At 43.0% G+C, this 288358-nt stretch overlaps 2 protein-coding genes across 5 annotated transcripts; one reads left to right on the top strand and one right to left on the bottom strand.

The window, feature by feature from the left end:
* Positions 1 to 44840: 44840 nt before the first annotated feature.
* msh6 (mutS homolog 6 (E. coli)) lies at positions 44841 to 68495 on the top strand. Its single transcript, XM_068045227.1, has 10 exons — positions 44841 to 45269; positions 45888 to 46090; positions 58218 to 58399; positions 59252 to 61793; positions 63790 to 64070; positions 64899 to 65016; positions 66324 to 66413; positions 67119 to 67273; positions 67567 to 67766; positions 68338 to 68495. The coding sequence occupies exons 1-10, from the start codon at positions 44986 to 44988 to the stop codon at positions 68417 to 68419; spliced, it is 4137 nt and encodes a 1378-aa protein (XP_067901328.1). The 5' UTR covers positions 44841 to 44985; the 3' UTR covers positions 68420 to 68495.
* A 6-nt stretch (positions 68496 to 68501) lies between these two features.
* Positions 68502 to 236215, bottom strand: LOC137376523 (F-box only protein 11). 4 transcript variants are annotated; one of them, XM_068045232.1, is made up of 24 exons: positions 235676 to 235760; positions 235014 to 235089; positions 175883 to 176010; positions 148863 to 148944; positions 127675 to 127819; positions 119356 to 119485; positions 112693 to 112776; positions 112475 to 112607; positions 108698 to 108804; positions 108488 to 108599; positions 107479 to 107585; positions 107257 to 107394; positions 101800 to 102017; positions 101634 to 101719; positions 101444 to 101538; positions 99355 to 99477; positions 99181 to 99266; positions 94622 to 94698; positions 94370 to 94513; positions 78352 to 78462; positions 76378 to 76485; positions 71264 to 71372; positions 71069 to 71167; positions 68502 to 69763 (listed from the first exon to the last, which is right to left on the bottom strand). In XM_068045232.1, exons 3-24 carry the CDS (start codon positions 175988 to 175990, stop codon positions 69634 to 69636), a joined length of 2532 nt encoding a protein of 843 aa, XP_067901333.1. In that variant the 5' UTR covers positions 175991 to 176010; positions 235014 to 235089; positions 235676 to 235760; the 3' UTR covers positions 68502 to 69633. The 4 variants fall into 4 exon arrangements, with proteins under 4 accessions (XP_067901333.1, XP_067901334.1, XP_067901332.1 ...); XM_068045233.1 differs by lacking the exons at positions 235014 to 235089; positions 235676 to 235760 and adding an exon at positions 236046 to 236215; XM_068045231.1 differs by lacking the exon at positions 235014 to 235089 and having other exon boundaries at positions 235723 to 236215.
* Between the last annotated feature and the right edge of the window lie 52143 nt (positions 236216 to 288358).

Consider the following 288358-nt stretch of genomic DNA (forward strand, 5'->3'; position numbering starts at 1 on the left):
GAAACTGACCTTCCCAGCTGATCACTCGCTCGCACTCTCTGCTCCCGAATAAGCTGCAGCAATGAAAGGAAAGTTATTTTAAACTGCCCAAGTATATAGGTTTTTACTTACCCAGAAGCCCCCTGGTCCGCTGAAAACAAAAGGAAATTAAGTTTCAGTTGAAACTGACCTTCCCAGCTGATCACTCGCTCGCATGCTCTGCTCCCGAATAAGCTGCTGCAATGAAAGGAAAGTTATTTTAAAGGGCCCAACTATATAGGTTTTTACTTATCCAGAAGCCCCCTGGTCTGCCGAATACAAAAGGAAATTAAGTTTCAGTTGAAACTGACCTTCCCAGCTGATCACTCGCTCGCACTCTCTGCTCCCGAATAAGCTGCTGTAATGAAAGGAAAGTTATTTTTAACTGCCCAAATATATAGGTTTTTACTTACCCAGAAGCCCCCTGGTCCGCCGAAAACAAAAGGAAATTAAGTTTCAGTTGAAACTGACCTTCCCAGCTGATCACTCGCTCGCACTCTCTACTCCCGAGTAAGCTGCTGCAATGAAAGGAAAGTTATTTTAAATGGCCCAAATATATAGGTTTTTACTTACCCAGAAGCCCCCTGGTCTGCCGAAAACAAAAGGAAATTAAGTTTCAGTTGAAACTGACCTTCCCAGCTGATCACTCGCTCGCACTCTCTGCTCCCGAATAAGCTGCTGCAATGAAAGGAAAGTTATTTTAAACGGCCCAAATATATAGGTTTTTACTTACCCAGAAGCCCCCTGGTCCGCCGAAAACAAAAGGAAATTGAGTTTCAGTTGAAACTGACCTTCCCAGCTGATCACTCGCTTGCACTCTCTGCTTGCAAATAAGCTGCTGCAATGAAAGGAAAGTTATTTTAAATGGCCCAAATATATAGGTTTTTACTTACCCAGAGGCCCCCTGGTCCACCGAAAACAAAAGGAAATTAAGTTTCAGTTGAAACTTACCTTCCCAGCTGATCACTCGCTCGCACCCTCTGCTCCCGAATAAGCTGCTGCAATGAAAGGAAAGTTATTTTAAACAGCCCAACTATATAGGTTTTTACTTACCCAGAAGCCCCCTGGTCCGCCAAAAACAAAAGGAAATGAAGTTTCAGTTGAAACTGACCTTCCCAGCTGATCACTCGCTCGCACTCTCTGCTTGCAAATAAGCTGCTGCAATGAAAGGAAAGTTATTTTAAATGGCCCAAATATATAGGTTTTTACTTACCCAGAAGCCCCCTGGTCCGCCGAAAACAAAAGGAAATTAAGTTTCAGTTGAAACTGACCTTCCCAGCTGATCACTCGCTCGCACTCTCTGCTTGCAAATAAGCTGCTGCAATGAAAGGAAAGTTATTTAAAATGGCCCAAATATATAGGTTTTTACTTACCCAGAAGCCCCCTGGTCCGCTGAAAACAAAAGGAAATTAAGTTTCAGTTGAAACTGACCTTCCCAGCTGATCACTCGCTCGCACTCTCTGCTCCCGAATAAGCTGCTGCAATGAAAGGAAAGTTATTTTAAATGGCCCAAATATATAGGTTTTTACTTACCCAGAAGCCCCCTGGTCTGCTGAAAACAAAAGGAAATTAAGATTCAGTTGAAACTGACCTTCCCAGCTGATCACTCGCTTGCACTCTCTGCTTGCAAATAAGCTGCTGCAATGAAAGGAAAGTTATTTTAAACGACCCAAATATATAGGTTTTTACTTACCCAGAAGCCCTCTGGTCCGCCGAAAACAAAAGGAAATTAAGTTTCAGTTGAAACTGACCTTCCCAGCTGATCATTCGCTCGCATTCTCTGCTCCCGAATAAGCTGCTGCAATGAAAGGAAAGTTATTTTAAATGGCCCAAATATATAGGTTTTTACTTACACAGAAGCCCCCTGGTCTGCCGAAAACAAAAGGAAATTAAGTTTCAGTTGAAACTGACCTTCCCAGCTGATCACTCGCTCGCACTCTCTGCTCCCGAATAAGCTGCTGCAATGAAAGGAAAGTTATTTTAAACGGCCCAAATATATAGGTTTTTACTTACCCAGAAGCCCCCTGGTCCGCCGAAAACAAAAGGAAATTACGTTTCAGTTGAAACTGACCTTCCCAGCTGATCACTCGCTTGCACTCTCTGCTTGCAAATAAGCTGCTGCAATGAAAGGAAAGTTATTTTAAATGGCCCAAATATATAGGTTTTTACTTACCCAGAAGCCCCCTGGTCCACTGAAAACAAAAGGAAATTAAGTTTCAGTTGAAACTTACCTTCCCAGCTGATCACTCGCTCGCACCCTCTGCTCCCGAATAAGCTGCTGCAATGAAAGGAAAGTTATTTTAAACAGCCCAACTATATAGGTTTTTACTTACCCAGAAGCCCCCTGGTCCGCCGAAAACAAAAGGAAATTAAGTTTCAGTTGAAACTGACCTTCCCAGCTGATCACTCGCTCACACTCTCTACTCCCGAGTAAGCTGCTGCAATGAAAGGAAAGTTATTTTAAATGGCCCAAATATATAGGTTTTTACTTACCCAGAAGCCCCCTGGTCTGCCAAAAACAAAAGGAAATTAAGTTTCAGTTGAAACTGACCTTCCCAGCTGATCACTCGCTCGCACTCTCTGCTCCCGAATAAGCTGCTGCAATGAAAGGAAAGTTATTTTAAACGGCCCAAATATATAGGTTTTTACTTACTCAGAAGCCCCCTGGTCCGCCGAAAACAAAAGGAAATTGAGTTTCAGTTGAAACTGACCTTCCCAGCTGATCACTCGCTTGCACTCTCTGCTTGCAAATAAGCTGCTGCAATGAAAGGAAAGTTATTTTAAATGGCCCAAATATATAGGTTTGTACTTACCCAGAAGCCCCCTGGTCCACCGAAAACAAAAGGAAATTAAGTTTCAGTTGAAACTTACCTTCCCAGCTGATCACTCGCTCGCACCCTCTGCTCCCGAATAAGCTGCTGCAATGAAAGGAAAGTTATTTTAAACAGCCCAACTATATAGGTTTTTACTTACCCAGAAGCCCCCTGGTCCGCCAAAAACAAAAGGAAATGAAGTTTCAGTTGAAACTGACCTTCCCAGCTGATCACTCGCTCGCACTCTCTGCTTGCAAATAAGCTGCTGCAATGAAAGGAAAGTTATTTTAAACAGCCCAAATATATAGGTTTTTACTTACCCAGAAGCCCCCTGGTCCGCCGAAAACAAAAGGAAATTAAGTTTCAGTTGAAACTGACCTTCCCAGCTGATCACTCGCTCGCACTCTCTGCTTGCAAATAAGCTGCTGCAATGAAAGGAAAGTTATTTAAAATGGCCCAAATATATAGGTTTTTACTTACCCAGAAGCCCCCTGGTCCGCTGAAAACAAAATGAAATTAAGTTTCAGTTGAAACTGACCTTCCCAGCTGATCACTCGCTCGCACTCTCTGCTCCCGAATAAGCTGCTGCAATGAAAGGAAAGTTATTTTAAATGGCCCAAATATATAGGTTTTTACTTACCCAGAAGCCCCCTGGTCTGCTGAAAACAAAAGGAAATTAAGATTCAGTTGAAACTGACCTTCCCAGCTGATCACTCGCTCGCACTCTCTGCTCCCGAATAAGCTGCTGCAATGAAAGGAAAGTTATTTTAAACGACCCAAATATATAGGTTTTTACTTACCCAGAAGCCCTCTGGTCCGCCGAAAACAAAAGGAAATTAAGTTTCAGTTGAAACTGACCTTCCCAGCTGATCATTCGCTCGCATTCTCTGCTCCCGAATAAGCTGCTGCAATGAAAGGAAAGTTATTTTAAATGGCCCAAATATATAGGTTTTTACTTACCCAGAAGCCACCTGGTCTGCCGAAAACAAAAGGAAATTAAGTTTCAGTTGAAACTGACCTTCCCAGCTGATCACTCGCTCGCACTCTCTGCTCCCAAATAGGCTGCTGCAATGAAAGGAAAGTTATTTTAAACGGCCCAAATATATAGGTTTTAACTTACCCAGAAGCCCCCTGGTCCGCCGAAAACAAAAGGAAATTAAGTTTCAGTTGAAACTGACCTTCCCAGCTGATCACTCGCTCGCACTCTCTGCTCCCGAATAAGCTGCTGCAATGAAAGGAAAGTTATTTGAAACGGCCCAAATATATAGGTTTTTACTTACCCTGAAGCCCCCTGGACTGCTGAAAAGAAAAGGAAATTAAGATTCAGTTGAAACTGACCTTCCCAGCTGATCACTCGCTTGCACTCTCTGCTTGCAAATAAGCTGCTGCAATGAAAGGAAAGTTATTTTAAATGGCACAAATATATAGGTTTTTACTTACCCAGAAGCCCTCTGGTCCGCCGAAAACAAAAGGAAGTTAAGTTTCAGTTGAAACTGACCTTCCCAGCTGATCACTCGCTCGCACTCTCTGCTCCCGATTAAGCTGCAGCAATGAAAGGAAAGTTATTTTAAACTGCCCAAGTATATAGGTTTTTACTTACCCAGAAGCCCCCTGGTCCGCCGAAAACAAAAGGAAATTAAGTTTCAGTTGAAACTGACCTTCCCAGCTGATCACTCGCTCGCACTCTCTGCTCCCGAATAAGCTGCTGCAATGAAAGGAAAGTTATTTTAAATGGCCCAACTATATAGGTTTTTACTTAACCAGAAGCCCCCTGGTCTGCCGAAAACAAAAGGAAATTACGTTTCAGTTGAAACTGACCTTCCCAGCTGATCACTCGCTCGCACTCTCTGCTCCCGAATAAGCTGCTGCAATGAAAGGAAAGTTATTTTAAACGGCCCAAATATATAGGTTTTTACTTACCCAGAAGCCCCCTGGTCCGCTGAAAACAAAAGGAAATTGAGTTTCAGTTGAAACTGACCTTCCCAGCTGATCACTCGCTTGCACTCTCTGCTTGCAAATAAGCTGCTGCAATGAAAGGAAAGTTATTTTAAATGGCCCAAATATATAGGTTTTTACTTACCCAGAAGCCCCCTGGTCCACCGAAAACAAAAGGAAATTAAGTTTCAGTTGAAACTTACCTTCCCAGCTGATCACTCGCTCGCACCCTCTGCTCCCGAATAAGCTGCTGCAATGAAAGGAAAGTTATTTTAAACAGCCCAACTATATAGGTTTTTACTTACCCAGAAGCCCCCTGGTCCGCCGAAAACAAAAGGAAATTAAGTTTCAGTTGAAACTGACCTTCCCAGCTGATCACTCGCTCGCACTCTCTGCTCCCGAATAAGCTGCTGCAATGAAAGGAAAGTTATTTTAAACGACCCAAATATATAGGTTTTTACTTACCCAGAAGCCCCCTGGTCTGCCGAAAACAAAAGGAAATTAAGTTTCAGTTGAAACTGACCTTCCCAGCTGATCACACGCTCGCACTCTCTGCTCGCGAATAAGCTGCTGCAATGAAATGAAAGTTATTTTAAATGGCCCAAATATATAGGTTTTTATTTACCCAGAAGCCCCCTGGTCTGCTGAAAACAAAAGGAAATTAATATTCAGTTGAAACTGACCTTCCCAGCTGATCACTCGCTTGCACTCTCTGCTTGCAAATAAGCTGCTGCAATGAAAGGAAAGTTATTTTAAACAGCCCAAATATATAGGTTTTTACTTACCCAGAAGCCCCCTGGTCCACCGAAAACAAAAGGAAATTAAGTTTCAGTTGAAACATACCTTCCCAGCTGATCACTCGCTCGCACCCTCTGCTCCTGAATAAGCTGCTGCAATGAAAGGAAAGTTATTTTAAACGGCCCAAATATATAGGCTTTTACTTACCCAGAAGCCCCCTGTTCCGCCGAAAACAAAAGGAAATTGAGTTTCAGTTGAAACTGACGTTCCCAGCTGATCACTCGCTTGCACTCTCTGCTTGCAAATAAGCTGCTGCAATGAAAGGAAAGTTATTTTAAATGGCCCAAATATATAGGTTTTTACTTACCCAGAAGCCCCCTGGTCCGCCGAAAACAAAAGGAAATTTAGTTTCAGTTGAAACTGACCTTCCCAGCTGATCACTCGCTTGCACTCTCTGCTTGCAAATAAGCTGCTGCAGTGAAAGGAAAGTTATTTTAAATGGCCCAAATATATAGGTTTTTACTTACCCAGAAGCCCCCTGGTCCGCCGAAAACAAAAGGAAATTAAGTTTCAGTTGAAACTTACCTTCCCAGCTGATCACTCGCTCGCACTCTCTGCTCCCGGATAAGCTGCTGCAATGAAAGGAAATTTATTTTAAACAGCCCAAATATATAGGTTTTTACTTACCCAGAAGCCCCCTGGTCCGCCGAAAACAAAAGGAAATTAAGTTTCAGTTGAAACTGACCTTCCCAGCTGATCACTCGCTCGCACTCTCTGCTCCCGAATAAGCTGCTGCAATGAAAGGAAAGTTATTTTAAACAGCCCAAATATATAGGTTTTTACTTACCCAGAAGCCCCCTGGTCTGTCGAAAACAAAAGGAAATTAAGTTTCAGTTGAATCTGACCTTCCCAGCTGATCACTCGCTCGCACTCTCTGCTTGCAAATAAGCTGCTGCAATGAAAGGAAAGTTATTTTAAATGGCCCAAATATATAGGTTTTTACTTACCCAGAAGCCCCCTGGTCCGCCGAAAACAAAAGGAAATTAAGTTTCAGTTGAAACTGACCTTCCCAGCTGATCACTCGCTCGCACTCTCTACTCCCGAATAAGCTGCTGCAATGAAAGGAAAGTTATTTTAAACGGCCCAAATATATAGGTTTTTACTTACCCAGAAGCCCCCTGGTCTGCCGAAAACAAAAGGAAATTAAGTTTCAGTTGAAACTGACCTTCCCAGCTGATCACTCGCTCGCACTCTCTGCTCCCGAATAAGCTGCTGCAATGAAAGGAAAGTTATTTTAAACAGCCCAAATATATAGGTTTTTACTTACCCAGAAGTCCCCTGCTCCGCCGAAAACAAAAGGAAATTGAGTTTCAGTTGAAATTGACCTTCCCAGCTGATCACTCGCTTGCACTCTCTGCTTGCAAATAAGCTGCTGCAATGAAAGGAAAGTTATTTTAAATGGCCCAAATATATAGGTTTTTACTTACCCAGAAGCCCCCTGGTCCACCGAAAACAAAAGGAAATTAAGTTTCAGTTGAAACTGATCTTCCCAGCTGATCACTCGCTTGCACTCTCTGCTTGCAAATAAGCTGCTGCAATGAAAGGAAAGTTATTTTAAATGGCCCAAATATATAGGTTTTTACTTACCCAGAAGCCCCCTGGTCCGCCGAAAACAAAAGGAAATTAAGTTTCAGTTGAAACTTACCTTCCCAGCTGATCACTCGCTCGCACTCTCTGCTCCCGGATAAGCTGCTGCAATGAAAGGAAAGTTATTTTAAACAGCCCAAATATATAGGTTTTTACTTACCCAGAAGCCCCCGGTCCGCCGAAAACAAAAGGAAATTAAGTTTCAGTTGAAACTGACCTTCCCAGCTGATCACTCGCTCGCACTCTCTGCTCCCGAATAAGCTGCTGCAATGAAAGGAAAGTTATTTTAAACAGGCCAAATATATAGGTTTTTACTTACCCAGAAGCCCCCTGGTCTGTCGAAAACAAAAGGAAATTAAGTTTCAGTTGAAACTGACCTTCCCAGCTGATCACTCGCTCGCACTCTCTGCTTGCAAATAAGCTGCTGCAATGAAAGGAAAGTTAATTTAAAATGCCCAAATATATAGGTTTTTACTTACCCAGAAGCCCCCTGGTCCGCCGAAAACAAAAGGAAATTAAGTTTCAGTTGAAACTTACCTTCCCAGCTGATCACTCGCTCGCACTCTCTACTCCCGAATAAGCTGCTGCAATGAAAGGAAAGTTATTTTAAATGGCCCAAATATATAGGTTTTTACTTACCCAGAAGCCCCCTGGTCCGCCGAAAACAAAAGGAAATTAAGTTTCAGTTGAAACTTACCTTCCCAGCTGATCACTCGCTCGCACTCTCTGCTCCCGAATAAGCTGCTGCAATGAAAGGGAAGTTATTTTAAACAGCCCAAATATATAGGTTTTTACTTACCCAGAAGCCCCCTGGTCCGCCGAAAACAAAAGGAAATTGAGTTTCAGTTGAAATTGACCTTCCCAGCTGATCACTCGCTTGCACTCTCTGCTTGCAAATAAGCTGCTGCAATGAAAGGAAAGTTATTTTAAATGGCCCAAATATATAGGTTTTTACTTACCCAGAAGCCCCCTGGTCCACCGAAAACAAAAGGAAATTAAGTTTCAGTTAAAACTGACCTTTCCAGCTGATCACTCGCTTGCACTCTCTGCTTGCAAATAAGCTGCTGCAATGAAAGGAAAGTTATTTTAAACAGCCCAAATATATAGGTTTTTACTTACCCAGAAGCCCCCTGGTCCGCCGAAAACAAAAGGAAATTAAGTTTCAGTTGAAACCTACCTTCCCAGCTGATCACTCGCTCGCACCCTCTGCTCCTGAATAAGCTGCTGCAATGAAAGGAAAGTTATTTTAAACGGCCCAAATATATAGGTTTTTACTTACCCAGAAGCCCCCTGGTCCGCCGAAAACAAAAGGAAATTGAGTTTCAGTTGAAACTGACCTTCCCAGCTGATCACTCGCTTGCACTCTCTGCTTGGAAATAAGCTGCTGCAATGAAAGGAAAGTTATTTTAAATGGCCCAAATATATAGGTTTTTACTTACCCAGAAGCCCCCTGGTCCGCCGAAAACAAAAGGAAATTAAGTTTCAGTTGAAACTTACCTTCCCAGCTGATCACTCGCTCGCACTCTCTGCTCCCGAATAAGCTGCTGCAATGAATGGGAAGTTATTTTAAACAGCCCAAATATATAGGTTTTTACTTACCCAGAAGCCCCCTGGTCCGCCGAAAACAAAAGGAAATTAAGTTTCAGTTGAAACTGACCTTCCCAGCTGATCACTCGCTCGCACTCTCTGCTCCCGAATAAGCTGCTGCAATGAAAGGAAAGTTATTTTAAACAGCCCAAATATATAGGTTTTACTTACCCAGAAGCCCCCTGGTCTGTCGAAAACAAAAGGAAATTACGTTTCAGTTGAAACTGACCTTCCCAGCTGATCACTCGCTCGCACTCTCTGCTTGCAAATAAGCTGCTGCAATGAAAGGAAGGTTATTTTAAAATGCCCAAATATATAGGTTTTTACTTACCCAGAAGTCCCCTGGTCCGCCGAAAACAAAAGGAAATTGAGTTTCAGTTGAAACTGACCTTCCCAGCTGATCACTCGCTTGCACTCTCTGCTTGCAAATAAGCTGCTGCAATGAAAGGAAAGTTATTTTAAATGGCCCAAATATATAGGTTTTTCCTTACCCAGAAGCCCCCTGGTCCACCGAAAACAAAAGGAAATTAAGTTTCAGTTGAAACTGACCTTCCCAGCTGATCACTCGCTTGCACTCTCTGCTCCTGAATAAGCTGCTGCAATGAAAGGAACGTTATTTTAAACGGCCCAAATATATAGGTTTTTACTTCCCCAGAAGCCCCCTGGTCAGCCGAAAACAAAAGGAAATTGAGTTTCAGTTGAAACTGACCTTCCCAGCTGATCACTCGCTTGCACTCTCTGCTTGCAAATAAGCTGCTGCAATGAAAGGAAAGTTATTTTAAATGGCCCAAATATATAGGTTTTTACTTACCCAGAAGCCCCCTGGTCCACCGAAAACAAAAGGAAATTAAGTTTCAGTTGAAACTGACCTTCCCAGCTGATCACTCGCTTGCAGAAACTGACCTTCCCAGCTGATCATTCGCTCGCACTCTCTGCTCCCGAATAAGCTGCTGCAATGAAAGGAAAGTTATTTTAAACAGCCCAAATATATAGGTTTTTACTTACCCAGAAGCCCCCTGGTCCGCCGAAAACAAAAGGAAATTAAGTTTCAGTTGAAACTGACCTTCCCAGCTGATCACTCGCTCGCACTCTCTGCTCCCGAATAGGCTGCTGCAATGAAAGGAAAGTTATTTTAAACAGCCCAAATATATAGGTTTTTACTTACCCAGAAGCCCCCTGGTCCGCCGAAAACAAAAGGAAATTAGGTTTCAGTTGAAACTGACCTTCCCAGCTGATCACTCGCTCGCAATCTCTGCTTGCAAATAAGCTGCTGCAATGAAAGGAAAGTTATTTTAAATGGCCCAAATATATAGGTTTTTACTTACCCAGAAGCCCCCTGGTCCGCCGAAAACAAAAGGAAATTAAGTTTCAGTTGAAACTGACCTTCCCAGCTGATCACTCGCTCGCACTCTCTGCTCCCAAATAAGCTGCTGCAATGAAAGGAAAGTTATTTTAAACTGCCCAAATATATAGGTTTTTACTTACCCAGAAGCCCCCTGGTCCGCCGAAAACAAAAGGAAATTAAGTTTCAGTTGAAACTGACCTTCCCAGCTGATCACTCGCTCGCATGCTCTGCTCCCGAATAAGCTGCTGCAATGAAAGGAAAGTTATTTTAAATGGCCCAAATATATAGGTTTTTACTTAACCAGAAGCCCCCTGGTCTGCCGAAAACAAAAGGAAATTAAGTTTCAGTTGAAACTGACCTTCCCAGCTGATCACTCGCTCGCACTCTCTGCTCCCGAATAAGCTGCTGCAATGAAAGGAAAGTTATTTTAAACGGCCCAAATATATAGGTTTTTACTTACCCAGAAGCCCCCTGGTCCGCCGAAAACAAAAGGAAATTGAGTTTCTGTTGAAACTGACCTTCCCAGCTGATCACTCGCTTGCACTCTCTGCTTGCAAGTAAGCTGCTGCAATGAAAGGAAAGTTATTTGAAATGGCCCAAATATATAGGTTTTTACTTACCCAGAAGCCCCCTGGTCCACCGAAAACAAAAGGAAATTAAGTTTCAGTTGAAACTGACCTTCCCAGCTGATCACTCGCTTGCACTCTCTGCTTGCAAATAAGCTGCTGCAATGAAAGGAAAGTTATTTTAAACAGCCCAACTATATAGGTTTTTACTTACCCAGAAGCCCCCTGGTCCGCCAAAAACAAAAGGAAATTAAGTTTCAGTTGAAACTTACCTTCCCAGCTGATCACTCGCTCGCACACTCTGCTCCCGAATAAGCTGCTGCAATGAAAGGAAAGTTATTTTAAACAGCCCAAATATATAGGTTTTTACTTACCCAGAAGCCTCCTGGTCCACCGAAAACAAAAGGAAATTAAGTTTCAGTTGAAACTGACCTTCCCAGCTGATCACTCGCTCGAACGCTCTGCTCCTGAATAAGCTGCTGCAATGAAAGGAAAGTTATTTTAAACAGCCCAAATATATAGGTTTTTACCTACCCAGAAGCACCCTGGTCCGCCGAAAACAAAAGGAAATTAAGTTTCAGTTGAAACTGACCTTCCCAGCTGATCACTCGCTCGCACTCTCTGCTTGCAAATAAGCTGCTGCAATGAAAGGAAAGTTATTTAAAATGGCCCAAATATATAGGTTTTTACTTACCCAGAAGCCCCCTGGTCCGCTGAAAACAAAAGGAAATTAAGTTTCAGTTGAAACTGACCTTCCCAGCTGATCACTCGCTCGCACTCTCTGCTCCCGAATAAGCTGCTGCAATGAAAGGAAAGTTATTTTAAAATGCCCAAATATATAGGTTTTTACTTACCCAGAAGCCCCCTGGTCCGCCGAAAACAAAAGGAAATTAAGTTTCAGTTGAAACTGACCTTCCCAGCTGATCACTCGCTCGCACTCTCTGCTCCCGAATAAGCTGCTGCAATGAAAGGAAAGTTATTTTAAACGGCCCAAATATATAGGTTTTTACTTACCCAGAAGCCCCCTATTCAGCCGAAAACAAAAGGAAATTAAGTTTCAGTTGAAACTGACCTTCCCAGCTGATCACTTGCTTGCACTCTCTGCTCCCGAATAAGCTGACACTCTCTGCTCCCGAATAAGCTGCAGAGCTGAAGGGAAAACATTTGCTGGGCTTTGGGGAAAAGACAGGGGAATGGGACTAGGTGCGTTGCTCTTGCAGACAGCCAGCATGGACATGATGGGCTGAATGCCCTCCTTCTGTGCTGTAACCTTTCTATGATTCTAGATTGGTGGACAGGTTCATGAGCCTATGTGTAGGTAAATTGCCATTTACGGTGTAATGAATTTACATTGAAATACTGTTTTAAAGACTGGTGATATTGCAGGACAGATTCCATGGTACTGGAACAATAGAAAAATAACCAAGTATTTACAATATTGTTTTAAATGTATGGCTAAAATCTTTATCTCTAGCCTCTGGGTTAGCAAGCATAAAACCATTTCACTGGCTATAAAGACAGATTGAACTGTTCACCCTCACTACAAATGGCAGGTTTTGTCTCTGGTGACCGTGTTTATGTTGACACTTGTCACCAACATCTCCAGGGTGTCACCAAAACCCAGGTTTTTGGGCAAGCCTTGGACCCTTTGGAGCTTGCAGTGCCACCTTGTTTATCTAACGATGTTTGAACAAACTTAAGGCTGCATCAGCATTCATGTTGCAAGTAAATGTAGCATTTTATTAATGCTGAACCTTTTCTTTGCTCCATAAGGACAGAGAGGAAAAAAGTTGCTTGATATTCAAAGCAGCAATCTTGCACTGCCACTTCCAATCCTGTTTGCAATGGTGCATTTTGTTTGCAGTGAGGCAAGGGGCTGAATTTTATCAGTCCTCTAGAGACCTGCAGGGTGGCGGGGTGGGGGGGCCCATAAAATTGCGAGGGAAGGCAGGGGATGGAGTGCCTATTGCCTTCCTGACACCATTCAATTTAGTCAGGGGTGCCCAGAGGCAAATTAATGGCCACTAAAAGTCCCCATCCTGCCGCCGCTGGCATTTTACCAGCGGCATGCGGGCCCTCCACCAAATATGGTGGACGCCCAGTGCTCCGTGTGGGCTGGTGGGGCTGGGCTCTCCTGTTTGGGCAATCTGTGGCCCACAGAGAGCCCCCAGCAGCAAAGGCCATCCCTGTGTCAAACCAATCCCCTGTCCTCAACAACCCACCCACCCTCAGCCCGCGGCGGGGACTGCCTGACTAGTCCCGGCGAGCCAGCCCCACTTACCTCCTATCCGAGTCTCCATGGCTGCTCCAGGCCCGGTGACGGCTGCAGTTCCAGCAGTGGCCACCACTCCCTGTGACAGTGCTGCGACTGCTGAGCTACCAGCCCTCTGACTGGCCGGCAGCTTTTGGAGGCGGGAGCCCTGTCTTGAAAGGGATGAGAATCCGAGGCTGGGCAGTTAATTACCTGTGTGCCGTAAAATGCAGCTGGTGGGGTCCCCCAAACAGCAAAGGTGGGATTTCCCTCGCCTTTCTAGCCTGGCGTTGGGACCCCTGCTACTGCATAAAATTCAGCCCAATATATTTTCTTGTAGCATTTAATGCGTTTTTAAATTGTTTTCCTATCGCATTATGCAATGTCTTTGAATGAAACATTGGAGCAATGGGCCATGAAATTCAAAAAGGCCCAAAAACAGGGGATCATAAGCAGGCGCTGGAAGTAGCTGGGGAAGGATGTTTGACCTGCAAGAAGACCTGCCGACCAAGGCACAACAGGGAGAGAGCAGGCTCCAAGGTTCTTTGACACAGCACTGGAGGCCTTGGTGCCGAGGTGGAGAGGAGGGTAGAGGCCCTCGAACCACAGGTGACCGGGAGGTCCTCCAGGCAAACACTGCGAAGGCAGTAGGAGTAGATAGCCAGTGCGGTCAAGGCCAAGATTTTAGCCACGAGGACCTGGATGCAGTATTGCAAGAAGTTCAGTGACCTCACACGAGTGATCGAGGTCAGTGAATGCATCTTCAAATGCCAAATCCTACCTACTGCACCACTAGCCTCACACACTGCTCAATGCACTACACCCCCATCACTCACCTACCAACAATCTACCAACTACAACTCATACTTCGCATTCATATTTTCACCTCACCCTCACACACTTAGCACTGCTGCAAGCCTCACATCCACAACTCACAGCTATTCAACCATGACAGGCATATCTCTCGAATACATTGCACTACACACTGGCACACTTCTTTCGCTCTTGCAACTGTAGGCAGCAGCACTTAACCAGTGGGGAACAGGCACGTCCTCACCCCGATGGATAAACAGTGCTTGGAGCAGTCATGATTGAGGCCGTGGCCAACGGTGGGCCTGAAAGCATCAGAGATGATGGTATGTTCATGCCTAATCTTCCTTCTAAGCATGCACTTTTTCCCTTCACCACTACCCTTGTGCCTTTCTCCTTTCAGATACCCAAGAACTGCCACTTGACCAGGCAGTGGTGCAAGAGCAAGAAATGGAAAGCAGGAAGACAGTGATGATGATGAAACACTGTGTTACAGCCAGGTAGTAGAAGGTGTGGGTGGTTCTCACTGTTCAACTCTCAACTGACCAGGGTTTCAATCCGTTGTGTTTTATTTGTCAAATAAACAAACAGCGACAGATTTTCTTATAGGTTTAAAACAGAAGATTAACTATTTATTGAGCAATATTCATTCCCGAATTTGTCGCAACTGCACCTACACACGCATTCACTCGTGTACACACACACACACACACACACACACACACACACACACACACACACACACACACACACACACGAAAAGATAGAGATGAAAAGGGTAAATGGTTTGAAGTGAGGTAGATGTTCGGGATTCTCAGTAAACCTGTTGAATCTTCTTGGAGGTCAATTTCTCTTTTAAAGTTGCAGGCCTGGGTTGTTTGTAGATTTTTCTGGTGGTTGAGATGGTGATCACTTTCAGCTCTCTGCTGCACAAGTTGAACTCAGCAGGCTCCTTCTTTGGCTTTTTCTGGATATCTCAGCTCTCAGCTGGATAGGCTTTTGGTGATGTTGTTCTGATCCTCTTCCTCTCCCTCCAGAGAGCTACTGTTTGAGGTAAAAGTCTCTCACATATTGCTTCTGTTGGGTGATGCAGAGCCCCCCACCCTACTCTTCCCTGTGGTGACCAACAATGGACCAGGATGTGGCTGCTTCACACTTTCTTTGTTTCAGAAGATCCCATTCAATTCAAAAATGTCTCTTGATGGGTTCAGGATGGGTGTAATTGACACCTCTTAGTTTGGAATGTGTCCTTTTGTCCTTGCCAGTGAGGCAGTTTGAATATACAGGGCCAGCTCGTTTGACCTTCAGAGGCCATTTTGCAGTACATTGTCCACTTTTTAAAGGAAAAGTCAATTTTTATAACTCTTCACTTTGGGTTCTTTATTTTCAATCACTGCACTTCACGTGAGTGTGACATCTGTCACTCACTCTCACACCTGCTGCCACCAGCTCAGATACTGACACTGCTTGTACTTTAGAGGTTAGCTTAGTGGCAGGATCTGCATATGGTGAAACACCGGGAATGAATGGCCTGCAGCCAAGGGAGGGGAAAGGGTAACACAGGTGCCAACTCGCCAGAGGGCGAGGTTGCACAAGAGTTCTGCTGCAGAGGACTCAGATGAGGACTTCAATGAGGCAGCATATAGAAAAAAGATGATGGGTGTACACACAGAAATGCCTGGTGCATTGGCAGGCCTGCCAGAAAGCCTGATCTCATTGTCAAGGAGCACGGAGGAGTCTGGCTCCAACCTTGTCACAGGACTTTGTACAATGCTTGGAGCCCATCCTTTCCAGTGTGGAAGTGGTGGCCAAATCCATTATCACACTTGTGGACCCAACCATGATGCAGCATCCCAAAGTTTGAGTGCTGCAGTGGAAGCTAAGTCATGCAAGTTCAGCTTCGTGCCAAGAATGCTCAGATTGCTGGCATCATGGCTGAGGATACCAGTGTTCAAAAAGGCTTTCAGAGTCTCACAACAGTCCAGCAATCTGCCCTCCAACAGATTACTAGGAATTCTGAGGCGCCTCCCTGGGATAGTGACAGTGGGGAGGTGGACCACAAACCTGCCATCCTCTCTCAAGATGACAGTGTTCATCTCATCCCACTGTCACCCTGCCAGTGCCCTTCCTGTTGCCTGTCAGCAACCCAGACTGGTGCAGTCCCAAGCCAGGCCTTCTTGGCCCAGAGCTGCTCGAGGTCATCCTGCAAGGCCACCTTCCACTAGCCATGCTACAGCCACTAGGGCCACACTGCCTGGGAGCACTAGACAGGCAAAGGCACACAAAGACAGGCACTAAGGGAATGCACAGGGTGGTTAGTTGACTTTTGTATGGAATATTGAATGGTTTGATTGATAAAGGTGGTTTGGAATGTTTGTTTTGTGATGGCTTTTATTTCAGCATTGTGGCCAAGAGAACGCTGTGATGGTCAGTAACAGAGAGATGCTAAAGTGTGAGATTGTTGGTGAATGGGGAATTGAGGTTGCATTTACTGGAACTGCAGTCGATGAGACAATCACAGACAACCCAGCCAAGAGCGGCTGGGTTCGTTGCCTTGCCCTTCCTCCTGCTCTTCCTTTTCCTCATTCTCTTGATCTTTCCCCTCCTCTGCCTCAGATGCTCACTGTATACTTGGTGGCAAAAGCTGTGCCTTCATGTGGGGGAGGTTGTGCAGGATGCAGCAGACCACAACAAATTATGACACATACTCAGAATAGTACTGCAGGGTTCCTCCAGAGCAGCCCAGGCAGCAGAAACTTTGCTTAGGCACCCCAATGCTCAATGATATTTTGTGTGGCAGAATAGTTCTTGTTATATGCATGCTGCCACATAGAAACATAGAAAGATTTACAGCATAGGAAGCCATTCAGCGCATTATGTGCATGCCAGCCAAAAAGGAGCTAGTCAGCCTAGTCCCATCTTCCGGCTCTTGGTCCATAGCTCTGTAGATTACAGCACCTCAAGTGCATATTCTCAGGCCCACAACCTTACTATTTCCTCCCTCACTATGTTTATCCCATCCAATATTTCATACTCCTCCTCCTTAACTAAAATGTCTGTATCGTCCCTCTCAATTTACCTTCAACTAGCTGTTTCCAGTCCACTTTTGCCAAATCATATTTCCACTTAGTTAAAATTGGCCTTTCCTCAATTTAAAAATGTTTACTCTTGGTCTATCTTTAAGCTTCAACAATTACTCTAAATCTAACTGAATTATGATCACTGCTACTAAAATGCTCACCCACTGATACCCCTTCAACCTGCCCAGTTCCATTCTCTGAAACTAAATGCAAAACTGCCCCTTCTCTACTACATACTGGCTAAAAAGGTTCTCCTGAGTGCTTCTTAAGAATTCTGCACCCTCTGTACCTTTTACACTGAAATTATTCCAGTTAATAAAGTCATTATGACACAGCAGGAGGCCATTCAGTCCATCGAGTCCATGCCAGCTCTCTGTAGAGTAATTCAGTCAGTCCCATTCCCCTGTTTTATCCCCATAGCCCTGCAAGCCTATTTCCCTCAAGTGCCCATCCAATTTCCATTTGAAATTATTGATCATCTCTGCTTCCACCACCCTCGTAGGGAGCGAGTTCCAGGTTATTACCATTTGATGCATAACAAAGTTCTTTCCCACATACCCCGTCTGCCCAAAACCTTGAATCTGTGTCCCCTAGTACTTGTACCATCAACAACAACAACTTATATTTATATAGCGCCTTTAACATAATAAAACATCCCAGTGCTTCACAGGAGCATCATAAAACAAAATATGACACTGAGCCGCATAAGGAGATATTAGGTCATATGACCAAAATCTTGGTCAAAAAGGTAGGTTTTAAGGGGTATCTTAAAGGAAGAAAGCAAGGTAGAGAGGTGGAGAAGTGTAGGGGGTGTACTCCAGAGCTTGGGGCCTTGGCAACTGAAGGCGCAGCCACCAATGGTGCAGTGATTAAAATCGGGGATGCTCAAGAGGCCAGAATTAGAGGAGTGCAGATATCTCAGAGGGTTGTGGAGCTGGAGGAGATTACGGACATAGTGAGGGGCAAGGCCATGGAGGGATTTGAAAACAAGGATGAGAGTTTTGAAATCAAGATGTTGCTTGACCAGGAGCCAATGCAGGTCAGTGAGCAGAGGGGTGATAGGGGAACGGAACTTGGTGCGAGTTAAGACATAGGCGAACTTAATGATGGCACAAATAGAGGTCAGAAACTCATCTGAGGGTCAAATGTCAAACTAAGGTTGTGAACAGTTTAGCTTAATCTCAGACTGTTGCCAGGGAGAGAGATGGAGTTGGTAGCTAGGGAACGGAGTTTGGAGTGAGGACCGAAAGCAATGGTTTCAGACTTTCTAATATTTAATTGGAAGAAATTTCTGCTCATCCAGTACTAATGGGAACCGCTTTTCTTTGTCTACCTTATCTAAACCTGTCATAATCTTGTACACCTCTAACAAATCTCCTCTCAATCTCCCTTGCTCCAAGGAGAACAACCCCAGAATCTCCAATCTAACCTTGCAGCTGAATTCCCTCATCCCTGGAACCATTCTGGTAAATCTCCTCTGCACCCTCTCAAGGACCTTCACATCCTTCTGGTGACCAAATCTGGATGTAATACTCTAGTTGTAGCCTAACCAGTGCTTTATAAAAGTTCAGCATAACTTCCCTGCTTTTATACTCAGTACTTCTATTTATGAAGCCCAAGGTCCCATATGCTTCCCTAACTACTTTCTCAATATGTTCTGCGACCTTCACATGAACCCTGAGGTCCCTCTGCCCCTCTGTCCCTGCACACTCTTTAGAACTGCGCCATTCAGTCTATATTGCCTTTCCCTATCCCTTCTGCCAAAATGCATCATCTCACACTTCTCTATAAAATTTCATCTGCCACTTGTCTGCCCATTCTGTTAGCCTATTTATGTCCTATTGCAGTCGATAGGCATCATCCTCACTGTTTGGTATCATCTGCAAATTTTGAAATTTGACTCTGTATTCCAATATCTAAGTCATTTATATATATCAAAAAAGCAGTGGTCCCAGCACTGAACCTTGGGTAACACCGCTGTCCACCATCCTACAGTCTGAAAAACAACCATTTTTTATTGAGCCTTGAGCCTCAATTTTGTTAACCAGCCTTTTATGTGATACTTTGTCAAACGCTTTCTTAAAATCCATATAGACAACATCCACCGCATTCCCTTCATCAAACATCTCTATTACTTCATCAAAAACTCAATTAGATTGGTCAAACATGATCTGCCTTTTACAAATCTGTGCTGGCTCTCCTTAATTAACTCAAACTTCTCCATGTGCCTATTGATTTTTTCCATGAGTATTTTTCAAAAACCTTACCCAGCACTGATGTTAAACTAACTGGCCTGTAGTTACTAGGACTGTCCTTACACCTTTCTTGAACAAGGGTGTCACATTTGCCAGTCTCCAATCCTCTGGCACCTCCCCCCTATCTAGAGACGATTAGAAGGTTATGGCAAACCCTTCCACTATTTCCACTCCCACTTCCCTTGGTAACCCATGATGCAAGCCTTCCAGACCATGCGGCTAATCCACTCTAAGCATAGCCAGCCTTTCGAGTACATCCTGCCTATCAATTTTCACCCGTCTATTACCTCTACCATCTCCAATTCTACTAAGATTTTGTCAGCATCCTCTTCCTTAGTAAACACTGATACAATGTACTCATTAAGTATTTTAGCCTTGCCCTGTGCTTCTAAGCACCCTCTTTGTCCCTAATAGGCTCCATATTTTGGACTCAAAATGCCATCTTTTGTCTTGAAAATATGGGCACTATGCAACTGAATTTTGCAGCCCTATGCTCTTACAAGTATCTGTTTGAATCATACATAATGCAGTCTCCACCAGGATGGTAAGGAAAAGAATTAAAAATAATACTAAATGGAATGCAGATAAAATATAAAGAACAGGCTCCCTATGGCTTAGTTGGGATTGATCTGTATGGACCAGGAAAGTCTCAGATCAGACTGTCTGTACTGAATTACCTGATTTAATTCAATGTGGTTATAGGGACGTATCAATTGGCCTCAGCACCTCTGCACTAAAGGGAGAGGTGGGGTGGGGTGTGTGGGGGTGTAATGAGCCAGAGCCCCTGTACTGCTCATTATCTAGTGCCTCCTGAGCATGTGTGGTCAGGTTCCAAAGTGAGGACAGGACCAGGCTCAGCTCTGATGTTTCCCACCATCTAGAAGCCATCTGGCTCTCACTGCCTGAACTCACACATGAAGGCTGGGATGTTACTGAGTTCCCGACGTTGGGCTCCATGGCAGGGGGGGCCGGAAGATCATTCCCGCAGTGGTCGCCATGGAGACCGATGCCAGGAGTTCTGGGTCAGATCTTCCCGGCGGCAGCAAGGCTCTGTGGCACTGGGCGACGGGACCCAGATTAACATATTTAAATTAATGAAATGAATACATTTAAATAAAATCTACAGCGATCTTACCTTCGGCCGCGACCTTCCGAGCGGCAGCCAGCACTCATGTGCCTTCACTTTCCTGTACAGAGAAAGCAGCCGCCACTGTGGTGGGGAAGGGAGAAATCTTATGATTTTTAGTGCAGTGTGGGAGGGGAATGGGCTCTAATGCAAATTACTAGTGTAGGGGAGGGTGGGAAGGGGAGACCTCTGCACTTTGATCGGTTTGAGGGGGGGGGAAGGTCAAATGTTGCAGGTAAGTGTTTTGGTGAGGGGAGAGGGCAAATGTTGAATTTAATTGTCATTGGGGGGAGGGGCGATAGATTTATTGGTGGTACATCAGGGGGGGGAGCCCTTTAAAATATTAAGTGACCCGGCAGGGCTGGCTGCCCTTTAAAAATGTCGCCAGCGCCTGTGCACAGGCAGCTGACACCATTGCCAGCATCGGAGAGCCCGCCCCCTCCACGCGCTTGTGGTGGACGGCCTGACCAGCTCATTATCCTGGGCTGCTGCAAGGAAGATCGCGACGGCTTGATGGCGCATGGACTGCGCGTGCGGGCCGCCATTATTTTCGCCCGCCACTGCTCCCGGTGGCGGGAGAAGAAAATCCAGCCGAAAGAATGGCCACAACTGAAGTACTGGAGGTTTTCCAGCTTCCGTGGAACAGTGTGTAGCAAAAGTCAATGGTTTTGCAAGAGGACAATGGAGAATTGAGAGCAGGGGAAATAATTTTTAAAAAATCAAGAATAAGGAACGGTGAGTTTAAGGCAAATAATTCAATCTTAGGGGTACCTGCTGGCATTCAGCGAATCACCAAATTGTATTTCTGCCTCACCGATCTTTTCCATTACCCTCCATCTATCTTAGAAGGGAGAAAAATTCCACTTGTCATTTTTAGATGTAGTCCAAACCAATCAAAATCTATCAAAATCTCATGAATAGATCCTTAATAGGGAGTCAACGTGCTGGGTGTATGTGATCTCTGGTTGTACAAATGCTGTGTTGTGGCTAATGACTTTGTAACAAATTGTCTTAAATTACCATTGAACAATATCCTCACTTTGAATTCAGGTGAGGGATTGGGCTGACAAAATATCAGACGGTTATTATCAGTTCTTTAAAGGAACCAAACAAGTGCAGACATCTGAAAATCAGATAAGGTTATCAATGCAGAGCATTTCCATTAGAATTATATTCTTTACATCTGTAACCCAGTCACTGAGATCATTTTCACTAAAGCAGAATTGAATGAAAGGAGGCAGTTTCTACTACTACCTTCCCCCGCCCCAGAATTTCCCCCTTAATCTTCTGAAACCGATACACTTGCTGGGATATGAATCCATGGGAGCCCACGTTATACTCTTGTACCCCACCAAATGGCCTTTCTTTATTAATAAACCCAATTAGGAGTTTCAGCTTGTATTATTCTTGTTGCACTTCCATCAAAATTACTGCAGTGAAACAGGAGAAGCTCTGAGGGAGTTCACCCCCCTGTTTTTGTCTTTGAAGTCAAGCTTCCAAAATCAGAAAACCATTGTCTCCTGGGAGAACATCTTTCCTCTATTTTATAAATACAACGAGTACCAACTAAATCACTGATGCACATGATTAACCTTGTCAGATAGAGTGGACTAAAATCATCTACTTTATTCGACCGTATTTTATACCATAGTCAAACCATGCCATTTTCTTTAAGGGGAAATATATTATATTGATTTTGTGATCCTAAATGTTATAGAGAAAAATATCTGTACAAAATTGGAGCAGAGATTCTGGTCTAGATTTTCCTATCAGTGTTACTTTAATGCAAGCCATAACCCAAGTGGGGTAACACTAGCGTTACAATACTACAATTGTAAAATGTAACCCGTTGTGTGCCTTGTCTCTGAAGTTAAAGATAACCACGAAGGGTACTGCGAAAATTATTGGCTGGGGAAAAAAGCAAAATGAATTAACATGTGCAGCTAAATGTAGCAAAGATAATACAAACATTCAGTGCACAAAAAAATGTAGGAAGTCTGCAGCTTGGATCATTGATTCAAGTCCTGATAATTAGTACAATAGAGAGTTCAGTCATTCTGCATTACTGCTGGCCGAAATTCAATATGCAAAAATATGGGCAAGTGGTAACTATGCTAAATGTATGATTACATCCAAAAGACTGAGATAAGCAGCTGTATGTGCAGGGAATACTTGCTAATGCTGAGGCGTTCACCATGATCCCAGCATCTTTGGCTATTGCTGGTTCGCTGCTAAACTAAAGCTTCACTTGCTGCTCACCACTTCTTAATCCTCCTTGGGGAATATGTGTATAAAGAATGCATTTTTCAAATACTTTGCAGATGAGATCTTTCCCCAAGAGTGTATTGGATTTCAGAGAAGCATCAATAATGTAGATGTCCTTCGGAGTGACAAGCTGCAGTTTTAGCATAACTTTAAAACATTTTCTTTGACGCATTTCCTCGCCTATCTTTTCAAATGAAGAACAACAACAACTTGCATTTATATAGCACCTTTAATGTAGTAAAACATCCCAAGGTGCATCACAGGACCGGCAACAAACGAAAATTGACACCAAGTCAATCAAGGGTATATTAGGATAGATGATCAAAATCATTGTCAAACAGGTAGCTTTTAAGGAGCATCTTAAAGGAGGAAAGAGAAGCAGAGAGGTTTAGGGAAGGAATTCCAAATCTTATGGCCTTGGCAGCTGAAAGCACAGCCACTAATGCTGGACCAATAAAAACCGGGGATGCTCAAGAGGCCAGAATTGGAGGAGCACAGATATCTTGGAGGGTTGTGGGGTGGAGGAGGTTGCAGAGGTAGGGAGCAGCGAGGTCATGGAGGGATTTGAAAACAAGGGCAATGTTATGGAGGTGGAAATAGGTGGTCTTAGTGATGGCACAAACATGTGGTTGGAAGGTCATAGCAGGGTCATGCACCAAGGTTGCAAATTCAGCTTTAGACTGTGGCCAGGGAGAGGGATGGAGTCAGTGGCTAAGGAACGGAGTTTGTGGCAGGAACTGAAAACAATGGCTTCAGTCTTCTCAATATTTAGTTAGAGAAAATTTCTGCTCATCCAGTACTGGATGCCAGACAAGCAGTCTGACAATTTAGAAACAGCGGAGGGGTAGAGAGAGGTGGCGGTGAGGTAGAGCTGGGTGACGGTAGCGCGCATGTCAAACTTGACATGTTTTCAGATGCAGTCACCAGGGGTAGCATGTAGATGAGAATAGAATAACAGACTCTTCTTGTAACTGAATGAAGGGCATGGAACTTTTGCACATTCATTCCTCACAATCATCATTTAAAGAATTAATCTTGCTTTTGTGCAGCCTTTCAATCAAGCAAGTAAAAATAAATCAGGGTTACTCTTAGCATCCTGTTTCTGCTGGGCACTAAAGGGGAGAAATTCATTCATGTAGTGTCACTTCAAGCATGGAGATAAACCACACAACCGAATTTCTCCCCCTAAGACTTTTTAGTGTGGATACCTTTTTGACTTCTTCTATATGAGAAGTCAGGGTCTCAAGCAAAAATGCCATGAGGAAAAACTTTTTCACGCAGCGAGCGGTTAAGGTCTGGAATGCACTGCCTGAGAACGTGATGGAGGCAGATTCAACTGAAGCATTCAAAAAGGAATTAGACAGTTATATGAAAAGAAAGAATGTGCAGCGTTACAGGGAGAAGGCAGGGGAATGGAACTGAGGGAGTTGCTCTTTCAGAGAGCCAGTGCGGACATGAGGGGCCAAATGGCCTCATTCTGCGCTGTAACAATTCTGTGATTCTGTGAAAATGTATCAGGTAAGTTTTCAAAATGTCCATTAAATTCTGGGCACTATTGCTTACATACATACGAACATACGAATTAGGAGCAGGAGAAGGCCACTTGGCCCTTCAAGCCTGCTCCGCCATTCAATAAGTTCATGGCTGAACAAATTACTCCACATTTCCACTTACTCCTGATAACCTTCCATAAATTGTAAAAAAATTGAGGCCCCAGCACAGACCCCTGTGGTACACCACTCGTTACATCTTGCCAACCAGAAAATGACCCATTTATGCCTACTCTTTATTTCCTGTTAGCTAGCCAATTTTCTCTCCATGCCAATATGTTACCCCCTACACCATGATCTTTTATTTTCCGCAATAACCTTTGATGTGGCACCTTATCAACTGCATTCTGTAAATCGAAGTACAGTACATCCACTGGTTAAACATAATTTCCCGATCACAAAACCATGTTGACTCTGCCTGATTACCTTGATTTTTTCTAAATGCCTTTCTATAACATCTTTAATAATAGCTTCTAACATTTTCTCTAAGACAGATGTTAAGTTAACTGGCCTGTAGTTTCCTGCTTTCTGTCTCCCTCACTTTTTGAATAAAAGAGTTACATTCGTTATTTTCCAATCTAACAGAACCTTCCCCGAATCTAGGAAATTTTGGAAAATTAAAACTAACTATCTCACTAGCCACTTCTTTTAACACCCTAGGATGAAGTCCATCAGGATCCGAGGACTTGTCAGCCCGTAGCAACAATTTGTTCAGTACTACTTCCCTGGTGATTGTAATTTTCTTGAGTTCCTCCCTCCCTTCCATTTCCTGACTTACAGCTAATACTGGGATGTTACTTGTATCCTCAATAGTGAAGACCGATGCAAAATATCTGTTCATTCATCTGCCATCTCCTTATTATCTATTATTAATTCCCCAGACTTACTTTCTATAGGACCAATGTTCACTTTGTTAACTCTTTTTAAAATATCTATAGAAACTCTTACTATCTGTCTTTATATTACTAGCTAGCTTTCTTTTGTACTCTAGTTTTACCTTCCTTATCAATCTTTTAGTCATTCTTTGCTGTTTTTTATATTCTGTCCAATCTTTGCGCAATTATAGACTTTTTTTTTAGTTCTGTTTCTTTGGTTTAGTCATGTTTCAAAGTACTGTGTAGGAATTATTAGTGCAAATGCTCAGATGAACAGATGAAACCTAAGCATATGTAAAACTTACAGATCCTCCTAGAATTTATTCCTTTATTAATCATTTATTTAGAACTTATAGAATTTGTATTTTTATAGCTTCTTTCACAATCTTAGAATGTCCCAAAATGCATTACAGCCAATGAAGTACTTTTGTAGCATAGTCACTGTTGTAATCTAGCCAATAGGCACACAGCAAGATCCCACAATGGGAAGACAGTGGGGTGGGGTGGGGAGGGGGGCATGGGGGAGGATTTTCGAATGGGAATTCCTGAAGTATGGGTTTCCCTCATATCCTGTGGAAATTAACTGCTGGGTGTATTTACATATTTTTACAACAGGTTTCCTGCCCGACAACCAGCTAGATTGATATGCTAGCTACCTGTGGAGTGGGAAAACAGCAAGGGAGCGGTTGTCAAGTGAGTCTGACATTGTGAGGCGGGTGTGGTGGGGGGGGGGGTGTGAGAACTGGACATCGGGAGGGAATCGGGCATCATGTGGTGGGTCAGACATCGGGGGAGTGTGAACGTTGAACGGGGAGGCAGTTTGGACATTGGGCAGAGAATGGCTGTTGGCCGATCACGGGCCTTTGATTACGTGAATATAAACTTGTTGGACCTGGAGGAAACACGCCTGCTCCTCCCGGCCCACAAGCAGTGCAATAAAGGCACTTGCCTCATGGATATGGTCCTCCTCACCACCTTTTACCTGCTGGGATTCCCAAGGCCTGGGAAACCCATCCTCCATGGGTTAAAAATAAAAATGATGTTAAAATGGAGGCACGCAGCCTCCTTAAAGGATTTTACTGACTGACCTGCCTCCTGAGAGCGGGTTGATCGCCCCCCCCCCCCCCCCCCCGACCCACCACCATTAAAATGGGAAGTGGACTTGGTTGGAGGCGGGTGGGGGGTTGGGTTTGAGAATTTTAAAACTTTTACCTCCAACCTGCCTCCAATCCACCTGTCCTTGGAGATTAAAACTCTCCCCTACACGTGCAAGGCTTGTCATGACAATCCAACATTGGGGGTAAAATTCAACATCAGCTGAGGAAGAAAACGGGCGGCTTCCTCGCCTGTTATACACCCCACTCGAATTTTTCTTTCCATTTACTTGTTGATTCTATCTGGCCTCTTTCAAGTAAAAGCAGATTGAATGTAACGAATACACAGACTCCCATTTGCCAAATACGAAATAAACATTGTCTGTTACCGGTTTATTCGTCAGTTAATGTATATTTCAAAAAGAATCAATTTGAAGAGACAGCCAAATAGATGTTTGGAATAAAATGACATTTTCTTTTCACAATACCCACCTGCTAGAACATTTAAACAGGCGCTTTGTGTAAGGATTTGCTCATTGTACGGGTTGTGGGTAGTCAGTTTGTGGTGCAAGAGTAATGTGAAAATGAATGATCTTTTATTCTAACTGCTGTTATATTATTTCACAATATTTTTATCATCATTCAACCTGTGGCAGACAATAATCTTTCTGTGGTTGTAATGAACTTGTGATGAATTTTTGAATTTGGAACATTTTGACAATTATGAATATGGTCACCAACACATGAGGAGGTGGGAGACAATTAAATTAAACGCACTTGTATTGTGACCATTTTTCATTCGGTTTTCCATGTAATTAATGTGGGTCTTTCGGTTCAGCAACACAGGTCAACACACGGATTCATAGTTAAGCATTAGCTTTCATTTAAGATTATAAATTGTAGCTTGTTCTTAAGACAAGTGAGCAAAGTGTTTATCTTCAGCCTAGCTGTCTAAGAAATTATTTCTTTTCCTCTTCTTGTTTCATTACAGAGCTCACGTGCAAGGTTTTATACCTTCAGTTTGCCAGCAGATAGCAAGCTTCAACTTGTTTTAACAGATTCACACAAGTAGGCGGGATGTGGCAGGTCACAATACCTCAAATGCTACTTTAACAATGGAATGCTGGCATGGATCTTGTAAAAGGGCTGCTGTCAAATGGTGCTTTTTGATCTCTTCTGTATTTTGTTTTTCTTATTTAGACAATAAGGACTAACTGTGTTGATACTTTGAAATCCTTCCCCTCCTTCCTACAACTAACTCACAGGTTGGAATGCGAATTTACAACTCAATTTCAGTTCTGGTCCAGTAAAAACAGAAAGTGCTGGAAATACTCAACAGGTCAGGCAGCATCAGTGGAGAGAGAACCAGAGTTAACGTTTCACGTCTGTGACCTTTCGTTAGAATGGTCACCTGCTGAGTATTTCCAGCACTTTCTGTTTTTATTTCAGATTTCCAGCATCCACAATATTTTGCTTTTATTTCAGTTCCGGCCTTTTCCCTGCACAACAGTTTATCACAGTTTTGTCTCAACTGTCTCGAACAAGCAATTTTCTTTGACTAACGTTTTTTGACACATTTAAGCATAGGAGCAAAACGCAGAGTAACAGGTTATAAAAAAAGAGTAATCCACCACTTTCTATCAGTCATCTGCTCACAGCTACCTTTGTGTGAAGTGTATCTCACAGAGGAAAATACAACTTTTAATGACTAATAGTTCTACATTCTGCAACACAAACGAGAAAAAACATGAACTTTTATTTGAAAACTAGGCAGTAGAATCCCTGGGAGGGGATTCACGATCTCTTCCCGTAACATCAACAGAAGATCAGCAAAAGCCCTGGAGAAATAGCCTTTAACGCCTTATCTCTGGCTGTTTCTGCCAAACTTCTGTCAAAGTTACAGCAGCTCAGAAGAAATCCTGAAGAAATTACTGCTACTGATCTTTGATAATCAATTTACATTTCAGAAATCTCCAAACGGATCATTAAAAAATTTGGCTAAAAATAGTCAAGTGGTGTGCCAACAAACCTAAATCCAGTCACGGTGGTGCACTGGCAACCATCTGTACCCCACCCTCTGCCACAGCTAAAAGGAAGTGACAAGTCCAACAATAGCGGAAAATGTGATCATTAAATATTGTATCCTAAATGCTTCAAGAAAATATTCTGTCTTTATCACAAGTTTCAGCTGATTTACATTCTCAGACATGAGGATAGTCAGAACTAATAGATCCCTAAACAAACACAGTGCAAGCAATGTTGTTAAATGTCACACTGACATGGTTCTGGCTCCAGCTCAAACTGCCTTCAAGTTGTGTCACCGATAGAAGGTTAAGCATCTTGTGTAAAATGTCATTTACCAAACTCTTTCAAAGCTGGCATTTTAACAGTAATTGACAAGGCGATGAAATACTAACACTAACAGTTAAGGCTAGCTGGCCAGTTCCATGCTGCTGTCTTCAGGATCTCCACATGAAGTGGTAATGTTGGATGTTATTTTATACAGTGTCACAAGATGTAATACATTTGCAATAGACTAACCACCTTCAGCCCAATAATATTATAAAGAGAGTCAGAATATGGTTAGTTAAGAGACAGACAGATATAACTCTTTTATAGCGTTCCTTCAGACAAACAATAATTCACATTAAGTGGTTGTGCATATCTCTAAATTAACCTGATCCTGAGTTTCAGTATAGATTTACATGGCTATTTCCTTTGGCTGCCATTAAATAGGACATCTGGAAGGGCAGTCAGTTTTTGTTAAAGAAAAAGCTGCAAGGGCTTTCCCTGAGATAATGAGCCATGAAATGTGAAACAATATTTAGAAGCCCTGATGTTTAAGTGAAGTAATATGACCCACCAATGTTGGGAAAGGTGGTGTTTTTCTAGCATTACATGAATGTAAATTTTTGAACCAAACAAATCCAGTCCACACTGTTGCACTGTAAATTTCACCTTACTGTAGAGTAAATCCACCTAATAATTTGAACCAAGCCTTGTCTCAGCTCACCTAATATTAAAAAATGTACCATTGGGAAGACTGAAGAAATACTCTTGGAAGACTTGCATTTCCAATGCACTTCATAAGTTGTTATATCGGTGTGAATCAATTCCCATGAAAGTAAGATGCTCAGATTGTCTAAGAGTATAACTGAAGCCAGTGAACCCAAGAAAATATCTATGGCAAACCTGAATTTCTAACTGTTGTCAGGGTAATTAGAAGCCATGTGGAAGTGAACAGTACTCCCTTTCCTCGTGTTCCCTGGAACTGTGCTTCTGCTTATTAATTAATGCACATTGAAAGCATTTTTATGGCAACTCCACCCAGACCCCATTCCCACAGTAACTCACCATTTTGAAAAGCCGTATGAAAATATTTGAATCATTTATTATCACAAGTCCTTAAAACAAATAGGTAATTTATATCTGTAGCAAATTAAGAACCTTTAATTCCACACAGACTTATTTTATCAACCTATTTACCACGAGATGAGTTTAAAGAGAGAGACGGACAAGTTGATTAAACCTTTCTGTTCATAGCATTCCTGATTATAGACAACAAACTCTTCCCATGGTAATATTGTGCATGATTTGCAGCAACTATAAGACTTCAAGAGTTGCAAAGGTTCAATTAATTTGTTATTTAAATGACAGCCCATTTATCATCAAATGATCTGTCTTGGCTCAGTGGTAGCCCTCTTGCCTCTGACTTAGAAGGTCATGAATTTAAACCCCACTCCAGAGACTTGAGTGTATAATCCAGGCTGAAGTTCAGTACAGTATTGAAGGAGTGCTGCAATGTCAGAAGTGCTGTTTTTGGATGAGAAATTAAACTGAGGCCGTACCTGCACTCTTGGGTGTATGTAAAACATAACAAGGCATTATTACTAAAAAAGCAGTGATGGTGTCCTGGCCTACACTTATCATTTAACCAAAATCAATACATTATCTGCCCAATTATCTCATTGTTGTTTTGAGGACCTTGATGTGTGCAAAGGTCAGCTGCCTTTTCCTATATTACAATAGTAATTAGATTTCAAAAGTATATCATTTGCTGTGAAGTAATTTGAGACATCCTCAAGATGTTCTTTTTCCTTCTTTAAAAGTAAAAATACTAATTTAGTTGTTGAACTTGTGTTTCTTCTATTTGTGTCTCACTTAAAAAGGATAGTCCAAGGGCATGGGGGCCATTTTAACTGAAAAAAATGGCAGGGTTTGGGTCAGGTGGGGGTTAAGTTCGGAATTACCTGTTTCCCGACCCAAACTTGTCTCCATCCTGCCCATTTCAGGCTTTAACTGAGGCTGGAAGGTGGACGAGCAGCCAACCCGATCCAAGGAGGTGGGTTGCAGTTTGAAATATGATAATGAGGCTCATTGCCTCATTGTCATTCGGCTTTTGAATTCTAGCAGCTGTCAGCTGGGTTTCCCGAGCATCGGGTAACCCGGCAGCTTCCTCAAGTCAAGGACTTGATGGATTCAGGAGGTAAGTGCCTTCACACTTATCTACTGAATCCAGGTACCTGCCTGAAGAAGCTTCGAGATTGAGGCTTCCCCCACCCACTGATAACCTTCACCATCGTCCCCCCGAACGATGACTGTACTGAGCTCTTTATGTTGTCTGATGCAACCTAAATGAGATGTGTGGAGTCCAGTTGGTTGAATATCTGAACCATGTTTATTACAGCCAAACTATTATATACAATATGGAGCAAATTATTTACAGAACCTTCCTCTAGGTGTTACAGTTGCAGAGTGACTCTGACTTTGAGTCACATGACTATATCTTGGTGCTTAGCTTATTAGCATACTAAGATCTTAAAGGGATATCACTCTTAAAGGCAATCATACAACATCCCCTTTCTTTCCAGAGATAAGTCCTGTACGCTACCAACAAAAACATATAAAATTAGATAACATCAAAACTAGTCATATGGGATATAGATTATAAAATTTACAAGTATAGAAGCTTAAGAGTCCATATATCATTTTGATGGTTTGACAAATCTTCCTGATCTGGTTATGGTATAACCTTCTCTGATGACTCTCCACAGTGCCTTCATTTGTGGATTATTTGCTGTTTCTGATTGTAGTTGGTCACATTTGTGCTGACCAAAATGCAATAAATCGATTTTCACCACATCTTCCACCTCGATGTCCATGCTGTCCACTTGTAGATTCAGTGGAACTTCTTCATTCTTGCTCTGGTTTGGCTATCCAACTTATCCGAAGTGACCATTTTGGTACCCGGTTTGTGGCAGACGTCGAAGTTGTACCCCTGTACTTTCACTAAGAGCCAGTGTAGTCAAGGTGGTGCACTTGTCAATGATTTGCGTCATATCATCTCCAGTGGTTGTGGTCAGTCTCCACCATGAACTACTACCGAACAGGTAGGTGTGGAACCTGTGATCCCAAACACCAGAGCAAGTGTTTCACACTCTATGTTTGAGTAATTGGATTGTGCTGGGGATAAATATTTGAACCCAAATGCAACTGATTTGCTATCCTGCAGGATGCATGCTCCTAGCCCTTTCCGTGAGGCATCAACATCCAGAATTGTCTTCTTCCTTGGATTGCAGTACTACAGGGTCCAGGTTTCTGCTGACAATGCTTGTTTGAGAGACTCAAACATATGCTGATGGTCCTCCTGCTATACAAATGGTACATCTTTCTTTAAGAGCTCTTGCAGTAATGAAGTTTCATCAGAAAAATTTGGAATGTATAGTGCCAAGAAGTTGAAAAATCCAAGACATCTCTGAAGGTCTTCCTTGTCTTGTGGAGTAGGCATTTGCCTTACATCTTCGATTTTGCCTGGGTCAGGATGGATTCCGCAACTGGAATAAAAGGAATCAAAGAAATTGATCCAACTTACATTCACTTGGCACTGCTTGCTGTTAAAAACGAGCCCTTCATGACAAACCACTGTTATCAGTGAATGGAGATTTCGATCATGCTTTTCTTTGCTTTTGCCCATTACCGCAATGTCATCAGCAATGCATGTGTAGCCAGGCACGTTTTTTATAATTCTGTCCCTATGCTGCTAAAACAGATCTTGACTGACAGATAAACCGAAGGGTAGTCTCTGGTAGCAGTATCGTCCAAATAGCGTCCTGAAGGTGGTGACTTCTTGAGACTCCTTAGCTGGGTGTACCGTCCAATATCCATGTTTAGCATCCAACTTGGAGAAGATTTTGGCTCCTGTGAACTTGGGATTCAATTCCTCTAATATTGGAATCTTGTGGGGCATCTCTTTAGGGAGAGGTTTATACGTCTCAGATCTAGACATGCCCTGATTGCTCCATTCTTCTTCAGTATGCAGGTAATTGAGCTGCACCAGCCTGTGTGATGAGGCACACAACAGATGATGCCATTGCATTCCATATCATCCAACTCACACTAAAGCTCTTCTTTTATGTGCACGCTACACTTTCTGAGAGGGTCAATTGACGGAATTGCATCCTCTTTGAGGTGCAGTACGGCATTACCTTTAAAATTTCCTATGGCGTCGAACCTGTCCAGGTGCATTTGTTGCAGGTTATGGACTGACTCAATGCAGGTACCCTTGATCTCTTCTGCTGTAATGGGTGCCTTGGTGATCTCGTGGATAGTCACGATGCTGAGGTCCTGTCACTGCTGGTCCGCCCGTGTCTACCAGGTAAAATATTTGTGGTTTCCGTGCCAACCTGCCATAGCTGCATTTCAAGGGATGGGTGACCCATTGTATGCAGATAACTTTGCAGTTGTCAGTTGTATCATTGATTTCCAACGACTCTGGTACATATCCTTCAGGATTTGGACTGGTAGGATATTTGCACTAGCTCCCATGTCACTCTTAACCCTGAGTGTATGTTTGCCAGCTTTCTTTGGGCACGTGATGTTAATAGTGGCAAAAGCTTCCAGTTGTTTGACTTCATCAACATGATGTGTCAAGTTCACAATATGGAACGTCTGTTTGTCGTCTGGCTGAGAATTTCTCTTCTCTGAGTCTTGTCTCAGGTCTGTTTCACTGCGGACATTATATAGTGGCTTGTGTTTATGCAGGTCTCTGGGGCGCTCTCCTTCCTGCTGTTGCCCTGTTGCTGCGCCAGTCGCCTTTTGGCTTGTGTCCTACTGTGACTTCTGGCTGCGTCTTTGGAGCCAGGTTTCTGGCGTAGGCGGACCTAGCCTCCTTTTGCATCATGCGCCTGACACAACGCCGGACAACTTCGCGGTGAGTGGGACCAACCACACTTACCACACAGCTTTCTTGTGCTTTTTGACCGAGTTATTGTGCTGATACTGTTGGCTGCACCAAGTGTTTGCAGCTGCTGTTGTCCAGCGACAATGCTTTGTATTACCTGCCATCTTCTAGCAGTGCATCAATGCTGTGATCTTTCTTTTCTCCAAGAGGTCTTTCTGAAATGCTTCAATGGGTGCCGAGACAATTACCAGCTCCATTAGTCACTCTGACATCTCAATTTCTGAGAAATAAAAACAGAAAAGTGCTGGAAAAACTCAGCAGGTCTGACAGCATCTGTGGAGAGAGAAGCAAAGTTAACGTTTCAGGTCAGTGACCCTTCTTCAGAACTCTGACCTGAAACTCTCCACAGATGCTGCCAGACCCGCTGAGTTTTTCCAGCACTTTTCTGTTTTATTCCAGATTTCCAGCATCTGCAGTATTTTGCTTCAATTTCTGAGAAATCGCATTCATTGCCCTTACTACGGCATTTACTGATGAACTGGTCTATTGGCTGTTGCCCGTAGGATATCAATTCCAAGCAATTTTAAAATTCACTCTTAATCGGAGCTGTTCTTCTCGCACTTCCCATATCTTTGTGGAATCTTTCTGTTCCTCTTCAGATAAGACCAAGGTATTGAATCTGTGTAATCCCTCATTTCCAACTGCTATCAGTATTTTTAGAACTTGCTTCTCTGGTTCTACAATCACTTGGTCTGTGAAGCATAACTGCATTCTTTGTTCGAAAGGTTGGAACTCAGATAGGATATCCATGGCCTTCCAGTTCATGCTGGGAAATTTGGTATCCATCTTCCTGCTGTTCCTTGGCTTAAAGCTTGCTTTAAGATTTATTCTATGACTCTGCACAGTTTCCCCTTTAAGAAACTCTCTGTTTAGACTAGCTGCTTGGATTGAGAGGAGCAGGTATTGGACAGTGCTCTGTGTTTATCTTGCTTGCCGCACCTAAGCTTTTCCGTTTACACAGATGTTCAAAAGCAGTTCAGTTGCTTTTTTAGAGTTTGTTTATGCACTCCAAGCTTGAGTGGTTTAATTGTTTTTTTAAGCTGTGGCTGCTGAATGGAAACTCTTCACGCTTGAGTGGTTTAATAATTTTCTTTTAACTTTGTGAATGGAAGCTCAGCAGTGATCATGGTTTTCCCATGCTTTTGCAGTCGGGTGCCTCCTGTAATGGCGCCGACCTCAATCAGCCTGGAAGAGGAGCTGGGTCATCCCCTTTTTTTTCACGGAGTCTTTAGAAAAAAAGTAAATCTTTTAAGCACCTCAAAGTTTGTTTTTATTAAACCAGTATCCCTCAACCATCATCACAATGACTCACACAATTTGCTTGCAGCCTGTCATTCTGTGCTCTGTCTTCTACAGCTGGAGGTAGGTCCTTTCTTCTTTCTACTGTTTGGGCCGGTATTTCTCTCTTTTGGCTGTTGGAAGGGTTGTTTGCAAAACGGTTTTACCTGTGGTCTTCAAACTTAGACTTTGTCTTCTCATCACAGCTGCCACCATGTAATGAGTTCTTTATGTTGTCTGATACAACATAAATGAGATGCGTGGAGTCCAGTTGGTTGAAGATATCAAACAGGTTTATTACAGCTAAACTATTATGTACAGTACAGAGCAAACTATTTACAGAACCTTCCTCTAGGTGTTTCAGTTGTAGAGTGACTCTGGCTTTGAATCACATGACTGCGTCCTGGTACTTAGCTCATTAACATACTAAGATTTTAAAGGAATATCACTCTTAAAGGCAATCATACAACAACGACCTTGACCCAAGGCCTCCGACCTATCCCTGCCAACCAAATTCCAATCTCCATCACCCCCACCAGGCACCACTCTCCCCACTTACCAAGGCTTCCAATCCCCTGCTACCACAAGGCCTACCCTACACTCCCGATCTGACCTTGCTCCACCCACCCTCCGGCAATTGATAGCTTCCTCCATTCGCCCTCCCCAGCCCCGATCAAACCCCTGCCCATTTAAGGCTGGAGGAGGTTGCAAATTAAGAGAAGGATTTTGAACCTGATGTGTTGGTGAACAGGGTACCCATTTGGGTCAGTGAGGAAGGTGTTGATGCAGACAAAATAGGGCAGCTGAGTCTTGAACAAGTTGTTTATTGAGGGTGGAAGATGGGACAGCAGCAAGGCAGCTTTGTAAAAATTGAATCTAGAGTACGGATCAGACTATTGGCTGCAGAGGAGCTAAGGAAGGATGGAGGCAACATTGTGAAGGTGGAAAACAGCAGTCTTGGTGATGGATAACTTATGGAGCTGAATTTTACTGGCCCCTAGACAACAGGGGTCATGGCGCGGGGGCCATAAAATTCTGTGGGGAGAGGCCTGCCTCGACCTGTGACACCGAGAGGACCCGCCGCATATTACGGGCCCTACATCAGCATATGCAAATTGACATTAATCATATATAAATAAACTTACCTGTAGGCGGTGGCTGTCCCATGCCGATATTACCGTCACCATTCATGCTTTGCATGGCGTTCCGAGGCGAGAACCTAGTGGGGAGGGGGGAGAGATAAAAATTTCAGGGCAGGAGGGGTGGAGGAGCGGGAAAATCAATTTTTATTGGATGTGGGATGGTGGGAAGGGGTTAAAGGCCAAATGTTAGAAGGTTAGGGTGGGTGGGGGGAAGTTTGGGAAGGGAATAAAGTATTTTTTGACAATAAGTGCCACTTAATTGACCATTGTAGGGGTTGGGAAGGACCTCAACATCTTTATTAATTGTTAATAAAACATCTCAATTACTGTGCCTGTAAAACTTAAAATTAATTCTAAGGGCTTAAAGCTCTTTAAAAATGGCACCACGCCTGTGTGATGGCGCTGGACGCCATTGCTGGAGACGTGGTGACCGCCCCCTCTATTTAAATGAGCCCCCAGGTGTAATATCGCAGGGGCTCCTCAGGGGCCACTGAATGTGGGCATGCCACAGAGTTCAAAGGGCGCCACCGCAGAGCATGGCGCCGGAATAAAAGTCAGACCGTGGAGTTTAAAGCTCAGCTCTGAGTACAACAGGAAACCAAGGTTTCATATGGTTTATTTAAGAATTGAGTGAGTGGCTGGGGAGGATGGAATCTGTGGCAAGGGAGCAAAGTTTATGATGAGTATAAATCAATTGCCTCAGTGTTCGTGATGTTTCCACAGAAGGAATGGTGATATGCAGAATATACAGTACAGAAACAGGCCACTCGGCCCAACTGGTCCATGCAGGTGTTCATGCTCCATGAATTCCTCCCACCCTGTTCGCATATCCTCTAGCCCTTTCTCCCTCATGAGTTTATCCAGCATCCCCTTAAATGTTTCTCTGCTATTCACCTCAACCACTCAAAGAGTTCCACATTCTCACCACTCTCTGGGTGAAAAAGTTTCTCCTGGATTTATTAGTGACTGTCTCACAAATATGGTCCCTAGTTTTGGTTTCCCCTACAAGTGGAAACTATGTCTCTACGTCTACCTTATCAAACCCCTTCATAATTTTAAAGATCCCTATTTATCTGCTTTTGGTGATGTTGGTTGAGGGAGGAATGGGACAGTTTAGTCGAAGGACATTTGGACTTATTCATAATTTAATATCAGAAAGACAACTTGACAGAACAGAGGCAGTTGTAGGGTAAAGGGAGGTGATGGAGAGGTCGAGTCACCATGGTCTTTCAGGATTGGATCATCTCCCACATCAGTCCAGAGTAGCAATCCATGTCAAATGAATGGAACACATTTTCTGGTGCATTTCCAATTAGTATGGTCACAGTAAGAGGCTGGAAGAAATAAGACACAGGTTACTCTTGAGAGGAAGGAAATTGAATCTTGTTATAAAAATGGTCAGGAACAATTTATATATTTTTAGATAGAAGCTAAAAGTAAGTTTTGCTTCATCAAGCAATAAAAAGGCAAGTGAATATACAGTAATTTACAGAAAATTCCAAGCAGCGTAGCTTTATTACAAAAAACTGTTCTCTATTTACAAGACTTCTTAAAATAATTTCATCCACATAGCGAAGAAGTTTCAAAGTGAATATGTATTCCAGTTCTTGAAGAAAGCCGTCACTGCTTTACAAAGAAAGCATTAGCATTCTGTTAAATGTGGATTGGATGAAATAGAAGGGAAGCTAGAAATGTGAGACATATTTGTGAGGAGCCTTTATTTGATTAACAAAAGGCTATTTTTAATGATTAAAAATAATTGGAAATTTATGAGATATTGAAATCTTTGGAGAAAATTAGATGCTGGAAAAGGCAATGAGCACCCTAGAGGGGATCTCAATCACCCAGCAGTGAAAAATCCCTTTTCTAAAGTTCAGCTGACATTCTGACTGATCTGTCACGATCCAATGAGCTGTGCCCGCATTGTTACTGTATGTTGCACAGGTATGGCCCATACCCCACTCCTGTGCCTTGGCGGTTACCTGAGCCATTTTCCACTTTATCGGGAGATCCAAAATGGACCGTGTCTGCAGGGACAGATAAAGGGGGAAAACGTACCCAACGTCGCTCTCATCTTGCTGGCAACTTTTGTGTGCGGCTGCATCAAGCTGTGCGTAGAACCCCAGTATGCAAACACCAAGTGTCACTACGTGCTGAGGTTTTAGCTGTCCCCGGTGTTGCGAAGGATGGGTCTGGCCTCATTGCCACAGAATGCTCCATCCAGTTGGACCGTGCCGTACCACCTATCCTTCGTGGAAAAGTTTGTACAGAAAAACATCTTTGACCACCAATCCATCAGGCAGTGGTCTGCACAGAATGTCCTCAAGGCCCTGCGGGAAAAGGAGATGGTGGATCCTGTCGCATGGTTTCTTAAACAGACTGTCAAAGTCATTTGGCGAAATGCCTCATCACCAAACTTTCAAACAAGCACCAAGACGTAGCTTGGATGGTGGTGAGAAGGGCCCTCCCCGTCAGATCTTTCCTGCACGGCCGGCGTCTTACCGCCTCCGCACGCTGCCCTCGAGGTGGCTGTGGTGGGGAAGAGACTGTTGCCCACCTCCTTCTGGAAGGTGCCTTTGCAAAGCAGGTGTGGAAAGAGATGCAGTGGTTTTTGTCGAGGTTCATCCCAAGCAGCTCTGTAACACAGGAGTCTGTGCTCTACGGGCTGTTTCCAGGGACGCACACCGAGATAAAAATCAACTGTTGCTGGAGGGCCGTCAACTCGGCGAAGGTCTTCCCGAAACATGCTGGTCTTCCAGAGCAGAGTTGTCCACAACCGAGTGTTGCAGACTAGCACATTCCAAGGTCCAGGACTGCGTGCTGAGGGACGCATAAAACTTGGGGCAGCTGCCGCAAAGGCTCAATGGGGAAAGACCACTGTGTAAGGTCCTCCTGCCATAGTATATCAGGGGCTGGAACCTGTGTAAAACTCCTTGCGCTGTATGCACCAAAATGTTTTTTTACTGTGTAATGCCAATGTACATTGCATTTTAAATGGAACGGCAAGAATTGTGAGGCACTTCATGTTTTCTGTATCGAAGAAATCTGATCTCTATTGTACTTCTTGGAATGAGAAATTTGAACTGTTTAGAACTGTTTTGTAATGTATTTTTTCCAAATTTTTATGAATAAAGTATATTTTTGGGGCAAAAAGTGCCCATATTGTAGTCAGTATTTTTTTCTCCATTTTATCTGACCTTGCTGAAATGCTGGTAATTTGCACAAATGAGGAAAGAAACAAGTTGGATTTATATAGCGCCTTTCCCAATCTTAGGGCGTCTCAAACATTTTACAACCAATGAAGTACTTTTGAAGTATAGTCACTGTCACAGTGTAGGAAACTCTACAATGTATCTTGGTGCTCTGGGTTATAGAACAAATCCTAGATCAGGCGTATACACAGCCTACAAAATGATGTTGACTGGACGGCTGTCCATTTTCAGTTATTTTATGTGAAAACATTATGCAGCAAGGAGTTAGGAACAGACAGGCATAAACTGCAAGTGACAGGAATGTCCTTTTTTAATGAAACTTAGACTCAGGCAAGAAAAGTTTGTTACTCTAAATGCCTAAATCTAAAGAAATGCACATAGCCGATATGGGGGGCAGCCTATGTGCTTTATCGGAAAACACAAGAGAAAATTTAGGGGCGGCACAGTGGTTAGCAGCACAGCCTCACAGCTCCAGCGACCCGGGTTCAGTTCTGTGTACTGCCTGTGTGGAGTTTGTAAGTTCTCCCTGTGACCGCGTGGGTTTCTGCTGAGTGCTCCGGTTTCCTCCCACACCCAAAGACTTGCAGGTTGATAGGTAAATTGGCCATTGTAAATTGCCCCTAGTGTAGGTAGGTGGTAGGAGAAAGGTGTGGATGTGGTAGGGAATATGGGGTTAATGTAGGATTAGTATAAATGGGTGGTTGTTGGTTGGCACAGACTCAGTGGGCCGAAGGGCCTGTTTCAGTGCTGTATCTCTAAATAAATAAATAAAATAAGACCAGAGACAGGTGCCTCTAAAACAAAGTTTTTGAGAGTATCATTCTGATCAATAGCAGTAACTTTGATATATGCTACTTTTCTAGAGTTTCCACTGAAGTTATAGCTGTCAATCAGGAGGATCCCTGCAGAAATCCAACCCCATTATGCCCATTTCTCAACGCCTTACTTTAGGAAAGATATCAAGATCATTGAGAGGGTGCAGGAAATATTGACTGGGATGAGAGGCTTTAGTTCTGGGCGGAGACTAAAGAAAATGGGCCTCTTTTCATCATAAGTTTAAGGGAAGATCTATTGGAGATATTCAAAATTATGAGAGGTTATGATAAAATAAATCGGGTAAAACTATTTCCACTGCGCAGTCAGTCAGTAACTAGAAGGCACAAATTAAAAATATTCACCAAATGAATTAAGGGAGAGGTTAGGCGAATTTGTTTTCATGTAGAGGATTGCGAGGCCTTAACAGAAACAGTGATGGAGGCAGAATCCACAATAGGTTTTTAACTGTGAGTGGATAAACATTTGAAAAGTAAAATTTAGCATAATACAAGGAAAGGGCAGGGAAACAGGTCTGAATGGATAGCTCTGTCAGTGAGTTGGCACAGGTCAATGGACTAAATGGTCTCCTTCTGTGCTGGAAATTCTATGATTCTATCATCTCCGAAATGGAGACTGTAGGTTGTGCCTGCAATTTCAATATAAATGAGCAATTACAGTATTTAATACAGGATTTACAGAAAATGTTGTTTTGAAGATTAGATTTTTGCAAAGTTTTGCCAAAAAGAATTGCTTTGATTTCTGTACCTCAGAATAATTTTCTCACTTGGATCAGAAGCACTGTGTGCAACTAGAAAACTGATTACTATTTGATGGATTCTGAGCAGCATCTTGTGAAGTCTACAATAACCAGTTTCAGGCAGATGTCACAAACTGCGCAGCGTGATTCCAACCTGAAAAATTGCAAAGTAAGATAGGCAGCAGGTTGCTGTGATACATCAACTGAGCCAATGTTTTAATAAGAGAAACAAAACAAACTGCATTAAGATCGAACCTTGTCAGAATATCTCCAAAGTATTATAAATGCTTCCAGTGCAATTAATTGACGAGTTCCATTGTCAAAAGCAGCAGCTATTTTGCACATAGCAGATAAACCTGCACAGACACCAGTAACACACAACAGCATAGGGTATACTTTCCAATCACTTACCCCTGATTAATGGATGTAAAGTGGAGGTAATGGAACGGAAACATTTCCAAAGATCCATTAAGTCGGATTTCTACCTGCTTAGCGCCCCATCCACTTTTCTGATCAGGATTTGTATTAGCTCCAGAAACGCTCACCAGTTTTGCAATTAATTTTGTGGTGTGTGAAGCCCTGATATCCACCTGGGCACCATCTATAATATCCCAGACTCTTGGGAGAGCCTGTCATCCAGTAAGGTTTCTGTGCCGTCTTCAGTTGGTTATTCCTTTTTATCTGGGAAAGTGACAAAGATGTTTCTCCTGGCAAACTAGGGGCTGGATTTTAAAGCCCCTCCACCATCAGGAACGGTGGCAGGGAGGCAATGAAGATCAGTGTGGCGGAGGCCTGCCAGCGACCCCAACGGCAGCAGGCCGCGTGCCGATCTCGGCAGCGGCGAGGCCTCTTGGCGGCCGTCCTGCCGCTCAATGGTGGGACCCCCATTTCAATATGTAGCTCTCTTAGATTACAAAGTAGTGTAATGATTTGAAGGTGGCAGTGTAGGGCTGATTTTACAAGGATGCGCTGGAAAACAGTCTCACTAATGGTGGCTGCAGCTCTGGAAATCAGGTCCTGTCCTGTTTTACAGAATGCTCAATTTACGGAGGGGCAGTTTTGGGGGGGTGAGGTTGGTGGGGAGGGGCGGGGGGGGGGGGTGGGTGGAATTGAATGTGACTTTGGTATAGGCATGCCCAAGCCTCATTTAAATGCTATATTTAGACAAATGCTGAATTTCAGGACATTGGGAAAGCTCCCAATGGTGAACATTTTGCCAATATAAAATGGGCACATGACTGCTCAACAGGGCTGGCATGCTTTAGAGTGTCTCCTAAAGCAAGCTTGTTGTTGTTTCAGGTGAACGGAGTTCTTTGGCTCTGAATATTTCTCTACTTGAATGCTGTCCAGGGAGGAAAAGAGGCTTAAATATTCTAATTTCTGTTTTCCTTCATAATCATTATGAGTATGTCAGCTCCCTCAAAGAGGCAGCCATAGCGCTGCAGCCACCTCCAATGTCCCTTCGTGATGGCCTGTTGGGAGATGGCTATCAGGCTTATTCCTTTACACCAGAGAAGGAAAACTTTATACAGTGTGTGATACATGTTCAGATAACAAGAAAAGCTTAGATTCCAAATTTTGGAAATCTGAAACAAAAACAGAAAATGTTGAAAAGCACTGCAGCTGGATAATCTTGAGGAAGGACAAGATAATTTAACAGTTCATCACGAATGGCGAAGTAGGGCTGGAGATGTTTTCAATTGGATTGACAAGGACCCGTGTCTGACGTCATCACTGGTGAAGACATAGAAGCCAGTCACACCCTGGTCCATCTTCAAAGGAAGTTGTATCTGTGAAATGTAGCAACTCTTCATGATGACAAAAGGACCTTCGGAAGAAAAAGGATTAACAAAATCATGCTTGTTTTACATTACTACCAACATATCCACTAATATTTTGGAGCTAAGCAATTTATAGCCCTGATTTGCTGTTGTGTGTCTTCTGGTAACCAATTACAGAAACTCAATTATGGAAGTCTGCCCTCTCTCAGAGAAAATGGTGGATGCTGAAGAATGATCTAAGAAATTAATTGTAAAAATTACAGCAATGGGGAGGAGATACTGTGTTATGAATCAAAGACGTGAACTAAGATTTCTATTAGATCCTGTACTGGTAAATAGCAAAGGGCAATTTCCTGAGTCACAGCACCCTCTACAGAGAACTAATAGCAAAGTTGACTTAACTGATGATAATGGAGGATGGTCTTATTTTCAAGACAAGAATTAACTCTCTTATTATTGTAGGTTTTAACAGTCAATTAAATGCTGACTGCACTTGATCTTCTGGAGATCAATTTCATGAAGTACGATTTTAATAACTGAAGCAAGAGATAACAAGCCAAGCACAATACATTTATCCTAACATTCCTTTCATTCTTTCAATCCAATCAGCTAACAAGGCAGTTAACCAGTATAATTAATGATAACTTTGTTCATCCTGTCTCAACCTTATTCTTGTTTATAAAGGCAAAATTGCCACATAATGGGAGAGCAATAGTGAATTATCTCAGTATAAAATATTCACTAGCTATCAAAACAAATTTGTTGACTTTGTAAGGAAGGAGACTCTCAAACTCATTTGCACTTATGAGGTTGGATAGACGTACAGCACAAGTGTTATGTATCATATTCATTATATATTCTACAATTTACAATTAATGTGTCCATAAATTCTGATTGTACACAAGTACTTATAGATCATGTAATAATAATATAGCACCCATAGGGAAAGGTTTGTTCATGTATTGATAATAAGGAAACTTTTACAATTCTGCCGCCTTATTTTTCCAGTATGACCCCCATTGTTATGCTCTCAAGTCTAAATCTGACACACAACTGGCTTAGCCATCCATTGCCAGATCTGGCTGGACCACATCAAACTCTACCAGGCCTCACTCTCCTCTGTCAAAGCCACCTGCTACTCCAGGACCATCCTGCAGAGCAAAGATTTACTCAAAGTTTTGATGTAGCAATAAGGTACCAAAAAATCTTTTGAGTGGTTACAAAACTGTGGTTCTTTATTTGTAAAATAACACATTTATAAGAGAGCTCTATCTTACATGTGTGACTAGGTGTCTTGCTCAACTCCAACCAACTAATCGTGTTGAATGACATCACTTCCTGTGGTGCTGTGAGGAGTACTTACATTGTTAAAGTGACATCACAACATCCCCCTTTCCTAAAATGGAAATACACAAAAGATAAACTATGTACATAATGGAATGAAACAACTCTGAAAAATATTTACACATGCATTGACTGTAAACCGAGTCCCACTTTCCTGCTCTGTCGCCATTATCCTCCAAATGTTTATCCATTTTCTTCCAGAAGATGCAATGATCTCTGTCTCAACCACTTTCTGGTTCAACAACTCCCTGTGTTAAGAAATTTCTTTTAACCCCTTCCCTCACTTTTTTTTTACATTTTAAATTGACGACCCTCATCACCGATTCCTCAACCAGAGGAAATAGCACTTCCCTATTCACCATATCAAATTATATCACAAAGTTTGAAAATCTTGTTAGCTTTCTCTGCTCCAGTGCAAATAGTCCCAGTATCTCCTATAACTGAAGTTTCCCCATCCATGATGTAACTCTGGGGAATCTACGTTGTATGTCCTTGATAGTTTTAATTTAATTTCTATCATGTGGTGTTCAAAATTGCACAGTATTGGTAACTGTGACGTAACCATTGCTTTACACAAATTTATGATTAACTCTTTCACTTTATGCTCTTATTTATATAATTCCAAGGCCTCTCCACCATCGACCAGCTCAATTGGACTGCATTCGCCTGGCTCCATTCTCATCTATCTAATCGTAGCCAGAAAATCACTTCCAGTAGCTTCTCTTCCCGCTCCTGCACTGTTACATCTGCTGTGCAGTTTTGAATGCCACGTTATAGAAAGGAAATTATGCCACCTGTCAGCCCTTGTCTTTTACTGTCTGCCTAATATATTTGACAGCCTCCTACTGTCGTACAGTCAGCTCTCCATGCCCAAGTTCAAATCACCTACGCCCTCTGCAACTGGTGTGCACTGCAAGGAACAGAGAACCGAACAGACACTTGTAATAATGTTGTTTTGCTGTATAAGGTTCCTTTGGGTTTTCTGAAATGGAAAACAGCTTTATTTTAAGCATCTTTCACTTGAATTGGACGGGACGTGAGACTATATTAGCATAGTGAGGCGGGGGAAACTCAGTGCCACCTACACTAGTACAATTAAAATTGGCCAAATCATTGTGGGGCATGGCTGGATCCAAACTTCACCCAGAGCCAGGGATTTAGAATAGATTGTAGCATGGAGAAATTAGATATAGAAATATATAGACACAATTGTCTTCCAGTCTTCAAGCTTCTCCACAAGGCCACAAGTGCAGCCAATCAGGTTGCACTTTAACATTCCGCAAAGCTGCCTGCAGCTGGGGGCGGGGCTTGGCGCTGGCGGGAAAGAGGAGGTGAGCGGCCATTGGCTGCGGCAACATTCGGAATTCCTTCCTTTGACCCCGCGTTCCATTTTCCCGCCAGCGCCAAAGCCCGAGTTCGGTTCCGGTTGTTCCTGCTTGGTGGCGGCCGCGGTCTGCAGCATGTCCCGGCAGAGCACCCTGTTCAGCTTCTTCCCCAAATCGCCGCCGCTCAGCGCCGCTTCCAAGCCCGAGCCTGAAGCCGATGTGCCGACTGCTAAAAAGGCCAATACTTCTCCTCGGGAAGTGGCCAAAGAGAACGGGAGCGGGGCCGCCAAGCGCCGTCCGAGCCCGGGATCGGGCCCGGCCAAGAGGCCCCGAGTTGCCGCTACCCGCAGCCCGGGCTTCTCCGGGGGGGCGAGGCAGGCCGGCAAACAGGTGGCGGCCCCCGGGCTCCCCGCATTGAGGTAAGAGAGAGGGGAAGGGGGACTGCACAACCAGTTAGTGCCGAGAGTCTGAGCGGGGGGTTTGCGCTGTGCTTAAACTGCCCTCAGTGTCCAGGTGTGGGGCAGGGCATTGATTCCAGCCCGGGGAGGCCGGCAACTTTACTGTCAGTACTCAATGGACTCAGACTGCACGGGTTAGGGTCCCCACTAAGTTGTTTTGGTGTGAGTTTATACTAAATATTCTTTTAATAAACCTACTGTTCCTGAAGTGTTGCAATGTAAGGCAATGTTTCGGAAAGGAAGGGGAGCAGAAAACTTAAAAAGTGAGGAAAAAAAGAAACTTTGCAAAGCACTTCCTCTGCAGCTGACCACTGAAGTGTAGTGTGATTTGGGGACCCGATAGCTGTTAATGTTAGTGGTGTTTCCTTTCCTTTTGAGCACGCGTCTCATGTTCCGTGGAATGTTCTTGGGGAATCCTTGCAGATGTAGCAGCTTTGAAGTGAGCTTGGGAAATAGTGAACTGCTTGATAGAGCAAGTGTAAGTCTGCAGGACAATACTAAAGGAAAAGACTGTTGCACAAATAAAAGGATCTGAAATGCTGAAGTAATTGTCTCATGTTCTACAATTCTGTTCTGCAGTCAGGCTTGTGACTTTACTCCAGGAGATCTGGTGTGGGCCAAACTGGAAGGGTACCCTTGGTGGCCAAGCTTGGTGTATAATCATCCAACTGCCGACGAGTACCTCAGGGGAAAAGGGAAGGCTCTTCGTATCCATGTCCAGTTCTTTGATGATCCTCCAACAAGAGGCTGGGTTAGTGTGAAGTATGTCAAGTTGTACACAGGTAAGAGGCCAGAGTATAAAATGTGAATTCCTGTACAGATTTAGCTTTTGTCATATCTAAATGTGATTAAACAAGTATCTCAATAGAGAAATAACTAGAAACGATTCTGAGTGCAGTGGTTAAACACTACTTCTGTTGCCCCTGTTCTTTTTGTTTTTAATCCTTTGCTGCTGGGACCTGAGTTCAGATGCAGCCCAAACCTATCTGCTATCAGAAACCCAGTTTAAGTTTGCAGTACTTGGCTGAGCTAACAATTTATATCAAAGCTCCAATATCATTTTCTATGATACAATATAAGGTTCATATTTCCACTGTTGACCTTTTTGAGTACTTTTAGCTATCAGGTTTTATTTAACTAGTTCTGCAAATAAGTGTTCATGCTGACAATAATTTGAAGAGATACTTGTGCAAGCCTATATCTAATGGTATCCACCCTGTGGATTGTGCTGACTAGGTCGTACAGACTGGTTGAGTCTGGTCTCTTTGTTCTGACTTGTTGAGTCTTTATATGCAGGTCAATGATGTGTTTCCACAATTTTTATCCTGTATGGAACTTCCCCAACACTGGGGAGGTCCCTGGCCTGAAAGTTGGTGTGACTGATAACTTTTGTCATATTTAAATGTGATTAAACAAGTATCTCAATAGAGAAATAACTAGAAACGATTGAGTGCAGTGGTTAAACACTACTTGAGTGGCGCAGTGGTTAGCACCGCAGCCTCACAGCTCCAGCGACCCGGGTCCAATTCTGGGTACTGCCTGTGTGGAGTTTGCAAGTTCTCCCTGTGTCTGCGTGGGTTTCCTCCGGGTGCTCCGGTTTCCTCCCACAGCCAAAAGGCTTGCAGGTTGATAGGTAAATTGGCCATTATAAAATTGCCCCTAGTATAGGTAGGGGAATATAGGAACAGGTGAGGATGTGGTAGGAATATGGGATAGTGTAGGATTAGTATAAATGGGTGGTTAATGGTCGGCACAGACTCGGTGGGCCGAAGGGCCTGTTTCAGTGCTGTATCTCTAAATCTAAATCAAAAAATCTAAAATCTATACAGATTTGCTTGAAAGCTTGATGCTAGTGCAGTTTTCCTGTTTTATCTGTCCCTGCCCATAAACTCGGGTGATTTTGTAACAATGGCCAAATCAGCTGCATAATTGTTTCCATTGCAAGCACTTCCACAGTATTGGTAGGTATTTGTTAATAACTGAGCACAGGGACTTGGCTGTTCATGATGCTCAAAGCATGGTTTTACTTGGGCTTGTTTCTCTGGACTTAAGCGATAAGGATGCTGTTTTTTAGGAAAGGATTCCCCTACATCCACATCATGTGGCTAAGGTTGTACATCCTGGCTTATCCCTACAGACTTTTTAAATGCTGAGTAGCCTTGTTAGGTTGTCTTCTGCATCTAAATATGAAAGCATAGTGTCCAATCTCCTTAGCAATTCAGTATTGGCTAACTGGATAGGAGGTTCAATTTGAGAATTGTCTAAGCCTCCTTCTGCCTCATCCTCACTATCCCTTTCATCCTTCACTGTCCCTACCACCTGACGTACCCGTGCTTGCTTATCCTCTTCCCGGCAATAATAATGTTTTAACGCAGCTGATTCTTTTTCTGGCGATCTGGGGTGTCAACCTAATTTACCTTACCAATTCTCTTGACCACTTTATATGAACCACTGAACTGCTTTCAACGGTTCACCCTGTAAAGGCAGTAATACTAACACCTCATCCCTGGTTGAAATGTTTGGGTCTTGGCATGCTTGTTTGCCCATTTCTTTGTTTGGGAAGCTTTCAGGTGTTCCTGAGCCACTTTGCAAGCTCTGGAGCCGTTCCCGGAACACTGATGCATAATCTAGCACAGAAGATTTGTCCCTCTGTTCTAAAGACCTTTCTTTAATTTGTTTTAGAGGATCTCTTATCTCATGTCTGTAAACTAATTCAAAAGGATTAAAACCTTTAGGATTAGGTGAATCCCTAGTGGCAAACAAAAGAAATTCTAGCCCTTTATCCCAATCATAGGAATATTCATGACAGTATGCCCTAATCATTGTTTTGAGGAACTGATGGTACCTTTCTAAAGCTCCCTGTGTCTGTGGGTGGTATGCTGAAGACTTTAACTGTTATACCTAAATTATTCATAACTCCTTGAGAAATTTGAGATAAAATTGGAACCTTGATCTGACTGAATCTCAATCAGTAATCCATATCTAGTGAAGAACTGGGTTAACTTCTCTACAACTACCTTAGCAGAAATTGTTCTCCAGGCAATGGCCTCTGGGCCATATCCATGATGGTGAGTATATATTGGCGTCCTGCTTTTTTTGGTAAGGGTCCTACACAGTCTAACAACACCCTACTAAATGGCTCCCCAATAATTGGTATGGGAATTAGAGGTGTCAGTTTTATGGCAGGTTGTAGTTTTCCTGCAATCTGGCACGTTTACCATGTTCTTGGAAAGACCTGCCGGTAAAAATGTTGACTTATACGTGATTTAGTCTTCCGGATCCCCACATGTCCCACCATAGGAATTTCATGCACTATCTTTGATAGTTCCCAGCGATACCACTATCTGAACTACTGTGTGTTCTTTGTCCGCAAGTCATTGAGGAGGTCTCTACTTCCTCATCAGAATCCCATTTTTAATATAATAGCATTCTGGAACTCCTTTTGCCTCAGCTTCTGTTGGAGCTGATTGTGCCACTTTATTTAATTTTGGATCAGCTTGCTGAGCCGTGATCAGAAGACATATTAAACATTTCCTTTGGATTATCCAAATCACCAAAGAAAGTTTGATATTGGGCAATGTCTGTGGTGCCAGTTTTACCTCCGACAATAGAACTTGTTTAGCCATTGCTCGGGTTACTACACATGGAGGAAAAATTCCTGGAACCTTATCTTGTAACTCTTCTATCTCTTTTAACTTCACTTGGTTTTTCTGTGACTACTGGAGAAGCTACTACTTTCATTCTGGCCAAATCACTTTTCAGGAGTAGGTCAACTTCGTCTACTGGCAAATTATGGACAACTCCTACAGTTACCTTTCTAGACATTAAGTCACACTCAAGGTGCACCCGATACAAATACTCCGCGCCAATACTATTCACTAAAACTTTAACATTCAGTGCGCTCTCTGGAAATATTATTTCTTTCCCAGCAGAAGAGTTTGGGTGGCTCCTGTATCCCTGAGTATAACTATAGGTTTTGAGTTCCGAAGAAGGGTCACTGACCCGAAACGTTAACTCTGCTTCTCTTTCCACAGATGCTGCCAGACCTGCTGAGTGATTCCAGCATTTCTTGTTTTTATTTCAGATTTCCAGCATCCGCAGTATTTTGCTTTTATAACTATAGGTTTGCCTGCCTCACTTGAGGGATAAGGAGTTACTTTTCCTTTCGATAAGATTTCCCTATAACTCTCAGGTATCTTACTCACAACCCCTGCACTCACATTGCTTTTTGTATTTGGCCTTACAGCTGCAGTCAGAGCTACAGTCTGATCTGTATTCTTGGCCAGGGCCGCTTTCTCGGGATGGGTTTACCCTGCAACTTTCCGCATTCTGCATGGAGATGTCCCACCTTGTGACAATAGTAGCATTTAGGCTTGTGGACTTCACTACCACCCTCAGCATCTTCCTTTCTGGCCTGAGGAGATCCTGGGGCGTTCCCAGCTGTCCCTTTTTGGCTACTTGCCTTCCTTTCACCCTCCCTTCTATACCTTTTGGGATTTTGGGGATGATGGACAAAGGGTTTGGGCTTAAACACAAGATCAGTCAGCAATTTCCGCTGGCTGTTGATATCTTCTGGTTCTTACTAATGGAGGGAGTGAATTTTTAAATTCTTCCAGGAGAATTAGTTCCCTAAGGTTCTCGTACATGGTTTCCATCTTTTATGCCTGTATCTAACAATCAAAATTAATTTGCTTTCCCCTCTCAAATTTTATGTAAGTCTGCCCAGTCATCTCTGGAGGTTGTGAAATTTCTGGCAGTAAGCTTCAGGAACTAACTCGTATGCAATGAGAATAGCCTTTTTTTGCCATCTCAATCTGCAGAAGCCTCCTCAGAAAGCATGATATAAACATCATGAGCTCTTCCCATCAACCTGCTTTGCATAAGCAGTATCCAGCTTTCCCTTGGCCACTTCATCGGTTTATGCTAACTTCTCAAAAGAAATGAAAAATGCCTCTACGTCCCTTTCCTCAAACTTAGGGAGGGCTTGTATAAACTGGGTCCTGAGCTGGAGTACAATCTTTCCTCAGAACTTTCCTTGAAGTTAAGGCCACTCTTTTGACTTAATTCCAGCTTTTTAACTTCAAATTCCCTTTTTCTCTTTGAAATGCTCTCTCTTGCCCTTTCCAATCCATCAAATTCAAGTTTTTTTTTCATTGTCAATTCTCTTTCCGCTCAAGCACGTTTTTATTTTGTTTTTATTTTTCTTTGTCGAGTTCAAACTCCTTCATCTGTAACTGAATTTTAGCTAATTCAACTGCACTACCCTCTGGTTTACTTTCTTACATTAGAACATACAAATTAGGAGCAGGAGTAGGCCACTCGGCCCATTGAGTCTGCTGTGCCATTCAATAAGTTCATGGTTGATTGTAACCTCAACTCCACATTCCTGCCTATACCCAATAATGTTTTACCCCCTTGCTTATCAAGAATCTGTCTACCTGTGCCTTAAAAAAAAAATTCAAAGACTCTGCTTCCACATCCTTTTGAGGATGAGAGTTCCAAAGACTCACGACCTTCTGAAAGAGAATTTCTTATCTGTCTTAAATGGATGACCCCTTATTTTTAAACAGTGATTCCCTAGTTCTAGATTCTCCCACAAGAGGAAACCTTTCCACATCCACCCTTTCAAGACCCCTCTGAATCTTATGTTTCAGTCAAGTCACCTCTTACTCTTCTGAACTCCAGCGGATACAAGCCTAGCCTGTCTAACCTTTCCTCAGAAGACAACCCGTCTATTTTAGGTATTAGTCTAATAAACCTTCTCTGAACTGCTTCCAACGCATTTACTTCCTTTCTTAAATAAGCAGACCAATACTGTATATACTACACCAGATGTGGTCTCACCACTGCCCTGTATAACTGAAGCATAACCTCTCTACTTTTGTATTCAATTCCCCTTGCAATAAATGTTAACAATCTATTAGTTTTCCTAATTACGTGCTGTACCTGCATACTAACCTTTTGCGATTCATGCACTAGGACACCCAGATCCCTCTGCATCTCCGAGCTCTGCAATCTCTCACCCATTTACATAATGCTGCTTTTTTTATTCTTCCTGCCAAAATGGACTATTTCACATTTTTGCACATTATACTCCATTTGCCAGATTTTTGCCCACTCGCTTAACCTATCTATATCCCTTTGTAGTCTCCTTATGCCTTCACAAGTTATTTTCCTACCTATCTTTGTGTCATCAGCAAATTTAGCAACCATACCTTCGGTCCCTCCGTCGAAGTCTTTGAAAGAAATTGTAAAAAGTTTGAGGCCCCCAGCGCTGATCTCTGTGGCGCACCACTCGTTACATCTTGCCAACCAGAATGTGACTCATTAATGCCTACTCTGTTTCCTGTTAGCTAGCCAATCTTCGATCCATGCAGTTCTGATGAAAGGTCACAAACCTGAAATGTTCACTTTGCTTCTCTCTGCAGATGCTGCCAGACCTGCTGAGTATTTCTTGCACTTTTTGTTTTTATTTCAGATTTCCAGCATCCGCAGTATTTTGCTTTTACTTCTATCCATGGCAATATGTTATCCCCTACACCATGAGCTTTTATTTTCTGCAATAACCTTTGATGTGACACCTTATCAAATGCCTTCTGGAGATCTAAGTACATCCACCGGTTCCCCTTTATCCACAGCACATGTTTCTTCAAAGAGCTCCAATAAATTGATTAGACATGATTTCCCTTTCACAAAAACATGTTGACTCTACCATGAATTTTTCTAAGTGCCCTGCTATAACATCTTTAATAGTAGCTTGTAACATTTTCCCTAAGACAGATGCTAAGCTAACTGGCCTGTAGTTTCCTACTTTCTGTCTCCCTCCCTTTTTGAATAAAGGAGTTGCATTGGCCATTTTCCAATCTAATGGAACCTTCCCTGAATCCAGGGAATTTTGGAAAATTTAAAACCACGCATCAACTATCGTACTAGCCACTTTTTTTTTTTTAAGACCCTAGGATGAAGCCCATCAGAACCCAGGACTTGTCAGTCCGCAGCATTTTGCTCAGTACTACTTCACTGGTTATTGTAATTTTTCTGAGTTCCTCCCTCCTTTCCATTTCCTGATTTATAGCTATTTCTGAGATGTTACTTGTATCTTCTATGTTGAAGCAAAATACCTGTTCAGTTCATCTCCCACCTCTTTATTTTGTTTTCCAATTCCAAATGTTGTGCTATTACTTCAATTATGTCTGCTTTCTTAGCTCCTGGTTGTAACTCTAACCCCAGTTTTGCTGCCAATGTTATTCGCTTAACCTTGGTCAAGTTCCTCAAATCACTGTTACGTCCTCTCTCGCCAGAAAAGTCGCAGCAACTGTTGGACATTCCGGTGGTGTAGACTTTATTACCCAAGAAACCTGGTTCTTTTTATGTTTTCTTTTTCAATAATTATTACCCCACTTACAATTGAACGGTGTTGGGTTTATCCCACACAGAGCCCCAGTTAGATGTTGCAACAGGCAGGAGGAGTGCACTGTTTGTTCTTGTCCAACTTCTCCACAGGTCACAACATATATTTAAATTTTCCCACTTACTGATAGTCATATATTGTTTTTCCCAGAATAAAACACACCAACCAGGTTTCTTTAATAATTTTGTTGTTTATCAGTTTGTTATAAAATAAGTCTTAACCAATAATAAAGTAAAATGTGTACACAGATTGAAATTAAAACTCCTTTTTTTAAACCTCGGTGCTCACGCATACATTGGTTAACAGGAAAAATGAGATCTTTGTTTAGCGCTGATACAAAGAAAACTGGAAAAGAAACACTTGGGTATGGAAAAATGTCCGTTGCTTTGGTTTGGAGTCCCAAATGCATATGGGCTGCTGTCACTGGAATCTTCCTATAACAGTTCTTTCTAGGTGATGTTGATCAAAAAATGAGGCTACAGAGACTTCAGATAGGTCTTGGAGTAAAATGCAGCAACAAGGGTTTCAGTTCCCACACATTTGATAGTTTCCTCTACACAGAAGGAAATGGGAATCTGACTCACTGTATGTAGGATTTCTTTTCAAGAGAGACATGAGCTGGGTCGTCTTTGACAGGCAAAAACAGCTATCTTTTTTAACAATTCAGATTGAAACTAAAAACATTCCAGAAGTCAAGCCTCCTGACCTCTAAATCTTGACCTGTCACTTCTTAGTAAACATCTCCCAAAGTCAAGAACAACCCCTGCTGGGTGATTATCCACAGACAGGTGCCTTCCAGTGTGACTTTTTAAAAAAAACAAAGTTCGGCATCTCCAAGATTCCAGATGAATCAGTGTCCATAATTCAACTATAAGACCTTTAATGCATATTTTACCAAAAAAAAAGCTCTTTTGTAACACTACTTTCTTTTCTGCTTTAACTTGCCCTGTATGCTTCTAGATAACCAAGGTCTCTAGATTTGGCAGTACCACCCTCTTTCCTTGTGGGTACATGTCTACACTGTGCCTGTAGAATCTTGCTTTTGAATGCCTTGCCTTCCCCCAATTTAGAACTTTTACTGCTGTTCTATCTTTGTCCGTTTCCATGATAATGCTAAATCTCACTGTATTATGGTCACTACCTCCAAAATGCTCACCCACTGCTACTTCATTCACTTGTTCATCATTACCTAAGACTAAATCTAGAATTGTGGCCCCTCTCGTTAGGCTTGTTACATGTTGGCTAAAAAAGTTCTCTTGAATGCAGTTCAAGAATTTTGTGCTCTGTTCTTCACACTGTTGGTATCCCAGTTGATATTGGGGTAGTTGAAATCCCCAACTATTATTGCCCTATTGTTTTTGCAGTCAGAAATTTGCCTACTATTTGTTCTATCTCCCTTTTGCTATTTGGGGGTCTATAGCACACTCCTAGTAGTGTGGCTGCCCCTTTCTTTTATTTCTGAGCTCAACCCATATGGCCGCATTTGATGATTCATTTAGTATATCGTCCCTCCTCACAGCTGTAATTGCTTCTTTAACCAGTAATGCTGCCCCCTCTCCTGTTTATCTCCCACTCTATCCTGCCTGAAAACTCTATATCCAGGGATGTTGAGCTGCCATTTTTTCCCCGTTTTAAGCCAAGTTTCGGTTATAGCTATAATATGCTGCCATGTGTCTCAGTGCCCTCAGCTCATCGGCTTTATTTGCTATACTCCTTGCATTTAAATAAATAACTTTTAGCGCTGCACACGTTTAATCTTTGCTTCATCTGTCTTTCAGAGTCACTCTAATTTTCTGTCTCCTGTTCCCTGCTCTGAATTTGTCCTATCTGAAACTGTCATCAGGTTCCCATCCCCCTTGCCAATCTAGTTTAAACCATTCTCAACAGCACTAGCAAACCTTCCTGCAAGGATATTCGTCCCAGTCCTGTTCAAGTGTAGACCTTCTGGCTTGTACAGGTCTCTCCTTCCCCAGAAATCTGAAGCCCTCCCTCCTGCACCATCTCTCTAGCCATGCATTCATCAGGTGTATTCTCCTATTTTTATACTCACTGGCACGTGACCTTGGGAATAATCTGGAAATTGCTGCCTTTGAGGCCCTGCTTGCTAATCTTTTTCCTAACTCCCAAAACTCAGCCTGCAAGACCTCATCCCTTTTTCTACTTCTGTCGTTGGTACAAATGTGGATCATGACTTCCAACTGTTCACCCTCGCCCTCCAGAATGCTCTGTAGCTGCTCGGTGATATCCATGACCCTTGCACCAGGGAGGCAACATACCATCCTGGACCACAGAAACACCTGTCTGTTCCCTTAACTATAGAATCCCCTACCGCTATTGCTCTCCTGTCTTTTCTCCTCCCTTCCTGCATAGCTGAGCCACCCGTGGTGATCTGGCCATGACTCTCGCTGCACGCCAGAAGAACCCTCTCTCCCATCGGTACTTAACTGAATATAGGTTAGAATGTGGGATGTTCTCCAGAGACTCCTGTACTACCTGCCTTGTTCTCCATGTCTGTCTGGCAGCCACCCAGCTGCTCTCTGCCTGTGCTCTCTTTACCTGCGGGGTGACCACCTCCTGAAACATGCTATCCTCATATCGCTCATCCTTGTGAATGCACCTCGGTGACAGCAGCTGCTCCTCGAGTTCCAAGATTCAGTTTTTGCATTTGATGGCACTTTCTGCACATGTAGTTGTCCAGGACATGGGTAGGGTCCTGGAGTCCCCACATGGCACAAGATGTGCATTCGACGGGTGTGAACAGCCTCAAATTATTTACTGCACTAAAATTGGAAGTTAAATAAACACAAAATGGTTATAAATAGAACGAACAAACGAGTAACCACTTACTGATAGTTATTTTAGCTTCTACTTCGAAGATAGTCTTAAATGTTAGAGAAAAAATAAAAATAGCAGAGAAAAGAAAATACCTGCCAGATACTCACTGACCAGCTCCCTCTGCCTCGCTGCTCTCTGTTCTCTCTTGCGCTGTTTGTAGCTCCGAAGTCTCACCCAGCCAGTCACCTACCTGCTTCCCTGTGATGTTATACCTCTTTCTTTCTGAATGCCGGCAGACTGGTGGCGGTGGCAGCTAGCCCTGCTCCCCCCCCTCTCTGTTTCCCGGTGAACGCACCTGCTTGCGTGCTTTCGCTCGCTCACTCTCTTGCTTTCGATTTTAAATTAAATTGATTTTTCTTAATTCATAGTTACCCTCCTTACCAAACTCCCTTCTTCACACTCTGTGCACTCAAGCAGCACTGATAATCCCTGAATTTATACTCTGAAAATAATGATAAATTAGCTTTGCTGGAACTCCGAAACCAGTTTAAGCTAGCTTCCTAACTTGCTACAGCTACCCAGAGCTTGTATATCCCTGTTTTAAAACATTGGAAGCATTGTGAACTGTGAGGAGGATAGTGTAGAACTTCAAAAGAACATAGACAAGTTGGTGGAATGGGCAGACAGGTGGCAGATGAAGTTCAATGTAGAGAAATGTGAAGTGATTCATTTTGGTAGGAAGAACATGGAGAGACAATATAGAATAAAGGGTACAATTCTAAAGGGAGTGCAGGAGCAGAGGGACCTAGGTGTATATGTACATAAGTCATTGAATGTAGCCGGACAGGTTAAGAGAGCGGTTTATAAAGCATATCGTATCCTGGGCTTTATCAATAGGGGCATAGAGTATAAGAGCAAGGAAGTTATGTTGAACTTGTATAAAACACTAGTTCAGCCTCAGCTGGAGTATTGCGTCCAATTCTGGGCGCCGCACTTGAGGAATGACCTGAGGGCATTGGAGAGAGTTCAGAAAAGATTAATGAGAATGGTTGCAGCGATGAGGAATTTCAGTTATGAGGTTAGATTGGAGAAGTTAGGACTGATTCCTTGGAGAAGAGGAGGCTGAGAAGTGAGTTGATGAAGGTATTCAAAATCATGAGGGGGTCTGGACAGAGTAGATAGAAACTTCCCACTTGTGAAAGGATCGAGAACGAGAGGGCACAGATTTAAAGTGCTTGGTAAGGAGCAAAAGTAACATGAGGAAAAACTTTTTCATGCAGCGAGTTAAGGTCTGGAATGCGTTGACTGATGAGGTGGTGGAGGCAGGTTCAATTGAAGTATTCAAAAGGGAATTAGTTTTATGAAAAGGAAGAATGTGCAGGGTTGCGGGGAGAAAGCAGGGGAATGGAACTGAGGGAATTGCTCTATCCGAGCCAGTGCAGACACAATGGGCCAAATGGCCTCCTCTGCACTGTAACAATTCTGTGAAAACTAAAACTTGCTTCTTAACTTACAGTAATTTTAGTTAGTTGCTAAATTTAAACATAACACTAGAGTAGAGCGATTAACCCTTCAAATGCCATCACTTACCAATCTCCCTTCACACTCTGCAGACTGTAACTATATTTCTGTTCCGTCACTGGAACTTCCTAACAGCACTGTTGGTGTATCTACACCCCAAGGACTGCAGTGGTTCGAGGCAGCTCACCACCACCACCTCGAGGGTAATTAGGGGTGGGGAGCAAATGCTGGCCTAGCCAGTGATGCTGACATCCCATGAAAAAACTTTTTTTTAAAAATTCTCCCGTGTTGTGAAGTTGGCATTATACATATATGAAAGGTATGTACTGACTGACAGCACCCGTTTACTCTTTCCCAGAACCATCCCTTTTTTTATTTGTTCCTGGGATGTGGGCAAAGGTTGCATGTTGGCCTTTATTGTCGGTCCCTAGTCCTGAGAAGGTGCTGGTGGACATTTTTAGAACTGTTTTTACTACTGAATAGGTTGCTCGGCCATTTAGAGTCAACCTCTTGAGTATGATTCTGCCATAGCTGCCTTGCTATTTGCCTAATTGATGGAGCTGCTGATCCCATTCCCAAATGCTCAATCAAGACCATAACCACTACAGAATTTCTGCTGTGCTGCAAATTCCACATTTAGTCCAATCCATCAACAAATCTTGTCTACTTTTACTTCTGGGACATTGTCACCACAGCCCTTTGCAACCTCTGAATTTGACGCAGACTTCAGCTGATACACAAGTCGACTGTTAGTATCTCATTTTGTTCACCTATCTCTCCAAATTTGCTTTCCTCTGCTGGCTCCCCTTCCTTTGGTACATTGACCTGAAAAACAATTTAAAATCAAACGCTGGCCTTATTACTACTGCAACTCCACCCCTTTTTTTTTGTCCCCTCAAATATCCCAGCCTGAACACACTGCTCTTCCAGCTCTGGTTTACTGTGCATTTCCCTCTACCTTTTGCTTTATCATTGATAGCAGACACTGCTGACTTATCCCATACTCTGGAACTTCATTAAGTCCTCTGCCTTGCTACATCTCTTCCTATTTTCTAAAGCCTCCTTAAAATTTGACATCCTTACTTTCTTCCCAAACAGCTCTGACTGTGGGAGATTGCTACTTAAAAAGCATTATATAAATGCAAGTTACTGGACATTTATTGGTTACGATCTGTAGTCAGGTGACTTTGTTAATCTTGCAGGTTCTGAGTGTAAAGAAGCCCAGAGGGGTGGTGTCTATTTCAGTGGGAAGCCTGAAATGCGCAGGGCAATGGAAATGGCAGACGATGCCATTCAGAAATCGAGAGAAGCGCGTTTGGAACTGGCTGTGTGCACTGAACCTTCTGAGCCAGACGACGATGATGAGGAGGAGGAGGAAATGGAGGTAAATGAATAATCATTTCAATCGGACAATTTATCAGAATTAAAACACCCCAGAGGTACAAACTAGAACATTTCCAAGTTTGATTTCCCCAGTCTGTACTGAAATTAGTTGATCTGAGCCAGGTCTCAGCTCAAAATTAGAGGGGGAATAATGGATCAGGATTCCTGTGCCTCCTTATTCAGCCCCTCCTGATGGAAGTATATGTCCATTGAGATTGGGTAGCAGGTGAGGGTGCAAATGTATTTCTTCCCCAGAACCATGACAGCCAATCACTGATCTTTTTAATTGTAGCCTTAGTTGATCTGAGTGCCCCTTGGGAATAAACAGTGTGCCTTTAACCCCCCCCCCCCCCCTCCTCCTCTCCTCTCAGTTTGAGTAAATGCAAAGATCCATGTATTAACTTGGTATTGTGTTCTGCATGACAGTGCTGGGCAATGGAATACCACTTACCCCCACACCTGTCACCTGGTGCCAGTATTGAGGACTCCGGGACAGGTGTAGCATAGAAATCTGTGAGGTTCACTTTGTTCAAATGTATTAGCACCAACTGAAGAAAGACTCTCCTTATCTAGTCCCCTCTCCCTTCAGTACTTGAGGCTGAATATTTCCACTGCCCACAGCAACCATCTTCTCTTCCCACCTTTCTGCCTTAAATTGTCGAATTATGGAGAATTCTGTCCTGTGTGGACGACTAGGAGCTGGACTGGTGCTGTCCAAACTCCCTTCCTCCCAACCGACCGCTTCTATCCCATCAGTTCCAGAGATGGGGCTATTGTGCCGGCCAGTCTTGCCAACCTGATAGGCTGTTTAGAAAGAATGATAATCAAGTAAACTGAAAATGTTCCTTTCCAGGTAGGTGACCAATCTACAGTGAGTGAGGAAGATAAAGAAAATAACAGTGAGGATGAGAAAGTGAAGAAGCGAATGCCAAGGGCAGCACGGTCTGCCAGTGCCAAGGCCAAAAGGAGACGGATCGTGGTAGAGTCTGACAGTGACGTTGAAAGCTCGGAGGATGAGTTTAAACCTGACCAGCAGGAGGGGAGCAGTGACGAATGCAGCAGCGGTGTGGATGAGAAAGATATCAGTGAGCCAGACACGGAGACTGACCCTGATAGTCCAGCGAAGACTCCCTTCAAGCGCAAACGTGGAGGGACTGTTGTCCCGGCCGCAGCAAAAAGCACATCCAGTTCTCCCTCGGAAACCCCGAAGAGACCAGCAGCAGTGTCCTTGGGCACAAAGTCCAGACTGTCTGCCTTTTCTGCGCCAGAAACGTTCGAGTGCCAGTCGAACAGTGCTTCACCAACAGCAGTGTGGGACCATGAAAAGCTTGAGTGGTTAAAGCCTGGCAAGAGAAAGGATGCAAAGAGACAAAAAGAAGGTGACCCTGACTACGACAGTTCCTCACTATATGTGCCTGATGATTTCTTGTATAAGTGTACCCCGGGCATGCGGAAGTGGTGGGAGCTGAAGTCTCAGATGCTCGACACGGTGATTTTCTATAAAGTCGGCAAGTTTTATGAGCTCTACCACATGGATGCTGTCACTGCTGTCAGTGAGCTGGGACTGATGTTCATGAAGGGCAGCTGGGCTCACTCTGGTTTCCCCGAGATTGCTTTTGGCCGTTTCTCTAATGTGCTGGTTCAGAAAGGGTACAAGGTGGCAAGGGTGGAGCAGACGGAGACCCCCGAGATGATGGAAGCACGCTGCAAGTCGCTGGCACACCCCACTAAGTTTGACCGGGTAGTCCGAAGAGAAGTCTGTCGGATAATTACAAAGGGAACGCAGACATATAGCGTCCTGGATGGCAGCCCATCTGAAAGCTGCAACAAGTATCTCCTATGTGTGAAGGAGAAGGTGAACGCTGACTCGTCGGGCCAGTATCACTCGTACGGAGTCTGTTTCGTCGACACTTCCGTTGGCAAGTTTTCCGTGGGCCAGTTTCAGGATGATCGGCACTGCTCCCGTTTCCGAACTCTGGTGGCACATTACACGCCGGTGCAGGTGCTGTTTGAAAGGGGTAACCCATCAATGGAGACCAGGAAGGTTCTGAAAGGCTGCCTCGTCTCTGCCATGCAGGAGGGGCTGCAGTCAGGCTCCCAGTTCTGGGATGCATCCAAAACACTAAAAGTTCTAGCCGAGGAGGGCTATTTCAATGAAACGGAACACAAAGACATGGACATTCCTTTGCCTTTTGTTCTCCAACGGATGGTATCTGAGGCTGACTCACTGGGGCTCACTCCAGGCGAAGGCCATGAACTTGCCTTGTCAGCACTAGGAGCCTGCGTCTTCTACCTAAAGAGATGCCTTGTTGACCAAGAGCTCTTGTCGATGGCAAACTTTGAAGAATATGTTCCTGTGGATATTGATATTGAGCGAACAAAAGTGTGCAGCAGCCGCTTTGTCAGAAGCGGGCAGCGCTTGGTGCTGGATGGCATTACACTGACCAATCTGGAGATCTTGCAAAATGGCACCAACGGCACAACCGAGGGCACGTTGCTGGAACAGCTGGACAACTGCTGCACCTACTTCGGCAAACGGTTACTAAAGCAGTGGCTGTGTGCCCCCCTCTGTAACCCTCTTGCTATTGAGGATCGGTTAAACAGTATTGAGGATCTGATGGCCGTGCCTGACAAGGTTACGGAGGTCATTGAGCTGTTGAAGAAACTGCCAGACTTGGAGCGACTCCTGAGCCGGATCCATAGCATTGGATCGCCTCTGAAGAGTAAAGACCATCCTGATAGCCGGGCTGTGCTGTACGAAGAGACCACCTATAGTAAAAAGAAAATCACTGACTTCCTGTCTTCCCTGGAAGGTTTCAAAGTCTTTCAGGAGGTGCTCCAGATTATTGAACCATCTGTTGATGGCTTTAAGTCCAAACTACTAAAACAGATACTAAGCTTGAAGGGAAGTTCCACCGAAGGCCTCTTCCCAGATTTGTCTGCAGAGTTGAAGAGATGGGACATGGCCTTTGACCATCAGAAGGCAAGAAACACTGGAGTAATTACTCCCAAAGCAGGCTTTGACCCAGATTATGATCAGGCACTCGCTGACATAAAGGAGACAGAACGCAACCTCCAAGAGTACTTGGAAAAGCAGCGCAAGAGGCTTGGGTGCCGAAATGTCGTTTACTGGGGCTCTGCCAAAAACCGCTACCAACTGGAAGTTCCGGAAAGTATTGCTGATCGCCATGTGCCGGAGGAATATGAGTTGAAATCAACCAAAAAGGGCTACAAACGCTACTGGACAAAACCGATTGAAAAGCTGTTGGATACAATGAATAATGCTGAAGAGAGGCGAGACGTTGCTCTTCAAGACTGTATGCGGAGGCTTTTTTGCAACTTTGACAAGAACTACAAAAACTGGCAGGCAGCAGTGGACTGCATCGCTGTCCTTGGTAAGTGAAGTGTTGCCTCAACCCTTGCACTGGGTGATCCACATTTAGTCTTGGGCTGAATGTGGGGGGTTTTGATCTCCTGCGGTTGGGACAGTCATCCATCATGTGTATATCTTCTGCCTCACCTCACTCTGCATTTAAAGTGGTAGAGCAGTCTTCAATTCCAGACTAATACCTGGAATGGGCAGGTTGTCTTATGAGGAAAGGTTGGACAGGCTAGGCTTGTATCCGCTGGACTTTAGAAGAGTGAGAGGCGACTTGATTGAAACATAAGATTTAGAGGGGTCTTGACAGGGTGGATGTGGAAAGGATGTTTCCTCTTGTGGGAGAACTAGGGGTCACTGTTTAAAAATAGGGGTTGCCCATTTAAGACAGATGGGGAGAAATTTTGAGTAAGGCGGTGGAAGCAAAGTCTTTGAATATTTTTAAGGCACCGGTAGATAATTTCTTAGGGTGAAAGGTTATCTGGGGTAGGTGGGAATGTGGAGTTGAGGTTGCAATCAGATCAGCTATGATCTTGAATGGCGGAGCAGGCTCGAGGGACTGAGTGACCTACCCCTGCTCCTAATTCCCATGTTTGTATAAAGGAGTTCTGTTCCATAATTGGTGTCTGACAGTACTGACGTTCAGATTGCTATGCTTGCACAGAGCTGCTATTGGTGCTACTGGAGCACCTGTACTGCTGCCTTACCTCATGCAATTTAACTCTCAGGCAAGCTTGATTAGCATGTAGCTGTAAGCTCCTGCCAACCCACCCACCTATCACACAACTCTTAAAGTAGCTTCTTGCACACTGACGACGATGGACTTGCTCTTGTGGCTGTTGCTCCAGCAGATGTGATAGGAGGTTTGTCATTGTTAATAGGAGAACAGGTTTTTTTAACATTTTAAATATCATGTGTAAACCTTCATTTTATAATTAAATCTGACCAATCCCAGAAGGGAGCAGAACAGGGAAAAAAATGACAATCAACCGTGTGAGCTGACTCTTTCATTTGAACAATTAACCCCACCTGCTGGCCACTTCACTCTTTTCCCAGGAACTCATCTGCAACAAACTCCTGATAATTAATTCAGCTGTTTTTGTCCTGGAAAATATCAAATAAATTGAACGAGCCGAGTCCAGCAAAACAAGTTAGTATACTTAACCAATTCATCATTGCAGCCACTGCTCCCATGTCATTCCCCCCTCATGCAGTGTTCTGTCTTCCCCCCCCCCCCCCCCCCAGTCAGCAAATCCCTCCAGCAAGGGCAACTTTTGGGCTCCCCTTACTTTCTGCTGTTCTTTTTCTCTCTCAACTGCCCCCACCCCCCCTTGGCAGACACGCGTGTATCACACGTTCCATTCCTCTGTGCATGCGAGGCAATCAAAAGTGTGCATATTATAGATTAAGTAAATAAATAGTGAAAAGTGGGAATATTGTGCTTGGAAATATTCAGATAATTTGAATTAAGCAACATTGAATTAAGGTGTGATGGTGTCAATGTAATCCTTTTATCGCTTCAGTTGCTTTCTCTCGTAACTTATTCTCGCTGCCCCCAACAAAACAACCAAGGCATGGGCATTTTCCAAAGGGCAGCCACTTGTGTATGTTTGTAGATGGTTGGGAGCTTTGGTCACACACATTTGCCCCAGAGTTTCTAAACCTCAACATGAGACATGAGTTACTCCTCTTTCTGTAGTAGGGGAAAATGGGAGTCAGTGCCTGCAAATGTTCTGATCAAGCAAAGCAGGAAGAATTGATCCTAGGCACTGGTAACTCTCGGTGCTGTGCTTATTGGTACTTGAGCTGGTTCTTGTATGATGCTCTTCAAATCATTAGTTCAAATTTCTGCCAGCACCAGCACTTCAATGCAAACCAAATACAGTCTCTGGAAATGTTTGGCTCTTCCAAATTTCAAACATTTGATTGTACTGGCAGATGCTTTTCACCGTTCTTTGAAATGATCCTTCAATACAGTTTTCATCCCTCTTATGGTGGTTTTACTTTTTCAGATGTTTTGGTAAGCCTCACGCATTACAGTCAGAGTGGAGAGGGGCCAATGTGCAGACCTGTTGTAATGCTTGCCAATGAGGATGCCCAACCGTTCCTGGAACTTACGGGCTCACGCCACCCATGTGTTTTAAAAACCTTCTTTGGCGATTTCATCCCCAATGATGTTCTCATTGGCTGCCAGGACACTGAAGATTTGGAAGATGGTCACAGTAACAACCAAGCTTCCTGTCTACTTGTAACAGGCCCAAATATGGGTGGCAAATCCACACTCATGAGACAGGTGGGAGAGACAGTGTTATCTAGCACAGTTCTGTGCATTTTAAATGAAACTTAAATTTATGCAGCTCCTTTTATAATCTCAGGACATCCCAGAGTGCTTTAGTCACTGATGTACTTTTGAAGTGTAGTTGCTGTTGTAATGTAGGAAATGAGTCAGCCAATTTTCACACAGCAAGGTCCCGCATAGTGAAATAAATGGCCAGATTATCTGTTCTGGTGTTAGTTGAGGGATAAGTATTGGCCAGACAGTTGGGAGAGCTGCTCTTCAAAATATTGTCACGTGATCTTTTACATCCACCCAAGGAGGCAGACAAAACCTCAGTTTAACATCTCGATACGAAGACTGCACCTGAGTGCAGTACTTCCCAGGAATGTCGGCCTGGCGCATATGCTCAAAACTCTGGATTTTGAGACTTTAACCCACAGCCTTCTAGATTCTAAGGCGAGAGGAGAAGCCATGGCTAGATATTGAGCTAAAAGTAATATTTTTCCTCCCCTATCCTTTTGAAAGTATTTTTGAACAATACAAGAATTGATGACTAATATGAGCAATTCACAAGGATAAATTGAACAGAATTGCAGTGTTCTGGAATGTAGATTAGAGGTGGGTGAAGTAATCTAGTTTTTTAAAATGCAAAAATTATTTTCCCAAATTGCTATCAAATCTTTGCAGTTCTACCTTAAACTCTCTCGTTTTTAGTAATGGGTTTATTTTGGTTAACGGTAAGGACACATGCTTGCACTTCTGAGTTGTGTACTGGTGACAGTAAAGAACACAAAATCTGGAGCTACATCTGATTACTTTTTCCTCTTTCCCCTTCTGGACTAGGTTGGCCTCCTGGTTGTCTTGGCTCAGCTAGGGTGCTATGTGCCTGCTGAAAGCTGCAAATTTAATCCAGTTGACCGAGTCTTTACACGTCTAGGAGCATCTGATAGAATCATGTCAGGTAAGAGTACAGGAGGCCTTGGCGTAGTGGTAGTGTCACTGGACTAATAGTCCAGACCTCCAGGCTAATGTTCTGGACCATGGGTTCAAATCCTGTCATGGCAGATGGGGAAATTTGAACTCAATTAATAAAAAAAAAAAATCTGGAATTTTAAAAAGCTAGTCTAATGGTGACCATGGAACCATTGTCGAATGTCCTTACCTGGTCTGGCCTACATGTGACTCCTGACCCACAGCAATGTGGTTGACTTTTAACTGCCCTCTGAAAGGGCAACAAATGCTGGCCTGGCCAGTGATGCCCACAGCCCATGAATGAATTTTTGATTAGATTTAGAGATACAGCACTGAAACAGGCCCTTCGGCCCACCGAGTCTGTGCCGAACATCAACCACCCATTTATACTAATCCTACACTAATCCCATATTCCTACCAAACATCCCCACCTGTCTCTATATTTCCCTACCACCTACCTATACTAGTGACAATTTATAATGGCCAATTTACCTATCAACCTGCAAGTCTTTTGGCTTGTGGGAGGAAACCGGAGCACCCGGAGAAAACCCACGCAGACACAGGGAGAACTTGCAAACTCCACACAGGCAGTACCCGGAATCGAACCCGGGTCCCTGGAGCTGTGAGGCTGCGGTGCTAACCACTGCGCGCCATTGTTTTGCAATCAAATATTTGCAGTTCTTTAACTTAGTTATAAAAACACACAAAGTAGTTCTACCCTGAATTTTCTCCAGTTTTTAGCATGGGTTTATTTTGGTTAAAGCTAAGGGCATATGCTTGCAAATCTGAGTTGTGTACTGGTAAAGAACAGAAAATCTGGAGCTACATCTGTAGCTAACAACCATCAGCAATCTAAACATACCTGTACTTGGTTTCCTAGAGGACATAAATAGACATGAGAACTTGTATCCCTATAAGGAATTCTATACTCCAGTCAAAGGTGTAACCAAGTTACTTCTGTAAGTTTTCAGGTCTTTCTGGGAAACTGCCAGGGTCTTTTTATGTTGCAGAAAATTTGACTAGAAAGGTATATTGATGGGGATGTGCAGTTCACTAGGACCAACCTGAATGATCATCTCCATCTATGAGATGACTTGTGCTAAAGAAAATGGGTAAGAGCTACCATGTCTGTCAATAATCTCTCCGATCCAAATACCAGGAAGCTGACTAAACTCCATTTATTCCTTCCTCACCAAGCAAGCAGCTGTCAAAGGAAGTGAATTGTAGTAATCTTTCAGTTGGACTTTAGAGCATGTGCAGTAGCATCTGAAATAACATTAAACATCATTCTTGCAGGTGAAAGCACTTTCTTTGTGGAACTTAGTGAGACATCCAGTATCCTGCAACATGCAACACAGCATTCCCTTGTGCTTTTGGATGAATTAGGTAAAGTTCGGATCTACTTTAAATGTCATGCTAGGTTTGAGTATCTGATTGTAGTGATTGATAAATCTGGAATAGTACTCCCAACATATTTAAGGAGCTAGGGCACTTGTGTATACTTCTGAATTTGGCCAGTGAAGTTCCTAGGGAGCAGTGTAAGAACAAATAGGAGGTGCTCAAAATGAGCATTTACAAAGTTTTCTAACACTAGGCATCATCAAAAGCTGCTGTGGTCACCACCTGCAGTTTATTGAAAGACACTTCAGAATTGTAGTTGGGTAATAACAGGAATAGAGATCAACAGTAAGATGAAAATGCATTGACTGTCAAGGTTTTTTGGAGGTCACTTTTGGGGGAAGAGACACTTTGGATCAGTTGGACATGTGCATTTCAAGGGATGTTAGTGTCAAGGCCAGCCTTTGTTGCCCATCCCTAATTGGCATTAGATAACTATTGGAAATGGGGCACTTAATGCTTTATTCCCCTCCAACCTAATTTTGGTACCCTAACCTCTTGCTGACTTCACACACAGTACATTGAATTGGGATATTGTGGTTAGGTACTTATGTAGTGGTTATCCTCCAGATCACTCTGGTGGGGATAACCACTACATGAAATGATGATTATCCTAGTTTCATAATTCCTTCTTGAACTACCATTTGGAGAATAGCCATGACTAGTCACTTAAGCAAAACCTTTGCATTCCAGGCCGTGGTACAGCAACATACGATGGCACAGCAATAGCTAGTGCAGTGGTGAAGGAGCTTGCTGAAAATATCAAGTGCCGCACTCTCTTTTCTACACACTACCATTCCCTTGTGGAAGATTTCTCTCACTCCACTGTAGTCTGTTTAGGGCATATGGTAAGTGCATAGCGTTCAGTATACTTGAAACAAGTGTTGTAGCAGCTTCATACTTATATGTTCACCTCATTTAAGCATTATTCTAGAAAGGCAGTTTCCAACAGCATTCAACTGTTAAATATTTTTGCAGTTGAATGTAGAAGGCATGATGAATTTCACAGTTTAAAACATGCATGCCTAGTTGTGTACTACCTCAGAAGGGCAGCGGACTTTCTCCAAGCCTGCAGCAAATAAGATACACAAGTTTGTTTGTACACTTCCATAATGGATAATCTGTTGTGGACTGTTTGCAGGCTTGTATGGTTGAGAATGAGTGTGAAGATCCAAGCCAGGAAACTATCACATTCCTGTATAAATTTATCAAAGGAGCCTGTCCAAAAAGTTATGGATTTAATGCAGCAAGACTCGCAAACATTCCTGAGGAAATAATTCAAAAAGGTCACAAGAAAGCTAAAGAATTTGAAAGGACTACCATTTCCTTCAGACTTTTTAAGTAAGTATAAAGAACAATTGAATGTATGATTGCTAATTAAAATATTGCAGCAGTGTGAAATTGGCAGCTGAAACACACCCCAGTACATTTACCCGATATATCGGGCTGTAGAACAATGGTAAACCTGTGCTTCCCAAGGTATCAACTAATTTTTTTTATTGGCCAGGAAGAGCTCTTAACTAGAACATTTGTGCTACTGCACATTACTTTCTGTTGTGGGCAGAGTGCTGAGGAATTCAAAGCAAGCAACAGGTTTATTTGAAAGTTAATTGAATTCACAATCAGCATGACATGCTAAAGAATAGTTGGAAATAAGGTATTAAATTAAAAAGCTATTGACTTACAGGGATAGAAGGAAGTAGTACATGCTACAGACAGATGGTAGAGAATAGGTAAATCTTTTGGACAGCTAAAGGAGGGTTTACTATACCACCTCCTGGTACTTGTAGAGAACAAAGATTTAAATGAAGGTGAAAGAGCTAAAACTCACTTGCTTTAAACTATGGGGTAGTAATGTGTTGGTTATTTTTTTACCTGTTAGAATTTTTAAATACATTTTTTGCTTCCATAGGGAGGTGTGCTTTTTGGTTGAAGATCCAAATGTTAACTTCCTCACTCTACAGCCAGTACTACAGAAGATTGCTGAAATCTGAACACCGTATCAAGTATTTGATTTAATTCAGACATGATTTGAAATTATGTTCTAATAAAGTTTATTTTAAAATAAGACTCTCCTTCCTAGGAAATTAAACCCTTTTATTGTTACCTAGCATCTACATAATGGTTATTGAGTACTCCACAATATATTAAGTCTAGGATGTTATGGTACATGCATACACTTTCAAGCTGTTGATTTTACCCACTGTCACCAATACGCATTAATGAAAAGCTATTGAAGGGAGACTGAGTATATATGTACATATATACTAGCTGCTTCATTACAGGGAGAAGCATTACCAAAATGGCATGTTCAAGTTACTTTTGTAACAATATGCATGGTTTAATGAGATGGCATCTAACTTTTTAAAACTGGGTAAAATACTGGTACCACTTCAAATGTTTATTTTCCCTTAATCCCTGTACAGTCTCATGAAAAGCACTTATGATGTTGACTTCTGGAAATAACTTTAAAAAGAACATATCAATGTTCTGTAACTGAAATCAAAAGTTGTGGGATACAATTGATTAGTGTTATCTTTTCTCTTTCATAGAAAGAACTTAAGATACTGGGACATGAGTATAGTTACAGCAAGTCTCTAGTTCTGCTAACAAAACAGGACACATTCAAGTACAATAAGGTTTTGCTTGAAATTACAAAAGCTACATGAGAAAAGCATTAAAATCAGTTGTCTCAGTTGAATAAATGTTTTTTTAAAAATCAAAAATGCAGAAGTGCTAGATCACATTTTCATACGTACACCAACCCAATCAGTACCCATTCTCCATCGGTGCTGCAGAATACCCCTGTGGTTCTGTATGCTGTGTTCCAACAGCAGAACAGTCCTCCTGCAAGCTCCATGTTTCAATGCTATTTGTCCAAAGAAAAATACAGCTTCACAAGCTGGCATTTAGGGTACAGAACCAGTGTTAGCCTTTTGGCCCTTGGATAGTCCACTGCTGGCTGCTTAGTCTGTAGTAATGCTATTTATGCCCAGCCTCCTCCTTGATCCTGAGTTAGCAGATTACTCCTTTCCTTCACTGCCAAAACACCAGAGTTTTTGAGCTCGAGTGTCATCCACATATGCACAACTGCTGTACAAATTCTGACATTCTTCCTGAAGATTTGGGCAAATGATACTTTTCCCCTAGAGTTTTTTTTATACAAATGGAGTTACTGTTGATTAGAATGGCAGGATATACTTGAAACTCAATTGTGTTGCAACGTATTGGACTCTATTGGTGGTGCAGAGTCATACAAAGTGTCTGTATCGTGCGTGGGTTCTCCAGCTAATGTGCAAGGATTTGAGAGTGTTCCAGCACCACAGTCACAGAAAAATCTGCAATGAAAGGGGAAAAAAAATAAGTATTTTCCTTTTATTTTAGTGCCCCACTTCAAATACATAACCAAGAAAACAATTGACTTGACAGACTACTACCAGCTAAACGAGTGGTAAAATTGCAGTTTTCTGCACAAATGCCGTTCAACCAGTGTAATCCAAAACCATCCAACTCCATTTCTTCAGACTCGTTGGGCTGAAGGGCCTGTTTCAGTGCTGTACCTCTTTGATTCTCTCTCTAATGTGGGGGTATAGAGAAATGGAGTTGGATGGTTTTGGATTACACTGGTTGAACTTGCACAGACAAAAAGAGTTAAATGGCATTTGTGCTGAAACCTTTGGACTGTTCTACAGCTGCAAACCTTGTTATCCACTTAATATTTTTTTTTTAAAAAACTTGTATAATTTTTTCAAAACTCCTGTACTTCACACCCTCCCTGAAGGAGTGTACTAGGCAAAAACCTGATAGCACAGCTAGTATAGCCCAAGTCCACTTTTGATTTCTTTGCACTGCTAATGACAGTAAGACCTAAACAGCACAGCAAAGCTAGGCTAGTCGTGCACTGTCAGGGTGTCATAGCTGTACGCTCTCTAGCAAATGGTTATAGAGGTTTAGGACCTCAAATCATTCAGCACAGAGTAGAGACAGGAAATGCATTAATGAACAGAAACTTGTCCTCTACTAAAGTTTCCACATGTTTTGAGACTAGAAGCTACAATAGGATTTGCTGGTGTATTGGATATTTATGTAGGAAAACCAATCAATATGGTTCCACTACAACTGCTTTAGTAATTTAATCTAAAGTTTATTAACAGCATTAAAACAATAAATTTAGCAAAAAATAATTCTCTCCTCCCCCATCTTCCACAAGGTGATGTCCAAGTAATCAGCTCTCAGGCCCTACCAATACTACTCAGCAGCACACAATAGAAATCGGGAGATGATCCCACAACAGGTGAATTAGAATGGACTTGGATCTGATGAACAGTGAAATGGAATCCTGCTGCACCACTGTTTCTTTTGGGGTGTAATGTTAGATCCCTTCCGAAAAGAAACAGCAGGCTGGAAGAATAGGACAGTTTCAAATACATGTAGGTGACCCTGTGTACTAACTCCCAAAAGACTGTTAGCTACTTAACAGAAAACAGTACTATTGTGGCATAAGTTTTCATTTATTATTTATATATAGAGCAAAAGATACAGCAATCAGAACCTAGAGGACTTCAGAAATCCCAGTCTGAAAATTATGGTTACTAATATTCACCATCTGTAGTTATCCACAAAATTTCCTATACAGTACTGACCTATCGTGTCTAATGAATTCCACATCATGTCCTTGATGGCACTTCTTAATGCAGTTTACACAGATTGCATTGCGGTCTGTTGTGTTGCAGGTGTGACACCTGGTAATTAAAAACAATTGACAGTAAAAGTTAATTAAAATAAGCTATTTTCCACTTTTGTAAGAAAAATAGTTGTGCAAGGGCTGTTAAATTTACCTGTAAAAATCATGCATTGGGTAGCTGGTGTAACTCGATATCTTGTACAGGCACTGGCCCCTATTAACAGCCTTTTCAATTGCATCTTGATTGTTCATTATTTTGTTGTCTTAAAGGAAGAAGAAAAAGTGCCATCATGTATATATGACCGATGCAGTGGCTAAAGTCGAATTTTTACTGAGTGGATAGATTAGCTCTCACACTGCTCGGACTGGAAAGAACTGCTATTTAACTTTTTCAAATACTTATTCCACCTTTAGAAACTATTCTGCATTAAGCTTCCACCACTGTTTCTTATATTCCATGCTTTAACAATCCTTTTCCCCTACCCTTGTTTTATGATCTTAAGCCTCCAGTTACTGACCAGTGGGAATACTTAACTTTCCCAACCCCACATTGTGTTCCTCAAAACCTCCCAATTTTGAGCATCAGTCTTGTTGCTGATCTCAGATAACTTAAATGCTGTAGCAATGCAAGCAGGAAATGGAGTTGGAAAATTAAGCCAATAGTTTAAAAATCAGAGCAAAATCCAACTAAAATAATTGCTGAGACTCATTCTTAAAAAGACAGAGCAAACATGTGATAATTGCTAAGTTGCTCATGAAGCATTTATTCAGCCTCAAAGCTTTCGCCATGTATATTTACCTGCACTGGATTTAGATGGCCCACAAACAGTAATAGCATTCCCAGTGATTTTTTTTTTTACACAAGACAATTTCTTTTATGGGCATCTCCACACCACAAACATTTCTGGTATATTCTATTTTGAAAGATTACCATGTTAGATGGCAGCAAGTCCTTTCCAAGTTCGTTAATATTTTTTTGAAGGGGTGATTTAAATTCCTATGGCTCTGTTTACAACCACAAAATTAGACGTTCGTTTTCGGAGTCACTGAGTCCACACAGCAGCTTATAGATAGGAATACATGCCCATTTCTAAATACAGCCCAATGTTTGACGAACAGGACAGGAACTAATCAAACATTGTCACAAAGTAGTTGGATGGTTTGACTTAAAATAATGGGATTTGTTTTTAATATGCTGTTTAGGTTTGATTTTATTTATTCAAGTATAAAGGGAGTTGTCAATTCAAACAAATGACTGTTATAGATTCAGGAGAAAATTGCTGTAGGCTTATCAATAGCCCAGAGTTCAGTGATTAGCCTTTCATAGACAGCTTAATTCACACCTCTATGCAACCAACAGAAGCCAGGTTCAGTCATTTAAAATCATTTATCTGAACTGACACTTAAATGTTGTAACATGCTTGTTTGCACAAGCACTCCATTGTTCACGTGATACACCATATGGTTTCTCAGTGGAAGCTTCATAAGGAATCCATTCCGTGACCTATACTGAGGTAGAGCTGTGGACTGTCTACCAAATTAGTCTCTACAGGCCACTTTGCTTTCCTTGGTTAGATCTACATACATCTTAACAGATGTTATCCAATGCTTTTTAAAAAAGCTCTGCCTGGAAGTGAGAAAACATCCTGAAATTCCAAAGGACTAAGGTCTATCAGAATCTACTGTCTTCCATTATAAATAGATCAAAACATGTCTATGTAGGGTTGGATCAGTAACTATCTCAGATTTTGCATTAATAATGATGGTGAAGTTGTCAGCTCCTCTGAACTGACAGCAACTTCTGGGGTCCACGCATGTGCAATTCAACGTGTCAAACTAGAAACTGCTATCTACACTTCTCCATAGGGTATGCTGAAGTTCTCCAGACTGTAGTCAACTAGAAATCACTTAACTGATGAGAACTTCCACTTTTACGCTATTAGCCTCACTATAATACCCTCCAAAAAGCTACACCTTGTTGAATGAGGTGTAACAGGGTTTTAAACAGCATACGAAGATTATAATTGTTGCTAAACATCCCCGTACTGGCCCTGAAAAAGTAATTTTATATTTGTGGGATGACAAATTTCTTCATGATATAATTCCAATCTTTTAAATTAAAGATTTTTTTTTTTTAAAGTTTCATATTTTAGCATCTACCGGAATCCCATGTGTTTACCCCAATCATGTATTTCACTATCTGCAAAATTAAAAGTGAAGGTATTCAGTGATTTTTACTTCCTAGTTTGCTGTCTGAGAATACTTCATTGTGATTGGCTGCTTATCCTTTTTGCATGACATTATGGCCGCTGGACTTGGTACCAGGTTCAAACTAATGTTGAGAAAGGGGAATGCATGCCACAGAGACTGCCAGATCTTTGTGGGCAGGTTTCTTCAAGGTCAATGGCATGCTTTGCCACTGAGTGTGAAATCTAGGCCAATATATTAATCATCCTCAGAGGATCCAATGTAATTTTCCACCTCCAATCTTGTCTTACAAAACACCCATACTGGAATTTCAACTTCCCCTCCTGCTGACACTAAGAACTGGATAGTAAACCAATTCAAAATTTCCGCAGGAATTTCTCCAAGGAAAATCTGCACTGCTGCAATTTGGTAGAATAACCTAGAAAACATTGCTGCAACAGCAACTGGACTGTCAGCACCTTTTAGGCAGAAAATTCAGACATAGGTTTAAGATCACAGAAAAGGGCATGTGCAACTCAAGACTATACTAAAGAAGAATAGCACTGTGCAAACAGGTGATAAATGAAAGAGGGGATCTAACATAGCAAAGGCTGGGGTCATGTAGCTTGGGAGGCTACCAGAAAGTAAAAATCTAAAAACAGTATCCACAATAAACCATATGGATATGTGTTCATTATCGGTATGTGGAGGACCAATAATATTCAATTTTAGCAAGATCAAACTTAACTTCAACAGCTGCAAACTGGATTAGTCAGATTTAAATATCTCAATTGTAATTGTACGGATGGACTTCATTTTGGAAGAAACATTACTATGTTTTCAGTGACATTCTTCAAACAAGGCCATATAATGTACTGTCTTTACAACTCAATTATGCTACAGGACAATGACTTTCTTTTTCTTAGTAATTTGCCAGAAAGCCAAAGAACCAGAGGTCCCTGATTTAAAGTGATTGGCAAAAAAACCAGAAGAAACAGGAGGGAAAACTTATTTTATGCAGCGAGTGGTTAGGATCTAGAATGCACTGCCTGAGTGTAGTGGAGGCACATCAACTGTTCTTTCAAAAGGTAATTGGATAATTATCTTGAGAAACATTTGCAGGGCTAGGGGAAAAGGTGGAGGAGTGGGACTTAGAGAGCAGGTACAGACATGGCAGGCTGAATGGCCTGCCGTGCTATAGCCATTCTATGATTGTATGTGGGCAACATGGACAAGGACACATTTATTGTCCATTCCTCATCGTCTTCAGAAGGTGTTCCAAATCAGGGAATTGTCACAGCACAGAAGGCGGCCATTCGGTCCATCATGTTGGCACCAGCTCTCCGAGTGAGCAATTCACTTAGTGCCATTTCCCCGCCTTCTCCCCATAACCCTGTACATTCTTCCGTTTTAGATAACTACCTAGTTCCCTTTTGAATGCTTCAACTGAACCTGCCTCCACTGCAATATCAGCCATTGCTTCTTTTGCCAATTACCTTAAATCTGTACACTCTCGTTCTTGATCCTTTCACAAGTGGGAACAGTTTCTCCCTATCTACTCTGTTCGGACCCTTCATGATTTTGAAACCTCTATCAAGTCTCCTCTCAGCCTTCTCTTCTCCAAGGAAAACAGTCCCAACTTCTCCAATGTATCTTCGTAAATGAAGTTCCTCATCCCTGGAACAATGCCCATGAATCTTTTCTGCACTCTCTCTAATGCCTTCACATTGTTCCTTAAATATGATGCCCAGAACTGGACACAATCCTCCAGCTGAGGCCAAACTAGTGTCTCATACAAGTTCAACAGAACCTCCTTGCTCTTGAACTCTATACCCCTATTAATAAAGCCTAGGATACTGTATGCTTTATTGACTGCTCTCTCCACCTGTCCTGCCACCTTCAATGACTTATGCACATATAAACCCAGGACCCTTTATTTTATATTGTCTCTCAATGTTCTCCCTACAAAAATGAATCATTTCACATTTCTCCGCATTGAACTTCATCTGCCACTTGTCTGCCCATTTCACCAGCTTGTCTATGTCCTTTTGAAGTTCTATATTATCCTCAGTTCGCAATGCTTCCAAGTTTTGTATCATTCGCAAATTTTGAAATTGTGCCTGTACACCAAGGTCTAAGTCATTAATATATAGCAGGAAGAGCAAGGGTCCCAACACTGACCCCTGAACAACTGAACTACAAACCTTCCTCCAGCCTGAAAAATATCCATGAACCACTACTGTTTCCTGTCACTCAGCCAATGTTGTATTCATGTTGCTACTGTCCCTTATATTCCATGAAATATAACTTTGCTCACAAGTCTGTTGTGTGGCACTGTATCAAATGCCTTTAAGTGTTAAGTGCCTTCTTGAAGTAATTTCACAATTGAATGGCTTATCAGACCACTTCAGAGGCTACTTTGAGTCCACACCATATTGAGAGACTGGAGTCAAAAGAAAGAGTTGCCGGTTGCCTTCAAGATTAAATTTACTATTTCAGTTACTTGACCAGGACCATAATCACTGATACTATTCTGTAGCTTTTCCACCTAAGAGCCCCCTATCCTTGCATTGGTTGCAGGGCTATCTTTAGTTGCTTTAAAAGGATAAAACAAGGGACAAAGAATGGCAAATACTAAATGTATTAACATCTCCTTTTACAACATTTAGAATTATACAGCTATTCAAATAGTTGCATTAACATGGCAAGCAGATGGCGTGGCTTTGGAGAGAGTGGGCAATTGAGGGGTGTTCATGCCTGCATACCCTTTTCTAGTCATGTATTTATAAGAGCAAGTCTTTCTACAATTTTCCAAGTTGGAAAATGAGGATAATAAATATCTGGGCATCCACAATATATCCCAAATACAAAAGCAAAATACTGTGCATGCTGGAAATCTGAAATAAAAACAAATTGCTGGAAGTACTCAGCAGGTCAGGGAGCATCTGTGAAGAGAAAAACCTCTGTTTTTCTCTTCTCAGATGCTGCCTGACCTGAGTATTTCCCACATTTTGTTTTTATATTTCAGTAAGAAATATGAAACTTTTTCCACTAAAGTATAACGATAAAATGTTTTTATACCTTTCATTGAAACATTCACACCAGAAGCCAGAAACAACCCTCCAAACCGGTTGTTGAATATCTGATTGTATTCTAGAGTAGCTGTAGCATGATTAGTTATCTCAATGCCTGTGAAAGGAGGATAAATATTATATACAGCTGGAATTGTAAAATAAACTACCATGGACCTTCAGAGCCCCTTTTAAATAAGTTCAAGACCTGTATAGTTAAGTCAGTTAGCATTCTAAACAGATTTGAAGCAAAATTCCTTGATCTGACTCCACTTCCAGTAACTATGCCGAAGTTAGAACCTTACCCTATTGGGGTATCAGAGGTCAGATAATTAACATAAGTCAGGCATCCAAGCTAGTAGGAATGCATCTTGATAGTGGAAAGGAAGGAAAGAAAGATTCAGCACCTAACAGCAACTTGGAGGAGAACTGACGTGACTAGCTGAAAAAGGGTCAATTTCACTGCTATCTGCAGTCTTCAGGCATGTTTTAGGTCTGGATTCCTGTGTCCATTGATCTGGACATCAACATCCAAGCCAGTAGGGGTAAGGAGGTAGAAGCAGTGGGCATTCCAGCCATCCTGCTAGCCTCGTTTCCTTCTTGACATCAGGTTAAGCACAGGGCAGAATGAACTTCTGCCAAGCCCTGCCTCACATTGGGAATTATCATACATTGCTCTTCGGCCACAGACCCAGTGTTTCCAGGTTCTGCCCAATTTCCTGCACCTACTGGCCTTCCCCGTCATTTTACACACCACCACTCTAATGGGTCCCCACAAATTCAGGATTACGGTATTCAATAAAACAAACTTTCCTTACTGAAATTCAAGGCTGCAAAACAAACTATGTTTTTTTAAAGTATAAACTGAATTTCAATGTAACTTCATTAATCCCAAAGATATTTTTTGTTAAAAAAAAAGTCAGGGATTCACCCCTCAATGCGGCTTGTCCTGCATCCAACTGAATGTCGGGTGGGCTATATCACACATAACATGGAAAATAGATGACAATGTGAACAGGGTTATGTCGAAGTCATTTGTTCAGAGTATCAAAAAACTGCTGGAATAACTCCACTTAAAAAATGCTATTGGTAAAGGCAGCACCATAATTTGTCAAGTTCCAAATCAATACAATGCAAGTTAGAGACACTTTGGGTCATTCTCATGTTGACTGATACAGATGCCCGTTATCATGATCTGTCACTTGCACATCAACCCAAATCTCTTTGTCCTGTGGTGTTTTCTCATTTCTGTATTTAAAAAAAATCAGGAGCACTCAAGATAATCAGCAGCAACACACCCAAGCTAACTCCTGATTTGACAAAATGTCAAAAATTGGCCCCATCGGGACCATAAAACCTCACTGCCAATTTTATATTTTTGTTGTTTGGCTGTCTTACAATCTAAAGATTTATGAAAAAAGGCATGGAATGGATGGTACATAAATGAGAACGCATAATGATATAAGGAGTGTGCAAAATTGAATAAAGATAATAGGAAGACAAGGCATGCAGGGATATTTAAAATTTGTAATGAAATTGCGTCCGTTTTAGTGAACAAGGATTATTGTAAATATATTCCTGATATTTGAATTGCCTTATTACAGTAATATTAAGGTTTGTTTCAGCATCACAAGTACTTTCCATTCTTCTACCATTCAGCTATGGAGCAGCTTTACAAGAAGTATGGGATCATGAATCGAATTCATCATCTCACAAGACTGTGTTGTGCTTTATAGCTCAAAAAGGAGGAAAGAAATTCAATATAACCTTTGCATTCAGCCAAGGACGGACATGATTATCAAAATTAGTTTTTCCACATGAAACTACATATTGATGAGTGTTCCCTTTTCCTCCATTCAAGACTAACTAATCAAATACATTTCAGTCGCATTATACAAAGTCACAACAATTAGCAGAACTAAACTGTTCTTAAAGTCGTACTTTCACATGACTTGCAGACAACTTTTGAGTAAAAGTTACAGACCTGCTGCAAACCCATCAAATATCCTGTTCTTCCGCAACACTGGATGGCTGTTGGTGCTAATTAGAACACCAGCTTGGGCATTCCTGAAGATATCATTTTCTTCAAGGAGTCCTAGAACAGTGAAAAAGAGAAAGCTAAAAATCCATACCATCAACAATAATTCCTGTAACAATTTGGCAATAAACAAACCCATCTATAAATCTTTAAGAGTTCTTTTCAAACATGCATTAGAAGCAAAAAAAAATTTGTCACACAGGAATAAAAAAGCCCGACAGTGATTTATGAGTAACTATCACTATTGGAAGTATATTTTCAGCATAAAGTACTCCCCCATAAAGTCCACTTGAAAAGATTGCAAAATGTATACCTATAGATGCTTGGTAGTACAGAACTTGAGTATTGCTGAAAAACAGACATGCTGTCGAAACCTTTTGTCTTGCACTCATCAGGACAGACGGAAGAATGCCAAATTTCAAAGGAGTAACAATTTATACTGCATAAGAAAAGGGTGCGGATTGGTCGAGGCGTTGCTATGGAGAATGAACCAGGGAACTATTGCCCCCCCCCATACTTCTGTTTAAATCAAAAAAGGCTCAATGCCTGGACATGTTCCTTTTGTCTGCAGAGGACAGGTCTCTGCATATGAATATATGCAGCTTCCAGTAAGCTGCAGTGAGCCACATTGTGAGCCCAACTGAAAGATCTTAAATTGGTTGTTAGTGTAATTCTTGGTACAGTCAGGGTTGTTCAGCAAGTGCTGTCTCGGAATTACTTCTAACGTTGGACATTGTGTTGAGTTTTGCAAGTACGGGCTGGTCAAGTACGGTCAATATTCTGCCTACTGCAAACAGCTGAAAGGATGTGCTGTTTGATACGATCTGCCAGTCGTTGGGAAGTACAGTCGATGTACCTGGCATCGCACCGGCACTGGAATACAAATACCACATTTGTGTGGTAGGCAGAATGAGTTTTTACCTAGACGACAGCATCCTATTAGTGGAAAATACAGTAGCAGCGTGAAACAGCTAGCTTCACCTTTTGCTCAAATTTTTGATACCTTGCCCTTCCAGGGTAATTTGAGGTAGACTGGGTACTTTTCAGGTTCAAAAGTGGCAGCCTTCAGCCCATTCATGAGTATGCATGATACACAATGAGCAATGATCTGATCGGGGTTGCCATGATCCTGCAGGATAGCTTTGATGTGCCCTATTTTGGCATCAAGCTTGCATGATGAGCAAATGGCTCGGACCCTGTTTACGAGATTGCTGATAAGGCCAATCTTATATCGCATGGAGCTGTAGGAATCCCAACACGTATATTGACCAGTGAAGGTAGGCTTGCGGTAGACAGTAGTGGATAACCCATTAGCAGATTTCTCAAATACCACGTTGAAGAAAGGGAACTCATTAGACTGCTCCATTGTCTATTGTTGCTCCCTTTGAAACTTGGCATTCTTGTGTCTGTCCTGATGAGTGCAAGATGAAAAGCTTCGACAGCATGTCTCCTTTTTTCAGCAATACTCATCTACCTCCGCCTCACGAACAGACTTTTATATTGAACTGCTTTTCAACTTGCATCAATTGATACATTTTAGTTATGGGTTTTTATTAGACTGAGAATCAGTCAGTACTTATACAGCTCCTTCAAGAAATTAAATGGATGAGATAGAATCCATGATGATATGGTAAATTGTGCACAAAGCAAACAGTAAATTGTGTAGAGGAAGGTCAGCTTAACAAGCTAAATGGTCTTTCTCATTTCTTGTTTTTTTTAATTCAGTGTATATTTTGAAATTCCAAGCCAAATCTTACAATTCTGTGGAGCAATTCTGTTCATATTTGTATTAACTGCAGGAAAGTCTTCCCATCACTCATTCAGAAATTGGTATCTGCCCCAAAATGTGCAATAAAAGCCCATGAAGTCCACATCTATTTGAGAGCAGAGATGTGAAGAGTAGTTTAAACTGTTCAAATATATTCCATTCTATTAAATTTAGAAAAGTAGATTTGATTTACAAAGGTCACAAATCTCTTGTCCCCAAAAGTAAATTAATGGTAACAATCTTCAAAAATTTAAGACAAAAGCAAGACCCACGAAAACATGTTAAGCTTTGGGCTGGATTTTACTGTGAAAATAACCATACCATTATTTATATATCGGACGGCAATTTCCTGTGAATGGATATATGCAGCTAAACATGAAAATTCAGAAGCTGCTGTCCAAGATGTACTGCTCCACCCTAAACACACAAAAATGGTATTTCGCTGTCTGGTTCCCCATTCAAATGTATTGAATGGCATGAATTTCTTGTACTGAAGTTGTAGATTTGGACTAAACTCGCAACAAAGTTAGGGGCTGTCCATTCCAATAAGTACCCTTTTAACAAAGTGCAGTGTCTTAATTACTGCGAAAAACCCGCTATCACTGAAAATTAACAAATGTGGCATCTTATTGCTTCAACTTTTTTGAGATTAAAAAAAAAATGCAAGTTCTTTTTACTTTTAATCCAATCTTTCTTTTCCCCCCTTTCACGTTCTGTACTTGATTTAACACTGAATTCCCAGTTCAGATTACGTTCATTAATGATTCTTCAATCTGATTGATAAAGGAAATACACAGTTGCTTGCCCTGTCCACACAGGTCCAGGTTCCCTGTGGAGGGTACTGCACTATTTGGATGTCTCGCTGACAGCAAATTCCTGTGCAAAACCCCATGGAAAGTCTATGGGCAAGTACAAATCTAAAGAACGACAGGTGCCGTTCATTCACCACTCACAGCAAAATTCCACTCAATGAGTTTTAATCTATGATGTTTACCGCACACTTCTGTTAAACAGAGAAAGAAAAAGTTACAAGCTGCCTCATCGCAACCATTAACAAGCAGGAAGTTATAAGGTAGGTTAGAAATCATTTTGTTGCAGTTACAAATTAGAAAATCATCTTCAGTTTATTAATTGAAGTCTCCAGTCAAAAATCTTCCTTTTAAAAGCATGTGGCATGCACATAAAAGCCACATTTCTAGAGGCTGCTAATTTGGTACTGTACTAAATTTGCAAACTGAAAGCGTATGTTTTAAAGCAATCTAACCCACGCCTTCCACAAAGTACACACAATCCCCCAAAATTAAATCAAGCAAAAAAATCCAGAATCTAGCCTTACATCCAGCTTCATGAATGACTTGGAGCTAGGGGTCACAAGAATAGTGGCTAAATTTGTAGATTAACACAAAGCTAATGAAGTTGGTAGACTGCAAAGCTGAGCAAGCTAAAGAAGCATCTGAATATACTTGGGAATTGGGCAGGCAGATGAAATTCAATGCAGAGAAATGCAAAATGAATCATCCTGGGGGTCCTGATTGACAAACTGAAGCTGCTGCAACAATGCCCTGTGGCAGTGACTAAAGCAAACGTTTGGAGGTATTAAAAGATCTATATTGAGTCAAAATAGTGGGGTAATTCTGGCACTTTACAAATAATTGGTGTGATCGCACTTCAAATACTGCGTGCAGTACAAGGATATTGCAGCTATTGAGCGCATATGGAAGAGAGTACCCAGAATGATTTGAGTGGATGAAGGAATTGGATTATGAGCATGCAGATAATGTAGGTTATGACGAGTTGTTTCATTTTCTCCAGAACAACAGGACTAGAGGGCATGACCTGCGATTGAGGGGTAAATTAGCAACTGATTTGTGGAAACACTAGCCCAGAACCTGCTGCCAAAATAACCGAGTTTAATGGCACTCGCCTTTATTAATGTGTACATCACCCAGTGACTTGTAGAAAAAGGTACCCTGTGAATTGCAAATATCAAGTTGCTGGACGATTTGTGGCATTCTGCCATTAGATATTGGACACTGCGGTGCATCAGGGAGGAAGACACTAGTTCCAGAGGCAGTCACACCCCTTAGGTTAAATGCTTCAGATCGGTCTGTAGTCAGGGACACAAGGGTGCAAATACGAGTGAGGCACGTATGGGAATCCAGAAGGTAGGATTGGAAGAGCCTCAGCCTTGCACTTGTCCAACAGATATCCTTGCAGCAAAATGACCACAGCACCGTGGTACAGGGGGACCGTTCAAGTTAGAGTCAGAGTTTTACAGCACAGAAACTGGCCCTTCGACCCACTGTGTCAATGCCGGCCATTAAGTCTATCTATTCTAAAATTGGGGGAGTAAAAAGGAATGTAGTAGTGGTAGGAGACAGTAATAGTTAGGGGGAAACAGATACTGTTCGCTGCAGCCAAGAGCTTAAGTCTCGAAGGCTGTGTTGCCTTCCCGGTGCCAGGGTTAAGGACATCTCCTCGGGGCTGGAGAGGAACCTGAAGTGGAAGGGCAAAGATCTAGTTGTCATGGTTCACGTAGGTACCAATGACATAGGTAAGACTAAAGAGATTCTGCTAAGGGTTATAAACAGCTAGGGGCTAAATTAAAAAGCAGAACCTTATTTATCTGTGGATTATGACCTGAACCACAAGCAAATTGGCATAGGGTCAGTAAGATCAGAGAGTTGAATGCATGGTGCAAAGATTAGTTTGGGAGAAATGGATTTCAATTCTTGGGAAAGAGGGAGTTGTTCCATTGGGATGGGCTTCTCTTGAACCATGCTGGGACCAGTGTCCTAGTGAATTGAATAACTAATGCTGTAGACAGGACTTTAAAATAAATAGTCGGGGGGGAAAAGAGAAAAGAGGTTAGGGTTCAAGTGAAGTGAAACTTAGAAAGTTAAAGAGAAAGGACAAGACGATAATGCAGCGTAGCGATATGGGTAATGATAACCAGAGTTTGACAGGAAGGTACAGTGTATACAAACATAAGAACTCACCAGCAAATAGTGTCAGACTAGGTCTACAATGGTAAAAAGACACAATTAAAGGCACTTTATCTGAATGCCTGCAGTATTTGTATAGATGAATTGATGGCACAAATAGAAATAAATGGGTATATGATAGGATAGCCATTACAGAGACTTGACTGCATGGTGTCCAAGGTTGGGAACTGAATATTCAGGGACATTTGACATTTTGGAAAAATAGGCAGGAGAAAAAAAAAATGAGGTGGGTTGGTTGTTAATGAAGGATGCAATCAGTGCTGTAGCGAGAAATGATATTGGCTCATAAGATTAAGATGTAGAATCAGTTTGGATGGAGATAAATAGCAAGGGAAAGAAGTTACTGGTGAGAGTGGTCTATAGGTTCTCTAACAGTAGCTGCATTGTAGAACCGAGTATAAATCAAGAAATAATGCGGGCTTGTAAAAAAAAGGTAGTACAATAATCGTGGGCAACTTTTAAGTTTCATACAGATTGGACAAATCAAAGTGGCAAAAATAGCCTTGAGGATGAGTTCATAAGAGTGTATTCCAGACAGTTTCTTAGAATAATACGTTGTGAAACCAACCAGGAACAGGCCATGTTAGATCTGGTTATGTGCAACGAGACAGGATTAATTGATGATCTCATCGTAAAGGATCCCGAGGGAAGAATGATTATAACATGAAGAATTTCACATTCAGTTTGAGGATGAGAATCTTGGTTCTGAAACCAGTGTCTTAAACCTAAGTAAAGGGGATTACAAAGAGTTGGCTAACGTGGACTGGAAAAATAGATTACCAGGTATGATGTTAGATAAGCAGTGGCAGATATTTAGGGAAATGTTTCGTAATTCTAAACAAAGGTATGTTCAAAATGAGAAAGAAAGACTATGCGAGAAAGTAGTTAAGGATGGTATCAAATTGAAAGAAATGGCATACAATTCTTTGAAGATTAGCGGTAGGTCAAAGATTGGGAACATTTTAGAAACCTGCAAAGGACGACTAAAAAAGGAGAATGAACTAGCAAGAAATATAAAAATACAGGAAGAGCTTCTGTAAGTATATAAAAAGGAAAAGAGTAGCAAAAGTAAACACTGGTCCTTTAGAGGATGAGACTGGGGAATTGATAATGGGAAATAAGGAAATGCCGGAGACTTAGATCAAGTATTTTCTATCTGTCTTCACAGGAGAGGACACGAAAAGCATCCTATAATAGTATAAAATCAAGGGGCAAAAGAGAGGGAGGAACTATCACTGAATTATCACTGGAGAAAAAGGACTAGGAAAATGAATGGAACCAAAGGCTGACAAGCCACCTGGACCTGATGGACTACATCCTAGAGTCTTAAAAGTAGCTGCAGAGATGGTGGATGCATTGGTTGGAATCTTCCAAAATTCCCCAGATTCTGGAAAGGTCCCAGCAGATTTAAAAACTGCAAATGTAACCCCCTATTCAAGAAAGGGAGAAGAAAGCAGGCAACTGTAGGCCAGATAGCCTAACATCTGTTATTGGAAAATGTTGGAATCCATTATTATAGGAGGACGATATTTAGAAAATCATAATAAAACCATGTTGACTCTGCTTGATTGTATGAAAGGGAAATTATGTTTGACAAATTTATTACAGCTCTTTAAGGATGTAACCAGCAGGGCAGATAAAGCAAAATCAGTAGATGAAGTGTATTTGGATTTCCAAAAGCATTCGATAAGGTGCCACATAAAAGGTTACTGCACAAGATAAGAGCTCATGGCGTTGGGGCTAATATATTAGCAAGAAGAGAGAATTGGCTGACAGGAAACAGTTGGGATAAATCAGTCATTTTCAGGTTGGCAAACTAACTAATGGGGTGCCACAGTGATCAGTGCTGGGGCCTCAACTATTTACAACCAATATTAATGACGTGGAAGAGACAGTGTATACTGTAGCTGAATTTGCAGATGATACAACGATGGGTGGGAAAGCAAGTTGAGAGAACACAGGGACGACAAGCGATATAGATAGGTTGAGTGAGTGGGCAGAAAATTGGCAGATGGAGTACAATGCAGGAAAATGTGAGGTTGCCCACTTTGGTAGGAAGAATAGGAAGCAAAATTTTATTTAACTGGAGAGAGACAACAGAATGATGCGGTAGAGAGAAATCTGGGTGTCCTCGTACAATAAACACAAAAAGTTAGCATGCAGATACAGCAAGTAGTTGGGAAGGTATTGCAAGTGGGATGGAAAAGTAGTGAAGCCTTGCTACAACTGTACAGGCCGTTGGGGAGACCATGCCTAGAGTATTGCGTCCAGTTTTGATCTCCTTATTTAAGAAGGGATATAAATGCATTTGATGCAGTTCAGAGAAGGTTCACTGGGTTGATCCTGGGATCAAGGGGTAGTCTTATGAGGAAAGGCTGAGTCTATACTCACTGGAGTTTAGAAGAATGAGTGGTGATCTTATTGAGACACAAAAGATTGAGGGGACTTGATAGGAAAGCTGCTGACAGGTTGTTTCCCCTCGTGGGGGTATCTAGAACGAGGGGGCATAGTTTCAGAATAAAGGGTCAGCCATTTAAGATGGAAATAAGGAGGAATTTCTTCTGAGCGTCATGAATTTTTGGAATTCTCTACCCCAGAGAACTGTAGAGACTGAGTCATTGGATATATTAAAGGCTGAATATATTAAAGGCTGAGATAGACAGGTTCTTGAACAACAAGGAAGTCGAGGTTTATGGGGACCAGGCAGAAAAGTGAGTTGAGACCAAAATCAGATCAACCATGATCTTACTGAATGGCAGAGCAGGCTCGAGGGGCCAAATGGCCTACTCTTGCTCCTATTTCTTACGTTCTTTAGACTCTCAAAAAGGCAGTTCGCCTTCAATCTTTCATGGAAGTGCTGCATTTGTGCATTAACTAACAATTAAACTCGCTGCAGAAAGTTAGGGCGAATACTTAACAGCACAAGTATCTTCTTAATGAAATTTATGTTGCTGCAATTCCAACCAACTGCTCCAACCCAGGGAACAATTTATTTCTTACTTTTCCTGTGTCTCTATTTCTCTCTCTCTCAATCCAATCGTGCTTTCCCCCTCTACTTCCCTTTCTGTACTTGATTTACTCCATCATTCCTCTGTTTCTTTCTCAATCCTAAATCTCTGGTTAAGGAGATACACTGTTGGTCCCATTGTTCACCATGGATCCAGATGCCCATTGCCCTTGCACTTTCAGCGCAAAAAAATATTGACCTGAAGGTTGAGGGAAAATGCTTAACAGGGAACACTCCAGCAAATTGGGGGCCAATATTTCAATGGGTGAGTGGTAAATTAGAATTTAGAACATTACAGCGCAGTACAGGCCCTTCAGCCCTCGATGTTGCGCCGACCTGTGAAACCATCTGACCTACACTATTCCATTTTCATCCATATGTCTATCCAATGACCACTTAAATGCCCTTAAAGTTGGCGAGTCTACTACTGTTGCAGGCAGGGCGTTCCACGCCCCTACTACTCTCTGAGTAAAGAAACTACCTCTAACATCTGTCCTATATCTATCACCCCTCAACTTAAAGCTATGTCCCCTCGTGTTTGCCATCACCATCCGAGGAAAAAGACTCTCACTATCCAACCTATCTAACCCTCTGATTATCTTATATGTCTCTATTAAGTCACCTCTCCTCCTCCTTCTCTCCAGTGAAAACAACCTCAAGTCCCTCAGCCTTTCCTCGTAAGACCTTCCCTCCATACCAGGCAACATCCTAGTAAATCTCCTCTGCACCCTTTCCAAAGCTTCCACATCCTTCCTATAATGCGGTGACCAGAACTACACGCAATACTCCAGGTGCGGCCTCACCAGAGTTTTGTACAGCTGCAGCATGACCTCGTGGCTCCGAAACTCGATCCCCCTACTAATAAAATCTAACACACCATATGCCTTCTTAACAGCCCTATTAAATCCCTGAAAGTTGCTACCCAGGTTATGTACCTGGACACCAAGATCTCTCTGCTCATCTACACTACCAAGAATCTTCCCATTAGCCTAGTACTCTGCATTCCTGTTACTCCTTCCAAAGTGAATCACCTCACACTTTTCCGCATTAAACTCCATTTGCCATCTCTCAGCCCAGCTCTGCAGCCTATCTACGTCCCTCTGTACCCTACAACATCCTTCGGCACTATCCACAACTCCACCGACCTTCGTGTCATCCGCAAATTTACTAACCCACCCTTCTACACCCTCTTCCAGGTCATTTATAAAAATGACAAACAGCAGTGGCCCCAAAACAGATCCTTGCGGTACACCACTAGTAACTAAACTCCAGGATGAACATTTGCCATCAACCACCACCCTCTGTCTTCTTTCAGCTAGCCAATTTCTGATCCAAAGCTCTAAATCACCTTCAACCCCATACTTCCGTATTTTCTGCAATAGCCTACCGTGGGGAACCTTATCAAACGCCTTACTGAAATCCATATACACCACATCCACGGCTTTACCCTCATCCACCTGTTTGGTCACCTTCTCGAAAAACTCAATAAGGTTTGTGAGGCACGACCTACCCTTCACAAAACCGTGCTGACTATCGCTAATGAACTTATTCTTTTCAAGATGATTATAAATCCTGTCTCTTATAACCTTTTCCAACATTTTACCCACAACCGAAGTAAGGCTCACAGGTCTATAATTACCAGGGCTGTCTCTACTCCCCTTCTTGAACAAGGGGACAACATTTGCTATCCTCCAGTCTTCCGGCACTATTCTTGTCGACAATGATGACATAAAGATCAAGGACAAAGGCTCTGCAATCTCCTCCCTGGCTTCCCAGAGAATCCTAGGATAAATCCCATCTGGCCCAGGGGAGTTATCTATTTTCACACTTTCCAACATTGCTAACACCTCCTCCTGGTGAACCTCAATCCCATCTAGCCTAGTAGTCTGAATCTCAGTATTCTCCTCGACAACATTTTCTTTCTCTACTGTAAATAGTGACGAAAAATATTCATTTAACGCTTCCCCTATCTCCTCTGATTCCACACACAACTTCCCACTACTATCCTTGATTGGCCCTAATCTAACTCTAGTCATTCTTTTATTCCTGATATACCTATAGAAAGCCTTAGGGTTTTCCCTGATCCTATCCGCCAATTACTTCTCGTGTCCTCTCCTTGCTCTTCTTAGCTCTCCCTTCAGATCCTTCCTGGCTAGCTTGTAACTCTCAAGCGCACTAACTGAGCCTTCACGTCTCATCCTAACATAAGCCTTCTTCTTCCTTTTGACAAGCGCTTCAACTTCTTTAGTAAACCACGGCTCCCTTGCTCGACAACTTCCTCCCTGCCTGACAGGTACATACTTATCAAGGACACGCAGTAGCTGCTCCTTGAATAAGCTCCACATTTTGATTGTGCCCATCCCCTGCAGTTTCCTTCCCCATCCTACGCATCCTAAATCTTGCCTAATCGCTTCATAATTTCCTTTCCCCCAGCTATAATTCTTGCCCTGCGGTATATACCTGTCCCTGCCCATCGCTAAGGTAAACCTAACCGAATTGTGATCACTATTACCAAAGTGCTCACCTGCATCTAAATCTAACACCTGGCCGGGTTCATTACCCAGTACCAAATCCAATGTGGCATCGCCCCTGGTTGGCCTGTCTACATACTGTGTCAGAAAACCCTCCTGCACACACTGGACAGGTTCCCTGGGGAGACAGTTGAAGCAGAAAGAGATGATTCATTCAAATGCAAATTAGATTTCTTTTAGAAAATATTTTGAGATACAGCATATGAATAATTTGAGACTTAACACACGTAGCGCAGCATGCTTGGGAGGGACAGGTGATTTTGGACCGATGGTTCTGAAAACACGCCATCACTGGCACATTTTCCTTACCTCATCTCTGGTCTGTTATAAACTAATTGAGAGAGATTGATTGCCATTAGTCAACAACTCCATTATCAATGTGTCATTTAACTACCAGGAGAGTACAAATGAACTAGATGGACCTTAGGAAACGCTAAACAAAAAAAAAAATGCATGTTTGTCATATCTGTGAAACTAATAGTCATCTTTGAAATGAGATCTGCATGACCCTGACAACTTCAGGAATTATGTTCTACACAGCATTACCTTACACCCCCCACCACTTACAATGGGTGCATTTGTGTGACTGCAATTTTCCCACTATATGCAATGGCTGGAATAACGTGGTACTGTTGCAAATGAAATTAGAAGAGCAGGGTCCATTTTATGGATTCTGTAAAGCTGGGTCCAGCCAAAGTAGGGAGACATGGGGTGGAGCTGAAGTACAATACAATTGATAAGGTGTGAATGGGCTTCTAATGAATACTAAGAACTACCTAAAATATTACATTTTAACTGAGTTTAATCGGTGCAAAACAATCTAGAAAGTATCTCCGCTTCCATGTCACTCACTCTCCCCCTTGAATTTAAATGTCTTGCTACCTGTATATTGAAATTTCTGCTTTAAAAATACCTTATGTTATACTGCATTTCAAAGAACTGAACACACTGCTTTTTTAATATACATAAATGACTTGGATATTGGAATACAGGAGTAAAATTTCAACATTTGCCAATGATACCAAACTTGGAGGTGTGGCAGTGAAGATGATACCAATCAACTACAACAGGACATGGATAGGCTAGCAGAATGGGCAAACAAGTGGCAGATGGAATTTAATACAGAGAAATGTGAGGTGATGCATTTTGACAAAGAAATAGGGAGGGGCAATAGACTAAATGGTACTGTACAGGTTTTCATAGAGTAGACAAAGAAAAGCTATTCCCATTAGCTGATGGTACAAGGACTAGGGGACACAAATTTATTGATATATGGTATCATGGTATATATTAATGATTTGGATTTAAATGTGGGAGGTATGATTGGGAAATTTGCAGATGACACAAAAATAGGCTGGGCAGTTGATGAAGAGGATAGCTGTGGACTACAGAATGATATGTTTGGTTGAGTGGGCAGAAAAGTGGCAAATGGAATTCAATCCTGAGAAGTGTGAGGTGATGCATTTGGGGAGGGCAAACAAAGCAAGGGAATACACAATAAACCAGAGGACTTTGAGAGGGGTAGAGGAAGTGAGAGACCTTGGAGTGCATGTCCACAGGTCCCTGAAGGTGGCAGGACAGGTAGAAAGATAAAGTGAAGAAAGCATATGGAATGCTTTCCTTTATTGGCCTAGGTATAGAACACAAAAGTAGGGATGTAATGCTGGAACTGTATAAAACGCTGGTTAGGCCACAGCTGGAGTACTGTGTACAGTTCTGGTCACCACATTACAGGAAGGACATAACTGCTCTCGAGAGTACACAGAGGAGATTTACAAGAATGTTGCCAGGGCTTGAAAGTTGCAGTTATGAGGAAAGACTGAATAAACTAGGGTTGTTTTCCTTAGAACAGAGGAGGCTGAGGGGTGACTTAATTGAGGTGTACAAAATTATGAGGGGCCTAGACAGAGTGGACAGGAAGGACCTGTTTCCCCCAGCGGAGAGGTCAATTACCAGGGGGCACAGATTTAAGGTGATTGGTAGAAGGATTAGAGGGGACATGAGGAAAAACTTTTTCACCCAGAGGGCAGTAGGTGTCTGGAATGTGCTGCCCAGATCAGTGTTGGAGGCGGAAACCCTCAAATCATTTAAAAGGTACCTGGACCTGCACCTGATGTGCTGTAACCTGTAAGGCTACGGACCAGGTGCTAGAAGGTGGGATTAGAATAGGCGGCTAGTTTTTTCAGCTGGCGCAGATATGGGCTGAATGGCCTATTTCTATGCCGTAACTTTTCTATGGTTCTATTCAAGGTTTAGGGCAAGAGTTGCAGGGGAGATGAAAAGATGAAGATGTGAGAAAGAACTTTTTTTTTTGAACGCAGTGAGTGTTAATGACCTGGAACTCTCTGCCTATGAGGGTGGTGGAAGCTAAGACAATGAATGATTTCACAAAGAAACTGGATGGGCATTTCAAGGAAATAAATTTACAGGTCTACGGGTATAGGGTTGGGGAACGGGACTGATCAGATTGCTCTGCAGAGAGCTGGCATGGACTAGCTAGACTCAATGGCCTCCTGTGCCAGGATGACACTATATAAATTCATCTCGTGCTCCTTAAGATCAGCCGTAGCCTTGCTGCCTGTTTGTTAGTGATGTTTCTGGGATGAAGTTAATTCTTGCACTAGTGATCTGTAACAGCCTATGTGGGATCTTTACCAATGAATTACCTTAAATTCCAATATCAATTAAACCTTGCATAAAAAAACTCTTGTGTAGGAAGTTCCTCCTATTTAATCTATTAATCATAATTTTAAGAGGGCAACTGAATATGGCGTAGCAAGAAAAAAAAAAACTTAAGACATGAGTTAAAGCTTTTAAAAATGGAAACAGAAAGTTGAGGGAAAGTTATTAAACAATGAGAAAGAGCTTCCGACAGCTTTCAATTGCAGGAAGCAGTGCAACAACTGTAGGATCCTTCTGGGTTTCTGCATACTGTCGTCGTGCCTCTACCCGGTCATTTGCTTGGATTTCTGACCAAAAGATGAAACGGAGCGGAGGCTGCACACAGCAGAACTAAACATTCATCCAACTACTACCTGATAAATCCGGACCACCGGTCAATGTTTCCTCTAAACTGTGCACTAAATCATCTGTGTGCTACAAAAGAAATTAGAGGGAGCGTTACCGCTGATTGTACCCGGGAAAGCATATGTTGGAAATACAAATCAGCTGTTGCTGCTGCTGACTCTAGGAACAAGACAGATAAGTCATGAGCAGAAACCCTGAAGTATGCCAAGAGCAAGCTTGCTGGGAACCATAGATGAAATGAAATATGAACTTCAGACCAGATATCTGCTCCATTACTAAGACTGCCTACTTCAACCTCTGTAGCACCACCCAAATCCACCTCTGGCTCATTTCCTACTGAAACACTCATTGCAGCTTTTGTTTCCTACAGACTTAACTTTTCTAATGCTCTCCTGGCCAGCCATCCATCCATCCATCTTCCACCCTCCATAAACCTGAACGCATCCAAAACTCTGCTGCCTGTATCCTGACTCAAATCAAGTCCCATTCATCCATCACCCCTGTTGCTCACTGACCTACAGTGGCTCCCAGTCCAGCAATGCCTCAATTTAAAAATTATCATCCCGGTTATCAAATCCCTCCATGGTCTTCTCCTGCCCCATCACTGTAGCCTCCCCAGCCCTCCAAGATCTCTGCAGCACTCCTCCAATTCTGGCCGCTCGCACATCCAATTTTAATTGCTCCACCACTGGCAGCCTTTAGCTGCCTAGGCCACAAGATCTGGAATTCCCTCCCTAAACTCCTCTACCTCTTCTCCTTGAAGATGCTCCTTAAAGCTATCTCTTTGATTAAGCTTTTGTTCATCGGTCTTAATATCGCACGTGGCGCGTTGTCAAATTTTATTTAATAATTGTGAAGCGCTTTGGGATGTTTTACTACACTAAAGGTTGTTGCTGAAATTATCTGCAATTGAACCCACCTGACCTGGGAATGTCCGATAAACAGAATAGCTATAAAAATGAGCGGAGACACGTTTAGTTTCTCAGCATTGACATTTCTCACACTGCGAGCTCACTAATCAGGAGAGAAATCAAACAGTAGGTAGACTACAAGATTTTTGTTCAAATTGTTCTTTGGTTACATCATGATGCACACAATGCAAGATGTGAACTAGCGTGTAGGCACATTGTTTCTGCCAGAATTGAATGAAGCATTTAAGACACTATAACTGGCAACTTTGAAACTGACAGTAGTGCCATTTCGTAATCGACCTCCATTTTAAGACAAATAAGCAAACCCTACTTTAAACGTGGATGTAGTGGGGATAATCACTGCCTTTTCACTTCTGGAATTTGGGTTCAAATTCAGCCCAGACTGATGGACTATTCTACTCTGGATCAAACCATGCCATAACTGGACCAAGTTCACAAAATAGTTTTTTTCCAGCGTCAGTATCTCTTGCCTTGAAGATCACATAATTCACTTCACAGTGAAGGCATATTCTTCACAGTGATGCTTCTCAATAAAAATGCTGTCAAAAAATTCATAAATGCACACAAAACTACAGTTCTACCACACAAAAATCCTGATCCTAGCATTTCTTAGTTAAGATTTATTTACTTACAAGCATCAAATATAGCAAGTATTTTTCATTGTAATTCTCTCCATTCTTGGAGGTGTAACCTTTGCTGGCTGTTATAATTTGGGCTCTCTTTATTCAAGTAGAAACTGTGGTTTGCTGTGAACAAGTGAATCTGCACCCTATATGGTCTGAAAGTAACATTTAAAGCTTGTGGTGAGCCGGAATAGTTTACCATAGTATTATTGTGGAAATAAACAGCTGTACTTGAACACAGAACTAGGGACAAAAACCAATGACATCACCTTTTCAGTACAAAGAAATGCTTTTCAAGTCATAGGTGCCAACCTTAAATTACTTATCTCCCTTTCTAGGTAACCGCAAAGAATCAGCCAGTCATTACAGTTAGCAGCTTTGACTACTTGCAAATGTGTAAATATTCAGCATTTCAAAGCCAGGAGACATCGATGATGCAATTTACAAGTATTGACACCAGGAGATTGGTCAAGTCTGAAAACTCCCACAAAACATGTATAAACCTAGATGGTACTTGGGTATTGCATTAACTCAGGCCTCAAGACAGCATTCCATTAAGAATGCAACGAAAATTGTTTTACTTCAAATCCATAACACTAGCTAAAAGTGTACGAAAAGGTATCATTCAGAAATTTTATACCATGATGCAGGATAGAGGTCTGCTTTCCCCACAGTGATGTATGGCTCCATGCGTGCCAGCAGTCCTTAGGTCCTCACCCAAATGGCCAATGTTCAACAAGCCTAAACAGTGTCAGCAGGGAACTCAATTGTTCAGGGCATCAAATTCAAATCCAATCTTGTCCTCACGTGATGAACGCATACAGTAAGATTACTGGATTGTGACCAAGAACCCTTAATGAATTTTCCCCCCTCTCGGGTCCAAGGAAATGGATGTAAATTTTAGCACCTTTTTATTTGCCCAGCTGACATCAGCTAACACACCAGCAGCCAGGGATCAAACCAGGACCATGGTCCTAATGGCTTAGTACCAGACAGACTGTCCATTTCCCCATTTAACTTTGGGAAGCTAAACTGTACAAGTTATTTTAATCTTAAGCTATAAATCCTTACCCCTGCCTCCGTTAAATATGCAGATACCCCCGTCTCGGCCATCATGGATTTTGTTCCGTCTGAGTGTGGGATTACTGTCTGTTTTAATCCAAACACCGGCCATTGCATTGTCAAATATTTCATTATCTTCTATAAACCCAAGACCTGTATTAATTGACATCAAGAAATAATTTCACTTGGATCTGAAATGGAGGAGAAAATAAAACAGAACAGAAAAATAATGAAAGACCTGCAGCCACAATGGACACTTACCAGAATTGTAAACAAGAATGCCGCCATTCTGCCCTCCCCATATTTTATTGCGTCGAATCTTAGGGTTGCTTCCAGTTCTGTGGATCACAAATTTTAAACTGGCCTAAGATTGATGTCTTACAATACTAACAAATACTTCAGAGAAATAGACACTTAAATAGTGCTCATTTTCTGACTGTGAATCAAGCACTGAATACAATGTAAACCTTCAACACAGAAGAAAAAATGATACAAGATACCTCACTGATGATTCTAAAATTTCAAATATCAAAAATTTAGTACAATTAGTACATGTACTGTGTAGGAGGACACCAAAAAAAGTTTTAATGCAGAAGCTCAAGAAAAAGCACACTTTCACATCTAGCCTGGAAAGCTTATGGTTTCTCATTTTGTATTCTATTCATTACATCAGGTATAAAAAGCCTTCCACCTTTCCTTGAAACATTACCACTTGAATTGACCTACCAGTGCTGCAGAATGAGGAACAAATCTCTGGAAGGCAAAGTGGACAAACTACTAAGGAATAAAATGATGTCATACACAACTAACGAGAGCACTCATAATACAAATTTAAATTAAAAACATTGCCCTGTTTTCTGTGTACATTAATTAGCACTTCAACATGTGCACAACTAACTGAAATTTAAAATAAATACTTCCACATAACAGCAGGGTCTAAAGGTTCAATCCAAAGCATGTGCTGAGTTGACTAATCGTAGGAGGAAGGATGTTACCAGTGACTGTAGCACTCATGGATGAGAGAAAGGAAAAAGCAGTCATAAATCCTACAACTGGTGTGCAAAGGAGTTTGTTTTTATACATAGGATGTGGGTGTCCTGTCAAGGGCCAGCATTTATTGCCCATCCATAATTGCCCTCGAGAAGGCGGTGCCAAGTTGCCTTCTTGAACCGCTGCAGTTCACAGTGAAAATACTCCCACAGTTCTGTTGAGATAGGGATCAGGATTTTAACCCAATGTATAGACAATGGACAGGGCTAGGATTGAACTCCGATTCTGATGCTCCCCACAAGCAAAAAGCATGTCCAGACTTGCTGTCCAGGCTATTTGGATGATACAGGAGAGCAGCCAGCACCCAGTGTCATAATTTAACAAGACTCAATGCCTCCAGAAGAAGAACAGAGAAAGCAGCAACATCTGGTGTTTCAAGTCAAAAGGTTAAGTCTCAGTTGTGTTGGGAAAGTACATCTCAAACACAGGGGTAGAGATCATAAGAAAAAGTTGCATCCGCAGTATTTTGCTTTTATTATATAAGAAAAAGTTGCTTTTACTTTCAAATTACTCAACTGTTGTACTAGTGAGCAGAATGAAGCCAGTCTCTACACTAGTGGTACACTAAAAGAATAAGTTTCCTTAAAATACAACACAGCATTCATTGCTGAACAGAACTTTCAAATTCAAATGATTCACAGATCAATAAAATCAGAGAAATCCTTTCACAGGAACAAAAGAACATAAGAAATAGAATCAGAGTCATTACAGCACAGACGGAGGCCATTAGGCCCATCATGTCCATGCCAGCTCTCTGTAGAGCAATCTAGTCAGTCCCATTTCCCGCTCTAGCCTCCCCCCACCACACCACCCCCCCCCCCCCCCCGCGGCCTGCAAGTTTATTTCCCTCGAGTGCCCATCCAATTTCCTTCTGAAATCAATCTCCACTTCCACCACCCTCATAGGCGGCAAGTTCCTTGTCATTACAACTCACGGCGTAAAAAATGTTCTTCCTCACATCCACCCTGCATCTCTTGCCAAAAACCTTAAAACTACATCTCCTTGTATCATCAGCTAAATGGGAACAGCTTTTCTTTATCTACCTTATCTAAACCGGTCAGAATCTTGTACACCTCTATCAAATCTTTCCTCAACCTCCTTTGCTCCAAGGAGAACAACCCCAGCTTCCCAACCTAACCTTGTGACTAAAATCCCTCATCCCTAGAACCATTCTAGTAAATCTCTTCTGCCTCTGGTTCTTTCGCTAATCACCTTAAATCTGTGTCCTCTGGTTTGCCACCCTTCCACCAACGGAAACAGTTTCTCTTTATCTACTCTGTCCAGACCCCTCATGATTTTGAGCACGCCAATCAAATCTCCTCTCAGCCTTCGCTTCTGAGAACAAAAGCAGCTTCTCCAATCTATCCACGTAACTGAAGTTCCTCATTCGTGGAAACATTTTTGTCAATCTTTTCTGCACTCTCTCTGATGCCTTCACATTCTTCCTAAAGTGCTGTGCCCAGAATTGGACACAATGCTCCACCTGAGGTCAAACCAGTGTTTTATAAAAGTTCATCATAACTTCCCTGCTTTTGTACTCTACGCCTCTCCTTAAAAAGGCATACGGGATCCTGGGCTTTATAACAACTTTCTCAACCTGCCCTGCCACCGCCTACGGTATGTGCACATATATTGCTAGGTGTTTATGCTCTTGCACCCCCTTTAGAATTATACCCTTTAGTTTATAATGCCTCTCCTCATTCTTCCTACCTGTGGAGGCAGAAGATGTGGGCATGGTTTTTAATGAATACTTTGCACCTGTCTTCTGAGAAAGTTCTGAAGGACAGCATCAATCGTCATTTAGAAAGGTGTAGATTAATCAAGCACAGTCGGCATTGATTTGTGAAGGGAAGATCGTGTCAGACTACATTGAATTTTTTGAGCTGGTATCAAGGAGCATTGATGAGGGTAATGACTCACCACCACCTTCTCAAGGGCAATTAGGGATGGGCAAATGTGCGGGTCTTGTCAGCGACGCCCAATTCCTACTGACTGTAGGAGAAGTAGGCCGTTTGGTCCCTCGAGACTGCTCCGCCATTCAATAAGATCTGGGCTTAACTCAACTTTCCTGCCTGCCTCCCATAACCTCTGACCCCCTTGTAGATCAAAAATCTGTCTAGCTCAACCTTAAATACCTTCAATGACTCAGCTTCCACTACTCTCTGGGGGCCTCTTGGATGAGTATTAAACTGACACCCCACCTATTCCTTCTCAGGTGAGCAGAAAAGATTCTATGCCACTATCTGAAGAAAAGCAGGGGATTTCTCCCACTACCCTGGCCAAAATCTGCGATTGTTATTTCCACTTACGTATTTTGCCCAATGCATACTATAATTTCTTAGCTGCCTCCTCCAATTCTGCTGTCTGCTTAAGTTTGGTTTCACCACAAATTTTTCCATTTTCATTAAATTTATGAATCTAAGTCAATGGTGCAAATTAAATACAGAAATAGTCATACAACCAATCCCCCACCCCAACAATATTACAGCATATATGGAACACGACCTCAATATAAATACTGACGGCTGAAGGGAAGCACTTCAATAGATAAAAATAGACTAAGCAACCAATATAGTCCAAGACATTTGGCTTTGCTGTTCTAAATTAGCCCTTAGCAAATATGCAAAACACACCAAGGATAATGCCCTGTCCTCTCCCGCAAGGATGCATCCGAGCCTCCACCCAGCATTCTTTCTCCGTCTCCTCTCCCATTTCTATCTTGCTTCTTCCCTACCCTGACTTAATGCTTTCATTAAAGCAACAGGAAATGCTGGGGTCTGAGGAAACATATTTTCACCATGCTTCAGGGTTCAAGTGTCCATCAGCCCAGCAACCAGGAATTTAAAAAAAAAACTGAAAGAAATAATGATGGGCCTGTTTCACTGCAAATACTAGAGAATAAAAACGTTGTACGTCCCTATCCTGATCATTTCTATTCAGTTTATCCATCTGCAGATATATTACCTTTTGCTTTTCTATTGCAGATTATTTTCGTGGACTTAATGATGCTGTTTGGTAAATGTTAATTATTAATGCACTCTCAGAGCTGCTGAGCTATTGTACATCAAATCCTCTTTTGCGGCAATTTCTTAGCCTGGTCGGATGCCATCATGACAGATGAACCACAACTCTATACTGCAGTTACAAAGAAACAGCAGGCATAAACAGCTTTCTAAGCACTCAGGATATCATCCAAGTGGAACTCATGTAACTTTCTCAGGCTTGGAGTACCCATTATAAATGAATGCACCTTAAATGGGACTGCATTAATTTTGATCCAACTCATTTTTCAATAAATTATTGGACAATTCAGATGACACGAGAAGAAACTGCATTTACATTGCAGTTGATCAATTGCTGAAATGTCTCAACGCGTATCACATAATGAAATACTTTTGAGAGCACTGGCACTAGCTTGTAGGAATACTACGGCCATCGTTAACACTTTTATAAAAAGGAAAACCAGTTACAAAATTACTATTAGTGTGGATATTTCATCTATTTGTTAGTTTGGGTTAAAAAGAACTTTGGTTCTTAAACAGCAAGACTTAGTAGCAGATACATAATCTGACTGCGCCAAACCACACCTGCACTCCAAAATGTAACTCACCGAGTAAAGCACTGAGATTTTACAGCTATGTGATCAGGTACTACTTTAATGGAAGTAATGTCTGTATTTTATTCCCACCTGCGCTAACAACTTAAGACAGCACCACGACAGAATCAGATATTAAAGCTAAAACACCGACAAAGATGAACATATATCTTACCTAATCTGAACCCCTGAATACATATGATTGTAGATATCATTGTCTTCAAGCACTCCATGGCCATTGTCATAGAAGTAAACACCCACCTTACAAAACAAACACTCTGTCATGAATACCATTAACATTGCTGAACCACAAGATTTGATAACATATCTAAATGATTTAGGTATGTACCTGTTTGCCACTATGTATTCGGTTTCGCCGTAGCACTGGTGTGCTTCCTGTTGTTACCCACACACCTGCCAGGGTATTGCTGTATACTTCATTTTCTTCAATTACACCTTGCCCCTTTTCATGCTTAAAGATAAATGTTATAAATTTAGCATTTTGAATGTAGCTCAACATGGTAACATTTATCACAACTTCTAATACTGCAACTATTAAAATTATTTCTCCTCAGATGTTACAGATGATCTATTTCAACGTGTACAGAATTCTACAAATCTCTATTGCTAGTTTCCTCCTCTTAAAAAATGATTTTAGTTTTTAAGAGTATCATTTTGTTGATTTTTCCATTTTCAAAAGCACTCAAAAGAATTTGAAAACACCATGGCAACAGGCAACTCATCATTTTATAGTAACAGTAGTTGCAATTACAGCAAAAACAGCACGGTTAAGAGAATTGATTGGTTGCCTGAAAGTCAATGTTATCAGGTAATCTAAGAATTATATAAACAGAGACATTTTGTCAAAGCTTTTTGTCTTGCACTCATCAGGACAATCTGCAAGAATACCAATGCAAGGGAAAACAACAACTTTATACTGGTAGTACTAATTGGTTGGCAAGTGAACGCTGGTAAAGGTGTTGCTATGGAGAATACACCTGTTTACAGTGACTGACAGTTACCTGCCAAACTTAGTTTGAAATTTAAACCAGACAGATTGACTCTGATTGGTCAAGACATTGTCCTGAGGAACCAGCGAATGGCTGTCACCTATTTTGTTTAGCTGACACAGGTACAATGTTTGTACATGTTCTTTCTGTCTGCAAAGAACAGGGCCCTGTGTATTAACATATGCAGCTTCCAGTATGTGCAAATGCGCCTCACTGCAAGCCCTACTGACAATTGTAAATTGGCTGTCAACGTAATTCTTAGCACATGGAGGATTATTTAGCGAATTTTGTCCAATTGCGGAATCACATCTAATGTTGGATACTGTGTTTTGAGTTCTGCAAGCATGGACTGGTTGGGTACAGTCCGCACCATGCCCGTTGCGAACAGCAAAAGGGATATGCTGTTTGATATGACCTGCCAGCCTTCGGGACGTATGGCCTATATACCTAGTCAGCCACTTGGCTCCTCAGTGTGGTAAGAATTACACTGACAACCAATTTAAGATTGCCAGTCGGGCTTGCAGCATGGTCCATTTGTGCATACTGGAAGCTACATATTTTAATACACAGGGCCCTGTTCTTTGCAGATAGAAAGGACATGTACACACATTGCGTTGTTTCAGCTGAACAAAGTAAGTGACAGCCATTCGCTGGTTCATTCTTCAGGGCAATGCCTGACCAATCATAGTCAAGCTGCTTGGTTTAAATTTCAAACAAAGCTTGGCAGTTAACTGTCAGTCACCGTAAACTGGTGCATTCTCCATGGCAATGCCTCTACCAGAGTTCACTTGGCAACCAATCAGCACTCTCTTCTCATACAGTATAAAGTTACTGTTTTCCCTTACATTGGTATTCTTACAGATTGTCCTGATGAGTGCAAGACAAAAAGCTTCAACAAGGTGTCTCTAGTTACAGCAATATTCAAGTTCTGTACTACCAAATAACTAATTCTATAAACCTTTTACAGTTGGAAATAAAAGTAAAATCCTGAAAATACATAGGTCAGTTAGAATCTAGAAAGATAACAGGCTGTGAACTGTTCATTCATTGTACATTTCCAACATTTATATTTTTATTTCAGGTTTCCAACATTCAGTTTTCCTTTTACTTTCAACAACTTGCATTTATACAGTCATGTATAACATACATATATTTCAAGGGTCTATCTGACAAAAAAATTAATTCAGCAGAGACCAGGTTAATAGCAGTAGTTAAAAAAAAGTCACCATTCAGACTATTATTGATAAAGCTAAAGAACTCAGGCCAGTTAAGAAGCATTTATAAATTGAGCTTCCAGATTTCCCAGAGCTATTTAAACCAGCCAAGCAACATTATGACAGCTGCTTCATTTTCTTTCTAAATGTAATATAACCTTATTCCTCTAGCCTCCCTCACACCATACCAAAAACACACAAGTTACGGACTTACCACATAAATACCTCCATGTTGGCCATCATGAATTTTGTTATGGCGTACTATTGGACAACTATTTGTTCGTATCTGTATTCCAGCTAATGCATTTCCTAGGATACAAAATGCACATTTTTAAAAGAATTATGTACTTATCATATTGAAAAAGTAGAAGCCTCAATGGAGATATTTATATTCCTCAACTTACCATAAATGTCATTTCCCTCTATAAGGCCCCTGCCATCTCCAAAGATGTAAACCCCACCCTGATTCCCATTAAAAATGGCATTTCCCCTAAGGAGGAAGAAAAAACAAGTTAAATTAACTAGAAGATATATTTATCTTGCTAAGTATAATGATGCCCAAAAGCTTACCTAATAGTCGGATCACTGTTCGACGTAATCCACACACCAGCAAAATTGTTTGCATAGATTTTGTTCTCTATGAACTGGCCTCGTCCTTTTTCATGTACATAAATTCCTCCTGTCTGCCCATGGTGAATTTCACATCTAACTACTGTAGGGTTTGCATAGGCTTTCACCTCGAAACCAGCTATTCGATTACGATGAATGTTACAGCTTTCAAAGTAACCCTGAAACAAATAAAATCAAGATTCTATGATCATTCATGGTTAATGTTCAAATTTGAAGTCCATCAAATAGAAATACAATAGTGAAAATCTGCGCACTGTGCTGTGTACATTATGGATAAGTATCGAAAAGTTCTAATTACAAATGGTTTAAATTCTCCCCCTCTCTTCGAAAGAGTTAACATTAGGTTCCAATTTGAAGGAAACAGAGAAGGTACTCAGCTGAATTCTCCACTCCCACAATGTAAAAAAGGTATTTTAAAATCCCCCAACATACTGCATCTATAAAGGTTTGCAGAAGCTCATTTGTGTATACAGATTTAAATGTTTTGTGTCCAGTGAAATTCCACTGAATGCACCCAAGTGGGCCATAAAGACAAAGAAATTTGGACACTCCTGTTCTAGTTGCCTCACTAGGCGCCAAAGCTTTAGCCTCAACAGAATTCAAGCTTGAGGCTGCCCTCATACAACTTCAACATTTACACTGTTGGTTGAAGTATTAAGTAATTAGTTCCAAAACCTTCAGTACAACCACACTTGGACTACACCATTAATATTCAAATTCTTTCCCAACTGCACATGGAATCAAATAGGTTGGAACACAGTTCAACTTGTATTATACCTACTCAATGTCTATTTATGTAAATTCTTACCTGGCATTTAGACCTAACTTAAAGCAGAGAATACTCCCTTTTCTCTGGTTGGCTGATCAGTATCGTAGGAGAGGGGCCAACAAAACCATATTTTAAAAAAGATATAATCAAGTTAGAATTAATTATATCTCACAACAGTGCCAAAAACTAGTCAAATCCAGTTTGTCAATACAAATTTCATAAATCCAAAAAAATGTCTAATTTAAGTCAATTTGGTGGTAGGTTTTTAGAAATTAAAGGCACCAATTTAGATCTCCCCCCTACCATGGACTGTTTGGTCATTCCTCCCTAGCCCCATCTATTCCCAAATGACGAGGTGTAAGCCCCGATGAATTTCTTCTTCAAAATGGAGATGATCCATTTGTCTGCCTCAGCCTTTCCCCTCTACCTACCCAATCCAAGTCTCCATACCCTCTAGCTTTTTCCCAGAGCCAATTCCCATCCTTCCTCCACCTTCATACTCATTTTCTCCCCGAGACACAACACCTGTTCTCATGACTTCTCAACCACTCAATTATCTCGCTTTCGTCCAATATGGACCATCAACTGTTGCTTTTCCTCAGAAAAGGTTCTCTTCCCCTCTTGAAAGCCTTTACCATTCTCCCTACAAAATTTCATCCTTAAACTCAACTACCATTCCAAACACTGGAGTATAAAATCTAGGCTGACACTTGAGTGCAGTACTGAGTGATTGCTTGTCAGATGATTTGTTTGTCCTCTCAAGTGGATGCAAAACATCACATGGCACGATTTCAAAGAGCAGAGGAATTCTCCCTAGTGTGCTGACCAATATTTACCCCTCAACCAAGATCATAAGAACAAATTATTTGGTCATTATTGTATTGCTGATTGTGGGGACTTGCTGTGCAAACCGGTTGCCATGTTTCCTACATTGTAACAGTGAGTACACTTCAAAAGTGCTTCATTGGTTGTAAAGCACTTTGGGATATCCTGAGGTCACAAAAAACACTATAAAAAGAATACAAGTTTCTTTTTTCCTTTTCAACTAACATTGCATGCTCTCGGTCATTTTTATCCAAGAGCACTGTAAGTGCAAGTTGACATTGTGAAAGTCAGCAGCAGCCAGGTACACAGGTATCCTCAGCCCGCCAGTTTCTCCTGGTAGCAAAACTAAGTCAGTTTTTAAGTCCACTTACCTGTAATGTAGTTGCTGTACCAAACTGTTTAAATCTGGGGGAATAAAAAGTACAAAAAAGTTTTAAAAAAAGGTGCATGCACAGTTTTTTTAAAAACTTTTTTTCCATACTTTTCATTTACCCAGATTTAGTTTTGCACAGGAGCTAAGGTGCCTATAACCCATCTTAAATCTGCTTCAGTTGCGGCAGAGAGCATGGAACAGCCTGACAATCAGGCTGACTGTGGCTATGGCTGTGTTCTTTCCCCTCCTATTGGGGGAACTGTCCTAGACAATAAACATGGGCGTTTACCGACATGAGACAGAAACTGCAAGTAACTGCTTTCAGAAGCAAAAAGTGTACTGTTAACACATCAGGAAAAATGGCAACTTTAAGCTGATTCATCAGCATAATCACTTGTCAAGCCAATAGAGTACATATGAGCATTCTTGGTTAACCATGATATCAACTGGTGCCAATTCAGTTTCTGATAGGTTGTCAAAAATAAATTGACCCAAGCCAGGATTTGGGTGTCAAAAATAATTTTCCATGAAATAATTCCAAAAATGAAAACAGAAACTAAAAGTAGGTCCTACTAACGTTCAAATTAATTATGATTCTTTGTAATGGTACGACTTTTAAAAAGTGGTACAATGTCAAGACTCCTTCCTGAGGACAATAGTCCAGGCGTTGCACTTCTGCACTACAGAGAAAACATCCCCCAGAGAAGAGAAAAATTTAATTTTCCTGAAATGATATTTAACACTTGAATGTTTAGCTAACAACTTTTGCTTAAAACTCCAAGGATGCAGTGAAAACTTGCTGTCAGCAACAATCTGGAAAAATTTAACCAGACTTTGAAATTAACAGTTATGTTCTAGTGTTTTTTTGTTCATCCAACGAATCATTGAATTTCAGTGAGACTCACGGCTTTGTAAATTTGCTGCACTGTATTCAACTCTGCAGCAAAATCAATATTGCCCAATTTACTGATTTAACATTACAAAAATACATTTGTTGAGCGAGACATTATTAGACACTTGAGTAAAACCCTTAGAAGAGGCAACAGTGCATTTGTTGAGAAGTCACCAAGTACTAAAACTATGAAATTACTTGATTTCTTGAAAAAAAGTTCCATGAAATAACCGATGAGTAAAGGTAACCATCAGTCCCTTCTGAAAAATCATTTTGCCAGTGTGAATAAATCACTACCAATGACAAAAGTAGATGAATGAATGTTGACTCAGCAGGAATAGCAAAGAACAGTTTTAGTATCAGCAAAGGAAAATGTCATACCCTGAAGTTTCGCAACATGAGAGGCAAGTCCATGAGAACCTACATGGGAAACCAAAACTCAGATCTACTAAGTAAACAAAGTTTGACAGTGCATTATCGTGAAATACAGGCACTGTTTTTTGCTTCCACTATTACCAAGACTCGAAAATTGTGTAAGAATACAAATGGTAAAGCAAACATAGCCTATGGATGTGACTGAGAAGTCGCCACAAGGATTTGTTTCAAAATTTTGGCTGTTTGCCTCAAATCATTAAAACAATGCAAAGGTTTAAGAACACAATCACCTGGCATGATCACAAAAATTGAAGAGCGGACTCCTTAATGATGCTGCAAAAACCAAATGAACAGTGCCTCTCGATCCATGTAATTTGAACAAAGCTTTAGAGAAAATACTATAAATAACTTACATGAGAAAAAAAATGTCAGTTTGCTGGAACTGATGTGTTTTCTAAATTGAATGCATCCAATATTATTTTGGCAAATGCACCTTAATCGTGCAAATCCGCACCTGTGTACCTCAAAGTATACTTTGGAAGGTATAGCCATCTCCATGTTCTATCCTATCATTCATTCAATGTTTAAGCACACAGATGTAGTTTGTCATAACCAGACTACGTCATTGATTAGGGATTCATTCAGCGGGAACATAATCAGACTCGAACGTGTGCTAACAGCCAGGACACAAAGGAAGATAGACCTGCATTTTTATGGCATCTAACATCCAAAATACATCAAAGCATTTAACACAAATTGCTTTTGAAATGGCAAATCTGAATGACAGCAACAATAAGCATGTGTTCAGTGTGAATTCATTTAATTTAGGCGAGTACGGGAATCTAACAAGGATATTAAGTCATTTAATTGTAGAAAACCACCGCGGGGGAAAGAAAACTATTATCGAATAGTGAATTGTTGAGGTAGGTACCTGCCAATCTACCAGATCATCAGCTTTAAAAATGTTGTTTGAACAAAAAATAGGCATGGTTCCATAAGCAGGAAAAATTATGGCAAATGTTGAAAGCAGAGACATCTAAAAATATACTTATTAGGATGTAAATAATCCTAGACTTTCAGGGATCTTGAAAGGAACTACAAAGACCAGTGCAGACAATATAAACTAGGTGTTGCAGTGCTCCAGAAATGACTAGAAAACAACCTATGCATCTTGCTCAAATGATCTACATAACATTCCTGGAAAATTATTCTATGCAGCCAAAACCTAGTTATAAATCACTAGTATAGATAGTTCCAGTCAAAAAGTAACAATATTTCATGACCAGCATAATAGTATCAGTACCACTGCCTAAACAGAAACTTCACAAGTATGACGGGAGAATTTTGAAGGACAGAGATAAGATGATTCTCCAAGGGACTACACCAAATGACTAGCCAAGCAAAGGCTTGAAGAAAGCTATAAACTACTAGAACTAAGAGTTGAATTCTCAGCAAAGAAGTTCAAGCTTTCAATAGTAGAACAGTAGCTCCTCATAATCTATATAAAGGATTGTTATAGAAAATTCACATGGGACCTCTTAGCATTGAAAAATACAAAGAAGTTTGAAGCTTAACACTGGCAACACAAACCAAATAAAAGCAATCTAGGGAAAGCTTCATTTGCCACCATCAACATCAGCAATAAACAGATCTGATCAAATTTAATTTGGTTGCAAGATCATAATAGAAAGTAGCTTCAGATCTCTGAATACAAATGAAGTTTCTGACAGCTGCATACTAATATTCTATTTATATTGAAGTTCATCCATTTTGACAGATGCCAATATGAAATCAGTTTTTCAAGCAATTAAATTTATAGTCTACAAATGGTGTACCAAAAGAGGACTTCAGAGGTGGAAGACCTGTGTTATGGTAGCATGGGATTTATAAGTTTGTGGGAAAATGGAATTCTCAGTATACTATTTGTAACTGGTATGCTTGAAATCAAATTGTTTCATTTAAGAAATGAAAGCACAGCACCATGAGGAAAGCTCGTGATAGTGGTCAACATCATGCTAACGCATAAGAGCATACCCCTCTTCCAGTTCTTATTCTAATGAATTGTCACATCCCAGCCCGAACACACACTGTGTATTAAACCATAGCGCCATAATTACCCCATTCATCAACTACCAAGTTCTTAGTGAAAGTAGTAAGAGTTACCATGCCATGATCAAATGTGAAGACCCCAACATCACGCCCATGGTGAATTTGATTTCTCCTGATGATAGGATTTCCATGGTTTTTTACCCAGATTCCAGCAAGAGCATTGTTTGAAATCTCATTGTCCTCATAAATTCCCTATGAAATAAAAAGATTATACTAAGCTATGGGCAAAAAACAAAATTGTTAAAAAAAAGTAACTTCTGTTATGGATTATCATACCTGTGCATGATCTGTTATATATAACCCAACATTTTCACAATCACTGATGTTGCAGTGTTTGATAGTAGGGGATGCGCCCTGGCCACTGACACACACAGCAGAGCCAACTGCAACAAAGAATTGTACAAGAAATCAATTTTTACTATTTCAACATGAATTAATGATTCTGGAATGAACTTTAGGCACTATGTAAAATTCAAATCCATGGTAATGTTCATTCCTTTCTGATTTTCTGAAAATACATATATGTTCTCTATTCAATAACTTGCATTTGTATAATGCCCTGAACATACCCAAAACACTCCAAGACACTTCACATAGGTTTAAATCAAAGACATGAGCTAAAGGAGGAGCCATTAGATGGGGCAACCAAATGTTGGTCAGAGATGAGTTTAAAAAAGTAGTGAGAGAAATCCTAAGGATGCAGCTTATGTTGTTAAAGGCATGGCTACCAATGGTTGTGGTTGTTCTACTTGGAGCAAAGGAGATGGCGGTGAGATTTGATAGAGGTATACAAGATTCTGACAGGTTTGGATATGTTCCCTGTTCCCATTAGCTGATGGGACAAGGACTAGGGGACACAGATTTAAGGTTTTGGACAAGAAAAGCAGGGGGGATGTGAGGAAGAACTTTTTTTTTTTCCACACACAGCCAGTGGCAATGACCTGGAACTTGCTACTTACGAGGGTGGTGGAAAATAAGTCAATTATTTCAAAACGAAATTGGATGGGCACCTGATGGAAATAAACTTGCAGGGGAATGGGCCTGACTGGATTGCTCTATGGAAAGCTGGCATGGACTTAATGGGCTAAATGGCCTCCTTCTGTACTGTAAATGACGCTGCATTTATTAATAGCACCTTTAACATAGTAAAACGTCCCAAGGTGGTTCAAATTGGCTTGTCACTAACAAACCAATATAAACGGCGCACACAAAATGCAAGGGTTACAATAATTCACCAGCACTCAGCTTCAGTAAGCTAAACAAAGATATCAAAGGTGACACTGACCTGTGCACGTACTGCGAATGATACAATGATCTATTATCGGACTACAGTTCACAGTGATCTCCAAGCAGTGGTGTGCATTATGGTGCTGAGCTGATTTATCATCAGGGTTAAACTAAAAGAAAGTGCACATATAGAACATTTTGCTTAGATTACAGACCGTTAAACTGCTTTATCAAACGGTTCTAAGCTCAAAAAGCTATTAGAACTTACCCGAATTGTCATATATCCAACATAGGCATCCTCAGAACCTTCCATGAATACAAAGGTAGAATCCCTAGTGTTTTCAATGATGACTTTATCTGCAACTTTTCCTGGTGCTGAAAATGTATTACAAATGTTTTAAAAAAGCAAATCAAGTTAGCTCAACATTTCTGATAAATTACCAATTGTCTTTTAAGAAGATAATATGTAGCTTTATTTACTGAGTCAAACTATTGAACAAGCATGGATGCGGTGGGCTGAAGGGCTGTACGACTCTGACTCTATAACATATAGAATTCCAAGGTTTTTAAAAACTGGAACCTCTTTTCACTCTTAAAATGTACAATTATATAAACTGCCGCAACGAAGCTTTTCTTTTCCCTGTCTGACATTCTGTCTGACATTCTGTCCCTCTTTTGGGCCGAAAGAGGCTCCAAACACCTCCTTCAATACTGCTCTGAAACTATGAACACAGCACAGGGCGACTCAGGAGAATTGGAAAGGGGACAAGATGGGCAAGGCTTCAATTACATTCCCCACCACCTTTTATGCCAAGGAGAAGCTTGCCTTTTACCATCTCAACAAGTGATGCTGCCTACCTAGTGAACACCACAGATAGTTTGTAATAAATGGTACTGAGCCACTTTCACCAGGTCTTTTAAACTAAAATGGCAGAGTTATATTATGTACAGTATAGGAGTGAAGAATATTGGTGGAGTAATGTCCTTTTGTATCGATAGTGAATACTGGTTCTTGAATACTCCAAGCAGATCCTGTCTGGTTTAAAGCAACAACCTATTAATGCCTTTAATGTATTACAATGGCCAAAGGCACTTCACAGGTGCATTATTGAAAAAAAAGTAGGACACGGAGCCACACAAGGAGATATTAGGTCAGATGACCAAGAACTTGGCCAAAGAGGCAGGTTTTAAGGAGTGCCTTAAGGAAAAAAAAGCGAGGTGGAGATGTAAATGGAGGGTATTCCAGAGATTGGAGCCTAGGCAACTGAAGGCTCAGCCACCAACAGTGAAGCAATTAAAAAGCAGGGATGCACAAGAGGTCAGAATTAGAGGAGCGCAGATATCTTGGCGGGTGTGGGGCTGGAGGAGAATACAGCGGTAGGGAGGGGCAAGGCCATGGAAGGATTTGAAAGCAAGGATGAGAATTTTAAAATCAAGATGTTGCTTGACTGGGAGCCAGCGTAGGTCAGCAAGCACAGGGGTGATAGGGGAATGGAACTTGCTGCGAGTTAAGGCAGCAGAGTTTTGGATGACCTCAAGTTTACAGAGAGTATAATGTGTTAGACTGGCGAGGAGTGCATTGGAATAGTCTAGTCTAGAGGTAATAAAGGCACAAATGAGGGTTTCAGAAGCAGGTAAGCTGAGACAGGGCGATGTGACAGAGGTGGAAATAGGAGGTCTTGGAGATGGCATGAATGAGGTTGAAAGCTCAGTTCGGGGTCAAATGTGACACCAAGATTGCGAACAGACTGGCTTAAACTCAGACTGTCGCCAGGAGCAGATGAGTTGGTAGCTAGAGAGCGGAGTTTGAAGTAGGCACCGAAAACAATGGCTTCAGTCTTCCCAATATTTAATTGGAGGAAATTTCTGCTCATCCAGTACTGGATGTCGGATAAACAGTCAGATAATTTAGCAACAGTGGAGGTGTGGTGGTGAGGTAGAGCTGAGTATCATCAGTGTACATGTGAAAACTGATGCTGTGCTTTTGGATGATGTTGCTGACAGGCAGCATATAGATGAGAAACAGGAGGGAGCCAAGGATAGATCCTTGGGGGACACCAGAGGCAATGGTGCTGGAGCAGGAAGAGAAGCCACTGCAACTGATTCTCTGGCTACTATTAGAGAAGAATGAGCTAAGTGAGAGCAGTCCCACCCAGCTGGATGACAGCGGGGGGCACTGGAGGAGGATGGTGTAGTCAACTGTGTCTGCAGCAAAGACTGCAGACGGGTCAAGAAGGATGAAGAGGGAAAATTTACCTTTGTCAGTCACATAGGATGTCATTAGTGACTTTGATAAGAGCTGCTTTGATACTGTAGAGGGGCAGAAACCTGACTGGAAGGATTCGAACATGGCGTTCGAGGAAAGATGGGAATCGATTTGGAAGCGACACGTTCAAGGACTTGGCAGAGGAAAAGGAGGTTGCAGATGGGACGGTAGTTTGCAAGGGTGGTGGGATCAAGGGCTTTTTTTTTTTTGAGGAGAGGGTTGATGATGGCAGATTTTAAGGAGACAGGGACAACAGCTGAATAGAGAGAACTGTTTGCAATATCGGCTAACATGGGGACCAGGAGGGGAAGTTGGGTGATCAGCAGTTTAGTGGGAATAGGATCCGAGGGAGCAGGAGGTGAGTCTCATGAACAAAATGAGCTCAGAGAAAGCATGAGGGGAGATAGGAGAGAAACTAGGCAAAGATGCTAGTTCAAGGATAGGACAGGGGAGCATTATAGGAAGTTTGGCCAGGTGCGCTAGTGGAAGGAAGGAATGTGGCAGAGGCAGCTGATCAGATACATCCAAGTTTGCTGACAATACAAAGCTAGGTGGGAAAGTAAGCTGTGAGAAGCACAAAAAGGCTGCAAAGGGATATAGACTAGTTAAAGCGATTGGGCAAAAAAGGTGATGGTTGGAGTATAATGAAAAGAGTGACATTATCCACTTTTGTAAGAAGAATGGAAAAGCAGAATTTTTTTTTTAAAAAGATGAGATACTGAGAAATGTTGGTGTTCAGAGGGATTTGGGTGTTGTTCTTTGTACACTAATCACAGAAAGTTAACATGCAGATACATGCAAGCAATTAGGAAGGCAAAAAGCATGTTATACTTCACCCTCTTGCAATAAAGGCTAACTGTAAATAAGTCTTGATGAAATTATATAGGGCTTTGGTGAGACCACACCTGCAGCACTTGCCTTGGAAGGAGTGCAAAGGTTCACTAGATTGATTCCTGGGATGAGAGGGCTGTCCTACGAGGAGAGATTGAGAAGAAAGGGCCTACATTTTCTGGAATTTAGAAGAATAAGAGGTTATCTCATTGATATGTATAACATTCTTAAAAGGCTCAACAGGGTAGATGTTGAATGCTTTTACCCTGGCCGGACAGTCTAGAACTAAGGGTTATAGTCTCAGGATATTGGGTCACAGTCATTTAGGACTGACTTAAGGAGAAATTTCTTCACCCCAAGGATTGTGAATCTTTGGAATTCTCTACCCCAGTGGACTGTGGATGCTCAGTCCATTCAAGACTGAGATCAATAGACTTATGAGCATTAAGAAAATCAAAGAATATGGGATAGGGTGGGAAAGTGCTGAATTGATATACAAGTTCAGCCATGATCTTATTGAATGGTAGAGCAGGCTATATTGGGGCTCCTGCCCAAAGTTTTTAAGTTACGTCCCCAATTTTTGGTTCGAGCACAGAAGGCTGGACAGTTTGCCAGCATGACCTGTAAGACAGAGCATAACATGTAATAGCTTGGGCAGGTAAAGGGGAAGGAAAGACTAGAAAAAAGACCAAAACTAAAACCAGAGGGCAAAATCATAACTTACCATATTTTCACCTATTAGAAATTCAGAAGTGTTTACACATTAAACTACAGTGCATGAAACTACTCTCATATAGCATGTAATCAGGGTAAATTAGCATAAACCCAAATCCCATAACTCCACAGAATGCAATTTTGCAGAATTAATGCTCTGCACCATTACACCGCCAATAGCAATGCTACAAAATTAAACTGTAAACCATCATTTCTCTATTTCAATATATTTACCTGCACCAATCATAGTAATAGGCGATTCAATATAAATCCACTCATCAGTATATGTACCAGAGTGTACAAAGATAAGGCCATCAAAGTGAGCTTCCTGAACACCTCCCAAGGCATCTTCAATTGTATCATAATACTATAAAGAAAATGAGCACAATTTAGTTCAAAGATTACAGTACACATTTTTGTAGATAGAATTCAAAGTAAATGAGAATCCTTACCAACATATTTTCTCTTCCTTTATACCTTGCAGGGCTACTGTAAAAGTGTTCTGCAAATCCAGGCTTTACATGTGCTCCTTTGTACTAAAATTCAAAAATAGGTCAAAATAAATCAGTGAAACAATACATGGAAGCATTTCAGTTTTTAAAAACATCTGATCATGGATTATCAAATGAAATGCTCCAAATAATGGAATCCTGCCCTACATCACTGATATGCCATTCCTGCCAGAACAAAAAAATAAATGCACAACCGAAAATGTTTTTAAAAATATTCAATAGGTTGCCGACAGCAAATTTTCTGAATTGAAAACTGGCTTGGTTGATGCAGATGGTGCAAAAAGACATGCGAGAGTCTGGTATATCAATTACCAGCAAAGTTACTTGGGGATTTGTTTCAATTTTTCTTGCAGCACAGAAGGAGGCCAGTCTATTGAGTCTACACCGGTTGTTTCAAAAAAGAATCCAGTTAGTCCCACTCCCCCGCTTCCACATATCCCTGCAATTTTTTCTCCTTCAAATATTTATCCAATTCGCTTTTGAGGGTGACTATTGAATCTGTTTCCACCATCCTATCAAGCAGCACATTCCAATCCTAACCACTCCTGCATACAAATGTTCTTCATATCACCTCTGGTTCCTTTACGAATCACCTAAAATCTGCCATTCTGTTTTTGACCCTTCAGCCACTGGAAACAGTTTCTCTTTATTTACTCTACCTAAACTGCTCATGATTTTCAACACCTACGGCAAATCTCCTCTTCGCCTTCTCTGCTCCAAGGAGAACAATCTCAGCTTCTCCCGTCTATGCAGGTAACTGTAATCCCACTTCCCTGAAACCATTCTAGTAAATCACTTCTGTACCCTCTCCAAAGTCTTCACGCCCTTCCTAAGGTGGTGCCTAGAATTGAACACAATAATTCAGCTGGGCCCGAAAAGGTGTTTTATATAGGTTTACAAAACCTCCTAGCTTTTGTGCTCTATGCCTCCATTTATAAAGCCTAGGGTCCCATAAATATTATTAACTGGTCTGTTAACCTGTCCTGCCACCTTCAAAGATTTTGCATTAACTCCCTCAGCTCTCTCTGTTCTTGCACCCACTATAAAATTATGCCAGTTAGCGTGCAATGGCTTGCTCCATTCTTCCTACCAAGATGCATCATTTGTCACTTTTCTGCATTGAATTTCATGTCAAGTATCCACCCACTCCACTGGCCTGTCTATCTTCTCCTGAAGTCTATTACTATCATCTTCTTGTTTACTACATTTACAAGTTTCATCCCATCTGCAAATTTCAAAATTGTTCCCTGTAGAGCCTAAATGAATCCAAATCACAAGAACACAAGAAATAGGAGAAGTAGACCATATGGCCCATCGAGCCTGCTCTGCCATTCAATACGATCATGGCTGATCTTGGGCTTCAATTCCACTTTCTTGCCCGCTCCCCATATCCCTTGATTCCATGCGAGACCAAAAACCTATCTATCCCAGCCTTAGATGTAACCCTCTGGGGTAGAGAATTCCAAAGATTCACAACCCTTTGAGTGAAGTAATTTCTCCTCATCTCAGTCTTGAATGATTGACTCCTTATCCTGAGACTGTGTCCCTGTGTTCTAGATTCCCTGACCAGTGGGAACAATCTCTCAGCTTCTACCCTATTAAGCCCTTTCAGAATCTTGTATGTCTCAATTAGATTGCCTCTCATTCTTCTAAACTCCAAAGAATTATAGGCCCAATTTACTTAGCCCATCATAGGAAAACCCCCTCACCCCAGGGACCCAATTTAGTAAATCTTCGCTACCTCCAGTGCCAGTATATCCTTTCTTAAATGTGGAGACCAAAATGGCACTGTATTCCAGGTGCGGTCTCACCAAAGCCCTGTACAATTTTAGTAAGACCTCTTTATTTCCTGTACTCTAATCCCCTTGCAATAAAGGCCAACATGCCATTTGCCTTCCTAATAGCCTGCTGGACTTGCATGTTAACTTTGCGTGTTCCTTGTAAGAGTAAACCCCAAGTTTCTCAGAACATCAACTTACCAGTTTCACAACTTTTAAAAAAATATAGTTTTCCTATTTTACGACCTATATTATACTCCATATGCCATCTTGTTGCCCACAGACTTAACCTGTCTATATCTCTTTACAGTCTCTCTACATCCTCCCTGTAGCTGACCTTTCCACTGAGCTTTGTATCATCAGCAAACTTAGATACATTACTCTCTGTCTCTTCATCCAAGTCATTTAGATTGTAATAGCTGAGGCCCCAGCACTGATCCTTGCGGCACCCCATTATTCACTGCCTGCCAACTTGAAAATGCTCCATTTATGCTCTCTGCTTCCTGTCTGTTAACCAATCCTCTATCCACGCTAATATATTACCCCCAACACTATGAGCCCTTATCTTGTTTATTAATCTTTATGTGGCACCTTTTCGAATGCCTTTTGAAAATCCAGGTATACTATATCTACTGGTTCCTCTTTATCTACCCTACCAATTACAGCTACAAAAAACTCTAATAAATTTGTCAAAGAGGATCTCCCTTTAGTAAAACCATGCTGACTTGTTCTAATCATACTATGCTTTTGCAACTGCAATGTTAAGACTTCCTTAATAATAATTTCCAGCATCATCCCAACAACTGGCTAACTGGCCTGTAGTTCCTTGTTTTCTTTCTACCTCCTTTCTTGAAAAGCGGCCCAACATTTGACAACTTCCAATTCGATGGGACCATTCCCGAGTCTGAGGAATTCTGGAAAATCATAGCCAGCACATCCACCATCTCTGCAGCTATCTCTTTTAGAACCCTAGGGTGTAGGCCATCTGGTCCCAGGGACTTGTCAGATTTTAGTCCCTCAAGTTTCTCCAATACTTTTTTCCAGCTGATATTAATATCCTTAATTTCCTCACTCTTTTTTAGCCCCTAGTTTACTGCCTATTTCTGGTATGGAACTTACGTCTTCTACGGTGAAGACAGACACAAGGTATTTGTTCAAAGCCTCTGCCATTTCCTCATTCCCGATGATTTCTCCTGTCTGTCTCTAAGGGACCAACGTCTACTTTAGCTACTCTCTTCCTTTTTATGCACTTATAAAAGCTCTTACAATCTGTTTTTATATTGCTGGCTAGTTTACCCTCATATTCCATTTTTTCCCTTTTCTATTGTTCGGTGGCCATTTGCTGGTTTCTAAAACACTCCCAATCCTCAGACTTGCTACTATTTTCTGCAACATTGTAAGCCTCTTCTTTTAGTTTAATACTCTCTAACTTCCTGAGTGAGCTACGGATGGGTCTTTCTGGATGAGTTTTTGTTTTTCAACAGAATGTACTTTTGTTGAACCCTTTGAATTGTTTCTTTAAATGTTTCCCACTGTTCACGTACCGCCATACCTTCCAGTTTATTTACCCAATTAACCTTAGCCAATTCTCCCCTCAAACTTAAACAAAGCCAATTATGCAGGTATAAGATTCTTGTTTGTGATTGAAATGTGTCACTTTCAAACTTAACATGAAATTCAATTGTATTATCACTATTTCCCAGTGGATCTTTTACTATGACATTGCTTATTAACCATGTTTCATTACACAATAAGAGATCCAAGATAGCGTTATCCCTCATCGGTCCTACAACGTATTGCTCCAAGAAACTGTCAAGAAAGCATTCTACAAATTCACCTTCTAAACCAGTGTTGCCAATTTGATTGTCCCAGTCAACATGCAGATTAAAGTCCACCACAATTAATACATTACCTTTTTTACATGTTCCAATAATTTCCTATTTAATGTTCTGTCCAATAACATAACTACTGTTCGGGGACCTGTAAATTACTCCCACCAGTTTTTTCTGACTCCTGCTATTCCTAATTCCCACTCAAACTGATTCTATTTCAAGATCTTCTGAGGTCAGATCCCTTCTTATTAATGTCCCTATGCCATCTTTTACTATCAGGGCTACCCCTCCTCCTTTGCCATTCTGTCTGCCTGTCCGAAATATTGTGTACCCTGGAATATTCATTTCCGAACCATGTCTCGGTAATGGCAATTAGATCTAGATCATTTACCTCTATTCATGCCACTAGTTCATCTATCTTATTACAGATGCTTCGTGCATTCAAATAAACGAACTTCAATTTCATTTTTGACCTCTTCCCTGCAATGACCTTATTTGCCAATGTACAATTTTTTTTGTTAAACACTCTATCCCTTCCTGTTCCATTCTGTTGGGAGTTACCCACATCACTATCCTGCTCCGATGCCCTGACCTCTCTCTTTAGATTTCTAGATTTCCCTTTACCCAAACCCTCCTCCACCTCCCCCAACTCCCACCCCCCCCAGTTTAAAGCCATGTCCAAAGCCCTAGTTATGCGATTGGCCAGGACACTGCTTCCAGCCCAGTTAGGTGAAGCCCATCCCAATGGAATAGCTCCCTGTTTCCTGAGTACTGATGCCAGTGCCCCAAGAATCGAAACCCCTTCTTCCCACACCACTCTGAGCCACGCGTTTAGTTCTCTAATCTGCTTGACTCTGTGCCAATTTGCGTGTGGCTCCGGTAACAATCCGGAGATGATTACCTTTGCTGTTCTGTGTTTTACTTTGGACCCTGACTCCTCAAATTCTCTAAGCAGATCATTTCTGGTTCTACCTACATCATTGGTTCCCACATGGACCACGATAACTGGATGCTTCCCCCTCCCGCCGCGAGATGATGTCCTTAACCCGTGCACCGGGCAGGCAACAGAGCTCCCGGTCGTGGCTACAGAGAACAGCATCTATCCCCTGACTATACGGTCTCCTATCACTACCACATTCCTCTTCACTACCCCCCACTGGAATGGCATCTTTCGCCATGGTCAGTCCGCTTATCCACCTTGCAGTCCTTTTCTTCATCCACACAGGTAGCAAAGACCTCGTACCTGTTGGACAAGGTCAGGGGCTAAGGCTCCTCCATCACTACAAGTTGATTCCCCCTACCTGCCTCACTTGCAGTAACACTCTCCCGTCCCTGATCATTGGCCATTTCTAATCCTCTCCCTACTCTAAGGGGTGCGATTACCTCCTGGAACAAAGCGTCCAGGTAACTCCCCCTCCCCGATGCTCCGCAATGCCTGCAACTCTGCAATTCTGAGCTGAAGTCGTGCAAGCTGCAGACACGGTTGTCCGGGATTGCAGTACAATTCAGATTCCCACATGCTGCAGTTGCAGCACACCACCGGCCCTGCCATCTCTGTCCAATTTTCTTTAGTCAATTAGTTAATAATTCAAGCTGAAGAAATGGAAAGTTGCATTCACCTACCTTGGAGTCAAAGGAAGATGACTCACCAACTGCTGCAAGCAGGAAAATATAGGAAAAGGAGCCCCTCTTTCCCCCTCTGCACCAGAACTTACCACGTGCACCAAATTTCCAAATTCACTCAGGCCACTGTCTCACCTCAACTGTGTCCCCTCACTGAATTGGACGACAGTACCTCTGGTATTACAAAATTTGTTAATGATACCAAGCTCTGTGGCAGGGTAGTAAATAAAAGAATGAAGAAACATTCAGAGATGTAGACCAATTCAGCAGATGAACTAAGAAATGGCAGACAGGTCTTAATGTAGGAAAATAAATGACAGTGTATATTGCAAAGAAAACAGCAACTATGTACACTCTGAAGGTGATCACTAACAAAGGTGGAACATAACTTAGGTGAGAATATTAGTCACTAAGTGAAAAAAGTAATAAAATGTTTCCCCATGGCAATGAGTTAAATGAAGCTAATTCAATGTTGTGTAGACCATTGCTGAGGCTGCATAAGGAATATTGTACTCTTCAAAAGGACAGCAATACACTGTAGAGGACTCAAAGCTTGATAGCGCAGGGGGTCATTCCTGAACTTCCTGCCCCAAATTTGAAGGCACAAAACTGACCTTGTTTCAAAAGAAATAAAGATGGTAAATGGAAGATGGAGGAGAGGAACAAGATCTAAGTTTTCAGAATGCTGTAAGGGATGTAAATGTAAGGGTGTAGATGTAAGCAAGCTATTTTACTGAAGAAATCGTTTCTGTACACCTCTCCTCTCATCCTTTTAGACCAGAGGACATGTATTACAGAACCCTAGCTTTAGCAACCAAAACAGTAATCACACAAGCAAAATATTGCAGATGCTGAAAATCTGAAATAAAAACAGAAAATGCTGGAAATATTCAGATCAGGCAGCATCCATAAGAGAAATCAGAGTTAAAGTTGCAGGCTGATGACCTTGCATCAGAACTGCGATATCACCGCCTGGACTGTGTTCTCAGCTTATGGCAGCTGACAAACCACATTGGGGAAGGGAATTCACACCAACATAAAAATCTTTCAAAAAGTTGCCATTTACCAGGGTGAAAAAGTGCACTTTTTTCATTACCAACTACAAGAAATACATATTTATTCTTGCCCAACTTCAGATACTTTCTCCTTGCAAAGCATCCCAAAGGACAGCCAGCCACTTTCTGTGCCGCATCTTCAAGATATATGCTGTGTATGATTATTCAGAGTCCAAAACATGACACAGCCCAGTTCTGCCCTTAATTCTCCTTCCCTTCCTTAAGAGAAGAGCTTTAACTGTCAGTTTAAACCATACTCTCAAATTTTTACTTTTGAAAAAAATTAGATTCTGAAAGCAATTTATAATGCCATACCAGTTGTTGAAAGCTTTCTTTCCATGGATTTGGATGTTCGCATTCTTCTGGATTAATCTGATAAAATTTGCCTGGCTCCGGATGCATCATTGGCCGAGTGTACTCAAACACCTCCATATATAACCGTTTCCTGGAAAGATATTTATTCTATACTTTATACTTGCAGTAAGATTAAATCAGGAATGCACTATGGTAACATGTACCTTTAAACATATGCATTGAATTTCCAGCAAATTGGAAGATTTCCCAATTATTTTCAGATTCTCTTTTAGATATAAACTAACTTTAGAGAACAAGTGTATTTATTCAACAAACTGCCACCACAGAAGTTTGGACATTGTATGTATACAGAAGTATTTATGCAGTAACATAAGATTAGTCAAATTAAGTCATTTCTATGTTGCATGTGATCACCAAAATTTTCTTTTTATACTGCAGTGCAATTTAAATGGCAGATGCAGCCACACCACAAATATATAGGGCCAAATTCTGCTGTTATAATGACAGCAAAACTGTTGGCGTTCACCATAATTACAACTGTGAAACTGACAGCAACTTCTGGTGCCCACAGATGCACCGTTAAACGTGGGAAATCCAGGAGTTCCTATCGGTGATTTTCTGCTCCTCCACTGTAAAAACCTTGGAAAAAATTACACCTTGTTGAATGAAGTGTAACTGGGTTTTAATTATGTACTAATTACAGTTGAATAACCACTCTGACTCTGAAAAACTAATTTGATATATGTGGAACGTTAAATTTCTCCATTGCAATAAAATTCCATAGGAGAAACTTGGGGGGAAAATCTAGATATTACTACCTTTGAGGTTCTGCTTTTTAATTTAGCCCCTAACTGCTCATACTCCCTATGCAGAACCTCTTTCCTAGTCCTATCTAGGTCATTGGTATCTACGTGGGCCACGACAACTGGAACCTCCCCCTCCCGCTGCAAGTTCCTCTCCAGCTCTGAGCAGATGTCCCGAACCCTGGAACCAGACAGGCAACACAGCCTTCTGAACTTCTCGGCTGCAGAGAACTACTATCTCCTACCACTACATTCCTATTTCCTCCCCCTGCTTGAATAGCTTCCTGTACCATGGTGCCATTGTCAGTTTGCTCATCCACCCTGCAGCCCTTGCTCTCATCCATACAAGCTGAAAGAACCTCAAAATTGTTTCGACATTGTAACATCTATCCCTATACCTCTACCCCCATTCACGAGTAGAAAACCCCATCCCTTCCACTCCCAAGTATGCAGAAAACCCTTCAATCGCTCACCCAAAATGAAGGTCTACAAGCAGCAACATCCACTCACCCAGCAGGAAAGGGTACACCACCATCACTACCAGCCATTAGGCCACATCAAAACTCCACTTTCCCACCACCACCCCTAAACTAAACTAGGGTACACCCACCACTGAGAAGAAATCACAAAACACCCAGCCCCACTGAACGGAACCCCAGAATCTGCACCACCCAACTGAACTGAAAGCCAACCAAGTCCTCCCCCAACCATTTCACAGGACTCTGACAAAAATAACCAAATCTCACATCCAGTCTCCACTGAGGAAAACACAGCTTCCTTGTCTCCTGTTGAGAGCCAATGTGGCCCATAGCATCCTTAAAGATAAAAATGACCCGAACAAACCCCTCAATAACTGATGAAAAACCAAACACAAATTCAATTTTCCTCTGTCAAAAACAAACATTGAAGATTTAAAAGCAAAATACTGCGGATGCTGGAAATCTGAAACAAAAACAAGAAATGCTGGAATCACTCAGCAGGTCTGGCAGCATCTGTGGAAAAAGAAGCAGAGTTAACGTTTCGGGTCAGTGACCCTTCTTCGGAACATTGAAGATTGTTCACCCACCACCTCCCCCCAAACCTACAAAAATGTGGGCCTATTCCTGCACATGAGCAATAATCTGCACACTCCAATCGTATCTCAGAAAGGAGAAAATTTCTCCTGACCACCACAGTAACAGTGCCTCTATCAGTAAGCCCTTTTTTTTCTCCACTGGATATATAACATTTTAGAGACAATTGATTGGCACACTTAGATAGCATTTCAAAGCTCTCAACTACATCCATATTATGTGTGAATCCCACTGCAACAAATTACAGATTTAAACTGAAAACAACTGCAAATTTAATCATCCAGGATTAAAGTTACCACAACTTGAAAATAAATCTGGCTGTTACGACCAGGTGAGAAAGAGGTCTAGGGCTCCTTTTCAGCCTTCACCTGGTCTTACTGTAACGGGGCTAAATTTTAAACAGACCATGTTTTAGCTCCCCCTTGGTGAATCTTCATTCACTGCTTTCCAATTATAGAATCAGAGGCATACAGCACATTTCTGTGTGCCCTTCGGCCCATCATGTCCATTCTAGCCAATCAAGCACCTATCTACTCTAATCCCATTTTCCAGCACTTGGCCCATAGCCCAATATGCTATGGCATTTCAAGTGCTCATCTAAATATTTCTTAAATGTTGTGAGGGTTCCTGCCTCTACCACCCGTTCAAGCAGTGTGATCCAGATTCCAACCACACTCTGGGTGAAATTTTTTTCTTCAAACCTCCTGTCCCTTACCTTAAATCTATGCCCCCTGGTTATTGACCCCCTCCGCTAAGGGAAAAAGTTTCTTCCCATCTACCCTATCTATGCCCCTCATAATTGTCTATACCTCAATCAGGTCCCCCCTCAGCCTTCTCTGCTCTAAGCAAAACAACCCTAGCCTTTTCAGTCTCTCTTCATAGCTGAAATGCTCCAACCCCAGGCAAAATCCTTGTGAATCTCCTCTGCACCCTCTCCTGTGCAATCACATCCTATAGTGTGGCGACCAGAACTGTACACAGTACTCCAGCTGTCGCCGAACTAGCGTTTTATACAGCTCCATCATAACCTCCCTGCTCTTGCATTCTATGCTTTGGCTAATAAAGGCAAATATCCCATATGCCTTCTTAACCACCTTATCTGCCTGTGCTGCTGCCTTCAGTGATCTATGGACAAGTAAACCAAGGTCCTTCTGACCCTCTTCCTAGGGTCCTACCATCCATTGTATATTCCCTTGCCTTGTTAGCCCTCCCAAAATGCATCACCTCACACTTCTCAGGATTAAATTCCATCTGCCAGTGCTCTGCCCACTTTACCAGCCGATCTAGATCGTCCTGTAATCTAAGGCTTTCCTCCTCACTATTTAAGACACCCCAATTTTCATGTCATCTGCAAACTTAGTGATCATACCTCCTATATTCACGCCTATATCATTAATGTACACTGCAAACAGCAAGGCTCCCAGCACTGATCCCTGTGGTACACCACTGGTCACGGGCTTCCAATCGCAATAACAACCCTCAACCATCACCCTCTGCCTCCTGCCACTAAGGCAATTTTGGATCCAATTTGCCAAATTTCCCTGGATCCCATGGGCTCTTACCTGCTTGACCAATCTCTCATGCGGGACCTCATCCAAAGCCATACTGAAGTCCATGTAGATTACATCAACTGCTTTACCCTCATTTACACATCTAGTCACCTCCTCAAAAAATTCAATCAAATTTGTTAGACACGATCTCCCCCTGACAAAGCCATGCTGACTATCCTTGATTAATCCCTGCCTCTCCAAGTGGAGATTAATCTTGTCCCTCAGAATTTTTTTCCCAATAGTTTCCTTACCACTGGTGTTGTAATTACATGCCTGTAATTACCTGATTTATCCCTGCTACCCTTCTTGAATAATAGTACCACATTTGCTGTCCTCCAGGCCTCTGGCACCTCTACTGTGGCCAGAGAGGATTTGAAAATTTGTGTCAGAGCTATCTCCTCCCTTTCAATGCTAATTTGTTCAAGTATATCACAAACCCCCTCCCTGATCACTACACCTACATCGTCGTTCTCCATATAATGACTCTATAATTAGTGAACACAGATGAAAAGTAATCAATAATTCAAAACCTCACTTACGTCCTCCGGCTCCACACACACATGGCCAATTTGGTCCCTAATGGGCCCTACTCTTTCCTGGGTTATCCACTTGCCCTTAATATACTTATAAAACGCATTGGGATTTTTCTTTATTTTGTCCGCAAGTGTTTTTGCATGCCCCCTCTTCGCTCTCCTAATTACTTTTTTTTTTTTTATAAAAGTACCCTCCCTACACTTTTAATACTCTACGGCCTCCGCTGTTTTCAGCCCTCCGAATATGCCATAAGCCTCCTTTTTTTTCCTTATCCAATCCTCTATGTCCCTTGACATCCAACGTTCCCTGGAATTGTTGGTCCTACCCTTCACTTTTACAGAAACATGTTGACCCTGAACTCACTATTTCCTTTTTGCATGACTCCCACTGGTCTGATGTAGACTTTCCAACAAGTAGCTGCTCCCAGTCCGCTGTGGCCTGATCCTGTTTTATCATACTGAAATTGGCCTTCCCCCAATTCAGTACCTTTATTTCTTTAGAAGGCAAATAAACCAGCACAAACAGGCTTAGGTTTAAAGAAAAGTTGAAACTTGTTAAAGTTAAACTCTAATTCGGTTAACGCTTACAGATACATGCCGCGCCCCACGCTAGCATGCTTACGTGATACACACATGCAAATAGAGACAGAAAAGAGACGAAACATAAAGTGCAAAGGTTTGAGGCAATATCTGAAGAGGTGTTGTTAGGGTTCATTGAGCTCACTGTAGAGTCCTTGATTGTAGGTAGATCTTGCTTTTAGTCTTAAACCTTGTTCACCATAAGAGACTTTTCTCTCTTGGAGTTCATGTGTCTTCAGTGGATTCAGAGGCTTGTGAGAAAGAGATGGGAACAGACAGGAGAGCGAGCTTCTCAGTCCAGGAGCACACAGCTTTCTGCCCAAACTGTTTGTACAAATTCAAAAGACTCAGGTTGCCCAGCAGGTTAGTCATATGACTAGTTGGTTTGACCATGTCCATTTGTGTATTCGGCCATCGTAGCAGTCAACCTGGAATGCAAGCTCCCCCACCTTCAACGTCTGGAGATCAAAAGTCCACTGTGACTTGAATGTCAGAGAATGGCTGCTTTATCCTTCCAAACGCTGTTAATATGCAAATGTCCTTTCCAGCCACAGCTGATCTGTTTAACAAGTCCTCGCAACTCCAGTAACAGTTCAAAATCAGTGTTCATGACAAAATCAATGTGTACCATTCTTGGCAGATAGGGGCTTTGCATGACACTGGCAAAAATGATTTCAGTGACCACTGACCAAATGATGCATCAGCAGATTAGCAATAGTATGACTTTTTTTTTTTAAGATTGTCAAGCAGGATTGGGAAAGTGGTAGAGCCAACATCTGCACTCAATACAGGGAAGGCTAATCCTTAGAAACTGAATGATAGTCGCATCTCTAATGTTATTCAGAATGGAATAGATTCATTACTTAATACTTACGTTATCTATTGCAACTTTCTCATGTAAAGTGCAAAGCGTGCTTATGGGCAGAGGAAGACAGATTATAAAAATGGGTTAATTTAAAAAATATTAGACTCAAAGTATACAATGCAAGAAGCTCTCCCAATATTACTATTTTTATCCACACAAACAACCTGTTTATGCTCACTGAAGGGGGACATGAAGTCATTTAAATCTGAAACAATGGGAACCAGGAGAAGATAATCAATTGGTACAATTGAAACTGCTTGCATTTTCATGTGGTTTCCCTTAGTAAAAAAAAATCTGAAATTTTTTCCTTTATGAAATCATGCTTCATTCCTCGAAAGGCCAATGGCTTTGAATGGTGTGTACCTTTCCCCTCAAACTAGCCCTCAGGCCAGTTTTGTTTTATTCACTCATCAGATGTAGGCATTGCTGTTGTTGCTCCCAATTGCCCTCGAGGTGGTGGTGAGCCGCATCCTTAAAATGCTGCAGTCAGTGTGGTGAAGCTGCTCCCAGAGCCGTTAGGTAGAGAGTTCTAGGAATTTGACTCAGTGAAGATAAAGGAACAGTGATATATATCCAAGTAAGAATGGTGTGGAACGTGGAGGTGGCAGTGTTCCCATGAGCCTTCTATCCTTGTCCTTCTACACAGTATCGGTCACAGATTTGGGAAGTGCTGTCAAAGGAGCACTGGCAAGTTGCTACAGTGCATCATGTAGATTGTATACACGGCAGCCATGATGCACCAGTAGTGAAGGGAGTAAATGTTTAAGGTGGTGGATAGTGTGTCAATCAAGCAGACTGCTTTGTCCTGGACAGCGTCGAGCTTCTTGAATGGTGTTGGAGTTGCACTTATCTGGGTAAGTGCAGAGTATACCATTACACTCCTGACTTGTGCCTTGTCGGTGGTGGAAAGGCTCTGGGGAGTCAGGATGCGAGTCACTTGCCACACAATACCCAGCCTCTAACCTGCTTATGAGCCACAATATTTAGGAAGTTAATGATGGGGGATCCAGCGATGGTAATGCCATTGGAAATGAAGGGGAAATGGTTAGATTCTCTCTCATGTTGGAGATGGTCACTGCCTGATATTTGCATGGTGCAAATGTTACTTAACATCCATTAGTCCAAGCCTGAATGCTGTCCAGATCATGCTGCATGCGAGCATGGAAGGTTTCAGTATCTGAGCAGTAACGAATGATATTAAATTGTGTGCAGTGAACATCCCTACTTCTGACCTTATGACTGAGGGAAGGTCATTGATGAAGATGGTTTGGCCAAAGACAGTGCTAAGAACATCTGCAGTCCTGTCCTGGGGCTGAGATGATTCGCCACTAACAACCACACTGTGTTCCTTTGGGCTAGGTATGACTCCTGCCAGCGCAGCGTTTTCCTCCCGATTCCCATTAACTTCAATTTTACTAGGGCTCCTTGGTGTCACATTCAGTTAAATGCTGCCTTCATGTCCTGGGCACTGACACTCACCTCACTTCTGGAATCCAGCTCTTTTGCCCATGTTTGGGCTAAGACTGCAATGAGGTCTGGAGCTGAGTGGCCGGTGAGCAGGTTATAGGCGAGTGAGTGCTGCTTCATAGCATCTTGGATTAGTCCTGCTTTTTGTGGACAGGACATGCCGAGGAAATTTTACACTTTATCATCAGGTAGATGTCACTGTTTTAACTGTACTGGAATAGCTTGGCTAGACACACAACTAGTTCTCGGGCACAAGTCTTCAGCACTACAGTCAGGATGTTGTCGGGGCCTATAGTCTTTGCTGTATCCAGTGGCCTCAGCTGTTTCTTGTCAAGGAGTGAATCGAAGTGACTCAAGGCTGGCTTGCGTGATGGTGGGGACCTCAGGAATAGATCCTCAGGATGATGGATTAGCCACTTGGCAAGTCTGGTGGAAGATGGTTGCAAATATTTAAGCCTCGTCTTCTGCATTCACATGCTGGACTCCGTCATTGAGGATGGAAATATTCATGGAGCCTCCTCCACCATTTACAACTGGATATGGAAGTACTGCACAGTTTTGGTCTGATCCGTCAGTTGTGGGATTGCTTAGCTCTGTCTATAGCATGCTGCTTCTACTGTCAACAGGCATGTTAGTCCTGTGTTATAGCTTCACTAGGCTGGCACCTCATTTTTAGGTACACATGGTGCTGCTCCTGATATGCTCTACTTATATCCTTCATTGAACCAAGAGCAATGTGGCTAACTCTGAATTGCCATTTGAAATGGTCTAGCAAGCCAGTCAGTTGTTTCAAACTGCTATGAGATCAGTGACAGGCACACTATGTTGAAGTGGCCTTCAATTTCTGCCTATAAAACTGCATCCCATACACAACTCGGAAAACCAGCAGTGAGAACGCCCCTGTCAGAGATTAGCTCCTTGATCATCAGTACTTTCCACCTTCCAAGTAATATACACAGAACTTAATTATTTGCAGCTCGAGGTAAACGTTCACCAACAAGTTCCAACAAAAAAGTTTAAAATTTCAAATATATTTGGACTAAGTCACTAAGAAAATCTTACTTTCCTATTGATGCAAACAAATGAAAATCCATCTTAATTCAAGATATAACAACGGTTTATGTTAAAACAACAAGTAGGAGTAGTCTTAAAATTGCCATATTCATATGCTGAAGAAATTAGATTTTGTCCTGAGCGAGCTTGCTAATTTGTCTTTTTTTTTTAATGGGTAACACACACCGGGCTTGGATTGGTTACAACATGATATATTGTCCATGAAAGACGATGGCATTTATACCAGGTTTACCTGCTAAAGAAATACACGGAGAAATATCTAAATTAATAATTTAAACTGGAAATGTAAGACAGACAGGAATGCTCTTTAAAAACTGAGAGAAAGGGTTAAGAACAAATTGTAGAATGACTGCCGAAAGATCGAAGTTTACTTACCATAAAATTGGATCGTTAGCTAGTTCACTGAAGCGTTTACACACACAAGCTGCTCTGCAAAGGTCCTGTTCAAGCAGGTATGAGAAGATCTTCATAACTACCTCATCTGGTAGTTTTACTTGAAGATATTGTTCTGCTGGTGATGCTATTTAAAAGGTGAAATGCAGAAAACTTATTTGGATGACATTCTACAACTGAAAAGTTTGCTCTCAATTCTCAGTAGACTCATTTTATATTTTTAATAACTTCTTTATATGGTCATCATTTTTTTATCATTCACTTAGCAATCATGCACAACTTAGATTTAGTTAATTAAAAAAAAAAATGGTTAGAGGATAGGAAATGGGGAGGGGTATTTGTGTTGAAGGCTGTTAAGTATCGATCTGATATATGTCGTTATGAATAATCTGTAGAATAAAGCCTTGTACTTTGGTGTTGGAATAACTGAGCCCAGATGTCACGCTTACAAAGTCCACTCAGCATATTTGCTATGGAGTTCAATTTAGTTCTTGAATTTAAAAAAAAATTTCTCCAAACCACCAAGTATAGGGCTTTATTCTGCAGATTACTTAAGGACAAAATATCAGATGGATACTTAGCAGCCTTCAACACAAATACTTCCCTATTTCCTATCGTCCAACGATAATTTTTTTTTAAATTAAGTGAGTTTAAGTTATGCATGACTGCCAAGTGAATGCATAGTCACCAATTTATAAAAAGCACTCATATAGCATTCTCTAAAATACTGTTAATGCAGTTAATTGTTGGAGAGCAGGCAGGATCTGTGCAACCAATTGGGAATTAGTCCACTGCTAAAAGAAAACACCACTTTCTGTCTCATTCTTTAATCCTACAGAAGAATCTGTTTCTCTCGGAATAATTCCATCAGGGAAAAAGCAAATTGGAATAACTCGGGCAGTAGATAGGGCGAATGAAAATTGGGGTGGCGGTGGAGAAAACTGGGGAAGAATTCAGGAAAGGGTAAATTCAAAAGCAGTAAGAGAAATGTCAAGGCTGTAGAATAGAGCGGCAATCTGGGCAAAAGTAAGCAGAGTGGGTCAGGATGGGACAGAGTGCTTAACAAAAGGTAATGGGGCATTATTGACCAAGATGACATCATGAAAAAGTATCAAAAAGTTTAAAGCTAAAGGCACTATATTTGAATGTGTGAAGCACTCACAACCAAAATAGATGAATTAATAGCACAAGAGAAAAACTGGAGATGGAATTGCATGAGACCATGGTCAAGAATTAAATATTCCAGTATACGTGACTTTTGCAAGAGATAGGCAAAATGGAAAAGGAGTCAGAGTCATTACAGTAAATGAAGCAGCCATTCAGCCCATCGAGTCCATACTGTAAGAGGTGGAGGGTTATCCTGATATTAGAAAGGATCTTAGCTTAGAAAGTTTTATTATTTGTTCAGGGGATATGGGTGTCGCTGGCTAGGCCAGCATTTATTACCCATCGCTAATTGCCCTCGAGAAGGTGGTGGTGAGCTGCCTTCTTAAACTGCTGCGGTCCTTGGGATGTAGGTACACCAACAGTGCTGTTCAGAAGGGGAGTTCCAGGATTTTGACCCAGCAACGGTGAAGGAACAGCAATATAGTTCCAAGTCAGGATGGCATGTGGCTTGGAGGGTTACTTGCAGCAGGTGGTGTTCCCATGCATCTGCTGCCTTTGTCCTTCCAGGTGGTAGAGGTCGTGGGTTTAGAAGGTGCTGTCTAAGGAGCCTTGGTGAGTTGCTGCAGTGCATCTTGTGGATGGTACACAATGCTACCACTGTGCTTCAGTGGTGGAGGGAGTGAATGTTGAAGGTGGTGGATGGGGTGCCAATCAAGCAGGCTGCTTTGTCCTGGATGGTGTCGAACTTCTTGAGTGTTTTTGGAGCTGCACCCATTCGGCAAGCGGGGAGTTTTTCATCACAACCCTGGCTTGTGCCTTGTAGATGGTGGACAGGCTTTGGGGAGTCAAGAGGTGAGTTACTTGCCACAGAATTCCTAGCATCCGACCTGCTCTTGTAGCCACGGTACTTATATGACTACTCCAGTTCAGTTTCTGGTCAACGGTAACGTCCACGATGTTGAAAGCGAGGGATTCTGCGATCGTAATGCCATTGAATGTCATGGGGAGATGCTTAGATTCTCTCTTGTTTGAGATGGTCATTGCCTGGCACTTGTGTGGTGCAAATGTTACTTGCCACTTATCAGCCCAAACCTGGATGCTGTCCAGGTCTTGCTGCATACGGGCATGGGCTGCTTCATTATCTGAGTCGTCGCAAATGGTGAACATTGTACAATCATTAGCGAACATCCCCACTTCTGAACTTATGATGGAGGGAAGGTCATTGATGAAGCAGCTGAAGATGGGCCTAGGACATTACCCTGAGGAACTCCTGCAGTGATGTCCTGGGACTGAGATGATTGACCTCCAACAACCACAACCATTTTCCTTTGCGCTAGGTATGACTCCAACCAGGGGTGGGTTGGGGGAGGAAGTTTTCCACCTGATTCCCATGGACCCCAGTTTTGCTAGGGCTCCTTGATGCCATACTCTGTCAAATGCTGCCTTTGTCAAGAGCAGTCACTCTCACCTCACCTCTGGAATTCAGCTCTTCTACCCATGTTTGGACCAAGGCTGCAATGAGGTCAGGACCCAAGCGGCCCTAGCGGAACCAAAGAGTGTCAGCGAGCAAGTTATTGCTGAGCAAATGCCGCTTGATAGCACTGTCAATGACCCCTCCCATCACTTTGCTGATGGTCGGGTGTAGATGGATAGGGCAGTAATTTGCTGGGTTGGATTTGTCCTGCTTTTTGTGCACAGGACATACTTGTGCAATTTTTTTACATTGCTGGGTAGCTGCCAGTGCTGTAGCTGTATTGGAAAGCTTGGCTAAGGGCGCGGCTAGTTCTGCAGCTCAAGTCTTCAGTATTATTCCCATAGCCTTTGCAATATCCGATGTCTACAGCCGTTTCTCGATATCACGTGGAGTGAATAGAATTGGCTGAAGACTGGCATCTGTGATGCTGGGGGCCTCAGGAGGAGGCAGAGGTGGATCATCCACTCAGCACTTCTGACTGAAGATGGATGCAAATGCTTCAGCCTTGTCTTTTGCACTGATATGCTGGGTTCTCCCATTGTTGAGGATGGGAATGTTTGTGGAACCTCCTCCCCCCATCGGTTGTTTAATTGTCCACCATCATTCACGACTAGATGTGGCAGGACTTCAGAGCTGAAATCTGATCCATTGGTTGTGGGATCGCTTAGCCCTGTCTATTGTGTGCTGTTTCTGTTGTTTGGCATGCAAGTAGTCTGTGTTGTAGCTTCACCAGGCTGACCTCATTTTTAGGTATGCCTGGTGCTGCTCCTGCCATGCCCTCCTGCACTCCTCTTTGAACCCTGGCTTGATGGTAATGGTAGAATGGGGGATATACTGGACCATGAGGTTACAGATTGCGGCTGAATACAATTCTGCTGCTGTTGATGGCCCACAGTGCCTCATGGATGCCCAGTTTTGCATTGCTGGATCTGTTCGAAATCTGTTCAATTTGACACCGTGGTAGTGCCACACAACACGACAGCGGGAACCCTCAGCATGAAGATGGGACTTTATCCCCACCAGGACTGTGCGATGGTCACTCCTACCAATACTGTCATGGACAGATGCATCTGTGACAGGTGGAATGGTGAGGACGAGGTGAAATCAGTGTTTCCCTCACCACCTGCTGCAGACCCAGTCTAGCAGCTATGTCCTTTAGGACTTGGCCAGCTCCGTCAGTAGTGGTGCTACCGAGCCACTCTTGGTGATGGACATTGAAGTCCCCAACCCAGAGTACATAACCAGCAGGAGGTTTCCTTGCCCATGTTTGATCTGATGCCATGAAACTTCGTGGGGTCCACAGTCGAAGTTGAGGACTCCCAGGGCAACTCCCTCCCGACTGTATACCACTAACTGCCACCTCTGGGATGGGGATGGTGGTGTCTGGGACATTGTCAGCAAGGTATGATTCCGAGAGTATGACCATGACAGGCTGGACTCGTCTGTGGGACAGCTCTCCCAATTTTGGCACAAGTCCCCAGATGTTGGTAAGGAGGACTTTGCAGGGTCGACAGGGGTGCGTTTGCCATTGTCGTTTCCGGTGCCTCGGTCGATGCAGGGTGATCCTTCTGGTTTCATTCCTTTTCTTAGACTTTGTAGTGATTTGATGCAACTGAGTGGCTTGCTAGGCCATTTCACAGGGCATGTAAGAGTCAACCACATTGCTGTGGGTCTGGAGTCACATTTCGGCCAGACTAGGTAACAGCAGCAGATTCCCTTCCCTGAAGGACATTAGTGAACCTGATGGGTTTTTACAACAAACAATGGTTTCATGATCACCACTAGACAAGCTTTTTAATTCCAGATTTATTAACTGAATTTAAATTCCACCATCTGCCATGGTGGGATCTGTCCCCATAGCATTAGCCTGGGGGTCTGGGTTCCTAGTCTAGTGCCACTGCCTTCCCCTAAATTCACATAGAATAAGTTTAGGTAGAGTTAAGAAATAAAATGGGGCAGGCACAGCCTGGTTCAGGGAGTGGTTATAGGCCTTAGAACAGTAGTTGTAGTGTTGAACAGACTATTAAGTATTCGAAGTGCATGTAACTAGGGTCATAAAGTAATCATGGGAACTTTAATTTTCACACATGCTAGACAATCCAAATTTTCAGTAATATTATGGAGGATGAATTCATGGAACACATTCAAGGTATTTTTGAGATCACTGTCAAAGAACTGACTAGGGAACAGGCTATTTTAAATCTAGTATTGTGCAACGAAACAGGGTTAATTAACAACCTTGTAACAAAGGAGCTTCTGGCAAGAGTGATCATAACTTGATGAATTTTATATTGAGTTTGAGTGTAATTTAGTTGAGCACAAAATTAGGGTCTTAAATCTAAACAATGAAAACTACGCGGTTATGAGGGCGAGTTGGAAAATAGATTAAAAGGGATACTGTAGATAAACTCTGCCAAACATTTAAAAGAATTCATAATTCACAATAAATATGCATTCTCTAAAGGAATAAAACCTCCAGAAGTGGTCCAACTGTGGCTAAAGAGAGATGTTACAAGATAGTATTAAAGGAAGGTGCTCAATGTTGCAATCGTAAACCTGAGGATTGGGAGGATTCTGAAGTTCAGCAAAGGATGACCAAGAAATTGAGAGAGAGAGAAAATAGAATACAAGCATTAACTTGATTATGGAAAGCTGTAGGAGCAACAGGGTGGTGGTGATAGGAGATTTTAATTTTCCCAACATTGACTGGGATTCACTTAGTGTTAGAGGTCTAGATGGAGCAGAATTTGTAAGGAGCATCCAGGAGGGTTTTCTAGAGCAGTATGTAAATAGTCCAACTCGGGAAGGGGCCATACTGGACCTGGTGTTGGGGAATGAGCCGGGCCAAGTGATTGACGTTTCAGTAGGGGACTACTTTGGGAATAGTGATCACAATTCCGTAAGTTTTAGAATACTCATGGACAAACAAGAGAGTGGTCCTAAAGGAAGAGTGCTAAATTGGGGGAAGGCCAACTATACCAAAATTCGGCAGGAGCTGGGGAATGTAGATTGGGAGCAGCTGTTTGAAGGTAAATCCACATTTGATATGTGGGAGGCTTTTAAAGAGAGGTTGATTAGCGTGCAGGAGAGACATGTTCCTGTGAAAATGAGGGGTAGAAATGGCAAGATTACGGGACCATGGATGACAGGTGAAATTGTGAGACTAGCTAAGAGGAAAAAGGAAGCATACATAAGGTCTAGGAGGCTGAAGAAAGACGAAGCTTTGAAAGAACATCGGGATTGTAGGCGCAATCTGAAACGAGGAATTAAGAGGGCTAAAAGGGGTCATGAAATATCTTTAGCAAACAGGGTTAAGGAAAATCCCAAAGCCTTTTATTCATATACAAGGAGCAAGAGGGTAACTAGAGAAAGGATTGGCCCACTCAAGGACAAAGGAGGAAAATTATGCGTGGAGTCAGAGAAAATGGGTGAGATTCTAAACGAGTACTTTGCATCGGTATTCACCGAGGAGAGGGACATGACGGATGTTGAGTTTAGGGACAGATGTTTGATTACTCTCGGTCAAGTCGGCATAAGGAGGGAGGAAGCGTTGGGTATTCTAAAAGGCATTAAGGTGGACAAGTCCCCAGGTCCGGATGGGATCTATCCCAGGTTACTGAGGGAAGCGAGAGAGGAAATAGCTGGGGCCTTAACCGATATCTTTGCAACATCCTTAAACACGGGTGAGGTCCCGGAGGACTGGAGAATTGCTAATGTTGTCTCCTTGTTTAAGAAGGGTAGCAGGGAAAATCCAGGTAATTATAGACCGGTGAGCCTGACGTCAGTGGTAGGGAAGCTGCTGGAGAAGATACTGAGGGATAGGATCTATTCCCATTTGGAAGAAAATGGGCTTATCAGTGATAGGCAACATGGTTTTGTGCAGGGAAGGTCATGTCTTACCAACTTAATAGAATTCTTTGAGGAAGTGACAAAGTTGATTGATGAGGGAAGGGCTGTAGATGTCATATACATCGGCTTCAGTAAGGCATTTGATAAGGTTCCCCATGGTAGGCTGATGGAGAAAGTGAAGGCGCATGGGGTCCAAGGTGTACTAGCTAGATGGATAAAGAACTGGCTGGGCAACAGGAGACAGAGAGTAGCAGTGGAAGGGAGTTTCTCAAAATGGAGACGTGTGATCAGTGGTGTTCCACAGGGATCCGTGCTGGAACCACTGTTGTTTGTGATATACGTAAATGATTTGGAGGAAAGTATAGGTGGTCTGATTAGCAAGTTTGCAGACGACACTAAGATTGGTGGAGTAGCAGATAGTGAAGGGGACTGTCAGAGAATACAGCAGAATATAAATAGATTGGAGAGTTGGGCAGAGAAATGGCAGATGGAGTTCAATCAGGGCAAATGCGAGGTGATGCATTTTGGAAGATCCAATTCAAGAGTGAATTATACAGTAAATGGAAAAGTCCTGGGGAAAATTGATGTACAGAGAGATTTGGGTGTTCAGGTCCATTGTTCCCTGAAGGTGGCAACGCAGGTCAATAGAGTGGTCAAGAAGGCATACGGCATGCTTTCCTTCATCGGACGGGGTATTGAGTACAAGAGTTGGCAGGTCATGTTACAGTTGTATAGGACTTTGGTTCGGCCACATTTGGAATACTGCGTGCAGTTCTGGTATCCACATTACCAAAAGGATGTGAATGTTTTGGAGAGGGTGCAGAGGAGGTTCACCAGGATGTTGCCTGGTATGGAGGGCGCTAGCTATGAAGAGAGGTTGAGTAGATTAGGATTATTTTCATTAGAAAGACGGAGGTTGAGGGGGGACCTGATTGAGGTGCACAAAATCATGAGGGGTATAGACAGGGTGGATAGCAAGAAGCTTTTTCCCCCCCAGAGTGGGGGATTCAATTACAAGGGGACACGAGTTCAAAGTGAAAGGGGGAAAGTTTAGGGGGGATATGCGTGGAAAGTTCTTTACGCAGAGGGTGGTGGGTGCCTGGAACGCTTTGCCAGCGGAGGTGGTAGACGCGGGCACGATAGCGTCTTTTAAGATGTATCCAGACAGATACATGAATGGGCAGGAAGTAAAGAGATACAGACCCTTAGAAAACAGGATACAGGTTTAGATAGAGGATTTGGATCGGCGTAGGCTTGGAGGGCCGAAGGGCCTGTTCCTGTGCTGTAATTTTTCTTTGTTCTTTTTCTTTGTTCTTAGAGGAAAAAAGATTGTAAAAGTTTCAATAGGTGTGTAAAAAGATATTGAAGTAAACGTGGGACCATTAGAGGCAGAAATTACAATGGGAAATCAAGGAAATAGCAGAGACATTAAACCAATGCATTATATCAGTCTTTGGAAACTAAGGATTTCGTGAAAATGAGGAACTTAAGGATATTAGTATTAAGAAATAAGACTGGAAAAATTAATGGGATTAAGCGCCGACAAATCCCATGCACCTGATGGCCAACACCCGAGAGTTTTATAAGTGATGACTACAGCTATAATGGATTCTCTAGATTCCAGAATGGTCCCCTAGGATTGGAAGGCTACAAACCACTATTCAAGAATGGAGGAAGAGAAAATCAGGGATATAGGCCAGTTAACCCGTCATCGTCAGTAGGGAAAACTATTAGGGACATGAAAACAGGGCACTTAGAAAATCATATAATTGGGCAGAATCAATATGGATTTATGAAAGATTTGTCAAACACCATTTCCCTGTCCGTTTTTTTCAGTATGTAACTAATAGGGTTGATAAGGAGGAACCAGTGGATGCAGTGTATTAAGATATTCAAAAAAGCATTCAATAAGGTGCCGCACCACAGTTTATTACACAAAATTAGGGCTCATGGGACTGGGGGATAATGATTAGCATGTATTGAGGATTGGTTAACAGAAAACAGTAGGAATAAACTGGCCATTTTCAGGTTGGCAGGCTTTAACTAGTGGGGTACTGCAAGGATCGGTGCTTGGGCCTCAGCTATTTACAATCTATAGCAATGACTTAGATGAGGGAAAGAGTGTAATGTGCCCACATTTGCTGGCTATGCAAAGTTAGGTGGGAAAATAAGCTGCGAGGACGACACAGACTGCAAAAGGATATAGATAGATTAGTTGAGTGGGAAATAATGTGGCAGATGGAATATAATGCGGAAAAATGTGAAGTTATCCATTTTGGAAAGAAAAATAGAAAAACAGTACTTTTTTTTTCAATGGAGACACTAGGAACTGTTGGTATTCATGGAGACCTGGGTATCCACGAGCACGAATCATAGTAAGTTAACATGCAGGTACAGCAAGCAATTAGGAAAACAAATGGTATGTTAGCCTTTGTGACAAAAGGATTGGATACAACAGTAAAGAAGCCTGACTGAAACTGTATAGGATCTTGGTGAGCTCACACCTGGTGGACAGTTTTGGTACCCTTTCCAAAGGGGAGATATACTTGCCTTAGAGGGAGTGCAACGAAGATTAAGCATACTAATGCTTGGGATGAGGGGATTGTCCTATGAGGAGATATTGAGTTGAATAGGCTGGTATTCCCTGGAGTTCAGAAGAATGGGAGGTGATCTCATTGAAACATATAAAATTAAGCAGTTTGACAGGAATGTTGGGACAAGGGAGTCTAGAACTAGTGTCATGGTCTCAGGATAACGGGTTGGCCATTTAAGACTGAGATGAGGTCTAATTTTTTCACTCAAAGGGTTGTGAATCTTTGAAATTCTCTACTCCATACAGCTGTAGATGCTCAGTCATTTAGCGAATATTCTAGTCTGACACTGTCAGATTTTTGGATACCAAGTGAAACAAGAGATATGGCGATAGTTTGGGAACGTGTAGCTGAGATAGATCAGCCATAATCTTACTGAATGGCAGAGCAGGCTTGAAGGGCTGAATGGCCTACTCATATTCCTATTTTCTTCATTCGTATGTTATTTTGGAACTGTAACTAAAACTCGGGGGACTCTTAACTGTTTATTCCAAATTCAACCAAGTAGTATCTGAGCAAAGAGCAATTCAGCATACTGAACCCACAGTTGCTCATTACTGCACAACAACATATGATTTAACACATGAATCCAGATGTACAATCAGAGCTCCTGGGAATATCTTACTGATGTCTGTGCACAGACTTCATGTTGGAATTCATAACATGTGGTTAGTTTACGCCTGGGACCACTTGGAGCCTATATTCTCACATGTAGGGAAAGACAGTGGCTTAGTGGTTACATCACTGGACTAGTAATCCATAGACCCAGGCTAATACCCTGGGGACATGGGTTCGAATACCACCATGGGAGCTGGTGGAATTTAAATTCAATTGATAAAAATCTGGAATTGAAAGCTAGTCTCAGTAATGGTACCATCAAATTATGGATAGTCAGAAAAACCCAAATAGTTCACTAATGTACTTTAGGGAAGGAAATCTGCCGTCTTTACCTGGTCTGGCCGACATGTGACTCCAGACCCACAGCAATGCGGCGGACTCTTAACTGCCCTCTGAAATAGTCTAGCAAGCCACTCAGTTCAAGGGCAATTAGGGATGGGCAACAAATGCTGGCTCGCGATATCCACCAGCTCCCATCCCAGGAAATAAAAATTAGTGGCAAATGGAGGTGATATTTTGGGCTGATTTTTGACCGCTACTCTGCACTAGTTTATGAAAACTAGCAGTGGCCAAATGAAATTATTATAACAGAACTTTCAATTGGCAAAGATGAAATACTCACTTGGGTGTTCCGTAGATAAATCTTTTGGCTATAGTTTGAATCGATTGCTCTGCCAGGCAGTTTGCTGCATCACCCACTTTAGTTCAACCCAGTTCCCTGACAGGTGGGCATCTCATTCTGTCAAGGTTGCAACTGTCAAGTGTGGGCAATTATACCATAGCACAATGCCCACCTTTGACACGCTCCAATCAATCCTTACAGATTTGGTGGGGGAAAAAGTAACTCGGGGTGCAGAGGTGCCAAAAATTCCAAATACTGGCTGAAGGTGCAAAGACTCCATCGAGAGCTGTCTAGTGCAGTAACAAGGTAAACTGTGCTGTGGCAATGCTGGCTCAATTTTACAAAGTCTCCAAACAACATGAAGTTTCAACCATCAGATAAATTAACAGGGGAGCAGGAAAGACACATGGAACAGTAACTAACTATTCGAGAAACACAAGCCATAGATTTAAAAAGGCAGCACCGAAGTTCAAAGCACAGTATAGTGGAAATACAGTGCCATACTGTGTCAAATGGACAATGAAGTGGTCACCCCAAAAAAGCCAAATTAAATACCTCAGGGAAACAAAAGGTAAAGTAAAAATTAAAGGATAAAATGAAGTCAAAAGGGAACTTCAGGAATTAAAAAAAAAATCCAACGGAAGAATCACGAGAGAGAAGAAAAACAAAAATGGAGACCAGAAGTCTGCTGTGGAATGTTCACAAGAGAGACAAATGGCTAAAGAGATGTGAAAACAGTCCTTAATCATAAGTTTAATGAAATAATTGTGGTCATAGATACCAAGTTACACTAACTTACAAGGCTAGACAGAACTGAGGAGACAGTATTTGATTTAGCAAATGAGTTAATGCTGGGAAGCTAAATATGGCTAAGCTAGCATCAGACCTCAAGAATGAACATTGAAAGGTTGGAGATAGAGACCGGTGTTGTCATGATAAAAGGAACAACTTCTGGAAGTCACAGTACTGGAGATATGGGATGGATTAAGGTTGAAAGAAGAAAAATGTAGTAAAGTCTGCAAAGCTACCCAAGAGATTGACTGGCGAACAGATACCAGGCACTGTCCAATATTGCAGAATACAAAGTGCTGGAAGTAAAAGCAGTTAGAACACCAAAGAGTACAACTTGGATAAAGGCACAGTTTGCCAGTCACAGAGAAATTTTGGTCATAGGCAATTCTATGCTCAGGAAAGTAAATAGCCACATATGCTGCAAGCAAAATACCTTTGGGGTGGTGAGTTCTCTTCTGGAGCTAGAGCAGTACATACTGAGGACGGTTATAAGGGATATTAAGGGGACAGGTAGGGAGGCACCCAGTAATAGTAGTTCAGGTCAGGGTAGATGTCTTAGGGACAAATAAAATAGAGGCATTAAAAACATGTGAGGATTGGCTCAAAACACAATGACAGAGGATGTAATGTTCTCTGGTATACTTCCAGTATCGAGAAAGGAAGCAAGTAGTTCACCAAAATAATAGAGGTGGTAAACACAGCTGACAGCATGGAGAGGACAGGTAGATAAAGTGAAGGCGGTATATGGAATACTTTCCTTTATTGGCCGAGGTATAGAATAGAAAAGCAGGGATATAATGCTGGAACTGTATAAAATGCTGGTTAGGTCACAGCTGGGGTATTGCGTACAGTTCTGGTCACCACATTACAGGAAGGGCATAATTGCTCTAGAGAGCGTAGAGGAGATTTACAAGAATGTTGAGAGGGCTTGAAAGTAGCAACTATGAGGAAAGATTGGTTCGGCTAGAATTGTTTTCCTTGGAACAGAGGAGGCTGAGGGGTAACGTAATTGAGGTGTACAAAATTATGTGGGGCTGAAAAAGAGTAGACAGGAAGGACCTGTTTCCCCTGGCGTAGAGGTCAGTTACCAGGGGGCACAGATTTAAGGTGATTGGTAGGAGGATTAGAGGTGACATGAGGAAAATCTTTTTCACCCAGAGGGTGGTGGGTGTCTGGAATTCACTACCAGAAACGGTGGGAGGCAGAAATACTCAACTCATTTAAAAAGGTACCTGGACATGCACCTGAAGTGCTGTAACCTGCAAGGCGATGGATCAGCTGCTGGAAGGTGGGATTAGATTGGGCAGCTAGCTTTTCCAGCAGGCTGAATGGCCTCCTTCTGTGGTGTAACTTTTCTATAGTTCTAACAATGCTAACTTCAGAAGTAACCAGAAATCCATCCAGAATAAAAAAAAAGGCTGGTACAGGAAAAATGGACTAGGCTTAAACCAAGTAGGGACAAAGAAACCAGCAAGGAGCACGGAGAATTGCACCAAAGTACAGGAGATATAAATTGGCTTTCAGAGTCAGTGAATAAATGGTAAAGATGATTCAATATCACAAAATATATGAGGTGGTTCAATCTGGTAGGAGTAAGGAAACCGCTCACTCCTTGAAAGGTAAGAAACTAAATGACATAGAAGACCAAAGCAATCTGGGAATACAAATACATAAATCACTAAAGATACCTACACAAGTTGATATGGCCATTAATCGCACTAATAAAATATTAGAGGGCATTTCTGCAGCACCTGATTACAAAAGCAAGGAAGTAGAGGTAAATGTATATTGAACCTTAGTTAGACCGCATCTGGAGTTCTGGTGTTTAAACTGCAAAAAAGGATATTGAAGCACTGGGGAAAGTGCAGAGAAGATTTACGAGGGGCTAGATTTTACAGAGTGGCAAAGTAACAGAGCTCGCTGCCAACCTCAAAGAAAGCCACCCACAGAAATCTAGCAATCACTGTACTGAATACCCCCTTTCCTGACATCAGTTTGAAGCTCGCACCAAGTCAAGAGGCTCAACAAATGTCTGCCAGCCGTATCATGAAGCAGGGTAAGTAGCCAATCATATTGAAATATTCTCAGACAGCAAACCAGGAAGTAAAATTCACTTTTAATTTTAAATTTTACAGATAGTAATATAAATAATTGGGATATGGGATTAAGACAGAAGCTAAACTAGCAGAGACTTCTAAAAAAAAAAATTAGGAATTTCTTACAATGGAGAAATGAGATATTCAACAAATTTAGAATTACTCTTTCAGGGCCTATGAGACAATTCAGCAGTAATTATGAACTTAGTAGGCTGTTTAAAAAGGCAGTTACACCTCATTCAACAAGGTGCAACTTTCCCAAGTGTTTATACAGTGATACTAAGAGCACAAGAGTGGAAGTTTTCGTCAGTTCAATGATTTCTAAATGACTGCATACAGTGGAAGGGAACCTCAACAGCACATCCTCTGATGCAGCATGGAATCACTGAAAGAAACTTCTGGGTTTCCACGTTTCATTGCGCCTGTGCAGACTCCAGAAGCTGTGGTCAGTTTGAGCAGTAATAACAGCGAATGCTGATAGTTTCAGTATCATTACTACCACAAAATCCTGGTCTATGATGTTACCAGGATTGAGAGCATTCAACTATTGAGAAATAATGAGTAGGCTGGAACTATTTTCTCTGGAAGAAGAGACCCGATAGATGCCTTTAAAATTACGAAGGGGTTCAAATAGAGTGGATGCGGAAAAAAATTTTCCACTTATGGCAGATCCAATACAAGAGGGTATAAATACAAGATAGCAACCATCAGATCAAAAATAATTTAGGACAAATATCTTTAAGCTGAGTAGGATAAGGGGCCAGGATAGAATGGTTTATTTAAAAACTTATTTTGAAATTCAAGCTAAAGATAAAAATTATAGGGTTAGAAATTACTCAGTCACCGAGAAGAAAAACAGCTTGTGAATGGAGTTCATAAAATGTTTTTGGGATGGTTTCTTACAACAGCACATTTTGGAGCCAGAGAGCAGGCTATACTCGACCTGGTATTGTGTAACGAGATAGGATAAATTAATTACCTCATAGCAAAGGCGCCCCTAGGTAGCAGCAATCATAACCTGATTGAATTTTACATTCAGTTTGGGGGAAGAGAAGAATGGGTTTAAGATGAGTATTTTAAACTTAAATAAGGGCAATTGTGAGGGCATGAAAGCAGAGCTAGTGAACTGGCAAATTAGGTTAAGGAATAGGTCAAGAGAAATGCAATGGCAGACATTTCAGGGGATGTTTCAGAATACACAGAATAGATACATTCCAACGAGAAAGAAAAATTCCAAGTTGAGGACCCACTATCCGTGGTTAACTAAAAAAAAGTTAACAATAGTGTCAAACTTAAAGAAAAAGCATTTAATTGTGCAAAGATGGGTGGCAGGCCAGAAGATTGGACACAATATAAAAAAAACAAAGAATGACAAAGATTGATAAGGAGGGAAAAATTAGGAGTACGAGAGACAGCAAGCTAGAAATATAAAAAAAGATAGTTTTCTATAGACCCCCCAATAGCAACAGAGACATGGAGGAACAGATTGGGAGGCAGATTTTTGGAAAGGTGCAGAAGTAACAGGGTTGTTGTCATGGGTGACTTCAACTTCCCTGATATTGATTGGAACCTCCTTAGTGCAAATAGTTTGGATGGAGCAGTTTTTGTCAGGTGTGTCCAGGAAGGTTTCCTGACTCAATATGTAGATAGGCCGACTAGAGGGGAGGCTATGTTGGACTTGGTGCTTGGCAACGAACCAGGCCAGGGGCAGATCTCTCGGTGGGAGAGCATTTCGGTGATAGTGATCACAACTCCCTGACCTTTACTATAGTCATGGAGAGGGACAGGAGCAGATGGGATGGGAAAATATTTAATTGGGGGAGGGGGAATTACAATGCTATTAGGCAGGAACTGAGGAGCATAAACTGGGAACAGATGCTCTCAGGGAAATGCACGACAGAAATGTGGAGGTTGTTTAGGGAGCACTTGCTGCGACTGCTGGATAGGTTTGTCCCGATGAGGCAAGGAAGGGATGGTAGGGTGAAGGAACCTTGGATGACAAGAGATGTGGAACAGCTAGTCAAGAGGAAGAAGGAAGCTTACTTAAGGTTGAGGAAGCAAGGATCAGACAGGGCTCTGGAGGGTTACAAGGTAGCCAGGAAGGAACTGAAGAATGGACTTAGGAGAGCTAGAAGGGGACATGAAAAAGTCTTGGCGGGTAGGATTAAGGAAAATCCCAAGGCGTTCTACACTTATGTGAGGGACAAGAGGATGGCCAGAGTGAGGGTAGGGCCGATCAGGGATAGTGGAGGGAACTTGTGCCTGGAGTCGGAGGAGGTAGGGGAGGTCCTAAATGAATACTTTGCTTCAGTATTCACTAGTGAGAGGGACCTGGTCGTTTGTGAGGACAGCGTGAAACAGGCTGATATGCTCAAACAGGTTGAGGTTAAGAGGGAGGATGTGCTGGAAATTTTGAATGATATGAGGACAGATAAGTCCCCGGGGCCAGACGGGATATACCCAAGGATATTACGGGAAGCGAGGGAAGAGATTGCTGCGCCTTTGGCGATGATCTTTGCGTCCTCACTGTCCACTGGAGTAGTACCGGATGATTGGAGGGTGGCAAATGTTGTTCCCTTGTTCAAGAAAGGGAATAGGGATAACCCTGGGAATTATACACCAGTCAGTCTTACGTCGGTAGTGGGCAAATTACTGGAGAGGATTCTGAGAGACAGGATTTATGATTATTTGGAAAAGCATGGTTTGATTAGAGACAGTCAGCATGGCTTTGTGAGGGGCAGGTCATGCCTCACAAGCCTTATTGAATTCTTTGAAGATGTGACAAAACACATTGATGAAGGAAGAGCAGTGGATGTGGTGTATATGGAATTTAGCAAGGCATTTGATAAGGTTCCCCATGGTAGGCTCATTCAGAAAGTGAGGAGGCATGGGATACAGGGAAAGTTGGCTGTCTGGATACAAAATTGGCTGGCCCATAGAAGACAGAGGGTGGTAGTAGATGGAAAGTATTCAGCATGGAGCTCAGTGACCAGTGGTGTTCCACAAGGATCTGTTCTGGGACCCCTGCTCTTTGTGATTTTTATAAATGACTTGGATGAGGAAGTGGAAGGCCGGGTTAGCAAGTTTGCCGATGACACGAAGGTTGCTGGAGTTGTGGATAGTGTGGAAGGCTGTTGTAGGTTGCAACGGGACGTTGACAGGATGCAGAGCTGGGCTGAGAAGTGGCAGATGGAGTTCAACCTGGAAAAATGTGAGGTAATTCATTTTGGAAGGTCGAATTTGAATGCAGAATACAGGCTTAAAGACAGGATTCTTGGTAGTGTGGAGGAACAGAGGGATCTTGGGGTCCATGTCCATAGATCGCTCAAAGTTGCCACACAAGTTGATAGGGTTAAGAAGGCGTATGGTGTGTTGGCTTTCATTAACAGGGGGATTGAGTTTAAGAGCCGCGAAGTTATGCTGCAGCTCTATAAGGCCCTGGTTCGACCACACTTGGAATATTGTGTTCAGTTCTGGTCGCCTCATTATAGGAAGGATGTGGAAGCTTTAGAGAGGGTGCAGAGGAGATTTACCAGGATGCTGCCTGGACTGGAGGGCATGTCTTACGACGAAAGATTGAGGGAGCTAGGGCTTTTCTCATTGGAGCGAAGAAGGATGAGAGGTGACTTGATAGAGGGGTACAAGATGATGAGAGGCATAGATAGAGTGGATAGCCAGAGACTTTTTCCCAGGGTGGAAAGGGCCATCACCAGGGGGCATAATTTTAAGGTGATTGGAGGAAGGTTTCGGGGAGATGTCAGAGGTAGGTTCTTTACACAGAGAGTGGTGGGTGCGTGGAATGCGCTGCCAGCGGTGGTAGTAGAAGCAGATACATTAGGGACATTTAAGCGACTCTTGGATAGATACATGGATGATAGTAGAATGAAGGGTAGGTAGTTAGTTTGATCTTAGAGTAGGTTAAAGGTTCGGCACAACATCGTGGGCCGAAGGGCCTGTACTGTGCTCTATGTTCTATAGTAAGAGTTTCTACAGATATTTTAAAAAAGGAGAGTTAACAAGGTGAGCGTTGGTACTAAAGAAAGTGAGTCTGGGAAATTAATACGCAAAAATAAGGAGGTGGCAGATGAATTGAACAGGTATTTTGCATCAGTCTTCACTCTAGAGGATTCAAGTAAAATCCCAGAAATAGCCGCAATTCAGGAAATGGAAGGGAAAGAGGAACTCAGGAAAATTACAATCACCAGGGAAGTGGTACTGAGCAAACTTTTGGAGTTGCGGGCTGACAGGTCCCTGGATCCTGAGGGACTTCATCCTTGGGTCCTAAAAGTAGTGGCTGAGGAGATAGTGTTGGTTTTAATTTTCCAAAATTCCCTAGATACGGGGAAGGTTCCATTAGATTGAAAAATAGCAAATTTATTTATTCCAAAAGGGAGGGAAACAAAGCAGGAAACTACGTGCCAGTTAGCTGAACATCTGTCTTAGGGAAAATGTTAGAAGCTATTATTAAAGACGTTATAGCAGGGCACTTAGATAACTTGAAGGTAATCAGGTAGAGTCAACATGGATTTGTGAAAGGGAAATCATGTTTAACCAATTCAATGGAATTCTTTGAAGTAACATATGCTGTGGATAAAGGGGAACTGGTGGATGGACTGTGCTTAGACTTCTAGAAGGCATTTCATAATGTGCAACATCAAAGGTTATTGCGGAAAATAAAAGCTCGTGCTGTAGGGGGCAACAGTGGCATGGATAAAAGTTTGGCTAGCTAACAGGAAACAGAGCAGGCATAAATGGATCATTTGCTGGTTGGCATGATGCATCGAGTGGTGTGCCACAGGGATCATTGCTGGGGCCTCAACATTTTACAATTTATATAAATGACTTGGACAAAGGGACCAAAGCTACGGTTGCTAAATTTGCAGATGACACAAAGATAGGCAGGCAAGTAAGTTGTGAACAGGACATAAGGAGGCTACAAAGGGATATAGATAGGTTAAAGGAGTGGGCAAAGATCTGCCTAATCGAGTATAATGTGGGAAAATGTAAAATTGCCCATTTTGGCAGGAAGAACAACAAAGAAACATTATCTAAATGGTGAAAGATTGCGGAGCTCAGATGCAGAGGGATCTGGGTGTCCTAGTGCATGAATCGCAAAAAGTTAGTATGCAGGTACAGTAGGTAATTAGGAAAGCTAATGAAATGTTATTGTTTATCGCAAGGGGAATTGATTGCAAAAGCAGGGAGGTTATGCTTCAGTTTTACAGGGCATTGGTGAGACCACATCTGGAGTACTGTGTAAAGTATTGGTCTCCTTATTTAAGGTAAGATGCAAATATGTTGGATGTTCAGAGAAGGTTTAACTAGACTAATACCTGAATTGGGCAGTTTGTCTTATGAGGAAAGGTTGGACAGGCTGGGCTTGTATCCGCTGGAGTTTAGAAGAGGAAGCGGAGACTTGACTGAAACATATAAGGTCCTGAGGGATCTTGACAGGGAGGATGTGGAAAGGATGGTTCCCCTTGTGAGAGAATCTAGAACTAGGGGTCACTACTTAAAAATAAGGGGTCACCCATTTAAGACAGAGATGAGGAGAACTTTTTCTCTTAAAGGGTTGAGTGTCTTTGGAGCTCTCTTCCTCAAAAGGCAGTGGAAGCAGAGTCTTTACATATTTTTAAGGCAGAGGGTAGATAGATTCTTGATAACTAAGGAGGTGAAAGGTTATCAAAGGTAGGCGGGAATGTGGAGTTGAGGTTACAATAGATCAGCCATGATCTTACTGAATGGTGGAGCAGGCTAGAGGGGCTGAGTGGCCCACTGCTGCTCCTAATTCATATGTTCGTATGTAGCTATCAGTAATGGCAAACTCCAGTTTTGAGGGCATTCCATTTCCAGTTATCCTTCCTTCAAAGTACTCATTGTCCTGCAATACTTGAGGAATATAAAAGAATTGTGCAATACTTTAACCGCACAAAGACTCCCTTGTTTTAATCTATAATGTGCTCACACATTTAAAAGCCACATTAAGAGCATTTTACATCTTTAATGTACTGTCTACAGTATGCATTGATATGAATGACAAGCTCTGCCGACAGCACAGAGGACCTGCAGGAATAATGCAAAATTCCATCCAAAAAACCCAACAAAAAAAACTTGGGAGAATTCACTCACAGGGCACAAATCTCTGCTTTAACACCATTTTTCCAGAGCCATATTCTTATTCAAAAATTAAAAATCTTTCAGAATCAGTGTGCTGGACTAGCTTGAGCACATGCATTGTCATCAGCTTAATTTTCAATTAACGGATATGAAGGTTCTGATGATTCCTAAACTTAACCCGTTCTTCACAGTTAGACATACTAGCAGTTTTGGAAAAAGGAAAAGACCATTTCATGGAATTCAGTCCTGATGATTTGGGGGCACAACAAAATATTGTACTTTTTACTGACCTTTGTAGAATATACAGACACTGGAATAGTTTTAATATTGGTTGGCAGTTCTATTCACTTCAATAAATCTTATGAACCTGACTTTAGTTGAAAAACAATTGTACAACTAAAATTCACACATTTTTAATCAGAGAACCCTTCATCCAATTTTCTATCCCAACTGATCTTCTCAAAAGGTACAACAATTCCACTGCAAATGTGGCAAACCTCACAAAAGGGTCAATCTAGCGTTTATCCTTGATGTTTATATTATTCGAGCCCCCATGTCCGATTTGATTACGGGGGAAGAAAGGAAGACGATAAGCAACACAGATAAATCACTCCAGTCATCATGCAACTTTCCAGCAGGGGGTCACAGGACAACCAAAGCAGGAATCACCCCTAATTGTTCCCAATTCCCAACAAGGCCCAATAACCAGAGCACCATCAGTGATCAGCAATGCCAGTGCCAAAAAAGAACTGCATATCTACATAGATGGTCAGAGACTAAAGCATGATTCCAATCGAACATACTTGGGAGTGACTCTGGATAGGACTTTGTCCTTCTGGGAGCACCTGAAGAAAACAGCAGCAAAGGTCAAAACCAGAAACAACCTATTAATCAAACTTGCTGGATCTACGTGGGTGTTGCTGCCACTACACTCCGGACCTCAGCACTTGCCCCATCATACTCAGCAGCAGAGTACTGTGCACCTGTCTGGCATAAGTCATCACCCACACACAAACAGCTTGTTAATCCTCAACTGAATGCAACAAGGCACATCATAACTGGAACCCGCCCCTGCAAATTGTTCCCCTCCCCCCACTCAACCCCCCACCACAAAACACATCTGCCGACTGACGAAAACCCACAAGCCGGTTGAAGCCAACTGTGCTGCACCTCACTTACCACTCCATAATAACATGTTCAATTCACCTACTGCCTGCCTTCCATCTTGGTGCCCCTTATGGAGCAATCTTCCTGAGCAAGATCTACCAGCAGACATCCTTTGGATCAAGGAATGGGAAACACGGGAAATCACTAACAAGTTCCATGCGACAAACCCCATCTGTCGAATGGCAGGCTTTGAACTATCATGGTGAGAGAGGTCCTTGCTAAACAGGTTCAGGACAAGCCAGGGACCCTGTGCAGCCAACCACCACTGCTGGGGCTTCAGTACAAACCCCCTTATGCATTTGTGGAGAGACACAAACAATGCTGCACATTACCAAGGAGAGTCCCCTCTAAAGACTAAATGGTGGACTAATCACCTTAAATTCTACAAATGAGGAGGCCATCGCTTGGCTCCAGGGATATGCATTTGCTAGATAATAAAATCAGCAATTGAGCCAAGGACCTTCACAATCTGGATGTCCAAGAACCATGCCATACATTCACAAAAGTTTTATTATGCTTATTCCTCCTTCTTTAGTTTCTGCACACCACAAAGTAAAGGGGGAGGAGAGAGGAGAGTAACTGCTTGGTTGCATAAAAACTCACTTCAGGCAAGGGCAAAAAAGGAATAAAATGGATCGGAATAAAATCATGAAAGGAATCATGAAAAGACTTTTTAAATTATGTCAAATCTATAATTACATTTTTGCCCCATTTTTTTCATGGTACAATTTACTTACCTGGAAGGTCTTGTAACTTTCCCGACACCCTTGCACGCTTAGCTCTATGACCAAAATTTTCTGAAGTTGAAGTGGAAGCACCCTAGGAGACAGTAAAAAATAATTAAACCTTCGAACTCAAAGTTTACAATTTTAATCATATAAAGTAGAAGGTCTACAATTTCCAAATCAAATACACATTCTATTCCCACAACTGAGAATAGTATATTGTACTGTTTTACAGCAAACTTAATTCTCTCTCAGGCCCTCCATTTTCACATATCCAGGTCACCATGCTGCAATACTCTAATTGTGGCCTAACCAGAGCTTTATAAAAAGGTTCAGCATAATTTACCTGCTTTTGTACTCAATAACTTTATTTATGAAGCCCAAGATCCCATATGCTTTGCTGACCACTCAATATGGCCTGCCACTTTCAAAGATCCATGCATGTGAAAATCCAGGGTCCTCTGTTCTTGTACACACTTTAGAATTGTGCCATTTATTCTATATTGCTTCTCCGTATGCCTTTGCCAAAATGCATCACTTCACACTTCTTTCTATTACATTCCATCTGCACTTGGCACATTCTGCTAGCATAGTCCTGTTGCAGTCGACTGGTATCATCCTCACTGTCTGCCACGCCTCCAAGTATAATCAGCAAGTTTTGAAATTTTGTTCTGTATTCCAATATCCAAGTCATTTATATGACTATCAAAAAATCAGTGGTCATAACAGTGACACTCGGGGAAACCATTGTGTGCCATTCTCCAGTCTGAAAAACATTTGCCATGACTTGTTTTCTATCCTTAAGCCATTTAAAAAAAAATCTAAGCTGACCCTCCTATCTCATTAGCCTCAATTTTGTTAACCAGTCTTTTATGTGGTACTTTGTCCAACACTTTCTTAAAATCCATATAGACAACATCCACTGCTTTCCCTTCATCAAAAAATTCAATCAGATTAGTTAAGCATGGCCTGCCTTTGACAAATCTGTGCTGGATTTCCTTACTTAACTCAAACCTCTCCAAGTGCCTGTTGACTTTTTTCCATTATTGTTGCTAAAACTTTATGTTTTAACACTGATGTTAAACTGACCAACCTGTTGGGTGTAGGAACGTCCTTACACCCTTTCTTGAATAAGGAGTATTTGCACATCTGTGATTTCCCGGCTGATTTAAAGAGAGTTCTAAAGAGTGTGCAGGAACAGAGGGTTCTGGGGGTGCATGTGCATTGATCTTTGAAGGTGGCAGGACATATTGAGAGAGTGGTTAGTAAAGCACTTGGTAAGTGTTAAGTAGAGAGAGTGGTTATTAAAGATCTTGGGCTTCATAAATAGAGGCATTGAGTACAAAAGCAAGGAAGTTATGCTGAACCTTTATAGAGATCTGGTTAGGCCCCAACTGGAGCACTGCATCCAATTCTGGTCATCGCACTTCAGGAAGGATGTGAGGGTCCTTGAGAGGATGCAGAGGAGATTTCCCAGAACGGTTCCAAGAATGAAGAATTTTAGTTACAAGGTTAGGTTGGAAAAGCTGGGTTTGTTCTCCTAACAAATGAGATTATGGGGAGATTTAATAGGAGTGTACAAGATTTGACAGGCTTAGATAAGTTAGACAAGGAAAAACTGTTCGCATTAACAAATAGTTCTCGGATTGGGGGGGACAGATTGATGCAGGGGTAGTAATGACCTGGACCTCATTGCCCACAAGGGTGGTGGAAGCGGAGACAATGACTTCAAGAGGAAGTTGGATGGCCACCTGAGAAACAAACTTGCAGAGCTACGGGGATCGGACCAGGGAACATGAGTGACTGCCCCCTCCCTCTCTCTGTCTGTCCAGCCCACCCCCTCCCTATCTGTCCAGCCCGCCCCCTCCCTCTCTCTGTCCCTCTGACACCCCGCTGCCCCCCCTCGGTCCAGACCGCCCGTTTCCTCCCCGTGTCTGTCCAGACCGCCCCCTCCCTCCCTGTGTCTGTCCAGACCGCCCTCTCCCTCCCTGTGTCTGTCCAGACCGCCCCCCACTCTCTGTCTCCCCGCACCCACCCCTCCCCTCACCCCTCTGACAGTTGCAGAGAGCGGGAATGCTCAGCAAATAGTCGATCAGTTTTTTTTTAATAAAAACACTGCTGTCAGTTGCGGTCATTGGGAACAGCCGTTCCCCAACTTCAGACAGATGTGGGGGTTTTCCGGCAGCCTTCTAAAAAAAACCCCGAATCTGTCCGAAGTTGGGAAACGGCTGTTCGCGATGTCAGCAGCTGTCAGCTGTGAAATTCACATTGCAATGCTTTCAAAAGCTGGTCTGACGATGGGAAATTTCTCACCTCCAGTTACAAAGCCCCGGTGAGGATGAACAGCCCGGTTACAGTTTACATCCGCGGGTTGGATGGAAACCTTTGACGGGCTGGATCCTGGCCCGCAGGCCGTATGTTGGACAACCCTGTTTTATGATAAACTGATAATTTTGTTGTTTAATAAAGAAACCTGGTTGGTGTAGTTTATTCTAAGATAAAATGTGGAGCATACGATTACCCAGTTACCGATACGGTCAAACATTTAAATGTACATTGTGATCTATGGAGAAGTGGAACTAGCAAAGACAGTGTACTCCTCCCACCTCAGTCATAACACTCTCCAACATAGTACTACTTCCTTCTCTAGTACTATCCAACACTTTTGACTCCTTTATGCACATTATTCCTCGTTTCTACTATTAGCTGGTTTCAAAACAAGGGGTCTCCTATTTAAGACAAGAGATGAGGAGAAATTTCTTCTATGAGGGTCGATAATCTTTGGAATTCTTTACCCCAGAGAACAGTGGAGGCTGGGTCATGGAATATATTCAGCGTTGAGTTGGACAGATTTTTGATCTACAAGGAAGTCAAGCGTTATTGGGGGGGGGGGGGGGGGGCGGTGCTGGGGGGCAGGCAGTACAGTTAAGGCTCATCAGATCAGCCACAATCTTATTGAATGGCGGAGCAGGCTCGAGGGACCAAATGGCCTATGCCTGCCTCTTAATTATGTTCTTGCATACCCCCATGCCAATTTAGTTTAACCCCTCCCCAACTACATTAACCTCACCACGCAGACATTGGTCCCAGTCCTGCTGAGGCGTAACCTGTCCTTTTGAATAGGTGCCTCCTGCCCCAGAACTGGTCTCAGTGCCCCATGAAACTGAAGCCCTCCCCCCCTGTACCATGCTTCAAGCCAGGCATTGATCCTCCCCATCTTTCTATTTCTACTCTTGCTAGCACGTGGCACTGGCAGTAATCCAAAAATTACGACCTTCAAGGTCCTACTTGTTAAACCTTCCTCCATAGCTCCTGAAAATCTGACCGTAGCTTCTCAATACCTGCTCTATGTTGTTGATACCGACATATACCACAACTTCTGGCTCACTCCCTTCTGCCTGTAGAATATTTTGCACTCTGATTTCCTTTAACCTGACACCAGGTAGGCAACACACCATGTGGGACTCACTAGGATGGTTATAGAAATGCCTGTCTCCAAACGATGGAATTTCCTCTAACGACTGCAGTTCTACTCTTGGCTGTTCCCTCCTGTGCAATCCCTTGCCCACTGGTGCCATGGTCTGCACTTCACTCCTTCAAGGTGTCGTCATTCCCAACATTCTCCTAAGTTGGATACCCATTTGAAAGTGGCACATACCCCAAAGACTCCTGCACCTCCTGTCTCTTTCTACCCTTCCAGATATCCACCCATCTACTATCCTGAATTCTCCCTGCCTGTGGGGTGACCACCTCCTGGAAAGTATGATCCAGGAAACTGATTCTTCATGATGCTACGTAGTGACTCCAGCTGGCCCTGAAGCTTGGAAATCCAGAGCTCGAGTAAATGGAGGCACTTCTGACACACGTGGTTCCCCAAAACACATGGTGTCCTGAAGTTCCAACATGGTGTAGTAATTGCAAGCAACACGTCTCAGCTGCCCATCCATGATCTAAAAAAAAATCTATATCCCCTCTTTTAGAATCTAGTTAGTACCTTGCTTAAACTATTACTTTTAATTAATGCCTCTAGATCTGCTCTATGCTAATATTCTTATGAATTCACTTACTACTATACTTATCCAGATTGTAATTTTAATTGGTTTAACTAGTTAAGCCATAAATTTAATCACTTCATTAATTTACAAAGATTAAAATCCGAACATCTTATCTGAAATGTATGAAATTCAACAAACAGCATTACAATTTGATGATTATTAACATATTGATGCCATCCAGATTTGGAGCACCAGTTTTTTTTTGTATCTGGAAGATGTATAATAAGAACCTATTGATAAAACTGTTCTAATTTCTACATATTCAGTTAATTAACTTTCAGTGAACCATGTTGGACTATAATCAAATATTTATCCCCTTGCATTCCATTCCATAAATACATCGAAATTTGTAACTGAAAGCAGGGAAGGTGACCAGATGATGCCTGTTAAACACACTGAAAACATCAACAGCCTGCAGGAAGGATCAATTTATACGGAGGTTGCAAAGTCAGTGGGGTATGCTATGCCAATTAAACACCTTAATGAAACAACTCACTGGGACAAAGCAGAGAAATGTCAAGATAATACATCTGCGGCTACAGTCTGTATTTGGAAGACCATCCCATGAACTATTTAGAGATTTGCTTATAACGTGCTCCACAAAATAAAACATTTTGACAATGTACACAAAATATTGAGAGAATTTTAATCAATCACTTTCCTTACACCGTATTCTCCTTAACCTAGTTAAATAAATGAAGGCAAGTGATATTGCTCATCGATATGGCTAGGACAATTGTTACGACCGAGGCAGGAGTAATGCACTGTCACTTCAGTCCCATTACTCCACAGGTCATAGCATGTTATTAACTTTGCCCACCTACCGGAAATTAGCCAAATTAAACACTTTATTAACCCCCCCCCCCCGCACTCCCTCAAGAAATAAACAGACCAAACCAGATATCTTTAAACAATATCAAATTAACTATGAATAAACTAAATCTTAAACACTATTGTGATAAACCTATGTCTAAAAGACTTTATAACTTATTTCTCTTAACCGTAATGCGCACACACACATACATTCAAAAACCAATGGTTAATTGGTTCTTAGGAATAAATAAATAACTAGGTTGTAAGTCTTTGTGGGTTATGCTCCCGGTTTGGTGAGGTGTCCCAGAGCCAGTCAGATACCACTCAGTCTCCAGGCAAATTTTACAGTCGATAGCAAATAGGCTTCAAAGCACTACAGTTGCAGCAGGCGCCACAAATTCTTGCAATGAGTATAGCAACAAGTCTATTTGGATTTTTAAACTGCAGTCTGTCAGTAGAAACTTTGCTGAGAATTCCAGAAAACACAAACAGGCAACAGAGAGTCGATCCTGAAGCAAAAACTTCTTAGAGTTTGGAAGTAAAAAGGGAATTTTCTATCTCCAACCATACAAATGTTCTTTTCTGGGGTTTTTCTCTTCTTAGGGAATAGAGCCTAAAGATAAATGTAGATTTTTCTGCTGAGAAAGAGGGATCCTTCCTTCAGTGTAGAGCACGCTTCGCTGGTCTCCAGTTCAAACTAGTTATAGTCAGTCTTTACACACAGTCAAAAGTTACAATACAACATGTGACCTCCTCTCTCTCCTGCTGTTGCCTAGGAAACCTTACAACAAAATTTAGATTCTGAGCCCAGTTTCTTACATCAGTGCAGTGGGGGATGATTTAAACTCAGACAGTTAGGGTAGGAAAAGTATAGTATTGCGACTTAAGCAAAGTAATACTAATAAGCTGGTAGAATAGATGCAGAAGGTTTAGCCAAGAAAAATACTAAAGGAAGAGAAAAAAACACCATTGTAGAAAAGGGCACAGGGCTTATGAAGGAAACATTTCTACGCTCGAAAGGTTGATAAAAGTTTGGAACTCAATTCCACAAACAGCAGTTGATACTGGGTCAATTGTTAATTTTAAGTCTGAGATTTATAGATTTCTGTTCACCAAAGACATTAAGTGATAGGGAGTAAAAGCAGCTATATAGAGTTAGATCACAGATCAGCCATGATCTTATTCAATGAGTGAACAGGCTCAAGGAGCTAAATGGTCTACTCCTGCTCCTAAGGTATCAAAAACTGAAAGTGTAAACAATTGTTAAAATAAGGGTCAATTCCTCAAATAATGAGTGTCAGGATCAAGTCGCACATATGTAAATACACAAAGCATCAGAAATATTGGAGAGTGAGAAGCATTGATAAATACACAAGCATAGGATACAATGCTATAATGCAGATATAACAGAAATGCGAACCAAAATATTTAATGTTATAACATTTTCAGGGGAGATAGGAGATGGTATAAAATTGGTGGATGGCAATATTAATAAAGAATTGTATCACAGCATTAACTGCTCTGGGGCTGTTTTATGATAAAATCTGTAAGGACAGAGTTAAAGAATAGAAAGTGAAACAGTACAATTGTGCGCGCATTACAGGCCACTAGTGGGGTTGAGATGGAGGGGCAGATCTGATCACTCATATGTGTAAGTACAACAGAATAATGGGCAATCTTTCCCATTCCAAAATAGATTAGCAAAAATGTAATACATGTGGTTAAAGTGGAGTATGCATTTCAGAATGCACGCAAAGTACAGTATGTTTCGCGGCCAACAAGCAGTACTGCGCAATTTAGTTCCAGGAAGTGAAGTGGGGCAAATAACATGAATAGGAAACAGCAACCACAACGTTCAACATAAAAATATAAAAGGATAATGAAGAGTCAAAAGACAGTGTAATAGGGCAGGCTCAGCCCAAATTAACCAAGAACAACATTTAACAGGATGACAGAGTGTGGAAGATCTTGAAATATGCAAGATAGTTACAAAATTAAGTACAAGTCTCGAAGTGAAAATGGGGCACAAAAGATAAAGTTCTGTAAAGTTGTGGTTACCAAGACAAAAGAAAATCAAGAATACAGAAAGTATAGTGGGGAGGCAAAAAAAGCAATGAGAATTACAAAAGGCGAGTAAAGAAGAGGAGGAAACATCAAGAACTTTCATGTACTTATAGAAAGTAAGGGAGGAGAGCAGTTGCAGACTACAGGACTGCTTGGGGCTGAAGAGGGAAATCTAATTCTGGAGGATGAAGGCGTTACAGTGGAGATATTACATATATTGTGCACCAGTTTTTTTTTTTAAAACAAATGACGGAACTGAGCATCACTAGATGTAGAACAGTTAAAAAAAAAAATCTGTATTCTACAGCACTTGGCGTAAAATGCAGTACAAAAGTAAACTTTGTGCGATCTTATCAGCATGTGGTGCTGCTTTAACATCCAAAGCCTGATCCTCAAATCTCTCTGCTTTTTCACCTCACCAATCTTTCCTCCACTTGAAGTATACTTACTACTTGCATTTTTTGTACCAAAGTATACCACTGCTGGGCCTTTACTGACATTGCATTCCATCTGCCACTTTTCTGGCCATTTTACTATCTTATCAATATCACTTTGCAGCTCCTTTGGATCCTTAGAATCATTTACTATGCCTACAAATTCATATATGAACATCTCTAGCCCTATAACCAAATCATGCATGTACAGGGAGCAGAAACAGTTTCCAAACACTGCTATCCACTTCCAAACAGTCGAGAAAGTGCCCTTCACTCCTGTTTTTAATCCAATTTTCTACCCTTTCCCCAATTGCTGGCCACTAATCTTCTCCAATAGAGTCCTTGGCAAAGGCTTTCTCCAAAGAGGTTGCCCTGGAGTGGAAATAGGGCCACTATGCCCACAAGTATCGCGGTGGGCACATATGCATTTGCCTGCATTATTTGGCGAAAGATTAATTTTCCACATACCCACATTTATTATTTCAGTCATTGGGTTTTGCCAACCAATGTTACCTAAAACAGCCTTTGCTGAAATAGGTAATGAAAGTAGTTCTAAAGATCATTAACACTTTTGACAGCATACATGGTAATAGCCATATTTTAACCTTACCTTTCACCCATTATAGGTAATTACACAGATTAAAAGTTCCTCCTTGGACATCTAAAATACACTGAAATTTTCCACATTATGCCATGGAAATTTATCTTTTGCTGTTTATGCAACGGTCAATAGAAAATTAGCTGAAAAATGAAGCCATTTTCTTTTAAAATCAAAGAAAATCCTTCTCCCTCAAGTACTAGGATTTATTGCATTACCAGGGTTGAATTAGTACAGTAAGTGCTGGTGAGGAGAGGCATTAATTAAAAAGTAAATAATTAATTAGTTATTTAAAATACAATCAGGATGGCAGGGCAGGTGATGTGTTGCAGCTGCAGTATGTGGGAGTGCGTGGTCACCAGCCTAATCCACAGCAACCACATCTGCAGTAAGTGTCTACAGCTCACAGAGCTTCGGCTCAGGGGTGATGAGCTAGACGCCAAGCTACAGGCACTGCCATGCATCCGGGGCTGCGGTGGGCGGGGTCACCTGGACACTGGTCCAGAAGGCAGTCACACCCCATAGGATAGAGTCTTCTGATTTGGTCAGTGGTCAGGATGTGACTGCGAGTGAAGCAGGTAAGGGGAAAATTGAGAAAGGAGAAGTGGAAAAGCCTCAGCCCTTGCAATTTTCCAACAGGTCTGAGGTTCATTCAGCTTGCATGGGTGAGAGTGAGGGTTGCAGGGTGGATGAGCGAACTGACCATGGTACAGGAAGCCATTCAAGTGAGGGGAGTAAACAGGAACGTACTGGTAGTAGGGGTCAGTATAGTCAGAGGATTAGAGACAGTCCGCTACAGCCAAGAGCAAGAGTCCAGAAAGCGGTGTTGCCTGCCCGGTGCGGGACATCTGCTCAGGGCTGGAGAGGAACTTGCAGCGGGAGGGGGAGGATCCAGTTGTCTGGTCCACATGGGTACCAATGACATAGAAAGGACTAGGAAAGAGGTTCTACATACAGAGTATGCACAGCTAGGGGCGAAGTTAAAAAGCAGAACCTCAAAGATAATAATCTCTGGATTATTACCTGAGCCACGAGCAAATTGGAGTAGGGTAAATAAGATTACAGTTAAATGTGGGACTCAAAGATTGATGTGGGAGAAATGGGTTTCGATTCATGGGGCACTGGCGCCAGTGCTGGGGAAAGTGAGTTGTAATGTTGGGACAATCTTCACCTGAACCGTGCTGGGACCAGTGCTCTGACGAGTCATAACTAGAGTGGCAGAGAGGGCTTTAAACTAAATAGTGGGGGTGGCAGATCAAGTGAGGGAAGATGTGATAATTTAGAAAGAGAGGAGAAGGCAACAGAGCAAGGTAGCAATAAGGGAACTGATAATCTGAGTGTGGCAAGAAGGGAAGATTGGAGGGAAGCAAAATTGGAAACAGCAAGTATAAAAATAGTAAGCAAAATCAGAAGACAGACAAAGCGAAGGCAAGAATCAAATAGGATCAGAACGTGAATAATGTTAAAAAGACAAAGTTAAGGGCACTCTATATGAATGCATGCAGCATTCGCAATAAGGTAGATGATTTGAAGGCACAAATAGAGGCAAATGGGTATGATTTAATTGCCAGGTTACAGGGTGACCAAGACTGGGAACTAAATATTCAGGGATAATAGTAATTTAGGAAGCTCAGGTAAAAAAGGAAAAAGGTGGCAGGATAGCACTCTTAGTAAGGGACGAGATCGGTACATCAGTGAGAGGATCAAAGATCGAAGCATCAAACTGTAGAATCAATTTGGGTGGAGCTATGAAACAGCAAGGGGCAGCAAACATTGGTGGGAGTTGCTTATAGGCACTGAACAGTAGTGGTAATGTTGGGCACGGTATAAAATCAGAAAATTAGAGCTGCAAGTAACGTGTAATACAGTAATAATGGGCTATTTAAATTTATATATAGACTGGGTAAACCAAATGAGCACTAATGCTGTGGAGGATGAATTCATGAAGTGTGTATGAGATGGGTTTCTGAAACAGTACGTTGAAAAACCAACTAGGGATTGGACTTTCTTCAGATTATGTAATGAGAAAATGCTAATTAATAACCTTGATGTAAAGGAGCCTTTGGGAAATAGTGACCATAATATGAAAGAATTTTATATTAAGTTTGCAAGGGATATAGTTCACTCAAACTAGGATCTTAAATCTGAACAAAGGAAACTATGAAGGTATGAGGGACAAGTTGTCTATGATTGAGAAAATATACAAAGATTTGACAGTAGACAGGCAATGGCTAGTATTTAAAGTAGTATTACACGGTCTACAACAAATATACATTCCAAGACATAAAAACCCAACAGGAAAGATGAATCAACCATGGCTAACAAAAGTTAAAGAATGCATTAGATCTAAGGAAGTGGTTTACAAGGTTGCCAGAAAAAGTGGAAAGCCCAAGGATTGGGAGCAATTTAGAACCCAGCAAAGGATGACCAAAAAAAACTGATAAAGGGAAAAGAGAATATGAATGCGAGCTAGCGAGAAACAAGGGCCGATTGTAAAAGCTTCTTTAGGTATGTGAAAAGGAAAAGATTAACGATGACAAATATGGGTCCATTACAGCAGAGGCAAGAGAATTTATAATGAAAATAGGGAAATGGCAGAGAAACTAAATAATTACTTGTGTCTGGCTTCATGGAGGAAGATACAGAAAATCTCCCAGAAATACGAGGGAACCAAGTGACTTGTGAAAATGAGGAACTGGAAGAAATTATTAATAAAGAGGTAGTATTAAAAAATTAACTGGTTTGAAGCCCGATAAATCCCCTGGATCAGATGAGCTACATCACAAAGTATAGGAGGAGGTGGCGGTAGAGATAGTGGATGCATTGGTGGCTATCTTTCAAAATGCTATAGATTCTGGAAAGGTTCCTGCAGTCTGGAAAGTAGCAAATGTAACCCCACTATTTGCCTGTGTGGAGTTTGCAAGTTCTCCCTGTGTCTGCGTGGGTTTTCTCCGGGTGCTCCGGTTTCCTCCCACAAGCCAAAAGACTTGCAGGTTGATAGGTAAATTGGCCATTATAAATTGTCACTAGTATAGGTAGGTGGTAGGGAAATATAGGGACAGGTGGGGATGTTTGGTAGGAATATGGGATTAGTGTAGGATTAGTATAAATGGGTGGTTGATGTTTGGCACAGACTCGGTGGGCCGAAGGGCCTGTTTCAGTGTTGTATCTCTAATCTAATCTAATCTATTTAAGAAAGGAGGCAGAGAGAAAACGGGGAACTACAGACTTGTTAGTTTGACGTCAGTAGTAGGGAAAATGTTAGAATCTATTATAACGAATGGGCTGAGAAAAGAATACGATTTGGTAGAGTCAACATGGATTTATTTGGAGTTTTTTGAGGATGTTAGTTGCAGCATAGATAAAGGAGAACCAGTGGATGTGGTGTATTTCGATTTTCGGAAGGCTTTTAATAAGGTACCACACAGGAGGTTAGTGAACAAAATGAGAGCACATGGGATTGGGGATGATATACTGCTATGGATTGAGAATTGGTTAAAAGACAGAAAACAGAGCAGGAACAAACAGGTCATTCTCAAGATGGCAGGCTGTTACTAGTGGGGTACCGCAAAGATCAGTGCTCGGGCCACAGCTGTTCACAATCTATATAAATTATTTGGATGTGGGAAACAAATGCAATATTTCCAAATTTGCTGATGACACAAAACTAGGTGGGAATCTAAGTTATGAGGAGGATACAGGAGGTTTAAGGGGACTTGGACAGGTTAAGTGAATGGACAAGAACATGGCAGATGGAACATAATGTGAATAAGTGTCAAGTCTCAATAGAAGTGGTGCTTTTGAATTTGAGCCCTGGTACGATCTGAAATTTTCAGTCTGTGCTGAACTCCATCCAGCTGAGTGCATTCTGAGGTGACTGGCAGATTCAGTTGATGTATGATATGAGCAGGCCTTTTCTCTATGAAACAGTATTTAAACTGCCAAAACTAAGTATGTCACCCTTAAACCTGGGATAGGAGTAGGCCATTCAGCCCATTGAGCCTGCTCTACCATTCAATTAGATCAACGCTGATCATCGACCTCAACACCACTTTCCTGCATTATCCCCATATCCCTTGATGTCATTAGTGTCTAGCTACCTCTCGATTTGTCTTGAACATGCTCATTAATTGAGGTTCCACAGCCTCCTGGGTTGTTTTTGGAAAGTACTTGAAATTTACTCATTCATGTACTGCTCCTTGTTAATATTTTCATCTTAAGAATAAGATAGTGGAAGCATCTCATGCTGAACTAACAAATAATAATTCCTTAAATTTCACATGGCGAAAACAATGAATGTTTCCTTTGTCAGACAGTTCACTTTTTCTTCATGCAGCAAGTTTGTGCATTTTTGAAAGAAGCATCTGATCTGCCCAAGTAGACAAAGTCTACTTTTCTAATTCCAACACAGAGGAAATTCTAGGACTGCAAATAGATTAGACATCACTATACTATTATTGGAAAAAGCATTTTAAAAGCTTACCAGCTGTATATGGCTTAGATATTCTACAGTTCATGATCTGTAAAAAAAAAAATATAGGCCCTACACCTAATTAACAACTTCTTGGAGGTATACATGTGCAAGTTGGAGTCATTGTAGCGCATCCGCGAGGTGGCGGACTACGTGGATGGCACGTTTCTGGAGGTAGTATTCATTCAGAGATGTGTATCTTTTGAATTGGTATGGACTGTGTACCTTTGGCTAAAGTTCCTTTGAGTGCTAATTTTAAGGAAAATGTTGCTAACATTTTTACTAAAACTGCAAATAGCTATATTTTTGTATTTGTATATAAATATATAGCTATTTGCAATTTTAGCAAAAAGGTTAGCAACATTTTCCCTAAAATTAGCACTCAAAGGAACTTTAGCCAAAGGTACACAGTCCATATCAATTCAAAAGATACACATCTCTGAATGAATGATACATTAAGCCATTATTACACTAGCTAGTTTTCATTGTAAAGTTAAGTAATGGCAGGACAGCTTGGTCAAGCGGAATGCACCTCCTGTGCAATGTGGGAAGTTGCGAACATGCCATGTGACCTTGGCAAACACGTCTGCAGAAAGTGTCTCCGGTTGCAGAAGCTTGAGCTTCGGTTTTCAGAGCTCGAGCAGTGGCTGGAGTCATTGTGGCGCATCCGCGAAGTGGAGGACTACGTGGATGGCACGTTTCAGGAGATAGTCAAGCCAATGCGTAGGCAAGCACAGTTGGGGGGGGTACTGGGTGGCTGCCGGATGGACAAAGTCATCAGGGCAGGTAGCACTGGAGTGCTCAGAGGACATCCCACTTTCTAACTGATATTCAGTTCTGGGTACCATTAGGAAAGGGGGTTCCTCTGGAGAATGCCCCGAAAGTCATAATCAGAATATCATGGGTGACTCAGTTGTGCTGGGATGGAGAAAAAGGGACAAGAGGGCAATAGTGGTAGGGGATTCTATAGTTAGAGGAACAGATAGGCATTTCTATGGTCGCAGACATGATTCCAGGATGGTATGTTGCCTGGTGCAAGGGTCATGGATATCAGCAAGCGGTTACAGAATATTCTGGAGGGTGAGGGTGCACAGCTGGAGGTCGTGGTCCACATTGGTATCAATGACACAAGTAGAAAGAGGGATGAAGCCCTGCAAAAAGAATTTAGGGAGCTGGGTCGCAGATTAAAAAGTAGGATCTCAAAGTAGAGGCCTGCTTTAGGTCGGGAAAAGGAACCCGACCAAACCACAGCGGGCCAGAGTCCCTCTGATTTTGCCCCGAGCCTGACCCGACCCCGAACCCGTCACTACCCGGCCCGACCATCCCTTTACTTACCTTCCTGACATCGAACCTGCAAGAAGCTGCAGCGCATGCGCAAAATGTCATAGTGACATCACACGCTCACTGTGCAGACTCAGTTTCAGCCCTGACTCCCAGCTCAGGTAAAAAAAAAAATTTTTTAATACTTACCAGCAGAGGACTTACCCTGTGCGTCTGGCCCGGCCCGCCCCGAGCCCGAAAGCCGGCCCCGGAAGATGGGCCCGGCCCAACCCGAACAGGTCGTCGGGTCCCATCGGGTTCGGGTCGGATAGCAGGCCTCTACCTCAAAAGGTTGTAACCTCTGGGTTTCTTCTGGTGCCATGGGCTAGTGAGTATAGGAATAGGAGATTAGAGCAGATAAATGCATGGCTGAAGAGATGGTGCAGGAAGGAGGGCTTTAGTTTCCTGGATCACTGGGCCTGTTTCTGGCGAAGGTAGGATCTGTATAAGTTGGACAGGTTGCACTTGAATCGGAACAGAACAAACATCCTTGCTGGGAAGTTTGCTGGTCGGGGGTGGGGGGGGGGGGAGGAAGGGGGTGGGGTTAAACTACTTTGGCAGGGGAATGGGATACAGAGTGGAAGTACAGTAGAGGGTGATGTACAATCAAATATAGAACAGAAGCTAAGTCAGTCTGGAGGACGGAGTAAATGTAGACCTGTTTAAGGCTCAAGCAAATAATGCAAAGCTGGATTGTATCCATTTTAATGCAAGGAGTCTTACTAGTAAGGCAGATAAATTGAGGGCATTGATTAACACATGGCAATATGATATTATCGCTATCACTGATACATGGTTGAGGCAAGGGCAGGACAGGCAGCTCAATACCCCAGGGTATAGAATCTTCAGATGTGATAGGGGAGGGGGTAAAAGAGGAGGTGGCATTGCACTGTTGATTAAAGAGTCAATTACTGTAGTAAGGAGGGATGATATCTTAGAAGGTTCCTTTATGGGCGGCACAGTGGCGCAGTGGTTAGCACCACAGCCTCACAGCTCCAGCGACCCGGGTTCAATTCTGGGTACTGCCTGTGCGGAGTTTGCAAGTTCTCCCTGCGTCTGTGTGGGTTTCCGCCAGGTGCTCCGGTTTCCTCCCACCTCCAAAGACTTACAGGTTGATAGGTAAATTGGCCATTGTAAATTGCCCCTAGTGTAGGTAGGTGGTAGGAGAATGGTGGGGATGTGGTAGAGAATATGGGGTTAATGTAGGATTAGTATAAACGGGTGGTTTTTGGTCGGCACAGACTCGGTGGGCCGAAGGGCCTGTTTCAGTGCTGTATCTCTAAACAAATAAATAAAAAATAATGAGGCCATATGGGTAGAATTTAAAAACAAGGGGGCAATCACTTGGCTGGGAGTGTACTACAGGCCTCCAAACAACCAGGGAGAGATAGAGGAGCAGATATGTAGGCAAATCTCAGAGGTGCAAAAATAATAGAGTAATAATAGTAGGGGATAGTATCTGTGCAAAAGGCATAAAGGGGCGGAATGCTTCAAGTGCATTCAGGAGAGCTTTTTGAGCCAGCACGTAAAGAGTCCTACAAGAGAAGAAGCGGTACTGGACTTAATCCTAGGGAATGAAGCCAGACAAGTGGTAGAAGTGGCAGTGGGGGAGCATTTCAGGGATGGCAACCATAACTAAGATTTAAGTTAGTTACGGAAATGGACATAGAAGGACTGGAAATAAAAGTACTGAATTGGTGGAAGGAGATTTTATTATAATAAAACAGGATCTGGCCAAAGTGGACTGGGAGCAGCTTCTTATAGGAAAGTCAACATCAGACCAGTGTGAGCCATTCAGAAAGGAAATAGTGAGAGTTCAGGTCCAACATATTCCCGTAAATCTGAAGAGTAGGACCAACAAGTCCAGGGGATCCTGGATGTCAAGGGATATCGATGATTGGATAAGGAAAAAAAAGAGGTTTAAGGCAGGCTCAGAGCGCTGAAAACAGCGGAGGCCCTACAGGAGTTTAGAAACTGTAGAGGGGGTACTTAAAGTATTTAGGAGAGCGAAGAAGGGGCATGAAAAATCACTGACAGACAAGATAAAGGAAAATCCCAAGGCGTTTTACAAGTATGTTAAGGGCAAGATGATAACCAGGGAAAAAGTGGGGCTCATTAGGGATCAAAGAGGCAATGTGTGTGTGGAGCCGGAGGACATAGGTGAGGTTTTGAACGGTTACTTTTCATCTGTGCTCACTATGGAGAGGGACGATGTAGGTGTAGTGATCAGGGAAGGGGATTGTGATATACTTGACCAAAGTAGCATTGAAAAGGAGGAAGTATTAGCTGTATTAGCAGTCTTAGAGGTGGATAAATCCCCAGGCTCAGATGAGATGTGTCCCAGGCTGCTAGGTGAGGCAAGGGAGGAGATAGCAGGGGCTCTGACACAAGTTTTCAAATCCTCTCTAGCCACAGGAGAGGTACCAGAGGACTGGATGACAGCAAATGTGGTACCTTTATTCAAGAAGGGTAGCAGATATAAACCAGGTAATTACAGGCCGGTGGGTTTAACGTCAGTGATCGGGAAATAATTGGAAAAAATTCTGAGACACAGGATTAATCTCCACTTGGAGAGGCAGGGATTAATCAGGGATAGTCAGCATGGCTGTGTCGGGGGAAGATCATGTCTAACAAATTTGATTGAATTTTTCGAGGAGGTAACTAGATGTGTAGATGAGGGTAAAGCAGTTGATGTAGTCTACATGGACTTCAGGAATGCTTTGATAAGGTCCCGCATGAGAGATTGGTTAAGGTGGTAAGAGACCATGGGATCCAGGGTAAATTTGGCAAATTGGATCCAAAATTGGCTTAGTGGCAGGAGGCAGAGGGTGATGGTCAAGGGTTGTTTTTGCAAATGGAGGCCTGTGAGCAGTGGGGTACTGCAGGGATCGGTGCTGGGACCCTTGCTGTTTGTAATGTACATTAATGATTTAGACATGAATATAGGAAGTATGATCAGTTTAAGTCCGCAGATGGCACGAAAATTGGTGGTGTCATAAATAGTGAGGAGGAAAGCCTTAGATTACTGGACGATATAGTTGGGCTGGTAAAGTGGGCAGAGCAGTGGCAAATGGAATTTAATCCTGAGAAGTGTGAGGTGATGCACTTTGGGAGGACTAACAAGGAAAAGGAATATACAATGGATGGTAGGACCTGAGGGAATAGAGGGTCAGAAGGACCTTGGGGGTACTTGCCCACAGATCACTGAAGGGAGCAGCATCAGGTGGTTAGGAAAGCATACAGGATACTTGCCTTTATTAGCCGAGGCATAGAATATAAGAGCAGGGAGGTTATGTTACTGCTGTATAAAATGCTTGTTAGGCCATAGCTGGAGTACTGTGTACAGTTCTGGTCACTACACTACAGGAGAGGGTGTAGAGGAGATTCACCAGGATGTTGCCTGGGCTGGAGCATTTCAGTTATGAAGAGAGACTAGATAGTCTGGGGTTGTTTACCTTGGAGCGGAGAAGGCTGAGGGGGCACCTGATTGAGGTATACAAAATTATGAAGGGCATTGATAGGTCAAACAGGAAGAAACTTTTTCCCTTAGCGAAGGGGTCAATAAACAGGTAGCATAGATTTAAGGGAAGGGGCAGGAGGTTTAGAGGGGATTTGATGAAACATTTTTTTCACCCAGAGTGTGATTGGAATCTGGAACACACTGCCTGAAGGGGTGGTAGAGGCAGGAACCCTCAACGTTTAAGTAGTATTTAGATGAGCACTTGAAACTCCATAGCATACAAGGCGACAGGCCAAGTGCAGGAAAATGGGATTAGATTGGACTGGTGCTTGATGGTCAGCACAGGCACATTGGGCCGAAGGGCCTGTTTCTGTGCTATAAAACTCTATGAAGAATGCACTGTAATAGAATAGTATTTTTCTTTTTACATCCACATTTTCTTTAAAACAAGGTATTATTTGAATATACTTCAACTTCTAATCGGAAATGAATGGACACTGCAGCAACTCAATCACAAGACACTCTCTTTTAAGCAGCCAAATTGTAATCACCAATCCACAGGATCGGCCTCGTCGTGTAATCACAATTTCCTTCTCGAGAGGGCAGCAACACCATGAAAAGATCATGCAGATAAAAGACACAGATATTTAAAAACTTAAGTTGGAGCCACTAGAGGAAGAAAACTTTACAGGGAGGTTGAACTTCATTCAGAGGTATAATTAATACTCCTTATTTGATCATCCTCAATTCATACTCGTAGAGCTAAATGGCATTCTCTGAGCATTTAAGTTCAAATATTAGTTTATTTGCCTAGTAGCATTCCACTGTGTCCAAACCTTTAAGGATTGAAGGAAACACCTGTTTCCAGTCAACCAGTCAGAATTTTGTCATAACACTAAAGCTTCAAGACAATAACCATTATCTCGCTACTTCCAGGCTAATCCATTGTACAGCAATTTTTATTGAGGCATCTATCTTGCAGGACCACAAATATCTGCACCACCGGAACCAGGAGTCAAGTTGATTTCCATCCAAGTCCTATAAACATCAAAAATGCCAAACTTATGACTGTTTAGCCATTCGTCAGATCTGGTTGGACCACATTAAGCATTACAGAGGCCTGTTCTCTTCTCAGTGTCAGAGTTATATGGCACAGATACAGGCCCTTAAGCCCATCGCGTCCGTGCCGGCCATCAAGCACCTATCTATTCTAATCCCATTTTCCAGCACTTGGTCCATAGCCTTGTATGCTATGGCGGTTCAAGTGCTCATCTAAATATTTCTTAAATGTTGTGAGGGTTCCTGCCTCTACCACCCCTTCAGGCAGTGCGTTCCAGATTCCAACCACACTCTGGGTGAAAAAAAGGTTTCCGCAAATCTCCTCTAAACCTCCTGCCCCTTACCTCAAGTCTATGCCCCCTGGTTACTGAAACCTCCGCTAAGGGAAAGAGTTTCTTCCCATCTCCGCCCCTCATAATTTTGTATACCTCAATCAGGTTCCCCCTCAGCCTTCTCTGCTCTAAGGAAAACAACCCTCGCCTACCCAGTTTCTCTTCATAGCCGAAATGCTCCAGCCCAGGCAACATCCTGGTGAATCTCCTCTGCACCCTCTCCAGTGCAATCACATCCTTCCGAAGTGTGGCGACCAGAACTGTACACAGTACTCCAGCTGTGGCCTAACTAGCATGTTATACAGCTCCATCATAACCTCCCTGCTCTTATATTCTATGCTTCGTCTAATAAAGGCAGGTATCCCATAGATCTTCCTAACCACCTCCTACCTCTGCTGCTGCCTTCAGTGATCTATGGACAAATACACCAAGGTCCCTCTGACCCTCTGTACTTCCTAGGGTCCTACCACCCATTGTATATTCCCTTGCCTTGTTAATCCTCACAAAAAGCATCACCTCACACTTCAGGATTAAATTCCATTTGCCACTGCTCTGCCCATCTATATCATCCTGTAATTTAAGGCTTTCCTCCTCACTATTTAAGACACCCTAATTTTCGTGTCATCTGCAAATTTAGTGATCATACCTCCTATATTCACACCTATATCATTAATGTATACTACAAACAGCAAGGGTCCCAGTACTGATCCCTGCGGCACACCACTGGTCACAAGCTTCCAATCGCAAAATCAACCCTTGACCATCACCCTCTGCCTCCTGCCACTAAGCCAATTCTGGATCCAATTTCCAAATTACCCCGCATGCCATGGGCTTTTACCTTTTTAACCAATCTCCCATGCAGAACCTTATCAAAAGCCATACTGAAGTCCATGTAGACTACATCAACTGCTTTACCCTCATCTACACATCTAGTCACCTCCTCGAAAAATTCAATCAAGTTTGTTAGGCATGATCTCCCCCTGACAAAGCCATGTTGATTATCCTTGATCAATCTTTGCCTCTCCAAGTGGAGATTAATCTTGTCCTTCAGATTTTTTTCCAATAGTTTCCCTACCACCGACATTAGACTCACCAGCCTGTAATTACCTGATTTATCCCTGCTACCCTTCTTGAGTAAAGGTACCACATTCACTGTCCTCCAGTCCTCTGGCACCTCTCGTGGCCAGAAAGGATTTGAAAATTTGTGTAGAGCCCGTGCTATCTCCTCCCTTGCCTCATATAACAGCCTGGGATACATCTCATCTGAGCCTCGGGATTTATCCACTTTTAAGCCCGCTAAAACTTCCTCCCTTTCAATACTAATTTGTTCAAGTATATCACAATCCCCCTCCCTGATCTCTACACCTACAACTTCCTTCTCCATAGCGAACACAGATGAAAAGTAATCATTTAAAACCTCACCTATGTCATCCCGCTCCACACACAGATTGCTACTTTGGCCCCTAATGGGCCCTACTCTTTCCCTAGTTATCCTGTTGCCCTTAATATAAAGTGCCTTGGGATTTTCCTTTATCTTGTCTGCCAGTGTTTTTTCAAGCCCCCTCTTCGCTCTAATTACTTTTTTTTTTAAATTACCCCCCTACACTTTCTATACTCCTCTGGGGCCTCCACTGTTTTTAGCGCTTTGAATCTGCCATAAGCCTCCTTATTTTTTTTCCTTATCCAATCCTCTATATCCCTCGACATCCACGGTTCTCTGGACTTGTTGGTCCTACCCTTCACCTTTATGGGAACATGTTGGCCCTGAACTCTTACTATTTCCTTTTTGAAGGACTCCCACTGGTATAATGTAGACTTTCCTACAAGTAGCTGCTCCCAGTCCACTTTGGCCAGATCCTGTTTTATCATATTGAAATCGGCCTTCCCCCAATTCAGTACCTTTATATCTAGTCCATCTTTGCCCCTTTCCATAACTACCTTAAATCTTACAGAATTATGGCCACTATCCCCGAAATGCTCCCCCACTGACACTACCACTTATCCGGCCTCATTCCCGAGGATTAGGTCCAGTAACACCCCTTCTCCGTTAAAACTCTGCTCCAGGATCCTCGTGGAATGCAAATATAATCCCAACTGCTTTTCTACACTACCAAACATCTCGTTCCTCATCAACAAGTTTGACGATTACCACCTTCAACATTCACTCCCCTCTCCACCTGCAAACAGTTGCAGCAGTGTGCACCATCTACACGATGCACTGCAGCAACTCACCAAGGGTCTTTCGACAGCACCTTTCAAACCCACGACCTCTACCACCTAGTTCCCCTCCAAGCCATACACATCCCAACTTAGAACTAGATCACCATTCCTTCACTGGCGCTGTGCCAAAATCCTGGAACTCCCTTCCTAACAGCACTGTGGGTGTACCTACACCCCAAGGACTGCAGCAGTTCAAGAAGGTAGCTCGCCACCACGCAAGGTGGAATTAGTGATGGGCAATAAATGCTGGCCTAGCAACACCTGCATCCTATGAGCGAATTTTTAAAAAAGCCCATAGACTTCTTTGTCACAAAGATTGAGGCCATCCTGTCACTCCCCATGCCTACCAAAACCAAGGTTCCCGAGGCCCCTGCCATAATTGCCTGAACCAGCTCCTTTCTTTCATCTCCCCTCACACCTTCTCAGAGTTAAACTCCTGCTCTCTCATTCATATTCCCACAAAACTGATCACCCACTTTCCCTCTTGGCTCTCATGCTAGCTGACATTCTAAACTTCTCCCTCGCCTCAGGCACTGTTTCACTCCCTTTCAAGTTTGCCATCATAGCCACCATCTCAAAAAACCCAACCTTGACCACTGCCCTTGCAAACAATTGCCCATTTCCAACCTCCCATTCCTCTTCTAAGTCATTGAATGGGTTGTTGCCTCCTAAATCCACGCGCATTTGTCCGGCAACACAATGTCTGAACCTCTCCAATCAGGTTTCCACTCGGCTACAACATTTAAAACTCCCCAAAGTCACAAATAATATCCGCTATCCCTCCTCACCCTTCTCCACCTCTTTGCATCCTTTGCCATGGCTGACCAGATCCTCCTTGGACACCCCTCCTCCATTATCTAGCTGTACGAATGCCCTCACCTGTTTCTATTCATACCTAACCTGTCACTGCCAGAAACTCAAACAAGAAATGCTGGAAATACTCAGGTCTGACAGCATCTGTGAAGAGAAGCAGAGTTAACGTTTCAGGTCAGTGACCCTTCACCAGTTCTGAAGAAGGGTCACTGACCTGAAACGTCAACTCTGCTTCTCTCTACACATATGCTGCCAGACCTGCTGAGTATTTCCAGCATTTCTTGTTTGTGTTTCAGATTTCCAGCATCTGCAGTATTTTGCTTTTATTTTACTGCCAGAGACTCTCCTGGTTCAATGGCTTTGCTTCCTGCCCATGCCTAGTTACTTCTTGATCCATTCTTGGCCCTCCATTCACATTTATTTTCTGCGCCTCTGCGATGTCAGATTCCACATTTACAGTGGCAACACTCAGCTCAACCTCTTTTGATACCTCTGCCACCCATGTTGTCAGCCTGCTTGTCCAACATCCAGCCATGTATGAGCCACAAATTCTTCCAATTCAGTATTGGATATAACAAAGTCTTCATTCATTACTCCACCCAGAAACTCCTACATTGGCTTTCTGTCCACCAATGTCTCAAAAATTTAAAATTCTCACTGTCATGTTCAATTCCCTCTATGGTCTCAGCCCTTCCGATCTCTGTAACCGCCTTCAGCCTTTCAGAAACAACTTTATTTATATAGCACCTTCAACATCGGAAACGTCCCAAGGTACTTCACTATCAGACAAAAACATGAGTCACATGTGGTGGTGGAACTTAATCGGCGCTCCTCCAACTCTGGCCTGTTGCACATCCCCAATTGTCATCACTCCATCAATGACAGTCATGCCTCCAGCTGCCTAGGCCCTAAACTCGAATTCCATCCTTTAAGGTCTTGGCCTCTCTACCTCTCTCGCCTTTAAGACACTGATTTTTTTTTTTTAATTTGTTACGTGGGATGTGCGTGACACTGGCAAGGCCAGCATTTGTTCCCCATTGCTAATTGCCCTTGAGAAAAAGTGACGGTGAACTGCCTTCTTGAACCGCTGCAGTCCATCTGATGCAGGTACACCTACAGTGCTCTTAGGGAGTGAGTTCCAGAATTTTGATCCTGCGACAGTAAAGGAACGGCAATACATTTCCAAGTCTGGATGGTGTGCGGCTTGGAGGGGAACCTGCAGACGATGGTGTTCCCATGTGTCTGCTGCCCTTGTTCTTCTAGATGCAAGAGACCGCGGGGGGTTAGGAAGATGCTGTCGAAGGAGGCATGGGGAGTTGCTGCAGTACATCTTGTAGATGTTACATTCTGCTCCCACTGTGCATTGGTTGTGCAAAGAGTCAACGTTTCAGTTGATGGATGGGTTGCCGACCAAGCGGGCTGCTTTGTCTTGCATGGTGTCGAGCTTCCAGAGTGTTGTTGGAGATGCAGGCAAGTGGAGATTATTCAATCACACTCCTGAATGGTGTCTTGTAGATGATGGCAGGCTTTGGAGAAATCAGGAGGTGGGTTACTTGCTACAAAATTCCCTGCATCTGACCGGTTCTTGTAGCCACAGTATTTACATGGCCATTTCAACTAGTGATTTATCTGCACTTAAAATACATAGTTTCAGCACAATTCAGCTAAAACTGCAATATGTTGTACCAGAGTGGGAAGATATGGTTCTGCGCCCACAGAATTCTCAATCAAGACACTCTACAAAAGGCAAAGCAGATGGAAGAAATGTGTATTATTGGGTTTACCCTCACAATACTGCTTATTACCAACTCTATGGCTGATCTGGCAATCTCCATACTTAGTCCTTTTTGCCATTGGCCTCTAAGTCTTGCTACAATATAGTAATATACTATCTAGTCTCTTTGTACTTACCTGCATTGAGAAACTAACTAGATTTCCAAAAAGCCTTTGATAAGGCAGCACATAAGAGACTAATAAATGAAGCTGGAGCGTGCGAGTCTGGAGACAAGTAACAGAATGGATTGCTGGCTGGAAGGCAGAAAACAGATTGTAGCAGCAAAGTTTTAGTTTAGAGATACAGCACTGAAACAGGCCCTTCGGCCCACCGAGTCTGTGCCGACCATCAACCACCCATTTTATACTAATCCTACACTAATTCCATATTTCTACCACATCCCCACCTGTCCCTATATTTCCCTACCACCTACCTATACTAGGGGCAATTTCTAATGGCCAATTTACCCATCAACCTGCAAGTCTTTGGCATGTGGGAGGAAACCGGAGCACCCGGAGGAAACCCACGCAGACACAGGGACAACTTGCAAACTCCACACAGGCAGTACCCAGAATTGAACCCGGGTCGCTGGAGCGGTGAGGCTGCGGTGCTAACCACTGCACCACTGTGGCTATTCAGAGTAGTTGAAGGTGAGAAGTGAGATCCCACAAGTATCAGTGCTGGGACAAGTGGTGTTCACAATTTATATTAACTATCTAGACTTTAGAATCAAAAACACAATTGCTAAATTTACAGACACCTACTTTTTTGGGGTGGGGGGGGGGGGGGGCGTCAATACTGAGGAACGCACCAAATTACAAGGCATTAATAAAGCTGCAGACCAGGCATATAATTGGCAAATTAATTTCAACAGATAAAAGTGAGCTATTACATTCAGGTAAGAACAGGCACTCACAAAATACTTGGAGTATCCAAATGGGGTAGAGGAGGAATGAAATCTGGGAGGAAAAATACACAATTCATGACTAACCTGCAGTGCAACTTTTAAAGCCATACAAAGAAAGAAACCAAGCACTAGGGTTTATCTATAGAGAAATAGAATTGAAAAGCAGAGAAGTTATGCTAAATTTGTATCGAACATTGGCTAAACTACACGGAGTGCAGTGTGCTCTTCTGGTTGTCATGTTATAAAAATGATAGAGCTACTGCAGAGCATGCAAAAAAGATTTACAAAGATGATAACAGAACTGTCAGGTCAGCCCTATTAGCAAACGATGGACAGGCAGAATCTCTTTCCTGTTGAAAAGAGAAAGTTGAGTGGTAACCTAATCGAGGTCTTGGAAATAATCAAAGACTAGACAAGGAGAGAGTTGTTTCCATTATGGGAAACAGCAAAACTAGAGGACACCAATACAAGATCATCACCAAGAAATCAAATAGGGAATTCAGTAGAAACTTCTTGAACCAGAGAGTGGTGAGAATGTGGAACTGGCCACCAAAGGGAATGGTGAGGCAAACAGCATAGATGCATTTAAGGGAAGCGAGATACCCATGAGGAAGAAGGGAATAGAGGGTTATGCTAATAGCTAGATAAGGAGAAATGGGAGGAGGCTCAAGTGGAGCGTAAAAGCCAGCATGGACTGCTGGGCTAAATGGCCAATTTCTGTGTTTATTTTCTATGTTATCCCATGTAATATCAAAAAGGTAGTGCAACCATTAAGGAGACAATAAAAAACTATTTACATATTCCTTTTCACTCAATCACACTGTTACACTGTCAACGCAAACATCCTGGATTACACCGAGCTACCAAACCCCTCGACTAATTGGCACACTACTGGCTTCCACCACATCTAAGCTCCTGTACAGGCTCTCGGGTCTCCCAGAATCCTCAGAGTTTCACCGAGTATTGTCGGATTTACTCCTCTTGAAAAACAGCAGTGTGTTCTTAAGATTCACTGAAGATCTCAGGCCAACAGCACCAGTTTGCATAGCAGCCATGAAATCCCAACAGGTCTTTTGGTTATAGCATGCACCAACCATTAGTCTTCTACTGAAGAACATGATGCAAAGGTATGCCATTTTAGCAGCCCAATCTATGCAGTTTCATAGAATCATAGAAAAATACAGCACAGGCGGCCATTTGGCCCATTGTGCCTGTGCCAGCTATTTGAGAGCTATCCAACTAGTAACACTCCCTTGTTCCTTCCTCACAGCCTTGCAAATTTTTCCCCTTCGAGTATTTATTCAGTTCCAGTTTGAAATTATTGAATCCGATTCCAACAGCACTCCAGATAACAACGCGCTGTGTAAAAATTGTTCCCTCATGTCACTCACTTCAGGTTCACTTTAAATCTGTGTCCCCTGGTTACTGACCCTTCTGCCACGGGAAGCAGTTTCTCCTTGAACACCTCTATTAAATTTCCTCTTAACCTTCTCTGCTCTAAGGGGATCATCAGCTTCTCTAGTCTCTCCACATAACTGAAGTCCTTCATCCCTGGTACTATTCTAGTAAATCATTTCTGCAACCTTTCTAAGGGATTGACGGCCTCCCTAAAATGTGGTGCCCAGAACTGGCTACAATTACATAGGATTACACAAGATATACAGAAAGTTTAAATCATCAGAGGTAATGAAACAGAAAATTCAGAAGTTCTTGAGAAAACAAATTAATTTCAGGGGCAGGGAGTTACAGACAAGGGCTGAAAGAGACAAATTAGTCAGATCCAAAATAAATTTCAGATAGCCCTTAGAAAGATTAAACATCTTGAAATAACCACCACCATGCTCATATGGCTGCAGAGTATTAAACTATCATGGCATCCAGCACTGTCTTCACAAAAGTTAAATATTGCAAAGACATAGTTTACAGTACATGTACAATACTTAATCCAAAACAGAATCGTTTGCATCTCATTTGATGGGACATCTTTGCAACTTTGATTCCAGCCTTTGAAATTCATGGGATAAACACTTCCAGTATTTCATGCAAAATCCTCTCTATCTCCAAATGAAAAGCATCAGCTCCGACAAAGCTCTTTCAGAGCTGCAGATGATAGAAGATTCAAACAAACATTTTTAAAGTTGAAATTGCAACTTCCAAAATAGATAGCTGGTATAGTTCCAAAACACACATTTTCCAACACTGGTTTTTTTTAAAACGGAAAGTCATTATTTAAGTTAAAACCCTTGCATCTGTATTATTTCTGAGTTAAAGCTGTACTAGATCAAAATCTACTCCATTTAATTTGATTTATTAGATCAATTTTTGCACTAATTTATATTGTCATTTTGTTTATGTTGGTGAAATTAGAGAGTCAGGATATGAGATTTTTCATAGCAACAGAATGTATTGCTTAAACCTATAGGCCTTACATGTCAATATCCAATATTTAAGTCTGCACACTCCATCGGTGGACCATGAATTCCCTCACACAAAATTAAACCAAACACGTGGTGCACAAGAAAGACAATGCCCATCTAACCCTGCAAGAACAACTCCACTTCTGGTCAATAACATAATGGCAACTGTTAATACAATCACTGTGGTAGCCATGCTTCCATAAAAAAAAAACCATGCATAAAGGCAAGGGTGTTTTTTTGGGATGGAAGAGTTGAAAATAAAATATATTTTTCTAAACCTGTGACCGTGACTCACCTCCATGCTATTCTTTGTAGGATAAGCTGCTCGTTTAGACAGTAGTGACTTTCTCCGCAGCTGGTATGGACTGTTTTGTGCACCAGGTCCTGATTCTTCTGCAATCATGTCTGCAGGGACATCCTCATCTACAAAAAAAAGGGGGAAAAAATAGTTGGTACTTACACAAAGAATGCAGATGGGGACTTAATGTCCTTAAAGGGCCTTCTCTCCATAGATGATGTCAATATGTTCCTTTATGCAATTCACCAAAGCTATTCCATCTCCTGAACAAAGGGTCTCCAAATGTTTCAACACCTCCCACCAAAAATAAAAATCCGAATCAAGTCCAGAATACTGGTAAAACATTAACTTGGCCCAAGCTGGAGTATTGCATCCAATCCTGAGCACCACACTTTAGGAGAAAGTGAAGGCTTTAGAGAGGATACAGATGACATTTACTGGAATGGTTCCAGGGACGAGGGATTAGTTACATGGATAGGCCGGAGAAGCTGTGGTTGTTCTCTTTAGAGCAGAGATGACTAAGAGGACATTTGATATAGATATTTAAAATTATGAAGGGTTTATATGGAGTAAATAAGGAAAAACTGTTTCCAATGGCTGACAGATCAATAACCAGAGGGCACAGATTTAAGCTGATTCGCAAAAGAACCAGAGGTGACATGAGGAAAAACCTCTCTTCAACAAGTGGTTAGGATTTGGAACGTGCTGCCTGAAAGGGTGGTGGAAACAGATTCAATAGCAGCTTTCAAGAGGATTGGATATTTGAAGGAGAAAAAACTGCAGGCTTATGGGAAGAGTGTCAGGGAGTGGGACTCATTCTTTGAAAGGGCTGGCACAGACACAATGGGCCGAATTATCCTATTATTACTATGCTATGATTCCCCATCCAATCTTATAACCTGCATTATTGGTTCTTTAACAGTAGCCTTCCCTAACATAATACTTCAAAGGATCCAGCAGCTAAGTAGCTCATTTAACATTCAAATCAGTAGTTATCCTGATTGCACACAATCCTATTCTTATTCAGCTTTTGCAAATATGCTGTGTTGGACATCAAATGCACTTATCCAAAACAATCCTTTTGGGGTCTGGGGAGAAAAGGAGGCAGGCAGAAAAGAAAGCTTCTAACCTCAAGTTTTGCTTCAGGGTGGTTAATTTAGGATTCTGTATTTAACAAATGTATAATTAGCATAACACCTTTAACATGGAAGTCACTGAGGCATAAAAATATTAATGCTCTGACATGTGGAAATATTAAGAGGGGTGACCAAAAGCATGGTCTGAGGTAGGTTTTAAAAGGACCCAGATAGAAAGATGCAGAAGGAATGCCAAATGAAGGGGTCTGCCAATGGTGGGGTGGGGTGTTGCACAAAATGACAGGAGGAGGATGGAATCATTGGGGTTACTGCTTGACAAGGCCTTCAAATAACGATGAAGTAACCAGAGAATAGCTATACGCTTATTCAAGGAGGATTCAAACCAATGATGGCAGCAGAGGAGGACAGTAAAAGGAATAGTGATCAGCTGGGGTAAGTAAGGATAGGTGGAGGGTTGGGGGTGAGTACCTAAGACAGGAGGCGGTCAAAGAAGGGGGGGGGGGGGGGAAAATGATGCATTCACTTCCAAAGACTAAAGCCAAAATGTGCACACAAATGGATGCAGTGATTTCAGGTTAAATATACACTGCAGGTTAAGAAAGGCATGTTCTTGTCAGAAACAGTGGTCAGGGAAAAGACAATATAAACTACTCCAAAGTTCAAGTCGGAGGTCCTGAGGAGGCATGATGTTGAGTTGGGTCAAATCTTTCGCGAGTTTCTCCTTTTCCCCTCATGCCCTCGGAGCTCATTTTGCTCATCAGACCCACTCCTGTCCCCTTGATCCCATTCCCACTAAACTATCATCCAACTTCCCCTCATGGTCCCCACATTAGCCAATACTGTAAACAGTTCTCACTCAGTGTTGTCCCTCTCTGCTTTAAATCTCATCATCACCCCTCTCCTCAAAAAAACTCTTGACCCCTTCGCCCTTGCAAACAACCACCCTATCACCAACCTCCTTTTCCTCTCCAACTCCTTGAATGTGTTGTTGCCTTCCAAATCCGTTCCCAATGTTCCCGGAACTCCATGTTTAAATCCTTCAAATAAGGCTTCCACCCTGCTACAGTGCTAAAACAGCTCTGATCAAAGTCACTACTGACATCCTATGCGACTATGACAAAAATAAACTTTCCCTGCTCATTCTTCTTGACCTGGCTGCAGCATTTGACACGGCTGACCACACCATCCTTCTCCTACACCTCTCACTGTCGTTCAGCTGGGTGGGATTGCACTCACCTGGCTCCATTTTTAACTCTCCAATCATAGCCAGAGAATCACTTACAATGGCTTCTCTTCCTGCTCCAGCACTGTTGCCTCTGGTGTCCCCCAAGGATCTATCCTTGGCTCCCTGCTATTTCTCATCTATATGCTGCCTCTCAGTCATATCATTCGAAAGCACAGCGTTAATTTTCACATGTATGATTAATACACTCAGCTGTACCTCACCACATCTTCAATGTTGCTAAATTATCTGACAGCTTATCCAACATCCAGTATTGGATGAGCAGAAATTCCCTCAATTAAATATTGGGAAGACTGAAGCCATTGTTTCCGGTGTCCACTCCAAACTCTGTTCCCTAGTTACCGACTCCATCCCTCTCCCTGCCAACAGTCTGAGATTAAGCCAGTCTGTTTGCAACCTTGACGTCACACCTGACCCCAAGATGAGCTTCCGACCTCACTTGTGTCATCACTAAAACCTCCATAACATCACCTGACTGCCCACATCAGCTCAGCTTCTGCTGAAAACCTCAATCACGCTTTCATAACCACTAGACGACTTCTCCAACACATTCCTGGCTGATCTCCCACCTTCTACCCTCTGTAAACTTGAGGTCATCCAAAACTCTGCTACCCATGTCTTAACTCACACCAAGTCCCATTCCCCTATCACCTGTGCTCGCTGACCAACACTAGTTCCCAGTCAAGCAGCATCTTGATTTTAAAATTCTCAGCCTTATTTTCAAATCCATCCATAGCCTCGCCCCTCCCTATCTCTAATCTCCTCCAGCTCCACAATCCTCCAAGATATCTGCGCTGCTCTAATTCTGGCCTCTTGTGCATCCCTGATTCTAATCACTCCATCACTGGTGGATGCACCTTCCGTTGTCTAGTTTGCAAACTCTGAAATATCCTCCCTGCACCTCTCCACCTTGCTTTCCTCCTTTAAGACGCTCCTTAAAACCTAGCTCTCTGACCAAGCTTTCGGTCATCTGACCCAAGGGCCAGAATTTTACGTCAGGACGGAGGCCCTGCCCACCAGCCAAAAAGTTGGGGCTGAGCCTGCCTCCGCCGGGCCTGGAAGCCACGCCATGATTCTACCTGGCCCAGGCCCTTAATTGACCTCAGGCGGGACTTCCGCCCCTCTGAAGCAGGAGGTCCCACCTCCAAGAGCTGGCAGCCAATCAGCAGGCCGTCAGCTCTTCAGTCCCAGCAGCGCCACCAGGAGTGGTGCCACTGCCATGACTGCAACCAGCAAGAGGAGCAGCAATGGAGGCGGGCCTGGAATTGAGCTAAGTGTTGGGGCCTTGCTGGGGACAATCAGCCGGGCCCTGGTGAGGCAGGAGGGGGACAACTGTTCTTCAGCAGGGACAGCTTGTGCCAGGGGGAGGAGGGACGCCTCCCTGGGGGAGCGTAAAATTCCAGCCAATACTTCCTTTTGTGGCTCAGTGTCATACCTTGTTTTATAATGCTCCTGTGAAGTGCCTTGGGACATTTTATGATGTTAAAAGCACTGTATAAATATGCTGTTCTCGACAGTCAGACTGAATCTGCTTGGAGTACTCAAGAACCAGTGTCCAGGATTTAAGATAGTTGTGAAAATGGAGAAGATTCAAGAGATGTTCAATGTGTAAGATCAGGTGGCTGAAATACTGTAATGCACAGGGAGATGACACACAAGTTCAATATCCTTGCTACTTAGCCCATTCCCTCCGTGCCCCTCCCCTAACCGATTTAGAATGGGAGGGAGAAAGAGAAGAGAAGAGGGTAAGAGCATCTAGTGGGGTAAACTATATTTCAGCTCAGTTAAGTTTTATCAAACAAGTGCATAGACTGGCAGACAGTCTTGGATTAATTTACTTGGAAATTGCAATTGCGATGAACATTTTTAAAAGTGATACTTCTCTTGTTAGAAAATGCGCACTGTTAAACACTGGCATCTTAGAAATAGTTTTGGTCTTCATCTTACAACTATCCTACTCAAATGCCAAACTAAATTGGTTGTACCACTGGAACATGAAGCTCCATACTTGTTACAACTGTACAGGGTGTCAGTGAGGCCACACCTGGAGTACTGCATTCAGTTTTGGTCCCCATATTTAAGATATACTAGCACTGGAGGCAGTTCAGAAAAGGTTCACTAGGCTGATTCCTGGGATGAAGGGGTTGTCTTATCAACAACAGCTAAACAGGTTAGACCTTTATTCATTGGAGTTTAGAAGAATGAGAGGTGATCTTATTGAAACATAGAAGACTTTAAGTGGGCTTGACAGGGTAGATGTTGAGAATATGTTTCCATTGGTGGGGGAATCTCAAACTCGGGGACATAGTTACAGAATAAGAGGTCACACATTTAAAACAGATGCAAAGGAATTTCTTGAGGGTGGTGAATCTCTGGAATTCTCTACCTCAGTTGTGAAGGCTAGGTCACTAAATGTATTTGAGAAGGTAGATAGATTTTTGAAGTCCCGGGGAGTCAAGGGTTATGGGGAGCAGGCCTGAAAGAGGAGTTGAGGCCTGGGAGAGATCGGCCATCATCTTATTGAAAGCCCTACTCCTGCTCCTATTTCTTATGTTATGTTCCATACGGTATCTGCCAATGACTTTGCATAGAAACGAGAGATTTCTGGTCTATACGAAGTTGATCTCAGCCAGAGCAGCACAAGAGCATCGATGGTCAAGCCTGGGGTCCTTGTGGGGATCCCAAGAGGTCAGATCTCTATCAAATTTCAGATTTTTTCCACATCTGTTGATTTAATAGAATGTTATAAAACTTTTTTGTTTTTGCAACATTCAGCTTTGGATGGCAGACATCACATTTTAGAAGGTAGTGCATTCAGGTCGCTGGAAGAGTTTCAGTATTTTCAGGGCTCTGCTAAAAAAAAAAAACTTACCTATCAAGGAGGTACTAAATAAATGCCATGTGGCCCTGAATTAGTGAACAGCCATCATGGATTTCTATGCATGATCTCTGTTTAATGACTACAACTGGAAAATTAACTTCACACTTTTGGCTCAAAGTCAACCAGTCCTCATCAACCTATACAAAACTCCCTGATGAACAGCATATTGATTTCAAAATCCTTGACCTTATTTAGAAATCCCTCCACGGCCTTGCTTCATTCTATTCACCCCACGCCATCGCCCCCTCCAAATTAGAGCTTCCCACAATCTCACTCCCACTGGAATTTTCTTCCTAAATTCCTCTCAAGTTGCTACACTTTCCCCCACCTTCAAAGGTCTCCTTGAAATTTACTTCTTTGCATACATCTTCTGCAACCATTTCTAACTCTTCTCCTTAAACCTGCCCCGGCCGCTCCTATTTTGTCAAACATTCTGAAGCATTTTGTTACTTTAAATGTTCCATATAAGTGAAAGTTAAGAGTTTATGGTCTTTGCAAAAGATATAGATTTAGCTAAGCTTCCCAAACTTAAAATTTCTTCTTTCTGAAATGCAACTGTACTTCCACTGAAGTGTAAACACCAACAATGAATTAGACATAACATAAAGTCTATGAACAGGATTACTGTTTTGCTGTTTGAGTAGTGGACACCTTTAAATGCTTTTTTTTTTTATTACTTGTTCGTGGGATATGGGCATCGCTGGCTAGGCCAGCATCTGTTGCCCATCCCTAATTGCCCTCGAGAAAGTGGTGGTGAGCTGCCTTCTTGAACCACTGCAGTCCATGGAGTGCAGGTACACCCACAGAGCTGTTAGGAAGGAAGTTCCAGGATTCCAGTGACAGCGAAGGAACGGCAATATAGTTCCAAGTCAGGATGGTGTGTGGCTTGGAGGGGAACTTGCAGGTGGTGGTGTTCCCATGCATCTGCTGCCCTTGTCTTGAGTGTGTAGAGATCATGGAAGGTGCTTTGAAGGAGCCTTGGTGAATTGCTGCAGTGCATCTTGTACACACTGCTGCCAGTATACATCGGTGGTGGAGGCAGTGAATGCTGAAGGTAGTGGATGGGGTGCCAATCAAGCAGGCTGCTTTGCCCTGGATGGTGTCGAGCTTCTTGAGTGTTGTTGGAGCTGCACCCATCCAGGCAAGTGGAGAGTATTCCATTACACTCCTGAATTGTGCCTTGTAGATGACGGACAGGTATTGAGGGACAGGAGATGAGTTACTCGCCGCAGAATTCCCAGCCTGCGACCTGCTCGCAGCCACATATTTTGTGGTTGGTCCAGTTTAGTTTCTGGTCAATGGTAACCCTCAGGATGCTGAGTGGGGGATTCAGCGATGGTAATGCCACAGAACGTCAAGGGGAGATGGTCAGATTCTCTCTTCTTTGAGATGGTCATTGCCTGCCACTTGTGTGGCGCGAATGTTACTTGCCACTTATCAGCCCAAGCCTGGATATCGTCCAGGTCTTGCTGCATACAGACATGGGCTGCTTCAGTATCTGAGTCGTCGCAAATGGTGAACATTGCGCAATCAGCGAACATCCCTACTTCTGATGGAGGGAAGGTCATTGATGATGCAGCTGAAGATGGTTGGGCCTAGGACACTATCCTGAGGAACTCCTGCAGTGATATGCAGGGACTGAGATAATTGACTTCCAACAACCACAACCATCTTCCTTTGTGCTATGTATGACTCCAACCAGCAGAGTGTATTCCCCGATTCCCATGGACTCCAGTTTTGCTAGGGCTCCTTGATGCCATACTCAGCCAAATGTCAAGGGCAGTCACTCTCACCTCGCATCTGGAGTTCATCTCTTCTGTCCCTTTGTAACTGATAACCATTAACTTGTTTAGCTGCTCTACAATGGTTCACTGGATCAACTTGCAGCATTTTGGAGTTTTCTTATAAATTATTACAGCTTTGATTTGGCACCTCTCATATAGTCACTTAACATCTAATTTTCTTTTGGCATCCTGGAGAATCTGGTAAGTGACTCCAAAAGAAATATATTACACAAACCAGCAAAAACTTCGACTTGTACCAGTTAGTCGAGTCTTTCCATTAGTCACATTATTTGAATGTCAACTTAAAATCCAGAACCTGTTTTCCAAACTAACCATATTTGTAAAGTCCTGGGCAGTAAACAAATACCATGCCAAGAAAGCTACCAGTATCTTGGCTGCTTCTACCTTTCATAAAATAGTTTTTACACAGTTTTGCTGACTTGCACACTTGGGAGGGACAATAAATTGGAAATAAAATGCAAAAGTATGCACAGACCAGCAACAAGACTGGTTTTCCTAAATGCTCTCTGGCAATACCAAAGTACAGAGTATAAGAGGCAGAAAACAACTACAGGAAAAGGGACAAGTTTGCTCTGGGATGCTGGGTGGGGGTGCAGTTTGAAATGGCGTGGTGATTTTCTTTTCCTATACCTATCAAATTAAAAAACAAGGCCACTTCAACAGCAGCCTCAGATTTACCTGGCAAATTCAATGTCCAAAGGGTAAGTCAGGCCTGTCAAAATCCTGCGGCTTTCAACAAACTGGATATAAATCCTGAATTCAATTCAGTTCCTTGCAATTTTTAGCAACTGATATGACTGCTAATAGCTGTACAAATACTCTGTTACATGCTTTGACTGCAGCTTTAAGACGAAACGTTAGCACAACTCTACTCCCAGATACGTAGTAGATATTCCTTTCCCTGCTCCTTAATCCCCTCACAAAAAAAATTCTGTTTTGAAATGAGAGCCAAGAGGTCATCGCTGAGTACTATAAAAATGTATTGCCTGCAGGATAACTATCAGCCAGCATCTGAAAACTATTCTTCTCATCTCCTTAATACACTGTGTACCCAATGGGCTTATGCACAATTGGTAAAATGCAATCACCACTGTTTTCCCCCTATAAAACAGGAGGAAATCATTCAAGAAACAGAAGTGAACATTATGTACATGAATTCTAAAAAAGGATTTCATAAGGTGCTGGAGAGGAAACTTTCTAATAAAATGAAAGCATACATCACTAAAGGGAGAGTTGTCCTATGGGTAGCAAGTTGGTTAAAAGGGAAGAAAACAGTAGTGGTTTCTGGATATTTTTCAGAATGTAGGGATAGCTTCAGTGTCTAGCATTGCAACCACTGCTCTTAAATAGATACAATTTATTTTATATGATAGATCTGGATTTGGGTATGAGTATACAATATCACAGTTGGCACACTACACAAAAAGTATAGCAGAGTGGCTAATTGTGAAAAGTATTGTACGAACAGACAGGAGGAGTAGGCCACTCGACCCTTCGAGCCTGCTCCACCATTCAATAAGTTCATGGCTGAACCGATTACCCATATTTCCACCTAGTTTAGTTTAGTTTAGAGATACAGCACTGAAACAGGCCCTTCGGCCCACCGAGTCTGTGCCGACCATCAACCACCCATTTATACTAATCCTACTCTAATTCCATATTCCTACCACATTCCCACCTGTCCCTATATTTCCCTACCACCTACCTATACTAGGGGTAATTGCTAATGGCCAATTTATCTATCAACCTGCAAGTGTTTGGCATGTGGGAGGAAATCGGAGCACCCGGAGGAAACCCACGCAGACACAGGGAGAACTTGCAAACTCCAGGAATTGAACCCAGGTCGCTGGAGCTGTGAGGCTGCAGTGCTAACCACTGCGCCGCCCACTCCCGATAACATCCACGCCTTGCTCATCAAGAATCTATCTGCCTCTGCCTTAAAAATAGTCAAAGACTCTGCTTCCACCGCCTTTTGAGGAAGAGAATTCCAAAGACTCTCAACCCTCAAAGAAAAAATTTCTCATCTGTCTTAAATGGACAAAAAACAGTGACCCCTAGTTCTAGATTCTCTCACAAGGGGAAACATCCTTTCCACATCCACCCTGTCAAGACACCTCAGGATCTTATGTTTCAATCAAGTCACTTCTTACTCTAAACTACAGCGGATACAAGCCTAGCTTGTCCAATTCTTCCCTGTAAGACAGCCCGCCCATTCCAGTTATTAGTCTAGTCAATGGTCTCTGCACTGCCTCCAACGCATTTACATCCTTCCTTAATTAAGCAAACCAGTACTCCAGATGTGGTCTCACCAATGCCCTGTATAGCTGAAGCATAACCTCCCTACTTTTGTATTCAATATCCCTCACGATAAACGATAATAGTCTATTAACTTTCCTAATTACTTGTTGTACCTGCATACTAACCTTTTGCGATTCATGCACGAGGACACCCAGATCCCTTGGCATCTCAGAGCTCCAAGTGTTTGTAGCAGAAAATGCATTCGTTGATTGGGCGATTAAAGGTCACATGAAACTTAATACAGACTGGTTGTGATGTGAAACATTTTGGAAGTAATACCAAGGAGAGGAAATATACGTTAAATGGTTAAAAAGTAAAGAATTGCACTAAGTGGATAGTTTTTTTCAAAGGGCCAAAGTCACAATGTGCTAAATGTCATCCTTCTGCGCTGGAAGAGTTTATGATACAGCATTTTTAAGCCAACTCTGTCTCCAATGCCATTAATTTTCATTTCTAGTTTGTAGTCGTAGTCAGTCATTTAGGCAAAGAAGGGGGTCATTTGGTCCATCCAGTCCATGCCAGCTCTCTGTAGAGCAAACCAGTCAGTCCAAATCTCTTTTTCTCTCCCCCCCCTTCCCCTCTCCTCTATCCCTGTAGCCCTGCCAGTTTATTTCCTTCAAGTGCCCATCCAATTTCCTTTTGGAATCAATCATTCATTGTCTCTGCGTCCACCACCCTCGTAGGCAGCGAGCTTCAGGTCATTACCACTCACTGAAAAGTTCTTCCTCACATTCCCCCGCATCTCTTACCAAAAACCTTAACTCTTAAACTTCATGGGCTACATACACTTAAAGAGGAAATGTGCCCAACTATATATTAGCTTCTAGCATTCACATTTAAAGCAAATTGTGAAGCTGCTTCAACAACTTTACATATAAATACAAAAACATTCACCAATAACTAACCCGAACAGGATTTTTGAAGTTAGCAATGATTTGCTTTAATTCGAAGATTTTTACTTGCTTTAGCCTGTTGCTTTGCAAGAACAAAAGAGCTTGCATTTATATAGTACCTTTCATGTCCACAGGATGTCACAAAGTGGTGAATGAAACATTAGAGATTATTGCTGCACCTTCACATCTGATATTGGTGTAGGCATTAAGGACAACTGAACCGATGGTCAACAGTGCTCATGTCAAATCACATCTTGGAAACAGTATAGCAGGTAAATCAACATGTAAAAATATATCTTATTAACATGGCACAACAAAATGTCAGCCCTATTCCGAAAGGGTTCGAAGTGGTGTACTCCAAAGGTCAGTGCTTGATCCACTTTCGTCCTCAGTATATATGGACAATTTGGACTTGGGCATAAGGAAAACAATGATGAAATTTCCTAATGATACTAAAGTAAAGGGTGTGGCAAAAAGTGAGTGTAAGACTTCAGGAAGGTTGACTAGCAGAATGGACAAACAGGTGAAACCTGTAACTCAACGTGGATCATTTTAAGATTAACAACTTGCATTTATATAGTGTTTTTCATGTAGTGCAACATCCAAAGGCATTTCACAGAAGCATTACCAAAAATCATGCACTTTGGGGGAGGGAAACAATAAATGGAATCAGTCAATAGAACCACTCAAGGGTGTGAACAGAGATCTACAGAATTAAATTCATAATTCCCTGAAAATGCAGATAGACAGCCATAAAAATAAACAGCTAACAGCATTTAGGACTTTAGAAGCAGAGTACGGAAGAAGTGTCAAAATAATTCTGATAAACATAGGTTAGCCCAGAATTTTGTGAACAGTTATAGCAATTGGGGCCTACAGCATTGATTCACTAGATAGGAAACTATAGTTAGAAAGCAAGAGATTCTAGGACTATTTCACTATGTAGGTGAAGTGAATATGGAAAGACTACACTTCCAAATGAGTAGTCAGTTATGAGAAGAATATAAAACCATCACTAAGAGGGAGAGAAGTGGGTTTAGGGGAACTTTCCTCACAGAGGACTGCTGAAGCGTGAAATGCTTTGCCACAGGGAGTAGTTGGGGCAAAAACTATTCCATCTTTTAAGGAAGGATTAGATAAATATTTGAAGCAGAGCATGGTGAAGAGCTACGGAGGTATAGCTGGCCAGTGGCATTAGTTTGGATTACTATAGAAGAGCTAACACAAGCATGGACCAAATGGCCTCCTCCTTTGCTTTAAACATTTCTAGTTCTATGGGTGGAAATCAGAGGCAGAACTTCAGCGGCAGAGCCCCAAAATACTAACAAAGCTTTGATTTTATACCCGATAATACTCAACAGTACAGGTTAGCCATTATGGCTGGAATTTTCTGGAAAGCTTCAGCATAACTATAGTCCAACAGTGAAGTTCTGCCATTTTTTTGCTAAAAAAATCATGCACAACTGATTTATGCCAGCTCAACACTGCAATATCGCAACACACAAATTACTTCAATCATTTGCTCCGCTTTTGTGATACATCCACTGAAACTCTGCCGCTCATTTACCTAGTTTTACTGCCCATGCAAAGCACCAGTACAGCCCAGTTTGTTGGATGAACATGACTAAAGCAGTGACATTTATGCGCACCCAAAAACTTATACACAGCAATTTGCCATCTCCTGATACTTGTGCAACAGATTTCTGGAGTTTGAAAGTAATATTCTTTGCAATTTTTTATATTTTCTTACTGAGACCTTCACTATACTTAAGCAAAGTGTTGTCGGTCACAGTGCATCCAAAATTATTTGGGCACCTGCCTTCACGCCACATGTTCAGAAGGACTAAGCAGCTGGATATGCACGGAACAGGGAAAGGGGCAGCAGAGAGAAAAAGCTTCAATAATGAGGTGCCATGATAGAAGACAGCAGCCCACTTGATAACAGTGCTATTGGTGACACTGTGTTTACATTTATTTTACAGCAGTTTTATGTGGGCAAATGAAACCACAGGAAATTTCACACTAGATCACAGCAACAAGATCGGTACAGAAGCTGGAATAATTTCTGTGCAATCCAGAAAACTCTGCTAATAAATGACATTGCTGCTCTTAGGCCATATAAGACTGCACTTACAGCACCCACAAAGCACAACGGTTTCCTCAAAAATTTGAGCACTTTTGCATACAAGCAGGTATACGAATGATAGATGCTGCATTGCAATCTCGGACCTACGATGATGACAAATGGGCCATGTGTTTTGTCCATGCACTATTAGTGAAGATTAAAGTTGTAAGCTAGCTCATCAAGGAAGCTTCTCTCTTGTGGGGTACAGTAAGGTACTGTAGAGCAGGGGTTCTCAAACTTTTTGTTTGAGGCTCCCCTCCCATGTCATAAAAAATCCACAGGACCCTCCACCCCCCACCTCAAACACAAAAACTAGTTATTTATTAAAAAATAAGTTATACAAACATATTTGTTTTACTTACAACTTGACTGCTATCCTCTAGTCATTCCCATTCTTGGGAAGACATTCTCTTTCTGCATACTGACTAACCAGATACACCTCATATAATTATCCTTGCAATTTGAGAGTTCTTTGTACCTTAAGCAAGCGTTATTTAAAAAATGCATATACTGTATAAACGTGGCCCTGGACAAAATTTTAATATCCAATGGTACAGGAGAGAGTCACTCAATGGGGGGGGGGGGGGGGGGGGGGGGGGGGGAGAAAAGAGTGAAGTCACATGCACAGAGTGAACTAAAGAGAAATCAGAAGCATGAAAATACAAATATATGGAGAATTTTGCCAACTAATTTGATGCACACAAGCATATCACTGGGGAAACAAGAGATAAAGCTTTAAGTTTCAGTGATGTTCGCTGAGCAAAGACGCATGTCAATATAGAAACAAGAATCTGCCTATAGTCCCTGTTCAGCCATTCAATGAGATCATGACAGAGTATGGCATCAAGGAGCCAGAGCAAAACTGGATTCAATGGGAATCAAGGGAAAACTCACTGCTAGTTGAGCAGTACCTAGCGCCAAAGGAAGGAGGTTGTGGTTGTTGGAGGTTAATCATCTCAGCCCCAGGACATCACTGCAGGAGCTCCTCAGGGTAGTGTCCTAGGCCCATCTTCAGCTGCTTCATCAATGACCTTCCTTCAAATCATAAGATCAGAGTGGGGATGATTGCTGGTGATTGCACAATGTTCAGCACCATTTGCAACTTCTCAGATACTGAAGCAGTCTGTGTAGAAAAGCATCAAGACCTGGATAAGATCTAGGCTTGGGCTGATAACTGGCAAGTAACATCCACACCATACAAGTGCCAGGCAATGACCATCTCCAACAAGAGAGAGAACCTAACCATCTTCCCTTGACATTCAATGGCATTATGATTGCTGAATCCACCACGATCATCCTGGACATTACCATTGACCAGAAACTGAACTGGAGCAGCCACAGTACTTATATGGTTACATGCGCAGGTCGGAGGCTAGGAATCCTGCAGTACAAGTCAGGATTGTGATGGAATACTCTTCACTTGCCTGGATGGGTACAGCTCCAACAACACTCAAGAGGTTCGAAACCATCCAGGACAAAGCAGCCCGCTTGATTGGCACCCCATTCACAAACATGCAGTTCTCCACCACCGATGCACAGTTGGAGCAGTGCGTACCATCTACAAGATGCACTGCAGCAACGCACCAAGGCTCCTTTGACAGCATCTTCCAAACCCACAACCTCTACCACCTAAAAGGACAAGGGCAGCAGATGCATGGGAACACCACCACCTGCAAGTTCCCCTCCAAGCCACACATCATCCTAACTTGGAACTATATCACCGTTCTTCACTGTCACTGGGTCAGAATCCTGGAACTCCCTTCCTAACAGCACTGTGGGTGTACCTACCCCACATGGACTGCAGCAGTTCAAGAAGGCAGCTCACCACCACCTTCTCAAGGGCAGTTAGGGATGGACTATAAATGCTGGCCTACCCAGAAATGCCTACATCCCATGAACGAATTTTTAAAAATGGCTGATCTGCGACCAAACTCGGCTTTGCCCCATACCCCTTAATACCTTTGGTTAACAAAAATTCATCATCTCAGATTGAAAATTAAGAATTGATCAAGCATCAATTGTAATTTGTAGCAAGCGTTCCAAACTTCTTGTACCCTCCTTTGCCTGTCTAAGTGTTTCCTAACTTCTGAAACGTCTGGCTTTATTTTTTAGACTATGCCCCTTAGTCCTAGACTTCCCAACCAGCAGAAATAGTTTCTTCCATCTACCTTATTTATTTGTTCCCATTGTCTTGAAAACTTTGATCAAATTTCCCCTTAACCTTCAAAATTCCTGGGAATACAACGCTCAGCATCTTATCTCTTTGGCCTACACTACCCCCAGCATTGCATCCAAATGCCAGCTGCTGCCTCACGGGCGCATTGACTTGTTTTTTCCCCACATATATACACATTTAAACCAAAACCTGCCCAAACACAGAGACCCCAGCTCAGATTCACTATCAGTGCACGACATCCTTTGATTGACACGGCATCTTGGTCGCTGCTCATCTTAACTCCGAATCTGACTGGTCAATTTCTCTACCTACACGTTTTCTGGTTGTTTTTGGCTGAACCCTTGAAACCTTCTTGCCAAGCCCTAGTTGAGGACCTCAGCTGTAGAGAAGAGGTAAAAAGTGTAATCAAACCAGGCGCTAACCTTCTTGCATGTCAAATTTCCACCAATAGGTATTTGCATGCAAGGTCAGTTTGTTGCCTAGCAACAAGGGATCAACCACAACAAACAGCCCTACGGAGAGCCCCCTTTCTGCAAGAAATTGCATATTTAAACAGTGGTGCAACCTGGCACTCCCTCCCCATAATTACAATATGGGCAAAACAACAGACCCATCTGCCAGCAAGACCAGGTGTTGTACATACATGTACACTGACATCTATTGGGTGTAGGTTTGGTACGTGACAAATAATTTCTGAAAGTGCATGAAATCAATGTTATTTCATTACAATTCAAAAATACTAAAACAGCAATTAAAGATACAGTTGTGTACTAGTTATGTTACTAGTCTACTAATTCAGAATTCATGGAGGCACCCAAGATCACGTCGTTGGCACCAGCTAGACCTCATTGTCACAAGGCGAGCCGCCTTAAACAGTGTTCAAATCACACGCAGCTTCCACAGTGCGGACTGCGACACCGACCACTCCCTGGTGTGCAGCAAGGTTAGACTCAGACCAAAGAAGTTGCATCATTCCAAGCAGAAGGGCCACCCGCGCATCAACACGAGCAGAGTTTCTCACCCACAGCTGTTACAAAAATTTCTAAATTCACTTGTAACAGCCCTTCAAAACACTCCCACAGGGGATGCTGAGACCAAGTGGGCCCACATCAGAGACGCCATCTATGAGTCAGCTTTGACCACCTACAGCAAAAGTGCGAAGAGAAATGCAGACTGGTTTCAATCTCATAATGAAGAGCTGGAACCTGTCATAGCCGCTAAGCGCATTGCACTTTTGAACTACAAGAAAGCCCCCAGCGATTTAACATCCGCAGCACTTAAAGCAGCCAGAAGTACTGCACAAAGAACAGCTAGGCGTTGCGCAAACGACTACTGGCAACACCTATGCAGTCATATTCAGCTGGCCTCAGACACCGGAAACATCAGAGGAATGTATGATGGCATGAAGAGAGCTCTTGGGCCAACCATCAAGAAGATCACCCCCCTCAAATCTAAATCGGGGGACATAATCACTGACCAACGCAAACAGATGGACCGCTGGGTTGAGCACTACCTAGAACTGTACTCCAGGGAGAATGCTGTCACTGAGACTGCCCTCAATGCAGCCCAGCCTCTACCAGTCATGGATGAGCTGGACATACAGCCAACCAAATCGGAACTCAGTGATGCCATTGATTCCCTAGCCAGCGGAAAAGCCCCTGGGAAGGACAGCATTACCCCTGAAATAATCAAGAGTGCCAAGCCTGCTATACTCTCAGCACTACATGAACTGCTATGCCTGTGCTGGGACGAGGGAGCAGTACCCCAGGACATGCGCGATGCCAACATCATCACCCTCTATAAAAACAAAGGTGACCGCGGTGACTGCAACAACTACCGTGGAATCTCCCTGCTCAGCATAGTGGGGAAAGTCTTTGCTCGAGTCGCTCTGAACAGGCTCCAGAAGCTGGCCGAGCGCGTCTACCCTGAGGCACAGTGTGGCTTTCGTGCAGAGAGATCGACTATTGACATGCTGTTCTCCCTTCGTCAGATACAGGAGAAATGCCGTGAACAGATGCCCCTCTACATTGCTTTCATTGATCTCACCAAAGCCTTTGACCTCGTCAGCAGACGTGGTCTCTTCAGACTACTAGAAAAGATCGGATGTCCACCAAAGCTACTAAGTATCATCACCTCATTCCATGACAATATGAAAGGCACAATTCAACATGGTGGCTCCTCATCAGAGCCCTTTCCTATCCTGAGTGGTGTGAAACAGGGCTGTGTTCTCGCACCCACACTTTTTGGGATTTTCTTCTCCCTGCTGCTTTCACATGCGTTCAAATCCTCTGAAGAAGGAATTTTCCTCCACACAAGATCAGGGGGCAGGTTGTTCAACCTTGCCCGTCTAAGAGCGAAGTCCAAAGTACGGAAAGTCCTCATCAGAGAACTCCTCTTTGCTGACGATGCTGCTTTAACATCTCACACTGAAGAATGCCTGCAGAGTCTCATCGACAGGTTTGCGTCTGCCTGCAATGAATTTGGCCTAACCATCAGCCTCAAGAAAACGAACATCATGGGGCAGGATGTCAGAAATGCTCCATCCATCAATATTGGCGACCACGCTCTGGAAGTGGTTCAAGAGTTCACCTACCTAGGCTCAACTATCACCAGTAACCTGTCTCTAGATGCAGAAATCAACAAGTGCATGGGTAAGGCTTCCACTGCTATGTCCAGACTGGCCAAGAGAGTGTGGGAAAATGGCGCACTGACACGAAACACAAAAGTCCGAGTGTATCAGGCCTGTGTCCTCAGTACCTTGCTCTACGGCAGCGAGGCCTGGACAACGTATGCCAGCCAAGAGCGACGTCTCAATTCATTCCATCTTCGCTGCCTTCGGAGAATACTTGGCATCAGGTGGCAGGACTATATCTCCAACACAGAAGTCCTTGAAGCGGCCAACACCCCCAGCTTATACACACTACTGAGTCAGCGGCGCTTGAGATGGCTTGGCCATGTGAGCCGCATGGAAGATGGCAGGATCCCCAAAGACACATTGTACAGCGAGCTCGCCACTGGTATCAGACCCACCGGCCGTCCATGTCTCCGTTATAAAGACGTCTGCAAACGTGACATGAAATCGTGTGACATTGATCACAAGTCGTGGGAGTCAGTTGCCAGCATTCGCCAGAGCTGGCGGGCAGCCATAAAGACAGGGCTAAATTGTGGCGAGTCGAAGAGACTTAGTAGTTGGCAGGAAAAAAGACAGAGGCGCAAGGGGAGAGCCAACTGTGCAACAGCCCCAACAAACAAATTTCTCTGCAGCACCTGTGGAAGAGCCTGTCACTCCAGAATTGGCCTTTATAGCCACTCCAGGCGCTGCTTCACAAACCACTGACCACCTCCAGGCGCGTATCCATTGTCTCTCGAGATAAGGAGGCCCAAAAGAAAAATTCAGAGGTCTGAAATACAGTAATAATCCAAAGAAATCCCACCCTGGCAGTTTGAGAATTTGAATTTAGTTGTTAAAATCTGGAATTAATCTGGTTTCAGTAAGTGACCATGAGCTGTTAGATTACCATAAAAACCAACGGGTTCACTCACGTTCTGGCCTATGTGATCCAGTCTCATGCCAATGCGGCTGACTCTTAATTGCCCTTAGAAGTGGTGCAGAAAGCCACTCAGTTGCATCAAACTGCCAAAGATAAACAAGATTGGACTGCAGCAGTTCAAGGTGGTAACACACAAGTACATTCTCAGAGCAACAAGGAATGGGCAATAACTGGTGTGGTTTTGAAACAGCTCAAGTTGATCTCAATATTGAAATGGACAGATATAGTAAGTTTAGATATCAATTAATTTTTAATTTGGTACATCAAGGGGTATCTATGCAACAAAGCCATGAAAAAATGAGAATTAACAAAAGCAAATGAAAGCATAATATGGGTCAGCCACTAATGAGGGGTATTATAGGGTGGGAGGGGGGAAAATCACAGATGCTAGTCATAAGCTTCCATCTGCAGCAGAAAAAAGCCAGCTCAAAATGGGACTCAAAACATACCTAGTCTTCTAAAATCTACACAGATTCCAGCTTATTTCAGTGAGACAGAATGCAGGAGCTGCACTTAGACTGCACACATTCAGATGATGCCTGTATCTCCAACTCCTCTGAACGGAGGCCCCAAAGGGTGCTAGAGTGATGAATGTTTTCATCATTTTCCCCCTCCCCCAACTTTGCCATATGCATACTTGGCCTGTTGCCTAGTAGCAAAGCAGTGTCTATAGTGAGGCTCAGACCAACTCTCCTAGTTTGCAATAAATGAAAAATGCATGTGTTAACTTTGATGTAGCCTGGCACCCACCCACTAGGAGCACATAGACAAAAAGGCTCATAGGCCCAGTAGACAGTCATGGGCTATTCCACAGACTACATCTGGAACTGGCAAGCTGTAAAAACATGTGTACTTGCTCTCTATGTTCATCCATCCAACCCAGGAAGGCTAAGTTTATAAGGACAGGAATTTGGTAAATCCCTACTAAACACACATCGCTGCCCACACCAATAAAACACTGACACCATCTTCTCCAAGAGCCATTGACATCTGTTAAATGGGCATCATTTTTGTTATGTACAGTACTACCCAACTGTACCTTAACTATACTGTAGACTTTATGCATCTAAGAATGACATCATTGTGTTATTTAAACTTCACAGAAAAAATAAATTTTATATTATTCAAGTTTAGAAAAATGTGAGCTGTATGTGACTGCTAAATTCAACTTTGCCTTTACAATAGTTCAGAGAAAGCATTTCAACATCTAAAGATTACACTTATTGCCACAGGAAACACTAGTGTTCAGAACATCTGCAATTGCCAGGAAGGGATTCTCAAACTGATTACCAGGCTTTTCGCGTTAAGTCTGACAAAACATTTAATGGCACTCTTCATTGCAGTAAAAGCCTATCCTTGGCAATGCGAGTCCTTGCAGTGCAAATATTTACATGCACTGAACACAGCCCAACAAACAGCATAAGCCATATTGTCCAAACACAGGCAGTGAATATAACATAGAATCATAAACATAATATAATCTAAGAAAAATGATCAAGAATGTTAGCTTATGCAAATTTATGGCAACATACAGATTAACATACTACATTCATAAATAAGTGGCCACTAATTAAAAGCTAGCCGAATTGCAATTAGTTCATCCACAAATAAACCAACAGATGCAATATACTTGTATCCAAACCAAAAGATGCTTTACTTCAGCCAATTTCTCTTGGAAACTGTTTTAGCAAACTTTATTTCTTGTGCCTACTAATTCCAACACATTCTCTAAGACCCTCTCCCTGCAATCTGTTATACGAAAATGCTCATTTTACACAGTCCCTAAAATGTAATCTGCTATGCTTAGACTGTGCCATTCCGAAAAGATCACGTAAAAATAAATGTGTAATGCATCTCAATAGCTGTTGATCCGCAGGAAGTTTAATTTACAGCTTTGAAACCACAATACATTTCAAAGCTGTTAGCTGAATGTTTCACAAAATAGTGTTATGAAAGAAATAGCACTTATGCAGTCATAGATCAGAAAAGAACTTGCATTTATACAACACCTAATCACATCCTTAGGACATCCCAAAGTGCTCTGCAACCAATTTTTGAAGTCCAGTCAATTATGACAGCCAATATGGCAACCAAATTGCATGCAGCAAGTTCCTACAAATAACAAATTAAGCAATTCCGCGTTAATCTGCTTTTGTTGCCATTGGTTGAGAGATGGCTGCTGACCAGGAATACTAGGAGAACTCTCTGCTGCTTCTCAAATAGTGCTATGAGATACTTGATGCCCACCTGATTAGGTGCATGTCTCTTCTTCTTTGGCCTCCTTATCTCGAGAGACAATGGGTAAGCGCCTGGAGGTGGTCAGTGGAGCAGCGCCTGGAGGGGCTATAAAGGCCAATTCTAGAGTGACAGGCTCTTCCACAGGTGCTGCAGAAAAATTTGATTGTCGGGGCTGTTACACAGTTGGCTCTCCCCTTGCGCCTCTGTCTTTTTTCCTGCCAACTGCTAAGTCTCTTCGACTCGCCACACTTTAGCCCCGTCTTTATGGCTGTCCGCCAGCTCTGGCGAACGCTGGCAACTGACTCCCACGACTTGTGATCAATGTCACAGGATTTCATGTCGCGTTTGCAGACGTCTTTATAACGGAGACATGGACGGCCAGTGTGTCTGATACCAGTGGCGAGCTCGCTGTACAATGTGTCTTTGGGGATCCTGCCATCTTCCATGCGGCTCACATGGCCAAGCCATCTCCAGCGCTGCTGACTCAGTTGTGTGTATAAGCTGGGGATGTTGGCCGCCTCGAGGACTTCTGTGTTGGAGATACAGTCCTGCCACCTGATGCCAAGTATTTTCCGGAGGCAGCGAAGATGGAAAGAATTGAGACATTGCTCTTGGCTGACATACGTTGTCCAGGTGCATGTAATCTCTGACTAACATCTCATTCTAAAAAAAAACACCAAAAAAGTGCAGCCCTCCCTTGATGCTGCAATTGAATGTCAGCCAAAAAAGTGTGCTTAAGGCCTGAAGTGGGCTTGAGCTCACATTCTTGACTCAAGAGTCAGGATATTAGAAACTAAATATACAATGCTAGACACAAATGTCAGGGAAGAGATATTACAGCAACCAAGTTAACTTTTCATTACGACATAAATAGCAGCCACAATGCGAAATACTTTACTGCAAATGAACTAGGGACCTGATAGCAGTACTCAACAATACGCTGGACAGTAGAAAGTGAAGACTTTATAATCTAAGGCAAATGTGAAGATGCTGCAGCACAAAGCTATACAAAACAGGAAATTCCAAGTTCAACTGCCTGTCTGTGCTGATTTGTAGGTCTCAAACATGGAACCAGCTGAGGTGCATTAATTGGCCTCAGCATCCCAGGACAGTTGGAAGCATCTAGAAATTCCAGATCACCATCCAGTAATTCCTAGTGAAAACTGCATACCTGTGGGTGTCAAGCAAGAACAGGAACAAGCTGGCTATAGTGTTCTCCAGTTGAATAAACTGCCAACACCCAAGTGAAGAATGACCAGAATAAAAGTTCCGAAGGGCCTTCAGTACCCAAGTAACTATGTACGGTAGCCATGGCGTTATGGTATTAGACTAGTAACCCACAGGTTCAGAGTTCAATTTTCACCATGACAAGTTGTGAAACTGAATTTTTTAAAATCTGAATTCAAGGACCTACAAGAGAAAATAACTATGAAAAAAGACTTACATTTATTTAGTGCCTTTCACTGCCACCGAACATCTCAAAGTACTTCACAGCCAATGAAGTACTTTTCAATGAAAACTACAGACTCTCCTAAAAGCCAAACTGGTTCACTATGTCCTTCAGTGTCCTTCAAGGAAGAGAAACCACCGTTGCTACTCAGTCTGGCTAACATCCAACTCGAGTTTCACCCTTTGCTGGTGGATTTTTTAATACCCTCAAGACACATAGGAAATACTGTACTTGCCAGTGATGACCACATCCCAAACACACAGCAGAAGAGAGAAAAAAATTGAGGGGAGAAACTCAAACACAATAGTACACATAAGACTAGGCCATTTATAGCCCTTCAATTCTGGCCTTCAGCAGACTTGTTCCTCAATGTGTCTGGACCTCTATTCATGGCCAACCTCATTGTTATGTTGAGGAGCAAAAATCTGAGGTTATTCCTTTTCCCAATTTCTAGCAAGAGAATGCTAATAAGAAACAAGGCAGGGGTTGCATTCAGCAAGTAAAGCTATCTTGCTGAAAGAGTTATTTGTTACAGCATTTACTAGTTTTACTTTCCTTATTGTGGGAAAGTGTTAGGCCGCAATTTGATAACAGATGACAGTGGCTAAATATAACAGCACTATTCCTGGCCTGAATAGAGATGGTTGAGTAATTCCCCATCACTACCGTAAGTGATTGAGATCGATTTTACTCACATACTTTATATTTAACTGTCCTCCACTTACTGCATTTTGCTAGCGAAATCACCCTTTTATCACGAGACTTTGCTGTAGCTCATAGACTCTAAATAGGTTGTATAGACTGTTTGCTCTTGTGAGCTACTTAAGTAGACCGATGAATAAATAGACTTTGCTTCTGGTACAAATAGAAAGTTTGTTGAGTGTCTTGCAGTACGTCCGGCCCCAATGACAAAGTGATGTCAATGCACACTCTGGCCACAATCGAAATTTGTACCTCATTGAGGCACATCACAAGGACAAATGTGTTCCATCACTCAAAGATGCACAACGCTGCAGCATTACTGAGAGCTGCCCTTGAGAAAGACATCATGTCCCTTGACAAAATGTTCAGCCTTACTCTAGATTGAATCATTCCAATTTGTCAAAGGAAATTAGAAGATTAACACAGCCAATAAGTGAATTTTTCTGAAATATGCTACTGTTCTATATTGTACAATTCTGTTCATGGGGAGTGCTGGAGCTCCAAGTTAGTAAACTGTCTACCATAATGTCCCAGATTTTAATATAGAGAAGCATATAAGGCTGCCCAGTTAGACTTCTCCCCTCTCCTTTCAGTTTGAAAAAGTTTTGCCCTGCATGTTTCTGGAAATGCGAGCTGATAATGGCACAGCGAGGACAATAAGGCATCTGGGACCTTGGTGAATGGGACCAATAGTCGAACTATTTAACCAATTCAAGGATCGAGAAAGAAACAGAGGAATGATAGAGATGGAAATATGATCAATTGCAGTAAAATCATAGAGAAAGAGAAATAAAGGGGAAAAGATTGGAGGAGAGAAAAAAAAGGGGACACAAAAGAAAAAAGTAAAATTTTATGTTTAGAATATTTTGAACAATTTACTACAGTCACAATTTAAAATGAAACCAAAAAGGAAATTAGGAAAGCAAAGAGAGAGCATGAAAGAATATTAGCAAGCAAAATCAAGGTGAACCCAAAGATGTTTATCAATACATTAAGAGTAAGAGGATAACTAAGGAGAGAGACCAAAAAGGTAACATATGTAGGAACAGAAGATATTGGTATGATTTTTAATGAATACTTTGCATCTGTCTTCACAAAAGAGGGGGACAATGCAGATATTGTAGTTGGAGGAAGAAGAGTGTGAAGTATTGGATGTGATAAAGATAGGGCGAGAGGAAGTATTAATGGGATTAGCATCCTTGAAAGTTGATAAAATTACCAGGGCCAGATGAAATGTATCCTAGCCTGTTAAAAGCAGCAAGAGAGGAAATAGCAGAGGGTCTAACCATCATTTTCCAGTCCTCACTGGATACAGGTGTGGTGCCAGAGGAGTGGAGAATTGCTAATGTTGTACCTCTGTTTAAAAACAGAGCGAAGGATAGACTGAATAATTACAGGCCAGTCTAACCTCAATAGTGGGCAAATTATTGGAATCTATTCTGAGAGAAAGGATAAACTGTCACTTAAAAAGGCACAGGCTCATCAAGGATAGTCAGCATGGATTTGTTAAGGGAAGATCTTGTTTGACCAACTTGATTGAATTTTTTTGAATTAACAAGAAAGATAGAGCAGCGCAGTCCAGTTGATGTGGTCTACATAGATTTTAACAAGGCTTTTGACAAGGTCCCACATGGCAGACTGGTTAAAAAAAATAAAATCCCTTGGGATCCAGGGAAATGCTGCAAGGTGGATACAAAATTGGGTTCAGTGGCAGGAAACAAAGGGTAATTGTTGACGGCTTTTTTAGCGACTGGAGGGCTGTTTCCAGTGGTGTGCCGCAGGGCTCAGTAGTGGGTCCCTTGCTTTTTGTGCTGTATATTAATATGGACGTAAATGTAGGGGGCATGATCAAGAAGTTTGCAGGCGACACAAAGATTGGCCGTGTGGTAGACAGCGAGGAGGATAGCTGTAAGCTGCAGGAAGATATTGATAGTGTGGTCAGATGGGCAGAAAAGTGGCAAAAGGAATTCAACTTGGAGAAACGTGAGGATGCATTTGGGGAGGTCAAACAAGGCAAAGGAATACACGATTAATGGGAGAATACTGAGAGGTGTAGAGTAAGTGAGGGACCTTGGAGTGAATGTCCAGAGAACCCTGAAGGTAGCAGGACAAGTGGATAAGGTGGTTAAGAAGGCACATGGAATCCTTTCCTTTATTAGCTGAGGTATAGAATACAAGAGCAGGGAGGTTATGCTGGAACTGTATAACTCATTGGTTAGGCCACAACTTGAGTACTGTGCACAGTTCTGGTCACCTCATTACAGAAAGGATGTAATTGCACGAGAGAGGGTACAGGAGATTTACGAGGATGTTGCAAGGACTGGGAAAATGCAGCTATGAGGAAAAATTGGATAGGCTGGGGTTGTTCTCCTTGGAACACAGAAGGCTGAAAGGATATCTGATTGAAATGTCCAAAATTTGAGGAGCCTGGGTAGACTGGAGGGTCTATTCACCTTAGCAGAGAGATCAGTAATAAAGGGGCATAGATTTAAAGTGATTGGTAGAAAAATTAGAGGGGAGATGAGGAAAAACTTTTTCACCCAGAGGGTGATGCCTGAAAGGGTAGTTGAGGCAGAGACCCGCAACTCATTCAAAAGGAGTCTGGATATGCACCTCAAGTGCCGTAAGCTGCAGGGCTACAGACCAAATGCTGGAAGGTGAGATTAGAATAGGTGGATTGTTTTTCGGCCGGCATAGACACGATGGGCTGGAAGAGTTGAGTGGCATTGCAGGAACATAAATCTCACCTTTTTTTTTTTAAAAAAGTACTAGTCCTACCCACCTGCACAGAGTTTAATTAGTAATTCATGTGCAAATACAGCAATTTCTTGAAATTCATGGGAGATTGAGGGCAGGCTGTTGTTTTCACAAAGCTAACAGTAGAGGACTGCAAATCTTCGAGTAAGTGGTGGTGATTCTGCGTTTCTTTTCTTCATTCACAGAATGTGGGCGTCGGTGGCAAGGTTAGCATGTATTGCCCATTCCCAATTGCACACGAGAAGCTGGAGGTGAGCCACCTCCTCCTCATATGCCTCATCTGGGATGAGAAGTGCTTGCTGGGGGGCTTCAGGGACACTGATCAGGACTGTATTCAAGAAGGAAATCGATTGCGTCAACTACTGAGGAATCTCCCCATCTGTTACAGGGAAGGTCATTGAAAGGATCCTCCTCAATCACCTCTTCCCAGCGGATGAAGAGCTCCTTCCGGAGCTGCAGCGTGGCTTTTGCCCGAGAGGTATCACAAACATGCTCTCCACTGCGCAGCAAATCCAAGAAAAATGCAGAGACCGCCAACTGCTGTTCATGCCTGATGAAAGGTCACAGACTTGAAACATTAACTCTGCTTCTCTCTCCACAGATGCTGCCTGACCTGAGTACTTCCAGCACTTTGTTTTTATTTCAGATTTCCAGCATCTGCAGTATTTTGCTTTTATAGAAGTTTTCTGTTTGACGGTGAGGTATCCCCAGCCATCTGGTGAAGCAGGCAGGTCGAATGCCATCCTTAGCGATACAGGGGCAGAACAATCACTCATGTTGGCAGGTGACATGAACTTTATCCCCAGTAGTTCACTGAATGCCAAGGTATTAATCCAAGGGATAGATAGAACCTATTTATTGTTCCTTTATATGAGTTAATTTAAAATGTGACTTGTTCACTGGTCCTGTTACCATTGCTGTTTGTTTGTCGTTTCTGCTAGGAAGTGACTTGGCTGGGGATAAATTAGAGGCGTCTCCAGCAGTTTCAGAAAAGCCAGCTGAGATTGTTGAAACTGAGGTTTTGCAAGAAGAATTTCCTAGAATATTCTCAGATTGTGTTATAACAAGACCTCAGGCTCAGTGTTAAAAAAGATGAGATGGATTCAGTTGTTCTGGAGCACAATTAAGAGTGTTTGGTTGGCTGAAACATTTTTCAAGGATTTAGATGGGGATGCTGGTGGTAAAAGGTTCTAAATCTAACAATGGGGGAATTGTTTAGCAGATCTTCTTTGAGGCCCAACAGGAAGACATCAAACTAAGAAGCTTGTCTTTGCCTCAGAACATGTCTGAGGCTGAAAAGGTCCCTGAGCGTTCTGATGTTAAGAATGAGATTTTGATGAGGAAGTGGAGATCTCCCCAGAGACCCAGTGATGAGGACTGGGCTGCAGTTATCAAATTGTTGTCCCTCCTTGCTACCACAGTGCAATTTTGAGAATTGCCTGTGAGAGTCCAGTTGCAGGTAACTTAGGTATTCGGAAGACAGAGACTGGGGTAATGATACATTTTTATTGGCCAGAGTTGCACAGGGATGTGATGGACTTCTGTAAGACACGTTGCACATGTCAGCTGATTGGGAAACCACAGCCTTCATTTAAGCCAGACCCAATAATAATGATACCTGCATTTGACAAACTGTTTAGCAAGGTTCTTGTAGATTGTGTTGGACCCTTACCCACGACTAAGTCAGGTATCTCCTTACCTTGAAAAAGAACACAGCAAAAGCTGTGATTGAGGGGTTGATTCAGTTTTTCACTTAGGATGGACTGCCAAAAGAAATTCAGTCTGACCGGAAATCACATTTCACATCAGGTATATTTTTTTCAAGAGGTCATGTTTCCAATTGGGAGTAAATTTGCTCAAGTATTCCACTTATCACCCACAGTCACAGGATGTTTTGGCATAATATCTCCAAAATATAAAGAGCATCATTTTCAGTATCCCCATGATTGGGATAAGGATGTACCTATATCATTTTTGTTATCTGCAACCAGGGACACACCAAATGAATCTACTGGTTTCAGTCCATTCCAATTGGTCTATGGGCATGAGGTTAGGGATCCTCTTAAACTCATGATAGATTTTTGGCACAGGAAGAGGAAATTACCCTCTTACACTACATGTCAGAGTTTCAAGAGAGATGCTCAAAAGCTTAAAACGGCCAGAGAACATCTCAAGGTTTCTCAGCAGGTGATGAAAACCCAAGTAGACAGAACAGCTAAGGCACAAAGTTTTCAACCCAAAGATAAGGTGCTGGTTTTGTTGCCTTTGCCTGATGAACCACTGAAAGCTCAGATTAGTGGACATTACTCCATCAAAAGGAAATTCAGAGAGGTGAACTATTTGGTTAGTATCCCAGACAGACGGAAAAGTCAAAGTGTGTGTCATGTGAATATGAAGAGGTACTATGACTCTAAGCATAGTCAGCCAGCATAGCACAGGCAGTAGAGAATGTAGGTGGTAATACTGGTACACTGATAAATCAAATGATGAGCCTGAAACTGAGTGTTCCCAGATTGGAACTCCTGCAGCGAAACTGGCAAACACAAAAAAGTGTTAGAGGGTCTAGATGAAGTCCTACAACATCTACCTGAGCACCAGAGGAAAGAAAAAATCTGACCTATTGAGGGAGCATAGACCGATATGCACAGATAAACCAGGTCGTACTTCTCTGCCGATTCATGAAGTTGATGTAGGGGAAACTAAACCAATTAAATAAGATGCGTACAAACTCGATCCCAGTAAATTGGCCAAAGTCAGAGAGGAGGTTCAACACATAATTGAATGATATAATTGAACCTAGTCAAAAGTAGGTGGAGTTCTCCTGTTGTTTTGGTACCAAAACCAGACAGTTCTCAAAGATGCTGGAAGGTTAATGTGGTAACTAAGATGGACTCCTGTCCGAACCCAAGGCTTGAGGATTGTATTGATAGGGTGGGGAACTTGATCTTTGTTAGTAAGATTGATTTACATAAAGAATACTGACAACTCCAATTACCTGACCAAGTCAACAAAATATCTGCTTTTGTGATACCGGATTGTCTGTTCCGGTGTAAAGTCATGCCATTTGCTATGAAAAATACAACAACCACCTTTCAAAGATTGACCAATTAAGTAATTGCCGAAGTGAGCAATTGTGTTGCGTAGTGGTTAACCTTTTGGTGTACAGGGACACGTTGAGTGATCATGTCCAACATTAAGAATTCTATTTGACAGGCTGGCCAAAGCAAAGCTTGTCACAAATCTGGCAAAGACAGAGTTTTCCAAGGCCAAGGTCACTTATTTGGGATAAATTGAGAGTCATGGTCAAGTATTACCACAGGAGACCAAGGTTCAGACAATAATAGATTTTCCTGTACCCAAGACAAAGAAAAGTGTTGCCGTTTCTGGGTACGTTTCCATTCTGCAGGAAATTTGTCCCTAATTTCAGCACAATACTCAACCCATTGACTAATCCATCAAAGAATGTGACGTCCAAATGGTCAAAGTCATGCCGAACAGCATTTGAGAAGTTAAAGGCCATTTTAATAAAAAGAACCAGTTCTCGCAGCTCCAGATTTTAATACACCATTCAAAGCGGCTATTGACACCAGTAATGCAGGGGTTGGAGCGGTGCGACTCCAAAACGATGGTGGTATGGAACATAGCTGGTTAGCTACTTCTCTAGGAAGCTCAATAAACATGAAACAAATTACTCAACGATCAAGAAAGATGCTTTCAGTCTTGTATTGGCTTTACAACAGTTTGAGGTATATGTAACCAATATCAGAGAGTCTTATTGGTTTATACAGATCACAATCCACCTGTACTTCTGGAAAAGTTCAGAACAAAGAACCGCAGATTGTACCGCTGGAGTTTAATGTTACAACCACTTACATTGAAAATTGTACTTGGTTGGTTGGCATCCTTCCATCTATGAAGGATGGACACACAGCAAACAATCCATTTAGGTGGGGCATCTTCTCTTGATGCACCTTTGCTGATGGCGATGAAGGCCAATCCTTGAGAAGCAGGTTCTGCCACAGGTGCTGCACGTGATGCTGCCAAGTGACGGAGAGTTGTTGTTTCTGACGTTGGCGCCTGTTGCCAAGCTGCTGTAGCAACTGGTCGTCGTGGCAGTGCACACCTGTCCACAGAATACGCCAACATTTCGCTCTTTCACGAGCTAGTGACTCCCAGGTGTGACAGTCGACTTCTAGTGCCGTCCTTGAAGCGGAGCTTTGGGCACCCCACTGGTCGTCTGACCCCAGCTACCTCACTATACAGAAGGTCCTTGGGTATGCAACTGTCTTTCACCCTGCGGGCATGTCTGATCTACCAAAGCCATCTGTTTGATTAGTGCCAACACTCTTGGCATCATCAGCGTAGATGAGTTCTTAGGGTGTGTCAGATGTCTTTTTGTCTTCACTTTCAGCCTTGACAGAATGCAAAGCTTGCCACCTGACCTAGTGCACAAGTAGACTCCTTCCATGTCTGCAGGGAAGGTGAAGGACAGGAGCATAGAGAAGATGATGCCAAACAGATTTGGGGCTAGGATACAACCCTGTTTCATTCCATTCTTTACTCAAACCGTTGTATGTGGAGCCATCAAACTGAACAGCGCAGTGCATGTCGTCATAGAAGGAGCGGATGAGACGGAGGAGCTTCGGGGAACAGCCAACTTTTCCCAAAATCTTGTAGAGCCCTGCGCTGCTGATGGTGTTAAATGTCTTAGTGATAACTGTGAAAGTAAGGTAAAGGGGTATACTCTGTTCACTACATTTCTCTTGTAACTGGCATATAGAGATCATATCCATAGATCATCTGCAGACACAGAAAACCCACAATGCATCCAGGCACACTCAGTCTGCAAGTAAAGAGCCTTTTAAGTATGACCCAAGCAAAGGCCTTTCCCTTAACGCTAAGGAGTGAGATGCCCCTGTAGCTGTTGCAGTCTCCTCTGTCGCTTTGTTTTTGGATAGTGTGATGATTTTGTCATGCATCTCCTGCAGAACAGAGCCTACTTTTCAGCAGCTAAGGAGGTGGTCACAAAAGTGTGACTTTTGGTGCTTGAGCAGTTCGGCAGGGATTCCATCCTTGCCAGGTGCCCTTCTGTTCACTAGGAGGTCCATGGCCTTTTCCAGGTCCAGTCTAAGGAAGATTGGAAAATTATGGCCAGTGCCTCTGCAATTTACACCTCTCACTTCCCTCAGTATTCTTGGATGCATCTCATCCAGTCCTGGTGCCTTATCAACTTTACAGATAGCCTCCCCAACACCTCCTCAGCAATATTAAACCCTTCAAATGTGTAAACTATCTCCTCTTTCACCATGACCTGTGCAACAGCTTCTCCCCCGGTAAAGACAAATGCAAATTATTCATTTAATACCTCAGCTATGCCCATCTGCCTCCTTGCATAAATCCCATTTTTGATCCCAATCAGCCTCACTCCTCCCTTGACCACTCTTTTGTTATTTATTATAATTTTTGATTCCCTTTTGTTAGCTGCCAGTCACTTCTCATTCTCTCTCTTTGCTTCTCTTACTTTTTCAATTCCCCTCCGAATCTTCTATATTCAGCCTCATTCTCAGATGTATTATCCATCTGACATCTGTCATAAGCATACTTTTCCTTCTTTATCTTAACTGCTATCTCGTTTGTCATCCAGGGAGCTCTGAATTTGTTTGCCCTATCTTTCCCCCTTCATGGGAATACACCTAGATTGTGCTGGAACTCTCTTTAATGGTAGCCCACTGTTCAGTTACAGTTTTGCCTGCCAACCTTTGATTCCAATTTATCTGAGTCAGATCCATTCTTACTCCTTTGAAGTTGGCTTTTAATTAATTAATTCTACCCTGGATTGTTCCTTTTCCTTTCTTATAGCCAACCTAAACTTTATGATACAATGATCACTGTCCCCTAATTGTTCCCCTACTGACACTTGATCCATTCGAGCCCACTTCATTCCCAAGAACCAGGTCCCGCAATGCATCCTTTCTCGTTGGACTGGAAACACACTGTAGAAAACTCTTCTGAACACACTCTAGGAACTCTTGCCTCTCTCTGCCCTTTACACTACCACCACCCCAATATACATTTGGATAATTGCTTCCTCCCCTTATAACTTAGTCTATAATGTTTGCACCTCTAATTTCCTTGGAAATTTGTTCCTCTATATCCTTCCCACTTGTTTGTCTGGAAGATGTCAAGCTTAGAGTGCCATTGGAGCTGCATGCATCCATGCAAGTGCATATATTCTATTGCACTACTGACTTGTGCCTCAAGATGGTGGAAAGGCTTTGGGGAGTCATGAAGTGAGTCTCTCACCACAAAACACCAGATTCTGTCCTACTCTTTTAGCCACAGTATTTATGTGGTTGTTCCAGTTAAATTTCCAGTCAATGGCGACCCCCAGGATACTGATGGTGGGGGATTCGGCAATGGTAATGCCATTGAACGTCATGGGGAGGAGGTTAGACTCTCAGGTTGGAAATGGTTATTGCCTCGGCACTTGTGTGGCATGAATGTTACATACCATTTTCAGCCCCAGCCTAAATCTTGTCCAGGTCTCGCTGCCTGCAGGTACGAACTGCTTCATTATCTGAGGAGTTGCAAATGGAACTGAATGCTGTGCAATCTCAGGAAGCGTCCCCACGGTGACCTGATTATGCAGGGAAGTTCATTGGTTGGGCCAAAGACACAGCCCTCAGGAACACCTGCAGCAATACCCTGGGGCTGAGATGATTGGCCTCCAACAACCACAGCCATCTTCCTTTGTGCTAGGTATGACTCCAACCTGTGCAGATTCATCTCTCCACCTCCACCCCGATTCCAACTGACATATTTTATTAGGACTCCTTAATGCCAGAGCCGGTCAAATGCTGCCTTGATGCCAAGAGCGGTCACTCTCATCTCACCTCAGAATTCAGTTTTTTTGTCCATGTTTGGACTAAGGCTGCAACGAGGTCTGGAGCCGAGCAGATTTGAAGAGAATTCTCTCGCACCACAAGTTGCGGGACAAGTTGCACATTAATAAAGGCAAGTGCATTAAACTGGTTACTTTGGCTGCAAAATCTGGGCCAATATAGAAACAAGAAGCCTACTTTACTGCTAACCTTCCCCAGAAAATTATGATCAAAATTCACAAAGTCAATGCAGGAACAAGAAAATTGACTTGTTAGGTGATCTTCAAACATCAATATGTTGTCTCATTTCTTCATGCGATGCGTTATATTTAACCTATACACCCAAGTGATCGTTCCTTCTTCCTTCCACTTTCCTGCTCCACAAAAAAAATCACAATCATTTCTAACAGACAGACACCAACCTACCATCAAGAAAGGGAAGAGTGCTTAAGAAAAATGTTGGAACAAATATTTGAATGACTGCCTGCACAGCAAAAATAAAAATCAAAAAACTAATGTCTTTAGTTCTCCTATACATGCCATTGGCTGCATAAGTATCAACTGCAAATTCGGACATACAACTCTGTTCCTTCATCCAAGTCGTTAATATATAATATGAAAAGCTGTGTCTCCAGCACAGCACTGGACAGGGCTAAGCGATCCCACAACCAACGGATCAGATCTAAGCTCTGCAGTCTTGCCACATCCAGTCATGAATGGTGGTGGACAATTAAACAACTGACAAGAGGAGGCAGCTCCACGAATATCCCCATCCTCAACGATGGGAGAGCCCAGCACATCATTGCAAAAGACAAGGCTGAAGCACTTGCATCCATCTTCAGCCAGAACTGCTGAGTGGATGATCCATTTCGGCCGCCACCCGAGGTCCCCAGCATCACAGATGCCAGTCTTGAGCCAATCCGATTCACTCCATGTGATATCAAGAAACGGCTGAAGGCACTGAATACTACAAAGGCTATGGGCCCTGACAACATTCCAGCAATAGTACTGAAGATTTGTGCTCCAAAACTAGCTGCACCCCTAGCCAAACTGTTCCAATACAGCTACAATACTGGCATCTACCCAGCAATGTGGAAAACTGCCAAGGTATGTCTTGTCCACAAAATGCAGGACATATCCAACCCAGGCAATTACCGCCCTACCGACAAAAATAAAGCTGAACTCCAGAGGTGAGGAGAGAGTGATTGCCCTTGACATCAAGGCAGCATTTGACACAGTATGGCAACAAGGAGCCTTAGCAAAACTGGAGTCAATGGGAATTGGGGAGGGAAAATCTTTGCTGGTTGGAGTCATACATAGCACAAAGGAAGATGGTTGCAGTTGTTGGAGGTCAATCTCAGTCCCAGGACGTCACAGCAGATGTTCCACAGGGTAGTGTCCTAAGCCCAACCATCTTCAGCTGCTTCATCAATGACCTTCCCTCCATCATAAAGGTCAGAGTGGGTGTGTTCGCTGATGATTACACAATGTTCATCACCATTCATGACTCCTCAGATACCGAAGCAGCCCATGGCCATCTCAAACAAGAGAGAATATAACCATCTCCCCTTGATGTTCAATGGCATTACCATCACTGAATCCCCCACTATCAATACCCTGGGGGTTAACATGGACCAGAAACTGAACTGGACCCGCCACATAAATGATGTGGTTGCAAGAGCAGGTCAGAGGCTGGGAATTCTATTGCGAGTAACTCATCTCCTATATCCTCAATACCTGTCCACCATATACAAGTTGGGAGTATGATGGAATACTCTCCACTTGTCTGGATGGGTGCAGCTCCAACACAAGAGGCCCGACACCATCCAGGACAAACCAGCCTGCTTGATTGGCACCCCATCCACCACCCTCAACATTCACTCCCTCCACCACCGACACATGGTGGCAACAGTGTGTACCATCTACAAGATGCACTACAGCAACTCACCAAGGGTCCTTTGACAGCACCTTCCAAACCCTCGACCTCTGCCACCTAGAAGGACAACGCCAGCAGATGCACAGGAACATCACCATCTGAGAGTTCCCCTCCAAGCCAAACACCACCCTGACTTGGAACTAGATCGCTGTTCCTTCACTGTCACTGGGTCAAAATCCTGGAACTCCCTCCCTAACAGCACTGTTGGTGTACCTACACCCCAATGACTGCAGCAGTTCAAGGCAGCTCACCACCTTCTCAAGGGCAATTAGGGATGGACAATAAATGCTGACCTAGCCAGCGACACCCACATCCCACAAACAAATAAAAAAAAGTCCCCTGCAGCACACTATGTCACATCCCGCTAGTGTACATTCCTTAATTTTCTTAATCCAGTCTTTTATCTCACTACCAAGTCATGTCTCCATTTATAATTTCCATATTCAGCAATCTACACAGCCTCCTAGTCTTTCAGAAAGCTGCGAAACTGCACATTTTTTCTGTGCACTGGAAGAACAGCTGAAACTTACAACTGACAACTGTCAATTAGCTGAGGAGATTGCCAAGACAGGAAAGTCCACAAACAGTAGCTATGATACACCAGCAAAAATTTTTAACCATCATTTCAGTCAGTCTCAAGGCTCAGACGTTCTACCTACAGGCAAACAGAGCTCAGCCTCTCAGCTCACTGCACACCACCCAATCTTCATGCCCTTTCATTTCACTCAATCCCACCAGTAGTCTTCCCACCTAACCATTTGCAGAATTTGGCCATCTGTTGAAGTGGGATATTGCTCTATAGACATCGGTTCCCAGCCAATTGTCAACATAAACAATAAAGTTCTAATGGTCTCAATGAACATAATATCCCAATGACCACACACAGGAAGTATCTGGATGAATATAAACATGAACAATGCTCAGTTCAATTTACCCACTTCAACTGTGCCAACAAATACTGGAGATACAGCTCCATATGACAAGCAGTGAATCATCATAGAAGCAAACTCGTTCGTATATCACTGTAAAATAAGCATTATTTTAATTTGGGCAAAAGCTCACATGCCAACACAAATGCACATGGATTTTTAGACTACTTAGGATTTCTTTCTTCCTCCAATGACTCAGCTCACGACAAATTTACTAGCTTGTCTGTTCGGAAAATCATTCAAGAATAACATGGTATCCATTTTCAAAAAATGTGACAAGGCATTGCAGCTGACAATGCAACAATAGACCTATCAGTCTTGAAAGAGGAGAACTGGGTGATTTATATATTCTCTACATGACAGTGAAAGTAGTAAATATGAGATTGAAATATCTGATACACAACTATACTAGGTGTTTGACACGTCCATGTACTAATGAGCAGCAATTAATAAGGCAAATGGAATATTGAACTATTTAGTCACGTCAATGGAGTACAAGTCAGCAGATATCACCCTGAAACTGTACACTGGTTAAGGTCACCAAAACATTGCGAAGCTATTCAAACTCTTGAAACAATGCAAAGATCAGCTGATTGAGGCTGATCTTTGAGTCTGGGGAAAAGATGGGATAAACCTGGGCTTTTCAGCCTTGAAACGGAAGCAACGTAAAAAGGAGACTTCACAAAAGGTATACACAAAAGCAAAAACACATCCAAAATAATACATGACAGTCAAGCAAGGATACAAGTTTAGAATGGCAGAAAGCAAACTGAGAAATGATGCAAGGAAATACTTTTTCTTCAAAGCATGAAGTAAAATAAACTTGTACAGAAAGGAAAAGGAGACAAAAATCTTGAGTCACTAAGCATTTTGATTGTGATGGGGGTGGGAACTGGAGATTTATTTTGAATGGGTTAAAAGGACTCCTCTATCCATAATTTGTGATCAATGGCATATTCCAGACCTACTAAATACAGTATGCCAGATGGTAAAACAATATGAATACAAAAATATTGCAAGTGCACTCTGATGTTGGACCCAAATCGAGATTTTTTTTTAAAACGCAACAATTTGTAATCTAGAATGCATTGCTTGAAAGCATGCTGGAACCAAATTCAATAGTAACTTACAAAATTAAATTGGATATACTTGAAAATGAAAACTTAGGTGGGCTACGGTGCAAGAGCAGGGAAGTGGAATTAAATAGATGGCACAGGCACAATGGGCTGAATGGTCTTCTGTGATTCCATTGTAATCACTTGGAAATTCAGTCAGCATCTGTGGAAGGCATGTTAACATTTCAAGTATAAAACCATTGTCAGTTCTGACGAAGGGTCCACACTTAAGATATTATTGGGCTGAATTTTCATCATGAAGGTGGGAACAGGAGCTGGGTCTGTTTTTGGGTCAGAAACCTGCCTCTGGTAGGAAACTGATAAAAGTTCAGATTTTCACACGGGTGAGCTCTTAATTGATAACGGACACAGGTTTCCTGTCCACTTAGAACCAGTGGGAACAGGAACGGAGGTGGGTCAGATGAAGTGGGGGACGCATTTAGACACCTCACGGCAGCCATCACTGAGGCTGCTGATGGTCCTGAGGGACAGATCTATGGTTTGTGCCAAAATCTTCCACTTCACTAGAAGGAAGCGAGATGTCACATTTAAAAAGTACATGGATATACACTTGCAGTGCCATAACTGACAAGGATGCATACGATGAGCTGAAAAGTGGAATTCGGCTGGATAGTTCTTTTTTGGCTGGCACAGACACGGTGGGCTGAATGGCCTCCTTCTGTGCATAGGTTTCTGTGATTTTATACCCATGTAATAAGGCTTGTAAGCAGAATTGAAGCCCAGGCAATAAAAGCAGTAGTAGCATGGATACAAAATTGTCTGAGGGATAAAAAACAGAACTGTGGCGAATAGCTGTTTTTCAGACTGAAGGGAGGTATGCAGTGACGTTCCCCAAGGTTCGATACTAGGACCACAGCTGTTTTTCATAAAGGTCAATGACTTGGAGATACAGGGCAAATTAAAGGCCTGCTCAGGTCACAAGAAAAAACCCGACCCGAATCCAACAGAACCACATCAGGCCCAAGCCAACCCGGCCTGAGTCCCTCCACTTTTTTTCCTGCGCCCGACCCGACCACTGGAATGTTCCCTTTACCTACCTTGCGACTCCAAATCTGCAACATGAGCGTGATGACGTCAGAGATGCTCGCTCACTGCGCAGACTCAGTTTCCCTCTTTGACGTCCCGGACTCCCAGCTCAAGTAGGTTTTTTACTTTTAACACTTCTCGCTGTGTGTCCAACCCAGACTAGGCCCGACTCAAGCTCAAAAGCCAGACCAGGAAGGGCGACCCAACCCCAACACATCATCAGATCCTGTCAGGTTCGGGTCAGGTAGCAGGCCTTTAGGGCAAATTGCAAAATTTGCAGATTACACTAAACTTAAAAGTACAGTAAAATCACTGAAGAAGCAGTGATAGACTTGAAGAGGCTGGTGTAATGGTGGACACACGGCAGATGAAATTCAACACAAATATGTGAGGGAATACATTCTGGCAGCAAGAATGAGAAGAGGCAAAACAAATTAAATGATACAATTTGAAGGGGATGCAAGAGATGGATCTGAGGCTGCCTGTGCACAAATTATTGAAGGCGGTAGGACAGATTAATAAAGCATAGAACATAAAGCAAAAGAAAAGGCTGAAGCACTTGCAACCATCTTCAGTTAGAAGTGCTGAGTTAATGATCCATCTCAGCCTCCTCTTGAGGTCCCCAACATCACAGATGCCAGTCTTCAGCCAATTTGATTCACTCCACATGATAAAATGACTGAAGGCACTAAATGCAGCAAAGGCTATGGGGCCCTGACAACATCCTAGGAGTAGCACTGAAGACTGAAGCTAGCCACACCCCTAGCCAAGCGCTCTCAGTAAAGTTACAACACCGGCATCAACCCAATGTGGAAAACTGCCCAGTCCTGCCCAGGGATACCCTGTCCACAAAAGACAGAACAACTCCAATCCAGCCCAATAACCTGCGCACCAATGCTCAGTTTGGGTTCCACCAAGGCCACTTGGCTCCTAGGCTCATTACAACCTTGGTCCAAACATGGACTGAAGAGCAGAATTCAAGAAGTGAGGGGAGAGTGACTGCCCTTGACATGAAGGCAGCATTTAACAGAGTGTGGCATCGAGGAGCCCTAGCAAAACTGAAGTCAGTGGGAATCAGGAGCAAAACTCTCCAATGGTTGGAGTTATACCTAGCAGAAAGGAAGATGGTTGTGGTTGTTGGAAGCCAATCCCCTCAGCCCCAGGAGATCACTTCAGAAGTAGGCGCAACCATTTTCAGCTGCTTCATCAATGACCATCCCGCCAACATAAGATCAGAAGTGAGGATGTTCGCTGATGACTGCGCAATGCTCAGTACCATTCGCAACTCCTCAGATACTCTGAAGTAGTCAGTGTCCATATGCAGCAAGACCTAGACAACATTCAGGCTTGGGCTACTAAGTGGCAAGTACATTCACGCCACACAGGCAACAGAGTATCTAACAACCTCCCCCCGCATTACCACTGACCAGAAACTTAACTGGACCAACCCTATAAATACAGTGGCTTCAACAGGTCAGAGGCTGGGAATTCGACAGCGAGTAACTCACTTCCTGACTCAACAAAGTCTGTCCACCATCTACAAGACACAAGTCAGGAGCGTGATGGAACACTCTCCATTTGCCTGGATGAGTACAGCTCCAGTAACACTCAGGAAATTCGACACCACCCAGGACAAAACAGCCCACTTGATTGGCACCCCATTGACCACCTTAAACATTCACTCCCTCCATCACCAGCACACAGTGGCAACATGAACCATCTACAAGACGCACTGCAGCAACTTGCCAAGGCTCCTTCGACAGCACCTTCCAAGCCCATGACCTCTACCAAGGGCAGCAGACATGTGGGAACACCATCACCTGCAAGTTCCCCTCCAAGTCACACACCAGCTTGACTTGAAATTATATCACCATTCCTTAACTGTCACTGGGTCAAAAACCTGGAACTTCCTTCCTAACAGCACTATGGGTGTGCCTACACCAGATGAACCACAACGGTTCAAGACGGCTCAAGACCACCATCTCAAGGGCCATTAGGGATGGACAACAAATGCTGGCCTCGCCAGGGATGCTCACATCCTATGAAAGAATTGTTAAAATGGGATCTAAGATTTATTAATAGAGGCAGAGAGTATAAAAGCCAGGAATATATGCTAAACATATATAGCATACTGGTTCAACCCCAGCTGGAATATGGTGTCCAATACTGGGCACCACACTTTAAGAAGGGTGTGAAGGCTTTGGAGAGAGTACAAAACAAACTTACTAGAATGGTTTCAGGGACAACTGATTACAGTTACATGAATAGACTGGAGATGCTGGGGCTGTTCTCCTTAGAGTGGAGATAGCTACAAGGAGATTTGATAGAGGTGCTTAAAATCATGAAGGGTTTAGATAGAGTAAAAAACAAGAAACTGTTACCAATAGCTGAAGGGTTGATAACAAGAGCACACATTTTGGGCAACTGGAAAAGGAACCAGAGACGATCTGAGGAAAAACACATCTACACAGCAAGTTATGACGATTTGGAATGCAAAGTCTGATAGGGTGGTAGATACAGATTCAATAGTAGCGTTCAAAAGGGAACTTGGTAAAAAAATTAATGAGAAAAAAAATTGAAGGGATATGGGGAAAGTGCAGGTGAGTGAGACTAATCGAACTGCTGCTTGAAACAGCGAGCGAATGATAAGCAAATGGCCTCTTTATGTTCTGCACTGTTTTATAACACCATGCACATACATTCAGACAAATATAGATCTTGGAATTCAAACTTGAAGTTTGGCATTACCTTATCAAATAGGGGGAAAATGATACAGACTTACCACCCATTAGGTTTGCTACACACTGAATTACATTTCGCAGTCAAAAAAGGAATAGATGGCTCTGTGTTCATGACTATAATGCAGAAACAACTTCAACTGGTTAATTTAGATCTTCTGCTCATTGATGGCAGTGTGGTTGCTAAGGGAATGTTTGTTGTTTAACGCCAGATTCTCTCTCCAGTGGCCAGATGAGCATGAAGCTAATCATCTTAAAACATTCAGCATTTTATACTATGTCCACAAGGAATTGAAATAACTTCTTGAAAATCGTATCTCATGAACAATGCCGCGCGCAGGAAAAAAAAAATGCATGGTGCCACTATGTCATTCAGAGGTAACGCATTCTTTTTAACTGATAACACCTCCAATGGTGCCCATTTTCAACACGAACTTAGTCAGTGTTGTCACTAATGCATCAGTACCAATAAATTTTTTTAAAAAAAAGATCACATTTAATGTTCTTCTAATATGCTTCTTGTGTGATGGGCTTAAGTCACCAGCTCAAACTGCTCCAACCAATAAAGCAAGCAGTACTTTACTCTTGTATTATATAACTCAAAATGCTCTCTCCTGGGAACTTTCACAGTTTAAGTGGGTATTGCACAAAAGTATCGCATCCATCGTCTCCTACAGACACCCAAGAAACAATAATTATCTGAAGGGGAGGATACTTAAGAAATTTCACTAACATTTGTAGTTCTCCCATTTTAGTCATGCTGAAAAACGTTGGTTTGGAATATTTTAGCCAACAAATTGTATAACATTATAAGTTTTGTAATATTAAAACATCCAAAGCAGTTTAAAGGAAGAAAAGACAACCACTGAGCTTCGCTAGGCAAGATTGGAGAGATGTCCAAAATTTGATAAATCACCTTCAGGCCCAAATGACACTGGACAATTAAGCAACCAAAAAGAAGCAGAGGCTTTATGAACATCCCCATTCTCAATGACGGTGGACCCCAAAACCCAAGTTCAAAAGAAAAGGCTGAAGCATTTGCAACTGTCTCCAGCCAGGAAGTGCCAAGTGGATGTTCTTTCTCTGATTCCTTCTGAGCTCTTCTGCCAATTCGATTCGCCCAAAGTGATATCACAAAATAACACAGCCATTCAACCCACTGTGCCTGTGCTAGCTCTTTGGTAGAGCTATTAATTAGTCCCACTCCCTGCTGTTTCCTCATAGCCCTGTAAATATTTTCCCTTCAAGTATTTATCCGATCCCCATTTGAAAGGTACTATTGTATTGGCTTCTACAGCCCTTTCAGGCAGTGCATTCTGGATCACAACAACTCACTACCTAATTTTTTTTCCACAAGGCGCCGTTGATTCTTTTGCCAATTACCTTAAATCTGGGTCATCTGGTTATTGACCCTTCTGCCATCGGAAACAGTTTCTCCTTATTTAGCCCATCAAACCATAAATGATTTTGAACACCTCAATTAAATCTCCTCTTAACCTTCTCTGCTCTGAGAAGGACTCCAGCGCCACATAACTGAAATCTCCATCTCTGGTTCCATTCCAATAATGGAAACAGAAAATGCTGGAAATACTCAGCATGTCCAGCAGCATCTGTGGAGACAGAAACAGAGTTACCAGTTCAGGTCCGTGACTTTGCATCAAACTTTCGGCAACCGCAGTATTTTACCTTTGTTATGTGACTGTATACTGCCCACCAGTCTGAAAAACAACCAGTCATTCACCACTACTCTTTGCTTTCTGTCCCTTAACCAGTTTTGTATCCACGTTGTTACATGCTTCAATTTTGTTAACAAGTCTATGATGTGGTATTTTATCAAATGCCTTTCAAAAGTCCAAATACACATCAACTGCACTACCCTCATTAACCCTCTCCATTACTTCAAGAAACAGCAAAGGCTACAGGCCACAACACCACAGTTACAGTGCTGAAGACCTGCATTCAAGAACTAGCCAATTTGTTCCAGTACAGCTACAACACCGGCATCTACCCGACAAAGTGGGAAATTGCTGAGTTAGGTCTGGCCACTAAAAGCAGAACAAATCCAACCCAGCTAATTATCATAAAAATAAAATACTGCAGATGCTGGAAATCTGAAATAAAAGAAATGCTGGGAATACTCAGCAGCTCTGGCACCATCTGTGGAGAGAGAAGCAGAGTTAGCGTTTCAGATCAGTGATCCTTCTTCAGAACTGAAACATTAGGAATGTAAAAGATTTTAAGCAAGTAAAGTGGAGGATGGGGCAAGAGATAACAAGAGAGGTCAGTTCTGGTCAGTTATTCTCTGTGACCTTGCCCTATCAACACCTCTTTTGTTATCTCTTGCCCCACCCCCACTTTACTTACTTAAAATCTTTTACATTTCAAATATTTGTCAGTTCTGAATAAAGGTCACTGATGTGAAACGTTAACTCTGCTTCTCTCTCCACAGATGCTGCCAGACCTGCTGAGTATTTCCAGTATTTCTTGTTTTTATTCCAGCTAATTATCATCCTATTAGCCTATTCTTGATCAGCAAAGTGATGGAAGGGAGTTGTCAAAAGTGCTATCAAACAGCACTTACTCACCAACAATCTGCTTACCAATGCTCAGTTTTGGTTCCACCACAATAACTCAGCTCCAGTCCTCAACACAGCCTTGGCCCAAATATGGATTACAGAACTGAATTCCAGGCATGACATGAGTGACATCCTTTGACATCAAGGCAAAATCTGAGAGGGTGGATACAAGGAGCCTCACTAAAACTGAAGTCAATTATGATCAAGGCTGGGGGAGGGAGGGGGTGGTGGTGGTATGGTGAGAACAACTCTGTAGGAGCTAGAGTCACACCTAGCACAAAGGAAGATGGTTGTGGTTGTTGGGAGGCTAAATATCTTAGCCCCAGCACACATGCAGGACTGCCTAGGCCCAACCAGAAGTGGGATGTTCCCTGAAGACCTAGACAAATTTCAAACTGGTAAGTGACAAGTAATATGTGCATCACACAAATACCAGGCAATGACCATGTGCAAAAAGAGCACCTAATTATCTGCCCTTGACATAGCATTACCAATGCTGGATTCCCTACCATTAACTTCCTGGAGGTCACCATTGACCAGAAACTCAACAGGACCTACCACATCAGTGCATTGGCTGCAAGAGCAGGTCAGAAGTTGGGTATTCTGTGGCAAGTGGACCACCTGACTCCCCAAAGCCTCGCCACCACCTACAAGGCACAAGTCAGAAGTGTGATAGAATACTTTCCACTTGCCTGAAAGTGTAGTGCCAATAACATTAAAGCAGGAAAAAGCAGTCTGCTTGATTCACAACCCATCCACCACCTTAAACATCCACTCCCTTCACCTCTGGCACACTGTGGCTGCAAATGTAGATCAACAGGATACAATGCAACAACTTGCGAAGGCTTCTTTGACACGACCTCCCATACCTGCGACCTTCATAACCTAGAAGGAAAAAGGGCAGCAGGTGCATGAGAATTCATCATTTGCAAGTCTCGCACCATCCCAAGTCTCACAACATCCCAAATTGGAGATATATCCCTAATTCTTCTTCATCACTGGGTCAAACTCCTGGAACTCCTTACTTAACAGAACTTTGGGAGTACTGCCACCACACAAACTGCAGCATTTCAATAAGGATCATCACTGCCTTCTCAAGAACAACTAGGAATGGGCAATAAACACTGGCCTTGCCAGTGACACCCACATCTCATGAATGAATTAACAAATTTTAAGGCAGCTCTTAAAAAAGTGGAGGATTTGAGGGGAGGAAGTTCCAGAGAGTAAAGCTGACCGCTCACAGCTCCGTCACCACTTGTAAGCAAGAAAGAGGCAAGAGTCGGCAGAGCAAAGGGTACGGGAGGGGAGCACGGTTGGACAGGTATGAATGGATTCCCGTGCAAGGATTTGAAGGCGATGCGGGAGGAGTGGAAAGAGAAAACCATTAGGGGTTTGCAAGGAGAGAGAGATGATGAGCGTGCTGGAATGCCAAACAGGATGTTAGTGTTTGAGTTGGGCTTTATGGTGAATGGAGTATGGGAGATCAGAAAGTAGAGCATTGCAAAAATCAAGTCTAGAGCCGATAAATGCGTGGGTAATTATTAGTGTATGAAATTAAAGGAGTAAAGCATGTTAGAATCAACATATATTTAAGAAAAAAAGGTTAGCAGCTTATTGAAATTACGTGCTTCAGTTTAACAGTATGATTAAGACCTTGTTCACTCATTTATGACTTGTAACCTTGTGGCATCACCATGCTGCTCCCTAAATGATTACAACCTAGAAAGTTAATATTTTAAAAGTGTATATTATTTAAGGCATTGAAGACCTATTAACTGATTCTAAGGAGCTATTATGGTGTAATAAGACTTTTTTTTTTACAAAAAGAGCTTCAAATATGTGAGTATAGGGTAAAGCTTCAATGTGGCTTTTAGCTTACCCAGTAACTTGCAGGGAGAAAAACAAATAAAAAAATGTTGACTGTGCGTTCAAATCCAAAAACAAATTAAGCAGAGCTGCAACCTTTCACTACTGCCCAAAATGAACTCAGTTCAGAATGACCATATATTAACGTAATTCAGACAGTCAGCAGTAGAATCAAGACTCGAGTACAGTTGAAAATAACTCATTCTTCAATAAAATGTTCAGAATGTCATTAAAATCAAAATATTGAACCATCAAAAACCAGCAAGTGACTGCCAAGTGCCCCAGTTGATAAGGCACCATCCAGTACGTTACTGAAACCACAGACCAAAAGATTACAGGTTTGATTCAAGTTCTATTTTGAGTTAACTGATCTCAGCTGGGCAATGGTTGAGGTGCTACAACTGGCCTTTGCATCCGAGCTGAGGAGGAGGGAGAGAGAAAAAAAAAATTAGAACTCCCGATTATTGATCCTGTACATGTATGAATGTAGCAGCTCAATGTCTAGCTTCACACCTACATTATTAACCACTTGAGCTGAAGTACCATGATGTCTGCAAGCATCCAGAGTACCCCATGCCACAGAAAACAGCAAACTGAGCACAAGAGGGGAAGTGTAAAGAAGAACAATTTGCATTTACAAAGCACTTTCAGTGTAGTAAAAAAAAAACATCCCCAAGGTGCTCCACAGGATTATCAAAGAAAATATGTCCTTAAAACCACATTAAAGGATTTTAGGGTAGATGACCAAAATCTTGGTCAAAGACATATGTTTTATGGAGCATCTTAAAGGAGGAAAGAGAGAGATAAAGAGGTGGAGAAGTTTAGGAAGGGAACTCCAGAGCTTGGGGTTAGACAGCTAAAGGCACAGTCGCCAAAGGTGGAGTGATGAAAATCAGTGCGCACAAGAGTCCAGAACTGGAGAAGTGCAGATATTGAAGAGCTGGAAGAGGTTATAGAGGGGGTAGAGGCCATGGAGGGATTATAAAAGTATGAGAATTTTAAACTCAAGGGGTTGCTTAACCGGGAATCAATGTAGGTCAGCAAGCACAGGGGTGATGGATGAATGAGACTTGGTCCAAGTTAGAATACAGGAAGCAGAGTTTTGGATGAGCATAAGTTTATGGAGGGTGAAAGATGGAAGACCGTTAAGTCTAAAGTTAACAAACGCATAGATGACAGTTTCAGCAGATCAGCTGAGGCAGGGACAGAGTTGGGTGATGTTACTGAGATGAAAATAGGCGGTTAGTGTGGTTATCCTTTGACACGCACAGCAAGGAAAAACACAGAAAAACTAGTGAAGCACTACCAAAGCTTTGGGAAAGTACACAAAAAATGGGCACTTGGACACTTTTCTGCCAGACAAGCAAAATGTATCCCCATATTAGCTACTAAAACTGACACACTAAGACAGAATGGAGTAAAAGCCAACATTTCGGTTATATTTTACCCATAAGTAATTCTCATTAAAAGGCTGCAAGCCTAACACCACCTCCATTATGAAGACCTGTGACTTAACTGGATTATACTTCATGTCATGCAATGGAAGAATTTCTTCTGGGAGAACAAGGAGAAAAAGGGGAAGTACCTTACATGTTCAGCAATTTCTAGTACAAATTTTCCACCAAAACTCCATACCACTGGAAAAGCATTTCAAAAGTAGTATGAGAAAGTCGAGGCTTCAATTTTTCAAAGTGGCAAGTCCTCATTTTTAGTAGTTATTCCCATGCCATACACGAGACAGCATCATCAGCAGGAGGCAAAAAACAAAGTATCTCAATAATAGCAACTTTTTAAACTGACTCTGCACAAGCAGTACAGTATAAAAGGCTTAAACTCCATTTACAGAGCAACTGTTTATTCATATAATAAAAGCAAAATACTGCAGACGCTGGAAATCGGAGATAAGAACAAAGTGCTGGAAATACTCAGGTCAGGCAGCATCTGTGGAGAGAGAAGCAGAGTTAACCTTTCAGGTCTGTGACCTTTCATCAGAACTGGCAATGGTTAGAAAATTAGGTTTTAAGCAAGTGAAGGTGGCGGGGGGCGGGGGGGTGGTGGCTGGTGGGGAAAGAGAACAAAAAAGGTGTGTGATAGAGCAGAGGGCAGGAGAGATTAACAAAGCTGTCATGGGAATTCTTGAAAGACAAAGCATTCGTCCAGAGAGAATGTTACTGACAGAGTAATAAGCAACATGAAAAAATAGGCACATGGTTAAAAAATAAAATAAAGAAAATAGAATATAAATAAGGCTAGTCACACTCGGAAATGGTTGAACTCAAGGTTGAGTCCGCAATGCTGTAGAATGCCTAATTGAAAGATCGGGTGCTGCTCCTCGAGTTTGTGTTGATATTCATTGGAACGTTGCAGCAGGCCAAGGACAGAAATGTGGGCATGAGAGCGGGGGGAGGGGGGTTGAAATGGCAAGCAATCAGAAGCTCAGCATCACGCTTGTGAACTGAGCGGAGGTGTTCTGCAAAGTGGTCACCCAATCTGCATTTGGTCGCCCCAATATAGAGGCGGCCACATTGCGAGCAGTGAATACAGCACACTAAATTGAAGTACAAGTAAATCGCTGCTTCAACTGGAAGATGTGTTTAGCACCTTGGATGTTGAGGAGAGAGGAGGTAAAAGGGCAGGTATTACACCTCCCACAATTGCATGGGAGGGTGCCATGGGAAGGGGACGTGGTGTTGGTGGTGATGGAGGAGTGGAGCAGGGTGTCATGGAGAGAACGATCCCTTCAGAATGCTGACAGGACAGGAAGGGAAGATGTGTTTTGTGGTGGCATCACACTGGAGGTGGCAGAAATGGTGGAGGATAATCCTTTGGATGTGGAAGCTTGTGGGGTGCAAGTGAGAAGGGGAAACCTGTTACAGCTCTGGGAGGGAGGGGGAAGGGTGAGGGCAGAAGTACAGGAAATAGGAAGGACACTGTTGAGGGCCCGGTCAACCAGAGTGGGAGGGAATCCTCGGTAGAGGAAAAAGGAAGACATGTCAGAAGTACTGTTGTGGAAGGTTGCATCAGAACAGATGCGTCAGAGACAGAGAAGCTGGGAGAATGGGATGGAGTCCTCACAGGAAACAGGGTGTGAGGAAGTATAGTCAAGGTAGCCATGGAAGTCATGGGCTTATAATGAATATTAATAGACAGCCTATTGCCAGAGATGGAGACAGAGAAGTAGAGGAAGGGAAGTGTCGGAGATAGACCATGTAAAGGTGAGAAAAGGGTGGAAATTAGAAGCAAAGTTGAAGTTTTCCAGTTCAGGACGAGAGCAGGAAGCTGCACCAATACATCATCAATGTACTGGAAAAAGAGGCGAGGGAGGGGGCCTCTGATGAAAGGTCATTGACCTGAAACATCAACTCTGTTTCTCTCTCCATAGGTGCTGCCAGACCTGAGTATTTCCAGCACTTTCTGTTTCTATACCTGAGAAGCTGTGTTTCCTTTTCTAGTGAACTGAACTGAGACAGGAAAAAAAAGTAACCACTAAGATTTAGACCTGCATAAAGAATTTAATTTTTGCATATCATAAAGCAACACACATTTCATGTGTCCATAGCAGAAATTAGAATCAAGTATTATATTTTACTGATTGGTATTTTTTCAAGCCATACTGATGCCTTAAAATATAGATCAGGTAAAAATCCCACAGAAAACCAACCTATTCAAAACACGAAAATTTGAATCCTGTGTATTGTTCAACTCTCTCTGATGATTCCATCATTTTTTACTGCTCATTTAACCTGTCGATGTAACTTCCTGTGCCTTCTAACTTTGCACTTTCTTGACAAATTTTATCCAAGTTATTAATATGAAAAGATGAGGCCTCAGTATAATCCCACTTGTCATATCCATCCAAACAGAGCGCATTCCCTAATCTCAACTCTATCTCCTACCTCTCACCCAATTACCAACCCATGTAACAAGGTTACCTCCAATTCACTATGCTTTCATTTTTGTTAGTAATCTCATGTGTGGAACCATAACAAGTGCCTTCTGGAAGTTCATGTAAACAATATTCACAGACACTATCCATCATGTCCACGACTGCTTCAAAAAATTCAACTAGATTTGAGGGCGGCACAGTGGCTAGCACCACAGCCTCACAGCTCCAGCAACCCGGGTTCAATTCTGGGTACTGCCTGTGTGGAGTTTGCAAGTTCTCCCTGTGTCTGCGTGGGTTTTCTCCGGGTGCTCCGGTTTCCTCCCACAAGCCAAAAGACTTGCAGGTTGGTAGGTAAATTGGCCATTATAAATTGCCCCTAGTATAGGTAGGTGGTAGGGAAATATAGGGACAGGTGGGGATGTGGTAGGAATATGGGATTAGTGTAGGATTAGTATAAATGGGTGGTTAATGGTCGGCACAGACTCGGTGGGCCGAAGGACCTGTTTCAGTGCTGTATCTCTAAATCTAAAAACTAATTAGTCAGACTAACTCTCTGATCCACTCATACATGTTGAAATGATGATCAGTAACTTCCCATACTGATGTCAAACTGAGGGGCCTGTAATTACCTGGCTTCGCTCTTGTTCCCTTCTTAAATAAGTGAGTGGCATTTGCAATTATCCAATACAAAAGGCACAGTTCCTGAATCTAGAGCACTTTGGAAAATTTATAACCAATGCATCTACAATTTCTTCACCTGTTTCTTTCAATACTCTGGAGTGGAAAATGTCAGATTCTGGAGATCATATTTTTTCTAGTACCAATTTTTAAAAACATTAAATCAACTAAGTTCCTCACCTTGATTTACTTTATTAGGTTCCCTTGTATCTCTGCTATTCTGTCCTTTCTCCAACGTGATGACAGGTAAGTATTCATTTAACAAGTCTGTCATTTCAATTGCAACGATAGCCTCGCCTGCATCTGTATTTTAATGGGCCCACAAACCCCTTTACCACTCATTCCCTCATTATATTTATAAATGCTGTTAGCTTTGATATCCCTTCCAAGATTTTTATGCCTCTTAATACTTCCTTTGTATTCCTTTGTTGCTTTTTATAGCTGTTCCAGTCAGCAGGAGTTCCACTTTCCTTTGACTTTGTGTGAGCCTTCTCTTTTAGTTTGATACTGTCTCCTAACTCATTTGTTGACCACAGTTGCTTAATTACACAAGTGGAGCCTTTGCTTTTTAGGGGTATGTACTGGTTTTGTATTGTATCAAGTAATTGTTTTTGAATACTTCCCACTGTTTGTAGATTCGTCTATTTGCAGTTCAACCCAGCTACTTTGGTCATTTACAGTTTGCCTTAAATTTGGTAGTTTGGTTTGTAAGTCTCCCTTCTCCCTTCGAATCCTAATATCAAGTTCAATCATATTATGGTCATTATTTGCAAGATATTCCCTCACCATCAGATTGCTAACTAATTCAGCTTTGTTAGTGATCAGTACATCTAAAGTCCGGTTCCCTTGTAGATTCTAAAACATTGTATAAAATTATCCCAAATACATTCTACAAATTCTTCATCTTTCTCACTTGAGCTGACTTCCTCTCCCAGTATGTGAAAATTAAAATCTCCAATCGTAAACACAATGTTTCCGCAACTCATCCAATACATCATTACAATCAAGAACATAGGAGGTCTGTAGAGAATCCCTACAAGGGTCTTCAATCCTTTACTGTTCCATAACTCAACCCATAATGTTTCCACTGCCTGATCACCCTTACTGAAACAAGGGATCCTGTTCAACACACACTAGTATCATGTATATTGCTATGCAACATTTGGCAAGATATCACTATCACACTTCTGAAAAAATATCAAATTTAAGAGTGGCTGATAAGCTTACAGAATGTACCAAGTAAAAAAACCTTGCAGGGTCATGTTTCAACCATCCAGTCAGCTATTGTTACTAAAAAGGTTACAGGAAAAACTATCCTTGTTTGAGTTCCTCAGAATTTTCATTTGCACAAGTGCCATAAGCATTTCGAGTCATTCATTTTCAGAAGATAACAAACCAAGTTGCTGTTATTGCACTGGCTTCCCACAATATTCACTCTCCGCATCTACGGTTCCCAATGAACACAATTTGATGAATCCAATGCTGCAACACAGTAGGTAAGAATATCACTTGACATGACTGCAGTTCAAGTCTTGCATGGCATTACACTTGTTCGCACATCTGCCAGAACACGTACTGGAATATCCCATCACCACACAACTTTATCAGTATCCTCGAAACAAGTTCTCAAATTCTCTCACCTACAAGTTTTAGAGCTAACTAGCTTTTCCACTTATTTAGCATAACACTAGGTATGGCACTTTGTGAAGGTAGAGGGTTCTCTGGTAGGTCAAAAATCAACATCCTCTCCACTAGCAACTAGTAATAAATCCATCAAAGATTAGTTTGTTTCTTATAAATAATTACCCTAATATAACTACAAAGAATCACAGAAACCCACGTGATTTAATATTAATCTGTCATATTCTCATTTTTTTTTGCTGATAAAAGTGGTACTGTAATTCTTTTACATATAATGCATTCATCCCAGACATTTTTGCACCGAACATGCTTGAGTTTAGCACCCAAAAAAAAGGAATGAAACCGGACGGACAACCCGGCATCGACCTAGGCACCGGAAACAACAGCAGCAAACCCAGCCCTGTCGACCTTGCAAAGTCCTCCTTACTAACATCTGGGGGCTTGTGCCAAAGTTGGGCGAGCTGTCCCACAGACTAGTCAAACAACAGCCTGACATAGTCATACTCACGGAATCATACCTTATAGACAATGTCCCAGACGCTGCCATCACCATCCCCGGGTATGTCCTGTCCCACTGGCAGGACAGACCCACCAGAGGTGGTGGCACAGTGGTCTACAGTAGGGTTGCCCTGGGAGTCCTCAACATAGACTCCGGACCCCATTAAGTCTCATGGCATCAGGTCAAACATGGGCAAGGTAACCTCCTACTGATTACCACCTACCGCCCTCCCTCAGCTGATGACTCAGTACTCCTCCATGTTGAACACCACTCTGAGGAAGCACTGAGAGTGGCAAGGGCACAAAATGCACTCTGGGTGGGGGACTTCAATGTCCATCACCCAGAGTGGCTCGGTAGCACCACTACTGACCGAGCTGGCCGAGTACAAAAGGACATAGCTGCTAGACTGGGTCTGCGGCAGGTGGTGGGGAAACCAACACGAGGGAAAAACATACTTGACCTCGTCCGCACCAATCTGCCTGCCGCAGATGCTTCTGTCCATGACAGTATTGGTAGGAGTGCCGCCACACAGTACTTGTGGAGACGAAGTCCCGCCTTCATATTGAAGATACCATCCATCGTGTCGTGTGGCACTATCACCGTGCTAAATGGGATAGATTTCGAACAGATCTAGCAATGCAAAACTGGGCATCCCTGAGGCGCTGTGGGCCATCAGCAGCAGCAGAATTGTACTCATCCACAATCTGTAACCTGGCATATCCCCCACTCTACCATTACCATCAAGCCAGAAGACCAAGCCTGGTTCAATGAAGAGTGCAGGAGGGCATGCCAGGAGCAGCACCAGGCATACCTCAAAATGAGGTGTCAACCTGGTGAAGCTACAACCCAGGACTACTTGCAGGCCAAACTGCGTAAGCAGGATGCGATAGACAGAGCTAAGCGATCCCATAACCAAAGGATCAGATCTAAGCTCTACAGTCCTGCCACATCCAGCCGTGAATGGTGGTGGACAATTAAACAACTAACTGGAGGACGTGGCTCCACAAATATCCCCATGCTCAATGATGGGGGAGCCCAGCACATCAGTGCAAAAGATAAGGCTGAAGCATTTGCAACAACCTGCAGCCAGAAGTGCTGAGTTGATGATCCATCTCGGCCTCCTCCTGAAGTCCCCAGCATCACAGATGCCAGACTTCAACCAATTCGATTCACTCCGCGGGATATCAAGCAACCACTGATGGCACTGGATACTGCAAAAGCTACGGGCCCTGACAATATTCTAGCAATAGTACTGAAGACCTGTGCTCCAGAACTTGCCGCACCCCTAGCCAAGCTGTTCCAGTAAAGCTACAACACTGGCATCTACCCTGCAATGTGGAAATTTGCCCAGGTATGTCTTGTACACAAAAAGCAGGACAAGTCCAACCCGGCCAATTACCGCCTACTCTCAATCATCAGTAAAGTGATGGAAGGTGTCATCAACAGTGCCATCAAGCTGCACTTGCTTCACAATAACCTGCTCAGTGACGCTCAGTTTGGGTTCCGCCAGGGCCACTCAGCTCCTGACCTCATTACAGCCTTGGTTCAAACATGGACAAAAGAGCTGAACTCAAGAGGTGAGGTCAGAGTGACTGCCCTTGACATCAAGGCAGCATTTGACCGAGTATGGCATCAAGGAGCCCTAGCAAAACTGAGGTCAATGGGAATCAGGGGGAAAACCCTCCGTTGGCTGGAGTCATACCTAGCGCAAAGGAAGATGGTTGTGGTTGTTGGAGGTCAATCATCTGAGCTCCAGGACATCACTGCATGAGTTCCTCAGGGTAGTGTCCTAGGCCCAACCATCTTCAGCTGCTTCATCAATGACCTTCCTTCAATCATAAGGTCAGAAGTGGGGATGTTCGATGATTGCACAATGTTCAGCACCATTCGTGACTCCTCACATACTGAAGCAGTCCATGTAGAAATGCAGCAAGACCTGGACAATATCCAGGCTTGGGCTGATAAGTGGCAAGTAACATTCACGCCACACAAGTGCCAGGCAATAACCATCTCCCCTTGACATTCAACGGCATTACCATCACTGAATCCCCCACTATCAACATGCTAGGGGCTACCACTGACCAGAAACTGAACTGGAGTAGCCATATAAATACCGTGGCTACAAGAACAGGTCAGAGCCTAGGAATCCTGAGGCGAGTAACTCACCTCCTGACTCCCCAAAGCCTGTCCACCATCTACAAGGCACAAGTCAGATGTCTGATGGAATACTCTCCACTTGCCTGGATGGGTGCAGCTCCAACAACACTCAAGAAGCTCGACATCCAGGACAAAGCAGCCCGCTTGATTGGCACCCCATCTATAAACATTCATTCCCTCCACCACCGACGCACAGTGGCAGCAGTATGTACCATCTACAAGATGCACTGCAGCAATGCACCAAGGATCCTTTGACAGCACCTTCCAAACCTGCGACCTCTACCAACTAGAAGGACAAGGGCAGCAAATACATGGGAACACCACCACCTGCAAGTTCCCCTCCAAGTCACACACCATCCTGACTTGGAACTATATCACCGTTCCTTCACTGTCACTGGGTCAAAATCCTGCAACTCCCTTCCTAACAGCACAGTGGGTCTACCTACCCCAAATGGACTGCAGCGGTTCAAGAAGGCAGCTCACCACCACCTTCTCAAGGGCAATGAGGGATGGGCAATAAAATGCTGGCATCGCCAGTGGCACCCACATCCCATGAATGAATTTTTAAAAAAATCTCCATTAGGTAAAAAGTATTACGGCCTGCTTCTATAAATCTTCTTGCAAAAAATTCAAACCTGGATTGTAAGCCTGTTTCTTCAAAAGTTAAAGAGCACATACTCGTTTGTAAATTACAGTAATTGACATTAGCATAGTTTGAAAACTAATGTTCAAAGGGACCTAGGTGTCCTTGTTCATAAGTCACTGAAAGCTAGCATGCAGCAAGCAATTAGGAAGGCAAACGGTATGTCAGTCTTTATCGCAAGAGGATTGGAGTACAGAAGCAAAGATATCTTGCTTCAATTATATAGAGCATTGGTGATGCCACACCTGGAATATTGTGTGCAGTTCTGGTCCCCTTGCCTGATATACTTGAAGGATATACTTGCCAAAGAGGGAGTGCAGCAGAGGTTCACCAGACTGATTCCTGGGATGGTGGAATTGTCCTACGAGGGGAGATTGAGACGACTGGGCCTGTATTCTCTCAAGTTTAGAAGAATGAGAGGCGATCTCATAGAAGCTTACAAATTTTTTTAAAGGGATAGACAGGGTAGACGCAGAAAGGATATTTCCCCTGGCTGAAGGGTCTAGAAACAGGGGACACAATCTCAGAATAAAGGACAAGCCATTTAGGACTAAGATGAGGAAGAACTTCTTCACTCAGAGGGTGGTGAATCTTTGGAATTCTCTGCCCCAGAGGGTGGTGGAAGCTCCACCACTGAGTAAATTCAAGAGAGATCGATAGATTTCTAGTTGTTAATGACATCAAGGGATATGGGGATAGTTCAGGAATATGGCATTGAGGTAGACGATCAGCCATGATCTAGAACAGCGGAGCAGGGTCAAACGGCTGAATGACTTAGCAGTATACAAACAGAAAATGTTCCAATACAATAAGACAACTGAACTGGCCGATTTGCATAGTTGGGGCTACTAGTTACTTTGATATCACAAGAAAGTAATATTTTCTATCCAATACATCCAATCTGGGAGCTGCAATTTTATATATTTATATCGAAAACGTCATTAAAAATTGCCATGTACAATTAACATAGAGCTATGATTCTAACTAGACGTGCTCATTCTGATTTCACTGCCCTCCTGAATCCCTAAATCTCTCTCCATATAAATTTTCCTACCCATATACATAACCACCCCCTCACCTTGGCAACTCCTGTGGCTTCTCTACTAAAATGGTCTCGATCAGACAAGGCCACTTCCTGTATCCCTCACCACCACATCCCTTAAACCCTTCCAAACCACTTCACAGAATCATACAGTGCAGGAGGCCATTTGATCCATCACACCTGCCCTTTGAAAGAGCTATCCAATTAGTCTCACTATCCTTGCTCTTTCTCCATAGCCTTGCAAATTTTTACTTCTCAAGTATTTATCGAATTATTTTTTGAAGTTACTATTGAATCTGCTTCTACTGCCTTTTCAGTAGAGTGTATTCCATAACACTCTGCATTAAAAAAATTTTCATCTCCTCTCTCGTCTTTTTCCAATTACATTACATTGTGTCCTCTGATTACTGACCCTTCTGCCAGCAGGAACAATTTCACCTTATTTACTTGTTTAAAACCCTTCTGCATTTGCCTCTGGGATGTCAAATCTCACCCCAGTCAATTATAATTGCACTTCCAAGCTGTCATCTGCCTATCCATTCACCCCTGCACCCTCCCCTACCCAACACTTTTGCAAACATTGATGCGTGCAGCCACTCCATCATTTCCATCTTTGATATCCTTAATCTCGCCAACCCCTTATCTTTGCTGTCTCAAATCCAAGGGGTGCAGATTTGACATCCAGCATACAACTGTTATCAATTACCAGATCTGACTGGATGACATCATGTGCTATTTGATCTCAATCTCTTCTACCAAAACCACCTATTACACCCAAGATCATCCTCAAGAGCGAAGATAATCTACGGCTTTATTTCTCCACTATCAAAAGTTACCTTAAATCCTTTTCCTCATCCCCTCTGCCAAATATGAAGAACTCATGGACAACTCTGTTAAGATTAAGAACATCTGTTTTGCTGCCTCTGCTGCTTCCCAGTGACCAGCAAGCCAACCATTCCCTTCTTTCTAGGGAGGGATGTGGGGGAGGAAGGGAATGGACTTTGTGGCAAGAATATTAAACAGCTGCACGTCATCTGCCTATGCATTATTTCAGCCAAATGCTCTTTTACTCTTCCCCTCCAACATCTCTTGGATCCACTCCATTTTTACAATTGTGTCCAAGCCTGGACACTGGTTCCTGAATTCCCCAAGCATAGCCCATCTGATCTACAACTCAACATCATCCCGCCACAGGACCTCTGATGAACTTGAATCTCTTGTATTGTCTCCTTCAAGCATGTCACTTCGTTCCATGTCTCTTGCCTTTCCCTAGGTGAGTGTAACCAAAGACCAAATGGTCCTAAAATTAGTGGCCAGAAACAAAAAGTCAGAATTTCTTTTTGACAAGGAATCATGTAATTATAGCACTGTTAATGATCTATAATATCCCAATCTATTTCTATAATGTGCTATTAGACTTTTAATAAAATGAAGGAGCGAGTGCTCTTACCAACTTTATCAAACATAGCTGCCAAGTCTCACTCAGGCTAATATAATAGCATCTAATATACATTGCAGTTTATTTAGGGCTGGACATGTATAGACCGGAGGAGGAGGGTAACGACCAAATTTCAGTTAAGCTAATTGCAGAGATTTTTTTTTTTTAAAATTTCGTAATAATGTAATTGTGAACAATTAATTTGTTTAACAATGCAGCCAAACTGGGGAGAGGTATTGCAGTTTGGACTAGAAAATGTATGCAGTAGAGCTTCAAAATGTGTTGGCCACTTGTGCAGCACCCCCTCCCCAACTTTTTCTTTCAAAAACAGTTTTCCTTTCAAATTATCCACCACTACTGCCCAAGTTTGTTAGTAAGGTAGCATGCCCCCTTTCCCCTCAGCCTCAACACTCATCCACAGCAATTTTATTTGAGAGTTTGTATGATCTTCAGCTCAGCTTCCCCTCTCTTTGAATTCACTGATCTCCTGCTGTCATTAAACCTCTCCGTCCATACAAACTCACCTATCCATATTCATGGCTGCATCTCAACCATGCCATCTCCCACAGCCTCTCTAGTTGATCACAGACACATCCATCTCTGACCACTTCCTTACACTAAGGATGCTTAAGAAAATCACATTCACTGCGTTCCACGGCAGCAACACATTCTGGCATTGATGCATGACAATAAACCACTCAAGTGTTGCTCTCCTTTCTGGAGTTTTTTTTTTTAAATTTACCCCCACTAATTTTCTTCCCTTCTGAAGGCATTGACTTCTTTCTGAGACACTTACCCACAGATGATACTTGAACCAAACTGCCATATTATTTATAAATGAGCCCAGACTTAGTGTCAGCAGGGTCTGCATCCACACAGCCAGGACCAAGCCAATTTCTCAGTGTCACTAGTTAGTGGACCACAAGAACTCCACCCCATTTTTCCACATGAGAATAAAGCCAAATATATTACCCTTGCTTCGGCTCCGAAGATCCACTAACTCAGCACAGACCTGCGATATAACTTTTGATTGCCACGATTTAGATACTACTGTCTGGATAAACTTGCTAAAACATATGGGGTGCTCAATATAATTACAACCATTCACCTCTTTTGCCATGTGATATCCTAAATATGTTACACATACTCTATTACTTGCTATATAAACAATCATTCCTCGTCATAACACCCTGCATGCAACACGTTAAGAAATATACCAGTCAGTATTTGAATGCATTAATTTAAGTTTGAAAAGACTGAGTCGTCAACCATTTGTAAAACTTCTGCCTAACTTGTCATTTGCTTGTGCTGAAAACATGATACAGAAGTTACAGCACAGGAGACTGTTCAGCCTGTCAAGGTCATGCCAGCTCTCTGCAAGGGCAATTTAGCTAGTCCCACTCCCCCACCTTCTCCCCATAGCCTTCCAAATTCTTCCAGGTGCTTATGTAACTCCCGTTGAAAGCCATGATTGAATCTGCCTCCAAACTCTCAGGTAGTGCATTCCAGATTGTAACCACTCTGTGCCGAAAATTTTTTCCTGATGTCACTTTTGGTCCTTTGGCCAATCACTTCAAACGCGTCCTCTGGTTCTTGACCTTTCCACCAATGGAAAGTTTCTCTCCATCATGGACAGCATAGTGGCGCAGTGGTTAGCACCGCAACCTCACAGCTCCAGCGACCCGGGTTCGGTTCTAGGTACTGCCTGTGCAGAGTTTGCAAGTTCTCCCTGTGACCGCGTGGGTTTCCGCCGGTTTCCTCCCAAAGCCAAAGACTTGGGGGTTGGTAGGTAAATTGGCCATTGTAAATTGCCCCTAGTGTAGGTAGGTAGTAGGAGAATGGTGGGGATGTGGTAGGGAATATGGGATTAATGTAGGATTAGTATAAATGGGTGGTTGTTGGTCGGCACAGACTCGGTGGACCGAAAGGCCTGTTTCAGTGCTGCATCTCTCCATGACTCTAACTCTGTCTAGACCCCTCATGATTTGAACGCCTCTACCAAATCGCCTCTCAACCTTCTCTTCTGTAAGGATTACAACCCCAACTTCTTTAACATATCCACGTAACATCTTCAATAATGGTAAGATATTGGCAGAATAAAGTTCAATAAAGTTTCACCGATTATGTTTATTGTGTTTGGGAAGCACTAGTTTCCAATGAAACAATGTTTTGAAATTTGGAGAACAGATGCACAAACCAAATCTATAAAGTATTCCAATACTCACCTTTTGAAATATTAAATTATACAAGAACATCTATATAAGAAATGTTAACTCTACAGAATCAATTCAAAAGCTGCATAGCAAAATATTTGGGCATTTTAACATTTTGTACTCAGATAAATTATCAATTGGTGTAGTTCATTTTATGCCTATATGTTGCAACTTCCAACCTGACACCATTTTGCGATCTGATGAGCAACACCATATGATTAGCCTTGAGGCCATTACAGCAGTTATTTAGTGAACAAATCTGATCAAGGTGCCCGTAGTTCTCCCACATTATAACCTAAATGTACACACCAAGCATGATATAGACCTGACAAAATATTATCCCAACCATTAACCAGATAATCAGAATGCTTTCGAAAAATCTTAAAAATGCTTTCATAAAAATTCGAATTGGATCTTTCCTGTGAAAATACATAATCACAAATTAAAAAGTAACACGCATATAAAATAGCTTTGAGGTCAATGACGAAACACAAGTCTGTTTTTGGTTTGCTAATAGGGCCTTGTCAAAAAGCAAAACTGAGCAACTTTGTGGAAGAAAACTTCAAGTCAACTGCCTTAAAAAACACTTAATGAAATTAAAGAAATCCACTTCAAATACAAACATACTTCTAGTGACAGGCGAGGCTTGGAGCTATGGTGGTCGCGTATCCTCGACACGGGGGTACGATCGCTTTCAGCCCAACTACGCAGCAAACATTCAGGCACCGGGAGACCATTTAGAGAAAGGGGCAAAAACAGAGAAGGTAGAAAGTGAGAAAAGACTCTAGCACCCCTCAATTCGGATTGGGGGGGGTGGGGGGGGGGGCGGGGGTGGGGGGGGCTGTGCATTCTGATGCACAATTTTCTGCCTCAAAATATTATGTGTACGCACATTTTTGATAGTGAACCTTAAAAATAATTCTTCTCTCGCAAAAAGTCTGGAGGTGTTAATCCGACAGGCTCCATTTTATATCAAATTTACACACCAGAAAAGGGGGGACAGAAAGACCAAACATACTCCCAACACAGGATTATGCCAAAGCACAAACAAAGCGCGGCCTGAACTGTAGGAGTTTTGGGGGGGGGAGGAAAGAGAGAGAGAGAGAGAGAGAGCCTCGATCTCTCCAGTCGCTCTGTAAAGCTGTCGGTGGCGGAGAGGGTGGGGATGATGGCGGGGGGAAAGGCCCAGCCTAGGCTGGTTGATTTTCTCCCCCGCCCAGCCACTGCCCCTTGGGACACAGCCTCTGAATCAGCTTCTTCCCCTCGTTCCCCGGCTCTCGCCTCCTTACCCGCGGCGTTGTTTCTCTCCTGCACGGGGCGCGGCCTCGATACTCGCCTCGGTCGCCTGTTGGCTGCCCTGACCGAGTTCATCCTGCGGAAGGCGGTTTTGGAGGCTTCGGAGGTTTTTTTTGCTGGTGGGATTTAAAAAAAAAAATTTCCGGCCGCCCCTCCTCCTCCTCCTCCTCCTGCCGTGGGTGCCGGGATGTGGAGAAATATTTACTGAATTGTTTGTTTGAAGCGCCCGCCGGCACCGTTCGCTCCCCAATATCAATCCGCCTCCCTCGGGCCGCAGCCCAGCGGTTAATCCGCCTGCAGCCGCTCCTTCCTCCTTCGGTATCAGACGCCGTTCCCGTCCTGCGATTCCTTTCCTTGACTTGCCTACCCCGCCGGCCCTCGACTCCTCCAGCGCCGCTACCTCCTCCGCCGTCAGATCTCACACGAGCCCCACACGGTCGCCCTCACGTCCAGCCGCTGCCATTCTCCGTCTCCGGCTTTTTCTCCAGAGCCCAGGCAGCCACCAGAGCGAGGACACAGGAACGAGGCTCCGGCATCACTCCCTGCAGCCAATCACAGCCCGCCATATATAACCTTCCCTTCCCCCACCCAATAGCAACGCGTCTCTCATCTCTTCGTCCGCAGGTGGGAAGTTTTGTTGTGGACGGGAGGGGGCGGTATTGAGAGCGACGCGCGTAGGACTTTGAGTTGCTCAGTCTCTGTTGCAAGAGGCACTGTCTGCACTGGATTACTGTGTTCTTATTGATCTGTCACAGTGTCCTTTGGTGAGTTATTTGACATTTTTAAATTGCTTTAGCAACATTTCTGTATTTGCTAGTATTATAATAGTTCTCAGCAGGGGACGCTTTTGGGATGGGGTTACTGTGAAGGAGTTGGAGATGCACATTTAGCTTTTAAGAACTATAAATTCCATAAAAACCAAAAGTATAACCACTCAATCATCACCTTTATACATCACTTCAAAGAGTATATCGATGGTCAATGCAAGCTGAAGTGTTTTATGGTTAAGTTGACAATGTTGCACATCTGGATATAATATTGTCCTTATATGTGTAAGGACTGACTGCTCCATCTCTCATACATAGCATACTGAGAGTCTTTGAGATGGAAGGGATAGAGGGTAAATCTGCACATTACAAATGAGAAACATTTCTGGGGGACTAGATAGTTTTTTTATTCGGGACTCTGAGGGTCCCTAGGACTTTTGAACAGCCAGCCAGCAGCATGGATTGGGCTAGGAGGATGACTCTTAAGGAATACATAACTTTTGCCATGGCTGTGTTTCATTTCATTTTTAAGCAGAGGTGAGGACTAATTTTTCTTCCCTGTTATTTTAGATTACTGTTGGTTTCAATCTACCAGGTTGTTACCCTTCATCCGAACACTAATCCACTGTAATAAAAACAGAAAATGGTTCTGATGGAAGGTTATTGACCTGAAACAGTAACTGTTTCTCTCGGCACTGATGCTGCCTGACCTGCTGAGTATTTCCAGCATCTGCACTATTTTGCTTTTGCACTAATCCGCTGTAATTATTGTACAAGCACTCAAGAACTTGGTAGTTTCATTGCATTCTGACTACAGTACAAGTAATAGATTATGCAGCTAATGTTACGTGACGACATCTGACATTGTAAAAGCCTATCACAGCTTCATCTACAAGCGTAACTGTACAAGATCCAAACATTGAAACTTTTGCGATGGATTTTGCCATTGACGAACCCTGTGCATTTACAAGAGAATGTTGCAAATCTTAGCATATTTAATTTTTAATAGATAATAAATAGTATAATATTTGTCAATTAAATTAATAAATTGTTGCCACGTAATATATTGCAATTTCGGAGTTCTGTCAAGAAAGAGTCAGATTCAAGAAAAATAGTTTTTTTTTTATATAGTTGCCACAAGTAACAGAGTATACAAGGGTAATAGGTGGTATATTTGGATTTTCAAAAGATCTTCGATAAGGCATATTCATGACTAAGGTCAGAGTATGTGAAGTCAGGGGACAGGCAGCAAGCAGAATGGATAGAAAGCTAGCTACAAAACAGACAGTAGGGGTTAAGAACAACTTAAGGATACAGATAAACAAATCACTAAAGTAGCAATGCAGGTTAATAAGGTCATAAAAAGCAAACCAAGTTGATTTCTAGAGGGATAGAGTTGAAAGCAGGGAAGTCATGTTAAACTTGTATGGAACCTTGGTTAAACCACACTTGGAGCACAGTGCATAGTTATGGTCTCCGTATTATAAAAAGGATATAGCGGCACTGGAGAAAGTGCAATAAAGATTCACAAAGATGATACCAGAACTGAGATGTTATAACTATCAGGAAAGACGAACAGACTGAGGGGTGAAGTGACAGAGGTCTCTAAAGATAATGAAAGGCTTTGATAGGGTAGATGTGGAGAAAATGTTTCCACTTAAGGGGGACACCAAAACTCGGGGCCATAAATAAGTTGTGTTGGAGCTTCTCTATTCTCACCTGCACTGGTGCAGACCCTGCCCTATTTTCTAGAATCAGCTTAGTTGGAGTAATGTGGATGAGCTCCTAGCGTTGACAAAGCCTCTCACAGGGAACTTGCCCCTTTGGAGGTGGGAATGCCTGCTGCAGCTTACAGGACTGGCATCAATCTTCAAACCTTTGGAGTCTGCTCTGCCAGTATAAATGTAGGGAAGTGAGGGCTGTTGACTACTGCTCCTAACCTCCAGTTTCTGAGATCAGAGTGCAGTCAGATGATTTGAATACCTTCTGTGAGCACATCTTGGGTGGGAAAGATAATGTTGCTCCAAATGACTGCTTAAAGACAGGGCAGGGGGTCTGATGGCAGGGCCTCTAGAAGTGCAAATTAGAAGCTAATCGACCCATTTTATAAGGGAACTGGTATTCAGAGTGCTATAAGACCCATGCCTGGACCTCCAGGTGTGCCTCATTTTTACCCAAGAGGATCAGTATGCTAGATTCTTTCCACGAAGGAGCCAAGAACATTTCTGGCCCCTGGGCCCACTTCCTATGCTGTCCAGGGAACATTTGGGGTGGACATGGCTCTGTGCAAATTTGTAAGTACAAGACTTCAGGGTGGGGACCTGACGCGTCTGAATCCCATCCAAATTTATTTATTTAGAGATACAGTACTGAAACAGGCCCTTCGGCCCACCGAGTCTGCGCTGACCAACAACCACCCATTTATACTAATCCTACATTAATCCCATATTCCCTACCACATCCCCACCATTCTCCTACCACCTACCTACAGTAGGGGCCATTTACAATGGCCAATTTACCTATCAACCTGCAAGTCTTTGGCTGTGGGAGGAAACCGGAACACCCGGCAGAAATCCACGCGGTCACAGGGAGAACTTGCAAACTCCGCACAGGCAGTACCCAAAACTGAACCCGATTCGCTGGAACTGAGGCTGTGGTGCTAACCACTGCGCCGCCCTTTCTTTCAATCAGCCCAAGGATTTTCAGACCCCAGCAGTTTTGTTCATTGGAAAATGTCAGGTAGGTCTATTACAGGGCACAGTTCTTGGAGGAAGTGCAGTTGGACCAAGAAAAGCAGAAGAGAAAGGCTCTATGTGTGGCTGAGCAGCAAAGATTCACAAAGGCTTTACTCAGGCACAGAGAAAGAATGTAGTCCAGGCAAGAAGTGCCAACAATGTGCTAAAAGATTAATGACATAACCACATCAGACAAGGCAAAAGAAGCTAACTACACACTCCAAGACTGCAATATACAAGCTTTTCTGCTACTTGCATAGAAACATTGAACAATTATAGCACAGAAGGGCCCATTCAGCCCAGCATGTCTGTGCAGACCAAAAAAGAGCAATCCAACCTAATCCCACTTTCCAGCTTTTCATCCATAGTCCTATAGAATACGGTACTTCAAGTGTATATCCCAATATTTTTTTAATTCATTGAGGATTTCTGCCCATACCAGCCTTTCAGGCAATACGTTCCAGACCACCCCACCATCCTCCAGTGAAAACATTTCTCTTCAACTCCCCTCTAATCCTTCTGCCAATGACTTTAAATCTATGCCCCCTGGTTATTGACCTCTCTACTAAGGGAAATAGATCCTTCCTATCCACTCTAGCTAAGACTCTCATAATTTTAGAAACCTCAATTAAATTTCCCCTCAGCCTTCTCTATTCCAAAGAATACAATCCCAGCCTATCCAATCTTTCCTCGTAGCTAAAATTCTCCATTCCTGGCAACATCCTCATAAATCTGTAGTACCTCTCCAGTGTGATCACATCTTTCCTGTCATGCAGTGACCAGAACTTTTCACAGTACTTTAGCTCTGCCCCAACTATTGTTTTATACAGTTCTAGCATAACTTCCCTGCTGTTACATTCTATGTCTAAAAGGAAAGTATCCCATATGTCTTCTTAGCCACCTTATCTACCTGTCCTCTTACCTTCAGGGATTGGTGGACATGCATCCATGGTCCGTTTGTTCCTCTACATTTCTCAGTATACCATATATTGAGTATTCCCCTGATTTGTTTGTCCTCCCCAAATGCATTACTTCACACTTCTCTGGACTGAATTCCATTCACATTTCTGCCCACCTGACCAGTCCAGTGATATTTTCCTGCCGTCTACAGCTTTCTTCCTCACTATCAACTTACCTACTTACAACTACCTGTCCCTCATTGTGTTGAAGCGGACATGCAGCAGCACAAGAGGTACAATCTGTAGCTGATCCATCTCAGGATGTAGCCCATGAGACAAGGGACACATCAGTCCCATGAGGCTCAAAATGAGATACAGCATCCAACTCATGCACTATTGCAACTAGATATCACCTAGGAGGAGCACCGGGGAGTTCAGGCATTACATATTGGTATCGGGGGGAAAAGATTGGAATTCCCTTTGATAAAGTCACACACCATCCCAACTTGGACATATATCTTTGCTGGTTGATAGTCCTGGAACTCCCTACCCAGCACCATTGTATGATTACCTTCACCACATGAACTGCAGTGGTTCACTACCACATTCTCCAGGGCAACAAAGAATAGGGAAATAAATGGCAGCTGCCCCAGAATTAATTCTATTTAAAAAGTAGCATTAATGGGGAGTCATGCAAGTTGTTTTCCTTGGAACATAGTGTGAATTAGTGGAAGGATTCATAATCAGACAGACTGTGATGTTTATGCTCCTTCCAATGCTGTAAATATCTTTATACAGGCTGATTGGGTTGTTAGTCCTATATAATGGGAGGATTTTATGGCTCCAATTACTCATACGATAACTGGGGGAGCATCCACGCCCATTGGAGCTGCGTATCCGACTGATGTCAGCCCAGAATTCAGAGCCAGGATTCCGGTCTCCACACACAGGCACTGCCTGGAGCAGAGTTCAAACCCTGAACTTTTTGACTCAGAAACGAGAACATTACTGCTAAGACAAAGGCCCATCATGTGAGTTAACGCAACACAGAGAACAGCCTGTAGATGATGGCATAATTGTTGTAATGCAGACAATATAGGCAGCACTTTTCCTGTAGGGCCTGATGTAGTGAAGAGAAGCTCTTCTGTATCAGATTGACATAAATGTCGCTTGCAGCCAGCAACAGCATGTCCTCCACGCACTCTTGCTGCTTCTGTGCAACTCTGAGTGATCCCTTGATGCTGTTTCATTCCATCTTCCTCTGGGGTCTCATGATGAATCTTCTTTGAAAGACAAGAACATGCCACCATATTATTTGAGACCCTAGCTAGACTATGTCGCTGAATACCCCCAGACTGATCAATTTATCTAATACATGCCATCAATACTCAAATGGTGTTCTGTAATACCTCTGGTGGATGCTTTGATCTTGATATAACAGTTTTCAGCTAGAATCCTGGTAAAATGTACAGCTGAAACTAGCCATGGCTATAGAGGGTCAACTTGATCTTCCACAAGTGACCTAAGGAATTGTCTTTCTGGGTGAAAGGGTGCACTGCCTTAAACAAATGCATAATGACAGCTGCCAGGAAAGTGAGCATTTACTTGCACAACGGATTGCTACTAATCTCAAATGAATTGTACATTGAAAGACTGGGATTCTATCCTGTTATGGTAGATTGTGGCATTAATCAAAATCACACATAGAATCCCTGATTCCCTGGAGTGTGGAAAATCCTGCCTCTGTAAAATTACAGAGATCAGTTATGCTGCTGGTGGTGTCCATGGGAAAGTTTAGAAACTTTCTTGAACTACCAAACAATGCAACTATGACTTACTTAATGCACCTGCGCACAACTGATTGGCTAATGTTAATGATGTCCTCAGTTGCAGCCTAGGAATTATCCTGTAGTATAAATATTCGGAGTGGTTGTGATCTTTACAGTCACTGGCAGTGCGGTGCCTGTGGTGAAAGTGAGCTGGAGATCAAGTTGCAGTATGTGGCTTAGATCAAAGATGGTTCCTTTGAAAAGCACAGCCACTGCAGGCATTGCTCCTAGGTCTAGTCTGGAGGTATAAGTGCATTACTTTGTGTTTTCTGATATGCGAATGCCATTTGCCTCCTGTGCTGTCTTATCTCTGTTTCCCCTTCTCTGGGTCTTCCTTCAAAAAACAAAGTTATGAGGGTATTTCCAATTGGAAACCAATGAGTGCTTTCAGTTGGAAGTGGGGGAATGAGAGTCTCTATAAAATCCACAGAGGCAGATGGTCAAACAATTGTCAGCGATGAAAAACAAAGTAAATTCTGTACATAGCTGCTGCACCCTTTAAAATCAACCTTTTTTTTTATATATCAGCAATGCCTGTTATGTCAGCATTATTTAACACTTATTGTGAATGTGGAAAAGAGTAATGGGAAATGGCATGGATTACTTCATCACATCATTACTGCCTCATTTAAATATACAAGCCCATTTTCCAGAAATAAGTGCAGACAATTGGACAATAATGAGCAGTGATCCGAGAGAATGGATCTCTGCCCCAGTTTCTGTCCCTGCCGGTCAGAGAACTCTTTGGGAATTCGGCAGCTGGCTCCAGGGAAGAAAAGTAGGAAAAGCTCACATTTTGGTCACTCTAAATCAATATCACAGGAATATGACTCCTTCTGATATCACAATGCTGCACGAATGGAGATTTTTTTTCAGCATCACAGTTTGTCAGCACAGAGAAAAACAATTGCCGTGGAACTGCTGACACTCTAAGGAGTTAACTTAATGGCACTGTCATATTTGAATTTTAGTTTAGTTTAGAGATACAGCACTGAAACAGGCCCTTCGGCCCACCGAGTCTGTGCCGACCATCAACCACCCATTTATACTAATCCTACACTAATTCCATATTCCTACCACATCCCCACTTGTCCCTATATTTCCCTACCACCTACCTATACTAGGGGCAATAACTAATGGCCAATTTACCTATCAACCTGCAAGTCTTTGGCATGTGGGAGGAAACTGGAGCACCCGGAGGAAACCCACACAGACACAGGGAGAACTTGCAAACTCCACACAGGCAGTACCCAGAACTGAACCCGGGTCGCTGGAGCTGTGAGGCTGCGGTGCTAACCACTGCGCCACTGTGCCGCCCATTTACCCACCTTGGTTCTGCAACCCTTAAAACCCATGCCTAATAAAAATCTTTTGAGCTCACATTTTAACCCAAATTTCTATTGGATGGTTCCAATTAGCCCAAACACTGAGAACTATGTACTTAGGACAGCAGAAATATTCACCACTCATATTTACTGTTATTGCCCACCCACCTCCCCACCTAACATGAAAGTTTGCGTACAAATCTAGATGCTCACTCCATAAACTTTGTTCCGAATTGGCTCAATTTTGCAATTACAGCAATAACCAACTTTTTGTCAATTTTACCATGAAGTTTATTTTTTTGTAGTATAGAGGAGAAATACTGCAACTTCCTGCTGAAAATCAAGTAATTAGGTTCCAGAAACCAAAACTTAAAAATAAAATCATACAAAGTGGCAAACTTCTGACCATTAATCTTTGGCGCAGCCCAGAGGTTGGCACAGGAACAGACAGCACCATTCACAACAGGGTTAATCATAAAGCATTAACAGTTAAATTTGTAGCTATCGCTCACCCTCCTCGCTAAAATCCACTTGCTTCCTGTGCCCCAGTGAATTGATTTTAAGATTTGTTTCCTTGCTTTCAAATCCCACTATGGCCTTTTGCACATTTCCCCAGCAATCTCTTACAACTTTATGGGCCTCTATTCCTGTGACAGAGGCCTACTCCTCATTCCCTATCACACTATGGCCTACTCCTCATTCCCTATCACACTTTCCTCCATGCTTTCAAAAGCCACCTAAAGACTTTGTTTTACTAATGAACTTTCACTCTCCACTCCCCTTTCTTCTTCCTGCTCAATATTCACTTTCTGTCTCTTGTCTGTGAAGTGCTTTCAGATGTCTTTCTTTTAATTCTTTCATGGGATGTGAGCATCGCTGGCAAGGCCAACATTTGTTGCCCATCCCTAATTGCTGTTGAGAAGGTGGTGGTGAGCCGCCTTCTTGAACCACTGCAGTCCATCTGGTGTAGGTACACCCACAATGCTGTTATGTCTTTACATATGTGAAGAGCACAATCGGAATTACATTGTTTTTTTTGCATGGCAAAAGCCTGGAAATTCCTTTTTATTGGTAGGGGAGTACAAATAAACCACCCTGCACTCTTTTGAGCAGGCATTTTAACATAATGTCAGTAGCCTAGTGTATATTGGCATTCTTATCTTAACGGCCAGGCCTCATTTATTAAACTTCCCAGAGTCCCACCTGACACCAGGCCAGATTCACTACCTTGCACTAGAGTGCTTGAGGCTGGGGAGGCCCAGTGACTCCTTAAGGGGGCTGTACATTCAAAGAGAAGGACATTTGAGAGTGTGGAACATGCTACCACAAGAAGTAGTTGAGGCGGATAGCATGAATGCATTTAAGGGCAAGTTAGATAAATACATGAGGGAGAAAGGATTAGAAAGTATGCTGATAGGGTTAGATGAAGAAGGTGTGGAAGGATGTTTGTCTGGAGCATAAAAGCTAGCATTGATCAATTGGGCTGAATGGCCTGTTTCTGTGATGCACACTCGATGGGCGCAAAATTCACATCCGTACCACTGCAGGCAGTACTATGGAAGCTGATCGCCCTCCTGGAGTTGTGCGCCGCTCCACCAGCTGCTTCCGGCACATTCTGTGGCTTGCCCTCTTAAGAAGGCCACTTGTGCAAGCATCCCCTGTGTGCACTAGAAACAGTTGAACCAATGCTAACCTGACGTCACACAGCCCAATGACTGATGTGATACCTGCCCATTGCCCTGATTTGGACCTCAGACTTGATTGAAGGTTATAAGATCCTGAACGGTCTTGACAAGGTGGATGTGGAGAGGATGTTTCCTCTTGTGGGTGAGTTCAGAAGTAGGGGGCACTGTTTTAAAATTAGGGTCAACCTTTTAGGACAGAGATGAGGAGAAATTTTTTCTCTGAGGGTTGTGCGACTTTGGAACTCGCTGCCTCAGAGGGTAGTGGAGGCAGGGTCATTGAATATTTTTAAGGCGGAGGTAAATGGATTCTTGTTAAGCAAGGGAATCAAGGATTATCGGGGGTAGATTGAGTGTGGAATTCAAAACAATCAGATCAGCCATGATCTTATTGAATGGCAGAACAGGCTCGAGGGGCCAAATGGCCCACTTCTGCTCCTAATTCGTATATTTTTATGTTCGTATGTTCAACAAATTCGTACATCACTCACCAAAACTGAAGCTATCTGGATAGTAGGCTCGAGTCCTGGGTGCGAGGGACTGTTGTTGGGTGAGTGATGGGGGTGTGGTGCATTGAGCAGCGTGAGGGGCTTGTGGTGATGGGTAGGAGGTGTCATGTGAAAATGCATTCATTGACCTTGTCCACCTGCGGGGGGTTATTTGTGGCACTACTGCCAGGTCCATCAGGTCCAGACACGGGGAATGTACCACCCTGGCCACATGCTCCCAATCCCTTCTGAGGGTTGTCCTTGAAGGCCTCCTGACCTCCATGAAACCATGGAGTCTCTCCTCCTGTTCACCCCATCTAAGGCATCCAGCACTGCATCTGTGACCCTGGAGCCCTCTCTCTGTCCTGGTGTTACATTTTCCTTGTTTAGAATTACAGCAAAAGTGTTCAGCAGCATCCTCCTGTAATTCAGCACAACTTCCCTTTAAGAAGGATAGACTGTCTTTAAGAACTGAAGACTGGCTGCTTCAGCGTTACACTGCTGAAGCAGCCAGCAGCGCGAGAGCCGCTTGGCTCAATGCTACTATCAGGTAAATAAGGAGGCAGCATCAAATTTACATGCTGCCTACTTGCATTGGAACCAGCACAGGTAGGCTGTGAATTGCCCAATAAAAGGGGAAAAACAATTTTTAGCCCAATGTAAAGCTCCATTGACTAGCTTGTTCAGCAAGCAATTCTTCTGTCTCATTTTTCTGCCTTTCTTCTAGCTGCTCCATTATTAGCCTTCTTCATAGGGCAAAGTTATACGTAATGCAGCAGGCAACAATAATTTTAAAGGCCATAACTGAATTATATTGTAGAATGCACTCAATATAAAGCTCCATTGATCCAAAGAGTTCCAGCAACTTCCCTCTCCTTTGTTACTCCATTGTAAAGAAATAATCTGGGGAACCTTGCCAGCTGCTGATCTGGCATGAATGCATATGTCCATTTTCTGCCTTTTTACTGTGTCATGTTACTAGATCACACAACAGACCATGTTGGCTATTAAATAAATCATGTGTCAAGCACTATGTACTATGCTAACACAAGATTTCTTCCAGCTACCTGGTTACACATTCATTCAAGTTGGCACGTGTCCTGGGCACTGGTAGAATTAATCTTCTCTCGATCCTCTTTCTCTTTCATACATACTAGTACGAGAAATATGCACATAGCCATGCTTGAAGGTAGAACAGATCAAAAGAATAACCTTTGGTTCTTTATGAGGAGAGGGCCACTGAAATTATGTTCGTGGATATTATACTTCAGAAAGCCACGTAGTGAGGGATGGAACTGGAGCCAATCTTTACACACTTACATTTATTTACAGAGATACACATTACAAACATGCACCTCCTAACCTAGCAACCACAGTTTCAGTCTGTTCCTTTTTCTGGGAGCACAAGTGAATCCCCAGTTAATGCCCACTCTCTGCTTATAATTAAACACAACTAATATACAATTATATATGGAATTAATAAAAAAATTTAGGATGGGAAATTCAGAACCCTCACTCAAGCCCACGGCAATTTGTTCACTCATTCATTCTTCAACACACAAGCCCACATAATGGGCTTAATTGGCATGGTGTGATTTGAACACTGAACCTCAGTGTTGCTAGTCCAGTCCCATAACTGCTCAACTGTTGTGTCCTCTGGATTACCAACTTGGAGAATCAGAGTGAGCCATAATGCAAAACTTCTATCTCATAGCCACCCTGACCATGCTGAGGGAGTGCCCAGCAGCAGGCAAATGGCAAGAATTGGCACAGTTAGAGATGAGTCCCAGAGCAATGCAATATCCCAACCTCCCTGCCACTCCAACTAAATAACTACTTTAAAGTTGTGGATGGTACAAACCCAGACAGCCACTTCATCACTAGCCATAGTACTGGTACCTTCACTTTCAGCAGCATCTTCTGATCCAACAGGAGGAGAGACGGGGCCATCTCTACCTCTAGAGGGAAGCATTGACACCCAGTATCCATCCATTTCACTTCCTTGTCCCACTGGAAAAACAATTAGAGAGAGAGAGCACAACTTCAAGAAATAGAAAATACAAATCATACATTTTTACTGAGGGGAAGCATCACAGCAAAACACACTGTACACAATGTAAGAGTTAAAAAAAGTTGCATAGACTTTTTTAAAAATGAGTCCTGATGGATATTATAGTGTGAAGCTGATTCAGGTTCTCGGGAAGAAAAAAGTCTTATTCATGACCATTGATGTACACCTGGGCCCAATTCAGGAACATTTTATTTCACTTTGAAATTGGGCACATGTGGGAGGACTGTTATGCACTAGCTAATAAACAGGTATTAATAAGAGGTTTGAGCAATTACAATCTATCTGATGACTGTCACATTCAGACTAGCTTGTTCAGCAAGCAATTCTTCTGTCTCATTTTTCTGCCTTTCTTCTAGCTGCTCCATTATTAGCCTTCTTCACAGGGCAAAGTTATGTGTAATGCAGCAGGCAACAATAATTTTATAGGCCATAACTGAACTATATTGCAGAATGCCTGTGACCAGACCAAGCAATGGAATAACTGTTTGAGGATACCAAATGTCTGTCTCACCATGATCCTGGTGGGATGTGTAAGCTGCAATGTATGTCTCTCTGTAACTATTGGGATTCCACAGGGATCAATACCGGGGCCTCAACTATTTACAATCTATATTAATGATTTGGATGAAGGGACCAAGTGTATTGTAGACAAATTTTCTGACAATACAAAGATAGGTGGGAAAGAAAGTTGTGAGGAGGACAAAAAGAGTCTTAAAAGAGATATAGATAGGTTAAGTGAGTGGGCAAAAATTTGACAGATGGGAAAATATGAGGTTATCCACTTGTTAGAAAGACTAGAAAAGCAGAATATTGCCATAGATAAGTCGACCTGGCGTATAAGATGACCCCATTTTTCCAACCCCAAAAATCATGTTTTTGCATATACTCAGCATATAAGCCGACTCCTTCCTTTTTCAGCCACGACATCCTATACTCGCATTTTACACCCCACAAATGCATGTTTTACTTACCTTATAACTGGGTGCAAGAGATCAAGTAGGCAATACAGGCTGTGTTGCAAAGATGCATGGGAGTTTAAGACATGCCCACACAGCATGGTGAAAGACAAAGAGAAATGGGTCCTCCAGCAAAACGAATGAAGTATGAAGCTGGCTTCAAGCTAAAAGTCGTAACATTTGCTAACTTGTCAAATAACTGTGCAGCAGCAAGGGAATTCAGTGTTAGTGAAAAACTGGTGCGAGAATGGAAGGAGGAGGAATCCACCCTGAAGAAGATGCCCAAGACCAAAAGCACCATGAGAACAGGGACCAGTCACTGGCCTGATCTTGAGAAGCATGTATTGTAATGGGTCCTCAAATCGTCAGAATGGTTACATCGTCATCAGAAATGCAATGTGTATAAATGCACTTAAGTGGGCCAAATCAAACCCTGAGTCCAGCAAACATTTCAGATCAACACCATGTTGGTGTAGCCGCTTTATGGAACAAAAATGTCTAGTGTTGCAGCGGGAGACCAGAATTGCCCAGAAATTACCAAATGTCGTCGATGCCAAAATTACCAGTTTCCAGCGATTCACCATCTGACAGTGGCAAAAACAAGAGTACCCATTATACCACATTGGCAACATGGATGAAACACCCATGAATTTCGATAACCATTGCAACAGCTTCCCCTTGTCTGACTGTACTCTTATTGCAGCAGATCTGCTTTCGGCTACTCTTAATCACCTCCTACAGGATTTGCTTCGTCTTATCTCCCAAGTTAGAAAATTGTTGCATTGTGCTTAGTGGTGACATTACTGGCCAACCAGAGAACTGCAACAAAAGTGGCAAGTTTAAAAATGGGTGAGTATAACCAAATAAGGCATTAATGACAAAGTGACATCGTGGCTTCAATTTTAACCCACTCTCACCATGCCAACCAACCAGTTGGAGGAGAGTTTAAATGCTTGAAATTCAAAACCCCCCGCCAACACACGTGTTCTTGGCCGCCATAATATTAAGGTCAGCAACTCAGGTCCTTCATAAGGGTCCCACCAAAAACAGGCAAGGAGCCTACTAAAGATGCAAAAGTCAAGATCCAATGATATCACCAGCACCACAGTGAAATATTAACATCACAGAAGGGGGAGCCCCACACTGTTTGCTGCCTGGCAGCAGAACCATAGTGGCATGAGACAACTGGCAAAAAGAAGCATGAAAAGTTTGAAAATTTCCTTCTCCTTGAATCTATTGTGGGCTAGAAGGAGCAGGAGTGCACCCCCAAAGCCCCTCAAGGAGTCACAGGGCCTCCCTAGCTCTAGCCACCAGCCGATCACACAAGGTACTGAACCTGGCCAGATGTCGATTGGGACTCTGGGAAGTTTAATAAATGAGGCCTGACCGTTAAGATAGGAATGCCCAGATTCAATAGGCAAGCCATGTTAAGTTAAAATGTCCACCCACAGTGTGGGGCTCCCCCTTCTGTGATGTTAATATTTCACTGTGGTGCCGGTGATATCATTGGATCTTGACTTTTGCATCTTTAGTAGGGGCGGCACAGTGGCGCAGTGGTTAGCACGTAGCCTCACAGCTCCAGTGACCCGGGTTCAATTCTGGGTACTGCCTGTGTGGAGTTTGCAAGTTCTCCCTGTGTCTGCGTGGGTTTCCTCCGGGTGCTCCGGTTTCCTCCCACATGCCAAAGACTTGCAGGTTGATAGGTTAATTGGCCATTATAAATTGCCCCTAGTATAGGTAGGTGGTAGGGAAATATATAGGGATAGGTGGGGATGTGATAGGAATACGGGATTAGTGTAGGATTAGTATAAATGGATGGTTGATGGTCAGCACAGACTCGGTGGGCCGAAGGGCCTGTTTAAGTGCTGTATCTCTAAACTAAACTAAACTATAGGTAGGTGGTAGGGAAATATAGGGACAGGTGGGGATGTGATAGGAATATGGGATTAGTGTTCTTTTGGGCCTCCTTATCTCGAGAGACAATGGATACGCGCCTGGAGGTGGTCAGTGGTTTGTGAAGCAGCGCCTGGAGTGGCCATAAAGGCCAATTCTGGAGTGACAGGCTCTTCCACAGGTGCTGCAGAGAAATTTGTTTGTTGGGGCTGTTGCACAGTTGGTTCTCCCCTTGCGCCTCTGTCTTTTTTCCTGCCAACTACTAAGTCTCTTCGACTCGCCACAATTTAGCCCTGTCTTTATGGCTGCCCGCCAGCTCTGGCGAATGCTGGCAACTGACTCCCACGACTTGTGATCAATGTCACACGATTTCATGTCGCGTTTGCAGACGTCTTTATAACGGAGACATGGACGGCCGGTGGGTCTGATACCAGTGGCGAGCTCGCTGTACAATGTGTCTTTGGGGATCCTGCCATCTTCCATGCGGCTCACATGGCCAAGCCATCTCAAGCGCCGCTGACTCAGTAGTGTGTATAAGCTGGGGATGTTGGCCGCTTCAAGGACTTCTGTGTTGGAGATATAGTCCTGCCACCTGATGCCAAGTATTCTCCGAAGGCAGCGAAGATGGAATGAATTGAGACGTCGCTCTTGGCTGGCATACGTTGTCCAGGCCTCGCTGCCGTAGAGCAAGGTACTGAGGACACAGGCCTGATACACTCGGACTTTTGTGTTCCGTGTCAGTGCGCCATTTTCCCACACTCTCTTGGCCAGTCTGAACATAGCAGTGGAAGCCTTACCCATGCGCTTGTTGATTTCTGCATCTAGAGACAGGTTACTGGTGATAGTTGAGCCTAGGTAGGTGAACTCTTGAACCACTTCCAGAGCGTGGTCGCCAATATTGATGGATGGAGCATTTCTGACATCCTGCCCCATGATGTTCGTTTTCTTGAGGCTGATGGTTAGGCCAAATTCATTGCAGGCAGACGCAAACCTGTCGATGAGACTCTGCAGGCATTCTTCAGTGTGAGATGTTAAAGCAGCATCGTCAGCAAAGAGGAGTTCTCTGATGAGGACTTTCCGTACTTTGGACTTCGCTCTTAGACGGGCAAGGTTGAACAACCTGCCCCCTGATCTTGTGTGGAGGAAAATTCCTTCTTCAGAGGATTTGAACGCATGTGAAAGCAGCAGGGAGAAGAAAATCCCAAAAAGTGTGGGTGCGAGAACACAGCCCTGTTTCACACCACTCAGGATAGGAAAGGGCTCTGATGAGGAGCCACCATGTTGAATTGTGCCTTTCATATTGTCATGGAATGAGGTGATGATACTTAGTAGCTTTGGTGGACATCCGATCTTTTCTAGTAGTCTGAAGAGACCACGTCTGCTGACGAGGTCAAAGGCTTTGGTGAGATCAATGAAAGCAATGTAGAGGGGCATCTGTTGTTCACGGCATTTCTCCTGTATCTGACGAAGGGAGAACAGCATGTCAATAGTCGATCTCTCTGCACGAAAGCCACACTGTGCCTCAGGGTAGACACGCTCGGCCAGCTTCTGGAGCCTGTTCAGAGCGACTCGAGCAAAGACTTTCCCCACTATGCTGAGCAGGGAGATTCCACGGTAGTTGTTGCAGTCACCGCGGTCACCTTTGTTTTTATAGAGGGTGATGATGTTGGCATCGCGCATGTCCTGGGGTACTGCTCCCTCGTCCCAGCACAGGCATAGCAGTTCATGTAGTGCTGAGAGTATAGCAGGCTTGGCACTCTTGATTATTTCAGGGGTAATGCTGTCCTTCCCAGGGGCTTTTCCGCTGGCTAGGGAATCAATGGCATCACTGAGTTCCGATTTGGTTGGCTGTATGTCCAGCTCATCCATGACTGGTAGAGGCTGGGCTGCATTGAGGGCAGTCTCAGTGACAGCATTCTCCCTGGAGTACAGTTCTAGGTAGTGCTCAACCCAGCGGTCCATCTGTTTGCGTTGGTCAGTGATTATGTCCCCCGATTTAGATTTGAGGGGGGTGATCTTCTTGATGGTTGGCCCAAGAGCTCTCTTCATGCCATCATACATTCCTCTGATGTTTCCGGTGTCTGAGGCCAGCTGAATATGACTGCATAGGTGTTGCCAGTAGTCGTTTGCGCAACGCCTAGCTGTTCTTTGTGCAGTACTTCTGGCTGCTTTAAGTGCTGCGGATGTTAAATCGCTGGGGGCTTTCTTGTAGTTCAAAAGTGCAATGCGCTTAGCGGCTATGACAGGTTCCAGCTCTTCATTATGAGATTGAAACCAGTCTGCATTTCTCTTCGCACTTTTGCCGTAGGTGGTCAAAGCTGACTCATAGATGGCGTCTCTGATGTGGGCCCACTTGGTCTCAGCATCCCCTGTGGGAGTGTTTTGAAGGGCTGTTACAAGTGAATTTAGAAATTTTTGTAACAGCTGTGGGTGAGAAATTCTGCTCGTGTTGATGCGCGGGTGGCCCTTCTGCTTGGAATGATGCAACTTCTTTGGTCTGAGTCTAACCTTGCTGCACACCAGGGAGTGGTCGGTGTCGCAGTCCGCACTGTGGAAGCTGCGTGTGATTTGAACACTGTTTAAGGCGGCTCGCCTTGTGACAATGAGGTCTAGCTGGTGCCAACGACGTGATCTTGGGTGCCTCCATGAAACCTGGTGACAGGGTTTAGTGTGAAAGAACGAGTTGGTGATGCAGAGGTTATGATAGGTACACAACTCAAGCAGTCTCTGCCCGTTCTCATTCATCCTTCCAACGCCATAGCGCCCAAGGCAGGAGGGCCATGAGTCATGGTCGGCCCCAACCCTGGCATTAAAGTCCCCCAGCAGGAATAGGTGTTCGGTGTTGGGGATGCTGCTAATGATGTTATGGAGTTGTTCATAGAACTGGTCTTTAGCTTCAGGTGCGGAACAGAGTGTTGGAGCATAGATGCTGAGTAGGTGTACTGGACCAGAGGTGGTGAGCAGTCGGATGGACAGTATGCGTTCCGAGCCATTTGAGGGAGGCTCTATCATGCTGAGCAAGGAGTTTCTGATGGCGAAGCCCACTCCATGCTGTCTTGGTTCTTCAGGATCCCTGCCCTGCCAGAAGAAGGTGTAGTCTTGCTCTGCTAGAGAGCCACTCGCGGGGAGGCGAGTCTCCTGAAGTGCTGCAATGTCCACATTGAGTCTACTGAGCTCGTTGTTAATGATGGCGGTCTTCCGAGAATCGTTGATTTGTGTAAGGTCTTCCGACAGGCCAGGACACATAGTTCTGACGTTCCAGCTTGCAAAGCGAAGGGCTGGTACCTTCTTTCCTTTTTTCATGTTGTTTGGTGCGGTGTGTCAGTCCACCTTTCGGGCAATGACCCTGAGCTCCAAGCACCCATTGAAGCAGGCAGACTGTGGCGGGACAGAACCTTATTGACCGGGGGCTGCCCGGTTTGAGGCGGGCGGTAGCTGTCCAGTGAGGTGCAATGACCTCTCCCACCGACAAAGGCAACCCGTGGCGCCCAGTTTCTACGCCAATTTATCTGGACTTATAACCCGTAACTGCTGCCTTCCGTGTTGTTTCAGTCGCTGTGAGGCAACTATGGAGTGACCTCTCCATGGCGCATGCCTGGGCAAATTTATGGAGGTTGAGAGTTGCCCAGTCGTCAAAACCCCCCTCTCGGCCTTTCTGGTGGGGTCCAAAGGAGTGCAGGACACGACGTTTGGCACCAGTATGGCTGCAGGAACTGCCGGAAACATGCCAAAGGTGACACATGACCGCCTACGGGGTTCCGCTCCGGATTTTCTGTTAGGGTTTACTCCCTTAGCCTTGGTCTCTCCCGAGACGCCCACAAGGCAGTGGGGTTGTTGGGGCCCCTACACAGGTGTAGGATGGTGCCGGTGGGAGGAGGGGATGCAAGGGGGAGGGGTAGAGGGAGGGGGTGCAGGGGAAGGGGGTGCGGGGTGAAGATGGTGCGAGGGGGGGGCGGGCTGGGACGGGGTTGTGAGGGGGTGAGCTGAGAGGGTGGAGCAGGGAAGGGGACGGGGGTGGGGGGGGGGGTGGAAGGGGGGTAAAGGGGGGGGGAGGGGGGGTGGAATCTGGTGCAGGTAATAAGCCATTTCCTCAGTGCCCACCATCGACGTCCGGAAAGCTCATCCACGTCCTTCGGGAGGTGAAGCATCATTTGGTAGACTTAGACGTGATTACATTTGCTAAGGGTTTTTTTTTTTGCAGTGGTTTAAGTAAAGGCATGCAGCATTGCCGACAGTGCGCTGCAGATGCTCTCCGAGCCATCTCCCGCGGGCGCTTTGAAGTTGCGGCCGGGGGGGCCGTTCGTGGATGTTTTGGGTGTTCGGGGCACCTTTTCACAGGACTTCTCTCGGGTCCCGCAGCTCCTTCTTCACCTCAATGGACTTACCGCATGCCGTGGCTGCAGACACTCTGGACTGTGAAGACAGCAGGATCGGAGATTAAAGTATCGGCAGCTGTTCTCGTCAGTTTCATCCGGATCAATTTCATTGAGAAAACAAAGAGCAGGTGTGGCTGGGGGAGGGCACTATGGGATTAGTGTAGGATTAGTATAAATGGGTGGTTGATGGTCGGCACAGACTCGGTGGGCCGAAGGGCCTGTTTCAGTGCTGTATCTCTAAACTAAACTAAATGCAGGGTGATTGATTTTTACTCTCCTACCAACAGAAAGGAATTTCCTGGCTTTTGCCCTACAAAAACAACATACATTCCTTTGGCTCTTCACATATGCAAATGCATCTGAAAGCACTTCACAGGCAATAGAAAGAAAGTGAATACTGAGCAGGAAGAAGAAATGGGGAGTGGGCAGTGCAAGTTCATTAGTAAAGCAGAGTCTTTAGGTGGCTTTTGAAAGCATGGAGGGAAGGGAGATGGCAGAAGGGTTTTTAGAGGATATTCCAAAGGGCCAGCCCACAGTGACTGAAAGAGCAGCTTCCAATGATGTGATAGGGAAATGAGGAGTAGGCCCATGTCATAGGAATAGAGCAGTTCACGGGCACTTATGGCTGTAAGAGATAGTGAGGGAAATGCGGGAAAGGCCATAGTAGGGTTTGAAAGCCGGGAAACAAACATTAAAATCAATTCACTGGGGCACAGGAAGCAAATGAATTTTGACAAGGAAGGATGTGGACTGTTAATATTTTTGATTATGGTGGTATCATTAGCTTAACTCGTAAGAGTGCCAGCAATTCTATGGCAGTCATTTTTCTCTGTGCTGAATAAACTGTGATGCTGAAAAATTCCCCATTAGTGCAGCATTGTGATATCAGAAGGAACCATATTCCTAAGATATTGATTTTGAGTTACCAAAATATCAATTTTTCCCTATTTTTCTTCCCTGTTCTCATGGAGACAGCATTCCAATTTCCAAACAGTTTTGTCACCAGCAGGGATAGAAAATGGGATAGAGATCCATTCTCCAGGATTTTTGCCCATTATTGCACCCATCCAATTTTCCACCCTTATTTCTGGATAATACCTTAAAATGGGCTGGTATATTTTAATGAGGCAGAAATGATGTGAAATGGTATATATCACATTACTCTTTTCCACATTCACAATGAGCAATTAACAGTGCTCACATAAATAGCATTGCTAGTTAATATAAACAAAGGTGGAGGTTGATTTAAAGGGCACAACAGCTATGTACAGAATTTATTTGGCATCGCTAATAATTGCTTGACCATCTGCCTCTGTGGATTTTACTGTGAGACTCTCATTTCCTCCTCTCCCAACTAAAAAGCACTCAGTTGGTTTCCAATTGGAAATACCTTCATAACTTTGTTTTTTGAAGGAAGAACAGGAGCAACAGAGGTCAGGCAGCACAGGAGACACACGGTACTCGCACATCAGAAAACGCAGAGTAAAGCGCACATACCTCCAGACTGGACCTAGGAGCAATGCCTGCAGTGTCTGCACTTCACAAAGGAACCATCTTTGATCTAAGCCACATACTGCAACTTGATCTACAGCTCACTTTCACCACAAGCACCGCACTGCCAGTGACTGTCACAACCACCCTGAATATTTATGCTACAGGATAATTCCAGGCTGCAACTGGGGACATCATTAACATTAGCCAATCAGTTGTGCACAAGTGCATTAAGTAAGTCATAGTTGCATTGTTTGGTAGTTCAAGCCAGTTTATAAACTTCCCCATGGACACCAGCAGCAGCATAACTGACCTTTGCAATTTTACACAGTGGCAGGATTTTCCCACACTCCAGGGAATCAGGGATTCTATATGTGACTTTGATTAATGCCACCATCTACCACAACAGGATAGAACCCCAGTCTTTCAATGACAGTTCATTTGGGATTAGTAGCAATCCATTGCACAAGTGAATGCTCACTTTCCTGGCAGTTCCCATAATATATTTGTTTTAAGGCAGTGCACCCTTTAACCCAGAAAGACAATTCTTTAGGTCACTCGTGTAAGGTCAAGCTTCCCCTCTATAGCCATGGCTGGTTTCAGCTAGCTAGAAATATAAAGACAGATAGTAAGAGTTTCTATAGATATTTTAAAAAGAAAAGTTAACAAAGTGAGCATTGGTCCTATAAAAAGAGAATCTGGGGAATTAGTAATGGATAATAAGGAGATGGCAGATGAATTGAACAGATATTTTGCATCGGTCTTCACTATTGAGGATACAAGTGTAAGTCAGGAAATGGAAGGGAGGAAGGAACTCAAGAAAATTACAATCACTAGGGAAGTGGTACTGAACAAATTGTTGGAGCTGCGGCTGACAAGTCCCCGGGTCCTAATGGACTTCATCCTAGGGTGTTAAAAGAAGTAGCTAGTGAGATAGTTGATGCGTTAGTTTTAATTTTCCAAAATTTCCTAGATTCGGGGAAGGTTCCATTAGATTGGAAAATAGTGAATGTAACTCCTTTATTCAAAAAGGGAGGGAGACAAAAAGCAGGAAACTACAGGCCAGTTAGCTTAACATCTGTCTTTGGGAAAATGTTAGAAGCTATTATTAAAGATGTTATAGCAGGGCATTTAAAAAATTCAAGGTAATCAGGCAGAGTCAGCATGGTTTTGTGAAAGGGAAATCATGTTTAACCAATTTATTGGAGTTCTTTGAGGGAGTTACATGTGTTGTGGATAAAGGGGAACTGGTGGATGTATTGTACTTAGATTTCCAGAAGGTATTTGATAATGTGCAACATCAAAGCTTTTTGCAGAAAATTGAAGCTCATGGTGTAGGGGGTAACATATTGGCATGGAAGATTGGTTAGCTAACAGGAAGTAGAGAGCAGGTATAAATGGGTAATTTTTTGGTTGACAAGATGTAACAAGTGGTGTGCCACAGGGATCTGTGCTGAGGCCTCAACTTTTTACAATTTATACAAATGACTTAGATCAAGGGACCGAAGGTATGGTTGTTAAATTTGCTGATGACACAAAGATAGGTAGGAAAGGACATAAGGAGGTAGCAAAGGGATATAGATAGGTTAAGTGAGTGGGCAAAGACCTGGTATATGGAATATAATGTGGAAAAGTGTGAAATTGTCCACTTTGGCAGGAAGAATAAAAAAGAAGCATATTATCTAAATGGTGAGAGATTGCAGAGCTCTGAGATGCAGAGGGATCCTAGTGCATGAATCGCAAAAGATTAGTATGCAGGTACAGCACGTAATTAGGAAAGGTAATAGAATGTTATCGTTTATCGCGAGGGGAATTGAATACAAAAGTAGGGAGGTTATGCTTCAGCTATACAGGGCATTGGTGAGACTACATCTGGAGTACTGTGTACAGTACTGGTCTCCTTATTTAAGAAAGGATGTAAATGCGTTGGAGGCCGTACAGAGAAAGTTTACTAGACTAATACCTGGAATGGGCAGGCTGTCGTATGAGGAAAGATTGGACAGGCTAGGCTTGTATCCGCTGGAATATAGAAGAATAAGAGGTAACTTGATTGAAACATATAAGATCCTGAGGTGTCGACAGGGTGCATGTGGAAAGGATGTTTGCTCTTGTGGGAGAATCTAGAACTAGGGGTCACTGTTTAAAAATAAAGGGTCTCCCATTTAATACAGAGATGGAGAAACTTTTTCTCTGAGGGTCGAGAGTCTTTGGAATTATCTTCCTCAAAAGGCGGTGGAAGCAGAGTCTTTGAATATTTTTAAGGCAGAGATAGATAGATTCTTGATAAGCAAGGGGTGGAAGGTTATCAGGGATAGATGGAAATGTGGAGTAATCGGTTCAGCCATGAACGTATTGAAAGGCGGAGCAGGCTGAAAGGGCCGAGTGGCCTACTCCTGCTCCTAATTCGTTGGTACATTTTACCAGTATTCCAGCAAGATTAAGGCATTACAGAACACACACTTTGAGTATTGTTTTCGAGGAGGAACAGAGGGGAACAGCAGAGGACAACTGAATCCTTGCTGCCTACAAGACCCCCCCGATGTCACCCCAGCCGAACAAACCCTGCATGAAAAACCAGGAGGGGTTTCTGAGCCCAACGAACGTGAAACAGCTTGTGCACACTATGGGTTTGCAGGAACATCCCGAAGGACTGGGACTAGCAAGGACAAATGGTATGGGAAGCAACAACTAACTTTTTAAAAAATGGGTGTAAGGATTGCTTCAATTAATGTGCGTAGCATTAAATCCACTACGTGATGTGTTTCAACCTTGGACTACCACGCCAAGGTCAAAGCCGACCTACTGTTTCTGCAGGAGTGTGGAATACCACACCTCAGCACCTACAGGCAGTGGTTGCGATGGTGGTCCCACGGGCCATTGATCTGATCAGGGGCTAATGATTGCCGTTACTCCGGCCTGGGTATTCTGCTGCGGGGAGGTAACTTCACCATCTCCGAAGTTAAGGTGGTGGTGGGCGGTCGCCTCCTCATAGCCGATGTAATGTACAACAACGCTCCGCTCCGGTTGATCAACGTGTACGCCCCGGTACAACGCAGCGAGCGGCTGACCGTCTTCCAGCAGCTCCCTCTGCTGCTGGCGACGTCCCGGCCGGTCATCCTAGGCGGTGACTTCAACTGCATCATCGATGCGGCTGGACGATCCGGCAGAGACGACAGCAAACTGGACGCTACGTCCAGATTCCTAATAGAAACAATGAAAGATGCCAAACTGCACGACGTCTTCAGCAAACCTGCAGACAGAGCGCAGCGCAGATACACATGGTCAAGATCGGCCGGGTCTGCCCATTCCAGGATTGACTTCCTGTTTGTGTCCCGTGCTGTCACGGTCGGATCCACAGACGTCAAGCCAGTGTTCTTCTCTGACCACTGCCTCTTACTGGCTGACTGTCACTTACAGGACGACCAGCGGGTTGGCAGGGGGACATAGAAGCTCAATGCTGCACTGCTAACCCCAGAGAACGTTGAGGAATTCAAAGGGGATTACAAAGGTTGGAGGACCGTGAAACCCCTCTTTGAGTCTCCAGTTCACTGGTGGGAAGCGATCAAGGAGATCAAGAGGTTCTTTATCCTCAAAGGTGTTCAGAGGGCGAGACAGAGACAGAGGGAAATGTCCCGACTCCAGAAAAGTATGCAAAATCTGCTCCGGCTGCAGTTGATAGGGGTCGAGGTCAAGGAGGACCTCCAAGAGGTGAAGACCCAGCAGGCCTCGCTGTTTGCCACGGATGCCTCCAAGATCATCTTCCGGTCCACAGTCCGCTCCATTGAGCAGGATGAGACGTGCTCATGTTACTTCTTCCAAAAGGTACACACAGAGAGCTCTATTATCAGCAGCCTTAAGGAAGAGGATGGCTCGGTAACGTTTTTGCAGTCTGACATCCTAAGGATCAGCAAATCCTCTTATGCTGGGCTGTATGACGCGAAGCCCACAGACAGCAGAGCCTCCCAGTCCTTCCTGTCATCTATCACAGAGGTGTTAGATGACAGCATGAGGGAGAGACTGGACAAGTCGCTAACTCTGGACGAGCTGACAAAGGCCATCGAATCCTTCAAGACGAGTAAGACTCCCGGAAGCGATGGCTTACCGGTTGAGTTGTATCCAGCCCTGTGGGACTGGATTGGCCCGGACCTGCTGGAAGTGTACGAGTATGCTCCTGGCCGGCAGCATGTCAGAATCCATGAGGAAAGGCATCATCACCCTCATCTACAAGCGGAAGGGGGAGAGGGCAGAAATCAGAAATTGGCGGCCCATCTCACTGCTTAATGTTGACTACATGATTCTGTCCAAAGTCATAGCCAGTCGAGTCAAGTCTGCTCTGGAGCTGGTGATCCACCCTGATCAGACCTGTACTGTACCCGGCAGGAAGATCTCTGATAGTCTAGCGCTACTCAAGGATACGATCGCCTATGTACGGGACAGGAGGGTGGACACCTGCCTCATAAGCCTGGACCAGGAGAAGGCTTTTGACAGGATATCGCACACCTACATAATGGATGTGCTTTCCAAAATGGGGTTTGGGGAGGGAATCTGCAATTGGATCAAACTGCTCTCCACAAACATCAGTAGCGCAGTCTCAATCAACGGGTGGGAATCAGAAAGTTTCCCGATCCAATCTGGAGTCAGACAGGGCTGTCCTCTCTCCCCTGTCTTGTTTGTTTGCTGTATTGAATCCTTTGCTGAGTCTATTAGGAAGGATGCGAGCATAAGAGGGGTGACAATCTCAGGCAGTGGAGGCACTCAGGTTAAAACCTCCCTGTATATGGATGACGTCGCTGTCTTCTGCTTGGATCCACTGTCTGTGCGCAGACTGATGAGCATCTGTGACCAGTTCGAACTGGCCTCAGGAGCCAAAGTTATCCACGGCAAGAGCGAGGCCATGTTCTTTGGGAACTGGGCTGACCGATCCTTTGTCCCCTTCACCGTCAGGTCAGACTACCTGAAGGTGCTGGGGATATGGTTCGGAAGGGCCGGGGCGTGCACCAAAACCTGGGAGGATCAAGTAGCCAGGGTACAACACAAGTTGAGCATGTGGGGGCAGTGATCTCTATCCATTGTGGGTAAGAACCTGGTCATCAGGTGCGAGGCGCTCACGTTGATGCTGTACGTGGCGCAGGTCTGGCCCATACCCCACTCCTGCGCTGTGGCGGTCACCCGAGCCATTTTACGCTTCATCTGGGGATCCAAAATGGACCGGGTCGGAGGGACATGATGTTCCAGCCTCTGGATAAGTGTGGGAAAAATGTACCCAACGTGGCCCTCATCCTGATGACCACCTTCGTGTGCAGCTGCATCAAGCTGTGTGTAGACCTCCAGTACGCAAACTCCAAGTGTCACTACGTGCTGAAGTTCTATCTGTCCCCGGTGTTGCGAAGGATGGGCCTGGTCACATTGTCGCGGAACGCTCCATCCAGTTGGACTGTGCCGTACCACCTATCCTTCATGGAGCAATTTCTGCGGAAAAACACCTTTGCCCACCGATCCATCAGGCAGTGGTCTGCACGGAACATCCTCAAGGCCCTATGGGAAAAGGAGATGGTGGATCCTTTCGGATGGTTCCCCGAGCAGACCGCCAAAGTCATTTGGCGGAATGTCTTATCACCAGAACTTTCAAACAAGCACCAAGATGTAGCTTGGCTGGTGGTGAGAAGAGCCCTCCCCGTCAGATCCTTCCTGCACGCCCAAAGTCTCACCCCCTCCGCACAATGCCCTCGCGGTGGCTGTGGTGGGGAAGAGACGGTTGCCCACCTCCTTCTGGAATGTGTCTTTGCAAAGCAGGTGTGGAAAGAGATGCAGTGGTTTTTGTCGAGGTTCATCCCAAGCAGCTCTGTAACACAGGAGTCTATGCTCTACGGGCTGTTCCCAGGGACGCACACAGAGATAAACATCAACGGCTGCTGGAGGACTATCAATTCGGTGAGAGACACCTTTTGGTCTGCCTGAAACTTGCTGGTCTTCCAGCGCAAAGAGTTGTCCGTGACAGAGTGTTGCAGACTGGCACATTCCAAGGTCCAGGACTACGTGCTGAGGGACACACTAAAGCTCGGGGGAGCCGCAGCAAAGGCTCAATGGGGAAAGACCACTGTGTAAGGTCACCCCACCAAGGTGAACGGAGGGGCTGGACCCATGGGAAACCCCTCGAACTGTATCAGGAAAATTTCCGTTTGCTGTAAAATGTAAAAATGTATATGGTATGACAAATGAAATGGAAGGGTTGTGAGGCAACTCATGATTGTATTGAAGGAAACTGATCACCCTTGCACGATTTGTATTTTTTTGACTTGGTGCTGTTTGAAACGGTTTGGTAATTTTTTTTTCACAGATTTTTATGAATAAAGTATATTTTGGAAAAAAAAATTGTACGATAATATAGATGGTGTAGGGAGCACCTACACCCACTGGACTTGAATAGCTCACTGAATGTCAACACAGAATTCAGAGTTGCGGTTCCAGTTTCCACCCGTGGGACTGCATGGAGCAGGTTTCAAACCCTGCCACAAAGCCAAAGGCTCACTCCTGTCATGTGAGTTGATGCAACAGAAAAGCGCCTGTAGATGATGGCTTAATTATTATTGGAATGCAGAATGCACCCTGCAGGGTCTGATGTAGTTAAGGGAAGGTCTCTTGTATCAGATTGACAGAAATGTCTTTTGCAGCAAGCAACAGATTGTCCTTCACACACATTTGCTGTTGTTGCTGCTGCTGCTCCTCTGGGTGATCTCCTGATACCATTTGATACCTTCCTCCTCTGGGGTCTTATGATGACTCCTGTTTGCAAGACAAGAACATGCCACCATGTTATTTGAGGCCCTAGCCAGGCTATATTGCAGAATACTCCCAGACTGATCAATGCATCTAATATATACCTTCAAAATTTGACTATTATGCTGTCTGATGCTTCTGGTGGACAATGTCACGGTCTGACTTCGAATCCTTCCACTACTGCACACTATTTTTCAAGGAAAACAACTGACGTGTTAAACTTGTGTAGAACACTAGTTCGGCTTCAACTGGAGTATTGTGTCCAGTTCTGCGTGTCACACTTTAGGAATGATGTGAAGGCATTGGAGAGAGTGCAGAAAAGGTTCACAAGAATGGTTCCAGGGATGAGGAACTTAAGTTACGTGGATAGATTGATGAAGTTGGGACTGTTTTCTTTGGAGAAGAGAAGGTTGAGAGGAGATTTGATAGAGGTGTTTAAAAACATGAGGGATCTGGACAGGGTAGATGGGGAAAAACTGGTGGAGGGATCGAGAACAAGTGGTAAATTGTGAACTGGTCCACTTTGGCAGGAAAAATAGAAAAGCAGTATACTATTTAAATAGAGAGAGATTGCAGAACTAAGTGGTACAGAGGGGTCTGGGTGTCCTGGTACATGAATCATAAAAAGTCCGTATGCAGGTACAGCAAGTGATGAGGAAGGCAAATGGAATGTTGGCATTAATTGCAAGGGGAATGGAATATAAAAGTAGGGAAGTTTTAATGCAGCTGTACAGGGCCTTGGTGGGACCACATCTGGAGTACGCTGTACAGTTTTGACCTCCTTATTTGAAAAAGGATATAATTGCATTATAAACAGTAGGTTCACTCAACTCATTCTTGGGATGAAGGACTTATGAAGAAAGTTTGAACAGGTTGGGCCTTTACCCATTGGAGTTTAGAAGATTAAGAGGCGATCCTATTGAAACATAGAAGATTCTGAGGGGACTTGATAGGGTGGATACCTGGAAGATGTTTCCTCTTGTGGGGGAGACTAGAACTAGGGGACACAGTTTAAAAATAAGAGGTGTCCTTTTTAAGACAGAGATGAAGGGAAATTTTTTCTCTCAGAGGGTCATTAGTCTGTGGAATTCTCTTCCCCAGAAAGCAGTGGAGGCTGGGTCATTGAATTTATTCAAGGCTGAGTTAGATAGATTTTTAGTAGGCAAGGGAGTCAAGCGTTATGGGGGTCAGAGGAAAGTGGAATTGAGACCACAGTCAGATCAGCCATGATCTTACCGAATGCAGGCTCAAAGGGCCAAATGGCCTACTCCTGTTCCTATGTTCCTAAGAGTCCACAGATTTAATGTAATTGGCAAAAGAAGTAATAGCGACATGAGGAAAAACTTTTTCACAGTGAGTGGTCAGGATCTGGAATGCACTGCCTGAGAGTGTGGTGGAGGCAGGTTTAATTGAGGCATTCAAGAGGGAATTGGTTTGTTATCCGAAAAGGAAGATTGTGCAGGGCTACGGGGAGAGGGCAGGGGAGCGACACTAACTAAACTGCTCTTTCGGAGAGCCAGCGCAGACACGACGGGCCGATTGGTCTCCTTTTGTGCTGCAACAATTCTGTGACTCTCCGTTCATGCTACTTTTTAACAAATATTCATTCTCAGGGCATTGCTGGTAGATGCCATTTATCCCCCAACCCTTGATACCCTGGAGAATGTGATGGTGAGCCACCTTTTTGAACTGCTGTAGTTCTTGCACCAAAGGTGCACTACAGTGCTGTAAGGTAGCGAATTCCAGGATTTTGAGCCAGAGATGACATACGAATATAATATAATACTCCTGCTAGGTGTTTTCCATTGGCAGGAGTGCTTGAGGTGGCTGGATGCTGTATCATAATATGAGCCTCTTGGGACTGATATTTTGCCTATCATGAGACAAGGAACACCTCAGACAGATCTGCTTCAGATTGCACCTCTTGTGCTGCTGCATGACCACTTTAATACAATGAGGGGCAGGTTGTTGTAGTAGCTGAAAACCTTGGAGTGTGTAGTTAGCCCCTTTTGCCTTGCCTGATGTGTTTATGTCATTAACCTTTGAGCACCACTAATTTGCCACATATTTGGCACCTTTTGCCCCGACTACCTCCTTTCTCTGTGCCTGAGAAAAGTCTTTGTGAATCTGTGCTGCTCAGCTGCAAATAGGGCCTTCCTCTTCTGCTTTTCTTGGCACAACAGCACTTCCTCCAAAAACCAAGGAGAACTGTGCCCTGCAACAGACCTGACATTTTCCAATGGACTAACCAGCTGGGGCCTGAAAATTCTCGGGCCGATTGAAAGAAATGCACGTCAGGTCTCCACCCCGACGTCTTGTGGTTACACATTTGCACGGGGTGCTGGGACAGGCAGAATCATGTCCACCCCAAACACTCCCTACGCTCCCTGGACATCAAAGGAAGTGGGGGAAGGGTATTCCTATGCCAGAAATGTTCACGGCACACCTAGAGGTCCAGGCATGGTCTTGTAGCACTCTGAATACCAGTTCCTTTATAAAGTGGGCCAATTAGCAACATAATTTGCACTTCTGAAGGGCCTGCCATCAGACCCCCCGCCTGCCCTGCCTTTAAGCAGCCATTTGGAACAACATTTTCTTTCCCGCCCAAGATGTGCTCACAGAAGGTATTCAAATAGTCTGACTGCACTCTGATCTGACAGTTGAGGTCGGGAGCAGCAATCAACATCCCTCACTACCTTACATTTATTCCGGCAGAGTACGCACCAAAGGCTTGAGGTAGAAAGTCTTTTGATGATGCGTCCTGTAAGCTGCAGCAGGCATTTCCCACCTCCAAATGGGCAAGCACCCTGTGTCAGGCTTTGTCAACACGAGGAGCTCACCCACACTCCTCCAACTAAGCTGATTCCAGAAAATAGCGCAGGGTCCACACTAGTAATTTCTTCTAATTAAATTTTGGGAAGACCAAAACGATTGTCTTCAGACCCCACCACAAACCCTGCTCCCGATACACCGACTGTATCCTCTTCCTGAGGCTGATTAGACTGTTTACAAACTTGGTACCATATTTGACTCTGAGATGAGCTTCCAACCTCGTATACGCACCAGCACTAAGACCGCCTATTTCCTGCTATGCAACATTGCCTGACACTGCCCTTAGCTCATCTGCTGCTGAAATTTTTAGCCATGCCTTTGATTATTGTAATACATTCCTGGCTGGCCTCCTATGTTCTACCCTCCGTAAACTTTATGTTATCCAAAACACCACTGTCCATGTCCTAACTTGAACTAAATTCCATTCATCCATCACCCCTGTACTCACTGACCTACATTGGCTTCTGGTCAAGCAATGCCTCGATTTGAAAATTCTCACCCTAGTTTTCAAGTCCCTCCATGGCCTTGCACCTCCCTATCTCTGTAATCTCCTCTGGCCCCACGATCTTCCAAGATATACGCACTCCTCTCATTCTGGCCTCTTGAACTTCCTCGATTTAAATTGCTCCACTATTGGTGGCTGTGCTTTTAGTTGCCTGGGCTCTAAGCTCTGGAATTCCTCCCTAAGCTTCTCTTATGTCATTACCTCACTCTCCTTCTTTAGAATGCTCCTTAAAACCTACCTCATCTGCCTTGATGTCTCCTTATGTGGCTTGGTGTCATATTTTGTCTTATAACATCCTTGTGAAGTGCATTGGGATTGTTTTATTATGTTAAAGGTGCAATATAAATACAAGTTCTGGTTGTTGTTGTAGTGTAGGTGAGAATCCAGAAGACAGAACACATTTTCACCAGCAATCGCACTACTGTAGAAAGAATAAGCTTGTGACTTATGCTGGTGCCTGGTACATCTAGTACCTTGCTTATTAGAAATAGGCAGCCTGGCCTAAATTTTTTCCCTTCCTAATATTTGGGACATGGAGCTCAATTGCAGTGTCACTGTCTGCATCTATGCTGAGATCAGAGAACACAGAGCAAGCCAGTAATTGAACCCGAGACTTGCCTATGTGTTTCAGTTTCACACCACACAGTAGCTCCAAATTACTTTAGGCCAGTGGCATATCTGTCATCGTTCTCTGGTAATCTAGTACTAGTAGGGCAGGGCAATGGGGCCTGATCCAGTAACGCTGGTTCTGTACCTCAAAGATCATAAAAGGGGAGTTTCTTGGTAGTGGGGGATGGGGGGGGGGGGTGCAAGTTGTGGACAGTGCTTGGAAGCCTGGATTTGTGAAAAGAACAGAACCAGCTGGTTGGCATCAAATGACAGATTTCCCATTGCTCCAGCCTGTTGGCCCTAAGGGAACCGGAGACGAGCAAGATGCCAGTTCAATGGAGCGACAAAAAACAATTGAAGACTCCAGAACTTAATAGTCTTTTTCAAATTGGCTCTCTGATAATGCAAATCGATTAAACAGTTTCCTGTACTTTACAGCCTGATCAGCTTTACTCCCATGTGGTTTTCAAGTCCTGCATTTTTCTCCGTTCCCCAACCACCGCCCGCCCCCACAACCCAATACTTTTCTCTCTTGAGGACACTAACTCTTGGGCTCCGTTAATGATAGCAGGCCTCCTACAACTCACCCAAGTGACCAGTCTTTATGTGGAAACCTAATGAACCCAAACAGTAAATGCTGGGATGGAGAATTAAAGTGGTTCTTTGTCCTCACCTCCTATGCTGTTCCAATGAAGCTATATGCAAGTTCAAGGAACAGCACCTCATCTTTAGTAGACACTCGACATTGATTTCAACAACTTTAGATCATAACCATCATTCCCATTTTCTTGTACAGCCCATGCTGTTAATGGGTTCTGCTGTAACCATTCACACCTCCTACGGACCCATCTTTTGCTTCTTCATGTCCCATTACCACCACCACCTTTTGCCTTGCACCTTCATATCTTTGGTCATTTAATCTCTCCTGCCCTCCACCTTATCACAGATGTTCTTTCCTTCCATCAATCCCTGTTATTTCCCTCGCTCTGCACGTACTTAGAAGCTTCTTCCAGGTCTGATGAAACGTCTTTGACCCTAAAAGATAACTTTGTTTCTCTCTCCACAGATGCTGCCTGACTTGCTGAGTATTTCCAGCATTTTCTGCTTTAATTTCAGTTTTCCAGCATCAACAGTATTCTACTTTTGCCATTTACTCCACCCTGTCAGGAGCAAATTTCAAACTTTTTATACAAAACTCTCATTTATAATATATATTTTACACCACCTCTTTCATCCTAGATTGCAGACCAGTAAGTACAGTTCAATGACCTGATAAGAGCAGACAAGGTAACACACCGACCAATTTCTCTGTTCTTCCTTGGATGCTATGGGGGCCAACACTGTTCATCATCTAAAATTATTGTAGCACAAGTCACCCTTCACAATGACCTGTGGCTATGGTGGTCACGAATTCAGGCTCTTACAATATCTGCCCCAACAGCAATTAATTGCATGCAGAACCTTAAAACCTCTTCCTCCACTTTAAAAAATAAAACCAGCAGATGTATTCCATCAGCTATTTGATACCACATAGGAAACATCCTTCAATGGTTAGCCTTCACCTGTGCACGTCTACATAACACAAAGCAGTAATTGAACATAATGTAAGTGCACCTTTTTCTTGTGTTGTGCGCGAGTTTCTTCTGTAACACGATTGAGTGAATTAGGTGGAGGCAGAGAAGAGGAACATATTTTTTTAAATGAAGTCACCCTACAGATCCTATTGCATAATTACTGTCTACTAGCCTCTCCTGGAATAGTGTTAAAAAAACAACAGCTTGCAGTTACATAGCACCTTTAACAGAGAAGTAGTCCCATGGCACTCAAGAAAAATCCAAAAAAATGATGAGCTAAAGGAGAAGATATCAGGAGGTGTACCAAAAGCTTGGTCAAAGAGGTGGATTTTAAAGGAAACATAAAAGGAGGAGAGAAAGAAGCGTTTTGGGAAGGAATCCAGCAAAGCACAGTAGCCAATGCTGGAGAAACCACCAGAGTTCAAGGAGCAAAAGGTTTGGGGAAGGAGGGGTTTAAAGGGCTGAAGGAAGAGGTGAAGCCATGAAGGGATTTAAAAGTACAGAGGAGATTTTTTTTTTTTAAGTGCTGGCATTGGGGAAATGGGTGCCCATTTAGACCCTGTGAAGACAGGGAAGATGGGTGAGCAGGACTTAGTGAGGTATAGAATGTGTGCAGCAGAATTTTGGATGAGATAAAGTTTACTGATGTTGCAACATTGAAGCTCTTGACCGGAATTTTTCGGGCTCTTTGGGGATGAGCTGGGAGGTGGGAAGGTTGACAGAATGGTGCCAATTTCTTCCCGACACCATGCCAGTTCATCTTAGCCAGAGCATTGGATTAGGATATGAGAATGAGCCAGTGTTCCCACTCGTTGCTGTCCAGTGACCCCTGCTGTGTCATTGATTTCTCAACACAAACTTACCAATCTGAGGCCGAATGGTAAGTTGAATGAAGGGTTCTTTATAACAAAATAACAGACTTACAGAACAGCTCTAGGATACACATGCTTACTGTTGACTAACACTGCTCCAACTACTATATCACATGTTGGTTTACATCACTTCCTGTGATGATGTATGCTGAACTATTTACATATTCAACAGTTAAAGCAATATCACAGCATCCCCCTTTCCTCAAATGAAAATGTCATAAATTATAAGCTATGTACATAATAAAATAGCATAGTTGTGAACAATATTTACACATGTATTGACTCTCATGTTCAGTAATCAAGTGTCTCTGAAACATGTCTGCTGACGCATAGGTAGGAAGAGAGATGGGGATTTAAGGCAGAAATTCAGGGAGCTAGGGTGGAAGCTTAGAGCGAGAACAAACAGAGTTGTTATCTCTGGGTTGTTGCTCGTGCCACGTGCTAGCGAAGCGAGGAATAGGGAGAGAGAGGAGTTGAACACGTGGCTGCAGGGATGGTGTAGGAGGGAGGGTTTTGGTTTCCTGGATAATTGGGGCTCTTTCTGGGGTAGGTGGGACCTCTACAAACAGGATGGTCTTCACCTGAACCAGAGGGGTACCAATATCCTGGGGGGGAGATTTGTTAGTGCTCTTCGGGGGGGTTTAAACTAATTCAGCAGGGGAATGGGAACCTAAGTTGTAGTTCCAGTGTACAGGATGTTGAGAGTAGTGAGGTCAGGGATAAGGTTACAAGGACGCAAGAGGGCACTGGCAAGCAAGAACTTGGTTTAAAGTGTGTCTACTTCAACGCCAGGAGCATCCGGAATAAGGTGGGTGAGCTTGCAGCATGGGTTGGTACCTGGGATCTCGATGTTGTGGCCATTTCGGAGACATGGGTAGAGCAGGGACAGGAATGGATGTTGCAGGTTCTGGGATTTAGATGTTTCAGTAAGAACAGAGAAGATGGTAAAAGAGGGTGGGGTGTGGCATTGTTAATCAAGGAGAGTATTACGGCGGCAGAAAGGACGTTTGAGGACTCGTCTACTGAGGTAGTATGGGCCGAGGTTAGAAACAGGAGAGGAGAGGTCACCCTGTTGGGAGTTTTCTATAGACCTCCGAATCGTTCCAGAGATGTAGAGGAAAGGATAGCGAAGATGATTCTCGACAGGAGCGAGAGTAACAGGGTAGTTGTTATGGGGGACTTTAACTTTCAAAATATTGACTGGAAATACTATAGTTCGAGTACTTTAGATGGGTCAGTTTTTGTCCAGTGTGTGCAGGAGGGTTTTCTGACACAGTATGTAGACAGGCCAACCAGGGGCGATGCCACATTGGATTTGGTACTGGGTAATGAACCCGGCCAGGTGTTAGATTTAGATGTAGGTGAACACTTTGGTGATAGTGATCACAATTCGGTTAGGTTTACCTTAGCAATGGGCAGGGACAGGTATATACCGCAGGGCAAGAATTATAGCTGGGGGAAAGGAAATTATGATGCGATTAGGCAAGATTTAGGATGCGTAGGATGGGGAAGGAAACTGCAGGGATGGGCACAATCGAAATGTGGAGCTTATTCAAGGAGCAGCTACTGCGTGTCCTTGATAACTATGTACCTGTCAGGCAGGGAGGAAGTTGTCGAGCGAGGGAGCCATGGTTTACTAAAGAAGTTGAAGCACTTGTCAAGAAAAAGAAGGCGGCTTATGTTAGGATGAGACGTGAAGGCTCAGTTAGGGCGCTTGAGAGTTACAAGCTAGCCAGGAAGGATCTAAAGGGAGAGCTAAGAAGAGCGAGGAGAGGACACGAGAAGTCATTGGTGGATAGGATCAAGGAAAACCCTAAGGCTTTCTATAGGTATATCAGGAATAAAAGAATGACTAGAGTTAGATTAGGGCCAATCAAGGATAGTAGTGGGAAGTTGTGTGTGGAATCAGAGGAGATAGGGGAAGCGTTAAATGAATATTTTTCGTCAGTATTTACAGTAGAGAAAGAAAATGTTGTCGAGGAGAATACTGAGATACAGACTACTAGGCTAGATGGGATTGAGGTTCACAAGGAGGAGGTGTTAGCAATTTTGGAAAGTGTGAAAATAGATAAGTCCCCTGGGCCAGATGGGATTTATCCTAGGATTCTCTGGGAAGCCAGGGAGGAGATTGCAGAGCCTTTGTCCTTGATCTTTATGTCGTCATTGTCGACAGGAATAGTGCCAGAAGACTGGAGGATAGCAAATGTTGTCCCCTTGTTCAAGAAGGGGAGTAGAGACAGCCCTGGTAATTATAGACCTGTGCGCCTTACTTCGGTTGTGGGTAAAATGTTGGAAAAGGTTATAAGAGACAGGATTTATAATCATCTTGAAAAGAATAAGTTCATTAGCGATAGTCAGCACGGTTTTGTGAAGGGTAGGTCGTGCCTCACAAACCTTATTGAGTTTTTTGAGAAGGTGACCAAACAGGTGGATGAGGGTAAAGCCGTGGATGTGGTGTATATGGATTTCAGTAAGGCGTTTGATAAGGTTCCCCACGGTAGGCTATTGCAGAAAATACGGAAGTATGGGATTGAAGGTGATTTAGTGCTTTGGATCAGAAATTGGCTAGCTGAAAGAAGACAAAGGGTGGTGGTTGATGGCAAATGTTCATCCTGGAGTTTAGTTACTAGTGGTGTACCGCAAGGATCTGTTTTGGGGCCACTGCTGTTTGTCATTTTTATAAATGACCTGGATGAGGGTGTAGAAGGGTGGGTTAGTAAATTTGCGGATGACACGAAGGTCGGTGGAGTTGTGGATAGTGCCGAAGGATGTTGTAGGTTACAGAGGGACATAGATAGGCTGCAGAGCTGGGCTGAGAGATGGCAAATGGAGTTTAATGCGGAAAAGTGTGAGGTGATTCACTTTGGAAGGAGTAACAGGAATGCAGAGTACTGGGCTAATGGGAAGATTCTTGGTAGTGTAGATGAGCAGAGAGATCTTGGTGTCCAGGTACATAAATCCCTGAAAGTTGCCACCCAGGTTAATAGGGCTGTTAAGAAGGCATATGGTGTGTTAGCTTTTATTAGTAGGGGGATCGAGTTTCGGAGCCACGAGGTCATGCTGCAGCTGTACAAAACTCTGGTGCGGCCGCACCTGGAGTATTGCGTGCAGTTCTGGTCACCGCATTATAGGAAGGATGTGGAAGCTTTGGAAAGGGTGCAGAGGAGATTTACTAGGATGTTGCCTGGTATGGAGGGAAGGTCTTATGAGGAAAGGCTGAGGGACTTGAGGTTGTTTTCGTTAGAGAGAAGGAGGAGGAGAGGTGACTTAATAGAGACAAATAAGATAATCAGAGGGTTAGATAGGGTGGATAGTGAGAGTCTTTTTCCTCGGATGGTGATGGCAAACACGAGGGGACATAGCTTTAAGTTGAGGGGTGATAGATATAGGACAGATGTCAGAGGTAGTTTCTTTGCTTAGAGTAGTAGGGGCGTGGAACGCCCTGCCTGCAACAGTAGTAGACTCGCCAACTTTAAGAGCATTTAAGTGGTCATTGGATAGACATATGGATGAAAATGGAATAGTGTAGGTCAGATGGTTTCACAGGTCGGCGCAACATCGAGGGCCGAAGGGCCTGTACTGCGCTGTAATGTTCTATGTTCTATAACCTGACCTTATAACTGTGGAACTTTGTTGAGATCTGGAATTGTGAATTCTTTTCTCTTGACACATAGGTTTGATCTGATAATCATCTTGCACTTGAGCATTCTATGTGTCGCTTTTCTTGATTTCATGCTTAGGACTTGAATGTGAATGTGTTCTCGGTACTACAGGACTGTCAGGCATGATGTTATTAGATAACTTTCTCAACTGACATGTGTTCCTTCTCATCATTCCATTTGGGGTGGTTACTTCTAGGACCAATGCTTGTTACAAATCTTTGACACTCCCGCAGAGAACCATGTCATTTCTTGCAATGGATCACTCTGACCTTTTGTCTGATCTGTAGAGGAGGTAATTTCACACCTGCAGGCATGTCATACGTGACTTTCATTTTTTCCTGTCTCTCCAACAGCTTGTCTTGGATTGACAATGATCTTGTCAAGTGATGACTCGAAATAGTTGTCTTGATTTGCCTTCCGAATATGATCAGTACTTTTCGTTTATCCTTGATGCACATCTGGTCTGGATTTATGGAGGGAACTGCATTGTCTTTCAAATGAAGAACAGCATCTAAAACTGCCCACATTATCAAATCTGTCCGATACGTCTGTTGTAAATCTTGATTTTACTCAGTAGGGTCACATTTATCTTAGTTGTGCAGCATTGGCATATTACTGATCTCATGAATCGTCACGATCTGGAGTTCACTGCATGCAGGTAGTCCTACCATTGCTGGACCATTGGTGTCAACAATGTAGATGACTTGTGGCGACTATGCAGAATTTCCATATCTGCACTCCAATGTCAGTGCTCCCACACAGCATATTGGTGAACCATTATATGCAGTGAGTCTAGCTCTCGTTGGCTGTAACATAAATTCCTATTTAGCCGGGTACATATCCTTTAGTATCCAAAAGGTAAAATGTTGGCACTTGCCCCAGTATCAACTTTTGTAGCTTGCGATTGCCATTCTTGTTTGGGCATTTGATTTCAATTGTAGTGAAGGCTTCCAGCTGTGTAACTGCATCCATGTGGTGTGCAACTGTCACCATGTGAAAGGCTTGTTTGCTTTCAGTGCCTTCTTTGTTGTCCAGGTCCTTACCTACTCATGGACATGCTTGTGTTTAAACTGGTATTTGGCAAACTTTTTTTTTCCACTAGGCAGTATCTGTTTCTTATTGAGTTTTGGCTTCTGACTGCTTCTTCATTGGCAGACCTTCTACACAGTCTTGCCCAGTGCCCCTTTAGACTATAGGCCTTGCAGGTACCCCTGAATGCAGGACAATTTCCTGGCTGGTGAATCAGACCGGACTTGCCACACACCTTGCTTTGTCGAGGTGTCTAGGCTACCTCACCTATGGTTGTTGCTGCTCCAAGCGTTTGTATACACTGCCTGCTTGCAGCTCTGGCTTCATACTTCCTACCTTCCTCAAAGAGACTTTTGGTGTGGTATACTTTCTCTTTATTCAACAGGGCTTTTTGGAATGCCTCTATTGAAGTTTACATAATAACTAGCTCCATTATCCTCTCGGACAATTCTGCATTTGAAAAATCACAGACTTTCCCTTTCTCCCAGTATCCGTTGACAAATTGACCGATTTTTTTTGGGCTTTTGTCTGTATGCCATCAGTTCCAATTGATGGATCCTGAAATTAACCTTGACCTTCGATTGGCCTTCTAATGTTGTCCAAAGTTTTGATGAGTCCTTCTGGTCTTCTTCTGACAGTCCAGAAGTGTTGATGCAATGGGGTCCTTCATTGCCAATCGCAATTTTTATCTTAATTGCTTCTTTGTCAGGCTCTGTGACTGCAAAATCCAAAAAGCACAATTCCATGCACTGTTTGAATTATTGGAACACCTGGAGGATATCTAGAACCTTCCAGTGCCTCGCTGGGTATTTTGTGGTCATGGTGCCAAACATCTTGTGTACAAGAATTCTCTGCTACAGCTCTCCCCTTTAATTGCTTTCTTTTTTTAAAAAATGTTTCCCCCAGAGGAAAAAACAGCACAGGTCTGCTGTGCCTGCAGCATTGGACTTCTGCCACACCCTGAGTTCTGTGGCTGCAGGGCGGGGCTTTCAGCCTGTGAGTAGAGAGACTCCACGCACAAAGCACTATTGGTGGGAAAAACACAACATGCAATGGCGCTGCGAAACCTCAGCCCCGACTTGAACTGACTCTCTTACCATTTTGCGAGCCCGATAACTGCCTTTCCTACCAGCTACCATTAGAATAAACTACCCCCTTTGTGTACTCACACTTTCCCAGAGTATCTGTTTTTGGAGGATGATCACACTGCCGCCGCTTCCTCCAACAATCTGCAGTGTTGCCCCAAGCTTTATGGCTTTCCAAGGGAGAAACAGTCATCCTTGATGTCACACTGGTGATCTCTATGCTACATCGAACACTGTTACTGGCATGTTGAACACCTTTGCAACACTGCTATTCTGTTGTGTTCTGCTGCCACAATACTGCATTATTGATTTCTCAACACAACTGTACCAAACAATCTGAGGCCAAATGGTAAGTTGAATGACAAATTAACAGACTTACAGGAGAGCTCTAAGGTACAAGTGCTGACCGTTGACTAACACTACAGCAACTGCTATATCACATGTTGGCTTACATCACTTCCTGTGATGATGTATGCTAAGCTATTTACATATTCAACAGTATGTTAACTAATACTCAAACAGTTAAAGCAATATTACAACAGCCTGTGCTGGAAAATGCATGGGCAAGAAATTGGGTTAGTTAGCAGCTGTATTTTGGGTGCTACAAGTGCCCTTAGATTTCCAGAATAGTGACCACAGTGCATGTACACTTGTAATGTGAAGTCTGCCAGATGCCATCTTGGTACAGGCATTAGTGCACATGCAGTGAACATCCACCAAAAGTATGCAGAGCAGGAAGATCATGAAGTCAATCAGTATACAGCACTGATTTGATGCCAGTGCTGCCACTTTGCAACTCAGTGCTCCAGCCAATGCCGTCTCTTAAGCTTGCACAGCTGCACATGCGTAATGCAGCAGGGAGGGTCCCCCCACCAGCCACTTAAAGGGATCATCAACTACTTACAAGCTAGTTGTTGGAGAATTTTTTCTGGCTGTTGCGACAATTTGTCATGTTTTTGGTGCTTTCCACGGTTGTTTCAAGTTTCAAAAGTCGACAGGATGTGGCAGGTGCTAAAGTACGTTTTGCTGACTTCAAGGCTTCTGTATAAATGCATGAATGCACTAGTAGCCATTCCCCTTGGAATGATTGGGAAAATGAGCAAAGTTCATGCAGAATAGGACAAGCTGTGAGAAGAGGGAGGAGCCGGTGGGGGAGAAGGGTTCTCAGAAGGAGACCATATTCACCCAGGATGTTCAGGGAGCAATTTCCCTATCTAAACTTCAGTGAGGAACAATGTGTGAGATGTCTGTGTTTCACTAAGGAGGCCCTTACTGAAACCTGTCACCTGCTGCAGCCACAACTCCATACTCAGAGCAATGCAAGGCCCACATTGTCAGTGGCTGTGAAAGTGATCGTGTCAATGAACTCCTTTGCGCCTGGCTCCTTCCAGGCTGGTGCTGGAGATATTCCAACATCTCGCAGTTTGCTGTCCACTACTACATTAGGGAACTCACTGAGGCTTTCTATTCAAAGAGAGCTGACTACATTTCATTCTCCCTTGCCAGAGACAAGGAGGTGAAGCAACTACGAGACTTTACTCAGATTGCAGACTTCCCCATGTTACAGGGTCCCATAGACTGCACACAAATTCCTTTGCAGGCACCGCATGTCAACTCTGCCATGTAACAGAACCGAAAGGGATTTCTTCGCTCAACATCCAGCTGGCGTGTAACCATAGGCAGCAAATCATGCAGGTCAGTGCCAGGTATCCTGGCAGCAGTCATAATGCCTTCATTCTGTGGCAGTCCACTGTACCAGCTGCACTTGAGCCACCATTGCCAACTAAAGAGATTTACTGTGCAACAAGGGCAAGTTGCTGATGACATGGTTTATAACTATGGTTTGCAACCCAAGCATATGTGTACAGCATGCATATACTGAGAGCCATGCTGCCACAAGAAAGGCAATAGACCAGACCATTGCTTGCTGAAGCAATGATTCCACTGCTTGGACCACTCTGAAGGAGCCCTGCAGTACTCAGCTAAGCGAGTCTCAAGATACGTGGTGGTCTGTTGCATGCTGCACAACCTTGAAACAATGAGGGGATCTTCCTTGCCATCAGCAATATTGTGAGCAGCTGAAGAACAGGGAGGAGGAGAAGAAAGAGGAGGTTTTGGAAGAGGAGGAAGAGGTAGGGAGGGAGCAACCTAGGCAGCCCCTTTCTGCCTGGGCTGTATGTGAAGAAGTAATTTGAGTGCAATACCAGGAACCATACCTCTAATTCCTCATTTGCCAACAGTAAATACCTTCGCTTCCCTCTGTCACTGACCATCATGGCATCCTTTTGTCCACAATGCAAAAATAAAAGCTACCACAAAATAAACATTCCAAACCAAATTTATAAATTAAATCATGCCATATTACATACAAAAGTCAACTAACCACCCTTGTGCATTCCTTTAGTGCCTGGCTTCCATGTGTCTTTGCCTGTCGTGGTGTTCCTACACAGTACTACCCCAGTAGCTGCAGGGAGAATGCTGACTTTCAGTGGAAGAGACTTCAGGCGATCTTGGAGGATAACCTTGAGCAACTGTGGACCTAGAGGACCCAGCTTTTGACTGCATCATCTCGGCATGGGCAGCAGCAGACTGAGCTGGCTAGCTGACAAGTAACCACCAGGGCATTTAATATTACCATTTAAAGTGTGTTTTTTCCCCCTTATTTCAAAAATGTATTAATTCACATGTTCCTGCATCTCCGCACATTCTGCAATCTTTTGTAATCCTTGTCATAATTTGCCATATCCCTCAATTTAGTGGTCATGTGGAAATTTCAGTACTGTTCCAGCACTGCATACCCATCAGACTGCTTCTAACCTGTCAGGATTTACTGCACTGCATCTATCCGAATCATCCGTCTCCTCTAGTGGATGTTGACGTTCTTAGCATCTTTTGCCTCTAAGCATGGATTGGTCACCTCCTGAAATCTGCGCTGTAGGGAACCTCCTTATTCCTCTAGAGTAGGGTATTTACCATTGTTTCTCAAGATTACTATCTTTGAACTTGAGCAAGATCATCTGGACACACTTCTTACACTTATGGTGGTGCTGGACACACATTTTCCAGAAACCCCATATCATGCAAACCCACACAAGTTAGGTTTCCACTGCTCTGTTATAATAAATGGATGGGAAGGGTTTGGAAACTAAAATACCTGAAAGTTCTCTTGTGCCAACAACACTTCAATACTGAACTCCACTTTACACCAAACTCCCTGTGCTTCATCAGCTGTCTTCTCACATTGCTGGCCTGTCACAACTCAATTGCCTTTTGCTCCATTTTAAAATTCTGATCCTTGTTTTCCAGACCTTCGTTGGCCTCATCCCTCCCTATGTCTGTAATCTCCTCCAGCCCCACAACTCTCCATGATATCTGTGTTCATCTAATTCTGGCCTCTTGAAGATCCCCAATTTTAATTGCTCCACCATTAGTATCCGTGCCTTCAGCAGCCTAGGCCCTAAGCTCTGAAATTCTCTCTCTAAATCTCTCCGTCTCTCTACTTCTCTTTCCTCCTTTAAGATTGGCTTTTGGCCATCTGCCCTAATATCTTCTTATGTGGTTTGGTGTCAAATTATGCTTCGTAATGCTTCTGTGAAGCGTCTTGGGACATTTTATTCTGTTAAAAGTGCAATATAAATACAAGTTGTTATTGTAGAATTTACCTAAATCTTGTAGAAATGACACAGTTAGCACACACATACTATATCTGATTGGTCCTGCAGATTCAGGTGCATTCTGTCTCTGTGCTAAACATAGGTTCAGGCCAAACTCATTTCCTTATCTTCTCTCAGCAACATCAGTCATTGAGTCTCTCACGAGCAGAGCCTTATTATTTGCCTGCAAGAATCTGCCTCATAACTCATCTGATGAGTCACTGAAGAAATCATTCAGTTCTCCTTACCACTCCTTCAATTTAAATTACACAGTCTGGTTAATTAAACTACTTAAACAGCCTAAACAGCACAATCTTCATACAAAAGCAAAATACTGCAGATGCTGGAAATTTGTAATTAAAACAGAAAATGCTGGAAATACTCAGCAGGTTAGGCAGCCTCTGTGGAGAGAGAAATAGAGGTAACGCCTCATGCCAATGACCTTTCATCAGAACATAACCTTTTACACCAGAACACCAACAACACAGCCATTAATTGCTATTCAGCAAAACTAATTTCTTTACCCTCTCCATAAAAGATTACTAGGAAACATTTGGCGCCCAGCAGGTTTTTGGACAGGGGATGAGTTCAAACACACTTGCAGCCCTAAATTTGAGGCAAAGGGTATTGTGTCTCCCGGGCTGCATTAGCATGCAGACAGTCAGTGGCCCACCTAAACTGTGCATGAAGCAGCAGCTAGCTAGCTGGTGTGCAAAGGTAAATATTTGGACAACTGGAGGCAATCAGCTGACACCAAAGGAAGACTAGGGTTAGGTTAATATCAGGGTAACATTGACCATAGTGGTACCCTATTGAATTCATCAGACACCTCATCTGCTGTCAAACCAGTGACATTAAAATCAGAACAGAACGGGAAATGTAGTTGCATCACTTTAAGTGCTCATCCACTCAGTTCTTGCTGAGCAGGGAGAGTTAAAATTCCCCCCACTCTGTCTGAGTACCTCACTCAGTCAGCTTCAATGTCCTTTGTACATTCTAATCAAAATGTTCATGATCCCCTCTTTAGCTATATAAAGCCATGATACCTCATTTGAGGGCAGCCACTACCATACCCCATTAGTTTACTCATTGTTCAAGTTGGTCAGTACAGCACACTGCATTTCCTTGTGAGTGCACCATATGTGAAAAGGAAGACTGTCATACTTTCAGAAATGTCAGAATAGAGACTCCCATGATGTCCCTCGTCATGCCCTTCAAAACATCATTGATAACAACGCTGAATAGAATGGATGAGAGTTTTTTCTCATTCTTTTTCTTTTTCGTTCAGGATTGTTTCAGTTTGTTTCCCATTTACCCTTAAATGGATCTTAGAGAAGGAGTGCCTAATCCCAGTAGGATGCGGCTATGTACTCCCATAGTTTACAGTTTCTCCATCTGGCCTGCAGGAAACACTAGGCCGAAAGCCTTATGAAAGCAATTAACACAATATGAGGTTTCCCTCAGCCTTCTGCTTTACAATGTCAAATAAAATCACAACCTGGTCTGCACATTCCTCACAAGAGTAAAATCCAGCTTGTTTCTTTCTGATTACTCTGCAGACATCAGATACATCCTGTATACCTGCTGCCACAACCCAAAGAAACACCTTAACAACCACTAACATCAACAAGGTTCTTCATAGTTTCTGCACAGGTATAAAAAATTATGTACATCCTATATGCTGCTATGATTTATTACAGTATAAGTAGCACTGTTTATCTTTCAAAACATTCTTATACAAAATACTTGCAGAAATACAATGTACTGACAGATACTGCATCTAAGTCTATCCAAGTGTGTACATATTGGAGCAGTTTTTACAAATGTGTGATCCCTTGCCCACCTGAAATACATATTGAGAAACTGGGGATGCGCTGTCCATAATTCTATGTACATTAAATTAATGGATAGAAAATCGTGGGAAGCGCACCTTCCATTTCTTCCAGCAGACAAGTGGCAAGTAACATTCATGCCACACAAGTGCCAGGCAATGACCATCTCCAACAAGAGAGAACCTAACCATCTCCCCATGACACTCAATGGCATTACGATCGCTAAATCCCCCACTATCAACATTCTGGGGGTTACTGTTGACCAGAAACTGAACTGGAGTAGCCATATAAATACCTTGGCTACAAGAGCAGGTCAGAGGCTAGGAATCCTGCGGTGGGTAACTCACCTCCTGATTCCCAAAGCCTGTCCACCATCCACAAGGCACAAGTCAGGAATGTGATGGAATCCTCTCCACTTGCCTGGATAGGTGCAGCTCCAACAACACTCAAGAAGCTCGACACCATCCAGGACCAAGCAGCCTGCTTGATTGGCACATCATCCACAAACATGCCCTCCCTCCACCACCGACGCACAGTGGCAGCAGTGTGTACCATCTACAAGATGCACTGCAGCAATGCACCAAGGTTCCTTAGATAGCACCTTCCAAACCCGCAACCTTTACCACTTAGAAGGACAAGGGCAGCAGATGCATGGGAACACCACCGCCTGCAAGTTCCCTTTCAAGCCACACACCATCCTGACTTGGAACTATATCACTGTTTCTTCACTGTCGCTGGGTCAAAATCCTGGAACTCCCTTCCTAACAGCACTGTGGGTGTACCTACCCCACATGGACTGCAGTTCAAGAAGACAGCTCATCATCACCTTCTCAAGGGCAATTGGGATGGGCAATAAATGCTGGCCTAGCCAGCAATGCCCACATCCTATGAACAAATAATAAAAAGGCGTGACTCGCCACTAAAAACACACATTCAGGATATTGGCCCTGTCATCAATTCAGCTGAACAAATGATGTAAGACTTTACCTTGAATGCACTTCATTTTTCTGCAGATTAATACTTTCTTGTTTATCTCTAATTTATTTCTGTTTATCTACTTTTTCTAGAGTTTACAGTAAACAATGCCCATTCTTCTTACTTATTGCCTTTTTCTCCTCTACATTAGTTTTGAAGACCCATTGATGTGTAAGTAATATCCTTCACCCTCTTAATGTTACAGTAAGTGCTTCTGGAATGTTCAGTCGCGTTTGTGACTGTAAGGTGCTCACAGCATTGCATTATTCACATGTAAGGAATCTTGGGTGGTGCCAGTTGCAAAAGTTATATATTCCACTGAATTCTTCCACATGTACCCAATCAGGAACCATGCATTTAGAACAAGGTACAACTGTAATACAATGCAGCATCAACATTTAAAGTAGTCTTCAGAAATGTGTTGGCGAATCCTCCATAAAGATGTATCATCATTGTTCACAGGATGAGCTAGTTCCGGTATTATGATTTTACACAATAAGAATCAATTTTCATCACACTTGCTGGTGTTAAATTAAGACATGGTCTGAGTGTGACGAAAAAGTCCACCCTGTGACAATTTGAGAATTGCTGGCTGGTTAAAATTAATTTGATCCACCTCAATACCCCTTAAATAATTGGCATGGTGTTAATATTTTTAATGCTCTATTAAATATATCCTGCAGTATACAAGCCAGTGTTAATACAACACTTATACATCCAGACGGGCATTTTCCCCAAGTGTAGAGCAGGTATTGCAATTGCTGCCAGGTGGATTATCTTCCTTATTGGCTCTTAATACGGATATGAGGAGAACTAAGCCATTATCGCTGGAGGATCATAATATTCCCTGTTCTTTAAATGAGCAGATCTTATTTTAATAGACACATCAGCTTATAACTACAGGATTGAATACTGTCTTTATGTGTCCTTGTACATGAATCACATAATGTTAACATGCAGGTGCAACTAGCAATTGAGAAGGCAAATGGTAAATTAGCCTTTATTACAAGAGGGTTGCAGTATAAGAGTAAGGAAGTCTTGCTGCAGTTATATAGATCTTTGGTGAGACCACACCTGGAGTACTGTGTACAGTTTTACTCACCTTACCTAAGGAAGGATGTACTTGCCTCAGAGGGGGGTACAACAAAAGTTCACTAGATTGAATGCTGGGATGAGAGGGTTGTCCTATGAGGAGAGGTTGAGTAGAATGAGCCTATATTATCTGGAGTTTACAAGAATAAGAGGTGATCTCATTGAATCATATACAATTCTTAGAAGGCTTGACAGGGTAGATGTTGAGCAGCTGTTTCCCCTGGTTGGAGAGTCTAGAACTAGGGGTCATGGTCTCAGGACAAGGATTTGGCCATTTATGACTGGAATGAGGAGAACTTTTCTTCACTCAGAGGATTGTGAATCTTTGGAATTCTCTACCCCAGAGAGCTGCGAATGCGCTGTCAATGAGTATATTCAAGACTGCCATCGATAGGTTTCTGGGCAATAAGAGAATCAATCCACCCCCATCAAAAACAATAACTGGACATTCCTCTTTTGATGTCCATGGCATCTTTCTTCATTTGCCTACATAAGAACAGTTACTACATTGCAAAGTTATTCCTGTATGTGAAGTCATACGTCACTGGCTGATACAATGAAAATCCCACTTAAGAGCCCTAAATTTGACAAGTCTCAATTCAGTTCTTCATGGCAAAAGATTGACTTTAATTTGCTTATTTTATTCAAGAATTCTTGTGGAAACAGGAAATTCCATATTATTATAGTAGCACTCTTCTGAGATTGGGATTAAGAACATCCTCCAGGAAAGGCTCACAAAATAGTGCTTGTGGTCGTTCCATTGTGCAGTGCCAGTTACTAAGACGTAAAATTTAAAGAGGTGAAAATTCAAACCACTGCCTGCCGGAAAACAGTATGGCGCTGAGTCCGAGCTACATCCAACCACAAAGTCAAGATATCCTGGGGTCCAAGTTTGAAACCGGCACATTATCAGCCATCATTTTGGAGTGCTACAGCACTCCGAGAAACAGCATGAGAATAAGATCATGGCAGCAGCTATCCCAACAGACCTGTCACTGGTTTATTAGAAAATGAAATACCATAAGAAAGGTGAATTAGAATGAATTCCACTTTTGTGGGAGAGGCTATCAAATACAATTGTTCTGACTTCTTCCTGGAGTATTTCTTCAAAGAAGATTTTAAGGGCGATATAATAGGAAGTTCAGCCTGCATATAACCCAAAATAAACCTGGTAGTACAGTGCTGGGTGGCAATGCTGGCTTTGAAATGTGGAGAAATTTCCAGGGCTACACAGGGACATCAGAGCTCTGTCAAGCATTCATATCACACTTGGGTCCTGAATTTCTTCAATGTCAGTTATGCTGTTGTTATAAAAGCAAAACACTGCGGATGCTGGAAATCTGAAATAAAAACAAGAAATGCTGGAATCACTCAGCAGGTCTGGCAGCATCTGTGGAAAGAGAAGCAGAGTTAACGTTTCGGGTCAGTGACCCTTCTTCGGAACTGACAAGTATTAAAAATGTCGCAGGTTATAAGCAAGTGAGGTGGGGGTGGGGCAAGAGATAACAAAGGAGAAGGTGCAGATTGGACAAGGCCACATAGCTGACCAAAAGGTCACAGAGCAAAGGCAAACAATATGTTAATGGTGTGTTGAAAGACAAAGCATTAGTACAGAATAGGTGTTAACGGACTGAATATTGAACAGCAGCTAGTGCAAACATGAAAAAAAAACAGTGGGTAAGCAAACTGAACAAACTAAGATGAAATGAAATAAATGCAAAAAAAAAGGTTGTAAAAAATGTAAAAAAGAAGAAAAAAGAAAAAACAACTAAAAATGAAATTAAAATGGGGGGCTGTCATGCTCTGAAATTATTGAACTCAATGTTCAGTCCGGCAGGCTGTAGTGTGCCTAATCGGTAGATGAGATGCTGTTCTTCGAGCTTGCGTTGATGTTCACTGGAACACTGCAGCAATCCCAGGACAGAGATGTGAGCATGAGAGCAGGGGGGAGTGTTGAAATGGCAAGCAACCGGAAGCTCAGGGTCCTGCTTGTGGACCGAGCGGAGGTGTTCCGCAAAACGGTCACCCAGTCTGCGCTTGGTCTCCCCAATGTCCGCCATTTCCGCCACCTCCAGCGTGATGCCAACACCAAACGCATCTTCCCCTCCCTTCCCCTTTCAGCATTCTGAAGGGATTGTTCCCTCCGCAACACCCTGGACCACTCCTCCATTACCCCCACCACCTCGTCCCCATCCCATGGCACCTTCCCCTGCAATCGCAGGAGGTGTAATACCTGCCCATTTACCTCCTCTCTCCTCACTATCCCAGGCCCCAAACACTCCTTTCAGGTGAAGCAGCGATTTACTTGTACTTCTTTCAATGTAGTATACTGTATTCGCTGCTCACAATGTGGTCTCCTCTACATTGGGGAGACCAAGCGCAGACTGGGTGACCGTTTTGCGCAACACCTCCGCTCGGTCCGCAAGCAGGACCCTGAGCTTCCGGTTCCTTGCCATTTCAACACTCCCCCCTGCTCACATCTCTGTCCAGGATTGCTGCAGTGTTCCAGTGAACATCAACGCAAGCTCGAGGAACAGCATCTCATCTACCGATTAGGCACACTACAGCCTGTTGGACTGAACATTGAGTTCAATAATTTCAGAGCATGACAGCCCCCCATTTTACTTCCATTTTTAGTTGTTTTTTCTTTTTTACATTTTTTACAACCTTTTTTTTTTGCATTTATTTCATTTCATCTTAGTTTGTTCAGTTTGCTTACCCACTTTTTTTTTCATGTTTGCACTAGCTGCTGTTCAATATTCAGTCCGTTAACATCTATTCTGTACTAATGCTTTGTCTTTCAACACACTATTAACATATTGTTTGCCTTTGCTCTGTGACCTTTTGGTCAGCTATGTGGCCTTGTCCAATCTGCACCTTCTCCTTTGTTATCTCTTGCCCCACCCCCACCTCACTTGCTTATAACCTGTGACATTTTTAATATTTGTCAGATCCGAAGAAGGGTCACTGACCCGAAACGTTAACTCTGCTTCTCTTTCCACAGATGCTGCCAGACCTGCTGAGTGGTTCCAGCATTTCTTGTTTTTATATGCTGTTGTTATATCATGGTTGAGCGCAATGTTATGTTATTCACCAGCAGAGGGAGTTGCATGCAAGTTTCCTGGGTTAACTTAACGTATGAACATGTGTAAATTCTGGGATAATTCATGTGTAAAACCATTGTCAGCAACCAGTAGATATGAGTGAAATAACGATGTAACTGTTTAAAAGCACTGCAGTACAATCCTGGGAAACTTGACAGTTAAGGCTGCAGCAAGTGTTTTCCCTCTCAGTTCTTTCCATGATATCTCTAACCTACATTAAGAGATACAGCACTGAAACAGGCCCTTCGGCCCACCGAGTCTGTGCCAATCATCAACCACCCATTTATACTAATCCTACATTAATCCCATTACCCTCTCACATCTCCACCTTCCCTCAATTCCCCTACCACCTACCAATGCTACGGGCAATTTATAACAGCCAATTTACTTATCAACCTGCAAGTCTTTAGCTGTGGGAGGAAACCGGAGCACCTGGCGAAAACCCACGCGGCCACAGGGAGAACTTGCAAATTCCGCACAGGCAGTACCCAGAACTGAACCCGGGTCACTGGAGCTGTGAGGCTGTGGTGCTAACCACTGCGCCACTGTGCCGCCCTTCATCTTTATTCTATGTTAGTAACAGCATGGCCGCACCGGTGGCCACTGGACAACTGCACAGAAAAGGAGCAAGAAGAGCAGTGAACTTCACTGAGTAGGAGTTTGATGTCCTGTTGTAAGAGATGTAAAACAAAAGACCTACATTGTTTGGATTTATCTCCTGGAAGTCTGACTGTGCGGCCTGGAGGGAGGTGACACATGGCACTAACTGCAAACTGCCTCACCCCCAGAACTGCCCAGCTTGGGCACCACCACACTCTTTACCCTCTTAAAGCAACACTCACATTACTAACCCTACACACTGTACTTTGGTTAAGGGCACCTACTAATCCCTAACCTGCACAATGACCACACACTTCAACTAAGAAACAAAAGCCACGTGGCACAAAATGCCTTTCTGCATTTTACCATCTTCTCACTCTCATGTCTCTCACTTCACCTCTTCAATTACACTTCCCGCACACTCTTCCACTGCCAGGCATACCCTTATTTATTTATGTCTGTCTTTGCAGGAGAAATGCACATAAGGACTGAGGCAGGCCATTGGTGGAATATAAAATAATTGGAACTCATACATGCTGCTATTACCTAAAAGGATTCCTTTATGTGAGCATTCAACTCGTTTAGAACCATCATCACCAAAATTTTCTATGTCAGTGCTGATTTCTGAGACAGTTGTCACAATGGGCTGTCTTGCTATATTTTTACTTAGCTGACCCGCAGGGGGTGGATCAGTCAGAAATTCAAGGGAACCCAAAATTTGGGATTCCCCCAAATGCTGTGGTGAAGATTGCCAGAACAGGTAAGTCCGCATCCAAGGTTGGGGGATGGGATTTGATCATGGGGAGGCCAGGGAGGGGTTCGATTCATGGATGGAAGTGGGATTCAATCAGGGAGGAGGAGTGGGTCGATCAGGGCATGGGGTGTTGATCTGGGAGGGAGAGGAGGGAATTAATTGGGGAGAGAGCAGGGGTGATGATGGGGGAGATGGGCATTGCTCATGGGAGGAGGAGAGGGTCGAACAGGGCATAGAGAAGTGGGGGGTTGATTGGTGGGAGGAAGAGGAGGGGGGGTCGATGGGGGGCAGGAGGTGGGATTGATTGGGGAGGAGGAGGGCATTGATGTACGGGGGAATCAGGTCCTAGGGTCAAAGGGAGGGGTTCAGAGGCTTCGTGGTGGGTGGAGATCTGACAGCTGTTGTGGGATCTGAGGTCATGGGGTGGATTGGAGGCAGGCGGTAGGGGGGTTAGGAAATCGGTCATGTGGTGGGGGCTGGGGTTTGGGGGTCTGATGTCTCATGATAGGATCGGAGTCCTAAAGGAGACGGTCGTTAGGGTGTGCTCAATCATGGAGGCTCCTCAAGCAGGAGTTAGGTGTGAATGCACTTTGCTCCTGAATCCACCAAGTCCTCACTTTGATGAAGCTGCCAGGTTTGAAACCCAGTCAACTACAGTTAAAGTTGAATAGTAGAATGACAATGATCAGTCTCCTGATCATATTTAAAGTCCTAGGAGTGGATTGGTCGACCACCCACATTCTGGCCTCAGTTAAAGCAGAAATGGGCGGGGTGGAGGTGGATTTCTGTCGGGAAACAGATTTCTCAGATTTTAACTGCCTCCCACACCCAACTCAAACACACCCATTTTTTTTGATTACTATTCCCCTCAACGTCTTCAAGGTTCATGATAGTCTGTTGTAAGCTGCAAAAATTCACCCTGTGAAGAGAAACATTATTATGCACATCAGGAGGAGCTGAAGAGTAAAAGAGAATTTATTGCTGGCTCTGAGAGCCATTAGACAAGCTCATGACGTTAACAGTCTACAGTTTCATAACAAATATACTTTCGCATCAAGTGATCTCAATCTTGCATGCAAATCTAAAATCTCCCATTCCTGCTATCTGATGAAATATACTCTCACAACTTTGCCTGAATACTTCACACACAAAGAAACTTTAGTGAAACTACATTTTTAATATTGCTCCAAATGATTGTGTGTATGCCCA

The sequence above is a fragment of the Heterodontus francisci genome, chromosome 13 (genome assembly GCF_036365525.1).
Source record: "Heterodontus francisci isolate sHetFra1 chromosome 13, sHetFra1.hap1, whole genome shotgun sequence".
Lineage (NCBI taxonomy): Eukaryota > Metazoa > Chordata > Chondrichthyes > Heterodontiformes > Heterodontidae > Heterodontus > Heterodontus francisci.

Excerpts from the sequence above, each read along its gene's own strand:
- msh6 (XM_068045227.1), top strand. The coding sequence starts at position 44,986 with ATGTCCCGGCAGAGCACCCTGTTCAGCTTCTTCCCCAAATCGCCGCCG. Across the intron at positions 58,400-59,251 it reads AGGAGGAGGAGGAAATGGAG|GTAGGTGACCAATCTACAGT; the intron begins GTAAATGAATAA and ends GTTCCTTTCCAG. Across the intron at positions 67,767-68,337 it reads ATTTCCTTCAGACTTTTTAA|GGAGGTGTGCTTTTTGGTTG; the intron begins GTAAGTATAAAG and ends TTGCTTCCATAG.
- LOC137376523 (XM_068045230.1), bottom strand. The coding sequence starts at position 235,757 with ATGAACTCGGTCAGGGCAGCCAACAGGCGACCGAGGCGAGTATCGAGG. Across the intron at positions 108,805-112,474 it reads TATTACTATGATTGGTGCAG|CACCAGGAAAAGTTGCAGAT; the intron begins GTAAATATATTG and ends ATACATTTTCAG. Across the intron at positions 94,514-94,621 it reads CATTCTTGTTTACAATTCTG|GTCTTGGGTTTATAGAAGAT; the intron begins GTAAGTGTCCAT and ends CAATTAATACAG.